Below are 243,793 nucleotides of genomic sequence, written 5' to 3'. Positions count from 1 at the left end.
ATACATTTGCATCAGACTGCCTGCTGAAACATTAATGCATGTCTTAGTTTCTCTGTTTCTCTCTGAGGCAGGGGTCCTGCTGCCCAGCTGACAGCACAGATAGCACATTGAGAGAGAAAGATGGTGAGCATGAAAGAGAGAGTCCCAATTGTAAGAAACAGATAAAATACAAGTGTTACTGTGTAAATACAGTAATGCATCTGTTACAGCAAAACTCATATTTGAGCTCAGCTGCTCACACCTAGTTTGTTTGAGCACTCCAAGCTCTCAGAGCTGTATAACGTGTATATGTGAACAACCCAAGTGGTCTTAGTGACTATACTCAAACCACCTCAGGAGGTGGTATGAGTACGGTTTGTTTGTGGGTACTTTTGTGGTTCCATTGATTTGTGTGAAGTGAAAGCAAAGAGGTACCTGTCCACTTTGCATTTTATGACATAAGTACCTCATGGCTTGCCATACATAGCTGCATTACATAATTTATATTCCAACCACAATTTATGTCCACATATGGGAATTTTCAGCAAATATAGATATACTATGATTACTATGACGTTTTTTTGTGTCTCATATTCCATTCTTGCACCTAAAATGAACAGACCGGCCACATTCAGAGAAGAGCAGTGTGTTAAAGGGTAACTAAACACCTGCGCAGAGTCTAAGAACTAAAAAAAGATGGTTTAGGGTTTAGTTACCCTTTAAGATAAACTGCTTTAAAGTGCTCTGATGGGTATACTGTCTATAGAGGTTTGTGCCAAACTCCCAAGAAAATACAAGTGAGGATTTTTAAAGTTTCACTTTAATTTTATTTGCGCAATGGCAAATGTTCTCGGCTCATAGACACAATGTAAATGACACGCAGGAGGAGACGCTTGCTTGCTCCAGTAATATCGAGATGATAGATAAAGAAACATTTTCAAATGCACATAGAATTTCAAACGATTTCCTTCATGAGAAATAAGGGCTTGTAGGTTTAATCGGAGAGCCTTAAAATAATATGAGAGAGTAAAGAATTTAAATGAAGTATGCATTATTACTATTGTGTAATATAATTGGCAGTGTTGTCTGGGTTTTATAAATTATATAACATAAAAAATATTACTTTTTTTGTAATTCTATCCCTGTGCAATAATTCTTAACCAAAAAAATTATATTCTTTAAAGCCTTAAAAATATCCATATAGCCACATTGTATTATATAATTTCAAGTTAAACATAAATAAATTACTACTTAGGGTGTAGTCCTATCTGTAATGAGCATACGTGAACCTTAAGAAGTATGACAATTTGTATGCCAATTGCTTATCATAATAACTGCAATTATTTATGAAACATTATTGTCAGCCAAATTTCATAGTGACAGCCCTAGCTGCAGTGGGGTCTGAGTTCTTTAGGACATGTGGTGTGAACATCAAGTGGTCTGAGACCACATTAATGTGAAGATTTTTTAAGTCCAATTACATTGTGAACATCAAAAGCACTGAGGTCATTTGCGGCTGGTTCTTTTTCTGGTTCACTTAAACCCTGCTGTATGTGAAACCAGAGGCGGCGGCAGACAATTTTGCCGGGGCTTCAGCCCCGAATGTTTTGAGTGTAGCCCCGAATGTATTTTGACTAGTTGACTGTCAAATATGAAACCGGACAAAAGCCTATGTAAACCCCCGAAATCATAAGTTGCCTTATTTCATTGTGCTGTGGCTTTGCACATACTGCATACAGCCTGTAAAAATAGACATAGGCATAATCTAGCCTATAGAATAAGTTCCTTTGCTGTCGGTAGCCTATGGGCGACTCCGTTTCTTCCTCTCTGTTGAATATGCAGCAGGTAGAGGAGGAGCTTGCACAGTCGTTGACATCAACTAATGTTACTTAGTGGCGAGTTAACGTTAATTAGCAGGAAAGACAGCAAAAATTAAGCAAATGAGGCTTTAGGGATTTTCTGAAAGAAGTCAGTGGGTAAGAATTCACATTTGTTTTTGTCCTTAAAGTCTTAAGATCATCATCTAGCTGACTTTTTCACCCACAGTAGGCTAAACCTCAAGAGTTGTAGCCTCTAACCTCCTTGTTTACATTGACGCAGCTTGGTAGCTCCGAGTTAACTCAGTCGCCTCTCACGCCGGAGACCACGGTTCGAGCCCGTTCGGGGCTTACTTTTCTTGTTTATCAGGTGTTGTTTTCGCTAAGGATAACCAATAAGCATTAACATAAAATGTATGTGTGACTTGTTTTGTGATATTAGTTTGTAGGAAATATACACTTTGATTTGATTAAATGGTTTTGTAGAGTGTAGCAAAGATGAGCTACAGACTGAGGAGCAGCAGCAGCAGCTGTGCCAGAATCAGGCATGGAAACTGGTAACAATTAATAAGTCACTTTACTTTAGAGAAAGTTAAAAGTGAAACATTGTTTATCTCAATGATCCTAATGAAAGGATTTTGACAGATGAATTATTCTCATAGAGATGATGAGAATTATATACAGTTCGATGCCATGGTGTGTCAATGAACTTAGACTAAAGTCATTCATGTATTGCTTTAACTTAGGATCTTATACATCATTTTGACTATTTATGTCAAATAATATAAATTATTTATATTCAATATTTTTTTTACCTCACTTTACTCACTATAATATAACTCTTTTGTGATGACTTTATGTTAATGTACATGAAAATTCAAGAATCATGATAGATAATAGGGCAATCCCACTGATCTGCTCTTCCCAATACATTTTCTTCAATGGTATTGGTCCACAGTTTGACATATGTAGCACTTGATAAATTAGTTGTTTGAAGCTGATTTGCAATGCATTATGTGCTGTATCTGTTCTTTTGCATCACAGATGATTCAGGGAGGAGAGAGGATGTTGAGGATAGTACTAGAGTGGAAGATTTAGGAACTGTAGAAACAGGCCCAGCCAGAGCAAAACTCAAAGAAAACCCTCTCACCAGCTTTGGACTACAGGGAAGTGGTTGCTAGTGTGAAAATAAAATTGTCTGGGCTAAGCCCCGGATGTCCTCAATGCTGGAAATGCCTCTGTGTGAAACGACCCTAAAAGTACATTCAAAAGATGTCTATCAAAAGTTTGTTGTTCAAAAGTTGATTATCTAAGAATAGTTAAATGAAAATGTGGTTATCATTTACTCAACCTCATGCCGTTTCAAACCCGTAGGACTTTCTTCCTAGACGCACAACAGGAGATGTTAGCATAAGTCACTATTCACTTTCATTGTATGTATTAGTGTCAGTTCTTAACATTCTCCCTAGTGTCTCTTTTTTCTGTTTCAGTAAATTATGACAGAATGTATTTATTTATTGTTTATATTAATGTTCATTAATATCTTGATGGATTTTTATGGCCACGTAATTCCATTTCTAATAATAATAAATATGAATAGCATTTAACTAACACATTCCATGTCTTAATCCACAAAGAGTTTGTGATATATGTGTATTCATGAGGTCTGAGTTGTTTCTTAATTTTATGCTAAATTTAGAAAATTGCAAATGCAAATGTTTGTGAACAGGTTTTATGCACAAATAGTTAGTGAATAAGACAACCTCAGTCAGCATTTACTAACATTGATGAATAAATGCTAATAACTGATGACAGTTTTTTTATGTCCTCTTAATGTTCAAAAATGTCTTTCTGAATTTTATTTAATTTTATTTTGATAGCAGATCAAATAATTATATGTATTGATGCTTTGGTAATATTGTATGTAAAACAATCATGCCAGTAAAGTACTTTGAAATTGAAAATTTCAATTGACTTCATGTCTCATCCTATCATCTCTGTCTCGCTCTCCACCATCCTCTCTCTCAATGCTAGTGGGATTAGTACTGGACTAGCTACTGTCGGTGATTGGAACACCCTCTAGAGGCATCTGGAGGAGAATGCCAGTGCTGGCAGATCAGTACAATGGGAGAGAGGGCAAACAAGACAGTGGGTAGAGAGGAATAGAAAGGGTAGGAGAAAGAGAGCGGGGGGGGTGGTTGTTGGGAGAGGGATAGAGACAGAGATACTGTATGTGTGTGAGAGTGAGAGAGAGAGAGAGAGAGAGAGAGAGGAGGGTGAGAAAGACAGATCGACACTCGTGTGTGTGTGTGTGTGTGTGTGTGTGTGTGTGTGTGTGTGTGTGTGTGTGTGTGTGAGAGAGAGAGAGAGAGAGAGAGAGAGTTATAGCAGGAGCAAGGTGCACACGTTGCTCAGCCTCCTCATTACAGCTTCTACTGGCAGCAAGAGAGGAGCTCCAATCTAACCGGTGGTGGCAACAACAGACTACAGAATACACAGCTGACTAATCAATAGACCTTTGCCAGAAACATTGTGAGAGTGAGAAAGCCGCTCAAGGACCAGGGAGAAGCAGAAAATCTGAAGATCTGAAGACAGAGCAATTACGGCACTGGGTTCCAAAACTGGGTAAGTTGAGCTTGTCTTTAAAGCGTCACTTGGTTCTCTGCACATATCAGCAGTACTGCACTTGAGGGGGGCTGTGGGCTGAGAAGGAAAGTGGTGGAGGAAATGGGAGGGGGGTCAGGTAATGAATTGTTTGTGGGTTTTACATCAATCAGAACATTATCTTGCTGAGCTTGAGGCAGAGTGTCAGGTTACTCAAGTCACACAAGGGATTCTCTAGGAATACATTACATTAAAATCTGTTTTAATATGCATTTATTAGATTTTACTCAGTCTTTCAGAGGTATTATGAGTATTTATTTGTGTTGTTTTCTATTAACACACATGTGCTTGTACAGTGAATGTCTTATATTTATAGAAGTTATACAGTATGCACTTTTTGGTGCAAAACTTTACTTTAACTATTGTTTGCCTTTTAGATAATAATAATAACAATAATAATACTTTTACACATAAATATATAAAGTATTATAAACAGTATATAATAATTAGAATTTTAGCAAAGATGACAGACTTTTTTATTTAATCTGGGGAAAATTTGCAACAATTTTTCCATGATGTTTATCCTTTTAGAACCACCTGTTTACTCCAGAGGGCAGTAATTAAAATTTCAGCTGTATAAGCAACGCATAGTTTTTATAGTGAAGAAAACAACACTCCAGTAGGCATAACAACACAAACATGCGTTACATTCTTGCGTTCAAAACACTTGAAGGAGCATAAATGCGAACTAAGGGATCTCAAGATGTGTTTGCAGATTGAGTATTAAACTATAATTAACTTGACACAGTGACCTAAACATTTTATGTTTATGACGCAACACACCTGAGACACTACACAAGCATGTCTGACGTAAGTATAAATTGATGGGTCCTTAAACAAGCCCTCATAATAAATCTCCAACTGATTGACAAATTGACTTGTGAAATGGATTGCTGTGAACTGTATGCCAAAGATTGACTTATGATCAATAATATGGTCGTGAACAATACATTGTATTCTAAAGCCACTTTTTGTATTGTCTTATCATTGATTAACTGTTCTGCTACAAGAATGTAATGAATTTTAATTATCTGAATATTTTTATGTTTATATATATATATATATATATATATATATATATATATATATATATATATATATATATATATATGAGGGGCTTTCTCAGCAGATATTTGTATATGCGATTAATTCATCGGTACACCATGTAATTAATTTGATAAAACATTTTAATCGATTGACAGCCCTAATATATATATATATATATATATATATATATATATATATATATATATATATATATAAATTAAAAATATAATTGATATGGAAGTATATTTGGTACAGACAACAGACACGTTACAATGTCTTCACTGTCATCATTTGCTCATATAAAATAATTTGTTTCCTCCTTTGAGTCATGGTGACTTTTCTTGAATTTGCAGTGCTAACTCTGTCCATGCTGATTGGTGTTATTGGTTATGGCTGTGTTTCTGATTAGTCCTTTATTCACTGTTGTTGATGGTAATCTACAAATGCAATTATAATTTATAATTGTGTAAGCAACTTCTATAGGCCTTAACTTAATACTCTGATGTTCATCAATTGATGCAGATACTGTCATGCTGTTTGAAAGGAATCTAAATATGCAGAGAGAATATATACAAATTAAAAACTGGAGACCTATTATAGGTTACTGGGTCAGCTCAGTTACTTGCATATATAGCTGCATTTGCCTTATGTTGAAGTATAATTGAAATATGTTTTATTATTATAATTTTTTTTTTGCTTAGACGTTTTGTACATTTCATTGCAAACTCACTGTACCCAAGTGTGAGCAATTATTGCTCTATGCAGTGGAAAAAAAAAAAAAACTTTCCATCTAAATAGCTGGGGATGCTGTTCTGAGCAGATAATTATATCACCATCCATCCATCTCTCTCGATAAACACACTTTTTATTTCTTACACTAAAACTGGAGAAATATTCTCACACTTGCTGTTGTGCATCCATTCTTCCTCCCTGCGGAGCTGCACTGTAAATTAAATTGTCATTTTTCTTAAATGTTTGATTTGTCAAAGTCAGTTGAACATATTGTCCATGAGCAGAGAATGTGATATCGGCATGATATAAAATATATATTTTTTTTAATTCTGGTGTGGGGGATCGTTTCTGCGGATTAATAGCTGGAGTATAAATCTTAACACCTCGGCTGTGAGACCTTTTTTTTCGATCTGCTTCAATGTGACGAACAGTACTGCATGCTTCCCCACATAGTGTAAGATGAGAGCCCAGGGGTACGTGGTAATCTTTCTGTAGGTAGATCACACCTCTCCGTCGCTCATTCCTTCTTCCCTCCTGCTCCTCTTTCATTAGTCTTAGGCATGATTTCAAAGCTTTCCACAAGTCTGACAATTCAGATAACGTTCACTCTCCTCCCTCCAGCAAGCCTATCTATTAAACATGTAGCCATCAGGAGACTCACTCTCAACCAACACAGTGAAATTTATGGAAATATAAATCAATAATGTGGTTGACAGACATGATATTTTAAACCATTTGCTTTGGCTAAAATGGCAATCATCACTTTCATTATTAAAAAAGGTACAAAGAATGGTACTAACTGTAGACCTCTTAAATGGAACCTTCACTGTATTGTTGAGATTTTCAAAAAAAGACTCAAATCTAAAGATTTTAAAGGGTAACTAAACCCTAAACCAACTTTTTTTAGTTAATGATCTGTAAGCATGGGGCTTTATTAGTACTGGTCATTGATTCAAGTAATTTTTTTTGACATTTGTGTATAAAGTGTTTTAATTCTACAATATATGGTGTAAAAACGTCTGAGTGCTGCCCTCTTCAGGTTGAACGGTGGCTACTGCAGTTGAATTTTCCTATTGGCTGTTGCGGTACTTCGTGACGTAAGCGGTGACAGCTGACGTAAGCAGGTTCCAGCTCACCACGCCAGATTCATGTACATGTCGTCTTGCGACCATGTGAGGAATAATAATAACATAGAGTCTGACAGCAGCTGTCAATTAATCCGTCACTACGAGTCTCAGGTGCCCCCCCCCCGCTCAGCCCCGCACTCGGTTCGTTCCCTCTATCCCCGCTGGGGTCTGCCCACTTTTCCAGCATTTTCAAATATTTCTAGTGGGTGGAGTCAGACTCTGAGCAGGTGTTTATTTACCCTTTAAGACCCCGTGAAATCAAAACTGTGTTTTGTGGATTTTAGTTTGTGTGTTTGCTTTGAGGCCATTTATTTGCTAGTGCACTCCTAAATGTTGACTTTTAAAAGATATTTGCATTTAAAACATATAGTCTCTTGTGAGAAAACTGATAAAAAAATTGATGACTAATGCTACACTACACAGATTTGTTTCCAATAAAATGCTCTCTAGAATATGAATGTCCTTCCCACATAGCTGATCAGCAAGTAGCAAATCATGGGACATGGCTGTGATGTTACTTAAGCTTATTAGACATTACATCCTTCGATATTTGTCTCTCAAATTTCCTGTTTCAATAGCAAATACGTCAACACATCAGGCAAGTGATTTCAAGGGGTCTTTAAAAAAACTCAAATGTTACCTGCATAACTGTTACGATGATGTAACACAAGATTCATGACGTACAATAAACCTAAAAAATACAATACAAAATTGAATAAATTATATTATAATATTAATGTATATGTTCTATTTAAATATAAGAAATTGAAATGTAATAATAAATCCAGATTTTTGTGTTACTTTTTTGATATACCAGTGGTAAATAGCACAAATATGTTAGCATATGAACAAATTAATAATTGTGCTTTGCCCAGCAGTAACTGTGTTGCACAAGTTTCCTCTACTATTGCTATTAGACTTCTAAATGGTAATTAAGGCAGTCTCCCATCGGCATACTCTGAGGGAGAGTGCTCCTGTTTAAAAATAAATTGGGCTGTATTTATTGGACCACCAGAGGATCATTGTCCAGAATTAAAGCAGGTTGTGGCGGCCGCTCCCTGTTGAACTTACGTTAAATTGGTTTCAGTTGACAATTGTTTTATCATTGAATTAAATACAGCTTAGCTGATAAATCCGTTCACCATAATGCTACATTATTGCACATTGTGTGCAGATTTTAATGTTCTCCTGCTGTTGAAATGACCCATTTGAGGACTTCTGTTTATTAAAGCCAATTTAATTAACTCTCAATCTAATGCTCAATTTAAGCATTAGATGGAAAAAAAAAGTGTTGTTGCTGTAAAAACTTTTACTGTAAAAATTAAACATTTCTTGTTCACCCTTTGAACATGGAAGCTATGGTCCATGCTGCCACGGGTTCAATCTATTTGATAAATGCTCTGCAGGCTCTGAGCGATTTTGATGTTCATAAACTGAAAGCCATGCTAGCCTTAAATTATATTCTGATACAAAGGGAGAGAGAATATTATTTGAACAGTCCTCTTGTGTACCAGGTTTCCACCTCTCCTGTCACTTTTATTTCTGCTTACAAATGTACTCTAATCTCCCATAATACTTTTGAAGATCATTAACCGGGTCCAGCTAGTGGGAGGAGCTGGTGAGCTCTTGCTGTGATTGAAAAGGTGCTTGTGGCTTTGATGATCATTTCAACATGCAAATGCAGCGTTATGCTAAAAATTAACATGATTAACAATTTTAATATCTAACTTTTGATTAGTGAGCTTTAGCAGAGTTTAGCAGATTTAACTTTCAAACTGTGCAAAAAAAGTTGCAGACTGATCAACATTAATTCAAGGTGAAGTGTGTATTTTGTGCACCATGGTGGTACCAAACAGAATTTCAAAAATAACAACAGGTTGTTCAAACAGGTTTCTACATTGTTCGTAAAACAAGAAGTCCTGTTCCAAACTCATGCCTTTGGTTAAGCAAAAGTTGGTCAAGCCCACTCAAACAAATATATCACAATTTCATTTGGTGCAACTAGGGGTGCAGAAAAAAAAAACTTTAAAATACTACTATAGTTTTCCTAACTTCTGCCAGCCACTGAGGCCACGTTCACACTAATCTAATTTTAACTGAACATGTATTATTTGTACTACGTTCATTCCATCCACACATGAATGGCCTTGTCTTCCACCAAAAATGGAGACTTTCAGGGAGCCTGGGTAATTCAGCAAGTAAAGAGTCGCAAGTTCGAATCCAGGGCGTGCTGAGTGACTCCAGTCAAGCTTCTAAAGAGACCAATTAGCTCAGTTGCTACAGTGGGTAGAGTCACGTTAAGTTAACCTCCTCGTGGTCACTATAATGTGGTTCTCGCTTTCGGTGGGGCGTGTGGCGAGTTGTGCATGGATGCTGCAGAGAATAGTGGGAAACCTCCACATGCACTAGGTCTCCTTGGTAACATGCTCAACAAGCCACATGATAAGATGCACGGATTGATGGTCTAAAACGCAGAGACAACTGAGATTCGTCCTCCGTCACCCGGATTGAGGTGAGTCACTATAACACCATGAGGACTTAGAGAGCATTGGGAATTGGGCATTCCAAATTGGGGAGAAAAGGGGAGAGAAAAAAATTGAGACTCGAAAACACTCTCAATAACTGCATACAAAAATGTAAATGGCTTTATCAAACTTAAATGGTGTAAATCATGCATTCTCAATCTTTTGTAACGTGCCCCCCCAGTCTCTCCAATCATATTTCACACCCAGAATGGAAGGTGTAATTTTATGCCAGCACCAGACAACTGAAGATATTCACTCATCGCAGTCAACCAAAATGAGGACAGAGAGAAAGTGCTATAGAGGTGTCTCAATCTGGTGTCACTCTTTAATTCAACTAACTGCTTCTCCATTTTGATTGTAAAGTCTTTGCCTGGGCAACTGAAGGGGTCTCTGACCCAAGCAAATTAACTGAAATCCTCACTGAAATTATGGCCGAATTGTTGTTTCAGTCCATCAACATGGAACGATTGTCTGAGAGATATGTATGCACACAGAGAAGTTGGGAAACATGTCAACATTTTTATTAATCAAGCAATCACAGCAAAGGGGCAGATGTGCTTGAAGCGTGAAACAACAATAGTGGATGTGAACATCAAGAGGATGTCAGGAGATAGATTGCATTTGTGTAAATTGAGTCTGCAGAAATATTAAGACATCTTTATGAGTCTAAACTCCTGAAGAGAAATAGTCCAGTATCTCATAGCAGTCATAGCACTCATTGGCCAGTATGTTGAAAGGCTAGCATTCAACTGAAACGCTAGCCTTCATCAGCCTAAGTCTGTCACAGTGACAGGTGTGATTTCTCAGGACACCTATTTTTAGTGATACCTGTCATGTAGTAGAATATTTTATGTAAATAATAACAATAATAAAAATCACTTACAGCACCTTTAATTGTGAGATTGCAACAAGTCAACACTTTGGATTTGTGTGGGTGTGTGTTTATTCTGGCCTTATATCAGGTATACCTAATAGGTACTCTGATGATTTTAGATAAATTTACAACTGCTGGCATATTGAAAAGCTTTGCGGAGCCAAAGAAATCAGCAATCAATAGAGAGCTAAAAAACACTGTTATATAGTACTCAGTGACAAAGAACATTTGACTTATCAGCTAGCATTCGATCAGGGCCAGCTAACAAGGCGATTGATTGCTCTGTAAAACTCAGGAGGAAATGGAAGGAATTAATAATCTGTGAGTGATTTACAGGCACAGAGATAAGAGCCAGGAATTACTGAAGTCCTCTCTGAAATGGGCCAGTGCGTTGATCTACTGTTTATGTGTTCTTAAAAGATAAGGAGCTCACAAAGGACAGAAAGTGAGAAGACTGCAAGCAAAGTAAAGATCTGGTTATGTTCAACAAACTGAATGACAAAGTCAAATAAGACCATATGTCTCCATCAACCGATTTGTTTCTGTAACTGGTCAACCACATAACTATGTTTTATTGATAATTTCAAATTACTTCTGGCCTAAAACATAATTACAAGTATAAATACTGTATTACATTTCTAACTGAAATAATTTTACATTTGTTTTGATTGGCCGTTTTAAAATGTTTATCTCTGTAACAGCTGCTCTGTGACATTGTTATCTTATGACTTGCTCATTTCAAGTCCATATTTTTTCTTCATTGAAGCTGTAATTAAATCTTAAAGCTGTGATCTCAGCATAATGAAATGCATGTTTTATAAATTTTTTTAACTGTACCTTGTCCTGGAGATACTTTTAAGTTGATGGAGAGAATTATGGCAACTTTTAGAAACTACCATCTGCAAAAATAGGCAAAAATAAGAAAAGTGTGAATAGCTCACTTTATGTATTTATTATTATTATTTTAAGGAATAGTTCACTTGATGAAAATTCTTACAGCATGTACTCACCATCATGTACTGAACACAAAAGAAAGAATTTAAATGGATGTCCAGATTGCTGTTTTCAATTCAAGAGCAGTGCAATAAAGTAGGACATGCAACTCATTATTCATTTTCAGGCATCAAGACTTCTGAAGGCAAACAGTCGATTCTGGTGATAAACAAGCTGATTTTATAGTGTAAATCTTGACTTTCGACATGGCTCTCTTTTGCATGTTCATGTTTCACTCAAGATTTTCACAGTAAAATAACAAAAATTTTGTATAAAGTTTAAAGTCACTATAAACTGCCATTCTATTTAAACTAGTGGTGCATCGATCAGGAAATGCACCACAAGTTTATCACTGATATTTTTACAATTTGATTGGACGATTTTTCAAAGTGTCGTTTGCCACACTTTTGCAAGCTATATGCTGCAGTTATATGTAGATGCCACATACTGTAACATTACATTCAGTTTACATTATCTGTGATATGCTAACATTTTATTTTTGTAAACGGTTATGAATAGTGCTATTGTCAACAGCCAGTAGGACACCCTTCTTAATTCTTAATGCAGTTCACATGTGCTCTATCCATAGCCTGTCAAGAGCTCATTAGGGTATCGTTTTAATCTTTTCATTCTTTCTTCAAACACAGTAATTTTTAATTTCCAGAATGAATGAGATCACATTTATCCAAACCAATCAGATTTGCTGCAGATCTTGCGCTGGTTAATTGACGTGATTAAGGAGTAAAACAATTATTTGCTCCAGTGAATATTCCATCTGTCTGCAATTAGACAGCATTGTATCATTAACTTAATATGTTATCTGCTCACAAATTTCCTCTCTGCTAAATGTCTCCAATGGAAATGTGCCCGCTCTCTCGTTTAAGTGGTCACATTTTATTTGTAACTGTAAATGCAAGAGATACAGATGTGAACCTACATGTAAAATTAAACTTTCTGATACAATGCCATTTTCAATTATTGCTAGTATCCCAACACTTACACGGGATTTTAGAGGTGACGTGGTCAATAACTGCTGTCAGAAGCAATCATTGACAAAGTGTCAAATCTATATTTGTAAAGGACACAGAGTACAACAGCCATGCACACTAATGCAGGCAGAGAATGAAAGAGAGAAAATTAGACAATTTCACATCTTTAATTCAGAAACGTATTAAACCAAAATTTCAGGCCAAAAGATTGCATAAAACAAATGTTTGTATTTGTATATTTTGCAATAAATTTCCAGGCAGTGGTAGTAATTACAGCAGTAGAACTGATTAAGTTCATTCAATAATTAAACAAATATCATTGATTTCCCACTGAGAGAGCCCGACAGGCACAGCCTATCTCCCAAACACCCATCATCCACCATACACTCCTGCATACTGTTCTCCCTGAAGCAATAGGCCAATCAGATGACTGCCATTTGAGATGTGCAATAACAGTCGGATACATTGATATTCTGTGCAATGCTTCTCCTGTCCCTATGCAAATAGATAGACAAGACTGAACAGTTTGGGACAGTTTGTTGAAAAACATAAATCACACAGCCCTTCTGTTGTAGCTGAATTCAGTAGATCTGTTATATGGATATTTGCTCTGACCCACTGTTTGTAGTTGTGTGGCTGGCTCATGTTGGTTTTCAGTCACTAGGTCTCCCCATCTGTGCAGGCAGATGGAGAAACACTCCCACATAAAGTTTTCTTTGCCAATTTCCATCCTTCCTACTTTGTAGTTAAAAGAGAGAATTGAAGCATTCATTGTGTGTCTTTTGTGTCTTCACAAACCAGTCCAGTTATGTATTCATTGCCTTGCTCATAGACATTTCAGGGTTACAAATAATGTGTCTCCTCTGAATACAGGCAGAATGATATCTTATTTGAATGGACAAGTGCATTTAATTGCTTGTAGGCAGATTTGGTCTTTAAACAAAAGCACACACAATTGCTGAGAAGTGTAATATTTAAATCGATTCTGGTAGCAGAAGTCAGGGTGGAATTGCAAGCAGATCTTTGAGACTCATACATTTACATTCAAAATTAATTTCAGCATGGCTGCATTGTCATTTGATGTAAATTCTTTGGTCAACATTTTGTTTGTCATAGTAAGAAATTTGTTGAAGTCTGTAAGACATTTCAAAGAGAATTTTACATGAGAGATTTAAAGTAAATTATTAAAATGTTTCTGAAACCTTTACACCTTGATAGAATAGACCTTAATCAGGGTAGAGATGGCATATTTAATTGTACGCATATGTAAACAAGCCTGTGTGTGATTAAGGTACAGTCCATTCCAGGGCCAGTGCTGATCAAACTGGTGCACTACTCCTTGCCCTTCCTCGCACATTCTAATAATGTGTGAATAAGGGCAGTCAGTGGACGTTTTTGTCCTAAGGTAAGATGTTGCCCACCCAGGGGGTTGGTGCCTTACGCAGACTGTGAAATCTGTATATAGGGAGTGACGGCCCTGGTCCAATCAGTCTGCACTCTTTTTGAATGCACCTTTTCAAAATATTGCCAAAAAATAAAACATCCTAAAAAATATTGTTTAAGAGAAAGAAAACTTTTAAATAAATGGTCCTTCTAATGTCCTAACAGGTCAGCATTGAACTGTATGGGAAGAACCTGTTTTGACCTTTCACCTTCAGACATTCTAGATGTTATACAGCTTTGTTTTTGTGCAATTATGAATCAAATTTGACCTAAAATATTTCAGGGCATTATCACACCAGGCTCATTAGGAGCCTTTTTTTTAGAACCTGGTGTGTTTTCTCCCTTGGTTCGTTTTGTATAGGCATATGTGAACATGGCAATCACACTCGGATCTGTTCCAGATCAATCGGTCTGCTTGCAAACGAACTCTGAGGCGGTTCACTTGTGGTGAGAATTCAATCTGACCTAACCGACCAATGAACCAAACTCTATACCTATAAAAACCATGAACATACCTGATTGATCTTTGGAGAAGACATCGTAGATCAGCATGACATTGAGACCACCTAGACAATGTGATCTTGTACCATTTGCAAACAAACTCTGGAGCAGTTTACTTGTGGTGAAAATGCAATCTGACCTAACCGACCAATGAACCAAACTCTATACCTATAAAATCCATGAACATACCTGATTGATCTTTGGAGAAGACATCATAGGTCAGCATGTCATTGTAATTCATCATGAAAACATGGATATAGCCTTTTGATGACTATATTAGACTTCTATAATTCCTGATGTAATTACTGAGGTAATTTTAGTATGATCTCTTCTCTATTTCGGATAGCGGCAGAACACAGATAGGATGGCGTTAGCAACTTTTTGACAGATACAAAAAAAATTTGTGGCTTCATTTCACATAACTCTAAAAGGTACATGATTTTCTACAAGCAGATTAAATCAGAAATTGTTGTTATATAGTTGAGATAACAGCAATTAAATTTTATACAATGCCAAAAGTGATTAAAATAAATGTACATTGAGACATCCTTGGCAAATGCATGCCTAGTTTTTTATTTTGTATTAAAAATGATTTTACTCTATCAATATAGAGTACTGTACACTGTGGTGACAATAATAATAATAAAAATTATAACAATAATGATCCATTGGTAGGAGGGGGTCTTTAGTACCGTTGTCCGCTAATCAAAAATGTATGCATTTGGATAGTTTCTAATATGGTTAAAAAATTACTGTAATTACAAGAACACTGGGCATCTGCGCACAGGAAGCATTGCGCAATTTTCATCATTAGCAGAGTTGTTGCTAGTTAAATAATAATAAAATACATTGGGGGTAAACAAGAATGTATGCATTTTGAATGGTTTGTAATATAGGTCAAAAATTACTCGAAGTTGAAGAGGAGGGTGCAGTTTTTTTTTTGACAATAGGAGGGTAAATTTAAATATGGCACCTTCGCTGAATAAAGGGTTCATTTACCAAAAAGAAATATTTCTATCATGAATTTAAAAAATTAAATCATCTACTAACCCTTATGTAGTTCCAAAACCATATGACTTTATTCTTGGGGACACAAAAGGAGATGTAAGGCAAAATGTTCAATCTTAGACACCATTCAGTTTCATTGCATCATTTTTCCGAAAGTGAATGGTGACTGATGTTGAAAAAAAATGTATAAATAAAAACGAAAAACATTTGTGTGTCCCTCAAAAGAACATACATTATACGGTTTTGAACAACATGAGTAAAAGATGACAGAATTGTTATTTTGGGTGAACTATCCCTTTAAGGTCAATATCTAGTACAAATTCTAGACAACGGGCAAAACATTCATTACTTTTGTAGGCATGCAGTTTCTAGTAGCATTACATCACCTAGTACATCACAAGTGTCAGCCTATTATTCACATATTTTTCCTGACAGCTCTGTAACTCATAAACAAGCAAGACATGTCTCCCTCTCTCCATTGCCATGAAGCTTTTATGGGCCATGCATCTTTTTAAACATTGTTAATATGTGCTGGCCTATGGAACACACATATTTGGCATGAACAACTGTAGTCTGATTAGTGTTTATAAAATATATCTATGGCCTGCACAGTCTCACTTCATATTTCACATTACATTAACCCACCAGCCCAGCAAGATTGTACAATGAGGCTTTTCTGGGACGTACGTGCGTGTGTGTGTGGGTGTGCGTGTGTGTGTGCGTGTGTGTGTGTGTGTGGCGTGTGTGTGTGTGTGTGTGTGTGTGGTACACTGGAAAAGCCCATTATGAGGGAGAGGGCACTGGAATTGGCAACAGGTCTTTGTTCTAATCAAGCCTTCTTGAATGGGCTATTTCCTTTCCCTTTAAACTGCTTTATGATTGAAAGGAAGCAAATATTTTAGAGATAGAACAAATGTATTTTCTTTTAGTTTAAAATGCTTTCATAGCAGTTCATTGAAAAGCCTAAGAATTGTTTTTTTTTTCTTCGAATTGTTGTTCTTTCTGTATCACTAGCATCACCAAATGGAATTGTCATAGTTTTGAGTGGGTAGGGAGGGTTGATGATGGGATAGAGGATGAGAGAATGATCATTTTAAAGCAATTTATATTTATTGTTGCATTAAAAATTCACTTAAATATCTCAAATTTGAGGAGGCACATTTGAATGGCATGACGTTTCTGCACTTCAGTTTAATGGGATTGTTTACCTGACTCAAACCTTGTTTGCTGATTTAATTCTGATGGATAAGTTATAGGTTGTTGCTGAATCAGTGTTCCAGAGGCAGCCTTTGAATCTACTAGTGCAGATTCAAACACTTTTTTTGGGTGGGGGCATCAAATTATCCTTCAGAAAGTGTAAATGCAAATGTTTGACATGTCTTGCCATCAGGTGTAACTCTCACTCCATAGGACATTGGCTTGCTCTGGTGGTATATTTGAATTAATCAAATGATTTATACCCTAAATTCCACAGACCAAAACAAAATGACATTTCCATGTGTTACACTCGATATTCACTTGACCTCAATGTGTATTGACTTTGTGCACTGTTGCGAGACAAAACTGAATAGAAAAAAATAACTGCACAAAAAAATTGGATTGACCTTTTACTGTTTGAGCCCAGATAAGGGACAAAACACTGTAACAATCCTCCAAATCTAAAAGCACAAGATTGTGCACAGTATTTTTTTAATTTTGTTCTTAAAATTAATCAGTATATAAAGAAAGTTTTTTTTTTTTTTTTGTGCATCAAACTGGTTTTTGCACCCACACTTCATATTGTTCATCAGTGTAATCTGTTTAAAAATATATTTTACCCCACACTGTACGAATTCCATTTGCTGCTGGTCACTGACCTAAGTCAAATTTTAGACCCATAAGATGTAGAAATCACCATGTTGAAAATGAGAAGACATCTGTCAGCTGAGATAAGGCACAAATTATTTCAGAGCAGAATGGCAGCCTTTCTCTGCACAGGCACACAGTGGTTTAAAAACCAAAAGCTTTTGAAGTTTGATTATTCATATTAGAGCTGGCAGAGTTAAATGAGAGAAATGTTAACTGGAAACTCAAAAAAACAAAGTAAAACTAAGGGAAGGAAAATCCAATTTTAAAACTCAAAAAGTCTGATTATTATAATTGATTATAATTATTATTTAATTGATAGGATTATCAGTATATATACAACCCTTGCACATACAGTGTTGCCATTTATATGTCCAAAACAGTTTAACCTATAGGAATTATGTCTGTACACATTTATTTCAACCTGATTGTTTGCTACCCAGCCTGCAGAAGCAAGATGCACTGAAAGGGATTAGATAAATGTTTTCCAGGAATATTTTAGGGAAATATGTGAGATGTGCTGGACATTCATGCATTAAATTGAGTGAAATCACATATTGAGGCAGACATGTTGGCTCACAAGAACACTTTTTGTTAGGCAGTGTGATCATCCCCCTCCAATGTCCTCTTTCTATTCTTAGAATTGAGAAGCAACCCATGGGCTAGAATCTTGAAGAGTCATCTATCGCAAAGCACTACAAAGGTCACTGCTTTTCAAATCTGACCATCATTTTCAGCTCACACCTTAATGGTAGAAAGGCCTTTGGACTGAAGAATCAATTAAGTTTTATAAAGAAACAGTGAAGTGGTCACATTTATACCATTAAACTCCTTTTGAAGAAGAAGAAGAATTAAATCTCAGTTGACCTCCCTCAGGATTGTGCTCTTTTGAGAAAATTATTATTTTTTTGTCCTGGGTAATGTAATTTAAGTAAGAGTTTAGACCCCAAGTCTCTGCACACTTCAACTGAAAGTAAAATGTTCACGTTCACAACTTCAAACTTTTTCAGTCATATTTCTCGCAAGCAATTTCTGTATTAATGAATGAGAGATTGATGTGTGTTGCCTACTTATGTAAGCAGTAAATGTTTTCATTTCCAGAAATGTGTTCTTACCCTCGCTTCACCACATCTTACGTACCCTCTAAAGTACATTCTATGAAGGTGCATAATGTTTCTAAGGTCACAGAGAGTTATGTGGATATGCAGTTTTTGTCTGTTCTAAATAAAATTGTAAATTCAGGGTTGCTACAATCATGGACAGTAATTAAAAATTATGTTTTCCATGCCAGGAAAACTCATGGGAAAACTCATAGTGAATATAGGCCTACATTTTCCTAGTTTACCTCTGAGCTATAAATATCTTGTCGGCTGTATTGCTTGCAACCCTTAGTAATGTTTTATCTTTGATAAGTTTGTTCTTTTGAGTCAATGAATAGGTCAAAACTTGTGTGATTTGTTAGCAAATCTGCCTGAATCAAAAAAGTTTTTACAAATCACAGTTATCACAAATGACTGAAAAGATCATGAAAAGTCAAGGAATTTCTTTGGTCAAAAAATGTGGGAACCCTGCAAAATTTGTATACATATAAATGGGAAATTATTGATGAACCATAATGGACTACTTGCACTGAGCCTCATGATTGACTTCCGCTTTGAAATAATGCAGCCTTCTAACTTTCTGTTTTATGTGTTTACAAGTGCCATAGTTGCCTAATTCTCGAAACGCCACTTAAAATTTGTGTTCGAAATACATTTTTAAAGTACGAATATTTTAGGCAGGAGAAGAAATATTTAATGGAAGAACAGTTTTCATAGCTTTAATTCAGCCCAAGCCGATCTGAGAAAGCAATGGCTGGTAAACACAGCACACAAAATGTTTCTCCTAACTCGGATGTCTGCAGCAGATCAGCTTGAACCGCAAATGACAGAAGGTTGAAGGAGATTAGTAAAGGTGTCACCACCAGCGCTCTTTGTATGAAACAACTATATGCTTCAAACACTGCAATGCTCCACGCGTGAGGTAGGAGAGAGACCTGATGAATGCATGCATTGCCGCGTTTTATTAAATGTATGTTTTAATCTTTATTTTGTGTCACTGTTGCATTGATAAGTATAACGTAATATGTTGAAATGTAAACACATAAGTAGTACAGCTGCCAAAAATAATGAGTTATAACATCTGAAATAGAATATATATATGTATATATATATATATATATATATGTATATATATGTATATATATATGTGTGTGTGTGTGTGTGTGTGTGTGTGTGTGTGTGTGTGTGTGTGTGTGTGTGTGTGTGTGTGTGTGTGTGTGTAGTGTCGTTAAATATGTTTTAGGGCAATTATTTATTTATTTATTTAATTTAATTTAATATTGAAACTGCTTCATTCTATTCTGAGTTTTTAAAGCCTGGACAAAGTAAAATAATTATTAGTAAGGTGGAATTTATCATTGAAGCTCTTAAATACATTTACATTTACATTTATGCATTTGGCAGATGCTTTTATCCAAAGCGACTTACAGTGCACTTATTACAGGGACAATCGCCCTGGAGCAACCATGAGTTAAGTGCCTTGCTCAAGGACACAATTGTGGTGTTAGTGGGGACCAAACCAACAACCTTCTACTTAGCAGTGCGGTGCTGTAGCCCACTAAGTCACCACCACTCCATGTCATCAGTGACTGAAACACTTGTTAATGAGATGGCCAGACTGCTGCAGTTTATATATATTTGATATAGGAGCTGTTCAGCAGCTGAGTGTTGCCATATTTGGAAAGGAAAAATATATTTAGAAGCAAATTTCATCAAGTCATCATTTTAGCACCAAAACCATGACAGCCCTAAACAAGAAATAATTGGCCTTCCCATGAAAAAATATCTGCATATAGGTGTGCTGAACACTGTAACCAGAAACACCTGAGCTGCACTACGTAGAACTTGGAAGAAGTTGTGCAAGTAGACCATTTCTGCGTGAAAAGGTTTAATCGCAGGTTTTGCACACAAAAATGCATGGTTAGTGAATGAGGCTTTAGATGAAAACTCATTTAAAGAAAAATGTAAAAAATAATAGCTTTAGAGTGAAATGTAGCAGATTATATCGAACTACAGAAAAAACACTTCCAAACTAATGTACCTGTTTTTTCATGTGGTGCAGCTGCTCATTGAATGAAAAATCTGTCTTAATTGAACTGCTCAAAGTATCCAGACCTCTTAAATTGAGAAGGAAAATGCTCCGTAAAGAAGTGAAAGTCTCCTTCATAAAGACTCCATTATTGATATTCCTTATGAACAAGGTTTTAGTCTATTACTTAACTTTTAATTTTGTCAGCAGTGATACAGTTTAAACAAGGCTAAGCAATCTAATTTCCATTTAACAAATTTTAAGAAACCTGTTGCTTGGAAATAAACCTAATGTATTTTTACTGGAACACAACTACCTTTGATATACAGCATCTAATACATTATTCTTCAAAGACAGACATTTGAGGAAATTTCTTTAGACCATATCTGTTCCTTTTTGTCATTAAAATGTTGACCACATTTTCAAGTTTTAGACTCTATTATCCTTCTAGACAGCCTTCTCATTCTTGAGAGCATTTGATTGGACAAAAATATTTGTAGTGAAACATGAGTCATTAATATTTTTGTCACGTTTTAAATTGTACATCTGCTAAAAGTGAATTTTGTCAACGTTTTGGAGTCCACTAGCATATAGATGACCACAAAGCTAACAGATATGGACTAAAACACACAAAACTCTTGAATCATGTGTCTTGAAAGACGCATGATCATTTATCTTTTACAATATACATGAAAATGTGGGAAGCCATTGAAAATCTGCCATTATTCATGGTATTGTAAAAAAAAATTTATTAGTTATAATATTCAAGTGGTTTAAAGCTGCACTATGTACGATTTTTTGGTTAAAATTAACAAATTGTCATTATTGATCGAGGACATAAACAGTCTGTGTTCAAAACTATGTCCTTACCTTAGCTTACCCCGATTCATGTTAAGCCTATACAAATTTGTTTGTATTTTGAGCTGTTGGGTTCAATTTAATGCAAAATCGCTGGTTTATGATGTTCATCCTTGCGTCATTACATGATGTCCGCACACAAGAAAGAAGTGCCAGCCATCTCATGTTCCAGCTGGAGAAAATAACTATGCTGTTCAGCTCAGTTCAGGACAGCATTGTTGCAATCTAGATGGCTGTTTGGGAAGTTGTTTACCAGCTAGAATGCTTGGATATGTTTTCTGATAGGGTGGTTGGAGCTTATATTACTTGTCATGCTTTATGAATCGAACATTTCTCATACGCTAACCTATCGCAATTTGTTTACGTTGTCCAGTAAAGATACTGTGACATGTTTAATATGTATGACTTCTGAAATTGTGTTCTTGTAACTGTTATACTGGATATTTAAGCATATTATTTTTACATTTAATAAAGTATATTTTATGTTTTTAGTTTATGGTCTTATTGTGTGCATTGCATAGGCATGCTATTGTAGTTCCTGAGGCTGGAGAGTATAGTATAAAACTATTAAATCTTCTTTTGAACTCGTATCAGCCATATAACGAGTTTAACCTCTTAAATTGAAAATTGTAGTACAATTCAATTCATTTTAAAGTGGACCTAGTATGCAAAATTCACTTTTACATGGTGTTTGTACATAAATGTGAGTTGGCAGTGTGTGTACACAACCACACTACAATGTTAAAAGTTCACCCACTCCACTTTCTTATATTTCTATTAATTAAAATCAGTGTGCAAAAATGAATGGTTTTCATTTCTGCTCTAAAGTGACATCACAAGAGAGCAGGCCTCGCCCTCGACTGGTGATGGACTCTACCTTATTATCATAGACCCTCCCCTGAGTGATCTACACACAGTTTGCCATTTTTTCCATGCTGGAACAGTGAGAACAGTGAGAAGAATAATGTTTCTGCTTCGTGAGAAGAATAATGTTTCTGCTTAGTAAGCATCATAATTGTACTGTTGTTGGCTGTAAAATGAACATAAGTGTTCTGTTGTTGGCATCAGAGCCACTGAAGACGCAGTGGACAAGTTTTTAAAGGAAATGTGCCCCAAAATGTGTGTATGTTTGTGCAAATAATTTTATACCAGACTGCTATGTGAATAAGTGTCAATATAAAGCAGGATTTTCAAAATGTTTTATTCTCAAGCATGGATAAGTAACAACTGCTTTATATACTGAAGAAGTAAGTATCGCACTTTATATTTTGTGAATGTTTGCAAATCGCCTTTCCGAATATGCTTGTTAGCTGATTCCACGGTTAATGCAGCTAAAGTTGCCATTGTCTATGATTGTATTCACGGAGACCAGAGTTATGTCGTTATTTTTAAAATGCTTACTTTCATTTACCATTGTCTCTGATTGTATTCACAGAGACCAGATATACATACATACATATATATATATATTTATATATTCATTCATATATGGCTGAACTCTGAACTATTGGTTTTGATTTGTTATTGCTTTAGTATCCGAAGCACCAGCTCTAAAGGCACAGCCCTCTTCCGGAAAGGGGGCGGGAAGCAGCAGATAATTTGCATTTAAAGAGACACTCACAAAATCAGTGTGTTTTTGATTCCACCCAAAAAGATGCAAATATAACATGGTATAATAAATGATGCGTGGGGTATTTTGAGCGGAAACTTCACAGACACATTCTGGGGACACGTGAGACTTATATTACATCTTGTAAAAAGGGGCATAATAGGTCTTCTATTGGGGGTGGCTAAAGAGAGTCCCCGGTTCTCTATTTAAAAAACCTTCGAGTGTAGTGTCAGAAAAGTGATTTAAGTGTAAAATTAAAATATGTAAATAACATCAAAGTAAGTGATATTTCTGTTTCAGATGTTTCATTGTATAAAATAATCCATCCATCATCCATCTTCAACCGCTTATCCGAAGTCGGGTCGCGGGGGCAGCTGCTCCAGCAGGGGGCCCCAAACTTCCCTATCCCGAGCCACATTAACCAACTCTGACTGGGGGACCCCGAGGCGTTCCCAGGCCAGTGTGGAGATGTAATCTCTCCACCTAGTCCTGGGTCTTCCCCGAGGCCTCCTCCCAGCTGGACGTGCCTGAAACACCTCCCTAGGGAGGCGGTCAGGGGGCATCCTTACCAGATGCCCAAACCACCTCAACTGACTCCTTTCAACGCAAAGGAGCAGCGGCTCTACTCCGAGCTCCTCACGGATGACTGAGCTCCTCACCCTATCTCTAAGGGAGAAGCCCGCCACCCTTCTGAGGAAGCCCATTTCGGCCGCTTGTACTCGCGACCTAGTTCTTCCTGACCATAGGTGAGGGTAGGAACAAAAATTGACCGGTAGATCGAGAGCTTTGCCTTTCGGCTCAGCTCTCTTTTCGTGACAACGGTGCAATAGAGCGAGTGCAATACCGCCCCCGCTGCCCCGATTCTCCGGCCAACCTCCCGCTCCATTGTCCCCTCACTCGTGAACAAGACCCCGAGGTACTTGAACTCCTTCATTTGGGGCAAAACATCATTCCCTACCTGGAGTACGCACTCCACCGGTTTCCTGCTGAGAACCATGGCCTCAGATTTAGAGGTGCTAATCCTCATCCCAGCTGCTTCACACTCGACTGCCAAGCGATACAGTGAGAGCTGAAGGTCACGGACCGATGACCGATTATTATAACCGATTATTATAAAATAATCAGTCCGACGGACCGATTATTATAAAATAATATCAACATGAAAATAGCATATTATGACTCCAGCTCCAGTCATGATCACACATGGGCGATGTTAAGCTCAATTTGGGAGATTCATCCACCAGAAGAGCAGTGCCGACACATGACTGACGTAATATATGCTTCCACAAATTGCTTGCAATTTTATGTTTCAACCACAGATGTCACTAGAGAGCAAAAAGATACGTAGTGAAGCTTAAAATTAAGCTTTAATATAAAATGTATTTGCTTTTTCATAAAGTTTCTTTAAACTCATACAAAAGTAACAGGAGAATGAGGAAGGCATTAAAATGAGATAAATCTAGTTTGCATAAATTTTATTTTCAATTAGGCAGGGAAGTGAGGGAGAATATTGGGGTGATGTGAGGAGCTGTATTTTTAGACAAAGCCAGCCAGATGTGTCAGGACCTGCATAAGTAGTTCCCAATTCTTCTGTCGCCAAACTTTCAGCTTCATGACCCCCCAAGCCCCTCTTCTGTCAATGTGGTTGCCAAGGAAACAGGTGTCAGGCCTAGATGAAGGGCATTGAAAATAGATGGGGGATCAGGTCTGCTGCACTCACTGTCCTGTACTTCACACGAGGAGTGGTCTACACTGTTAACACTGATGTTTTGGAGATACAGCACAAGAGTAATCTGTGTTCAGACACGCATACTGAGTTTGTGTGCTGTTTTGCACAAAAACATGAGCTGCATCCAAATTCTCATCCTTTTTGAGTATGCACAGCATTTCAGGTCTTACTACTACCCCTGACTTTGTTCAGGGACACATTATTCCATTTCTGTTAGTCACATGTCTGTGAAACTGTTTACATCTTTTTATGTTCATACAAATATTTACACATGTTAAGTTTGCAGAAAATATGTTGTGTGTGTGTGTATATATATATATATATATATATATATATATATATATATATATATATATATATATATATATATTATCTTTCAATAATAACTGATTCAGAAGGTACCCTCTTTTCAGGATTTATCTGAAGTTATTTGTCAAGAAAAACTATTTAAATGTAAGTCAGCACATGACTGCATTATGTTTTGCTGGGAAACAAGAGATTGAAGATAAACACCACAATGTAGATTATATACTTAAAACTAGAGGAAAGAATTGAGAAAAGTTGCCCCTTGTGAGATTTAGGTTAAATAGTTTCACATGCAGTTAAACAGTTTCGGAATAATTTAGAACAAAAGAACAAACTGAGAGGTGGATAATGTCTTTGTTTATCTACAAACAACTTAAACAAAAGACTTCTTTTTTGAGTGGTTTCTTTTAGAAACTAGTGCTTAGCATTAATTTAGTCATCACTGGATGATATACAGTATTGCGTATATGTATATTTTATATAGCTTGCGCAATGTATTTCAGTTAAGGATGTCTTTTGTGTTTTAACCGCTTGAATGAAACCTATTCAAGGCTGCTTACAGCAGTGTTTCCCAACCACTGTGCAAGAAAGATTGAAAGGTGTGTTTATTATAAAATTCCACAAAATAAATAAAATACATGAAAAAATTAATAAATTCAGGGATACAAACTCCTCACCTTTTCGGAGAAAGTTTCGCTGTTTTGAAACCATAATCGGTCACTTTTGTGATCGTGAAGGGCAATGATTAATGTGCAAAAGTGACTGATATTTATACACGTTAAGGGTCTTTCGCATGACTCGTGTCAGCGCTGCAGAATACATTGAATGTCTCATAATTACTTTTAATTAAATATTATCTTATCCTTTATGAATATCAGAGACCCCAGTTATTTAACTCATTTAAATTCACCAAGAATATGCTTAGACCATAAACAATAAAAGTCTTTTATTACTTTCTGCTATCAAAGCGACTGCTAGCTTTTTTCTCTCTTGAAAATTCATGTTTTCGTTTATTTTGCACAACTCCCACTTTTTTTATGTGGCAAACTCATTTGAGTTCTGAGTTGTCAATTGAGTTCTGTTTAGTAAATTTTTTAAGTTGTGGCAGGGCGGAGGGCGGTGCCTTATCAGGCTTATCAAACCTCCGAGAGGGATAAAGGCCGACTGCGGAGGATTGTGCGGGAGAGAGAGATCATTTACGGACATGTCCGTCATATGTGTGTTTGTGTCTGTTTAAGTTTTATATTAAAACTATTATTTATATTGTCAAGCCGGTTCTCGCCTCCTCCTTTCCATTGAATACATTACATACGCGTTTTTTTTAAATATTTTAATCGTATTTGTTTTTTGTAATATTGCGTTGTTCATATTTTAGTGGCCTCCGCTATCACTCCGGGGAAAAAAAACATTAATCTGCTTCGTGTGGTATCTCCGTTGTTCATCTGTTCTCTTCATAAATAAATAAATGCATAATCTGCTATATGCTCGAAAATATTAATGAAAATAAAAGCTATTAAAGGTCTTATTATCATTAAAATATCAACATTAAAATGACGGGTAATAATAGATCATGACGGAATTGTTACGACCCTGTTCATCAAAATGACGGAAGATGAGAAAGACTAATATGTATGTGACTTGTTTGTTTGTTTGTTTTGTTGTTTTTTTTGGCATAGCCGAATTTCAAACATTACAAGTAAACACGCTACTAAGACGGATAGAAAACATGGACAAGTTCTTGAAAAGGAAAGATTTAGACGCTGGTTAGCCTATGTGGGATAGTGGTGTGCCGTAGAAAGTTTTAGTCATAAACATTGTGCCGAAGCAGAAAAAAGGTTGGGAAACACTGGCTTACAGAGGAATTGCATAACATATGTCACCATTACTAATCGTTCAGTTTACACCAGTTTAATTCACCTAACCTGCAATCTCGTCAATATCACTGTTCATTCTTGAAGAAGTACTAAAACCTACCTAGCTTTTGTGTGTATGGTGAGTAGATTTACAACTTTGGGCCACCACCTGCACCACATCGACATGTCCTTCATTATTAAGAATAGCAAATGTTATTGCACCCCCTTCTGGTCTCCCAAAACTATTACACCACATTAAACGTAAGGCAAACTGACAGTGAATTGGAGAGCACACAAATTATGCTTCTTTAAATGTCGGCTAATGTTTTAAAAATATACTGAGAAAATAATGTGCTTATCAGATATTAATGTTTGTATGTTTGATATACTAACAGCAACTGTGAAAACAATTTACTCTGGTGTTGTTAAACTAGTACAATTTAACCCCAAGGAGCCTCTTTCTTGGTAACTAAGTGCCACCTGACTCATGGTTCTCTGCCTTTTATACGCTCCTCAGCTCCCGAGGCATTATAGGATAGTAAAGTGTCCACTGGTTGCACACTTCAGAATATCAGCAAATGCAGTTGGTCATTAGGGTATTTTTTTGCCCATTTAGGGTATTTTTATGTTTCATGAATACTGAGCATTTTGACATCCTTCTTTGTATTTTTTACAGGCTATGCTAGGAAAGTATGAATATTCATGTGCGGGTTTGGTAATTTTAGCCCAGAGGAGCTAAGCAGTATGAAGTCGGCAGTGACAGAACCAGACTTTGAATCAGTCCACTGTGTTGCCAGATCATGTAACCACTCGATAAACTGCCAAAAGAGTCTGTCCAGCTGGCAATTTCCCGGACCTCCCTGGCAACTGCTGTAAATTACTGCCCAATCCGACTCCCTGCTGACTGAGGAACAGTGTTCAGACTGTGTGTACCCACTAGCAAATGCAGCCCACCTGCTCACGGGATCCCAGGTCTGGGGCATTTCTTCAAAGCTGATGGTAGGAACAGGACAAAGTGGCTTTAACAGGGCAACATAAGCTTCTCACATTCGACTATGGGTCTAACTAGATAGAATCCGGCAAAATGGACATGAAGAGCAACCAGAATATCCAGATAGGAACTGTGTGTGAAATCCAGGTCATTGACTATTGGACACACTATTTGGCTTGACACTGTGAGTGATATAGGCCATTGCTATATTACCATGGGTATAAATAGCCATGTTATGATGCCGTGCCATCTTCCATTAATGCTTCTGTGCTGGTTAATTATTGCTAGATAGCAGATATGGTTTGGAGAAAACATATTATTGTTTAATTTAAGTGTAAATTATAGTAGTCAATCTGTCTCCTTGACTTATTGTTTTCCTGTTTAAACCTAAGCATTTGTTTACTTAATTGTTTCACATCTGTACCTTTTGAAATAATGAAACAATACATCCAGTGACTGATTGTGCATGCATATACTGTGAATTCTGCAGAACTCTTCTCTTCTTTTTGTTTAGTTTTTCTTTTGGTTTCATTCATCCATTCATTCATTCGTACATACATTCATTCATTTCTTTTCTCATGCATGATGATCATTAACCATCACTAATTATTCAAAACCCTTTGCAATTTCCAGGCACAGGACAATTACCTCTCCAGTCACACGTTTTATGCAAACACTCTTGATACGCTTCAAATACAGAGCAGTCCATTGCCATTTAGGAGGTCATAAAACACTAGATCCCTAAGGAAAAGTGCTTGGTACTCCTGGCAGTGGAAGCTGAATCTCAATACCTCTCCACCACATCCCCTTTTCTCTCTTGCTTCCTGCACCTGCCAAGCAGCTAAAGCTTTTGCACCGTCATGGAGATGTCAACAGCATTACAGGCCAAGCTAGCAGCCACCTCAGCGACAACCATCAAATCCCTCTGAACTCCTTCCAAATCCATCTATCTTCCTAAGTCCCCCCACATGGGCAGCAGTTATTCGGCTTGGCTGAAAGGTTCTATTCTCATTTCTGTGAGCTCTGGAGGGCATGTTTCATTGCTTCTGTACACGTTTTTGAGCCTGACATCCTGCTGAAATGCAAACGTTTCCCAAAAGACACTCCTGTCCATTTCGTCTAGCTTTGCTTTCCATTGCAGGTCTCCTCTCTTGACTCACAGGTGCTGGGTCTGACTTTCATCTCAGCCACCTACCTATTATTAACTCATAACTGGGTTGCAGTATGCCTTGCATCACTTGCCTTTCCTCCATACTGATAAAATAGCCTGTTTACATTGTGACATCATGTTGGCTCCTTGTGAAAGCATTGCTTTGTGTTGATGAAGCAAAGGTGTATTGTGATTACTACAAATGAAACAATTTTTAATATTTTTTTACAGGCAAATTATCACAGTGTTTTAAAGTTGGTTATGTACACATCTGGCTTTTTTTAAATGTCCTAAAACCACCAAAACACCATACATATCTCAAAATCAGCTCATTCCACCAGAAAATAACAATCATTCACACCAAAAAACACTGTTATTCATACAGTAACATTTTGATCATAAAAACGATATGTAAAATAAAATATGGGTACCTTTACAAGAACATTACAAGTACCTTTTTTAACCCTTGTACTGTGATGAATTGTTTTACCTAATTTGGTGTTCCCAGTCAAAAATGCCCGGTCTATTAAAAATTGCTTATAAATCTCTCGTTATTTTATATTATCACTAAATATTGAATTTCAATTAGCACAAGATTTATTTATTTGTAGCTTATTGATTGCCGGCCTCATTGGACTGAGCTTATGTACCTCTGTTTTTTGAGTGAAAAAAGGTATTATTTGTGGATAACTTTGGCAATATTAAATAAAATATGAAACAATTCTGTCCTATTTATCACACTAGTGTGCTTTAATGTCTTGAAATATTTTTATTTTGTACAAAATCACACAAAGTCACACTTGTGGTGTTCCTGATAAAAAATGACCAGCCTAAAAAAATCATTATGCTTTATTATCACCAAAAACTCAGCGAATACTTATCACACAAACATGAAAAATATGTTTAAAAAAAGCTTAAGATTTCTACTTTTAAATAAAACAATTCAAGTTTAAAACAAATATTCTCCTGCAATGTAATCTGTATGAAACAAAGCAATGTACAGTTTTTACCAGTTCATCTAATTATAGCTAATGTGATCACTCCAACCAGCAGAGTGCGCCATTCTTTCGCTAATGTGCTGAGACGATCAAGGCAAATGGTACAAGCCCCCGACAGTGAGGTTTGATGTTTTACTGCTCGTTTGTAATGATACACAGGCGAGGAAACTCCAGGATATTAAAGACGAGTTAACATTTTCCTCAGAAGAAGAGCGGGTCTCCGATGAACTTTTATATTTTGAAGAGAGACTTGATCATTTAGTTTTCATTAGTTGACATGTTATTTTATATAAACATGTACATTTTACTTTTTACTAGTGGGACTGTTTCCAGACTTGCCAGCCATGAAATTTGAAATATGACTCCTAATAAGCAAGTTTTAGTTGCATTTAAATGTTGTTTTGGCAAAAGCAGGTATTTAATTTGTATGATATAAATATGATATTTAGTATGATATAAAAGTATATGAATGTTTAGAATATATTTTAACTAGTGTTTATGCTGCCTCAGTATCATCAATGCTTGTGCTTGCAAATATGTGTTCTGGTTAAATGAGTAAAATGCACTTTAAATATGACCATATTAGAAAATCAGCATCTTATAATGATTTCTGAAGGATCATGCGACACTGAAGACTGCAGTAATGATGCTGAAAATTCAGCTTTGATTACAAATTGCATTTTACAATATATTCCAATTGAAAACTGTTCTTTTAAATTGTAAAATGAGTTCACACAATGTTTTTACTGTATTTTGGATCAAATAAATGCAGTCTTGGTGAGCAGAAGAGACTTCTTTTAAACGGTAGTGTAGGTCTAAAATTAATTCAATTCTTTATGTTAAAAAAATTTATAGTCAGATTACTTCTTTTAACTTAAAACTTAATTTTGATCATTAAGTCTCCTCACATTCATTCTCTTTCTGACACATTCCTCTTTGATGGACCCAGGGGAGGGGTCTTTTGTCTCATCAGGTGGGAATTACCTCGATATTCATGATAGTTCATGCCTCCTCACATATGACATTTCTAACACTAAAAGTGTCTTACAAAAGTTAAATTAGTATATCGTTTTGTATGAATGAGTTATCAGGTTGGTTTTCACCTCATTTTGTAGCAAAAGCTCTAGGCTACAAGACCCAGTTCTCAAAAGGCTTGTGGAAAATGTTTAGTATGTGTTATATGGCCTTATTTCAATGAATTACAAATGTAGTTTTTTCAAACACCATGCATAAACGTTATTTTCTCACATGTTGCTCACATATTATTGTAGCCCAGTTTGTGCTGAATAGAGTGTAATCAGACTTTAGACATTAATATATTTTTAAGCAACTGAAAAAAGCACAAATCTCAAGGCATGTCAAAACTTCTCCAGGGCCCAAGTCTAGAGTTTATTCTAGATACTCTAGATCATGCTTCGTTTTTCTTTCAGGGTGGGACCAGAGTCACAGCGCTCTCATGAGCATGGAATCAAGCGCTTACAGATAATCTCCAAGGCCGCAAACTCTAAGAAAAGGAAGCCATTAGAGGAACAAGTGTACTCAGTACACTTGACATTGCATTCTGTTAATGGATATGGGTAGTGTCCTTCCACACAACCTACTTGAAACCTCTCTACAATAATGCCAATATTTGAATATTGGCTATGGTGTTTGAGCGCGCCCTTTCAAGCGTGAAGCAGTCTGCTATAAAAGCAGGCGTGGAGAAACCATTCCTCTGAATTTTCTTCCTTCAAGAAAATGATTCATCTCTCATATAGAAGCCCTCTACTGCTTCGCCATCAATTACACAAGTCAGAAGGAGGGATATTCACGGAAACTAAAAGACTCTCCACTTCTCTGTAGTGTTCCCGGCGAACATCACTTCGCCTCGTCGCTTGATGCTTCTCTGGTGAACGAGCCTTCAAGTGACCGCATTCCATTATCTGTAATGTGGATCACTGGGAACATAATGGTTATGCCCCCCAAAAGAGATCATAGCAGGGCATGAAACATATGCCACTTTCAACTTGCTAAGCCGGGTCAACTAATATCCGCACTGGATGGAAGAGCATACTAGGCAGTGGGCCAAACTGGTTCAGCACTCCACAAAATGACGGTGCTCCAAGTTTTCCAAGCTAAGCTCCATAAACAAATGGACGAGCAAGGCTATGATCCAGAGACATTCAAAGATCTCCACACCACTACAAACTTAGCACTGCGAGCCATGAAATTCATTGCACAGGCCATTGGCAAGTCAATGAGCAACCTGGTGTTTTTGGATTGTCGTATCTGGCTTATCCTCATGGAAATGCATGACATGAAAAAAAGCATCAATTTGATGCTCCGGTGTCTCCAGCTGGCCTTTTCGGAGGCTCTGTGAATATAATTACTGAGTACTACATCACGACTAAGCAACCATCACATTCTATGTGACATTTTATGCCAAAATGGAACAGTACTACATCACAAACGCCGCGCTCCTGCACTGTCTCTGTCCAGCGCCTGGCTAAAAAGCACCAGCTGTCTTGAGCTTCTGGTAAAGCCCAAACAAAGGCATTCTTACTGGCATTCCGACCAGGTGCTAAAAAACTATCAAACATAATGTTGCGAGGAGAAGGTTGTGGCCGGGCCGTGATGGAGCACGACCAGTGCTGAATCAGCTGATCAGCAGGAGAGTGAGATAGGGGCATCCAGAGATGCCGGTTTGAGAGAGAGAGAGATGCACGCGTCCACATTGCATGTGTGTGTCTGTTTATGTTTTATGTTGTTTTAAGATCATTTATATAATTAAACCTTTAGGTTGACTGTTCAGCCGGTACCCACCTCCTCCTTGCTCGTCCTTATGCTGTTACAGTGGTGCCGAATCCCGGGAGGGAGGAGGGCCATCTGCCTGGGGACGGAAGGGTCGCTACCGGCCACCAAGAACCAAAGGAACTGCAGCTGTCTGACGAGAAGGAAAGGATCTTTTCCATCTGAAAGAAGATGCACTGGTATTGTGAGCCGAAATACACAATCTTCTTGTAAAGAACGCAATAGAGATTGTTTCATATGAATTAATATATACGAATGTGTGGCAAGTCCTCACGGGCATGTCAGAGCTGGTGTTTACAATGATAGAGCACAATCTATGGTCCGACCACACAATATGTTGGTGTTGCGTGCACAATCTGCGACACACACAATGGGATTTATAGCCATCATTTCCTCGTTCTGGAGGTGGACGGCAGGCTTCGGCCCATTCTAGTTCTGAGATGCTTGAATCACTTGCAACGTGCCCTTTCAAAATGTTAATTCAGAAACAGATCTTATCAGACATCCGTTTGAATTAGCTCATCCAATCAGAGGCACTACTGAGCAAACACAGAGACTTGCTGCTTTGCCTTATGGAAAATCTTGTCTAATGTCAACTGAGCGAAAAGCACTCTTTTCCCAAGCCAGTAAATCTCCTTTTTAGCAGTTCATGCGTGTGCACCTCATGAATGAGCGTGTACAGACCATTCTTCAGTGTTTGTTTCAGTTCAAACTTAAAAAACATTACCACTGAAGTAATTTCACTTTTATGTGCATCGTGGTAACTCACCACTGTCTGGCTGCTCTAGCAACATGGACAGTGCCAGCCTTCTACCAACAGTGTGTTATACTGGGTCAAGTTTCAGAAAGAAAGTGCTGACCACAAATGCATCCATTACAGGTTGGGGCGCAGTGTGTAACGGACACCTGAGTTTTGACACCTGGAAACAGGGGCGAAAAGGCAGTGACATGTCAACCGTCTAGCGGTACTGGCTGTCTTTTTAGCTTTGCATTCTGATTTGTTTGGGCAACACAACAGTAGTAGCGTATATATGTCACCATGTCGCGCTGGCCCACATACGACTGGCGAAACGCAAGTATGCGCTTCCTCCGGTGTGCCACCTTCATTCTGTCATCAGCAAAGTCAGAGTGGACATGGAAATAGTTCTGTTAATTGCGCAAAAATGGCCCAGTTAGTCCTGGATTCTGGAGATTTTAGAAAAACTGGACAGGCCTCCATGGGAAATACAGCTGAAGAAAGATCTTCCCTTTCAAACACAAGGCACGGTTTGGCATCCCCAGCCAAAGCTGAGAAAAGCCTACGCGTGTGGCCTTTGAACAGAGTGCGCTAAATATGCCAGAACTGATGCATTCAGTCATGGACACCATTTTACAGGGCACAGCGCCATCCACAAGATTTCTCTATGCGCTAAAATGGAATGTGTTCACTTATTGGGGTCTTTCACATGGAAAAGAAAGACCCAGTTAACTGCTCCATACATGAAATTCCCATATTTCTTCAAGAGTGATTAGACACAGGACTCACTCTGTCAATGATCAAAGTTTATGTGGCGACTATATCTGCATATCACACACCTGAAGCCGGTGCCATTATCGGCAAGCATGATTTTATCATAAAGTTCCTTAGAGAAGCAAGACAATTAAATCTACCTCAGCTTGCTACAGTCCCAACTTCAAGCTTTTAGACTCTGTTGATTTGTGCTAATAAGACTGCACTTCTGCTGGCTATGTCCTTAGTAAAACGGATCAGTGACTTACATGCACTATCAAATTACAATTTGTGTCTAGAGTTTGGCCTCGGTCTTTCAAAAGCCACTGTCAAACCCAGAAAAGGCTATGTGCCTAATGTTCTAACCATGCTCTTCAGAGCATAGGTGGTTCACCTTCCCTCCTCCATTTAATTTGGATGAAGAACAATCCTTGATTTGTTATGCCCTGTGCTGGTGCTACACACATATGTTGAGCACACCCATCAGTTCAGACGGTCTGATCAGGTCTTTGTGTGCTATGGAGGATGCACGAAAGTAATGTCCGAATCCAAGCAAAGACTTTCTCTCTGGATTGTTGATGCAATTGCCCTGACTTAAGAGTTGCAGAGTAAGATTTTCTCAATTGTTTTGCAGCAGGATGGTCTTCTTAAAACAAATTTGCAAGGTTTTACATCCTAGACATAACATCTCTCTCTTCAGAAGTCCTCTCAGTTTAGAGTGCTTGTTATTTCATTTGCCAAATGTATACTTATGCCCCTCCCTTTAAGTATGGGCTCTCCATCATTTTACACATCCACCTGCATTCAGGCCGTTGTAATTTACCGTAAAGTCACAAGCGCTTTCATTATAAATACATTTCTTTCCTGACTGGGTTCATGAAGGGGTTAATTCATACTATATGACTATAGTTTATATATCCATTCTGAGTGCTCCCCTCCTGGCCTAACATAAGGGTCACTTATTGTGGCACGACTGCAAGTCTGCAGCGTCATGTTTCCTCTCTGGGAGGTTATGTTGTGTATTACGGCGTGATGGGATTCTGTTCCCCATATAGCAAAAAGCAATGTCAAGTGTACTGAGTTGTAAGGGAACGTCTCGGTTATGTACGTACGTCCCTGAGATGAAGGGAACGAGACTTTGTGAATACTGGCCACACTACAAGATTCAGAGTTATTGTCCGTCAGTCAGAAAATTCTGAGGAATGGTGTTTGTGCGCCTGCTTTTATAGCAGACAGAAAAGGGCTGGGCTCAAAACACCACTGCCAATATTAGAATATTAGTGTTAATGTAGAGAGGTTTCAACTAGGTCGTGTGGAAGGACACTCCCCATATGCGTTAGCAGAATGCAAATTCTCAATCCCTTTGTCTCAGCGAACAGAGGTTATGTACGTAACCGAGACAACTTAAGGTTTGGATAATTTTCTCTCATTTCTTGAATGAAACTCCTAGCTACATAATGGAAAATGTATGTATGTGTCATCAAAACCTTTACATGTTACGTGGCAGATCCAAACAGACACACTACTAGATACTACAAATGATCAGTAGTACAGATAGTGCCTTTATATAACATGAATCATATTAGATGATCATAGGAGCACAAACCATAAATGAATACCCTATATTACACAGTGTACAAAATCTGACTTTTGTGCTTTGGGAGGTAAGGCATCACAAAGCTCCATGGCCCAATCTTGTTTGTGTTACATACTCTTTTCTATACAGACTTGTTTTTAATATGAACCTGCTATTTTTTCCCCAATAATTTGTGCAGAATACTCATACACTGAGTGGGAGTATCCATCCCAGACACCTGATACAACACCATGACCTTGCAATGAGGATGTTCACGTACAACAAACTCGAGCAAAATGCCAGCACTCCAGTTGTAATGTTCAATTCCAGTGTTTGTGTGTGTAAGTACATGTACTCAAATGTATTGTCATTTGTTGTTACATGTATGACAACCTGTGATCATACCTTTTAGCTAACAGACTTGCTTTGAAGTGTTTTAAACAGACACTGATAGCAATCAATAAAAGATCAAATGAAAACATTTGAAAACAGGGGAAACATCTGAAAAAGTTGGCAATAACCAATGAGTCAATTATCACTGTCAGAACATGATGCTGTAGTTTATTAAGGGACCTATAATACTACCTCCTAAAACATTCACACAAAAGTGCTCAAATGCAAAATTCTAATAAATTACCTTACAACTGCTTTTATTAAATACGTTAACAATGTGAAAATAAATTATTGGCATAGCAGATTTTGTACACTGTGTAATATAGGGTATTAATTAAAGTCCAAACATTTATTTGTGGATCTCATTAAATTTATTTGCAAATCTATTTCCATTTATCTCTGAATTAGGAACAATTCTATCTCCATAAATTCAGGGTAGGATAAAGTTAATCTCTGTGAAAAAGAAAGAATGTAATACTCAAAAGATTTTTGCATGTACGTGATGTGTGTTCATATGTGCTCGCATGCTTTGTGTGAGTGTGTGTATGTGCATGTGCACAGATCCAAGACCTTTATGTTTGCAAGCACACATGCACATATGTGAACATAAACATATAAGAAAGCATGTAATACTCAAAGTAAAAAAATTATGTGTACATGATTATGTAAATGGCCTGCACTTATATAGCTTATTCAAAACGCTTTACACTGCATCTCATTCACCCATTCACACTCACATTCACATTCACATTCACACACCAATGATGGCAGAGCTGCCATGCAAACATAGGCGGAAATCGCGGGGGTGGGGGTCGGGGGTCAGGACCCCCATCTGAGGGTTGCCCCCCAAAATATCATTAAAATATGTGTATTGTAAATAATATAATGATATATTCTTAAAATAATTGTTTAAGAAATAAAATAATACAAATGCAAACGGGGCAACAACAAAACCCCCTTGGTGTCCCCTTCAAAAATTGCTCTTGAGAATTGTTATGTTTATTGTCCCCCCCAACATTTTGATGAAATTTTCACCCCTGCATGCAAGGCATTATCCTGCCATTGGGAGCAACTTGGGGTTCAGTGTCTTGCCCAAGGACACTTTGGCATGTGGAGTCGTGTGGGCCGGGAATCCAACAGCCAACCCTGCGATTAGTGGACAACCCACTCTACCACCTGAGCCACATCCGCACCGGCCATTATGTGTTTTTGTGATCCGAGATCCAAAGCCTTTATGTTTGCAAGCACACATGCACATATTTGAACACCAAAATGTAATGAAATGTAATACTCAAAGAGTTTGTGTGTGTGTTTGTGTGTGTGTGCACGAATGCGCTAGTGCACATGTGTGTGTGTTAGTGCTCATGTGTATGTATGTGCGCGTGCAAAGGCCTTTATATTTGCAAGCACACATGCACATGAAGAACATCCTCCTGAATGATACATTTTTCTCTTATTTTTGATCTCCCCCATTAATTTTCATTGGCCATTAATTTTTGACCGGGAACACCACAAGTGTGACTTTGTGCCATTTTGTACAAAATAAAAGCATTTAAAAAAAAAAAACTTCTTGGTTAAACATTAAAGCACGCTAGTGTGAAAAAAAATATAGAATGTTTTAATATTTTATTAATATTTCCAAAATTATACACAAATAATGCTTTTTCACTAAAGAACGGAGGTGCATAAGCTCATGTCAATGAGGCCTATGATCATTAAGTTTCAAAAATGTATAAAGAATCTCTGCTAATTGAAAGAAAACAAGCTGTTTGTAGTGAAGTGCCAGGGCAGTAATGTTAAGATCCATATGCAGTTTCATAAAATTATAACAGTACAACAAAGTAGCATGGGAGTGACAATGAGATTAGGTGGGATAAATGAAGTCACAGGGTTGTTGCCAGTAGTCGGATCCATGAATGTGGGACAGGGCATAGGCTTTGGTGTTCTTGGAGCCAGGTCAAAAGGTGATGGTGAAATCAAACCTGGAGAAGAATAGAGACCATCGAGCTTGACGAGGATTTAAGCATTTAGCATACTGAATGTACTCCAGGTTATGTATCGCCAGAAAAGGATGACGAGCTCCCTCAAGTCAATGTCTCCACTCCTAGAAAGCCGCCTTCATGGCTAAGAGTTCTCGGTTGCCGACATCATAGTTCTCTCAGCAGCAGATAACTTGTGTCAATAGAAGGCACAGGGATGGAGTTTGGTGGGAGATCCTTGTTGGAGAGTATCTCACCAACTCTTAATTCTATCACATAGAGACATACACACACAAAATATATAAACAATACACAAGATCTATTTTCCCACTGGATTCATAACTGCAGAGTCTTGTGCTTGTTGCTACTATACACAGACTCACAGTGAATTGACGACCAATTAAAATTGCTCGTTTTCCTTACAGAAGAAGCGATGCATGTTTTTCTCGCACTGAGGTGAAATGGCGGAAAGAAGCAAGCAAGGTAATTTTGATCTCACTTCTCACATACTTTCCTAATTCCTACTTACTTTTTTTTTTTAACTTAGGCCTACCCAGACTTTTGTTAAATCTTCAGGGCACGGTTGCACAAACACCCGAATCAAAGATTGATGTTATGAACCAAATATTCTGGAACGGAGAGATTTATAGCACTGAACGTGATATTACTGAAGTAACAAACCACCGTTTCCACATTGCTAATTCACGACGCATGCTTCAGTGTACATTGAAGTGAAATGTGCAAAACTTTGTCCAAAATAATACTGATAACAGTGTGTGTTTATATTAAGGCAAGACACGGCAGGCAAAAACATCGTTTTTTTTTTACTGGTCAATTTTGAGATTTTTGGATATTTGTCTTCAATAACATGTCTTCTTTCAGACTTGTGGTGAAAAAAAGTCAGAAATACACATTTAGGTCTTTATTTTACTACACTTCGTCTGTTTGCGTCTGTAGATTTCTCATAAATTCAATAATAATACTGCTCAATGGCAAACGATCATCACTTGCTCCTTCAAGGTGTAATATGATAAGCTTCATCCATGATAATGCCAAGTTATTGTATACAACTTAGCCTACATACATTTAGCCTAAACACAACACATTGTAGGCTATTTGAAAATGTTTAGTAGCATACAGACTACAAAATAAATATGTACATATGTTGTGAAAGTAAAATCTGGTGTTTTCTTTATTACATTGTATTGCATTTTGTAGAAATATAGTGTAAGCCATGCATTGCTTGGAAATATTGAGATCTAGTAAATCAGTATAACATAGACATCTGTAGACATGAAGTGGCAGCTTCAGCCATTTGCAGCTATGAAAAGTTTGGCGGCTGCAGCAGCCATTTAGGTTTTGGCTGAGCCGGCTAGCCAGCCAATAACTTCATCAGCCAGCCATTATTCTCAAAACATGGCTTCGGGCTCTAGGGCAGCCACCGAGCTGAAACCTCATATGAACTGTCTGTAGAAGTTGGCAAAACCAAGGAAGCACTGTAGTTCTTTGACTGACCCATGTTGTTGGCACTGCAGCACAGCTTTTACCATGAAAGAGTCCATAGTGACCCCCTCGGGGGAGATGACATATTGCAGAAAAGAGATGAAACTCACATTTCTCCATCTTGACATACAGTTGATGTTGGATGAGGCAGCTGAGCACCTCTCTGACGTGTTGAACGTGCTCATCGAGGGAAGAAGTGTATATAAGAATGTCATCAATATATACTATAACCCAATTGCCAATGAGATCACAAAATATGTCATTTACAAAGGTTTGGAAGACAGATGGACTGTTGGAAAGTCCAAAAGGCTTTACCTGGTATTCGTTGTAGCCTATGTGTAGAAAAGCCCTCCATTCATCCCCCTCCCAGATGTGGATTAAATTGTACATGTTACGAAGATCCAGTTTGGTGTAGATCTTGGTGTCTCGTAACCACTCTAACGCTGTAGGTAACAGAGGGATAGGATAGCGATACTTGACAGTTAATGAGTTCAGGCCTCGGTAGTCAATGCATGGATGAAGACCCCCATCCCTCTTTCCTACGAAGAAGGCAGCTGAATCAGGAGAAGTGGATGGTTGAATTAATCCTTTTTCAAGGGATTTTCAAGGGAAATGTACTCCTCCATGTCTTTAGTCTCAGGTTCAGATAAAGGGTAAATCCTTTCGCATGGAGTAGAGGAGCCTGGCAGAGGGTCAATGGTACAATCACAGGAATGGTGAGGAGGAAGCTGTGTACCTTTGGCTTTGCTGAATGCCTCCTGGAGATCCGAATAACAGTGTGGCAGGATCAATATCTCCTTCTCAGAGAGGATAGTTGTGGTGCTCACAGGAGGAAGAGAGATGAGTTCAGGAAGGTTGAGACAAGACTGGAAACAGGAAGCACTCCAACGAGTGATTTGTCCATCTCTCCAGGAGATCTCAGGGTTGTGAAGTCTCAGCCATGGCAGGCCAAGAACAGTAAGGTTCTTATGAGAGTGAGTGACTAGGAACTGAATCTCTTCATGATGAAGGAGTCCAACTTGAAGACGAATGGGCTGGGTGATTTCTTGAATCTTGCCAGAGCCCAGAGGTCATCTGTCTAGCACTGAGACATTTAAAAGAGGGGCACAAGGGACAAAAACATATTTAGATTAATGGCGAGACCCAGGTCAATAAAGTTACCTGATGCCCCTGAATCTAAGATGGCAGATATATGATGTTCATTATTTAGAACATGCAAAGTAACAGAAACTTCAAACTGTTCAATAAGAATTAGGTTTGAAAGTTCCAAACTCACCGCCAACGGGGATGAGTAGGGCATGCATCCAGTAAATGTCCTGACTGTCCGCATTAGATATATAATTTCTCCCGGAGACGGTATTGTCGTTCTTCAGAGGAGAGAGAAGAAAGACCCACTTGCATGGGCTCGTGATAACTAGTTGCAGCGATGGCAGAGTGAAGTGTCTGTAGAGAGCTGACTGGATGACGTTCTTTGATCAAGTTATCCAGATGAATGGCAAATTTGATTAATTCATTGAGAGACCTCCCCTCATCACGACATGCAAGTTCAGTTTGAAGATCAGGATTTAACCCCTGATGGAACAACAGTTTCAAAGAAGTCCTCCACCCACACTGTTTGCTCTGCTACTGTGCGTAAGGATAAAGCGAATTCTCCCGGGTCCTTACCACCCTCAGTGTGTTCAAAAACCTCCCTTAAACAAGCTAGGATGTGAGAAAAAGAGCACTTTAAAATGTTGTCACGCTCCATACTGCAGTAGCCCAGTCTAGTGATTTTTCTGATAGCAGTGATACAATAAAGGAAACACAAGCTTCATCACTGGGATACATTTGAGGTAGTTGAGAGAGAGTTTACATTGTAAGAGAAATCCTTGACACAAAATGGGAGATCCGACAAACTTCTCAGGAATCGAGAGTTGCTTGTGTTAACCCCCTTCTGAAACACTTGCAGGTTTGGCTGCACGGATTTAAAGAGTTCTTCTGTGATAGAGGTGAGCTTGCACAGCTGCTGATGGTGACTGGTAAGTATTGCTCATTGCGCTGTAACAAGCTTGTGTAACTGTTGGAAAGCTGCTGGATCTAAGTGAGACAAAGCCTTCTGTAGTGAAGATGCCAGGGCAGTAATGTTAATATCCATATGCAGTTTGCAAAAACTATAAATATATATATATATATATATATATATATATATATATATATATATATATATATATATATATATACACACACACACACACACACACACACACTTGTGGAAGTTGTGATACCCTGTGTGAGAAAAGTCAGTAATTTTTAGTCCAAAATAAAACATTAAGTAGCATTTTCAGGCAAAAGAAAATCCTCTTCATGTCAAAATGACTGGAACACAACATGAGGTTTAAGTATCTATGATTTTTTTACATGTGCACACACACACAATATTCCTAAAAAACAATAATGACGCATCGTAATTGTGTTGGCTGCACAGCAATGCATGTTCCGTAGAGAAAGTTCAACAGACAGAAAACTGACCTCATGTATCTCTACTGTTGTATCTTCACACATTGTATTCTATAATGAAATACCATATTGAGAAATGTACATAACCAATTGTATTAATCTGTACTGTAAGTATCAGGCTGGCCTCAGCTCCAATCACTTGCAACTTGATTCTGTGGGGGTTGGTGGTGCATTTTTGTTACAGGAACTGTGGTGAATGATTAAATTTATGAAGAGCTGTGAATATCACTTTGTTAATTGGGTGGGAGGGTGAAGGAAGAACACTGAGATTTTCTCCTTCAAAAACAGCTACTCACTGCTTTGCTTTATTGTTTTACAGCTGTCCATATAAATCTACATTCTGAAAGCAGTATAATCATGAAAAAAAATTAGGAATAGCTACTTCTAATTCCAGCTTATTTTATGGGAAAAAAATAACTCCATGTGCACAGCATAAAGCATATTTATCAAGACAGAGAGCATAAAATGTACAACCAATTTGTATAGGTACACAATTCATCTACAGTAATTGTTGCAGGGAAAATGGTCGTAAATTCCTGTACTCTCTTATGCATGCATTGAAACTCTCTTGCCAGTAGAGTTATGGAGAAAAGATGCCTTGGTGTACCTCTTTAGTTCACTCTACTTTAGTCTTATGACAAGGAACAAATAGATGTCCTATACAGCCATTTATTGCTTTTCCTGAATAGAACTCATCAGAAAAAGGCAACTGTACTTGTTTGTAAACACAGTTTAGATTGAGGTGAAAGATTGTTTACAGTGCTGTGCAGATTAATGATATTGCATACTGTCTTTACAGCTTGAATATCACCTTTTCTTTGACTGTAAGGTTGTAAAAGCACATATTTGTTACAAGCTGAAAAGTCCAGTGCTTTATAAGCTTTAAAGGAGGTCTTTCACTTACATTCCAATAGTTCAAGACAGTTGTGTTCATTAGCAAAGTAATAAGCACTGAGTTAAAATGGAGTTTGAGAATTCACTCCGTAAACCCCATAAAGTCAATCTTTGCCAAAGAAAAATACCTCTGTGTCACAAGGGAGAAAATATCACAGTCATATTTCACATTTTATTAACATAATTTTGAAGTCACCCAGGGCTAGATTTGTATTTATACCGCGTGAGTGCCCCGGTATAATCTCGACTGAATTAAATCCACTTCCTCAAAGTAACGGTGACATTATGGCGGCATAAATATTATCCTCACCCTCATGAGCACTGATTAATTACAAGGTCTCCATAAACTTAAAGGCAACAGTTGCTGGTGTGTTATTTTATTGGCTTTCCATTTTTCTCTTTGTTTGTGGTCTTTGAGAACTGCCCAGTTAATGTCATGTGCTCTGGTAGTCTTGAATGCCCACTCTATGATGATTTCTTTTCATAAATATTTCCCTGCATAACTGTGACCTGATCTTGTGGAGGTTTTTCTCCCATGCACATTTAACTGCTTGTATCTATTTAGTACAGGGAGAAAGAGTTAGCTTTGCAGAATTATGAATAGTTTTTTAGCATGGCTCTCCTCTGTATAGTCCATTGAATGCCAATCAGTTGGGTCAAAGTGAAACAGATAGAAGCTTCTTGACATGCTATTAAACAGAGCCTCTAATCATGTCAGTCACACTGAGTTTAAACTATTTAAATTCACACTCTTAGATGCACAAGTTGAAGAGCAAATTGGTGTTTAACAAGTCAAAATCTCTCAAGGCCTGCTGTAATTTAACAGTGTAGTGCACTGTCACATTCTGATCATAGAATGTGTACCTTCTGCTTCAAAGGCTTAATACAATATTAAAACACAAAATCAATTAAGTTTATTGTGATTTTTGCCTAATAAATCTATGCAGAAAGTAGGAAGTGTGCCGTCTTCACTACTTCCCTGCTACTGAGCATAGTGTTAGCAAAGTGAAGGTCGTGGCTTCTATTTCCAGGGAACGAGTGTGCTAATAAAATATAATATGTAATACAATGTTTTGCAAATGTCTATCACTTTAGTTCCATCTACTAACATGATATTCTTTCCTGTCAAGATGATCACACAGAAAATCAATATGTTGCTACCAGGGGTTAAATTGGGATTTCAGAGGTGGGGGAACACTACAATTGGGTGATGTCGTAATCATGCCTCCCTCCTCTGTTTAACTGCAATAATGATTTGTCTGTCATTATCTATGTGTCATAATCAACCTAATTGTGAAAATACATAATTACATGGAAAATTTGGTTTAGTGTTTTGCATTAAATTACAAGAAAAAAGAAGAATGTATTTTATGCATTTACACAGGTGAATCCCACTATATATTTGCTAGAAAGAAAAAAAATCCAAAAGAAAAAATGCACAAACACAGAAAATAAAAATAAATGCTGAATCAAACAACATGGAGTACACACATAAATATACAAATAATAGTGAAACCTTTTACAGTGTGTTGGTCTAGTGGTCTATTGATTTAGAGTGGTATGAGTTTGATCGATTTTGATGTGATTCCGGATTCAAAATCGCTTTATGTTTTCAGCTTTTTAACTAAACTAAGCAAAATTGCTACTCCATACTAAGAAAAGGGTGAGCAGATTATTCCATATTACGCAATTTCTATGAAACAGAGATCGGACCAGTGCAATACAGAAGCGGAACGTGCGTCTTGATGCGGGGGCGTGTTGCCTCATGCCTCTCTTATATACGCTCCCTTTATCAATGTCCACAACTGACTAGAGCAAAGCATAATGAATTTTAGATATTTTTGAACAAGTAGCCTAAACTTGTGAAATAGACACGGAATGTGTCAAATGGATCAAACAAAAACCGCATCACAGAATACAAGAATTGCGCTACATTTAGACAAGGTTTCTGGTCCTATTGAAACCCTGAAGTAATTGGTTTACATAATAAATGATAAGCACAACTGGGATGTTGCATTTTTTTTCTAGATTACATTTTTCTCCTGTGACGATTAGGTTTAGGGTTGGGTTATGACAAATGATTAATAAAATATGCATTGCTGTTGACCGTATTACATCATTTACAACTAAAATTAACTCAACTTTGGCACCACTCTGTGGAAAATTCACCGGGAAGCTAGAGCTCACACATGCTCATATGTTCAACTACACTCCCAGCTTCTACCACTGGGGACAGTGGGTCAAATTTCAATAAGCACATATTAATTTCAGGTGACAAACTTGCAACCTCCCTAATGATTCTGTAGCTCCTGTAGGAGTGTTTATGTAGCTTATAGGGAGATTCACTCAAAAATGAAAATTCTCATAATTTACATAATTAACTCTTGCCATTTCAGATGTGTATGACATCTTTCATCTGCAGAACACAAACAAAGAATATTTCAGCTCTGTAGGTCCATACAATGCAAGTGAATGGGTACCATAATTTTTAAGCTTAAAAGTAATCCATAAGACTCCAGTGGTTAAATCCATATCTTCAGAAGTGAAATGATAAATGTAGATGTGAAACAGATCAATATTTAAGCACTTTTTTTACTATACATTTTTACTTTCACATTCATATTCTTTTGCTATTTGTAATTCGCATTCATCATGCATATCTTCACCTTCTGTGCAAGAAATATGTTAATAAAAAGGGACTTAAATATTGATCTGTTTCTCATAAAATGTATAGCTTGCATCTAAGTTACTGTAAGAACTGTAAATTGCTTTGGATTAAAGAATATGTCAAATGCATTAAAAAGTCTATGGTTGTCTGAGTCAACACTGTGATGAGTAAAAGGCTAAGAACAGTTTTTGAAGACTAGTTATGGTTCCTGTGGTCTGTTAGTCAGGAAGTCTATGGTCAAGGTGCAAAGTGTGGTGTTTATATTCTTCATGCAGAGAGTTTTCTAATTAGTGTCTCTGATATGTCAGTGTGAAGTGCTGAAGTGATGTCAACAAGCATTCAAACATAACTGTTTTTATTGTTCTGCTGGGAGATAGCAAAGTGGGTGGTAGATATTATGGCATGCACAGAGTATTAGTTATGCTGTAAGCAAACTTGTGTGGATAATATGGAGGCCTTAATGTGGGTCATGACCAGTTGCTTTAAAGCACTTCATTATAAGTGTGAGTTCAAGGCATTGGTGGTTATTAAGCGATGTTAATAGTGACTTTTTTTGGCACAAAATGACTGTGGCAGTTTGGAAATGCAGGACTAGCAGCAATTGTTTGCTGGATGTTGAAGATATCTGTGACAAAATTAAATAACTAAGGCACTACCCTGCTGAAAAGAACAAATGCGGTTTCATGAAAAGTCTTAATAATTAATACAAGATGACAAACTTGTTGGTTTGATTTGATGGTCTCTATAGGAATACAAGTGGTACCTTTTCATACAAGCCAAATTGTACGATATCTTAAGATTTTACCATCTCGTACAAATTAATTTGAGTTGTCTTGAGACTATGTTGAAAGACTAGCTGAAACCAGCACAGTCGAGGTGGTTTATGCTGGTCTGATGCTGGTCTTGCTGATGAACATTTCTGGAAGACCAACATGGCTTTTCCTGGCTGGTTGATCAATAAAGTATTGATGATTAAGCTTAATAAGGTTCCTGGTGAGAATACAAGCATACTGGCTTCCCATGCTGGGTATCAGAATCCAAAGAAACAGCAAATGGTGGTGACCAGCAATGCTGGTCATTTTAGCTGAATCTCTAAGCACCCTACCAGGGATTCCATCTGTGCCAGTAGATTTGCATGGCACCGTAAAAAAAAGCTCCTGATCATCAGTTTGGTAAAGTTGTATTCTTGGGTGGGGTGTTGTTGGCAAAGAATTGGCTGCACATCAGGCAGGGAGGGTTCACCATTGGGGACATTGCTTTTGCTCTTGTAGTAGGTAGCATGCTTGATATCAGTGTTTCTCAACTCCCCCAAGCACTGCACATTTTAGATGTCTCACTAATCTGATGCACACAATTCAGGTCATGTACTTCGCTAATGAGTTTATGAGTTGAATCTGGTGTGTTAGACAAAAGAGTCTTCCAAAAGTGAGTGAATTATAATATTTTCGTTTTGGGTTGAACAATTTCTATAGAAAAAACTATGTTAATATGTTCTTTTGGAGCAAGGTTGCAAGGGTGACTAGTGAGCTTACTCTCTTTCTGCCATGAAAATTAAGACTGCATTCACTGATACAGGTTTCTACACAAGGTCAGCAACATCCAACGATGACAAAGAGCCCTGGAGAATAAGTTCACATAGTCCAGACATCACAATATCACATCATTATAGTAGGACCCATTGTTCCTTCCATGAACTTTCAAGTCTTGACTCTTGCCCAATTCAACATCAAAATCTAATTTTGAGATCCAATGCATACTGTACACTACCAGAATCCTTTAACAGGAGAGATTCACTAAAATAAACACACATTCAGTGAATATGACAAGCTTAAAGGTACACATTTTCATTCAATAGCATTTTGAATTTGAATTTTATTGTATTACTATTATTTACTTATATTTTTATGTATTTGTATGCACTAAAGTAAAAAGAAAGCATTGGTTTGTATTGAAACACAATAACTATACAATTAGAAAGACAAAATCTTTCCTCAATACTAAACCACATAAACTCACATTATGGGCCTAAGTGCATTAATATAACATTTCTCAGGGTCATATACTGTTATCACTATATACAGTTTTTTTTTTCATGTTTATTACAGGTTGGTTGTAAAAGTTTCTGTTACTGTGTAAAAAAAAAATGTAGATTATTTTAGATTTTAAGTCATGAAAAATGTATGTCAGTTTAATTTCTGCAAACGAAAATAACACTGCTTCCTTCTCCTCACCCATCACTAATAAGCAGCATACACTGTGTTGATTCACTGGAATAGGGACTGTGGGTCACTGTGTCTGCAAAATATTTCTATAAAATCCTTAATCCTTTTTTTTCTTGTCATCCCAGTTTATAGCTTCACAATAAATCATGGCTCTTCATTCAGCTGGAAAGCAAAAAACAACAACAACAAAAATCTCTGAAGCTTACTTTGGTGAAGTCAGGATTTAATTTCTTGAGATTGGTTTAGCGGAAAACTCATAACATTAATATGGATCAGAGACCTAGGCTTTGTTTTTCAAATTGTCTGAGATTAATGAAGGATGCAGATTTTCTCATTAATTATTTGCGGAAGAGTGGTTTTACTTATTAAATATGTGCTACTGTCAAATTATGCTTTGGGAATTCAGCCATGTCGTTATTACAGATACAACTGTAAATGCTTTTTGAAGATTTATTCTGCTTAAACCTTCTGGGAACTGATCCAAAAATAGCTATTGTGAATATTAGAGAATAATAAACAAAAAGTGAACAGAAGCCAAAATATGAGAGCTATCAGGCATTAACTGCTGAGAGAAAGTCTGACATACAACACTGATCATACTTGGTTGAAGAGCTAGTGCTTTTACATCGACTCTATCTATCACAACTGACAAAATCTCTGCTTGTGTGCATGAAATAAAAGATTGGCTTCATTCAAATTCTTTAAAACTTAACATGGACAAAACTGAGATTATTTTTACCGGACCTCCGTCACTCACTAACAAAATCCCTACTAACTTCACCTGCGAGTTTGCTGGCTCTCACATCAAACCATCTAGTACTGTTAAAAGTCTTGGTGTAATCTTTGACTCCTCTCTATCTTTCCATTCTCACATTAATTCTATCACTAAATCAGCATTCTTTCATCTACGTCGCATCGCTCAGCTCCGTCCCTTCATCAGTATCTCAGACGCTGAAACTGTCATCCATGCATTTATCACATCACGTCTCGATTATTGCAATGCACTTTTTATTGGCCTTCCTGCTAGCTCCATTTCCAAATTGCAATACATTCAAAACTCTGCTGTCAGAATACTCACCCACACCAAGCGTTCTGCACATATCACCCCAATTTTGCATGATCTTCACTGGCTTCCTGTGGTTTACCGTATCAAATTCAAAATTCTCCTTCTCACTTTTAAATCTCTGCACGGCTTGGCTCCCTCCTATCTCTGTAATCTGCTTCACCCCTACGCACCGACTCGCTCTCTACGATCCTCCGACTCTAGCCTTCTCGTCGTCCCTCGGCATCGCCTTGTTTCGATGGGGGGCAGATCATTCAGTGTTGTAGCACCCAAAATATGGAACTCTCTACCCCGATCACTCTGTTCTGTTAACACTATCTCTGAATTCAAATCCATGCTCAAAACTCACTTATTTGCTGAATGTTATAACTCTTAAGTTGTACTGTTTTTTTTTTTTTTTTTTTTTTTCCCCCGCTGGGTGCTGTCCCATCTACCTAACCTTCTCATTTTCTGTACCTTCACTGTTATCTACCTGCTGTTGTTTTGTCTGCTGTCTTTGTCCTCTGCCTTTATTGTTGCTTGTCTATTGTAAAGCGTCCTTGAGCTCTGGAAAGGCGCTATATAAATAAAACTTATTATTATTAAACTTATTATTATTATTTACTACACAAATAATAACTTTATATAAAATTTCTGGTGGGTCTGGACCAATTTGATCTTACTAGTATTTGTTTGTATGGCACTAGCATTTGCACTTTTCTTATGTTTGGATAGACACTAAAACGGACATGTTAATGTACCTTTTATGTAAAAAAAATATATAATTATAGACTTATATAATGTACGTTTATGGATCATTTGATGTTCATATGTATAGAGAGTATTGAATTAATATAATTCATAGGTATATTGTGTTTATAATAAAAGAGATTCATGAAATATGTTTAATGGCAGATTTATTGAACACAAATAATGCATTTACCTAATTTGACATAACAGTGTTTTTTTCTGTTCTGTGTAATTTTTGAAGACTGGCACCATTGTGAAAGCACACTCAGTAGATGAGTGAAACACGTTAATGTTACACCATAACATTCACACTCACACTGTTACACTCACTTTGTTTCATCCTTTTTGATCTTTAATAATAAATATATTCTGCCATGCAAAAAGTGCAAATTATTTATTAGTCCCTTCTGGATTATGTTTATAAATTTATCAGCCATTGAAAAGGTATAATTTACTAATACAGTCTCACTATTAGATGCCTGAGTATTGATCTCTGTCATTGTGGCAGTACACTAGCAAAGCATTCGCCAGGGGATTCATAAAAGATTTGTCTCTAAAGCTGGGAAAAGTTTACATTTTAGATGCTGTCAGTATTTTGATATTGTAAATTTCAGTGTCTATCCAAACATACAAATTTGAATATTTACGAATACAAATGAGGTTGCTGTCACGAACCCCTTTCCTCTGCCCCATCTCAGCTTCCTCACACACGCACACTATCTCCCTTCTCGCACACAGGCACTCCGCGAGCGTGCTCGCTTCCCGCTCCCTCGCTCTGCCCCCCTGAGCGCGTACGCTCTTTTTCCTCCATCGGGCTTCCACGCCCGGTTCTGCTATTACGAGCTCTCGTTCGTAAACTCTCTCCCCCCTCTGACTCACATGCTGGCTTCTCACGCGCTTCCAATCTGCCAGAACATTATGACCACTTGCACTCACGCGCTTCTCGTCCCCACACATTAGTAACACCTGCACTCGTCTCGTCACCTTCATTGTTCACCTGCACTCGTCTCGTCACCTGTCATTGTTTACACCTGCACTCGCCCCTATAAATACACTATCCTTCCGTTTGTTTCCCGTTGGTTATTGTATGTATTGTATGTATTTAGATTCCCGTGTTTATGCCCCCGCTAGTCTCGTCTAGTTTTGCCCCTGCTAGTTTCGTCTAGTTTCGACCTCCCTCCTCTTGATTATCCTCTTAGCTTGCCAACTCTCTCGTTCCCCTGTCTTTGTTCCCGCTAGTCTCGTCTTGTCCTTCGCCCTTGTTTATATCGTTGTTTCCCCAGCTTCCGACCTTACGCTCCCCCTCGACTACTCTCACTGGATTTCCCTTGTTTTGTACTTTTGCCTGCACTGCTTTTAATATACATTAAAAGCAGTTTCATCCAACATTGTGACTGTCTCATCTTGTGTGTGTGTGACCGGGTTACAGTTGCACACAGATAGAACGTACAGATGTATTATAGCAGGGTCAGTCAAGTGCCCACTCAAACCTTAGTTGTTGAAAACACACCTTTATAGTTAATAGCCTTATACAGCTGGATTATTGCATTTGTCATCAATTAAACAAATGTATATTTTGTTTGTTATAAAGAGTTCATCTCAGGTTAGATGAATTTTGTCTGCTTTTTAAAGAACAAGCACAACCTTTGACACAACAGACAGAAGGAGATCTAGAGGACATCCAATAAATTATAAAATGAAGCACAATTACAGGAGAGAACAAAGTGACATTTCACACAATGCTTACATGACCTTAGAACAACCCTGACATTTCCTTCAGCTACTTGAAAGCTTGACTTTTTAAGTGGCCCTGCCATATATTAAGATATAAATGAGAGAGAGAGAGAGAGAGAGAGAGAGAGAGAGAGAGAGAGAGAGAGAGAGAGAGAGAGAGAGAGGAGGAGCATATTTTGTTTACATTATCACCTGATTTTGCCATCAGTATCTCGCCATATAAAAGGCAATAGATTATATTCTCCTTTTAAAAATCCCAGCAACCCAGCACGCTCTCGGGTCCTTGGGTCTCAGGGTGGACAGTAGCAGAGAGTTAGATGAATGAGGTAGGAGTATCCTGATCGATATTAACCTGGACTGCCCATACAGAAGAGAGAATGAAGAATCAGGATGAGGTGGTCAATATGAGTTTAAGCATCTGTGTTTGTTTAAATGAGCTCCTCCCGTGAGTCTAACAACATGGTATACATCTGTGCTATAATGTCACATTAAATCTGCAGTAAGAAAACATATGCTGTCAGAGGTAACGTTTCCTCTTAGGAGGCAAAAGTATATATTGTTACTCATTAAAATCAGCCAAAGCAACTGTATTTCAGAGGATTACAGTGGGGATTTTTAATGCTCTTGAAATGCTATTCACTATGTGTCATCCGGTCACTATGTACTGCTGGTTATTCGAACAATTTAGATGACTAATCTTTTAAATATTCATATATTGTTTGCAGTTAGATCAAATAAATAGATTAGACCTTTAAAATATTTAAGCTCTTATAGGAATATTCCTGGTTCAATACAAGGTAAGCTCAATCGACAGCTTTTGTGGCATAATGTTCATTAGCACAAAAAGTAGAAACCAACAGCAGAACAAAAGCTGTAAAGACATCTTATATTAGGGTTTATATTTCCAAGTAGCTTTGGTGCATGAGCTCAAAAATAATAGTTATGTCCAAAAAAGAGAGGAAGCACATACACCATGTTTAGAAAACGACTTAAAAAAAAAACATTACTTTTTACTGAGAGGCCAAAAAGTGCAAAAGTGCAAAAAGTATATATATATATATATATATACTTTTTATATATGTATAAAAGGACACAATTACAAATTAAAAATTACCCATTACATACATTGTATCACAAGCATTTACCAGTAATATTCATTACTGAAAGAAGATTTATTGTATGCACATACATCAGTAAAGAATTTCATTTTGTGTCGAACATACATTATTCTTCGGGAAATGTAATTTACTGGCAGTACAAATTTACAAGAATTATAAATTAACACTTTAGAATATATATGTCTATTGCTAATTAGTTAACACATCTTCCTTAGTAGTTAATAAGTAGTGACTTAAGTGTTAATGAAGAATGACCTATTAGTTCATTCTATATTAGTTCATGCAATAATTCCTTATTAGTTATGCATTAAGTAAGATACAGTATTCTAAAGTGTTACCGAACATGGGCATAGTACAACAATCACCCGATATTCAAAATGTCTTCACAGATTTTCAAAAGTAAACTGTACATAGTTATTTTTGCAAATATACCGTGATTCACATCATAGGCATGTGCAAATCGAAATGTGTCATAATAATCCTATAGAAAACAGCCAAGGGACACATCTTCATTCATTCCCAGGGGATGTAAAGATTTAAAATGAAATATCCATCTAGATTCACATTCTGGATTTCATCTGTGTGCTCTTTCAAACTGACTCTTCGATCAGTTCACTAAATGGACGTCTATTGGTAGGGGATTGTGATCAGATAGTTTAATCTAATCATGCACTTCGTCATACAGATATGCTTTACTCTCAAAAACTGTGTGTATGATGCAAACTCTATGCATGAAAAACACAGTTTTTGTCAGTAGGTTTTGTATACTATGTCATAGATAGCAATCCTGAATGCAAACAGACTTTCATAACCAAAAAGGATACTGAATTAGGGTCAATTTCAGCATTAAATTTGATAGAATCAGCCATGTTATTTAGGAAGTTCCAAAAATTCCCAAAATTTTCTTTAGATCCCCTGAAAATGCAAAAAAAAAAAAAAAAAAAAAAACTCATTGTCATTTCTTTTTCACATCAAAATATATTTGGAAAAATGGTTATTACATCAAATATTTTTTTGTTCCAGATAACCCATAACAAGACATAGTATGGGGAAAATGTTGTACCCATCGCAGCTCCCTGTTTCTGGAGATAATAACGATCCTCAAATAAGAAATCATTCTTAAAAAGTAGTATGGACATCATGTCAAGAATAAAATTAGATGGTGGAGTTTTATCAGTTCATGATTCAAGGAAAAACTTGAGAGCTTCCAAACCCAAATTATGTAGGATGTTGATTATAAAGAAACCACATCTAATGTGACCAGAAAGAAATTGTCATCATAACTTTCAATTGGACATCGTTCAATTGTTGTATAAAATCACCTGTATCCTTCAAATAAGATTACCACAAAAATTTAATTTTGACTCATCCCTACTTTTCTTTACAGAAAGCAAAAATCAAGGGAAGGGAGGCACAATGGATATGAAAGGGGGACCATTTTTGAAGGATTTAAAGGCAGCAATGCAAAGCTTATAATTTTATGAAGCACTTATAATTATCCTGTTAAATTTTGCTATTATTTGAGCTGTAATGTTTTTTTAAATTGTTTTAACACTAGGGTGATAAACTAGATGATAAAGGTGAGATGAACCCAAGTGCAGTTTTATTCTACAAACGTGAAACCAGAATCCCTAACTATAAAAGCGAAAGAAACAAAAACAAGAAACCAAGGACCTAACTAAACATGACAAAACTAGACTTGACTTGACTACTACTAAGACTATGCTAGAGCAAAACAAAACCACTAGGTTACAAGTACACTGGCTAGACTAAACTTAAACAGAACAACAAGGTTACATGTACAATACCTGACAACCTACAACGGCAAACATGAGGGTTTAAATACACAAGACATGGGTAACAAAGGCCAACGAACAAACAAAACTCTAAAACAAGATAACAAGACAATTAACTAAAGCCAATGACAAACTAGAACTGAATCAAAGTAATCAAACCATGAACCAATGAAAACCAGACACATAAACATGGAGGGAAAACAGGACATATGAACACAACTGGGGAACAGGAACTTTATCAAGAAATTTCAAAATAAAAGTACACAAACAAAAGTCAACTGAGAATATATCACAGCATCATAGAAACAAAGTTGTAAAATTGGATATAAATTTGCAGAGAAAAGGTTAGTAAGTGATTTTATCACCATAAAACCCATGTTAACTCACATATTGTTTATGTCTTGTGACTATTGAGTATTTTAAGATTCAAAAATTGGCCCCATTCACTTCCATTGTAAGTGCCTGAACTGTAACCTGTAAAAAGAGAAGGAGGGATAAGTCAAATTTTATTTTTGTGGTAATCAGCATTATACCACAAATGATTGAGCTTAACTTTTATTTAACCTGGAATATTCCATTAATAGATTGAAATAAAATTAATAAAGGCCTTGAAATTTAGGTAAAAGGCTTGGTTTAAATACAGCGGAGTAGTCTAGACTGTATACAGTTTTTAATCATTCAAAACTTAATTCAAGTTTTAGGACTTTGTCAGGTCAAATAGTTGCTGTTTCAGAGTAGATCCCAACACAGCACTCAAAATTCTAAAACATTTTGACTACTTTAATGATTTCCTGAGATATATCTGCAAGTTTATTGGCTTTTAAATAGACTGTATAACTTTCATACCACAATCAAACATTCCTCTTTCCTCCCAAATAGGAAGATGGTTAAATGGAAATGCCAGCAGGGATAAGTCCTGCAGATATATGTCAGTCCATTTGCACTAAAAACCTGGATTCAAAGGTCACATCAATAAGTCTTTATTTCAACCACATGCACCATTAATCATTCAAACTCACATCTGTCATCACAGAGCACTAATGTGCTGTCTATAGATCTATCCTGCTTTGAGGGTCACCCTTTACTTTAAAAAGTGTCTTATTGATTCCACCGTTTTCACACTAAATATCTGGGCATATATGTAGATATCCTGTCTCAGTTTGCATGTGCCTATTTTGAAAATAAAATGTGAGGTCAAGGACAGAAATGATCCAAGTAGCTCTGGAGATAAAGTAGCTTTACAAATACTTCGAAGACATATATATATATATATATATATTATTTATTGTATTTAAATAGCAATTATCTGAATATGTTTTAAGGTAATCATGACCTGGAACATATTTGAAGTATTTTTAATTATCAGAACAAAACAAATATGCAATAACATGTTTACCCATATGTAATAACATATGTAATAACATTTCTCAATGAAAATAATTCCTATTAGCTGCTGATTTTATACAAAACATGCAAATAAATTATTTGATTCACCAAGTTGCATTTACATTAAATTGATTAATCATACTGTCATGTGGTCAGTATACAAAACAATCAATAATATACCATCTTGAGCAAATACGATTACATAGGGAATGGAGTGATTTATTGTAGAACAAACATTTTCTATTAATCATGCAACCATAGTAATGTAGGACAGTAACTAATGCATAGCTTTGTTGTAGACCATTGGCTTTTGGCAATACCACAGTATGAAATGTTAGCCAGGATACTTTAGAACAAATGGGGGCACATTACTCCATATATGAAGTCCAGATTGTTGTTGTTTATATGTCTATTGTTGTTATGGTGCCAGTAGCTGTATTTTGTAGTAATTTAACAGTAATTTATGATAAGAAGAAGAAGCTTCTTTTTAATAGTTGTCAAATGGATGATTGCTATGCATGCTTGTTGTTAAATTAAATATGTTCTGAACTTATTAGTTTCAGAACATCCTCTGGTAATTTCTTCTTCAAAGAACCATTTATAAGCAGAACTACAATTGTGCATAATTATGTGTTATTCAGCAAACTGAAGGCTTTATTTGACAATGAAAGCATTTCCTAAAAAATACAAGTACAGAAGAGATTTGAAGCCACATTTAAAGATTTTCTATTCTATTCATTTCTGTTTTAACATTCCCATCTACATAACTTGTGTGTTTTCTAAGTGATTTGTAAGATTTTATGATCTTTTTCTGTTAGATTTTTTTATTTCCTTTAACCAAAGGAACAACCTCTTTAAGCCAAGGGACACGGATCATTAAATGGTGGTTTGCTTATCTTCAACCACATAGATATTTGTGTTACAATGTGATCCCTGTCTGTTCTGAATTATGCAATCCATTTTTAAAAAGTTGAGCGTTCACCTTTGAGAATTGTAGACAAACATTACATCCTTGCAATGGATGGCTTGATGAATATTGCCATGATGCTGAAAGTTGTCATCTCTTATTTCAGGAGAGGACAACTGTGGACTTTGCAGAACATCGAAGGGTGAGTCTGAATACATTAACATTCAGTGTTATTTTTATTTAATGCACACAAAAGACAAGATAAAAACAAATCAATGAAATGGACCTTGATCCTAATTCTAATTACACAAATGTGTATATTCCAGAACATTGGTTTTGTATGTTGGTTTCAATCACCAAGGTCTTACAGTAGAGTGACTTATATGAATCCAGTACTATAAACTTAAAATAATAATAATAATAATAATAATATTTTTGGTAAACAGCTGTAGCATGTTGGGAATAAAGATCTATATGTATTCAACATGAAATTTTTATAAAAAGCTATCATTTTCTAACAAATAACATGTAGTAATCTAATCAGTTCTCTCACAGTGAATCTAGCTATGGACAATGGGGTATTTTTCATAATGCTTTTATAAAGAGAGAACTGATTAATTTTAAATCCAACTAGATGGCTGGGGAAAAAGAAAAGAATGTAAAGTGTTGGTGCTGTAGGGAGCACTTTCTTGTCAATATTTCCAATAGGCATCACACTGTCTTGTGTTGAAAGATCAGCAAGGATAATCTTTTATCTCTATAAAATCTACAGAGGGAAAACAGTGGTCTCTAAGTAGCTGTCCAGGGTGCTAAATCAATGCAACGACATTGCTCAATTGTGACGTTTACTTTCCCTCCCTCCCCTAAAGGCTGTAAGAAACAAATTAAGCTTAGATATCTCCTCAGATGAGGGTAAAGACAATCAGTGGAAAGAGGGATTCTCCTGTAGTCTGGCCACTTCTAATGCCAGTCACACTTAATGGAACACCTCTCATAAAACAAGTGTCATAAGTGGCCAATGCTACAAAACAATAGCAGCCTGTAACTGATAACAGATAGCGGCAAGTGTAAATACCACACGCCATGCATGAAATCAATTAAGACCACTGCTTTTTTTTTCAAAGTCCTGCTAATGCACTTTATTAGGCCCATCCAGGCCACACTGGCCCTCTTTGTCATGTTGTGATAATGACTTGGATACATTGATGGCTGTTATGTCTCTGCTAGTAAAGAGCAGGGCCCAGATATAGGGTGAAGTTTGGCAAATGATAGAACCTGTTTAAATGGAGCTTGCCTTGTCTGTCATTGGATGCAAATGAGAATGCCTGGGATAGATGCAAGCTCTACAAATGAATAAAGCCTTTGTCAAATATGGAAAATTGGCTGAGATAGATGCAAGGGACAGATGCAATGCCTGGGATAGATGCAAGCTCCAGAAATGAATAAAGCCTTAATCAAATATGGAAAATTGTCTTAAAATGTTTATGTATGTTTATTTAATTAAAAAAAAAAAGAATCACAAAATGATATCTGTGTTTATATTGCAAAGCTTTGTCTGCTTACTCTGCCATGAGTGCAGAGCACCCATTGAAGCTACACTTTTTGCCCTGTGGATGGGAGCAATTTCACATACACATTTTCTCCCTCAAGGATGAGAATGGATGAATTGAGGGTCTTGGCTGAATTCAAAGAAAAGCTTTTGTAGTTAAAAGGCCAGACCAGTATAGTATAACAGTGTGCCCTTTTTCTCGAGCATTTGACAGAAATTGGACTAAGTTATTGATTTTGGGGAAATGTCACAGCATAAACATTTGTGTATTAATGCAGTACTCTACAATCAGTGTTGACTATTCTGAATGAGTTTTTGATCACAGTGCTACAGCTGGAGTGAGGGGAAACTGTTCTCACAATTCATGCGCTACTCAAAGAAGGGCTTATGTTTCGCATAGATGAATGATTAACATGCAAAACTAAATGAATTGCTTTTATTGATTGAGTTTTACACTGTCATTAACAGCAATGAAGACAGACAAGAGGCCACTGCTGACTTGCCTCTTTGTGGCAGTAAGCACTGGAGTTCCAGCATATATCTCATGGGATCTCGCTTAACCTTTTTGTTTCGCAGTTTAAATGTTATAAATGACCATATTAAGTTGAAGTGAAGTATTTAAATATCCTTGACAGTTGTGGAGTATCTTGGGCTTCAGGCCTATTCGTTTCTGTGTAGTGGAATTTGGTTGTTAGTTCACCACTGTTCGTTGTTTTTTATTTGTATCGTGTGTGATATTGCAATTTTAAAAATAAGAGGTAAATATTGAGCTACTTACATTTTAGACACAATATGGAGAGTTATTTTGTTCAGTGTCACTCTAAAATACTAAAACTAAACAACTAAAATAGTTCCAAAAGAAGCCAAAGCAGAATTAACCATTGCAGACAAATTCAGTGATATAAAACAATGATGCATTGCCGTGTTAGTATTTGAAATATCAGACAGCAGTTTGTCAATAAAATGAGAGGATCAGAACTAATATTACATATATTTATAATACAACATAAGTTTTATCTCATCAATTAATAGCATTGGTTACTGAAATAAGCATTAGTTCAAACTTTTAAAATGAAGTAATTTGTTGGAGAAAATTTGAGCTACCTTTTAAAGTTTCCTTTTTTATATATAATACATTTTTTTCTTGGGGTCAGTCCTCAGAAATCCCCTAGAAGAAGTTTGGAGGCCAGTACAAAAGGGGAAAAATGCCATTTTAATTAAAGCTGGCAGATTTAACATCCACATAGGGTTTAAAACATCACCCGTCTGTGCTGATCGAGGCAGAGGTGCCAGCAATAAAAATAATTTATGCTTGCCAGGGCAGTGGAGAGATTTCTCTAAGGGATTGGTGGAGGAATTAGCACAGGAATTCAGAGGTTGTACTGTAATGAGGAGGAATGACATTAGATTCAAACTTGTGTTTGTACAGAATGGCACAGCCAGGTCAAGCAAAACATATAAACACTGATCAGATACAACGTTAAAACACTGTGTTCCCCCTCGTGCCACCAAAGCAGCACCAACCTGCATCTCAGAGTAGCATTCTGAGATGCTATTTTTCTCACCACAATTGTGCAGAGAGGTTATCTGAATTATCATAGACTTTGTCAGTTCGAACCAGTCTGGCCATTCTCTGTTTACCTCTCTTATCATCAAGACATTTCCATCCACATCCCGCTTCCTCCAATCTCGTGTTTCGGCACCAGTGTAACAGATTCACAAAGTGTTACAAGGAGGAAGCAGGAGATGGCAAAATTCAACTCAAAATGTATGTTTATTTTACAAACAAAACTCACTTTTTAGCAGACTCAAGACAACAGAGACTCTGGGTGTGTGTGCAGCTCTCTCTCCCCACACTGGCATCTGTCTTGCTCTTAAATCCATCTCCACTCTCATTACATTGACAAACAGCTCTTAGAGACAAACAATAACAGGTGATGATCCTCACTGTTCTCATCCCTCGATCTCGCTCTCCGTTCACAAGCCGGTACTCAATCACGGTGTTATGTATACCTTGTCTTGTTTCACTGTTGCCCTATTGTTTGCCATTTTTGTCACTTTTGCAGTCCTTAGTTTTTACTTTTGTCCCTTGTGTAACTCCATAGTCTCTTTGTTAGCTTTCGTGTTCACCGTTCATTGTTTGCACCTGCCCTCGTTAATTTGCCATTTTGCTTCTGTTAATCACCTTGTTATCTTGTTTGAGTTCTGTTTGTTCATTGGCCCCTTTGTCCCATGTTTATGTATTTATACCCCGGTTCTTTGTTCAGTCCTTGTCTTTCGTTGAGTGTTGTTAGCCTGGTATGTTTTCCCTGCCCGAGTTCTCAGTGTTTAAGTTTCCTGTTTCCCCATTGTGGGTTTTTCCTTTGTGTTTATTTGTTTATTTGATCATTCAATAAAGTTAACTGCATTTGGATCCGCACCTTCTCGTCTGCCTCGCTGCTTATTCGTTACACACGGCCCCACCACCACATATAATACTGATATATATATACACTTTGGGACATTAGCCTACATTGTGGAGCGGGATTACCTTGGTCGACCAATGGAAACAGGGAGTGTTTGAAATGGTTTGGTGCAATTAAAAAATATATATTACACATTAGCACACAGTACAAAGTACATTTTCTTCTCTGCTGAATTAAATAAATTAGAATTGCAGTTTCTAGATCAAAATTCAATTAAGCATTTATAACTCCCCTTCCAGTACAGATCTTCATTAATTTTGTGGCTGTAGAATCAGCAGCTCTCTATTACATTAGAGAAATGTCCCAAATCCTTTAATTTTATACCTGATCGTGCAATTGAACATTCTGATTACATTTCAGCCAAAACTCTGGAAAATAAAAATATTATGTCATTGTCTGGGCATGAGGAATCCAATAGACTTTTAGACTGCTGTTCTGTTTCCTAAAGCACACATATTCACATGTTTACACAGAGAGATTACAAAGGAAAATGAGAAGCAGATTTGTTGAGATTTATTTGTCTGACCTCAGTTACTGTATAAGTCCATGTCTGTCTCTCACAGTGCTTTACTTTAAGTGAATGTCTTAGAAGCTCTGTTTCTGAACTAAGGCAGCCAGTTTTTTGTTTGTTTGTTTGTTTTATTTAATTTTTTTTTGGTGGAAAAGGCAAATGTTTGAGTCATTTTAATTCTGCAAAAATGTCTGTAGAGACTTCAGGCACCAGATGCTGGAGACATGAAAGCAGGGCCTTCAAACATATCACACTCCCTTTGTTTCTCCACCTCCAACAGCTTATTCTGCAGATAGCCACTCTCTCCAATGAAACAGATCTGAATTGATTCAGTGAAAAGATAATCATATTATTCATCTCCCCCATGGAGAGACAAGGCGATTGAATCTCTGGCGTGGTCTTGTCTGTCAGCAGTGGAATTTTTAATTAGCACCTGGAAGCTGATATTTTATGCCTCCCCATAGTACATTTTAGAGGAGGCCAGTCACAAACTGTTCATGTAACTGATATGAACATCAATACTGTCTCCACAAAGGTTCGTTTTATAAGAAAGCAAGGAGAGTACAAAATGGGCAAAGCTAGTCAGTGGGTTACTGGGTCAACAGTGGTAAGCACTCTGCATTTAAATGGATTCAGTCTCATCACTGTGTAATAAATGATGTATGAGGTTTTAAAAACAATTTGTTCAGAAACAGTAAAAACCCTATCTATTGATTTTTTTCTAAGCAAAATTCAATGTATAGCAACATAATAACACGGGCAGTCTGCATGCTGTTTCCAAAAGTTCCAGTACCCTAGGATCGGCAACAGTATGCAGACTCACTGACATACCCTATCTCTCATCGGATATATTTGTAATGGCTCAGAAACAATTAATTTCCCTTGAGGCATGACTGGTAGCACATTGTGTCAGTTGCATGGGAGACCACAGTTCAATCACCATTCAAACGAGGAAGTAATCACGTTTGTATAAACAATCACGAGCCTGTTAAGGAGGTTGTATTTTTATCCCCAGCATTGCATTTTGTCTTTACTAATGGTTAGTGTTAGATTTGGGTTTTGGTTGGGGGTAGATTAAATAAAATAAGCATTTCTCTTCACTGTTTTACAACCTGTTCAGCTGAAAAAAAATTTTTTACAGCTGGCTGCTCACGACCACTCCTGGATATAAATGGATGTCACATTTGTTTATATTCTCTGAAACACTTACCGCTTTAGCCCCTGGGGTCAGTGTTTTAAAATTCGTTCAAGGTATACTGATTTGTCTAAAGAAAAATTGGCACACTCTTACTGATTTTTATGTGAGATCAGGCTGTGTATCCAGGATTTGAAATAAACTTTTTGGCTCACCAGCCACTGTGGCTAGTAGTTTTCCAAGGTCACTAGCCACTCAGTATTTTCACAAGCCAAAATCCCCCACCTCACAAAAAGTGATAAAGGTAATTGGAGACTGTAACTGCATGCATATGTTTGGATATTTTATTTAAACAAGAATTATATTCTTCAGCAGGGCACATGCCTAATGGTTTAAGGAACCTATAGAATATCAAAAGGAAAATGCCACTTAGAAAAAGAGTAGGATAGAACAGGAGGAAAATTTGTCAATAATGTTTCCATAGTGCATGAAAGTTTCAACCCCTTCAAATTGTACACATCCTGACCAAAAAAAAAATTATGATCTGGGGTTGTTTCAATTGGTGAGGTCTAGGCTCAGCATCATTATTTGGCAATATAATTATGTCAGCTGACTACCTGCATGTACTGAATGGTCAGGTTATCCCATCAATGGATTTTTTCTTCCCTGATGGCACGGGCATATTCCGGGAGCCACAATGCCAAGATTCATCAAGCTAAAATTGTGAAAGAGTGGTTCAAAAAGCATGAAGAGGCCACCAGAGAGTCCTGAGCTTTAAATTTAGATGTTAACCTCATTATTGGTCTTTGTGCCGTAGAAGACTTTACAGAGTGGTTCGACTCTCCAGTCGTTAATGCAGGATCTCGACCAAACATTTATGCAACTCTATACAGAAATAAATGCCTTCTCAATGCCAAATGTGGAGAAGGCCTCAAGCATAGTTTACAGCTGAAAGGGCTTTTTGCAGTGAAAAAGGCCAATTGCCTGATCGTGTCATGTGAGTTTAACTTGCTCAAGCCATATCAGAATCAGAATCAGAATCAACTTTATTGCCAAGTATGCTTACACATTCAAGGAATTTGTCTTGGTGACAGGAGCTTCCAGTGTACAACAATACAAACCATACCAAAAACAGCAGCAAGACATAGGTAATTAAAACAAAAAAGAATACAAAATAAATAATTATACATATACGTACATACACTCACCTTCATACATACCCACATACACACACGTAGTGCAAATCTAATACAATCTGTTATATAAAGAACAAAAAACTGTATATTATGTACAGAGCAATGTAAGTAATGGCAGAAGTGGATATGTTGGATAATATAAATAGAATTAGACTGTGTATTGCACATAATTATTGCTCAATGGGGCAATTTAATTGTTCATTAGATGGATGGCCTGAGGGAACAAAATGGGTCTGACGGTTCTGGTGTTCAGAGCTCTGAAGCGCCGGCCAGAAGGCAATAGTTCAAAAAGGTAGTGGGCAGGGTGAGTGGGGTCCAGAGTGATTTTACCAGCCTTTTTCCTCACTCTGGAATTGTATAGTTCTTGAAGGGGGGGGCAGGGGGCAACCAATAATCCTCTCAGCAGACCGAACTGTCCTTTGTAGTCTTCTGATGTCTGATTTCGTAGCTGCACCAAACCAGACAGTTACTGAAGTGCAGAGGACAGACTCAATGACTGCTGAGTAGAACTGTTTCAGCAGCACCTGTGGCAGGTTGAACTTCCTCAGCTGGCGAAGGAAGTACAACCTCTGCTGGGCCTTTTTAACAATGGAGTCGATGTGTATCTCCCACTTCAGGTCCTGTGAGATGGTAGTGCCCAGGAACCTGAATGATTCCACTGCTGCCACAGTGCTGTTTAGAATGGTGAGGGGGGACAATGTTGGGGTGTTCCTCCTAAAGTCCACAATCATCTCCACCGTTTTGAGTGTGTTCAGCTCCAGGTTGTTTTGACTGCACCAGACAGCCAGCCGTTCAACCTCCATTATATATGCAGATTCATCATCATCTCGGATGAGGCCGATGACAGTGGTGTCCTCTGCAAACTTCAGGAGCTTGACAGAGGGGTCCTTGGTGGTGCAGTCATTGGTGTACATGGAGAAGAGTAGTGGGGAGAGCACACATCCCTGGGGGGCACCAGTGCTGATGGTACAGGTGGTGGAAGTGAATTTTCCCTGCCTCACAAGCTACTGCCTGTCCGTCAGAAAGCTGGTAATCCACTGACAGGTAGAGGTGGGAACAGGGAGTTGGTTTAACTTAGTCCGGAGTATATCTGGGATGATTGTGTTGAAAGCCGAGCTGAAGTTCACAAAAAGGATCCTTACGTATGTCCCCGGTCTGTCCAGATGTTGCAGGACGTGATGCAAACCCATGTTGACTGCATCATCCACAGACCTGTTTGCTCGATAAGCCGGTATATCAGCATTAATCCTGCCTCTAATTTTAAGAAACATATCAAGGTAAATTTAATATTTCTGCTTACTAGATTCTGTGTGTCTATAACGTAGCCTGTGATTTAACTATCTATCACTGAGATTATTGGGCTGCTGTGAGAGATTAATGCAATTTTATCAATATGGCTGGGCAATAAAATTATCTAGATGTTTATCGGAAAAAAGAGAGATGTCCTCGATCAAACTTTTGAGTAGTTTTCTATATTTAGCCTTTGATGCAAAAGCGTATTTGAATCAAAGTGTTGGACTTGAAATGTACATGTAACTGGATTGAGCACTGTCTTGTAGGCCAAGTCTATTAATCAAACAACAATAACAAGGAAATGAGAAAACCACTCACTACTTTTGCCTGAAAAACAATTTTAATTTGCTTCACATTTACATGCTAATTCCTGAACTCCCATCTCAATCCAGAATATTGTGGCTAAAAGTTTTACCAAAATAAACCAATCCATGATAAAAAGAGCAACATAACCAGGGTTAAGCGTCATTCAGAATTTAATTGGGAATGCTTGTAAATTCTAATTAAATTCCTGAATTTGAATTTAGGTAACAAAAAGGATGCTGAATTGTAATTGCAGTTTGAGATTAAGATTGATTTTAATAGTAAGTGTAGTTTTACAAAAAATTCTAAATATTTTTTATGTTTTGTATGAATTACTCAAACATATTATTATCCTTGGTATTCCTGCTGTCAGTTTGTCCAGATACACTGGTGACTGCGTGTCCAGGAGCTGGTGGGGTGGATCACAGGCTGACAGAATGGCCAGAAGGGCCGTGATGGAGCATGGCCGTTCTGTCAGCCGGTAATCCACCTCGCCTCCTGTGAACCTGGGGAAGAGATGAGAGGCGGCATTGGGAGAGGGAAAGGGTGAGCAGAGACACACACACAGAGAGAGAGAGAGAGGAGAGAGAGAATAAATTGCTCCCGGACGCGCTGTCCTCAACCATTCCTCCGAGTCCTTCAGCCTCTGGCGAACAGATCCGCTCCTCCCCTTCTTGGCAGACGGCCACGGTTCCTCTGGCTCTTGCAGCGGCAGCGACCCCTCCATCCCCAGGCATATGTCCATGGCTACTCCCCTGGACAGCAAATCCCTCCTCCTTCCTGGGTTTCGGCACGATTGTAACAGTTAAATGTCGGGCAAGGAGGATGCAGGAACCAGCTGAACAGTCAACATAATCATTAATGATATAAATGAACAAAATAAAACATAAAGACACAGACACACACATGCAACGTAGCCATGTGCATCTCTCTCAACCAGCGTCTCCATCTGCCCATTATTTCACACTGATCAGCTGATTCAGTGCCAGCCATGCTCAATCATGGCCCGGCCACACTCTTCTCCTCGTTACAGTGATATTTTTTCCCATGCTTCCTGTAGCACTTGCCATAGATGTGGGTGTCTTGTCAGGCACTTTTCATGCACCTTACAGTTTAGCTCATCCCACAAAATGTTGATGGGTTAAGATCCATATCACTCTTTTCCAATTATTTGTTGTCCAATATCTGTGTTTCTTTGCCCACCTTTTATTTTTGTGTTATTCAATGAAACTGATAGCTGAGGACATGTGAGGCATCTATTTCTCAAACTAGAACTTGATGTACTTGTTTAGTTGTACATTTGGCCTTCCACATCTCTTTATGTCCTTGTTAGAGCCAGTTGTCCTTTGTCTTTGACTTTAGTGTAAATGTTTGTATGAAGTCTTCAGTTTTTTTTTTGGCAATTTCAAGCATTGTATAGCCTGCATTCCTCAAAACAATGATTGACTGGTGGATTTCTACAGGAAGTTTATTTTTTGCCATTTTTGAACTAATATTGACCTTAAGACATTCCAGTCTATTGTATACTGTGGCAACTCAAAAACAAACGTTAAGCTTCATTTAACAAACCAAATAGCTTTCAACTGTGTTTGATATAATGGCAAGTGATTTTCTAGTACCAAATTAGCAATTTAGCATGATTACTCAAGGATAAGGTGTTGGAGTGATGGCTGCTGGAAATGGGTCCTGTCTAGATTTAATCAAAAATTACTTTTTTCAAGAAGTGATGGTGCTGTTTTTTTTTGTCCTGGCTATACTTTGTGATCAGTTGAATGACACTTTGGTGAATTAAAGTACCAATATTCAAACAGCAAACACTCAAACCTTTGGATGCCAGTATATATATATATATATAATATATATATATATATATATATATATATATATATATATATATATATATATATATATATATACTGCACATACTGTATATAAGAACATATCCAGGGAATATATCTATAATAAATATAGGCATATTTATAATAAATTGTCATATTTGGCCAAAAGCAATTATGTAATTGTTTATGATTTAATTGTAAACGTTTTTTGAATCACAATTCAGTATATTCCTCCTCCTGTCATTTAAATTCAAATTCAGCATCCTGTGACGTGTGGTCCAATTCATTTTAAATTCCATCTCATGAATTCAAAGGGAGACAATTCTTAAATTCTGAATTTTGCCCAACCCTGACACAAGCCTCTAAAGTATTTATGCTGAATACATCCTTAACAGTCTTAGTTAACACACTCCATCCAGCATGTTTATTAGTGCATAGACATGCACAGCAGAGGATGTTGAAGTTATTCACCCCTAGAGTGATGGGAGCTTCCGACACTCCGCCACAGCATGGACAGCTGAGGTCAGTTTAATTGTGCACAGGTCAAGCAATAACGAAAGCCTTTCCCCCTGTGGACAACCACAGGGCACCATCACAGACAGATCCACACACAATTCTGCACAAGGTTTTTCCTGCTAAATCATTATTCATTATCTTTCATACTGTCACAGAAACGCACAGATATTAACGACGAATAGGTCTAGCAAAGTGCTATCTAAATGACTCTACCATTCAAGCATGCTTGTGAGTCTCCTTTTTTTAATGACTAATTGCCAGGATTAGATTAGAGATATATTGCCTCATGCATTTTAAATTAGGTGAGTCTCACTGATTTCTTGTTAGTGCCTCTTCACACAAACACAGCATTTAAGGTGTATTGAACTGTTGGAAGAACACTTAAAATGAGACACAGTAATAGGAGATTGCTCTTCTCCTAGATATTTAAACAGATATAATACATTCTTGGTAACACTGTTCAATAAGGCTCTATATGTTATTATTTAATGCAATAGATGAACTAACAACTAACAGTACTTTTACAGCATTGATTAATCTTGGTTAATGTTAATTTCTGCATTTAATACATTTGAAACATTAAAAGTTGAATATGTTAACATAAGTTAGTGCAATAACAACTAACACAAACTAACAATAGAATATCATAAATTTAAATTAAATTCTGTAAAAAGCATTGTCCTTTCTTAGTTCATGAACCTAAAACATTAAACTATAGAGCCTTATTGTAAGGTGTCACCAAATAATTCCCTGTAATCAGCAGTCTAAAATGCTGATTCACCTTGTTTGTGAGTTAGTGGGTTTAAACACTTTGGTTCGATTCTTCTGCCTTGCAAGCCTTCCTCTAATATGTACACACCATATTTAGGCTTTGTGGCCTCATTTATTGTTTAAATAAATGTTTTATTCAAGCAGAGGAGTGACCTTGTAAAAAGAGTAGGCAGAGATATACATCATCACACTTACCGAACACTGAATATGACCTGGTTGAATGTAATGCATTCTGTTCAACACTGTCACACTCACACAAAGAGACATGCATACTGTATGGTGAGAAGGAGAGTAGACCTATATATTTAAAAAGGAGCAGAGGATATACAGTGAAAGTTACAAAACTACAAGCAACTGGCACTTACATTATTCCAGGCAAGTTATTTAATAAAGGAAAACCCAAGCTTACATCTACTAATTGTTAGATCAGCTACTAATTGTTTACTCCTATTTTAGGACATTTCCAAAAACAGTCACTTATGATATAATTTACATATATGTGAAATCATAGACTGTGTTTCTGTTTTTTAAAATGATTATACAGTGGCCCCAAAAATATGTGGACACTTTTGGACAAATTTAAAAGGTATTCATTTTATTGCATTTAATTTAATTACAAAGAACTGAATTAAATTTTGTCTACATACCTGGTGTTTTGTTATTTAACCCCCAACCCCCCCCACACACACACACACACACACTTGTTTTGATATTTTTTATAGCAAGACATGTATTTATTTTTAAGTGTGCCTTTAGAGTCCCAGTACTTTTTTAGGCTACTGTACATAATTCAGGCTTCATGCTATTGCAGTGTAGTTATGTTTTCTGTCATCTTTAGCAAAGGTTCTATGAGCTGCTTGTCTTATCACTGGTTCTCTCATATAAGCCACTTTGAAGATAAATAATGACGGAATTTTTAACACATTGCTCTTCACCAAATAAACCTTGCAGTCGCCACATTATATTCCCACCCACCTGGAAATTAATTGGTAGTCTTTGAGATGGAAAGAGAGAGTGAAATTCATGCTCCATCTGCTTGTTCCTGCAGCCATACGTGCACATTAATTTTACTCTCGCTGTGCTAAAATAATAATCTTGATCCCTTTTTTCTAAATAAGCAAAGAAGAAAAAGCATTCTGGCTAATTTGAAGCCAGTAACTTATCACTGACAGTATAGAGGATGGAGAATGAGGGGTTTTGTTTTGAAATTGTACTTTTGAAATAAACCACACTATCAATTCATTTCTGGGAACTGGAAACAATGCTCTTGGCTTTCTGAGGGTTAGTGTGCTTTAGTTTATGCTTTAGTACTTGGACTGTGTGTGTGTGTGTGTGTGTGTGTGTGTGTGTGTGTGTGTGTGTGTGTGTGTGTGTGTGTGTGTGTGTGTGTGTGTGTGTGAGCGTTAGTGGGGACCAAATGTCCCCATAAGGATAGTAAAACCCGAAATTTTTGACCTTGTGGGGACATTTTGTCGGCCCCCATGAGGAAAACAGCTTATAAATCATACTGAATTATGTTTTTTGAAAATGTAAAAATGCAGAAAGTTTTCTGTGAGGGTTAGGTTTAGGGGTAGGGTTAGGTTTAGGGGATAGAATATAAAGTTTGTACAGTATAAAAACCATTATGTCTATGGAAAGTCCCCATAAAACATGGAAACACAACGTGTGTGTGTGTGTGTGTGTGTGTGTGTGTGTGTGTGTGTGTGTACATATATATATATATATATATATATATATATATATATATATATATATATATATATATATAGATATATAGATAGTATAGATAGATAGATAGATAGATAGATAGATAGATAGATAGATAGATAGATAGATAGATAGATAGATAGATAGATAGATAGATAGATAGACAACTAGAGGCATTGTATATCTCCAAAGTTGTATGCACATTATGTGCTTTACATTTAATAGGCTGACAATAAGTTGTTTTCTATCTGAACATACAAAACAAAATGTTCACCTATCCAACATGCTCAACAGAACCTCTGTATCATACAAGTATGCATTTATATACCACATTACCCAAAGGATGACTTTAAAGAAAAATATTCTGCTCCTTAAAGGCAGTATATTGGCCTATCACAACATGTTGTGTCTGAAATGTGTCTGCAGAAAGAGCAAAGCTTGGGTGCAGGGTACATTAGATCAATCATGCTAATCCCTCCTGTTCCAAATCAGAGAGCCAGCTAAGCCAGAGGGAAGTAGTTGTAGTTGTGAAATCATTCTATGGAAGACAAGCCTGTAATTTGATAAAAGTGCAAGCAGGGTGAAAAGGGATCTGAGAATAAGCTGTATGCCGAATCATTTCTGTGATAAAAGTTTTTGTTACCCAAATGGCAGTCTGTAAATAATGACTGCAGACCCTTGTAAAAAGTTATGTGACACATCCATGGTATAGTGATGGTATTACAATAGATAATTTGATATATACCATAGTACTGAAATGTATGTAACATGGTATTTACATGGTACTCCAAGGTGCTTCCAATAATACCATGGTATTACCTTGTTTTTTTTTTTGTTGTTTTTTTTACATTGTCCCATGGTACTATTATTATATTTTTTCTTTTTTTGAAAATGTACTACCATTCATTTATTTGTATTTTTACATGGTAGTACCATGATTTTGGACATGTGCCATAGTACTACTCTATCATTATTATTTGGACTTTTTATTATTTATTGATTTAAAAATATTTTATTTGTATTATTTGTATTATTATTATTTATTTCTGGACATGGTACCATGGTGTTACCATTTTTTGGGACATCTACCATGGTTCTCTTAGAAGTACCTAGTAGTATAATGTTAATAACATGTTTCAGTTTCAGTACAATGGAATTGCTGTACCAAGGTGTGTTTTTCAAAATACAAAATTCCAATCTGATACCAACACTGCACAATGGTACTATTTTTGTAAATGGGTGGTTACTCCTTTAGTGTTTGCAAAGGGGTTATGACACAATTCCCACCAAGAGGTATTGGGTGAATCCTATGTTTAATGTGGCTTTCTAAATTGAATTTGCAAGTCTTTAGATTTGGTGGAATATGATTCAATTTCAAAAACAAATAAAAATGTATGTATTGTCAGAATTGAACCACTGGCTATGCCTGTCCTTACTTCATTTGATTATTTCATCTCTGTAGAGCAGCAGTACACACCATTAATTAAACCATTCTCAACAAAGGCATACAGAATATCACTACAAGAACAAATCTTCCTTTTATTGCTACTTTGTGTTCTCAAACAATGATTAGGACAGCATTTAAAAAAGAACAAATTGCTCAAATATATACAGCGCTGTACAGTACTGTACATCCTTTCACTACTTTATTAGATTCAGTCAGTGCAAACTGTTTAAACCATTCTTCATTTGGATTTAATCTAACTAAAAAAAAAAATAGGAAAGGCGTACGGACACGTTACTATTTATGCATTCTCCTTTAAATAACCTGGAACTTTATTACATATCCAAGGCACCGGACTGTAGGTGTATCTGCTTGGCAGAACAAAGTTTGGCTTCCTAAATACTCCTAATAGGATGCACATATCGATTCTTGTGAGCATGCATTGATTGGTTGGATTTTTAAAAGGCATAAGCCTAGACGCCCCCTCTAAATGCCACAGTGACTAAAGCGGACACCCCCTACTGTGCACATTCACCCTCTAAAGCAAAGAACGGGAGTCATTGATTTGCCAGAAAAACAATGTCCGTACGTGCAAATCCAGATGGCAGCCAATATTGTCTAAGTGTTTGTTTTTATCTGGCGCACTCACAGGAACGTCCACGTTCTTCGGAGAGAGGTGACTAAAAGGAGTAGGTAGAGTTGTGTGACTCTGGCTTTACTAGTTAAAGTGTGACACTTCAGAAACAGAATACTTTTTTTCAATATATACTTTGCTGTAATTGAGCTCTGAATCTAGAGACAGAGCAAGTACAGGTGAAACTCGAAAAATTAGAATATCGTGCAAAAGTTCATTAATTTCAGTAATTCAACTTAAAAGGTGAAACTAATATATTATATAGACTCATTACAAGCAAAGTAAGATATTTCAAGCCTTTATTTGATATAATTTGGATGATTATGGCTTACAGCTTATGAAAACCCCAAATTCAGAATCTCAGAAAATTAGAATATTGTGAAAAGGTTCAGTATTGTAGGCTCAAAGTGTCACACTCTAATCAGCTAAACACCTGCAAAGGGTTCCTGAGCCTTTAAATGGTCTCTCAGTCTGTTTCAGTTGAATTCACAATCATGGCGAAGACTGCTGACCTGACAGTTGTGCAGAAAACCATCATTGACACCCTCCACAAGGAGGGAAAGCCTCAAAAGGTAATTGCAAAAGAAGTTGGATGTTCTCAAAGTGCTGTATCAAAGCACATTAATAGAAAGTTAAGTGGAAGGGAAAAGTGTGGAAGAAAAAGGTGCACAAGCAGCAGGGATGACCGTAGCCTGGAGAGGATTGTCAGGAAAAGGCCATTCAAAAGTGTGGGGGAGCTTCACAAGGAGTGGACTGAGGCTGGAGTTACTGCATCAAGAGCCACCACACACAGACGGGTCCTGGACATGGGCTTCAAATGTCAAACGTCTTACCTGGGCTAAAGAAAAAAAGAACTGGTCTGTTGCTCAGTGGTCCAAAGTCCTCTTTTCTGATGAGAGCAAATTTTGCATCTCATTTGGAAACCAAGGTCCCAGAGTCTGGAGGAAGAATGGAGAGGCACACAATCCAAGATGCTTGAAGTCCAGTGTGAAGTTTCCACAGTCTGTGTTGGTTTGGGGAGCCATGTCATCGGCTGGTGTTGGTCCACTGTGCTTTATTAAGTCCAGAGTCAACGCAGCCGTCTACCGGGACATTTTAGAGCACTTCATGCTTCCTTCAGCAGACAAGCTTTATGGAGATGCTGACTTCATTTTCCAGCAGGACTTGGCACCTGCCCACACTGCCAAAAGTACCAAAACCTGGTTCAATGACCATGGTATTACTGTGCTTGATTGGCCAGCAAACTCGCCTGACCTGAACCCCATAGAGAATCTATGGGGCATTGCCAAGAGAAAGATGAGAGACATGAGACCAAACAATGCAGAAGAGCTGAAGGCCGCTATTGAAGCATCTTGGTCTTCCATAACACCTCAGCAGTGCCACAGGCTGATAGCATCCATGCCACGCCGCATTGAGGCAGTAATTAATGCAAAAGGGGCCCAAACCAAGTACTGAGTACATATGCATGATTATACTTTTCAGAGGGCCGACATTTCTGTATTTAAAATCCTTTTTTTTATTGATTTCATGTAATATTCTAATTTTCTGAGATTCTGAATTTGGGGTTTTCATAAGCTGTAAGCCATAATCATCCAAATTATATCAAATAAAGGCTTGAAATATCTTACTTTGCTTGTAATGAGTCTATATAATATATTAGTTTCACCTTTTAAGTTGAATTACTGAAATTAATGAACTTTTGCACAATATTCAAATTTTTCGAGTTTCACCTGTATAATGATCTATTGCTAACAAGGCAGTCAGTATTCACTGCCAGTTCTTGCTCTTTTTCCCTGGGGATTTGAAGGTGTTGTGCAAAGCAATGATTTTATGATGTACTATGGGATAGAGGTCTGCTACCTGACCCAGGCCCAACAGGACCTGAGAACCCGATGGGTTTCAGGCCGGGTTGGGTCAGTATTTCAAGTTTAACTTTGCAGGACTTAGTACACTAGAGCAGAAGGGGAAAAAAGCATTGACTTAACATATATTTGCTGAAACTTCACTTGGCCCAGAACAATGTGGAATAAAATGAAACAATGCAATAGTCCCTTCCATGCAGCCTGAACTTGTGACAACTGTGCTGAAAACAATCTAGATACAAATAATGAAACACAGGTGTCTTAACATGCGTTTTTGAAAATTTGAAGATGTTTTTCATTTGACATGGTGTTTAAAATGTGCCGGTCCTACGAGACGCTGAAGAAAAAGTGAGACGTGGTAGATAAATCAAAGACATTCATCCTGCATGTGTTTACATAGGAAAAAAATGGGGAAACAGAACAGACAAACATTAAAAACTCATTCTGTGTGAACGGCTCCTGACTCGTCGTTCAAGCGTGTCTATGAGTGAGAGCATGTATGCGATACAAGTTTGGTACGCCTGTTTATTTTTTCATTCATACAAACCCGGACCTGAAATCCTACTTGAAAAACTGACCCAAACCCGGCCTGAAACCCATCAGGTTTCGCCGAGCAGTTTTCAGCGGTGAAGAAGCAGATGGCACATCTTGCCGCGGCGTGGCCAAACCAGCACGCCCCGCCTGCTCGCCGAGGGTGTCCCCTTGCGGCTAAACAACAGGCAGCTCCGCCTCAATCCGGCGTACACCCACCGTCTCCGGGACCCCTTCCAGGATCAGGAAAGCGGTGTTCGCTCCACTTCCGTGCGCAGCAAGAAAGCCAGCGCCTTACGAGCAGAGATCACGTCCCTGCTCCTCAAGGATGCGATAGAGCCGTCCCTCCAGCCAAGATGGAGAAGGGCTTCTTCTGCCCTTACTTCATCATACCCAAAAGAATCGGTGGGATGCGACCAATCTTGGACCTGCGAGTTCTCAACCTGCCTTACACAGAGTCCCGTTCAAAATGGTCATGCAGAAACAGATTCTTACCTGAGTTCAACAGCTAGATTGATTCGCGCCGGTAGACCTGAAGACATGTACTTCCACGTCTCCATTCTGCCTAGACACCGACCCTTCTTACGGTTTGTCCCTGTCGTGGGTATCTGCATACGACTGGCTCATTCTGACTCACTCTCGAGAGTTGCTGTGCGCTCACAGGGACCAGGTGCTCAGGTACCTCAGCCGTCTAGGGCTTCAGATCAACTGGGAAAAGAGCAAGCTCATCCCGGTTCAGAGCAGCTCTTTTCTCAGCATGGAGTTAGACTCAGTCTCAATGAGGGCACGTCTTACCAATGAGCATGCTCAGTCAGTGCTTAGGTGCCTCGCTCTCTTCGAGCCAAGCACAGCGGTTCCTCTAAAACAATTCCAGAGGCTTCTGGGGCATATGGCATCCTCAGCCGTTGCAGCGCCGCTCAGGTTGATGCATATGAGAATTCTTCAGCACTGACTAGAGACTCGAGTCCCGAGATGGGCATGGCGCCACGGCACATACCGTGTGACAATCAACCCTTCTTGCCATCAGACTTTCAACCCTTGGACAGACCTCTGCTTTCTGCGGACCGAAGTCCCCTTACAGCAGGTTTCCAGACATGTCGTGGTGACCACAGACACCTCTTGACAGGGTTGGGGTGCCGTGTGCAATGGGCACGCTGCTGCTTGCCTCTGGACAGTACCCCGGCAGCGTTGGCACATCAACTGCCTAGAGTTGGCTGTATCTCTTGCCCTATGGAGGTTTCTCCCACTAATCCGAGGCAAGTACGTCTTGATCCATTCAGACAGCACCGCGACGGTGGCATACATAAATCGCCAAGGCGGTGTGCACTCTCGTCATATGTCACAACTCGCTCGCCATCTCCTCCTTTGAAGTCAGTAGTGACTCAAGTGGCCATCGCAACACGATGGCGGTCGCGCTGTTGCAGCAGGTTTTGCCCAGCGGAGAGTGGAGGCTCCACCCCCAGGTGGTCCAGCTGATATGGGACCAATTTGGCAAGGCACAGATATATCTCTTTGCCTCCCAAGACAACTCCCACTCCCTGACCGGAGCTCCTCTCTGGACAGATGCACTGGCACACAGCTGGCCCCGGGGGCTGCGCAAGTACGCATTTCCCCCAGTGAGCCTTCTTGCACCGGTGCTGTGCAAGATCAGGGAGGATGAGGAACAGGTCATCCTGGTGGCCCCTTACTGGCTCACCTGGACCAGGTTCTCGGATCTTACGCTCCTCGCGACAGCACCTCCCTGGACACCTCCCTTTCTCAGGGACGGGGCACCCTCTGGCACTCGCACCCAGACCTCTGGAACCTCCACCTCTGGTCTTTGGACGGGATGCAGAAGATCTGAGTGATCTACCACCTGCAGTCATTGACACGATCAACCAAGCCTGAGCTCCCTCCACCAGGCAACTTTACACCCTAAAGTGGCGCTTGTTCGCGAATTGGTGTTCTTCTCCAGCCAGTTCAAATCCTATTTGAGAGATATAGAGAGACAAAAGGCAGCAGCTGCCGGGCTTGCTGCCAAGCTAGTCATGTAGTTTCTGTTCCCCCCCTCAGGGGTGTGGGGAACCTAAGGTCTGTATGTGACATCTCTTTGGGAGCATTGGGGAGGGCTACGTGCAGCCGACACAGTTGCCTCTGCATGCAGTAGCCTGCTTGCACCTGTCTCGACAGTTCACGTAACATGGTCAGTGCGTGGCATTTTTAGATTGGACCCCTTGTGTCACTTGATTCGACACAACATTGAGTGAGTGACAGAAGGGGAACGTCATGGTTACTGTTGTAACCTCCGTTCCCCGATGGAGGGACCGAGACGTTGTGTCCCTCCTGCCACAGCACTAGACCTACCACTTTAAATGGCCGTACCTTATTTTCGGCTCCTCAGTGCAAAATCCTGACTGGCACTCGTTGCCCCGCTTCCCTTTATAGCCTTATGTCCGGGGTGGGGCATGCAAATTCTGTTTGCCAACTTGACATTGGCCTTTTTTCAGGTTCAGAGATACGTTTGGCATCCCAGGAAGACCCCTTGTGTCACTTCATTAGACAACGTCTTGTTCCCTCCCTCGGGGAATAGAGGTTACAACAGTAACCATGATGATTTACATTTTCACTGCTTTAATATTCCTCTACAATACTGAATTTGAGCTGCAAATCACTCTCATGCATGCTGGTTCTAAGTGATTTTGAAGGCAGAGGCAAAAGAACATTAATGGCAAAATTATAAGCACATTACAGAAGCCCTTCCTTTTATCAAAAACCCACTCTCTCAGTTTCTTATTAAGGGGCAATTACAACCATAGCCACTATACTGATGCCAAATCTCCATCTCCATCCAAATCTCTTCTCATATGCTTCAAATGTCAAATGGCTGCTTTACATTCAGATCCTTACAATTTGAGGCAGTGACATGTATCAGACACAAGATGGATCAGTGGGTGGAATTTGGACTTAAATGAATGTAGATTTATTTGCTACACTAGTAAGACACGGATCCATTTGGCACAGTTCACCATTGCTGGGTGCATGTAATGTTTTGATGCATTGCGTACCTGCATCCAGCTTGATTGCAATTTATTTTTAGGTATGGAGAGTGTGGGGGCAGAATGAGCAAACTGTTTTCTTATGTGACCGAGGAGAAAACAGCTGCAGAGTTGGCAGTGATGTCTCGTGGACATTTCTATGTGTGTGTCCTTGGGGACATTACACCGATCAGCCACAACATTAAAACCACCTACTTAATATTGTGTAGGTCCCTCTCGTGCCAACAAAACAGCACCAGCCCGCATCTCAGAATAGCATTATAAGTTGCTGTTCTTCTCACCACAATTATACAGAGCAGTTTTCTGAGTTAATGTAGACTTGGTCAGTTTGAACCAGTCTGGCCATTCTCTGTTGACCTCTCTCATAAACAAGGCATTTGCGTCTGTAGAACTGCTCCCCCCTCGCTGGATGTTCTTTGTTTTTGGCACCATTCTGAGTAAATTCTAGAGACTGTTGTGCATAAAAATTACAGGAGCTCAGCAGTTACAGAAATACTCAAACCAGCTCATCTGGCACCAACAATCATCCATGCGATTATCTAATCAGCCAATTGTGTGGCAGCAGTGCAATACATAAAATCATGCAGATATGGTTCAGGAGCTTCAGTTAATGTTCACATCAACCATTAAACATTTTCATGGGGAAAAATGTGATCTCAGTGATTTTGACTGTGGCATGATTGTTGGAGCCAGATGGGCTGGTTTGAGTATTTCTGTAACTGCTGATCTCCTGGGATTTTCACACACAACAGTCTCTAGACTTGCCTTGTAGATGAGAGAGGTAAACAGAGAATGGTCAGACTGGTTCGAACTTACAAAGTCTGTGGAAACTAAGATAACTGCTCTGTACAATTGTGGTGAGAAGAAAAGTATCTCAGAATGCAACTCTGAGATGCGAGTTGGCGCTGTTTTGGCGGTACGAGGGGGACATACACAATATTAGGCAGGTGGTTTTAATGTTCTTGCTGATTGGTGTAAAACTGCACCAGTTTTGATAAACACTGACGAAGACTTAACATAAATAAAAGCACACGCAAAACACTGCTACGTGTCTCTCTCTCTTTCTTTCTCTATATCTCTCTCATCCCCGTCTCTCTTCCGCTGATTGGGCAACTCAACCCTCCTCCTTATCACGTCTATGTATTTGAATTTTGAAAACATTACAGCAAAAATCAAATTTTGAATGCTTAGGATACATGCAGATTAGTTATATATTAATTAATATTTCAATATATGTCCTATATATTTTTAGCACACCAAAACATGCCTCCAAAGACGTGTGTCCAGGGGCCTTGTAAGAATATTATTTGGCCCAGAGAGCCATTGAAAACGAAGTGCCATGTTCAAGGTTACAATGGTGAAGGTTTTTGATCATCTCTTGTGGAATTTGAATATTCAAACTTTCAATTACCAGTAACCAACCTAGATTTTTAACCATTATGCTCTCAGAAAATATATATTTGTAAAGAATATTTTCAGTCTATTGTTAAGATTTCCACATTTCAATTGTTTGACATATTTCCATCAATTTAAAATGTAATCTGTAAATGGTGTGCAAATTCTGAATTCAGAATATATGTGAAGTATTTCAGTTTAATTAATTTATAGGTAATTTGTAATGTAACATTTGTAAACAGTTGTAAAAGTTAATGTATAAAAACTTAAAAACCTAAACAAAACATAAAATTAAACAATACAGTTTGGTAAATGGAAAAGCAACTACAATACACAAACTTTGGCATTAATTGAACACATTTTATATTTGGCAAAGTTAAGCAAATTGAAATAATTTAAGCCATTTGTATAAATCTTACTTTTGCAAGGAATATATATATATATATATATATATATATATATATATATATATATTTGTTTTTTTTAGCGCAACCCAAGTGCAAAGTCAGTAGGATAAAAAGCATTGCATCTGAAAACGTGTTGCTTCAATCATCATGTCTTAGATAATTAAGCACAAGGAATACATATGTGGCTTCTGTGTCATCAATCCCAAATATGAGCACCAAGTATAGTTTTATGATTACCTACTATCTTTATATAACCACAATAGAGTCTAAACCTTGTAAACCCTTGCAAAAGTACAAGGCAATATTTATTCTGTGATTATCAAAAAAAAATAATCTGTGTAGAATGGTGATTTTCTTTGAAGATGAGAAGTTATTCCACAGCCCAGGTAAGATGAATCCAACTCATCAGGTGCGATTTCACAGTAACTGTCACAGTATTTAATTTCCCATTTCCACTGGCTGCTTCTGACCAGAGCTTGCTGGTTTAAGACTGAATAGAATAGGCCAAAGGCATTTAATTGCCTGGTTTTATGGAAGCTGCAGAGAAGTAATAGCTAGTCAGCAATTCTGTCCAGATGATGGATTCTGCTGATGGTTGTGGGCTCTACAGCAGCGTAAGGAGGCATTATGGCAGAGATGCTGGGTTCAGGAAGAACAGGTGAAGCCAGCAGGCCGGCCGAACTTGCCATCAATCCAGATGCTCTCAGCATCTTCAGCTGCACTCGGCATGCCTCTTACAGGAGCTTACATAACCACCACTAACTCATTTATATTGATATTAGTGAAGTGCCAAGATGATGCAGGCCTGCTGGGATGGCAAGGGGAAAAACATAAACACTGCTCATACTGTATGCTCTTCTTGCAAAGTTTCTCTAATTATTTTAATTTTCACCACAAACATGCACACGCAGAGCCTTTCAGACCTTTGCTCTGTTCCAAAACCTAGTGAGCATTATAAGCAACTATTTAAAGGAATAGTTCACCTAAAAATGACAATTCTGTCATGATTTACTTGTGCTGTTGAAACCATTAACTTTATTACTCTTATTTGATTTGTGAGTAAATAATGACTTAAATCACCTTGGTTTAATGATGGACTACACTCTTAAAATGGAAGACATAGACTATCAATTAACTGCCAATCAAAAGCCTTCATTGGCCATTTAACAAAGGACAATGCATCTATGTGAACTTCTGCAGTTAATCCACGATAGACCTCAAACACATTAGTCATTAATCTTACATTTCACACAAAATCTTTGTTTAAACACTGGCCCTTAACACTTAATTAGTATACACATTTTAATCCTTGACTTGTAACACGCATAAATAACTAATATTGGCATTATGTTCATGCTGTTTAGCCAGTGAGCCTGGTTTCTCCCAAGGTTATTTTTTAACAAGGAGTTTTGTGTTCCTTGCCACAGTCGCCTTCAGCTTGCTCACTGGAGTACTAAATACAATTATTATCGACTTATTTAAATAATTATTTATTATAAGACACAATGTACACTCACATTTTTATCAAACTGCACAATGATGACTCTAAGACATTACAGATACTGTATTACAGCTTAATTTTCTTTTAAAGCATAATTTTCTTTAAAGATGCTTTGGAACGATGTTTGTTGTGAAAAGTGCTATACAAAACAAAAATGAATTGTCTTGACTTAAATTTTGTTTTGTTCATTGCACAAAGTGACATTATTGCTTCAGACTTGATATATGGTGCATGAGTCACTTTTACAGTGGTTAAAAGGTGGTTCCCCTTCTGTCACTTGTTGTGTCGATGTAGTGACACTAGGGGTCGCACTTGGGAGCCCCAAACACCTCTGATCTTTGAGAAAAGGCCAATGGCGAGTGGAATTTGCATGTCACTCCCCCGGACATATGGGTATAAAAGGAGCTGGCTGCAACCACTCATTCTGATTTTTTCTTTCGAGCCGAGCGTTGTGTGACAGTGAGCTGAATTCCACTGCCGGTCCATTCACCTCAAAGAAAGGTATGCTGTTGCATATACGCACATTCTAGCGGCTTTCTCTCCTTCTGCACGATTAGTACAGAGTACAGCCCTGGGTGCTTCGACAGTGCTAAAAACAGTATATATTTTTGCAAAGAGTATATTTCCTCTATTAGAGAAACACACTGACATGAACGTCTTTTTAAAGATGCCTTACTGTCTTTGTGTGATTCCTGGATGCGGTCATTATCTCTCCGCCTCTGATGGCCATGGGCGCTGCCTCACGTTTCTGGGCCGCGATCACACTGTGGTAGCATTCGTGGATGGTTCATGTTCTCATTACAATGTTGCAGACGTGGCTTTCCTTTCCCTGGGTCAATGCCACTCCAGCTGCCCCCCACGCTGGGCCTTCTACCTATGTGTATGAGGCCGGCCCGGCTGGCGCTGGAGGTGATTTGGGGATTCCAATGGGCGCGGTCTCGCCGAGTAAATCCCTGCGGACCTCTTGTTCCCAGCATGCCCGTTTGCCCTCGTCGAGTTCCGAGATGAGTCCAGCTCTCCACCACCCTACGTACAGAGATCACGACCCTTCTGCAAAAGGGCGCGATAGAGCTTGTCCATCCAGCCGAAACGAGGAAAGGGTTCTATAGCCCTTACTTCATTGTGCCAAAGAAAGGCGGTGGGTTGCGGGCAATCTTGGACCAACAAGTTCTGAACCGGCCTTACACAGACTCCCATTCAAGATGCTGATGCAGAAGCGGATTCTGACACATTACTTTGGCCAAATTCTAAGCAAAGACAAAATATGGTAGGTTGCAATATAAAGCAAGAGAACTGCATTTAATTATATTAAAATATTATGCCCCTGGAATATAATAAGATATTTTCCTACCATCAGAGGAATTCAAGTTTGAAGTACTACCTTCATGTTTTTACAAGATTCAGTCAAAAGTCATAAGTCTACCTTGGACAGATTGACAAATCCAATTGCAAAATTGATTGCTTTGGAATGTTGGCCAAAGTTAAGCTTATGTTTTATGATACGGAAGTAAACCAAAAAACATATAGCCTTCTAAAGCCTCTTTTTGTATTGTCTAATCAATGATTTGCTTGTCTGTCACAATAATGTAATGTATTTTAGTCATCTGTTTTATTATCTTATATTGCTAATTATTTTTATTTTTTTTATTATTATTTGGCAGCCTTTCTCAGCAAAGAAATTTAATTAATTGTGATTAATTAGATTGTTTAATCAGCACATCATTATTTTTATGGTAAATTGTTAATCCATTGACAGCCTTATAATTCATTCGGTGATGAAAAATATCAATAATTATAGTTTAAAATATTTAATTTATCAGCAAGATTTTATTCACAAATCTCTGTGCATCTCCCATGTACTTTATATAAGCAGCTTTTTGAGTTGCTGCCCATGTAGATCATTCCAAATCAGTCATTTATGAGGCTCCGTTTCAGTTAGAATTCTGCAATAAAAGGCAGCTACCATGTAGGCAGCAAGGGTCATCACTACGTTTTGGAACAAAGCTTCTTTCTCTTTTTTCACACTTTAAACACTTTGAAACAAATTGAAATTAGTTGAGTGATTTTTTGTCAGATGGCACAAAATAATCCATAATGACAAATGACTGCCCATTTATACCTTACTGCAGATAGAGCTGAAAAGCATAGTTCAGTAGGGATATGGGAGGGACACAAGCTGTCTGAATAAACCGTCTCTTCTGCTATTGACCTAAGTGCCAAAGCACAACAGCAAACACAAGGTGCCTATTATTGTCATTGCAATGTTCCTCAGCAACAGAGAACTGCTGATACCGATGTATATTAGAAAAGTGCTATCAGTTCAAAAGAACTCAATCTCACTGACACAGCAAAGGGAGTCACAGCAGTCCCACATGGACAGAATCAACACTGTATTTTGAGGCGGACAACATACTGTATGTTTCTTTGTTTATTCTCTTGTTCAAGTGTTATAAGCTGATGTGTGTAGTTTTCTTAGTGCTGAAATTATTTATTGTATCAGTGCTTGATAATCATAGTTAACTGTAAGTAAGTTATTTGAAGGTTGATTTAATTTAAAAGTGTAACACTTTGGCTCAGTGGCACTATTAAAACATTCCTTCATATGTTTGATGCGGCCCATCCAGTGAGACCCAGCAACATTGGAAGACAGTGGAGTTTTCTGGAAAGTGAAAACAGTGATAATTTTTTCAATTCTATTTAGTGCCGCTAATGGCGAAGAAATTAAACACTTCAGCTTTAAACATGCCAATAGATAAATTATTTATTTGATGGAAAGAGAGTTCACATATACAGCTTGAGAGGTTTAGTTCTATCATTCATATTACTCATTCATGTCCTGTCCCATAAGTATTATTAATATAATTTAGATAATAAATTCACGTTTGTCATTCATTCATCACATAATTGTGAACTAAGCAGACAAGGCATTGAAATATAGTTCTATATTTTTTATTATTATTTTGGAAGTTAGTTTTAGCTAAATAATAAATGACATGAACAATTTATGTCAGTTTTCCAACAATTTCCACCTCCTAATTTCATGGCGCTTGATTCTAGCCCATGTTTTCTGACTTATTGAACACACACACTGAAAGGTAAGCTCCATCATTGGGTTTGTTCCTTGTCTGTACACATGATTTGGAATAAAATGTACTGTTTAAAGTTTTAATCCATGAAAGCCAGTTATCTCCTGCATGGCATGCCAATGAAAAATGTATTATTTTCTAGTGAAGAGCTTTACGGGAAGTGTGTTTATTTTCTTACACAGATGAGTCACTGTGAAAACGTATTTAATGTCACAATAACTTGAGCAGAACCTGAGCCAATTATGTGTTTTCCTTAAATTATATCATAAGAGATTTGGCTTGTTTTGAACATAACCAATGTTAGCTAATGTAGCTGTCAGGCTGATATGCTCAAACACAAACAGAGCAATGTTTTGATTCTCAATTTTGGTGAAATCAACCCATTTATGACTTACTGTAGAAATGTATGCATATTTAAATTTTGTAATGTATTTAAACCCCAATAAAGTGAAGAATTTCTGAAGTATTTTAACATATTAAACATTTCACACATAATCTTTCATAACTTTAACAAATGTATTATTTTCTTACCTTTATTGCAGTCTGATCTAAATTCTTGTGTTGTAATAATATACACATACTGTATTAAAAGCAATACGATGGTATATGTGTGTGTATTTTTATTATGTGTATTTTGTGTGTATCAGAAAATGGGACAGGGTGTTTGCATAGCAATATTTGAATATAAGTACTTGACAAAACAATCTCTGACCATCCACTGGGGCATTTGCTGCTCCTTATTAGCTGTCACGAACCCCGCTCCCTCGCTCCGCCCCCTCGAGCTCCCATGCTCGTTCTGCCCCCTCGAGCTCGCACGCTCTTTTTGCTCGCTCGAGCCCTCACGCCCACTTTGCTCCTACTGGTTCAGAAACTGAACCAGCGTTCCATACCATGGCCCCCGTCTTGAAGCCTACCAGGGCCCCCGTCTTGAAGCCTACCAAGGCCCCTGTCTTGAAGCCTACCACGGCCCCCGTCCCGAAGCCTTACACGGCCCTAGTCCCGAAGCCTGACACGGCCCCAGTCCCGAGGCCTGTCACGGCCCCAGTCCCGAAGCCTGTCACGGCCCCAGTCCCGAGGCCTGTCACGGCCCCAGTCCCGAAGCCTGTCACGGCCCTAGTCCCGAAGCCTGACACGGCCCTAGCCCCGAAGCCTTACACGGCCCCAGTCCCGAGGCCTGACACAGCCCCAGTCACGAAGCCTTACACGGCCCCAGTCCCGAGGCCTGACACGGCCCCAGTCCCGAAGCCTGACACGGCCCCAGTCCCGAAGCCTGACATGGCCCCTGTCCCGAGGCCTGTCATGGCCCTAGTCCCGAAGCCTTACACGGCCCCAGTCCCGAGGCCTGACACGGCCCCAGTCCCGAAGCCTGACACGGCCCCAGTCCCGAAGCCTGACATGGCCCCTGTCCCGAGGCCTGTCACAGCCCCAGTCCCGAAGCCTGGCACGGCCGCAGTCTCGAAGCCTGGCACGGCCAGAGAGTCAGCGCCCATGCCCGCCACGGCCAACGAGTCAGCGCCCATGCCCACCACGGCCAACGAGCCAGCGCCCATGCCCGCCACGGCCAACGAGCCAGCGCCCATGCCCGCCACGGCCAATGAGCCAGCGCCTATGTCTGCCACGGTCGTCGAGCCAGCGCCTGTAGCCTCGACCGCCCCAGAGCCAGCGCCTGTAGCCTCGACCGTCCCCATGCCCACATCCCCTGTTGGCCGAAGACGTAAGAGAAGGAAAAGGGCCCCTTCTCCCCAGTCTCGTCTTGTGCTGAAGACCGCAGAGGTTCCCTCAGAGTCTTCCACGGCTCTGCCGGGTTCTGCTCCGCCCTCAGAGTCTTCCACGGCTCTGCCGGGTTCTGCTCCGCCCCCAGAGTCTTCCACGGCTCTGCCGGGTTCTGCTCCGCCCCAGAGTCTTCCACGGCTCTGCCGGGTTCTGCTCCGCCCCCAGAGTCTTCCACGGCTCTGCCGGGTTCTGCTCCGCCCTCAGAGTTTTCCACGGCTCTGCCAGCCTCTGCTCGCCCCTCAGAGCCCTCGCGGCCTCCGCCTCACGAGCCTCCCAAGGCTCCTCCTCCCAAGCCTCCCAGGGCTCCTCCTCTCAAGCCTCCCAGGGCTCTTCCTCTCGAGCCTCCTAAGGCTCCTCCTCTCGAGCCTCCCAGAGCTCTACCCCCCAAGCCCCCCAGGGTTCTGCCTTTCAAGTCTCTCGAGCCTCCCAGAGCTGTACCCCTCGAGCCTCCCAGAGCTCCGCCTCTCAAGCCTCTCAGGGCTTCTCCTCCCAAGTCTTTCAAGGCTCCTCCTCCCAAGCCTCTCAGGGCTTCTCCTCTCGAGTCTTTCAGGGCTCCACCCCTCAAGCCTCTCACGGCTTCGCCTCTCGAGTCTCTCAGGGCTCATCCCCCTCTCAAGCCTTTCAGGGCTTCCCCTCTCGAGTCTTTCAGGGCTCCTCCTCCCCTCGAGCCTCTCAGGGCTCCGTCCCTCGAGTCTTTCATGGCTCCACCCCTCAAGCCTCTCACGGCTTTCGCCCCTCGAGCCTCTCAGGGCTCCGTCCCTCGAGTCTTTCATGGCTCCACCCCTCAAGCCTCTCACGGCTTCGCCTCTCGAGTCTCTCAGGGCTCCTCCCCCTCTCAAGCCTCTCAGGGCTTCCCCTCTCGAGTCTCTCAGGACTCCTCCTCCCCTCAAGCCTCTCAGGGCTTCTGCTCTCGAGTCACCCCCTTCCAAGCCTCTCAGGGCTTCGTCTCTTGAGTCTTCCAGGGCTCCTCCTCCTCCAGAGCCTCTCGGGGCTTCGTCTCTCGAGTCTTTCATGGCTCCCCCCCTTGAGCCTCTCGAGCCTTCCAGGGCCCCACCTCTAGAGCCTCTCGAGTCTTCCACGACCTTTTTCCCCGAGCCTCTCACGGCTCTACTCCCAGAGACTCCAGAGCTTCCTACGGCTCCGCCTCTCAAGCCTCCTACGGCTCTGCCTCCCGAGCCTCCTACGGCTCCGCCTCCAGAGTCTCCCACGGCACCACCATCATTGGCTCCACCTCCAGAGCCGTTCAGGCCTTCGCCCCTAAAGCCTCCTTCGGCTCCACCTCCAGAGCCTTCCAGAACCCCACCTCCAGAGCCGCCTACAGTGCCACCTCTGACGGCACCACCTTTCACGGCTCTTCCCTGGCCCCCTGACCCTGTCCGGTGGCCCCCTGACACTCTCCCTGTCCTGTGGCCTCTTCCCTGGCCTCCTGACCCTGTTCCTGTCCGGTGGTCACCTTCCAGACCCCCGGACCCAGTCCCTGTCCTCCAGTCGCCTTCCAGACCCCCTGACCCTGTCTCTGCCCTACGGCTGCCCCCTAGATCTCCCGACCACCCGCCTGTCCGCTATGTTCCCCCAGACCTTGCCTTGATACTGCCCATTGACCCCATGGACTGTCTCATTTCCCTCTGTGCCCCTTGGACTGCCCTCAATTTTGTTTGTGTGTTTTGTGGGTTGTCTGTTCAGGGTTTTTTGTTTGTTGGGTCCGTCCAGCACCACTTCCTCGCAACCGAGCGCGGCTGTCAGGAGCCGTCCGTTTTAGAGGGGGGAGTACTGTCACGAACCCCGCTCCCTCGCTCCACCCCCTCGAGCTTCCACGCTCGTTCCGCCCCCTCGAGCTCGCACGCTCACTTTGCTCCTACTCGCTCACATGCTCGTAGGCAATCTCCCTTCCTCGAGTTTCTCACGCGTTTCCAATCCCCCAGAACATTATGACCACCTGCACTCGCGTCATCTGCACTCCTGCACATTAGTTTCACCTGCACTCATCTCATCACCTGTCATGGTTTACACCAGCACTTGCCCCTATATATATCACTACCCTTTCGTCTCACGGTTGTTGGTTATTGTATTTAGTTTCCCGTGTCTTTGCCCCCCGCTAGTCTCGTCTAGTTTTGACCTCCTCTCGTTCACCTCTTAGCTTGCCAGCTCCCCTTGTTTCCCTGTCTTTTGCTCCCACTAGTCTCGTCATTTTCCTCTTGATTCCCCGGCTTTCGACCTCACGCTCCCTTTGACTACTCTTCACTGGATTTGCCCTTTTTCTGTACTTTTGCCTGCCTGCAATAAAACACAGTTTTTGCCTTACATTGTGACTGTCTCTTCTTGTGCGGGTTACATTAGCAAAGTCATTAAGACTCGGCAAAGACATAAAAACAATGCTAATTACCTCTTATCATTGTTCTTCTGGTGCACATCCTGAAAAAAAAAAAAAGGAGAGACAAAAAAGCACATTTCAAGCTGGCCTTTGCCTCATCACTGCCTTCAATAATAATGAACAGATTAGGAATTTAGAAAATTCTGCAGTTGCTCAGCCTTCATTTTCAATAGTTTTGATGCATTTTCTGCCTGTGGACTCTTTGTGGTAATAACATTTGTTTCATTGGAATAGAAAATAACCTTTTCCTACATTTTGCTCCTGATTTACAAACAGCACACAGCATTCAACTAGAAAAACAGCACTTATTGGCTTTAAAAAAATCTCTACATGTTACTAATTTATCTCAATAAGCTAATTCGAAGACATGTAACATTCCAAAAATAACCTGAAAATTTATTTGACATAGAGTGTCCCCAAAAAGTATTTGGACACTTGAGCCACAATTCAAGTTTATGAATGTCATTGCGTTACTTAACAAAATATCAAACCAAGTGGCATCTGCAAACAAATAATGCTAGAGTTTTACTTTTACATTTCTGAGTCATTTTTGCAATTACTTTAGTTTTAACCAACTGTTAGTTTTAAGTAACTGCCAAAAAAAAAAAACATCTCCATAATGTTTGACAACCAGAAAGTTTCCATATAATTTTTGCTTTGCCTTTTGATATTGCTTTATAATTTGAAACCTAATACAATTTTTTGTGTGAAATTATTTGCTTGAAAAATTTGTTTTTGTGATATTTCTAATGCAATTACCTAAGTGATTAATTCTTAATTGTCTTAAAAGTCTGAATTCTTGAGGCCACTATATCTGAATAAATGTATAAATATGACTGGTAAATTGATAGTTCATACTACAGTAAGGATAGACTACATCAGAAAGAATAAACTACATAGAAAAGAACACACGCATGCATGTTCTTCTTAGCCAATTGCCACTTTTAGTATAGCAAAGTAATCATAGTTGTATAATAAATACCTTTACCGTTAGCTCAGTAATCATATTTGAATGGTGCTTTACATGAAAGGTATCAATCCAGAAACATGGTCTATAATACACCATCAGCTTTCACTGGCTTGTTACTGTGCAGTTAGAGAGTGCAACTTTTCAGCAGTTCAATCTTACGAATGGCTTCACAATGTCACTAGTAATGGACCTTTACAATGTAGCATGCTTACATATTCCTCTTAGGTCTGCCAAGCAGCCTTACAATAACAGATTGAACAGGTATCTGCTTTTAGTGCTCAACTGTGCATTCCGTGCCTCAAGGCACTGACTTATATCCATGTCCTTCATAGGGCTTGATAGGCAATGACAGGCGAGTGTAAACCCAGTGCTTCCCTGACTACCTGTGACTGATGTTGAGCATTTAATGTGCATCAGCGCTTTCAGATCGTATTACAGATCTAAGCCACTTTATGCCTCGGTCAGTTCGGGAAAAACCTTGAATCTGCTCAGAATTCCTCCACTTTTTCCTCATCATCATTGAGATCTGTCAACTGAGTGGCCATTATGTTTTCAGCTCTTAGAGAGCGTGATGCATAAATGGAGTTCACTTTGTTGGGTTTTTAATCAGGTTGAGCTAACACCGCTAGTGTAGAAGGGAAAAGGGTTTAGCCTTGAGAGGTTTTATACAATAGAATTGGCACTGGGGATGTTAATAAAAACTCAGCAGCAAGCATGCTAATACACATAATCTCTTTGCTTCTAGCCTGCTAATCATTCTGTACCGTGGAAAATTGACTTTTTGTATTTCCGTTGAGTCCTTTTTGGGTTGTAGATTGGGCTGGACAATAATTCAATATCAATTTGTATCGCAATATAATTTTTTTATATAACGTTGATATGATTTTTAAACACATTTATGATATTTCGATAGCCTACATTACAGCATTTGTCACTGGCAAACGTTCAGGGCCCAGCCATCAGTTCATTGTATTGAAGTCGAGCAGAAATAGCGGAACACAATTGGCTACATGCATGACATGGCAATTTTTGAAAGGGACACAAATAATAGAGCCACAATTGTACTTCTATAGGATGTGTGTACACAGAAATCGTATTTCACCACGCGGTCATATTATAATTATAAAATTATCTTGCGTCCTCCATAATATTTTAGGTTTCGACGGGGACAGATATTCAACTGCAGCCATCCAATGATCTGCCACGTAACATCATATTGAGCAAAACCCAAAACAACGGTAGATGTACAATATTAGGCTAATATCAGTTCACAAACAAGCTAGGTAACGTTATAATCACTAACGTTGAGGACTCATGAAAAAATACATCGGTTATCAATATAGCAGGCAGTGGACCAAACCACTGTGGTGAGGGGGGACTCAAAATGTTTCTGAACATAAAATGCATTTTTTGGCCCGTTTGTATTGTTTTACTACTTATTTTAAGCATACATCATTATATTTGTTACAATACACAGTGTGGTTTTTAATGCCCCAGCAAGTTTTTGTTGTTGCTCACTCTTTTACTGCTACAGCTACAGTTTTCTACAGCAACTCTGAGCATTAATATTCTTTACCCTAGCTGAAGAACATTTGTTTCAATCTATAAAGATAATCAGCCTATGTTGTAGTTTCAAGTTAAAAATATTAATACTGACAAAGGTGAGAAATGTATGTTTATTTGACATTTCTTGTTGAAGGCTAAGTGCAAATAAAAGGTGAACATGAATTTATTTGTACAATTTTTATTTCTTAAATATGATATAGTTTTATAAGGGGAGGTTTCATAGACTTGGCAAATTCATTTTTCAGAAGTTTGTAGGTACAGACATCCGTTGTGGGTGTTCTTGGCAGTTTTTCTGAGGGTTTAATATTGTTAAAATCGATATCGGGATATGTCATATCGAAATTAAGAAATATATTGTGAAATTTTGGCCATATAGCCCAGCCCTAGAACTGAAGTTGTAGTTCTGTGGTGCATTTTGCCTTTTGGATTGAAAGCCGGTTGCACTTTTGTATTTTACAGTATGCATAAGTTCAGTATACTTACAGTGTACTTACCCAAGAAAGAACTGAGTTATATTAGGTAACTACATGTACTTAATATGGGTTATGGTTAGGGTTTGGGGTTAGGTTTATGGTTAGTACCTAGTAATTACTCTAGTTGTAATTATTTAGCATGTAAATGTACTGTAAAATAAAGTGCTACTGGCCTGCCATTACGTCCCAGTGGCATTGACGTATTTGTAATATTTGAACTCTTACTTTCACCTTAGGTGGAACTAAATGTTCCAACCAGCCATGTTTACATTACCCCTTACCCTATTAATCAACAACAAGAAAGTCCTTGATGAGTCCTTCAATATTTAGAGGTGAGGGTGTAGGCCCTAATTGTATTTTAAAATGTTCTTATTTATTTTATTTAGTTCCTTCTAAATAATCGTATTGTCAACCGTATTGTGTGTTTGAGTGTTCAGAGCTATGGGACATTTTCCAAACAGGTCTTACCGCAAATGTACAGGCAAAATAAACATTACAAAACATTAGGGGTTTTGAGAAATAGGGATTTCTGATTGCTTGCCAATGTGTTTGTTTATTTGTGTGTGTGTTTGTTTGGTTGGTTGATTATGCCAGGTGTGAACTTGCTCTGTTTGGATCACTGAAGTTGAGAAGGCCAGTGACCCAGCCATTACATTCCAATTATGTTAGATGGGACTCAGTCACTCAGATATTGTGCTAAAGTGGTCAAATTTCTTCAAAATTTTGGCACCCAGCAGAAAGAAAGTCATACACATCTGGGATGGCATGAGGGTGCGTAAATGATGAAAGAATGTACATTTTTGTATTAACTTTTCTTTATTCCTTTCCTGATTAAAACACCATTTTACTTACTTTTGGCGACCCCTGCTGGGAAACTGCAGCATTTAGCAAAAATGTTGCCATGGTCACATAATGTTCATGAGATCAGGCTAGATGCTCTGTTGAATGATATTGTCCCTCCCCCTTAATACCAACTGCTGTACGTCTGACTAGCAAAAGCAAGTAGCAAATCCTATGCAACTGTTGCATTGGATTTGCTACTTGCTTTTGCTAGTAGGAAATAATACCTTTCTTGACAAGTGATTTTGTGATGTCTTTAAAATCTGTTGATAGATGGTCATTATTTGCATATATCATGGTCGTTAGGATCCTACACTTTGGTGATTTCACCAGGTAGCATTTTCATGGTTAATTGGGTGAGTCGCCAACCCTCATCCCGTGTTGAGCATTCCGTATTCCACACATGGAAAACAGCCCCCAGTTAAAATTACTTTCGATTACTTTTGACCTTATCTGCAAATGACTCACAGCTGGGGTAATCCATTGCTTGAAACATCAACTGTCGCCACAGATTTAGCTGGGCATAACAAAATATCTTCCTCATTTAAATTTCCCAAAATATATTAATGTGTTCCTCATCCTTTCATACCAAACCAAGCATGATGGATGATATCTCAAAGCAGAGTCCTGTATAAAAAAAAAAAAAAATCCTTTTTTTAAGGACTGCCTTTGTTGCTGCTACAAAGCTGTTACACCCTCTTGTTCTAGCTGGAACAAAGGAGCTGACTTGAATTATTGTGAGGATGCAAATAAAGTCTCATCAGCAGTTGGACATCATTCAGTCTTTAATGAAGAGCTGATGGGACATGAGAGCATTTTTATGTGACCCAACCCTGATGGAAGACATTGTTATGTGGCTGAGTTACTCTCTAGTGTTTCAATATCAGAGGTTGGTCTGGCAATTAAAAACACCCCTGAAAAATGACTGCACGCTGAGGTGACCTTGTACGATTAGCACTTTTCTTGATGTGGTCTAAAAAGATAGTGTATGCGGAAATAAAAGAGTGATCATATCTTTGTGTTGGTGATCTATGTTTAGGGACTGATGCAAAAGGGATCTCTTGATGAGATTATTTATAAACTTGCAGGTAATGCTTGCAGATGTCAGAGAACAGAGAAAAAACTATAGCCCTTTTTTCACTATTGAATTCTGACTGTTAAATATTTTATGCAGCAATCATTTCCCCTGTCATCAAGGCTTATTATTATTTGTTTTATTCATGAAAGGCTTTAGGTCAAACCCTTTTTTGAGACCAAGGAGGTCTTTAGTACCTGGATGCAGCTATCCATTACCATTCTCATTCATTAGTGGTTGTTTCGAGTCCACCTTAGTCTAGTCCGTGTCTTTAAACAATCCAATCCGAGTCCAAAAGGGGCAGAGTCAGACTCAAGAATGAGTCCATAACAGGCCGAGTCCGAGTTGAGTCTGAGTCGAGTCCGTAAACTCAACATCAATATTTTAAGCTTATTTTAAATTTCACAAATCACAACTAAGAAAACAAATTGTCAATATAAATGTAACATAAATACCTCTATATTTTATGATTAGTTTCCAGCTGAACAAACTTCAAAGTGGTTTCAGAATGAATGAATATGATTTAAGTGTATGAAGACAAAACTGTCCTTCAACAAACTTCCTATTGCATTCTGTTGACATTTCAGATATTTGATGCAACAACAACTGCCTGAGTTACACCAGGAACACACAATCCCTCCGTCAGTGTTCAGACTGTCCGCAATAGGCAGAGAGAGGCTGGACTGAGGGCTTGTTGGCCTGTTGTAAGGCAGGTCCTTACCAGATATCACCGGCAACAAAGTTGCCTATGGGAACAAACCCACTTTCGCTGGGCCAGATAGAACTGGCAAAAAGTGCTCTTCATTTGACGATTCATGGTTTTGTCTCACACTTAACTTGTGAATATTCCTTTAAGTGCTTATATTGTGTAAAAAGTGCAGTGTAGCTGTGTGAATGTGACACTTGTCTGATTTACCTCAGCCCTCGTCGGGAAAATGAACATTCAGAAAAAAACCCTGATAACATTTTAATGTAAACTGCCTTGTAGTTTCTAGTACATTGGCTACATACCTTTCTTTATGTGTTCATCATGCCAGCCTCCTCGGTAATCAATGTTATACAGCAGTCTCCGTATATCATTCAAGCATATTGGTTGACTGAGTGTGCCACTCTGCACGTGTGTTTGCTCAACATGGTAAAACAAACTCTTGCTACGTCTACGATATTAGGGGGTGCTAAAACTGCTTGCAGACAGAATGTCCATTTATATCTGTTTCGTTATTTTTATTTATTTATTTTGTTTATTGCATCACATATCAAATGTCATGGACTCGGCTGGACTTGGAAAACAATCCAGTGTCCCAAAACCTTGAATCTGAGTAAAAATGCTTCAGAGACTGTGACAAGTCCAAGTCCATAACAATTGGACTCGTGACTCGGACTCGAGTCTGAGTCCAAACTCGAGTACCCCAACTCTATCATTCATCGCAATGGCAGTTGCTCGGCTAGCGCAGGGCTTCCTGGAAGTTCTTGATTTGAAATCTGCCATCTTTGCTCAAGTTCTGCAGCCAAGTTGCCTGAACCATAAACACAGTCTGATTATGGGAATCATAAGGAAATTAACAATTTAGGGTCTGATTTCAATTCCTCTTAACGATTCTGGTTCTTCTTTTAGAACTTTCTTGGAAGAAATGGCCTATTTGGAAATAAAAAATAATGCAGTTCTTATACATTGTACTGCCCTCAGCAGCATGTTTCCATCCATCGTCAACCGCTTATCCTGTGTACAGGGTCGCGGGGGGCTGGAGCCTATCCCAGCTAACATTGGGCGAAAGGCAGGGGACACCCTGGACAGGTCGCCAGTAGCATGTTTCCAAATGAGATCATTTAGTATTTAACAGATTCTTGGAATTGGGTTTACACAGACTTAATTTTAGGTATTTTATTCACATATTGTATTTTATAAAATACTACTAAGTACAACAAAACGTCTGGGTTACGTATGTAACCTCCGTTCCCCGATGGAGGGAACGAGACGTTGTGTCAGAGAAGCGACACTAGGGGTCTCTCTTGAGCACCGATATTCACCTCTGAACTATGAAAAAAGGCCAATGAGAGTTGGCAACCAGTATTTGCATGTCCCGCCCCCTGACATACAGGTATTTAAGCGGTGCAAATACAGGAGTTCATTCAGGATATTTCTGAGGAGCCGGAAATGGTCCGGCTACAACAGTGGCTCGGCTCAGCGACGTGGCAGGGGAGACACAACGTCTCGTTCCCTCCATCGGGGAACGGAGGTTACATACGTAACCCAGACATTGTGTCAGAGAAGCGACACTAGGGGTCCACTTATAAAGTGCCATGCGCTGAGCCGTGTATGTGAACTGCTGATGCAGGAGCGAGCAGGTATACCTACGTGCAAAACGACCAACTGCATCAGGCTGCACGTACCATTCCCCAATATCCCATTTAAGCCATCAGACTCCTTATCGTTACCCTGGAGGGGGGAACAAGGTGATGGCCACCAACATGGGAACGGACCAGCCTGGCTGGGCCTCTTTTCTCTCTATGTTTCTCGCATAGAGCAACTACGGCCGGGGCCCTTACACGCATTGAGGGAAGGGGGTCTTAGCCCTTATTCAGGGCGGAGAAGACCCTGCGGAGGCCACGCCTACCCGGGAGGGGAGGCAAATGTTAGTGGCAAACACATCAGAGGCCTGGCTAAGGGCCTAAGTGGAAAAGTTGGTGCGGTTGTAGATCCAGCCTCGTAGAGGGGGGAAGCATACAGCACGGCGACCGAGGCAGCTGTAACTGCCTAAGGGAAACACAGAGTCAGCTCGTGAGGGGACAGAACCATGGCATTACACACAGGGGGAGTCCGAACAGGAGGCCTTACCTGTGGAGCACCTATACCAGTACAGGGTAGCTTGCGGTACCCGCAGTGGTTTGGGTCGGTGAGTTCCTCCGCTGAACTGCGACCCACGAGGGCTAGGGAGGAGTCAACCAGTGTCCCAAAGATGGGGTCTCCTGGGAACGACGGTGCACTGTTTTCCCTTGGTTAGGGGGAAAGGGTGCCAGGTGCAAGCGGTTCACCCGGTCAGATCGTCAGCGTGCTACCGAGTTCTACGGGCTCGGACCTGAGAAAACCTGAGGCCCTGAGTCCAACTGAGTCTAGCGGCTCGAAGGGGGGTCTCTGGAGTCCCGTGAGAACGACCGAGAGATCCCAGGAGGGGAACAGGTTAGGCCGGGAGGGAGTCATCCTCCGGGCACCTTTTAGGTGTCATGGTGGGCCGCGATAGTGGCAACATACACCTTGAGGGTGGAGGGGGACAGCCTCCTCTCCAGCCTCTCCTGTAAAAACACGAGCACTGACCTAACTGCGCACTTCTGTGGGTCTTCGGCTCGGGAAGAACACCAGTCTGCGAACAGATGCCATTTTAGGGCGTAAAGATGCCTGGTCGAAGGGGCTCTGGCTTGGTTGATAGTGTCTATGACGGCCGAAGGTAGGCCAGCTAGATCTTCCGCGTCCCGTCCAGGGGCCACACGTGGAGGTTTCAGAGGTCTGGGTGCGGATGCCAGAGCGTGCCTCATCCCTGAGAAAGAAGATCCTTCCTCAGGGGAATTCGCCAGGGAGGGGCTGTCGTGAGGAGCACGAGATCCAAGAACCACGTCTGGTTGGGCCAGTAGGGGGCCACCAGAGTGACTTTCTCCTCGTCCTCCCTGACCTTGCATAGCACCTCTGCAAGAAGGCTCACTGGGGGAAAAGTGTACTTGCGCAGCCCTTGGGCCAGCTGTGCGCCAGAGCATCTGTCCCAAGGGGAGCCTCTGTGAGGGCATACCAGAGCTGGCAATGGGAGGTTTCCTGGGAGGCAAACAGGTCTACCTGGGCCTTGCCGAACCTGTCCCAAATCAGCTGAACCAACTGGGGGTGGAGCCTCAACTCTCTGCCGGGCAAGCTTTGTCTTGACAGCGTGTCCGCTATCATATTGAGGTTGCCGGGGATGTGAGTGGCGCGCAGCGACTTGAGTCACTGCTGGCTCCAAAGGAGGAGACGACGGGCGAGCCGTGACATGTGGAGGGAGCGTACTCTGCCTTGGCAGTTTATGTAGGCTACTACCATGGTGCTGTCTGTCCTGACTAGGACGTGCTTGCCGCGAACTAATGGAAGAAACCTCTTCAGGGCAAGAAAAACAGCCAGCAGCTCTAGGCAGTTGATGTGCCAGCGCAGCGGGCCTCAGTTCCACCCGTTGCACACGGTTCCCCAACCCAGTTTGGAGGCATCGGTCGTAACCAGAACACGTCTGGACACCTGCTGCAAGGGTACTCCTGCCCTTAGAAAGCAGAGGTCTGTCCAGGGTCTGAAGGCTTGACGGCAGGCAGTGGTAACTTTTACGTTGTGCATGCCGTGGCGCCATGCTCGTCTCGGGACTCGAGTCTGGAGCCAGTGCTGAAGTGGTCTCATATGCATCAACCCCAGTGGCGCGACCGCCGCAGAGGATGCCATATGCCCCAGGAGCTGTTGGAAACGTTTTAAAGGGACCACGGCGCCTGGCTTGAAGGAAGCGAGGCATTTCAGCACTGACTGAGCACACTCGTTGGAGAGGCGTGCTGTCATTGAGACTGAGTCTAACTCCAAGCCGAGAAAAGAGATGCTCTGGACCGGGGTGAGCTTGCTCTTTTCCCAGTTGACCTGAAACCCCAAATGGCCGAGGTGTTTGAGCACCTGGTCTCTGTGTGTGCATAGTAATTCCCTCAAGGGGGCCAGAATGAGCCAATCGTCGAGGTAATTGAGTATGCGTATGCCAGCTCCTCGGAGCGGGGCCAGAGCCGCCTCTGCGACTTTCGTGAAGACGCGAGGGGACAGAGACAGGCCGAAAGGGAGGACTTTGTACTGATATGCCTGGCCGTCGAACGCGAACCGCAGAAAGGGTTGGTGTCGAGGGAGAATTGAGACGTGAAAGTATGCGTCCTTCAGGTCTACCGCTGCGAAACAATCTAGATGCCGGATGCCAGATAGAATTTGTTTCTGGGTGAGCATTTTGAACGGGAGTTTGGACAAGGTCCGATTGAAAACTTGCAAGTCCAAGATCGTTCGTAAGCCGCTGCCTTTCTTGGGTACAACAAAGTAAGGGCTGGAGAAACCCTTCTTCGTTTTGGTTGGAGGGACAGGCTCTATCGCGTCCTTGATCAAAAGGGAGGCGATTTCTTCGCACAGGGACTGAACGTGTCTGTCGTGCACTTCGGAGAAACAAACGCCCACGAAGGGGGGCGGAGACGTGGAAAACTGAATTGCGTAACCGAGTCGAATGGTCCGGTGCAGCCAGGTAACGCGGCGTCGGGGGGCAACGTGGCACCCTGAGGCTCTGGTGCCGAGAACAAACTCAAAGCACTTACCTTGCTCCGCGCACCTGGCAGGGGGCGGGTTCGTGACTGAGGAGGAGGTCCGACGTTGGCGTCCTCTGGACTCGTCTGAACCGGCCCGCCGGGGAACAGTCGTGGGGCTGAGGGTGGGAGCACCGCATCCAGGGAGCCGGGACTGTTGAGGCCTGAAAGCAGATTGCCGTGAGAACGGCATTTGCGGGCCATGTGACCCAGAGGTAAAGGAAATAGCTCTTTTATTGAGAATTTGGGTACCGCAGCCCCTGTTGAGGGGTACGGCAAATGAAAAAACAAAAGATTCTCCTCCCGGCCTTCCACCGGGGGACGGAGCGGTCTTACCACCTCCGGAGCTAACTTCTCGCACTCTGGGTCCAGTGTCTCAGGAGCACCTGTGAGCCTTCCGGGTCCTCGATGGGGTCCGTGAGACAGGGGGCGTACGCTTCCCGCGGTTTGCACGATGCCGGGGCTGAGAGCTGGGCCCGGGTTGAGGCGGAGCAGAAGGTCTTGTGGCCGCGGGAGGACGCCCTCGGCGAGCAGATGGAGCCTGGGCCGTAGCGGCAGGCTTGCGGTGAGGCATGATGTTCAAGATGGCCTCAGTCTGCTTCTTCACCAGGGAGAACTGCTGGGCAAAGTCCTCAACGGTGTCGCTGAAGAGGCCGAACTGGGAGACAGGCCGGGGCATAGATGGAGCGCAACCGCTCTATCCACCTGGGGGATCGCCGTGTATCCGTGGCGCGTTCCGCCGTCGAGGGTGTATGAGCAAGTGGCGGTGTGACGAGTGGAGAGGGGTGCTCTCCACGAAGACGTCAGCTCATCATGCACCTCCGGGAAGAATGGAACAGGGGGGGCGAGGCTGTGAGCGGCGCCCAGCACCCAAGAACCAGTCGTCTAGCCGTAATGGCTGTGGGGAGGATGGAGGGTTCCAGTCCAAGCCCACGCTGTTGGCTGCCCGGGAAAGCATATCGGACATGTGCGTGTCGGCCTCTTCCTGGGCGTGCAAGCCCGAAGGCGGCAGCCCAGAAGAGTCCTCGGCGTCAGATCCCACGCCCTCCGATTTTGCGGCGAACTCGTCTGCTTCCATTGCAAGAGGGTAGGCAGACTGGCTGTGAGGCGAGTCGCCGTCACCTCGAGCGGGGACGGGAGTCAACGAGCGTGTCGGGGCGCGGGTGGTCCGAGGGGGCGTACCCAGCGGAGCTGCACCCGCTGCCATCCCCGAATCGCCTCCATCGCCAGCCGCATCGTCCTCAATCCCGTGGGAAGAAGGAGCGACGCGGGGGGGCAGCTGGAGTGGCCGGTTGTAAGCAAGCCGCGACGGCAACGTTGTCATGGTCATGTTCTCGCAATGAGAACATGAACCATCCACAAACGCAGCCTCAGTGTGATCGCTGCCCAGACACACGAGACAACGCCTGTGGCCATCGGAAGTGGAGAGTACTCTACCGCATCCAGGAACAACACAGGGGCGGAAGGGCATCTTGAAAAAGACGCGTCCTTTAAAGGACGTTCAACGCCGCTGTGTTTTGCTCTTTTAGAGGAAATTACTCTTTTAAAATAAAATCACTCTTTTAAGAAAAAAGAACTCAAAAGAGATCTTTAATATTCTGCACTGTCGAAGCGCTCAGGGGCAGGAAATGCACAGCCGTGCAAACAGGAGAAAGCCGCTGTTGTGCGCCGTAAGATCCAACAGCATGCAGCAGAGGATAGCAGGAACTCGGTGTGTACACGCAGCAGTTGCAGACACAACCATCGGCTCCGAAGAAATTTTCTGAATGAACTCCCGTATTTGCGCCGCTTAAATACCCGTATGTCCGGGGGCGGGACATGCAAATACTGGTTGCCAACTCTCATTGGCCTTTTTTCGTAGTTCATAGGTGAATATCGGCGCTCATGAGAGACCCCTAGTGTCGCTTCTCTGACACAACGTGGAGAGAGCGACAGAAGGGGAACACATAGAGGTAGATTTACTAAGAATAATTTGTACCCAGTAAAACTGACAGTTTTTTACATGTGCTGTCTAATTAAGTTCTGCTGGTATGATCGATGAAAATGTTCATAAATATCTCTTTTAAATAAACTACAGCCTACTTTAATTTGGCAGTAATAGCACAATCTAAATTGCAACAGGCCATTTTTTTGAATGAAGCTCAATCAACAATGAGCCTAATTTACACAGAAAGGAGTTTGTGTGGAAAGGAATGACAATGACTTCATTTAAATACTCAAGACGCAGCACAATTTCAGCACTGATTGTGCCTGCTAAAATAGATTTAGAGTGGTTAGTTAATAAGATGCAGGTTTTTACAATGAAGTACCATGTGCAAAAGTGGCGCAACTGTTTAGTGAATCTGACAAATTATGTGTATCTTTAAATACACATTGTCTGATTTAAGTTCATGAATCACAAGCCTTAAGTACACATACAGTAACAATTCTTGGTTCTTTTGGAGTCACATATGATGAATTGAATGATGATTCAGTAAACTTTTGATTCACCAAAAACTTACTCATTCGGGAGAAAGTGCTGTACATGTTTTGTGTGTTTCCGGTGGGTTGTAAAGAAACAACACAGAATATATTTTGGGGGTTTTCTTTTCAGAAAAAGTTTAGCAATTGATGGGGCCATATTGTTTTAAAAAAATAAAGAAAATACAAAAACAGTGTAACACGGTATCTGTGAAATACCAAAAAAATAAATAAATAAATATGGAGGCATAGGCGGAAATCGTGGGGGGTCGGGGGGTCAGGACCCCACCCCCACCTATCTGAGGGTTGTCCCCCCCTAAAATATCATTAAAATATTTGTATTGTAAATAATACATTTATAAATGATATCTTTTTTAAATAATTGTTTAAGAAATAAAATTATACAAATGCAACAAAAAAAAACCTTGGTGTCCCCTTGAGAATTGTTATGTTTATTGTCCCCCCAACATTTTGATGAAATTATCGCCCCTGGGTAGAGTCTAATGTCAAATTATCACAAGCAGGGCATTAGCCCTCCCACATGCCTCAACACATGCTTTATCATTCACAGCACCCTAAGCACTTAAGAATTTTAACATACGACTCTTCTGAACATATATTTAATGCAATTATAAGCATTATATGTAAAATTTGATATTACTATATATTCTTTTCGATCCGATACCAAGTACATTTATGCCAAAATCACCTCTATTATATTACCTCTATTAAATTAAATGTTTATGAATTCTTTGTATAAAATAAGTAACTACATTTTTACTTACATTTTTTTATTTATTTTAGGGCATAAACAGAATTATTAGGACACTCTGTTTACCCTTTAAAAATGTGTTAGTATAAGCCACATATAAAACCTCAAAATTAACCATAGATATTATTATATGGTTACTATTACTAAAACCTAGTTACCATATAGATACCACAGTAATGCTTTGGTAAAACCATGGTTAATTTTATCAAAAGCTTGGTTATTGTCAAAAAAAAAAAGAAAAAAGAATGTTAACTACAATTGTAGTTACTAGGCATGGTTAATACAATATTACTACAGTAAATCCATGGGCAGTTTTCATAAGGGTATCATATATTAACAAGGATTAAAGATCATTATCAATGTTTTACTCTGAATTTAAATAAACCTGAAAAAATTGTCATACAAGCACATTTGTTATTACTTAGTGTGAATAACTCCAAATGCTGTTTTTCTGTCAATACCTCAGGAAAGTACTGCTTCCTCTTTGAACAAGCGCTATGACTAAAAGGATGTTCCAGTGCCATTCAACAATTTGCTCATATAATTATTTATTTTTCCACTTTAAAGCTTATGAGATGCATTCATATTATGTAATCTAAATAATAAGATCACTTATAAAAACAACTAAAATTATAGATATTTTTATGTGAGGATCTGTATTCCTGATACAACATCAGTATCGGAAGTATTGATACCTTAGTATTGATCTGCCCATCCCTAATATCAACCCAAAGAATTGGCAAATGATGAACAACACTGGGAACTCTCCTGCACAACTCATGCTCACACGTCTCCAACACGGTCAGATCTACAAAGGATCCCTCCCACATCAATTTTGCGAGATTCTTACGCGCTGCTAATTTGAAGTCACAAAACAATGAGGAACACTCCTAAAACTCCGGAATCCCAAAACTCCCATTCTGTTAAAGGAGCCACGTTTATGGTATTTTTACGAATTGGTTCTGAATAAGACTAATCATATTATATGACTTATCACTCTGGATCCGCAGAAAAATTATGTCATGGCAACACTGACTGGCTCAAGGCCCTACAAGAGAGTGCACAATCCCAATTAGTGATGGGACAATATATTTAATTTTGAAATACTGTATCATGAACCATATTGAGGCAAATGTAAAAATGTGTCCATTTGAACAAAACTGAACATTCAAACATCCAAAATCTCTCTAATGCTTTTTTCTACACTATTTACAGGGTTCGCACAAGGTCCTTAAAATGCTTAGATTTAGCTTTTAGAAATGTAAGTACTGGAATGCCTGCACAATCACCTGGTTTTGTTGAAAAGTGCTTGAAATTAAAACAGAACATTTCTTCCGTGTAATGTGTGTCCATCAATGATGAGATCCACGCCCTCCAATTTCATTGAATTATGCATCTTTTAATTTTCTTTCTGTTCTATACAGTCAGTTGTTGATCAAAAAGTAAAAATAAACTTTAATTTTAATCATATGTATCGCTAATGCTGTAAAGAGACTGTGCAACTCCTATCTTGTTAAAGCTAAAGTATTTAACTTTTTTGTGTTAAAATACTTTTTCCTATCCCAGCTTAATATGCAGAGATAATTATCCACCTTTGTCCTATTTCCCGTGATGCTTAGCAAAAAATGTGGGCATTACTTCCATAGTCAAGTAAACACAGCTATTCTTTCGTTGCGGTTTTTGAGAAGAGCGTGTATAATTTTGTGAGGAAATACATCAATCATTATATCAGTGTGTTACTGAACGATAATAAACTTAAAAAAAAGTATTAAAGACAAAGAAATTTTGAACATTCTCACAGATGCAGTTGAGATTTTATCTAAGCACAAATACAACATTTCAAGCAAAATAATCAGATGTTTTAGTGGAGTACATGTTCAGCTTCAGATATGTGTACTTGTCATCTTCTCAACCTACGGGTTCAAATTAGACAGACACATTGAGGAAGATCCGTGAAGTACTCATCCTTGTGTATATAATCGCTTTTTCAAGTTTTATAATGGAACAATTATTTCCTTTTATATCCACAAGTAAGTTTAATCTTTTAATAGTCTGGCGATTGATTGGTGAAAGGTGGTGCTTTGCTGCCATCTGGGATGCATCAAGATGGCGTATTAAACGTCAAATGTGATGTGGTTTTTGATTACCTCCATATGTGTTTTTTTGTGATCCTATCATAAAAATTTTGCTCCCCATTTACAACTATATTTAGTGATGATCATTTGGGATCGGATCATCTGAAATGTGTCTTATTACCAGCTGTAAACAGGGTCTAAAATGACTGTAGCCAGATCTACGGAATACTATAGGAAATCCCACCCACATTCGTTTCCCCAGTAAGACCACCAGGAAATTGATGGACACTGTAAGTAAGCTATTCATAGGTTAATTTTCTAGAAAAATGTAATTAATTGTCTCAATAGCACTATGAAAATTGTCTCTTTGTTTTAAGCGACTAGTCTATACATTCACAATTACATTGACCCTACCAATGGTGTGACTTGGGGTGGGACTATCTCCATGTTTGACCAATGGCAGACAGAAGCATATTCAGAAAGCTGTTTGAAAACTACGTTTATTTTTGCAATTCCATTTGGTGGCGCTAGTGGCGCAAACATTACATACTTCAGCTTTAAAGTGTGCTGAATTGAAGCTGAGACTCTAGTTAAACTGCTGTCATTGTTTAAGAGACAGCACCATTTTAGCCCTTATATAGTATACAAATAAACAAGCCTGAATGTAGTCAACAATTTTTTTAAAGTTTTGTTTGTGATGTTTTCTTAAAGAGAAAAGTATGAGAAAACCTTTTTGATCTTTAAACATTTAGATTGTGTGTTATAAATTAAAAAGGTAATTTTGCTAAATTTACAAAAAGGAAAAACAAAATTTTCCATCATATTTTGTCATGTAAGTGTTGTATTATCTAATAGAAATTATATTGAATCGTGAACCTCACATCAAACACTGAACCAAATCATGAAATAACCATATCGAACCTAGACCCAATCTCTTTACTAGTGAAGTCCATTTCACACTTTCAAGAGCCCTCCAGAAATTAGTAACTAGCAAAAAATCTATTTAGTGTAATACAATATTTGTATTTAAAAAGTTTTTCAGAACACATTCTTTTGAATAGCGATCAATGGAGCAATGCCTACCAGCCAAAACGTTTCCTTACACTGAGACTCACAGAAAGTCAAATGAAATGTGGTGTATGTGAACTTGAATGATTTTTTAACTGCTTATGAGCTTACAAGTCATTGTGCTGCATGTCATTATTTTTTTGAAAGGTACAATGTGAAGAGTTATCATATTGTTCTACATACAATCGGGCTGGGTAGCTCCAACTGTTGGATGGACTCCTGTGACACACTTTCCAGCACAAAAATGGGCCATTTGATCCCCCATAACAGACCGGACTGTGCTTGTGCCAGTAGGGACTCTGCATATCTTTATATATCTCAAACCAGCCCAAATCCCTGCCAACTTAAATAAAAGTGAAATAGAGGAAACTAGCATAAGGAACTGTGCTTATTCATGATTGGCACTTTTGGTGTTACGAGGCCTTTTTATATTTTACAAACTGGTAATTATACATTTCTAGTGTCCCCATAATTTAAATAGCTTAAAAAAACATATTAAATTATGTTTTATTGAAAATGTAAAAATGCAGAAAGTTTTTTGTGAGGGTTAGGTTTAGGGGTTGTGTTAGGTTTAGGGATAGAATCTATAGTTTGTACAGTATAAAAATAATTATGTCTATGGAAAGTCCTCATAATGATAGGTAGACCAACAACCACTGGAAATCTGTATTTTTCCATTTTTTTTATTAAAACCGGGAAAGTGTAAGGAATTTGAAAAGAAAAGTTTTGAGGTAAGTTAAGCAGAAATGTTTATGATTTTGCTATAATCAAATGTATTAAGTTTGTGACATTGACCATGTTAACTGCTTTGAACAAATTTTTTTGCTTCTAATGAATGCTCTGTGTAACACTCATACTGGGATAAAATCCCAGGTTTCAACATCAGATTTTGAACAAACTTTTGGAGACCCTGTGAGCTCGAGAGCATGGGTGGGGGGGGTTACTTGAAATTCTTAAATATAATTTGAATACACTGAATATATACATATACATTTCGTGCAAATTCCTTGATGTCTAATGCGGAAGTAAGTGTGAGTTCTGCATACAAGGTGTTAAGGACATGCTTATTAAAATTATGTCCTTATTCAAACCCCTTATCTAAACTTAATTAGTAGAGTATGTAAAAATTATAGGAATATGTTTTGTGTGACAGAAGCAAGTAATTGTCACTTATTAGATGAAACTGATGTCCAGCGACGTCATTGAATGTAGTGAAAGTCATTGGAATTCAAACAAGTGCAGTCACACGATATCATACGAATTAGCCAAATTTAGTCGTAGGAATCCTCAAGATTTTGCCATGAGAGTGTGTTGGTTTCACCCAGTCTGTGACCTTATAAAAAGCTTTGCGATATCATGACCCTATTGAGCTTGTCCTCTTAGACGAGAACCTCACAACTGATCCAAAGATCACTGAGTTGCTATCCTTCATTTTCCAGGTACAGCTTCAAAATCTGATGTCATTTCATCAAGCCCCAGAAAGCTGTGGGGTGCTGCTTTCCAAAAGCTCCACCAAACTCTATATATAAAAAAAGTTTTGCACAACCAAAAGCCAAGGGCGAAAGAGATGGAGAGAAGAAAGACATACTGTAGAAGCAGAAAGTAAAAACAAATAAATGTGGTCGAGAAGAGAACAAGTTAGTCAAGGGTCAAAGTGAAAGGCAGGGTTGGGGAGTAACGGAATTCATGTAATGGGATTACGTATTTAAAATACAAAATATAAGTGACTGTATTCCACTACAGTTACAATTTAAATCATTGGTAATTAGAATACAGTTACATTCAAAATGTATTTTGATAACTGAAGTGATTACTTTGCATTTTATTGTCATTTGTTTCATTTAATATTTAGTCCTTTCAGATGGAAAATATTTATACATATCAATGATGTGATCCAAACTGCATTTGAACAGCAGTGAAACAATGTCTTATGAAGTGTTACATTCTTACGAGCAGACAGAGAAGTAAGTTTGAAGTTTGGAGCAGACGAAATAGAAATAAACCGTGTGTAAATTGTTTGCTTTACACTATGCTAAAATGCTTTTTCTAGCAATTTTACATGCACATGTTCCTAGACAAGATCATATTTTTTTATCAAGAAAATTTATGTTGGATCACAATTTAGTTTTTTCTAGTGAGACCTTTGATATTAGGGCAAAAATCTAATTCTTTATAATTTTTGTATTGTTTTCCTGTAAAAAAATATCTTAAAATCCTTAAAACAAGATCAGTTTGATTTATCTTGTTCCCTTTACAAAAAGCTTCACTATGATGCTGCGCTTTAGTAAGCGCTTTTGGGAACAATCCTGCATTGTGACCAGCTGTGAATATGTGTGTAACACGTCAATGAACATTGACCGGAATTTATAGCCTAGGGCTGGTGAGATCATTAGATGCACCTGTGGCCAGGCTATAAATAGATGCGTCACCAGCGTGTCGCCAGATCCGTTTTCTTCAGAGCAAACTGTGCTGTGTGTCTCACAAGCTTGTCAGAAACTTTCTTTCCTCTGCTAGGATTTAGAATTTGTTAGGCAGTACGCAGTGAAACTTTTCTCCTTTCCCTCTTTCTATTTATATATATATAAAATAGAAAAGAAAAAGGTGGAAAAATGTCGGAGAAGCAAAGCAAACGATGCGTGTTTCCCTGTCAACGTTCTATGACTGTCTATGACTGTCTATGTTGGGGGAAGAGCATGTTGCTCTCGCGTTGGGGCAGGGTGAGTGCGCGCATTGCGACCTACTTTCGGGCGAAATACTTCGCACTCGCCTCGCTTACTTCCGGGAGTTAGCGCCCACTCTTTCATCGTGGAGCTCTCGCATATATCTGGCTGAGGAGCTAGAGTTTCGCCTTCCGGTCTCTTCGGAGACACCATGAATACGGTTATCTCCAGATTCCAGGAGGCGAAAAGCCACGAGGGAGCCTTCGGGCATTTTTTACCTCGCCGCACTCAGGGGGGCGGGGCCGTCGGCCACCCAGTCCCGCCCCGACTCTGCTAGGCAGAGCATGGCGAGTCGTGCTCCCCCTTGTAAAGACTGGGGACAGGCTCGTCGCCCTCAGCAGCCCCCGAATCAGGGCATCAGGGTCGTGATTTATAAAAGAAAGAAACCCTGACGGTCTTGTACCCAGCCTTGTGGGGGTGGTTCCTCTCAGTACGGTACTCTTACTTATAGCGCCGCGCTGGCCGAACAGGGTATGGTTCTCGGAATTAATATCTCTCCTCGACGGCTCGCCTTGGGCGATTCCGGACAGGAGGGACCTTCTGTCTCAGGCGCAGGGGATGATATTTCATCCCCGGCCCGAATTGTGGAAACTTCATGTTTGGCCCCTGAAGGGTAAACAGGGCAACTGAAGGACACAGGGCTGTCACATGAGGTTAGCGAGACCATTCTTAGTGCTAGGGCTCCCTCTACCAGAAGAATATACACCAATAAATGGGGTGTCTTCGAAAAGTGGTGCAGTTCACATGGTGCAGATCCAGTAAACTGTCAAATTGTTTCAGTCCTGGACTTTCTGCAGGGAAAACTGTCAGCAGGCATATGCCCCGCTACTCTCAGGGTTTATGTGGCTGCCATTTCGGCTTGCCACGCCTTGATGGACGGGGTGCCTTTTGGGGAGGCATCCTCTACTCGCTCGCTTCATTCGTGGAGCCATGCAACTGAGGCCTCCTGTTAGGACCAGAACTCCTTCATGGGACTTAGCAATAGTCCTGGAGGGTCTGGTTGAGACCCCCTTTGAACCTCTAGAGTCAGCGTCTGACAGACTTCTGACTCTCAAGATGGTCTTTCTTATGGCGATTACCTCTCTTAAGAGGATTGGGGATCTACAGGCTCTGTCTGTTTTGCCGGCCTGTTTAAAATTTGCCCCAGGTATTGCCAAAGCTATTCTGCATCCTCATCCTGACTACCTTCCTAAGGTGCCTTTTTCGACACTAAGTCCTGTCACTCTGGAAGCCTTCTGCTCCCCGCCGTTTTTAATGCCGGAGCAGGAAAGACTTCACGGACTCTGCCCAGTCCGTGCCCTTCAGACTTATGTATGCGTAAGTCAGGACAATTATTTGTCTGCTATGGGGGCCGCAACAGGGGGGCGCCACTACCAAGCAGACTATGTCACTTTGGGTGAGGGATGCTATTGCCCTGTCCTATGAGGCGTGCGGTCAAGCTTCGCCAGTCCTTGAGTCGACATCTCAAGCTCATGTCTGAGACCTCTCGCGTTCTTGTGAGCACACTTCACAACCGTAGGGGTCAGGACAGCCCCAGTGCGGCGTGGGTATTGTGTTCCCAAAAGCGCTTAGCAAAGCGCAGCATCATAGTGAAGCTTTTTGTAAAGGGAACGTCTCGGGTTACATGTGTAACGCTTGTTCCCTGAAAAAAATGGAACGAGATGCTGCGCTTCTTTGCAGCACTGGGACGTCCCAGGACTGCTCTTCAGAAAAAGATATCTGATGACACGCTGGTGACGCTTCTATTTATAGCCTGGCCACAGGTGCATCTAATGATCTCACCAGCCGAGGCTATAAATTCCGGTCAATGTACATTGATGTGTTACACACATATTCACAGCTGGTCACAATGCAGGATTGTTCCCAATCCTGCATGTGTTGTTTTATAAACATAAGATATTTTTATTTTTCAGAGAATCTATTTTTAACATGTGTATTTTCTCTTAATGTACTGGCAGAGTTTTTATAGTCAAACCAAGTGAAAAAAAACCTGCTGAAGAAGTAATCCAAATTATTTAGAATATGTTACTGACCTTGAGTAATCTAATGGAATACATTACAAATTACATTGTAAACCATTTATTCTGTAATCTGCAGTGGAATACATTTCAAAAGTAACCCTCCCAACCCTGGTGAAAGTAGAGAGCAGCAGAGAACAGAGAAAGGGAAAGTCAGAAAAGAGGGAGAGGAGAGTTTGCTGTGTTAGTATATATCTGGCACCCTATTGCTTCTCTATGCACTTTACAAGAGCAGAGAGCATCAATTTATTGTTTCGTAGTTTTAAATTAGCATTCACCAAAGAGCCTGGCTGTCCTGAGGCCATGTACGTCCAATATTCCAAAGTAGGGCAGAACTTGCGATTTACGCAACTATCAAAACACTACATGGTAAACAAGATTATTTGAGCTTTGCTTGTCCTCCTTGCAGCCCACACTGATAGCTTCTGTGGTTTCCTCAGGCCACGCTTACAAGAAATGTTGCTCTGTTTTTTTAAACAGACTATCTTTACTAATGAGCAGCATGTAAGCAGTAGCATTTCTCATAAAAGATGTGCCTGATACCATATAAAATTAATTGGATTTTCACTTTACAGCAGCCAAAACAAAATATATCTGGAATAAACCTGATATATCCTGGATTCTAAAAGTGAAGTTATAGTTCACCTCTCTAAAGGCTATCCAAATGCAATAAAAGCTCAAAAAAGATTGACTGAAGATTATAGGTGTCCTCAACTCAACTCAATTTTATTTATAGAGCACTTTGAAAAACCACACTGGGTACCAAAGTGCTGTAAATGGAGTAATAAAAAATAAATAAAATCACATTAATACAGCTTAAGAATGCAAAAAACATTTAAAACCTATAAAACAAGAATAAGATAAAATTTACCTAATACAATTTATAATGCAATTAATTAAAAGCTAGGGAAAATAAATATGTTTTTAAGGCCCCCTGGAAAGAGAATAGAGACGGAGATGATTTTATGACCAATGGAAGCTCATTCCAAAGTGTAGGGGCTGCCACCGCAAAAGCTCTGTCACCTTTAGTTTTTAGGCGAGATCGAGGAACTGACAAACACAGCTGATCACCAGAGCGGAGAGACCTTGAAGGTTGATTCAAACTTATTAAGGCAGAGATGTACTCAGGTGCAAGACCATGAAGAGCCTTAAATACATACATCAACACTTTGTACTTGATTCTGTATTGGATCGGTAACCAATGTAGTGAAATCAAAACTGGGGTGATATGGTCTCTTTTCCTGGTTCCAGTTAAAAGCCTAGCAGCTGAATTTTGGACCACCTGCAGGCGAGAGAGAGAGGCCTGACTCACACCCAGATACAAAGCATTACAATAGTCCAATCGAGAAGACACAAAAGCATGCACAACCTTCTCCAAATCATCAAAAGAAAGGATGGGCTTCAACTTTGCCATAGTTCTAAGATGGAAAAAACTATTTTTAACAACAGCATTTATTTGTCGATCAAACTTGAGCTCAGAGTCAAATATAACACCCAAGTTTCTTACATAGGGAAGTTTTTTCTTTGGAAGCAGTGACAAATTTCTTTCTAAATTTACCTCACATGCCCTTTGACCAAAAACAATAAACTCTGACTTAAACTCTGTCCATTTTCTCACAGTCTGTCTTGCTTTGTGCCGGCCTGATGGAAATCTGTCTGGCTTTTGCTTACCTTTTCATTTCGTTGAGAGTTTCTTTAATGATCTTTAGATCTCCTATAACTCTCCCTGCATATTCTTAAGGCTGTTCATTTTCTGTATAATAACAAATCCTCAGTGCCTAATTGAGTGTTGTTGTTTTTGTTTTTTCAAAGGAAAAATACTTTCTCTTATCCCATCTTAATATGCAGAGACAACTACAAGCAAGCAATTTGTAGGTCTATTTTCTCAAAAAGTGTAAACACTGTGACTCTGTGGTGCTATCATTATTTTCCGATATATGTTTGACCAGCCTGACATAACAATATTAGCATTATTATTGTTGTATGTTTAGAGAGGGGAGTGTTGAGAAAACTATGGAGTTAGAATCATGCCAAAACCTCACACACACACACACACAAAACGTGTTTTACTCACACCCAACGATTCACAAACAAACTCAGTGTGGTTTGCAAATACAAAACATCACTCACAAACTAATGCATTTTGTTCTGCAAATAAAAAACGGACCTATCAAGCAAATACAGTATGTTTTACATATACATAGAAACGTATTTCTTCAATAACAAAAATATCCTCCAAGTACAAACTAAAATCTTTCAAGTACAAAAAAAAATTCTACAAGTACAAAAAAAATTCTACAAGTACAAAACAAAATTCTACAAGTACGAAAAACTGTCACGTATTTTCCGCCTTGCTGATCCACACACAAATGCCTTCAGATCCACACACATGCTAGTAAATTGTCATGTAATTCGCACTCCACAACATCAGGTGGCGCCGCCACCTGATTTGAAAAATCAAATGTTAACTAACTAAACTCCAGAATGCAGCCAGTTTGGTTCTCTTTAATCTTTTTTTTTGTCGTCTTTTTGACACCTTCAAAACCTTTTATTTCAACATTTTCCCCGATCTGACCACGTTGCATTGTCTCTTGGGTTGTTTGTTGTCAGTTAAACAAAGTTATTGTATTTTTTTTTTTACCCCCCAGATGTTTTAAGATTGTATTCACACTACAATAAAAATAATACAATCTACATGTCTTTGGTTTGAACATTCATTATGATATTAAGAGAGCTGAAAGTCCGCTGCTAGCACTGCTTGAGGAAAGCTATGCTTCCTGCTGGTCTGATTTGATTAAACAGAGAAAAATCAAACATGAGACAACCTCACTGATTCTGAAATATTTATTTGGTTTTAGTGTGAAAAGAAATGATAGGCCTATACTGTAACATCTCTTACAAACCAGTTATTAGCAGGGGCACTATTCTGTAAATAAGTGTTCTTTTTGTTACCCAAATGTATGTAGAGAATGTGAGAGTGTATTTGTGCTACAATTGCATTGAATCAGGTCCTTTGCTGAGTACGTTTTATTGTAAGCCTAGTAAGTGCTGGACATCCTGCACAGTAAGTAGGTAGATGTCTGAGCCATGTGATTGGGAGTGTCCCAGGGGATTTATGGCTGCCCTTAGTTCTGCCATTTGCTCATCACTCAGTACATCGCCCATCTCAGGAACAGTGACACCATGGTGTGGCTCATCAGGCAGACCACTGTCCTCCCAGTCCAAATGTGGTAGGTACAATCCCTGAAAAGACATGTAAAGTGTTTATGTAGAGCAGTGGTTTTCAAACATTTTTACATCAAGGACCCGGACCACATTTGATAACACATTTTGAAACAAACTCCAGAAATACACAATATTTATTCTGAGACTGAATAACATTAGAATGACATTCTAGAAAAAGTCAGAATTAAAAAGTTGTGTGTATATATATATATATATATATATATATATATATATATATATATATATATATATATATATATATAAATATAAAAGACCCCTTGAACCTCCCTCAAGTTTATTCTTAAAACTGATTGAATATACTTTAATTCAATTAAAATCTTCTCACATACTTAGCGCACTGTGGCTGTTTCTGCTTACACTTTAACCTGTAGTATTTATAACTGTTCCATGAACATATTAGCACCAAATACCTCCACATCTTTTCACGTGAATTAGCGCAAGCAGTGTCGCTAAAAAAAGTTTGCGCTAATGACATTTCAACTCCTATAAACTCTTCACAATTAAATCCTCCCGTTACTTTGTTATTTCAGTGACTTAACATGACTCCTCAGATGGTGCTTAAACAAATGTCTGTGGCCTGAGGTGGTCTTCACTTCAAAATTCCGCCTAAAGATCAAGACGTATCAAGTGTAACATTATATGTGACCATAGTATAGTTTAATTTAGTTAAGTTAGAAACAAAATGAAAAATTAGCCTAATCGGTGTAAGCTAGGTTAGCTCCTGCGGTACCATAAGCTACACACATATAAATATGTATATATATCTCACCCTACCCACGACAGACATTCCTGGAGTTTAGTTAGTTAACATTTGATTTTTCACCAGCAACGACTGCAAACTCACCTGTTGGCCACTCATCGTGTTCAAAACACCCTACCCACGCTAACGTTTCTTCTTCTCTTCTCTTTCCATGTCCGTGGCGGCGCCAAGCAAATCGGTAACAGCGCCACCTGATGTTGTGGAGTGCGAATTACATGACAATTTACTAGCATGTGTGTGGATCTGAAGGCATTTGTGTGTGGATCAGCAAGGCGGAAAATTAGTGCCAAAAATTCACGTGACAGTTTTTCGTACTTGTAGAATTTTGTTTTGTACTTGAAGGACTTTGTTTTGTACTTGTAGAATTTTGTTTTGTACTTGTAGAATTTTTTTTTGTACTTGAAAGACTTTAGTTTATACTTGGAGGATATTTTTGTCATTGAAGAAATACGTTTCTATGTATATGTAAAACATACTGTATTTGTTTGATAGGTACGTTTTGTGTGTGTGTGTGTGTGTGTGTGTGTGTGTGTGTGTGTGTGTGTGTGTGAGGTTTTGGCATGATTCTAACTCCATAGAAAACCTGTTTTAAAACAATACTGTTTTGCAATTCTAGGGCATTCTCATTAAATAAGCCATCACCATAGCAATGTTTTGCCTGAATCATGAAAAGATCATTGTCATTCCATTTTCACCTCAGTTCGGAAGATTCCGTCATAGGCTCAATCATCTTCGAATCTATTACTTGTTTTCTTATACTTATACAGTAAATATATTAGTTTAGTTACATTATACTATCATATCAATATTTGACATCACTTAACCCAACCCCACCCTTAAACTTAACCACTTGTAAATTTAACCGGTCTTGCTTGACCCGCTCAGAATGGGATTGAACCAGCGTCAGCTGGCATGGCAGGCGGGCATGCTAACGAGGAGGCTAAAAGCTACAGCCTCTAGTAGGACTGGGAATTGATACAGATTACCAGATTCAATTCGATTCCGATTCACAAGCTCTTGATACGATTTTGATTCGATTTAATATCAATTCATAGGGGTTTATTTCAGTTATAATGTCTCTTTTGCTTACATATAATATAAATGATTTCCCAGCTAATGCTGTTAATTATACAGGGGGCCTTTTATCTAGGCATATCAGGAACATTTTAATTTTACTAATTATATTTTATTACTTTTTCATCATTTTGGTCATATTTTGGCTTTTTTTTAAATAAATGTACTCTGTCAATAAATAAGATATTATATTCATATATAATTTTTGTTACTTATTGTGGAGCGGAGGGGGGCGGGGCCGGTCGAAATATCACGCGCCCGGTCCCCAATCGGCCTGATGAGGCACGCGAGGGATAAAGGCGGCCGGAGACGATGGTTCGAGAGAGAGAGAATTACGGGCATGTCCGTCATGTGTGTGTTTGTTTATGCTTTTGTTTTAAGTTTTCATTAAATATCATTTATATTGACAAGCCGGTTCTCGCCTCCTCCTTGCACATCCTTTAACTGTTTTACATTGGTGCCGAAGCCCAGGAAGGAGGAGGGATGTCCGTCGCAGAGTCCTCGACACTGCCGTCCACCCTGGCAGAGGAGTGTCCCCATTTGCTGCCAGAAAAGCGGAGGCGCGTTCTGCCCGCTGGGGGTCGAAGGTTTCACTCCGGTTCGCCCGGGGTTGGAGCGGCTGTCGTCTGCCTGAGTGTGGAGGAGTGTTCGAGGACCACGCGACGGTACATCAGAGAACCGGTGAGTGAGCTTTTTCTCTCTCTCCTCTCTCTCTCTCTGTCGCACCATGTTGGCCTTTTCCCTCACCTATTTTGACGTACGTCATGCCCGGCCTGAGATGATGCCGGGAGGAGTGTGGAGCGGAGGGGGGGCGGGGCCGGTCGGAATATCGCGAGGGATAAAGGCGGCCGGTGACGATGGTTCGAGAGAGAGAGAATTACGGGCATGTCCGTCATGTGTGTGTTTGTAAATTGTATAATTTGTGCTATTTACTAGTATTTACATTGATTTGTTAAACACGTGCTAAAACTTTAAATGAACACATGTTAACTAGAGAGGACGCCAATGGCTTTACCTCATCTGTGCGATGCACGATAAGAATTAAATGTTAATCAACACTCTGTGAAAGGATCTCGTTGCTGAGCACTTCACAAATAAACTATACAATTACTGGTTCGTGAAATGTACACATTTACCAGCCAGTTGCCAAATATATTCACTTCAGTCGCATAGTGTGAAATTTGTTTGCAAATCCGAGTGATTTCCTATCGTTGTAGTAGAGGGTTGCGCATTGTGTGAAAGATCAGTCTTGTGATTTTAGAATCGAAATCAAGATTGTTCAAATGAAGATCGTGACAGCACACATGCAATAGGCAGGTAAATTAAGTTACAATATTTTTAGTGACATTGCCCTTTTATATAGATATTTCTGAGCAGCTAACCCCTCCCCTATATCAAACCCAAACCAATTTTCAACAATATAAAATGCAGATACAAATACAGTCACAATAATTTATTTTAAAAAAGCACTTTAAAAGTCTTCCAAATTACTCAAGCCACATTCAAAGTCCTCCAAAGTCACACAATAGCTAAACTAAAGGTTTGAATTAAAAGCAATAATGCAGCTCATGAATAGAGGATTACTTTTATGACATTTATGGTGCTTTTCTCATTATTTTGATAGGCATCTTGTACATTCTGAAGACTTTGCTTGTGTCCAACTTATTTTACTCTCCTCATTAGCATAAACAAATATATATCAGATTTGATATCTGCAGAGTTTTGAAAGATAATACCACCCTTGTGGTTTTCTGACAGATTATGTGATGCTTTATGGGAGAGGGTTTCTGACCTCTTCAGACGATAAAACCAAAGTTGGTTTAGCCTTGAGGCATGAAGCCATAAAAGCACTTTTAATAAGATACTGCGAGCCCGCTGCACATTATTTTCAAACTCCCAGGCCATTTTATTCTTTTGTTAGATGCATTCTTTTCCGGATGGACAGAATAGGGCCATGTGCACATGAGACTTATTCCATTCCTGTGTGTTACACTGAACAGCTGTTGTCAGAATGCAAAGAACAGGTCAAAACTTTTTAACTTCTACTCTGTGGGTTTAAGTTTAAAAACCATTTTGACTTTCTTTGATGTCTAGGCTTTACCAGTTGAAGACTGACACTTCACCTGGTGAGAGGCACTTTTTCAACTGAGCATCACAATTCAGAGAAATGGCGTAAAAGCACTCAGAAAAGATCCTGAGGGTTCAGCAATAGGGGGAAAAAAAAAAGAAAAAAAGAGTAATCCAGCTTCCTGGGATGAAAGCTATTTTCAAACTTGTCTCCTTTTCTTTTAGGCTAAAGATAGCAAGCAATGTTTCATTGTGGATGTGTGCATATTTAGACATGACTAAAAAACTTTGACCTCCGGCAAAGACAAAGACAAATTTGCAGGATTTTGTGTTTGTCTGTTGTTTTGTTGTTTGTATCATTTGTTGTTCTTTTGGAGACATTAACTTTGATTCTGAGTAGGTGTCTGGCATGAAGAAATATTCAGTAGCCATGGATGTGGAGCAACCAATTCTGTCACTCATACAAAACTCCATTTCAACAAGAAAAAAGAAGGAATTGCCAGTTAAAGAGAAAGGGAAATCATGTGATTTGCTGTGTTAAGCTAAATTGTCTGTATGAGAGAATGTGTGTGTGTGAGAGAGAGAGAGAGAGAGAGAGAGAGAGAGAGAGAGAGATAGATGAAAAGAGGACCAATTGTCTTTAGGAATATATGTTTTTTCAGTTTCTGTACCTGGTGAATAAAATGCATTATTACAAATGTTGATCTTATAAACGTCATGGTTACTGTTGTAACCTCCGTTCCCCGAGGGAAGGAACGAGACTTTGTGTCGAATGAAGTGACACAAGGGGTCTTCCTGGGACGCCAAACGTACCTCAGAACCTGAGAAAAGGCCAATGTCAAGTTGGCAGACAGAATTTGCATGCCCCGCCCCGGACATACGGGTATAAAGGGAAGCGGGGCAGCGACTGCCAGTCAGGATTTTGCACTGAGAAGCCAAAAATAAGGTAAGGCCGTTTACATTGGTAGGTCTAGTGCTGTGGCAGGAGGGACACCCGGTCGGTTGTGCCACGTTACCGAGTTCTACCGGCTCGGACCTGACAAAACACGGGACGAGACCGAATCAACCCTGAGATTGTAAAATCTGGCAAAGGTATTGGGTGTTGCCCAGCCCGCTGCTCTGCAGATGTCTGCTAAGGAGGTGCCATGAGCCAGTGCCCATGAGGATGCCACACTTCTTGTAGAGTGTGCTCAAACCCACAAGGGGGCAGGCCTTGTGCAGCCTTCGGAGCTTTCCTGGTCCTGGAAGGGGTCCTGGAGACGTAGACTACACAGCGTGCAGAGAGAGAGAACGCCAGCTGGAAACGCACCATAGATCCAACAGCAATGCTTCTCGCTGACAGAGGTGAGTAAAACAGTGGTGAACTTCAGCTTGCTTGTTGCACAACCGTTTAGCTCCGAAGAAAAATTCTGACTGGCACTCACTGCCCCTCTTCCCTTTATACCTGTAAGTCCGGGTGGGGCATGCAAATTCTGTCTGCCAACTTGACATGGGCCTTTTCCCAGGTTCAGAGGTACGTTTTGCGTCCCAGGAAGACCCCTTGTGTCACTTCATTCGACACAACGTCGAGTGAGTGACAGAAGGGGAACTCAAGACACAAAACATAAAGCTAATATTAATTAAGATATGGCAAGCTGTGAGAGGTGGCCATGGCTGCAAAAAGAAAAAGCTGATTTCTGCCTTTTTGTGCAAGATCTGGACCAAAAGTGAGGCCGTGGTGAAAGATTAATCAAATACCCAAATGCAAGAAAAACAAACCAAAATATATATATATATATATATATATATATATATATATATATATATATATATATATATATATATATATATATACATACCACAGTAAGTTACCTCAAATCTGATTGGACGAGAGACGTTCCATGAGCACTGATGGTGTGACAGCATCAGCACTCGGACGCTTCACTGTGTGTATAACTCCGCTTGTGTTCTTAATGTTCTAAACTAAAGTGTAAGCATAGTGCATATGTGTTAGGAGTTACTGTCTTTATTTTTGAAATTACATATGTTAGCCAGCAGGTGGTGGCAAAAGATCTTTTTTGTGTTTAATATGAGCCAGTTGGTGACATAAAGTGAATCCGTTATTCATTGTTTACATAGAACAGTGTGATGTGGCCCTACATCAGCACTGCTGTAATTACCTATGGCATTCGGACTGCGGCCAAATCACAGCAGTGCTGATGTAGGGCCATATCACACTCTTGCCCATGTGATATTGCTTAAATATATATATATATATATATATATATATATATATATATATATATATATATATATATATATATGCACACTCTACTGGGACAATTTATCAGTCTATTAATTTAAATCATCTTTTGTATCAAATCATACTCATATTACTTATTACATACATATTCTAATTAATTTGTAATCATAACCATATACACAGTATTAGCTAAATATAACCATAAATATAGCAAAAGGAACTGCTCCTCCTGACTGAATTTTCACTCAAACCCCCTATTCAACTGCATATCCAAGGGGCTCATGCATGCCATTCAACCTGAGGGTAGCCACCCTCCTCGGCTTCAGTCACCATCACAGAGGGCCTGGAGGATCCGCTCTTTCCGACTGCCTTTTTTCATCAAACCCCCTGTTCAAATGCACATCCAGGGGGCTCTTGTATGTCATTCAAGTCGAGATGAGCCAACCTCCCTGGCATCGATCACCGTGAGCTTGACACCGGATCACACGCATTGTGTGTGATACATTGAATTAGTAATTTTTTTCCACTGCTTTACGTTCAGTTTGCATTGGGAGCAGGTGTGCTCCAGGCTTCACTGACGGTGATCGAAGCCAGGGGGATGAGGTTTGAGTCAGTGGCTAAAGACCCTGGTTGAATGGCAGAGCAAAAATCTTCATGTGTATTTTGGTTTGTGTGGTATTTGTTACGTTGAAATATAATTTTTTTTTGTTTTGAAACACTTTGATTGGTTTACGGAGTTAGTACAAGTGGTCTATGGCACCTCCAATTGGCCTTTTTTTTTGGAAGTACACTTCACAACACAATGTGTTTTGGTCATATCGACTTCAAAATTGTGTCAGACTTTCATCAGACTTGAGGCTTTGTATCAGATGTGTTTTGGAGGCTCTGGGCATAGTCTTACAAAAAAAAGAATATATATATATATATATATATATATATATATATTATAAGTAATATTTATGGTCACTATTCAAATATTTGAATAGCTCTAACTAATTTTTGTATACTACAATGATACATTTTTACACTCTTGAAAACAAATGTCTAAGTGTCTCCTTTCAATCGAGCCCAAGTTTGTGTTTGTAGACCAAATTGTTCAAGATCTGGAAGAGTTTTACTTTGGGTATGTCGTTTTCAAGCACATGCATAAAAAGATACCAGAGGTTAATAATGATATTAGATGTATTTTATGAATTTTATTTTAAAAAATCAGATGACAGCTGGGACATCTTGAACATGCTAAACTTATTTACCTCTTTCATATGACCGCGCCACCATGTTTGTGACCAATATTTAATGTACCTTCAAAGTGCTTTGCTGTGGTATGTGACAAGTCAATATATAAAAATGTTACAATTTCTGATAATATAATTTGTAATGAAAATGCTTGCATTAAATTATTGAAGAGTTTAAAATAGAATCATGTTCTCTTGTGAATCGCACTGTACTGCATATTTCTTTTGGTAAAATATTATTTTCCAATATGAATAAATAAATAAATGCTGAATCAAAACATGGAGTACACACATACAGTAAATATACAAATAACAGTGAGACATTTTACAGTTTGTTTGTCAAGTGGGCTTTTTTTTATCTCGAGTGGTATTTTGATTATATGAAGTCGCTTTTGATGCGAGTGATCACGGATACAAAACCCTTCTGGATATACATGGTAATTAACTTAGCAAAATTGTACTGTATCTCTGTGGATCTCTGAAATAGGTGAGCAGCTGATTCCATGTTTCCAATTTATATGAATCAGAGATCGGACTACAGAGCTATACAGAAATGAAATGCGCATCTGCATGCAGGGGCTAACAATCTCGTGCTGCTCTCAAATACTGTATGCTGCCTCTTTGAGTGTCTGCAATGAAGCAAAAATAACTTGAAAGTTTTTTGAGCAAGTATACTTGCTAAATTCAGCTGGAATGTGTAAAACAGGTCAAACTGTATTCTAGAAATGGAATGGATTGACAAACAAGCATTTTTTTCTTTTCGGCATCAAATGTGCCATTAACCCTTGGTTGTGGCGCATCCCATCGTCTGTCGTGTCCAGTGTTGACAGGCTGTTAGAGTGTACGCAATACAAGCAAATGTTTGTTAAACATTGAGCAGAGTTTTGTTCATTGAGCATGACTAGCTCCACTTAAACCGACACAAAAAATTAATACAGCAACTATGGCATACTACATGTTTACATATTTTTTGATCTCTAAATGGTAGTTTTGAAATAAAGAGAAATGTTAAAAAAAAATTGGACAAGGCAAAAAACCCAAATGGTTTTGAGTTTGAATTTCTTTATTGTTTGTATTTCATAATATAACATTTCTCATACAAACTTCAAAAAAGTGTGAAAGCAGTTTCCAGTGACAGGTGATAAATGGTTACGGTACGGGAATCTATCTGTTGCATCAACACATCAAAAATGGGATCTCCGAAAGATAACAAATTACTGCAAGTCGGCACTGATTCAAAGAAAACTGGTGCTATAAACAGTGAATGGTGAGCCCTCTTTGTAATGTTTATCAGACTTGCATACAGTAGTGCCAGTACAGGAAACTGAATACAGTTGAATGTATATGTTTGCATCCCCCTTGCAGAACTGCAAGATCATACAAATATTTGTCTCCAGGACCCCTTCCAGGACCAGGAAACTCCGAAGGACTCCTGAGACGGGCGACCCAGTATACTTTGTTTTTAGTTTATTTGGCATATTTACATACTGTATGTTCTACAAGACAAATAATACATTTATTTACACAAATTATCCTTTTCAAAAGTTCACATCCCCATGGTTCTTAATATTTTGTGTTGCTTCCTTGATGATCAGTGACTGTATGTTTTGTGATATTTGTGCATAAGTCCCTGATTTGTCCTGAGCAGTGAATCAACCCACTGTTCTTATATACAGTATCTCACAAAAGTGAGTACAGTAAATGTTTGATTATATCTTTTCATGTGACAACACTGAAGAAATTAACTTTGCTACAATGTAAAGTATTGAGTGTACAGCTTGTATAACAGTGTAAATTTGCTGTCCCCTCACAATAACTAAACACACAGCCATTAATGTCTAAACCGCTGCCAACAAAATTGAGTACACCCCTAAGTGAAAATGTCCAAATTGGGCCCAAAGTGTCAATATTTTGTGTGGCCACCATTATTTTCCAGCACTGCTTTAACCCTCTTGGGCATGGAGTTCACCAGAGCTTCACAGGTTGCCACTTGAGTCCTCTTCCACTCCACCATGACGACATCACGGAGCTGGTGGATGTTGTGGATGTTGTGCTCCTCCACCTTCCATTTGAGGATGCCCCACAGATGCTCAATAGGGTTTAGGTCTGGAGACATGCTTGGCCAGTCCATCGCCTTCACCCTCAGCTTCTTTAGCAAGGCAATGGTCATCTTGGAGGTGTGTTTGGGGTCGTTATGATGCTGGAATACTGCCCTGCGTCCCAGACTCTGAAGGGAGGGGATCATGCTCTGCTTCAGTATGTCACAGTACATGTTGGCATTCATGGTTCCCTCAATGAACTGTAGCTCCCCAGTGCCGGCAGCACTCATGCAGCCCCAGACCATGACACTCCCACTACCATGCTTGACTGTAGGCAAGACACACTTGTCTTTGTACTCCTCAACTGGTTTCCGCCACTCACGCTTGACACCATCTGAACCAAATAAGTTTATCTTGGTCTCATCAGACCACAGGACATGGTTCCAGTAATCCATGTCCTTAGTCTGCTTGTCTTCAGCAAGCTGTTTGCGGGCTTTCTTGTGCATCATCTTTAGAAGAGTCTTCCTTCTGGGATGACAGTAATGCAGACCAATTTGATGCAGTGTGCGGCGTATGGTCTGAGCACTGACAGGCTGACCCCCCACCCCTTCAACCACTGCAGCAATGCTGGCAGCACTCATACGTCTATTTCCCAAAGACGACCTCTGGATATGATGCTGAGCACGTGCACTCAACTTCTTTGGTCGACCATGGCGAGGCCTATTCTGAGTGGAACCTGTCCTGTTAAACCGCTGTATGGTCTTGGCCACCGTGCTGCATCTCAGTGTCAAGGTCTTGCCAATCTTCTTATAGCCTAGGCCATCTATATGTAGAGCAACAATTCTTTTTTTTAGATCTTCAGAGTTATTTGCCATGAGGTGTCATGTTGAACTCCCAGTGACCAGTATGAGGGAGTGTGAGAGCGATGACACTAAATTTAACACACTTGCTCCCCATTCACACCTGAGACCTTGTAACACGAGAGAAAATGGCTAAATGGTCCCAATTTGGACATTTTCACTTAGGGGTGTACTCACTTTTGTTGTGTACACTCACTACTTTACATTGTAGCAAAGTTCATTTCTTAAGAGTTGTCACATGAAAAGATATAATCAATTTATATCGCACTGATTTAGGGCGATATTACACATTTGTGAGTGAAATATTGCTTATATACAAAAGCTCAATAAAAAAGTACGTTTTTAAAATGAGGAAAAACTGAGAATGGTCATAAAAACACATTTGTGCATGGAACTACTTTATTGCAGTGGATCAGAATCTGCCGTTGCTGGTTCAAAAGAAATGATGCGTACAAGCCTTAATTAGTAAATAAATAATGTCACTTCAGAAATAGTATCACGGCTTGTGCTGTTTCGAACAAGTTATTGGATATACAAGGATGGATGTATGCATGTGTGTTTGTGTGTTAGAGAGAGAGAGAGAGAGAAAGAGAGAGATGGAGCATGTGTGATCACATGTTGCCACACCCAAGCAGAGATGCGGTCAGTTTTACTTATGGGGCGTGAAAGAAGCCAAAGCCCTTCATAATTCGCTACCTGGCTATTTCAAACATTGAGGCCCTTGATTCATATAGGAAAACCCAAGGAATTTTCTCAGTGGTTACCCTTTTCAAAATGTTCCACTACTCCTGGAATATTGAAGGAAAAGTGTGGGTGACAAAAAGTGAAAGCAAAAGTTTCATATTGGTCCTTCATGAATTTTTCAAGTTATTATCTGGAACAAGGCAATCAAAATGCAACAGCAAGCAAACTGGCCATGCTGTTTACTGTAGCACTTCACAGGTTGCGTGTAGATGAAAGGTGAGCCCATTATTCCAGAAAATAAGCAGCAAAGTCTGTCGAAGCTGGAACATTGTAGGTACACAGAGATTATATTGTGGATTGTGGAATGAATTGAGCTTATTTGTTTGGACCTGTGCTCTTTTTATTTATGTTTTCACTTGGTGTGTGTGTGTGTGTGTGTGTGTGTGTGTGTGTGTGTGTGTGTGTGTGTGTGTGTGTGTGTGTGTGTGTGTGTGTGAGCGTGTATTTATCACTTTGTGGGGACCAAATGTCCCCATAAGGATAGTAAAACCCGAAATGTTTGACCTTGTGGGGACATTTTGTCAGTCCCCATGAGGAAAACAGCTTATAAATCATACTAAATGATGTTTTTTGAAAATGTAAAAATGCAGAAAGTTTTCTGTGAGGGTTAGGTTTAGGGGTAGGGTTAGGTTTAGGGGATAGAATATAAAAACCATTATGTCTATGGAAAGTCCCCATAAAACATGGAAACACTACGTGTGTGTGTGTGTGTGTGTGTGTGTGTGTGTGTGAGCGTGTATTTATCACTTTGTGGGGACCAAATGTCCCCATAAGGATAGTAAAACCCGAAATTTTTGACCTTGTGGGGACATTTTGTCGGTCCCCATGAGGAAAACAGCTTATAAATCATACTAAATTATGTTTTTTGAAAATGTAAAAATGCAGAAAGTTTTCTGTGAGGGTTAGGTTTAGGGGTAGGGTTAGGTTTAGGGGATAGAATATAAAGTTTGTACAGTATAAAACCCATTATGTCTATGGAAAGTCCCCATAAAACATGGAAACACAACATGTGTGTGTGTGTGTGTGTGTGTGTGTGTGTGTGTGTGTGTGTGTGTGTGTGTGTGTGTGTGTGTGTGTGCCTGCACAGCACTATTTTTGTTCAGCCAGCCTCCTGCATCTTCTTCTCTCTGGAAAATTATTTACATTTGAATGGTTTGCTTACTTGCTCTTCCCAAAAGGTCCCAGTAATTTTGCCTCCCTTTGAGGGAAAAGACACCTAGCTATTTTTTATAGAATTTTATTATTTTCCTCCCATTATTTCATTTATTTATTTATTATCATTTTTTTATACATAACACAAGTCCCTTTAGTAAATTTTAATGGGGAAAAATCAAATCCATTCAGATGGTCTGTGTCCTTAGGAAATCCGTGCAGTCTGCTTATTCAATGCGATCAATATCGACATGCATTTTGGCAGAACTGTGTGACAGGAAGCTTGCACTAATTTGCATTCCTTCATAATAGTGTGTTATGCCCCAGTTTACCCTGAAGCCATGCCTGTAATGACATCATGCTAAGGTCAGAAAAATTGGCTTAATCTTGGCTCAAGGTGAACAGCAAACTCTACCTTAGGAGGAAATGGGAAGATTAGGGCCACACTGTGATGAGAAAACCCCTGTGTTCAAAATGAACAGTAGAAAGGCTCCATGGTATATGATTGTTTCAGGAATGTGTTTTACATGCACATGTAAATTTGTAAATGCATGCTGGCAGTGTGCATGCATGCATATTTATGGCTCCTTCAGTGATGTGTTTCTCTTTCTCCCAGGTGCAGTTTATCCCTCTGTGTGGTGAGACACGACAAGCATCAGCACTGGCACTTAAGGTAAGATAAGTCTCTGTTTGTGATAACAGCTTGGCAGCTCTTTGTCTCTTAGCAGAACACTGTTAAATGAAAATTAAGCTCAATAGACAGCATTTGTGGCATGATGTTGATACCACAAAAAATTATTTAAAATAACTTGTCCCTCCTTTTCTTTTTTTTTAAAAAAAGAAGGAAATATCGAGGATACAGTAAGACACTTACAAGTGAATCGGGCCAAATTTGGAAGGGTTTAAAGGCAGAAATGTGAAGCAGATCATTTTATAAAAGAAACACTTACGTTAAGTCTGTTAAAACTTGTGTATTATTTGATCTTAAATAGTTGTTTTTAACGGTCATTTTAGGGTTTTGAGCATTACGTCGCCATGGCAACAAAGTAATAAAATACTGTACGATTTAACTTTACACAGAAAAGGTTAGTAAGCAATTGTATCACCCTAAATCATGTTAACACGCAGATTGTTTATGTCTTGTGGCTATACTTTTGAAACATTAAGTATTGTTACTTTTTAGGAGTAGTTCCTTTCACTTCCATTGTAAGTGCCTCACTGCAAACTAGGGTTTTTCTCTTTTTAAAGAAAAGGAGGGGCAGGTTGAAATGTATTTTTGTGGTAATCAGTATTATGCCACAAATGATGTTGATTGAGCTCAAATTGTTTTCAACCAAGAATATTACTTATGAAAGCTGTGCTATATCGTGAATATACTTTATTGTGGTTAAAAACATGATAAATCTGAAGATTGGTGAGCCTATGGTATGGCATTGATGTGAGAATGGAATGACAAGGAAATGTTCATGATTCAGGCAAAAAGTCACTACATTGTTGCCTCTGTCATGAGACAGAAATTTCCCCTCACCTCAAGACTGCTGCTGATCCCTACGTAAGGTCACCCTTTTGGACAAGAGTCTTTTCCAATTCAGACCAAAAAAAACAGCCCTTTTCTGTTGCTAATTAAATGTAATTTTTCTTCCCTGTTAGAAGATTAACTCGTTTTCATACTTTGCAATTGCGCAATATAGTCCAGGAGCAACCGTGGACTCAGCATTTGCTTTTGTGAGTTGCAGGCAAGGGCGGTCTTACCACTTGATTGAAATGTTAAGGGAGATGCTACAGTTTGTCTCTCACAATGGCAAATTAGGGTTTTGGTATGTGTCTCAGTGACTTGGTCCCTAGAGGGGGAGGCAACATGGTATTTTTAACATCTTAATGAAATGCTGAGAGAGACCATAATTGCCACGCCAGTGGGTAGTGGGAGAATAGAGGTGAAGTGACAGCTCTGGAAGCATTTGATCTAGAAACTCTAATCAATGGGGATTAGTGTCCTTAAGCTCTGTGCTGCATGGTGTCTTTGACAACCCCATGACTCTCATATTAATGAGCCATTAGCATGTCTTGAATTAAGAGAGATACCAGTTCACAGATCTCTGGTGATAAGAGTGCACTTTAGAGTGACACTGAGATCTCACACTATATGCTGCCTATGCTTGTTGATTAGTTAATCAGTCTGATAGGTCTAATCTTTAAGGAGTCTTAAATGAAGGTTAGGGAGGAGAATTTTCATCTAATTATGCAAATCACAACATAAAGAGAAATAATCTGCTGGCAAATGGCAAATAGTTTTTAAACATAAATATAACTACACTTTGCAAGATTTCTCTGACACCAACAAAATACCTTATGACATTTTGTCAAGTAAATGTATATTAAAAATGTATGTTTTAGAATGTTTTTCTTTTTACTGAAATACATGTATACAATATAAATATATGCACACATATACAGTGAGCAAGAGTGCTGTGTGGCCCTACAACATATGGTGGCCAGACGTCCTGTTTTTCCCAGGACAGTCCCACTAGGCACTTCTAGTGTCCTGACTTATTCTGAAAAAACTGTGTTTTGTCCCGTATTTCCCTTCACCTAAAATTTCTCTATTACCTATGCGGCTTTCTCAGTCACGTGAGAATTCTAATCAAAGGTAGCCAAGGATATGGCTTGTAAAACCAATAAAATCACACCATGTTATTTGAAGTATAAGATTTGATTAAACTATCCAATCACAATCCCCTGTAGCACCTGGACCAATCAGACAAACAATTATTCATTATTTAATGAATAAGCCAACAGATGTCTCAAGACTGTAACAAGCAAAGGTCTAAGTAGGCCCAAGCAGACTCTGTCATGTCTGCTCACCCACTGATCATTATCAAGCCTTTACACTGTCTTTGCTGACACTGGACAAGCAAATAGTGGACCCCCAGTGACATTCCAAGTGGAGGTAGGTTGGCTGCATGCCAAAGCAATCTTTTCCCTATAAGAAATGGACTCAAAGTTTTCTGACTTTCTTTTCACTAAATTATAGACAAACTGTATATAAATTCACATGTATATCCCCAGGACATTGTGTATAGGATCATTACTCTCTTGTAAAGTGTTTTTTGTACTGTATACTGTTTTATGCATGCCTTATGACAGAACTACCAGATAATGTACAATTAGTTCTGCCACGTTTCCTATCAAATTAATCCTTATGTGACACAATGCAAAGTGGTATATATATAAGAAATTAATTGCAACTTGAACACCATCGACTCGAGGAAATATCAAGACGGTCTCCTGCGACTGCATCCGGGCTCTCTCAACAGCCAAGGCATTGCAAGTATCGTACCAGTAACTAACTGAACATAGTTTTAGTACAAGATGAAAACCCCTTTGTATCAAAGATGCTTTTAAATTATGAGCTCAATGGTTCTCTCAGATGGTCAAAAGGACTCTTTTCATAACTGCATTTCCCCTATTCTTTTCCGGTTTTATTTTATATTCACTTTTCCCTTTCCCATGTATGAGTGTTTTGTGTGTATGTTTATGTTTAGATTAGTTATGTGTTCGTATTTTAGTTAAATAAACTTTTGTGTACATTCTTGTGAATTGATTCTGGTCTGCTTGTAGATCAATGTAAATTTAACAATCAATCTCAGCTCCATGCTAAGAAAGAGATATTTTTGTGTGGCCATGAAAAATATCCTTTCTGAGAATTGATAGACGATCAATACTGAGTGTTCACTGGACGTACAGAAAAATTGATTGTAATATTAATTCAGCTACCTTAAGTTAAATCTATTAACCAATACAAATGTTCATAATTAATTATAATGAGTTATTATTAATTATTCATGTTTCCCTTTTAGGGATATTTTGACTGGTATATTTTGATAAATAATCTCATCCCTGTTTCTAAACGAATTCACTTCAAAGCTATACCTATGTGTGTAATATTTTTGTAAATAAGCCATGAGAATAATATTACTCCAATAAGAGAATTCATCATAATTCTTTTATTAAAGCTACTTCCCTACAGTAGAAATTGTGAGCTGATACAACGAGACGTTGTATTACGATTTTAATGGTGGTTAGTTATTAATCTAGTTATTTGTCATTTATCTAAATTATAACGGTTTTCAAATGCGGCTGATTCCATAATATATTTCCTTACATATTAATGTAGCAATAGGGCCTATTAATTTAATTTCTAGCTCACACATACTGTTTCCATTACAAATAATATTAATGAACACAACACTTTAACCCATGCAGTGAACATTTATCATACCAAATTCGCTGCATATATTGGTGTGATAATCTGGGCACTTTAACTGATTACTGTTTGTTTGTGCAATTTGGAACGCGCTGACGTTCATATGCATTGATGAAACTGTTTTCATTAGTGTTGACCCATCTCACCGATCACTGGTGTTTGTTGGTATGGCGACAAAAGTTCATGGGAAGTCCTAAAGAGACCCTTCCAGGGCAATATACCGCGCATGCGCAACCTGCCGACGCCATATTGTAAACACAGTACAGCTAAGCTAATAGCATAACACAACACCGCTAAACGAACCAGTTAGCGAACTTTCATTGAAACCCCTAAATACACTAAACCCCTATCAATATACATCCAGTTAGTAAACTGATAGAAGAGTCAGTTTGAAAGAGCACACAGATGAAATTGTGGATGGAAAAAATAAGGAAGTGTGCATGTACATTTAATGAGGATGTTCAAAATGAGATAACATTTCTAAAAAAGGAGTCACAGACAGAGCCTAGTAAAGTGAGTGCACATTCATGACCTGAGAAATGTCTTGCAGGCCAGGCTCGAGGAATCATTCATACCCTCTGACATTAAAAAAACACTTGGATGCCCTTGTTGAAGCTGTTGACATGCGAGCAGATGATTTCTTTTGTGCAGTGAGAAACTTTTATTCAGCATTGGTGGATAACCTCCAAAATTGGAGCCACTCATTGGAGAACACAGAAAAACTTGAGTGGGCCCTACTGAGAGACATCCCAGAGAGGAAAGACATTCAGAGCAGCCTCGAACACTTCTACTTCAGAATCTCCGCTCTCAGTTTGATTGATGAAACCGGGCTTTTTGATGAGCGGGCTTGCGCGAAAAACACTGTCACTCGTTGCATCACTGAGTGGAACATGAACTAGACGGCCGTGTCTGAAAGTTGGACAGACATTTTTCTTGAGCTGGAGAGCAAGACCATGAACATCGGAGTCTTAGCCAAGGTTGTGGAGTTTGTTTTATGCCTGCCTGGGTCATCTGTATCTGTGGAGCGTGTGTTCTCATTAATGAACGCAGCATCGAACACTTCTACTTTAGAATCCCCGCTCTCATTTTGATTGATGAATCCACGATCTTTGATGAGTGGCCTGCGCAAAAATCATTGTCACTTGTCGCATCACTGAGTGGAACATGAACAAGACGGCCATGTCTGAGAGATGGACAGATGTTTTATGTGAGCTTGAGAGCAAGACCACCAACTTTGGAGACTTAGCCATGGTTGAGGAGTTTGTTTGGCTGTGATTCGGCCAAGTGCCGCAGGTAATCACAGCCATGCTAATTTAGGGTCATACAGCAATTTTTCAAACATTTTGAAAAACTAAGGACAAAAAAAGCACATTTCTATGAAACTACTTTCTTACGTTACGGATCAGGATCTGTCTTTGCTATTTCAAAAGATGCACACAAGCCTTTCTAATTAAAAAAAATCACTTTAGGACTAGAACCAATGACTTGGGATTTTTCTAACAAGTCATTGGAGAAAAATGTGTGTGTGGGTGGGTGTGTGTGTGTGTGTGATTGAAAGAGAGAGAGAGAGAGATATAAAGAGAGAGATTGAGCGTTTGTGATTACCTGCATCTGTCAGTGATGAACTGTAAAGCTAAATTTTTTATCCACACCTATAGTGAAGTATTAGCTTGCTAAAGATAATGGAATTTTAATCAAATGCATCTTAATTTCTCTGTGTAAAAAATAGCCGTCTGAGCAGGGTTCCCACTGAATTCCATTACTTCGAAGTAACCTGTGTGTACCCTCCTCTATGTTGAATGTTTACATTTCCCAATGCGGACACTCCGGATTCTAATAGTAACAGATAAGCATGTGCAAATACTCTATCAGTCGTGCCTCTCTTCTGTGATCTGACTTAATGCAGAAGCTGATAGTTCAACTGTATTTCCCATCTGTGATGTACTAGTAGTAATCCAAGCGATCATGAAATGAGAGACAATGTCGATGACTTCAAAGAAACTGCTTGCTGACTGACATGTGCTGACTCAATGCACATCAAAATTAACTAGCTCATAACATATAAAAAGGGTCTTTTGTCACCACCTGCTGTATAAAACTGTTAATGTAATAAATTAAATGACACGAGTCTAGCTGCTTTTATCATTGCATTTTAGTTTAGAATGTCATGAGCACAAGCGATGCGATACAAACTGTGAAGTGTGCTAGTGCTGCTGTTCTAAGACATCTGCATTCACAGAAAGTCTGTTGTCCAATCAGGTTCAAGGACTGGAACTATACAGTATATGTATAAACAATATCACACAAACAAGAGTGTGATATTTCACACACACACACACACACACATATATAACACACTACAGCATCTTTGCTTGGGAGCGGCAACAGAGATGGGTAATAGCACACACTCAATCTCTCTCTCTCTCTCTCTCTCTCACAGAAAACATATGCATCCTTGTTTCTCCAGTAACTTGTTAGAAACAGCCCAAGCCATGATACTAGTTCTGAGTATATATATATATATATATATATATATATATATATATATATATATATATATATATATAATAGTTAATTAAACAAGTAGATTAAAAAAAGAGGAAAAACTGGGTACGGTCTCAAAAAAACACATTTGTGCATGGAACTACTTTCATACGCAATGGATCAGAATGTGCTTTTACTGGTTTAAATCAAATGATGTGTCCAAGCCTCTCAAATATGTCACTTTAGAACTAGTATCATGGCTTGGGCTGTTTCTAACAAGTTACTGGAGAAACAAGGATGCATATGTTTTCTGTGAGAGAGAGAGAGAGAGAGAGAGAGATTGAGTGTGTGCTATTACCCGTCTCTGTTGCCGCTCCCAAGCAAAGATGCTGTAGTGTGTTAGTCAGCTTTCTGAAGATTTCTCTGTGGAAAAATAGCCATCCAAGCAGGGGTATTCCTCCCTATTTTGCAGTAGCAGGTGCGCAAGAGTCATTCACTATAGAGACCACAATGTCCTCCGCCATTTTGAACAGTATGTCCTCTTCAATATGGGAACTCTGGTAAGAGGTAAGCACTTTGAGTTTGTGTAATTAATAGGTCTGTATTGTCTCAGCAGTGATGAGTCTTAATGCTAAAGTTGATAGTTTAAAGCTGTTAAAAGCTATTTCCCATCTTTAGTACTGTAGTTTTAATCCAATGAATGAAAATACTGACAGACTGGCTATGCACATCACCTTAGCTGACTCATTTACACACAAAAATATATTTTGCTGCCACATGCTTGCTAAAATCTGCAATGTCACAAAAATAAATGTAAAAAGACATCTAGCTATTTACACATCTGCACTGCTCTTACACTTTAATGAGAAGAACACAAGCGGAGTGATACAAAGAGTGAAGCATTCTAGTGCTGATGTTCTGAGACATCAGTACTCATGGAACGTATCCCTGTAATGATTGTGTGAAGTCAGGAGAAGGCAGACGGGAGGTGCAGATACAAACGCGGTACTTTATTGACAAACAAATAAAGAAGTACAAAACAGGAGCAAAATAAAAGGACCACGATGGGTAAAAGAAACTAAAGACTAGATAACATACAGACTGGGTGCGGGTAATGAAACATACACGAAGGGCAGGGAGATCCACGAACAGGTTAACAGCGGGGAACACGAACAGCAGGGAAATCCTCGGACGAACACGCAGACAGCGAACATAAACTGTGAACAGCAGGGAGAGAGGTTAATAGCGGACATGTAACGTAATACCAACATACAAAAGGAAAGGGGAAACAAGCGGGTTTAAATAGACAGACATGGTGATAACAAGATAACAAACAGGTGCGGACAATAACACAGAGATGGCGGTGATGAGTGAAACAGAAAACACGGTACAAACAACAAAGGATCGTGACACGGAACGTGATCGGCAAAACCGAAAACACGGTGCAGAGGACACGCAACATGGTGCAGATGACACGAAACATGGTGCGGACAACACGAAACCGGGTGCGGATGACACGAAACATGGTGTGGACAACACGAAACCGTGACATAATCCCCCCTCAAAAGGACCGGATTCCAGACGGTCTTAAAAGGAAAACAAGAAACAATAAAAAGGAATGAAGAACCCAGGAGAGAGGGGGTAGACTGGGGGGAAAACAGACAGACCAGGGGAAGAACAAGGGGCACAAAGACAGTTCACGGGGGTGCAAGGGGTGCTGAGACAGGCCCAGGGGGCAATTAGGCAGTCCACGGGAGGCAGGCAGACCAGGGAGGCTGAGAGGGTAGACAGGCAGACCAGGGAGGCCGAGAGGGCAGGCAAGCAGTCTATGGGGGTGTGCGAAGGGGACCGGGTCTGGTGGCCTGGGGGGCGTCAACCGGGCAGGGGCAGGTTCAGGAGGCCTGGAAGGCGGCCACAATGTGGGGGTAGGCCTAGGGGGCTCGGGAGCTGGCCACGAGGCGAGCACCAGATTAGGAGGTCTGGGAGCGGGCCATGGGGCAGGAGCTGGTTTGGGTGGCCTGGGAGCTGGCCTCTGGGCAGGGGCCGGTACAGGAGACCTGGGAGGTGCCCGCAGGACAGAGGCTGGCGGAGCCGTGTGAGGCGGAGCCAAGGAGGACTTCGAGGGCGGAGCCGTAGAAGACTTGTGAGGCGGCGCCAAGGGTTACTCAGGTGGCGACGCCGAGGGTGGCTCAGGAGGCGGCGCTGGGGAAGGCGCCGGAGCCGAGGGAGGCTGAGCCGGGAGAGGCAGAGCCAGGAGAGGCGGAGCCGGGAAGGACCTTAGAGGCGTCGGAGGTGAGGCTGAGGGAGGCTTCTGAGGCGGGGCTGTGGGAGGCTCCGGAGGCGGAACCGGAGCCGGGAGAGGCTCTGAAGGCGGAGCCATAGAAGGCTCTGGAGGCTGAGCCGAGGAAGGCGGCGCCGTAGGAGGCTTTAGAGGCGGGGCTGTAGGAGGCTCGGGAGGCGGAGCCGTAGGAGGCTCAGGAGGCGGAGCCATAGAAGGATCTGGGGCAGAGCCGTAGGAGGCTCGAGGGGCGGAGCCCTGGGTGGCTCGAGAGACTTGAGTAGCGGAGCCCTGGGTGGTTCGAGAGGCGGACCCCTGGAAGGCTCGAGAGGCGGAGCCCTGGAAGGCTCGGGAGGCGGGGCCCTGGAAGGCTCGAGAGACTTGAGAGGCGGAGCCCTGGGAGGCTCGGGAGGCGGAGCCCTGGAAGGCTCGGGAGGCTCAAGAGGCGGAGCCCTGGATGGCACGAGAGACTTGAGAGACGGAGCCCTGGGAGGCTCGAGAGACTTGAGAGACGGAGCCCTGGAAGACTCGGGAGGAGGAGCCCTGGAAGACTTGAGAGATGGAGCCCTGGGAGGCTCGAGAGACTTGAGAGACGGAGCCCTGGAAGACTCGGGAGGAGGAGCCCTGGAAATCTCGAGAGACTTGAGAGGCGGAGCCCTGGGAGGCTCGAGAGGAGGAGCCCTGGAAGGCTCGAGAGAATTGAGAGGCGGAGCCCTGGGAGGCTCGAGAGGCAGAGCCCTGGAAGGCTCGAGAGACTTGAGATGCAGAGCCCTGGGAGGCTCGAGAGGAGGGGCCCTGGAAGACTCGAGAGAATTGAGAGGCGGAGCCTTGGAAGGCTCGAGGGGCGGTGGCTCTTGGATGGTCATGGCTACTGGCGATGGCTCTTGGACAGTCATGGCTACTGGTGCTGGCTCTGGGACGGTCATGGCTTCTGGCGCTGGCTCTGGGATGGTCATGGCTACTGGCGCTGGCTCTGGGACGTCATGGCTACTGGCACTGGCTCTGGGACGGTCATGGCTACTGGCGCTGGCTCTGGGACGGTCGAGGCTACAGGCACTGGCTCAGGGACGGTCGAGGCCACAGGCACTGGCTCACTGACATCAGAGGCCACAGGCGCTGGCTCACTGACGTCTGAGGCTACTGGCTCTGGCTTGTTGACCATGGTATGCGCTGGCTTGGGTTCGCTGGGCACTGAGGGCAGAGCCACGGGGGGTTTAGGGCACGGGGCTGCGGCAGGCGGAGGCTGGAGAGCAGAGGCCTTTAACCTTCTCCTCTTCCTCTGGTCTGAAGCGACTGGCGATGCTGGAACGCTGTTCCTGGTCGGCGTGGCTTCAGGCTCGCTGGCCGTGTCTGGCAAAGGCTCAGGCTCGCTGACCGTGGCTGACGAGGGCTCAGGCTCGCTGACCGTAGCTGACGAGGGCTCAGGCTCGCTGACCGTGGTTGACGAGGGCTCAGGCTCGCTGACCGTGGCTGACGAGGACTCAACACCAACATACAACGTCAACGAACGACAAAGGAAAGGGGAAACAAGCGGGTTTAAATAGACAGACATGGTGATAACAAAATAACAAACAGGTGCGGACAATAACACAGAGACGGCGGTGATGAGTGAAACAGAAAACACGGTACAGACAACAAAGGATCGTGACACGGAACGTGATCGGCAAAACCGAAAACACGGTGCAGACGACACGCAACATGGTGCAGATGACACGAAACATGGTGTGGACAACACGAAACCGGGTGCGGATGACACGAAACATGGTGCGGACAACACGAAACCGTGACAATCCCGTTATTATTATTATTATTATTATTACATAAGCACACAAAAAACAAACATACAACAGTTTGTACCCACCAATAATCAAGTGATGTATTTGTGTGTTTATTTATTTATTATTTTTCAGGTTTCATCCTCCATAGTGGAGTTTGAAAAAAAACAAAAACGTTTTTGTTAGATACTGTATTGTTTTGTTCTATTGTTTTGTTCTTCCTAAACAACAAATAAATGCATTATGACATGAAATATCGATTAACAATGAAAAATTATGAGATTAATCACAATTCAAAAAAAAATATTTACTGACAGCCCTAATATGCTGTATGTATTCAAGTAAAAATGACTTGGAAAAAGTTACCTCTATAAAAATAAATTAAAAAAAAACAAATTTACAGAAAGGATAGTTAAGATTTGCATCCCTTTTGCCTGCTTTTTTATAGACACAGTTGCATCACTTGAATATCCATTCTGATTGGCCAGTTTGCTATTGAGAGGAGCCATTATGCTGTCAGCCTTTTCTCGCATTCGATCAGTGATTAATACCTGCATTGGCTATCACACATTAAAGAAAAAAAACATCTTTACATTATATGCATCTTAACCAGCAAGGCTACCTTGGTCAACCAATTATGCTAGTTTTCCAATTGTTAGACCAGCACTGACCAGCAAAATCCAGCCTAGACCAACATGAAAAATCGTGTTGGACTAAATCTAAAGTTTTTCAATACTGCAAGTCTGCATCAAGTTTGCCATTTGGTACAGGAATATATTGTTCTGGCATCTCTCCACCATCCTTACTTTATATATCCAAATAATCAGGTCCGAAAATAGGAACTTGTGAAAGCTTGACTTGAGTCTTAGACCTCAGGTTTCATCCTACCATTTAGTACCCTCATGTCAAAATTTTTACCTTATCGCTCTTAATGATTATGTAAAAACATGAGCTTGTGAACTAGAATCATCTATTAGTTGACATACCGTATTGACGGCTGAGAAGGTGAGAACTGACAGTAGATGTCTAAGGGCCATAATGTTATTCAGACATAGATTGGCCTGAAATCATCTCCTCAGTGTCTTTCAGGTTGGGGGAGGATCGGAATTCAATGACCTGAGAAAGAAAGCAGTGAGATCCCTGATCAATCTGAACCCAAGCTACTCAATAATAGATGTGTGAGAGTCATACAATCTGAAATGCATGTCAGGTTTCAACCTCTGATCCTTCAGTGACTCGATATCTGTCTGCTTCAAGTGCACCGTCTGGGGCAGTCCTGTCTTTTTCCTTAAAGTCCCTGTTATATATACACACTCATTTATTTTGGCAGCTTACACAACCACAGTAGTTACAAAGTCTTTATGTGTTTGAGAGCTCAAAGACAATACTTTGTTTGGCAGTCCTGAAGACAAAGGGCATGTAGTTTTTAGTGGATATGAATCTTTGACTATCATCTAGGCATTTGAATTTTAGAAGGAAAAAAATCCCCTGAAGAAGGAATAGAAACACAGTAAATGCTTAACTTAGAGTAATATAAATATCACCAAGCAGCGCTACTATTTTGGTGTTACAGGAGCTCTGTTCCAAAACCTATTGAGCTCCCTCGCTGCCTACTGCCTACATAGGCAGTTTTCTAGGATGTACAATACTAACCATCAAAGATCCTCATCAGTGACTGATTTGGAACGCTGTGCATTGGCAGCGAGTCTGCATACTACACAAATAGCACTCCAAATGGGAGACTCATCTCACTAGATGCAACGTTCTCTTAAAAAAATACTATAATAAGCATACAGAATTTTGCTTATTATAGTAATAAGCTTAATTCTTTGCAAAGGATACATGCAATGCTGTCTTAAGCCCCGTACATACATTTAGCGACTTTATCGCTTAATATTACTAGTCTCTGTTATGTAAAGTCACTAGTGGGCATTCCTACTGCTTATTATGTTATAAGTAGACTGCACTATTTACACGTCTGGCTATGTGTTTTGAAAATCTGATCCCAGATGAGACATTTTACCACTTGACACAGATTCAGTTTTCTTGTCTCTAAAAAAGCACATTCTGCTAGGGAGAATATTTTTATATAACCTGCAGCAGTGCTCAATGCATCATATCATTAGTAAGATGAACGATCTTGTACAAATCAAACTCACTCAGACTGCCGACAGTTTCTTTTCCATGTATCGATTTTATTATATCCGTGCATGTGGTTACAGACGAATCATGTAGAACAATGAAATCTCTCACAGAAACTTCTCTGTCTTGCCTGCACTTGACTCAGTTATCTCAAAGGAGATGGATGACATTACCTCCACTGACATCCTCTTTTTCTCTTTGGATAAAGTTAAACTATTCTCAACATTCTTGTGAAGCTCGCCACACCCACATCTAGTTGCCAGAACTTGCCAGAGATCGCTTGTGTTGCTGGAAGTCACCAGCTCTCATTGAAAATGAATGAGAACTAGTCGCTTTGTTGCTGGAAGTCAGCAACGAATTTGGACAAAATCAGGTGTCTTAGGAGGAAGCGTAAATAAAGCAAATTCTTTTAATTTCTAATAATTATTTGCCCACCCTCAGTCGTTCCAAACCAATATGACTTTCTTTACTCTGCAAAACACAAAAGGAGATATTGTCTGTTTCTAAAGCTGACTACCCAAAAGTTTCATAAAAGTAGTCTTTGCAACTCATGCGTTATATTCCAAGTCCAATTATTTTATTAGAATGAACATTTTATGCAAGTTTTATGTTACTGATGTGACCCCATATTTGATTTGGGCTCTGTATACATGAGTTACTTTATTATTTAGTAAATAATGACTTAAATTTCAGTCTGTTCTAGGGGTAAAACAATTGCATGTTTCATCACAATATGATCGTGTATTAATTCTCTTAGCAGGCGATCCAATGTTTGCTGATGCCTCGAAGTCTGTTGCGATATGATTTTGATTTGATTCAGGGGCCTGCGATCAATATTATAATATAATGTGCCTATTTTGTACAATCTATAAAATTTCTTATCTCACAAATGCAACCAAATATAATTTAGGAAAGGTGTTTTTGCATACCGTCATCAGCGCTGTTCAAAATATTGCGGCTGTTTGGCCATTTGACATGGTTGAATTGCTCCATAAGACCTTAAAATAGAAAATTCTCATGCAGAATTCCCTTCTCTTTGCAACAGCCTTCACATCTGGCTCATTCCTGTGAGGCCTTAAATTACTGCCTCTGTAACTCACTAGCCTTTGGAACAGAACAATTCTGTCAATTTTCGATTTGTTCATTTGGCAATCGAAATAAAAAATAACTAAACTACCCAGGTTCCTCTTGAGCTATAAGACACTTTATTCTCTTTCTGACAATCATTGAAATTAGGTTGCCTTTTGTTGTCCATTCTCGAGTCTTTCCTCATGAGAACAGAGCAATTCTTTGTAGAAAGTGAAAACTATAACTGTCAGTTTGAGGAGTAAAGGAAACAGAGAGTTTGTTCTTCCAAACCCATAGGACATTTCATGTTCGGCGAAACACAAAAAGAGATGTTAGGCAGAATTTAGCCTGGTCGCCTTTCATGTTAATGATATTGAAAAATTATGCAATGAAAGTAAATGGTGGCTGAGGCTGAGGCTTTTGTTGTTATTTTATTCCAGGACTACAGAAAATTATGTGTTCTACTGTAAACCAACCTAAGTCAAAAACTCTAAGCCTAAAGTGAATGGCAGCTATCTTGAAAAAGAGCAGTATGCTGAAAACATTTGAGCATGTTATGAGTGATTATTCCTAGACCTGAGAGGATTGAGGGAGTGGATTTAATTTTTTTGTGCACAGATAGCTTCTTGAATCTAAATGAGGTCTTGGACCATCTCTCTCTCCCTTTGCTTAAAGCATTTGGTTGGATGACACATACCTCCAGGACTTACATAAGAGTGTTTGAAAACACTCATAGTCTTCCTTTATTTTGTACCAGCTTAACAGTGTATACCTTTTTAATTGGTTTTCTATTATGAATCACCCATTCTTAATGCAACCTAAACTTACCATTATCCCTCTTTGTTCAAACTCTTCAACCTACAATTTACAATTGTATTAACAGTTTCAATTTTATTTGAAGAAACTGTAATAGAAAACAAATACAATTTAAATACAATTGATGTGTGTAATATTTTCTATGTTAAAATTCCCCCATCTCTGCTTAATTAACAGAGACAACTATAAGTAAGCTATTTGTTATTTGAAATATAAGTTATTTCTCGAAAAGTGTAACACTGTGTATCTGTGGCATCATCAAAACATTGCCGACCTGCATAACACAGCAATATTGGCTCAACCAATAGCATGGGTTAAGGGCAGGACTGATTGTTGTTTGAAGAAAAACTGTTTGAAAACAGCCATTATTTTTGCAATTCTGCTTGGTGTCACTAGAGGCACAGAAATGACACATTTCCCCTTTAATGATAGAGAAAAATTTGTGAAAAAATAAATAAATACTTTTTTCTTATCATATCAAAGAATATATTCAAAGATATCATATCTTTGAATATATTCTTTGAATTGAAGAACAAATGCTTGTTTATGGTCTATTGATGGTCTATTTCAAATCCACATTCAGATTCTAGTGAAAATAACTTGAACAGCTGCTCATGTCAAACAGCCCCTTTGGTGAAGTGAAGTGTGCCCATCACATTTTGCTTCCCTAGAACACGGTTTCCTTGTGTCCCTACATGCTGAGGTCCACGTTGCCTTGGGAACTCTAATAATGAGAGTGAGAAAGAGGCTTTAAAACCTGCTGGGTCACAGGTGCTAGAAATAAACAGTGTCCAATGATCCTGAAAGACAAGGCAATTGTAGAGGCAGGCACTGTAGGATTAATGAGAATAGAATGGTAATGTCGCAAGGCTGAGCTCTTTCGCAGGAGTAGGGCGTTAGCCATCTTTTCAGCAGTCTTTGTCCAGAGAGAGAGAGAGAGAGAGAGAGAGAGAGAGAGAGAGAGAGAGAGAGAGAGAGAGAGAGAGAGAGACTTCAGATATTGAGAAACTGAATCTAAAATGAATCTAAGGGTGAAGTGAAACATGAGTTAGTTAAGAGTATGCAGAATGATTGTGCAGTTTGTTTCTCCCAAAACTGAGGACAGAGTATAATTATACAGCACTTTTTACCATCATATTGTTTAACAGCAGGTTTACAGAAAATAGAAAAAACTTCCTTGCAAACCCACCAGTGAGCAAGCCAAAGGACACAGAAGCGATGAAAAGCTCCCTAAGATTTTATAAAGATGAGGAAGGAAACTTGGGAGAAACCAAGACTCAGGGAAGCCCTTGTCCAGGCAGAGGTTGTGTTATTTAGTAATTTTCTGAATTTTAAGAACATTCATGGATGATTCAAACTTTATTTATAATTACATATAAATATATATATTTAAAATAGGCAGAGAGAGAGAGCGACACACGTGCTGACAAATGATAAATATAATTCTGTAGCACAATCTCTGGCTGACACATTATTGAATCAATAAGTTCAGTTAGTTTGGTTAGTGTGAAAGCAGTTTTCTGAACTTGGGTGCTCACCGGCGAACAGTATTTTAGTTCATGCGAACTCTAAGATGGCTCACAATTAGTTTGAAAGCAATCTGGCCTAACTCGCATCAGTGAACCGCTTTTGGTGACGTCAAATTTGCGTTGTTGCATGCTCCCAGTCATTACGTTATTATGTATTTCTCACTGCTTGTCTCTGAATAAACTGACTTTGGAGAGCATTGTTTGCATCTCTTTCAATGCAACCACTCCAGTCAGATTCAATAAAGAATGGTTCAGTGCATTTAACATTTTGGTGGTTAATCCAAAGAAGCAAAAACGTAACACTTCTCCTCCGGAGTTGTTATCTAGCTATTGTGGTAAACAGCTGTTGCTTATGTTGATGCTGCAAACACACCATGATTCAGACCTAATGTATACAATGTGAAACTAGACCTGCGAGGGCAGGGGAAGAAGGGTTCGAACTCAGGTTCAGACCACACTTTTGAACCAAGTTTGGAAACAGCCTAAGGGACAATGATCAATGCTGCCATCATATATATTTCTAAATGACTTGTGCAACCATTTTTAGGAACTTAGGGCAATTGTATAATAGATATATGCATAGTGTTTATGTGTTAAAACAAACTTTTCTGAGGGTGTTTTTAAGCATGCATGTTTTTCAAATGAATTTGCATGGTACAAAAAAAATAAACAACAACAAGCAGATCATTACCACAGAAGCTCTTAATACCAATATTAACCCATCTCTGAGAGTTTTTATAATACCATTTTTAATTTGAAATTTTATATGCCTTATTATCAAGGGCAACAAGTTAAGAAATTAACTTTGAGTGAGAGAATACACAGACTGCCTTGTTGCCTTGTGTTTAGGTTAAGGATGTTAATGATTAATCTAAAATCGATTAATTGTCGTTAATAATTTGATCGATTAAGCTTTTCGATCTTCAATTAATTAATTAATTTCAGGACAAATGCGTTCAGTAATCAGGTCAGCAGACGATAACGCTGACTTTACACTCACCCGTCGCTAGAGGGCGCTTAATTAACGATTAATCCATTATTTGATCTTTCATTTCCATGACAATCAATTCTGAAAATGTCTGAAAATTGACATTCCTTGTTTAGGTCGTTAGAGAATGTATTCATATATTAATGGAAACTATAAAACTTACTTGGAAGTTTTGAAAAGCATAATAATAAGGAGAGAAAAGGGGGAAAAAACGTCTCATTGAGCCTCATGTTTTTGTTTTTGCAGACGGTCTGTAGGCAGGCTTAACTCACAAATAAAGCCGTGCCTGTGCGACTTTTTTCGCTGTTTTAAAGTTATCTTATCCAGTTTCATCTATTATGGCTCTTTCACGCTTTAAGACCAGTTAGAGACAGTTTACATCAAGTTACATCACTGCAGCTTTTATAGAGATGGTGTGCAGTCATGTTACTCACTATCTTTCCATTATCAACAAGGCATTTCCAGATCCAATGTGAAGCCAACAAACATTGCCATCTGTTATCTTGGTGAGAGGTTAATGCTTTTATTGACCTCCTGATGCCCTAACATCATGTGGGCTGCATGTTTTTATTTATTTAATTTTTTTATTTTTATCACAACTCTACTGTCCACACTTTTTTTTTACAAATCCCATACTTTTCCCACTGATTAAATCATGCCTTAAGAACATGACAGACACTTTTGTGAACTGTAGGAGATTTGTCCTGCAGATCACTAGAGAATTACCAGCACTCCTTGTGGACATGTAGGCATTCATCAGGTTACCGGTACTGTTTGATGATTGCAAATATGCCGCGCCAAAGACTTGAAGATGAGTCATATCACCTGAACATCTGGAAGAGCTATAATTATTTGACATCATGAAATATAGTCATTAATGCTTTCATCCCTGACATTTCAATCAGTGGTGTGTTTGTGATCACTGAGGAATAGATGGTGTGTCTTGCAGGTGAAAATGAGCTCATCACATGGTTTCAGTGGATTCAAGCTTGTGTAGGTTGCAAATAACTGCATGTTTTTTCAGTAAACAATTTGTATTATTTGTAGTATTATTATTTTATTTTGCAATCTGAGTGTACTGGATTGTGAGAGGTCATCCCCTATGACTGGGGTCTCTCCTTTTATGAACATACAATATTAATCAATGTCTCAGTATGTCTTTTCAGTACAATGGCAGTTGATAATGGCTAACTTACATATGAAAAATAGTCCATGCATCATATTCCAAGTATTTTGAAGGCATATGAAAGATTTTGATGGGAAACAACCCCAAATGTATATACATTTTTAGTGTATATCTTGACATCGTTGTGTGTGCATTAGTCCATGAGAGATGCTTGTATACATTGGAACATGTTTTCAAGTGTTTATATATATATATATATATATATATATATATATATATATATATATATATATATATATATATATATATATATATATATTTATTTATTTATTTTTGTGCAAAAAGAACACATTTTAATGTGAGCCACTATCACTTTACATCAAGGTGACTAAATAATTACAGAACAAGAACAAGAGCATGTCATCTCATTCATTGGAGGTAAGGTTGAAAAGATTCTGCTCCTAATTTGCATTACTTTTTTTTACTTTTTCAATTCCCTCTTTCTTCAAAAACTCTAATAACACAGTATTCTTAGAACCTACAACTCTCTATATAAGTTACTACAGTTTTTCATTAATGTTTATTAGCTGCAAGATCAGTGCCTTTACCAGAGAACACACAATGCTGTTTAAGACCACAAGACCAAAGAACAGGGATTATAATACAGGATGTTACATCAGTTCTTCTAATGTGAAATTAAGGCAATATTGATGCAATTGTTCATTTCCTAGTAAAACAAATGTCTCTTTCCACCAGGTATTCTTCCATCACAGATCTACAGGATCACTTTTTTCCCACTTGTGGTAGTGACATTTGCAAACCAATATTTTGTAAATTAGCAAATCAATATTTGCAATAGTTTATGCAATACCTTTCATGTATACCACATAGAGTGTATTCTTCATGTATTCTTTAAAAAATGCATTCTGATGTGTCGCTTTCATGGAAACATCTTAAATTTTAGCACGTTGCTATTGCACAGTTAAAATGCAATCTCCGTACAGTGAATTCTTAGTAAAGTAATTGATGACATGGCACAGATGGAATCTGCAGACCTTTTTGTCCCAGAGAAAATCTGCAGAGTGTTGCTAGGTCATATCCACACTATTCCGTTTTCGGTTAAAAAACTCTGTTTTCAGATTTTCCAATGTATGAGGTAATTAAGAGCGTAAAATGCTATTTCACCATGGATCAGAGGCAAAAACCTAGCAAAATCAATGCAGGTTGTTTTCATTAGTGTGGATGTGGCCTTTGGGGTGGAGGAAAGAATAGATATGTCCAAGTATTGCCATATTTTACTGAAACTCTATTATTACCATGCAGAGAATTTATATATTTTGCTAAATTTTGTTACATAAATATATTTTGACCATCTTTCAGAGCTAGTCTGTGAAATGATTAAACATGCAGTATCATGAAGTAAACAAAGATTTTATTTCAATTATTTATTACAATGTATTATAGTTTTCAATAACTGTACACTGAAATAAAAATCACAATAACTGTGAAGTTCTGTGGCCACATTTTGTTTGTGCCTGCTAATGACCATTCTCGCAGATCTATATGTGTTTTTCCTGCTCTACACTACTATTTCGTGCTATGTGATGGCACTCCCAGACACTCATACACACCTTGCTGTCAGTTTTGATTGCTGTTCTAACATTTGGACAACCAACTAATCCTGGCAAAAAGCATGTGCAATTCAAATGTACTGGGTAAAAATTCACAGTTTGAGGGCCCGGTGGTCTTCCCTGTCATCTTTAATTGAGAGCTCTCCTAATTGAGTCTCTTCGTCATTCAATCTGATGGTGCACCATTCTCTTCAAAGCCTGTAGAATTGCTGGCATTGCCAAGATCAGCCCATTATAACAAGAGAAACACAGAGCTGTCTGCGTGACCTGGCCTGACTTCTTTTATTGAAGGCGGCATGTGTAAAAATACAGCAATCTGTGAGAAAGAGAATGTGGCAGTCTCTCCCGTTCTGTATTCTCTCTATAGTTCTGTAGTTTCTCTAATATTTTACATTAGAGAAAACACTAGAGCATGGGAATTTATCAAATCTCCTCCAGCGTTAAGTACAAAAAGAAAGGGGGAAAGACATTTTTGGAGTCTTAAAAGCTTTGTGATTTAATGGAGAGATTATTATTTTAAACAGACATTGTGTGGACTGTTAAGTGTTACTACTGTGCAAATTATGGTTTCTTTGATTCCTTATTTTTCATATGTCTGCTTAATTTAGTGTTAAGAAGTGCTTCAGTAATGTCAGACCACTTCTCATTTGATAATCATGTGAATGACTACTTCTGCCATGATCAACGTGAAAAATCTCTTTGTAATAAAATTCCGTTTACCAAAACAAAATTAAATGGGCAGTAATAGTGTGCTATGCTGATTGCACCAGACATGTAAATGCCACTGAGTTTAATGAATAAGGAGCATTCTAATAAGTCTAATTTACATAGAAAATAGGTGTGATTGCACTGAAATGAGCGACAATGACTTTCCAATTAGTTATTCCATCTCATTTAGTGCCTGGTTAAATTGGATTAACACAAAAGGAAAATTAAGAAATCAACTAACTAACAAAAAAAAACAAAAAAAAAACAAAAAAAATCATGATTACAGAAACTAAAAGAAAGCCCCTGGGAGCAAAGCCCAATAAAAAAAAAGGGAACTAGTAGATTAAGCGGCACCAAAATGGCTTGAATGTAGACTAACATGCTCCAATACGAGCACACAAAGCAATACTTCTGTTTCCAACACTGACGTTAGCTAAGAAAATATATGTATGCACTACTGGTCAAAACTTTTGAAACACACTCATTCTTTATTATAATTATAATTATTATTATTATTTTTTTCACATTTTAGAATAGTAAAGTCATTAAACATGGAATAACATAAATGGAAATATGGGAATAATAGTCCCAAAAAACTATTCTATTTTAGCATCTTCAAAATAGTCACCCTTTGCCTAGAATTTGCAGATCTGTTGACATTTTTTTGGAATGCTTTTTGAACAGTATTGAAGGAGTTCCCATCTATGTTGGGCACTTAGTGGCTGCTTTTCTTTATTATTTGTTCCAAGATATCAATTTAAAAAACTTTCACAAAAAAAAATTGTAATGAAATAATTAATATGGTGGCACAATTATATTTTTGTCTAAAAAACTAATTTCAAACATTTAAGCATACAGATCAAAAGATTTTTATGATCATGAGAAATATTTCAGTCAAGTGTTTCAAAACTTTTGACTGGTAGTGTATACGTACATGCATGGGAAAACACACAAAAGAATGCAAATGCAACAAAACAATAGCAAAACACCAGCGCCATTACAACTGTTGTATCATCTGACGATAGGCTCTATGCACTCATCCAGCAGGCCAGACGAGAGAGAGAAACAACATCAAGCATGCGGATCAACCAAAGAGTGGTTGTTGAAAGTGATAATATGGTTGCTCAGAGTATAGTTACAGTAGCCTGTTGAAGACACTGTAAGTTGTACGAACCAAGCTGGAGGACAAATCGGCAGCTAGCACCCAGTGGAGGGACAGAATCCGGTTTAGGTGGAGTCGAATGATGCCAAACAAAGTGGGCAGCAGTAACGGTGACGCATATCCTGGAATGTAGCAACCCTTAAATAGGCAGGCAGTGAATGCTGATAAGCTGCTACTAGTCATTGAAATGACAAAGCTAACGAGCCGCTAATCCAGGGACGGTTTAATCTGCCCTGCCACACACAAAAGGATCACAGATATTTAGTGGACTTGCCATAAATTCTTTCTCTCATAAGAAATAGTGAAGCAGTAGACATTTACTTTAAAGTTGCCTACATTTATCTAATCATCTAGCATTTAGCTTTACATTTTATACCATCCTAAGATGGTTTGCTGGTCTCCCAGCCTTACCAGCTGAAAAGTGTCCAAAATCCTTTGAAACCCCTTGAAAGAGGCCTGCCTGAACATCATAGGCTGGTTTAAAGGCATAATTCTCCCAAAAACAAAACTTCTGTCCTCATTTAATCAATTTCATATTGATCCATTTCCTTTCCAAGAATGGACTTTCTTTATTCCATGGCACACAAAATTATATGTTAAGTAGAATGCTAGTTTCAGTCACCATTCACTTTCATTGTATGGAAGAAGATTCAGTGAAAAGAAAGAGTCTAACCCTCTAACATTTTATTTTGTGTTTTACTAAAATAAAAAAATCATACATGTTTGGAATACATGAGGGCAAGTACCTGATGACAGAATTTTCATTTTTGAGTGAACTATCTCTTTAAGCTGTTGTTTTTTTTCCTTCAGGGCAGCTAGGCCTAAAATGTGTATCTTCTTGTCCACAGTGCCAATCAGAGGGTCCATTTGAGGTGTTGATGATCTCACTCTAGCGTCTCAGTTGTTATGTGGGGGTGCACCATGGCGATACAAGTTTCAATTGTGAATCTGGCTCTACTGTTCTTTGGAGTTCTAGCTGTACCTAACCCAACCAGCAAACTAGTGAGGACCATGCGGGTGAGGCGACAGGCTCCAGATGGTGAGGGTTTGTCTATTAAACAGACCCAGCCCATGATCTTCAATCATGTATACAATATCAATGTACCTTTAGAGTCCCTGTGCTCTGTGGACCTGGACACAGTACCAGGCCCAGGGCCAAAAGGTCCAACTGGCAGTGACAAGATGCCAACTGAGTACACGGAAGAGACTCTGGACTCGGACAGCCAGGTGACCTTCACCCACCGCATCAATATCCCAAAGCAGGCCTGTGCTTGTCCTGTGGCTGCCACCATGCAACAGCTGGCTAACCGTATAGAGATGCTGGAGAGGGAGGTGTCCGTGCTTCGAGCACAGTGTAGCTCCAGCTGCTGTGGAGAAAGCTCTGTCATGGGTAAGTCCAAGACAACTGCAACATTGTCCAGCTCAACATAAACATAATTACTGAGTGCACCTTTAAGTTTTATAATGGCTTAATCCAACACATCTTCTTCAATCACTGTCTTGAGGTTTTTATTTGTGCCCGGTGGACAAAACAAGAGTGTTTATGGGTTGTATCCAGGTCCTTTTGTCTGTTAGGACATGACAGCAGTGCTAAGTGAAGTAGAAGCTATATTGTGCAATGACCCATGGGGACAACAGATCTGGACGGTGGATGTGGTGTGCTTGTTTAGCATCTCAAAGGTGCACTGGAGTGGATTCACACCTGCAGACATGGGCTGTGGAGCCTCTCCAGGGCTTCTAAAAATAGCTGAAGCACTGCAGTAGTAAAGACAATGTCATATTAAGCTAAACAAATGAGGTTAGATCATGAACTAGATTAATTACTGGACTGCTGCCAGAGAGGTCTTCCCCCAAGTTTTTAAAAGACTTAATATTTCAGGTGTGATTGCAGGTTCACGGTTTGCTGAATCAAACTACTAGTCTAAATGTGCATGAGCTAATGAGATTGCAAGATATTGCCTCAGAATTATTATTCATCTTTTTTATTTTATTTTATTTATTTTAGTCCTTCCTGATGAAACATTTTAACAAAAATTGTGAAAATAAATGCCTTTTCAACCATCATATATATATATATATATATATATATATATATATATATATATATATATATATATATATATATATATATTTAAATGACTCATTCCTCCCTTTTTTAAAAAAAGCAAAAATTATTGTGACAGTGAGGCACTTACAATTGAAGTGAATGTGGCCAATTTTTTAATCACTGTTTCAAAAGTATATAGTTTATAGGCACAAGAAGGGTTGGGAGGGTTACTTTTGAAATGTTTTCCACTACAGATTACAGAATACATGCTGTAATATGTCATTTGTAATGTATTTCATTAGATTACTCAAGGTCAGCAACATATTCTAAATAATTTGGATTACTTCTTCAGCACTGGTAGATTTTTTCACTTATTTTGACTATAAAAACTGGTATAAAAAGACAAAATACACATAGATATCTTATGCAGTGTTGTTTCTAAAACAAGATAAATCAAAGTGATCTTGTTTTAAGGATTTTTAGATATTTTTACAGAAAAGAAATAAAATAATTATTATCAATAATATAACTTTTGCCCTAATATCAAAGGTCTTACTAGAAAAAAGAAATTATGATCCAACGTGAATTTTCTTGATAAAAATATGATTGTGCCTGGTAACATGTGCATGTAAAATGGCTAGAAATAGCATTTCAGCTTAGCGCAAAGCTGACAATTTACCGTCTAGGTTACGTATGTAACCTCCGTTCCCCGATGGAGGGAACGAGACGTTGTGTCAGAGAAGCGACACTAGGGGTCTCTCTTGAGCGCCGATATTCACCTCTGAACTATGAAAAAAGGCCAATGAGAGTTGGCAACCAGTATTTGCATGTCCCGCCCCCGGACATACGGGTATTTAAGCGGCACAAATACGGGAGTTCATTCAGGATTTTTCTGAGGCGCCGGAAATGGTCTGGCCACAACAGGGGCTCGGCTCAGCGACGTGGCAGGGGAGACACAACGTCTCGTTCCCTCCATCGGGGAACAGAGGTTACATACGTAACCTAGACGTTCCCCTTCTGTCGCTCTCTCCACGTTGTGTCAGAGAAGCGACACTAGGGGTCCACTTAAAAAGAGCCATGCGCTGAGCAGTGTACGTGATCCGCTGATACAGGAGCGAGCAGGTATTCCTACGTGCAGAACGACCAACTGTATCAGGCTGCACGTACCCTTCCCCAATGCCCCATTTAAGCCATCAGGATTCCTTATCGTTACCCTGGAGGGGGGAACAAGGTGACGGCCGCCAACATGGGAACGGGCCAGCCTGGCTGGGCCTCTTTTCTCTCTATGTTTCTCGCATAGAGCAACTACGGCCGGGGCCCTTACACGCATTGAGGGAAGGGGGTCTTAGCTCTTATTAGGGCGGAGAAGACCCTGCGGAGGCCACACCTTCCTGGGAGGGGAGGCAAATTTTGAGTGGCAAATACATCGCATGGCCTATACTTAGGTCTTATGCGGAACAGTAGTGCGGTGGTAGATCCAGCCTCGCAGAGGGGGGAAGCATACAGCACGGCACCCGAGGCAGCTGTAACTGCCTAAGGAAAACATGGAGTCAACTCTCGTGAGGGGACAGAACCGTGGTTTTACACACAGGGGGAGTCCGAACAGGAGGCCTTACCTGTGGGGCACCTATACCAGTACAGGGTAGCTAGTGGTACCCGCAGTGGTTTGGGTCGGCGAGTTCCTCCGCAGAACTGCGACCCACGAGGGCTAGGGAGGAGTCAGCCAGTGTCCCAAACCTGGGATCTCCTGGGAAAGAAGGCGCACTGTTTCCCCTGGTTAGGGGGAAGGGCGCTGGGTGCAAGCGATTCACCCGGTCAGATCGTGGACGTGCCACCGAGTTCTACGGGCTCGGTACCTGAGAGTACACGGGACGATACTGACTCAACTCGGAGATTGTAGAATCTCGCAAAAGTGTTAGGTGTTGCCCAGCCCGCTGCTCTACAAATGTCTGCTAGGGCAATGCCCCTAGCCAGTGCCCACGAGGATGCAACACTCCTGGTGGAGTGGGCTCGGACCCGCAAAGGGGGGGGGGCACGGCCTGGGTGTGATAAGCCAGGGAAATGGCGTCGACAACCCAGTGGGCGAGTCTCTGCTTGGAGACAGCATTCCCTTTCTGCTGTCTCCCAAAGCAGACGAAGAGCTGCTCAGAGCGTCTGGTGCTCTGTGTGCGGTCCAGGTAAATACGTAAGGCACGTACTGGACACAGCAGTGAAAGGGCTGGGTCTGCCTCCTCCCAGGGCAGCGCTTGCAGGTTCACCACCTGATCCCTGAAGGGTGTGGTAGGAACCTTGGGCACGTAGCCCGGTCGCGGTCTTAGGATCACGAAAGTGTCCGCCGGACCGATCTCCAGGCAAACGTCGCTAACAGAGAACGCATGCAGGTCCCCGACCCTCTTGATGGAAGCGAGCGCGATCAGCAGGGCGGTCTTGAGAGAGAGGGCCCTGAGTCCAACTGAGTCAAGCGGCTCGAAGGGGGGTCTCCGGAGTCCCATAAGGACGACCGAGAGATCCCAGGAGGGAAACAGGTTAGGCCGGGAGGGAGTCATCCTCCGGGCACCTTTTAGGAACCTGACGATTAAGTCGTGCTTACCAAGAGACTTGCTGTCTACCGTGTCATGGTGGGCCACGATAGCGGCAACATACACCTTGAGGGTGGAGGGGGACAGCCTCCTCTCCAGCCTCTCCTGAAGAAACACGAGCACTGACCTAACTGCGCACTTCTGTGGGTCTTCGGCTCGGGAAGAACACCAGTCCGCGAACAGACGCCACTTCAGGGCGTAAAGATGCCTGGTCGAAGGGGCTCTGGCTTGGTTAATAGTGTCTATGACGGCCGAAGGTAGGCCGGCTAGATCCTCCGCGTCCCGTCCAGGGACCAGATGTGGAGATTCCAGAGGTCTGGATGCAGATGCCAGAGCATGCCCCATCACTGAGAAAGAAGGTCCTTCCTCAGGGGAATTCGCCAGGGAGGGGCTGTCATGAGGAGCGTGAGATCCGAAAACCACGTCCGGTTGGGCCAGTAGGGGGCCACCAGAGTGACTTGCTCCTTGTCCTCCCTGACCTTGCATAGCACCTGTGCAAGAAGGCTCACTGGGGGAAAAGCTTACTTGCGCAGCCCCGCGGGCCAGCTGTGCGCCAGAGCATCTGTCCCAAGGGGAGCCTCTGTGAGGGCATACCAGAGCGGACAGTGGGAGGTTTCCTAGGAGGCAAACAGGTCTACCTGGGCCTTGCCGAACCTGTCCCAAATCAGCTGGACCGATTGGGGGTGGAGCCTCCACTCTCCGCCGGGCAAGTTTTGCCTTGACAGCGCGTCCGCTATCACATTGAGGTTGCCGGGGATGTGAGTGGCGCGCAGTGACTCCAGTCGCTGCTGACTCCAAAGGAGGAGACGACGGGAGAGCTGTGACATGTGAAGGGAGCGTACTCTGCCTTGGCGGTTTATGTAGGCCACCACTGTGGTGCTGTCTGTCCTGACTAGGACATGCTTGCCACGAATCAACGGAAGAAATTTCTTCAGGGCAAGAAAAACGGCCAGCAGCTCTAGGCAGTTGATGTGCCAGCGCAGCAGGCCTCGGTTCCACCGGCCTGCGGCTGCGCGCCCGTTGCACACGGCGCCCCAACCCAATTTGGAGGCATCGGTTGTAACCAGAACGCGACGGGACACCTGCTGCAAGGGTACTCCTGCCCGTAGAAAGCAGAGGTCTGTCCAGGGTTTGAAGGTTTGGCGGCAGGCGGGGGTAACTTCCACGCCGTGCGTGCCGTGGCACCATGCTCGTCTCGGGACTCGAGTCTGGAGCCAATGCTGAAGTGGTCTCATATGCATCAACCCCAGTGGCGCGGCCACCGCGGAGGATGCCATATGCCCCAGGAGCCGTTGGAAACGTTTCAAAGGGACCACGGTGCCTGGTTCGAAAGAAGCGAGGCATTGCAGCACTGACTGAGCACGCTCGTTGGAGAGACGTGCTGTCATTGAGACTGAGTCTAACTCCAAACCGAGAAAAGAGATGCTCTGGACCGGGGTGAGCTTGCTCTTTTCCCAGTTGACCTGAAACCCTAAACGGCCGAGGTGCTCGAGCACCTGGTCTCTGTGTGGGCTAAAATGAGCCAATCGTCGAGGTAATTGAGTATGCGTATGCCCGCTCCTCGTAGCGGGGCAAGAGCCGCCTCTGCGACCTTCGTGAAGACGCGAGGGGACAGAGACAGGCCGAAGGGGAGGACCTTGTACTGATACGCCTGGCCGTCAAACGCGAACCGTAGAAAGGGTTGATGTCGAGGGTGAATTGAGACGTGGAAGTACGCGTCCTTCAGGTCTACCGCTGCAAACCAATCTAGATGCCGGACGCCAGATAGAATTTGTTTCTGGGTAAGCATTTTGAACGGGAGTTTGGACAAGGTCCAATTGAAAACTCGCAGGTCCAAGATCGGTCGTATGCCGCCGCCTTTCTTGGGTACAACGAAGTAAGGGCTGTAGAAACCCTTCTTCGTTTCGGTCGGAGGGACAGGCTCTATCGCGTCCTTGATTAGAAGGGAGGCGATTTCCTCGCGCAGGGAGTGGGCATGTTCGCCGTGCACTGCGGAGGAACGAACGCCCACGAAGGGGGGCGGAGGCCTGGCAAACTGAATTGCGTAACCGAGTCGGATGGTCCGGTGCAGCCACCGTGACGAGCTGGGCAGTGAAAGCCATGCCTCTAAGCTCCATGCTAGGGGCACCAAGGGGACGAGTATTTTGGACGTACCCGGCGGGGCTTCGCAGCGGTGCGGAACAGGTAACGCAGCGTCGAGAGGCGCTGTGGCGTCCCGAGGGAACAGTCGTGGGGCTGAGGGCGGAAGCACCGCATCCTGGGCGCTGAGACTGTTGAGGCCTGAAAGCAAAGTGCCATGAGAACGGCATTTGCGGGCCATGTGACCCAGAGGTAAAGGAAATAGCTCTTTTATTGAGAATTTGGGTACCGGCAAATGAAAAAACAAAAGATTCTCCTCCCGGCCCTCCATCGGGGGACGGAGTGGTCTTACCACCTCCGGAGCTAACTTCTCGTCCTCTGGGTCCGCTGTCTCAGGGACGCTTGGGAGCCTACCGGGTCCTCGAAGGAGTCCGTGAGGCAGGGGGCGTACGCTTCCTGCGGTTTGCTCGATGCCGGGGCTGAGAGCTGGGCCCAGGTTGGGGCGGAGCAGAAGGTCTTCTGGCCGTGGGAGGACGCCCTCGGCGAGCAGGTGGGGCCTGGGCCGTGGCGGCAAGCTTGCGGCGCGGCATGATGTGCGAAATGGCCTCCGTCTGCTTCTTCACCAGGGAGAACTGCTGGGAAAAGTCCTCAACGGTGTCGCCGAAGAGGCCGAACTGGGAGACAGGGGCGTTGAGGAAGCGAGTCTTGTCAGCTTCACGCATCTCAACCAAGTCCAGCCATTGCTGACGTTCCTGGACCACCAGAGTGGCCATCGCCTGCCCGAGTGCCTGCGCTGTGACCTTCGTCGCTCTCAGGGCGAGGTCGGTCGCTGAGCGCAGTTCCTGTAGCGTGTCGGGATCAGGGCCACCCCCGTGCATGTTGCGAAGTGCCTTGGCTTGGTGGACCTGCAGGAGAGCCATGGCATGCTGGGCGGAAGCGCCGCGTCCGGTAGCGCTGTAGGCCTTCGCGGTGAGCGAGGATGTTGCTCTACAGGACCGGGAAGGGAGTACAGGGCGGCCCCGCCAGGTGGTAGTGCTTCCGGGACATAAGTGGAGCGCAACAGCTCTATCCACCTGGGGGATCTCCGTGTACCCGTGGCGCGCTCCGCCGTCGAGGGTGGCGAGGGCGGATGAGCAGGTGGCGGTGCGACGAGTGGAGAGGGGTGCTCTCCACGAAGATGTCAGCTCATCATGCACCTCCGGGAAGAAAGGAACCGGGGGGCGAGGCTGTGAGCGGCGCCCCACGCCCAAGAACCAATCGTCCAGCCGTGATGTCTGTGGGGAGGATGGAGGGTTCCAATCCAGGCCCACGCTGTTGGCTGGCCGGGAAAGCATATCGGACATCTGTGCGTCGGCCTCCTCCTGGGCGAGCAAGCCCGAAGGCGGCAGCCCAGAGGAGCCCTCAGCATCAGAGCCCACGCCCTCCGATGTCGCGGCGAACTCATCTGCTTCCATCGCAAGAGGGTAGGCAGACTGGCTGTGAGGCGAGTCGCCGCCACCTCGAGCGGGGACGGGAGTCAACGAGCGTGCCGGGGCGCGGCAGAGCTGCACCTGCTGCCATCCCCGAATCACCTCCATCGCCAGCCGCATCGTCCTCAATCCCGTGGGAAGAAGGAGCAACGCAGGGGGCGGCTGGAGTGGCTTGCTTATGGTTGTAAGCAAGCCGCGACCGCAACGTTGTCATGGTCATGTTCTCGCAATGAGAACATGAACCATCCACAAACGCAGCCTCAGTGTGATCACTGCCCAGACACACGAGACAACGCCTGTGGCCGTCGGAAGCGGAGAGTACTCTACCGCATCCAGGAACAACACAGGGGCGGAAAGGCATCTTTATAAAGACGCGTCCTTAAAAGGACGTTCAACGATGCTGTGTTTTTTGCTCTTTTATAGGAAATTACTCTTTTAAATAAAATCACTCTTTTATGAATGAAAGAACTCGTGAGAGATCTTTCTTATCTGCAACTGTCGATGCGCTCAGGGGCAGGAAGTGCACAGCCGTGCAAACAGGAGAAAGCCGCTGTTGTGCGCCGTAGAATCCAACAGCATGCAGCAGAGGATAGCAGGAACTCGGTGTGTAAAACGCAGCAGTCTGCAAACACGACCATCTGCTCCGAAGAAATTTTCTGAATGAACTCCCGTATTTGCGCCGCTTAAATACCCGTATGTCCGGGGGCGGGACATGCAAATACTGGTTGCCAACTCTCATTGGCCTTTTTTCATAGTTCAGAGGTGAATATCGGCGCTCAAGAGAGACCCCTAGTGTCGCTTCTCTGACACAACGTGGAGAGAGCGACAGAAGGGGAAACAAGGTTTATTTATATTTCTTCTGCTCCAAACTTCAAACTTCTCTGTCTGCTCGTATGAATGTAACACATCATAAGAAAGTGTTTTACTGCTGTTCAAATGCACTTTGGATCGCATCACTGATATGTATAAAGGTTTTCTGTCTGAAAGGACTAAATATTAAATGAAACAATTGACAATAAAATGCAAAGTAATCTCTTCAGTAATCAAAATACTTTTTGAATTGAACTGTATTCTAATTAGCAATGATTAAAAATTTAACTGTAGTGGAATACAGTTACTAATATTTTGTATTTTAAATATGTATTCCGGTTACATGTATTCCGTTACTCCCCAACCCTGGACACTAGACATAAAGGATATGCGTGTAAGCATGATTTTAGGGTGATAAAATCACTTACAAACCTTTTCTGTGTATAGTTATATCCAATTTTACAATTTTGTTACCATGACAATGTAATGTCAACAAACCTTAGAAGGACTGTAAAAATGACAATTTAAACAACTTTACAGCTCAAATAATACAGAAGTTTTAACAGTAGAATTAATGTAAGTTCTTTATAAAATTATAATATACATTTCTGGGTTTAAACCCTAAAAAAAATGACCACGGACACACTTTCATTGTCCTAATTCACTTTTGGACTTGTACAGAACCTGGACTATTCACTTAAACAAGCCTAATGCCATTTGTTGGTCTTAGCTGGTTTAACTGGGCTCCCAGCCTGGCCAAGCTGATGTTTAGCTGGTTTTATGTTTGGCTAAACAGCTGGCAAGAGCCCAAAACCCTTTCTAAATCCAGCAATCACACCAGACTAACCATCTTAGACTAATTTAAAAAAAACATTTACAAGTAAAATAAATCAATGACCATTTAAAGCATCAAAATATTCACGTATCCTTATATAAATATATAAAAAGTCAAATTCAACTATACAAATATTTCTCATTTTCAACCCTATTTCTTCACCGTTAGGTCACTTGGACTTCGTCCCTCAGTGTGGCAGCCATGGCACCTTCAGCATGGAGATTTGTGGATGTCTGTGTGAAGAAGGCTGGATGGGCAAGAACTGCTCTGAACCTCGCTGCCCAGATGACTGCTCCGGCCAGGGCATTTGCATCGAAGGCGAGTGTGTATGCGACCGTAACTTTGGCGGTGAGAACTGCTCTGAGCCTCGCTGTCCAGGTGATTGCTCTGACAGGGGGTTGTGCATCGATGGTGAGTGCGTTTGTGAGGAAGCCTTTGCCGGTAAGGATTGCTCACTGGGCAGATGCCTGAACGACTGCTCAGATCAAGGAGCCTGTGTAAACGGAACCTGCCAGTGTCGACCAGGCTTCCTGGGGGAGGACTGCTCTCTCATCTTCTGTGCCAACAACTGCAGCCAGAAAGGCGTGTGCAAGGACGGGTTCTGTGCCTGCCAAGAGGGCTATACGGGAGATGACTGCGCTTCAGGTCAGTGTTTCAACATGTATGATTCAGTGGCTTCTGGTGGGCCTTTAAATTTAAAAGGCAAAATCCTCTGTCTTGGTTTGGTTTATTTTAGTCCAATATAGATTCATTAGATTTTTTCACTTCTACAAGCAGTCAATTCTATACTATTAATTAAATTAAAGGTTGGGTAATTTTCACCTTATAATGTTTGCAGGCCACATGATTTTCTTTTTTCCATGCAACAAAACAATTTGATAAATAATCTGATAAATCTAATTTCAAAGTAGGTTTCTTACATTGCCATTTTATTTGACGTTGCTGATTTTATATCTATCAGCATATTGATATTCATGTGAAAATACTCAGTGTTACTTAGTACAGTGTTTAGTGCTTTACAAAAAACTTCATATTTCCTCTGAGATAACACCTCTGTTATCTGTGACTGTGCTGCGACGGGGAGTATTTTCATTCTATGTTGACAGTAGAACAGTAAAAGAGAACACAACAAAACCTTAACCAAGGCAATGAATTCACATATTCTCCCTTACCAATATCAAGAGAATATTTAATGTCTAACTCACTCAATGTTCTTAAAGCAGTTAGGCATTTAAAATAAATAAATCAAAGAGGAAATTGAGCCATAATGGATGCTTGTTTTAGAAAACAGGAACATGGTTTTCCTAAAATATATTTTCTTTAAAGTGTTTAAGCCATTTGCAGATAAACAAACCACTGTATTGGGAACACTCTTTATGCAACGTATATATTCTTCAAGACAAATATATAAGTCCTCGCAGGGAAAAACAGGAACCATTTCCCAGTTACAGGCACACTCATTTGGTGACAGCCCGCAGTGTAACACCATTCATTTGTCAAAAGTCACATTCACTGGGGAAGATGTGTCATATTAACCAGGCCGAAGCAGTTTCTCCATCATGCTTTCCCAGCTTCACAGTTATTTTGCAGAAAAGGCTGGTGAAACCCCACATCGATGAAGATAGCTGTCATCTCACAAGTGGGAGAGGGAAGGGCAAATCATATTACAATACCAGTTCTCTCCCTCTCATTTTCTGCAAGACTGAGTGAAGGCAAAATTGCTTATTTCATTGCAATTAGGAGAAAATAGTGGGGTGGTGTGTGCGAGGGGTGGTGGAATACGGTAAGTGGCTTCTCAACTATTCCACTCTATGCAGCTCCTGAAGAATCTCTGCTCTCTTATGTCTTCATTTTATCAAGGGAATGAATTAGGATATGGCTTTTCTTTCAGTTACTTTATGGAATTTTCTCATTTCATTATGCCAATGAAACTAGGTAAAAAAGTATTTTGCATAAGGGTAGCAATGGCAGAAAATATATAGGGAAAGGAATGTGATGAGTAGTTCCTTTTCTGGAAAATTCAAATAGTTTAAATGTAATATTTTATTAAATGTATTTCTGACAAAGTATAATTTCTATTACTTTCCCATTTCTATTCAGGAGCTTAAATCACAAATATAATCTACATATACACTTATCATCTATTGTTGTTTTATGTTAAATAACTTAATAAATACAAAAACAGAACTAACACAAAGTAATTGCAGTAAAGTTACAGCAAACTGCAATATTAACAGTTTGCATGAATTATCCCAAAAATGTTCAGTACATGCTCTTTCTTTAGTGCATAGCAATCATAACCTAGACAAGCCAGGCTGTCCATAAAACTACATGTACAAAGTGCAATGACTGAATCCTGCTATAAACCTGATGTACTTATTTTAAAAAGTGTGTCCTAAAAGCATAATAAATAAAATACCATTAAACAAATTAATGTTACATGCCAGAAAGTATATCATCCTTTCTGAGCAAATTTGACAGTTGTTAGCATTGTGAAATCAGTTTTACTGTAAAATATTTCTGAAATAACTCTGCAATTCAGAATGTTCTACTAAATATTTTCATACAGATTAAAACAATTATAAAATTGTATTAGTACTTTAAATAAGATGGCAAAAAAAGAGTATAACTTTGCCTGAGCCAGATATTAAACTGAGAACTTAAAAACCACAGTGGAAAATGAAATGGAAAAGTTGCTTTCAACAGCTTGGAGATTCCAGAGTTTCCTCTATTTCTCTGGTTCAATGCAAATCTAAATCTGAATAGGCCTTGCATTACCCCTAGTACATACTGTATAAGTGAGTAACTGTCAATAATGAGGAGCTTATTTTTTTGAATGGCATCAATGCATTAAAGAGTGAGGAGCACTTTGTTTATGCATGCTTCCTCATTAGAAAGTTGATGCTGGCACTCTTAAGAAATGTCTATTTTAATTAATAATTTAAATGATATGAGAAGATAATTAACTTTAAGCCTGTATATAACAGATCTTAGAAACGTATCGGTTACCTAACGTAACCTCGGTTCTCTCTAGATGAGGGAACGAGTATTGCGTAAGCTAGCTTACGCTACGGGAAAGATTCATCTTTTCTGAGATATTGAAGCCAAAAAATTATCCTTAATTTTTGTATCCATTGTCAACACAGTGCGGCAGCTGCAGACCTTGAGCGGGCTAGCTAGCGAGCTCATAGGTTGCTCTGCGGCAACTGCTGCAGCCTATAGACGAGCTTGGGCTGAACTCGCATCCAATGAGAGGCGTCCGCCGCTCACTGCAACAAAGCCCGCCAAAATGGGCGTGACTAGAGTGCATATAAGCGTAGTTCGTAGGCTGGAACCCTGGTTTTCATTGACTGAAGCGAAAAGTCGCCGTGGCGCGAAGCACGGCCGGCTACGCAATACTCGTTCCCTCATCTAGAGAGAACCGAGGTTACGTTAGGTAACCGATACGTTCTCTTACGAGAGGTTCTCTCGTATTGCGTAAGCTAGCTTACGCTATGGGAACCCATTGTCAACGCCGTGTGCGCCAAGCATCCACTGTATGAGCCCCAGGGAATTAAGGGGGACCCGGGGAGCCCTTATGAGCGGGAAATAATATTTGGCCGGCAAGAATGCGGGTCATTGATTGTGTAATACATAAGCACATAGTGGGAAGGGAACGACAGAGCGGCGGTGCCGGTCTGTGTGGAATGTGTCCCATCAGTGCAGCTCACCAGGGGAGCTGTAGCGTATTAAACCGCTAGTAGTTTTGCCTGCAGAGCGGTCACTTCCATATTGTAAAATCTGACAAAGGTGGAGGAGGAAGTCCATCCCGCTGCCACACATATGTCGTGAATGGAAATCCCGCTGGACCATGCCCACGAGGATGCCATGCCTCTAGTGGAGTGAGCCCTAATGCCCAACGGGCATGGCAGGTCTTTTGACGCGTATGCAGCAGCAATAGTGTCCACTATCCATCTAGATAGTGTCTGTTTCGAGGCGGCGAGACCTTTGGTGCGCCCTCCAAACGAAACGAAAAGCTGCTCAGAGCGTCTGAAAGCGGCGGAGCGCGCAGTATACAATCTCAGTGCTCTGACCGGGCAAAGGAGATTGGCGTTGCATTCGCTATCGGGTGCTGGCAGCGCCGATAGGGAAATGACCTGTGCTCTGAAAGGAGTACCGATCACCTTGGGAACATAGACGTGTCTAGGCTTTAAAATGACCTTGGAGTCACTTGGTCCAAACTCAAGACATGCAGCGCTGACAGACAGCACGTGAAGGTCTCCCACACGTTTGACTGATGACAGGGCAGTCAGAAAAACGGTTTTGAGTGAAAGGTATTTCAAATCCACGGATTGAAGTGGTTCGAAAGGGGGGGCTTTCATAGTTTCGAGAACTATAGAAAGATCCCAGATAGGAACCGATGGGGGGCGCGGGGGGGTTCATCCTTCTAGCTCCCCTGAGGAAGCGGATGACCAGCTCGTTTTTACCCCATGACTGGTCGTGCAGGGGTACAGCGAACGCCGCAACGGCCGCCAGATACACTTTGAGCGTGGATGGGGATCTGCCCTTATCCAGCAGCTCTTGTAGAAATACGAGCAGCGACGACACCCCACATGTCCGCGGGTCCAGGTCTCGGTCGGTGCACCATTTTGAGAACACAGACCATTTTGACGCATAGAGTCTTCTCGTGGAAGGGGCTCTAGCATGTATGATGGTGTTTATTACTCCTTCTGGCAGAGCGACGGGTAGTCGTTGATCACCCACGCATGCAGCGCCCAGCGCTCTGGGTGGGGATGCCAGATTGTGCCGTGAGCTTGAGAGAGGAAATCTGCTCTCACTGGGATGGGCCACGGCGCTGTCAGTGACAGCTGCGTAAGCTCCGGGAACCATGTCTGATTCTCCCAACGCGGGGCTATGAGGAGCACCGAGTGACGCGTTTCCCTGATCCTCTGCATTACCTGTGGCAATAGCGAGACGGGAGGGAAGGCGTAAGCGGGCGTCTGGGCCAGTCCTGGGCCAGCTGCGTCCTCGCTTCGAGAAAAATATTGGGCAGTGAGAGTTCTCTTTGGACGCAAAGAGGTCTATCTCTGCTCTGCCGAATAGGTGCCATAACGTCTGGACTGTTTGAGCGTGCAGGGACCATTCCCCTGGGGGAATATTGTCTCTGGACAGTCTGTCCGGGCCGTCGTTCAGGTGGCCTGGCACGCGCGTCGCCCTCAGCGAGCGCAGGTGGCACTGGGACCAACTCAGTATGCGTTTCGTCAGATGGAAGAGGTTCCTGGATCTGACACCGCCCTGACGGTTTAGGTAGGATACCACAGATCTGTTGTCCGAACGGACCAGGACGTGGTGACCCTGAATGACCGGGAGAAAGCGCACGAGCGCGTACTCGACCGCTATCATTTCCAGACAATTTATGTGAAGGAGCTTTTCCTGAACTGACCATAGGCCGAAAACCGGAGAGCCCTCGCAGACCGCGCCCCAACCCGTGTTGGACGCGTCTGTCGAGATGACTTTTCGGCGAGATACAGCTCCCATTGTCACTCCCCGCTGATACCATTCGGCCACTGTCCAGGGCTACAGAGCTGAAATACAGGTCTGAGTCACCTTTATCGGCTGGCGGCCTGTGGCCCAAGCCCGACGAGATGCGCGGGTGTTTAGCCAATGCTGAAGCGGGCGCATGTGCAGTAAACCCAGCTGAAGTACTGCTGCGGCTGAGGCCATGTAGCCTAGCACTCTCTGAAATTTCTTCAGAGGTGTGAGGCTGTTCATCTGAAATGACGCGGCTAGTCGCTGCACACGGCGCGCGCGCTGTGTAGATAAGCGAGCCGTCATTGCCACTGAGTCTAGTTCTATTCCAAGGAAGGAAATTGCCTGACTGGGCTGTAGTGAGCTCTTGGTCCAATTGACTGCAAGGCCCAAACTGTTCAGATGACTGAGGAGAACTGTCCTGTGAGACAGAAGCTCCGTATGTGATTGTGCCAAAATCAGCCAATCGTCCAAATAGTTCAGAATTCGCAAACCCTGACTCCGCAGGGGTGCGAGCGCCGCGTCCATGCACTTCGTGAAAGTACGGGGTGCTAAGGACAGGCCGAACGGAAGGATGGTGTATTGATAAACCTGGCCGTCGAAGGCGAATCTCAAGAATGGCCTGAAATTATGCATTTTTCAGATCGAGAGAAATAAACCAGTCCCCCTGTCGCACATGCGCGAGGAGTTTGCTGGTTGTAAGCATTTTGAACGGTCTTTTTGCAAGCGCTTTGTTCAAAACCCTGAGATCTAATATTGGTCTGAGGCCGCCGTCTTTCTTGGGGACAAGAAAATAACGGCTGTAAAACCCCGACTCGCTCAGGGGAGGCGGCACTCTCTCTATGGCCCTTTTGCACAGAAGGTTTGCTATTTCTGAACGAAGCATGCACGCTGCTTCCGTGTTCAAAGTAGTTTCGAGCCAGCTCTGAAGCAAGGAGGACGGCGATCGAACTGTAGCAAATAGCCCTGTTTTATTGTGCTTAACACCCATTTGGATATCCCTGGAATATCTTCCCACGCTTTGAAGCGTAATGTTAGAGGGTGAATGGCCAAATCGCTCTGATTGCCGCACACAGCGCGCTGAACAGAATGTGTGAGCGCGCTTACTGTGCTTATGCTGGACTGCTCGCAGACAGCATGGACAGGCTGTTCTGTGAGTGACTTCCGATTGAGGTGAATGGGGAAAGAGTCACGTCTGTTAAGTGATGCGCAAGCATAGCCACGGGCACGGGACTTACATACAGAGAAGTGTTTGCTGGCCGTGTGACAGAGCGGGCAGAGAATGGGCGCCGCGACGTATTCGTGAGCGCATTTATTGACTCTAACACTCGAGTGGTTCATAACCGCTTTTGAGTGTGCTCTGATGGGGACACGTAACGTGTAATGCTTGTGTGTAGAGGTGAACACTAGATTGTGGGCACATTTTCTACACATAAGGCTGGTCGTGTGACAGAGCGGCCAGAGAATGGGCGCCGCGACGGATTCGTGGGTGCGTTTATTAACCCTAACACTCGAGCCGGTCGTAACCGCTTTATGTGAGTGTGTTCTGATAGGGACACGGGACGTGTAATGCTTGTGTGTAGGGGTGAACACTGAATTGTGGGCACATTTTCTACACATAAGGCTTTATTTTGGGTCGCCGTGGAAACGGCGTTTGAGTGCAGGCAAGCGGGTAATATCACCGGCTTGTTGGCTGCTGAATCCACCACTGCAGTAGCCTGAGAGAAGGGGACTGACAGGGGGCGTATGGGACTTACATACAGCTGGCCGTGTGACAGAGCGAGCAGAGGAGGGGCGCGCACGGGCTCGTGGGCGCGTTTATTAACTCTAACACTCGAGCGGGTCGTAACCGCTTATGTGAGTGTGCTCTGATAGGGACACGGGATGTGTAATGCTTGTGTGTAGGGGTGAGCACTGGATTGTGGGCACATTTTCTACACATAAGGCATGTTTACTCTTTACAAGATTTCTTTGGGTCGCCGTGAAAACGGCGTTTGAGTGCAGGCAAACGGGTAGTATCACCGGCTTGTTGGCTGCTGAATCCACCACTGCAGTAGCCTGAGAGAAGGGACTGACAGGGGAGAAGCTTTGACGGTGGTCCGCCGTGGCGGCACTGAGCCGTCGCTTTCTCAACAACGCTAGGAGGACTTCGGTTGCTCAGGTTTCAGTACAATCTTAGGCCGAGGCCCGCAGGGGGCGGCGGTCTGCGGCGGCTGTCTGAGCGCTGATCGAGGGCGGCCACCCTGTCGACGCTGAGAAGTCTGGCTTGTTGAGCTGGGCGCTGTGAAGAGGCTCGTGCAGGAGGCTGGTCACGTGGGCGGCCTGCAGAGGAGCTAGCGACGAGGCAGAAAGAGATTCATGGCTTGGGCTTCGAGAAACGGTCAACAATGCCACTCACCGCGGAACCGAAGAGACCGGACAGAGAGAGCGGCGCGTAGTGCGTTCAGCTTCTCCCAAGTCGGCTAGTCAGATCTGAAACAGCCTCTGTCTGTAAGACGGCCATGGAATGCAGAGCAGATGCGGCTTGGCCCGCGGCGGTATAGGCGCGGCCAACACAGGCGGAAGTAGTTCTGCAGGCCTTAGACGGGAGCACCAGCTTAGACCGCCATCTCGCGGAGGGCGGGCAAAGGTGCGGCGTGGAGTCTGTTGGGAGCCTGCACAGGGGGCACACGACCTGTGTGAGGAGGCGCGTTAGTTCCCCTTCGACTCCGGCGCGGGTCCTGCTGGATTCCTGGGCCGAGGAGGAGGCGTGTGAGCCTGACCACTCCTCGCTGTCCGAAGCCATGATGGAACAGCCCTTATCCTCCGCTTCTTAGTCCGAGATGGCAGCAGAGCAGCCGCCGGCGGCAACTGCGCGGCCCTGGGTGGGTGGGGAGGGTGAAGGCGATGCTCGAGGGAGGGGCTCCGGCGAGGCAATCGCTTCTACCACTGGTTCCGGCAGCCTTTGAGAGTGGTGCTTTTTACTGCGCGGCTGAATGGAAGGCGGCGCGGTGGCTTCGGTCCTGAGCGCTCGAAGTCGAGCCCGCAGGGTCAACATCGAAGCTCCTCGCAGAGATCGCGATCCGCCTTCAGCGAGGGCGAGCTCTGCATGCCCCAGTCCCAGGCAGAGAGCGCAGATGACGTGGCGGTCTCCGGTGCTGAGAGGGGCGCGCATGAGGCGCAAGTGGAGCGAGGCATCTTTAAAAAGACGCTCAGTACTCTTTTGTGAAGTTCATAAGAACTAGCTTGCTTTAAAAGGATACGTCGCCGGATGGCGTAGCTCGCAGGACGGCTGAAGGTGGCGAAGACGGCCGGCTTCTTCGAGTGCTGTCCACGCTTGCTTGATGCCCCTCGAACGGCGACGCGGCTTCCAGTTCAGAGATGCGAAGAGCTTCGCTGAAGAGATGAAAATCGGGGTTCCAGACTACGAACTACGCTTATATGCACTCTAGTCACGCCCATTTTGGCGGGCTTTGTTGCAGTGAGCGCGCGGACGCCTCTCATTGGATGCGAGTTCGCCCAAGCTCGTCTATAGGCTGCAGCAGTTGCCGCAGAGCAACCTATGAGCTCGCTAGCTAGCCCGCTCAAGGTCTGCAGCTGCCGCGCTGCATTGACAATGGATACAAAAATTAAGGATAATTTTTTGGCTTCAATATCTCAGAAAAGATGAATCTTTCCCGTAGCGTAAGCTAGCTTACGCAATACGAGAGAACCTCTCGTAAGAGAACTGTAAATCATAGTTTGCCATTACTGTTAATGTTTGACATGTTTTGATCAAATGTTGAATTGAATGGCCTCTGCTTTCTAGTTTGTACTTGATTGTCTTTGGGCGACTTTCTTGTTAAAAAAATCAGAAGCATCCAGTTCAGACTGACTAGTGTTCCCATTGTTTAAGACTGTCTCTTCACTTCTTCCTGGGTGTTTGTCTTTAAAAATGAAAAGGGAAGCTAAACAGATCTGGGGAAAAGCACAGATGCTTAAGTGATGCATTTCACTAAGTGAGCACCTTGGGACTTTCTCCTCTACTTTGAGAGGTCTGTGGTAGATGGGGAGTACAAGGAATGACAATCTGTCCTGTTCATGTGGAAGGAGCTTAATTGCTTTCTCAAGTCCTTAGTAGTTCCCTTGGGGCCAATTATAGCTACTCCTCAGAGCCCAGTATCAGAAGGAAGTCTCTTGTGGTCTGGAGACACGAGTTGTTTCTTAGTCTCATGGGTAGTCTGGATTCTTCACATATATTTTTATTTATTTATTTATTTTATAAAAGTAGCTACATTTTCTGATTACTTCAAATTCAGTACCTGTAAAAATACAGTAGCATCAATGTCACATAATAGCAGGTGGTGAGGTGAAACCACTACTTAAAACTCTTGCCTTACAACTCCATAAACTCTGTAAATAAAAACAACCATGTTAATAACAATGCTAGCAGCAATGCACCTAAGGCTTTGTTCAGACAGGCAATGAAAATATGATATAATGTTTGGCTTCAGGACACAAATTTTACATTAGACATTGTAAAGGGATCAATGGAAAGGAGGAGGCGAGAACCGGCTTTTCAATATAAATAATAGTTTTAATGATAAACTCAAAAGACCACATAAACACACACGACGGACATGTCCGTAAACGATCTCTCTCTCCCGCACGACACCCTGCAGTCGACCGTTATACCTCGGAGGCTTGATTAGCCTAATACGGGACCGGGTGCGTAGGATCACAACCCGGCCCCGCCCTCCGCCCTGCCACAGACATCAAGTAGTGAAACAAACACTGTACCAAAACGATTTATTGTACACAACTAAATCAAAAAGCCCTTAAAATAAACATTGAAAAAAAATTAAATATTTTATACTATCAATATAATATTTTATTTGATATTAATATATATATTTTATTTTTAGTTTTTTTCTTTTTCTCAAGGACAAGGGCACAGTTTGCTACTTTTGCGTTTTGGCATCTGCCTAATTTTGTTAACTTCTACCAAATGGCAGATGAGTTTGTGGCAAAGTTCCACAAGGTTTGGCATTATTTGTCAACAACAAAATGCATTCTCGTCCCTTTTATCCTTTGCATTTAGCTTTGTTTTTTCCTGCTGTCTACAACCCTATCGGAACACACCTGCAACCCATTTTTAGTTTGCGACCCACCAATTGAGAACCTCTGGACTGCACTGTTGGAATAAGCAGATATGATAATATCACTTGCAATGTGGGCAGTCAGTGATAAAGATCAGATTTGAAAAGCAAATTCAATATATTCAGTTTGAAAAGGCATCTGTGATCAAATAATAATGTAAAATGCTTGCAGTTTGATTTGTCTCAGTGCACATCACAGAATTTTCCCTAACCATACATCCAGGATGTCCCCTAAGAGCGATTGCTTTTTCATCAGAATGACACCATTTATATTCATGTGCTGTCCTCTTGCTTTCTTTGTACACAGTGTCACCTCCTATAAATCTGCAAGTCCGAGGGGTGTCAGAACATACCATTGATCTGGAGTGGGAGGGATCTAGGATCCTGTCAGACTTCCTGATCACATATGCCCCTACAACCCCTGGTGGAGTCCAGTTAGAGAATAGAGTTCCAGGAAACATTACCAACACCACCATCAAAGGGTTGGAGCCTGGTCTGGAGTACAACATCAATGTGTATGCGGTCATCAATGACATTATCAGCTCACCAATGAGCACCTTGATCTCAACTTGTGAGTGTACTCCTTTAATGAATGCTATTCAAATGTCATCAGTGCTCTGGCCAGATAAGGCTCTTTCCATGAAAATGTCTAGTAGGAGCAGTTTTGCATAGAATTGGGATGTGACATTTTCATCATAATTGCATCATTATTAGCCATGCATGACTCAGCTGTGATAGACCTGGATGAGATACACTCTTTTGCAGTGTCAAATTTGCACACACACACATACCTCATGTTACATCTTCAGAGGAACAACTGGCTCTCTTTGCCAACAGGATATGATTAGACACATACCACCTGCTGGGTAGCAGTGCCAGATTGGCAAAATGCTGGAGGCCCTTCCGTGTACAGCCAATGCCCGTCAGCCTTGAGAAAAATGCCTGAGCCTGAAATGTAGAACAAATCATAACAAATATCCCATTATTTGTGAAAAGCCATTTGGGCATTCTGCAAAAAAAACACATAACACCACTGACTATACTTCTGCTCTGTTAATTTTTGCTGTTAATTCGTATGTAATACAGATAAGCTGTCCTTAATTTGAAAGAAATTGCTTTTTGCTGTTGGCCTCTGGCAGGTATCATGATCTTGCTTATTCTTCAGAGATATTCAAATAGTGGAGCCATTTAATTGCATTTAAAACCAAAATTTTCAAATCTAACCAAGGTGAGATTAATGTTAAATGAACACATTAGTGCACATTTTCTACAATTTTCTCAAAGTCTGGAAATACAGAATATAGTGTATTGAGTTTAATGTTTGCAATAGATGAATTCAGACACAAAGCCATTATTATGAATAGAGAGAGAAAGAAAGAAAGAGAAAGAAAGATCAACCAGTGCACTGTTGCAATCTCTAAACACATAATTTAAAACCCTCAAATTTATGTAATAATTGTCTGCATTCATTGCAATTTTTGTGACTGAGATTCATTGAAAAAAATGTATGCAAAAGATTGCATCACTAGATTAATATTTTATAAAACCCTGGAAGATTTCCTTTAAGCAACAGTAAGGAACACAAATATATGGAGAGATTAAATCCAAATAAACCTCATAATGGGACTTCATGTATTGCCCCATCTATGTGCTATGTGCTATTTTAAACATAGATTCAGCAGAAGTTTCTGCTCTTTCAACAGAGTTGTTACATTGCTGCCATTTGAATAGTGTTTCAAATTACTTTCAAATCCTCTGGAGGCTCTAGCCATTGTTGAAACTAAAAAGTCCATATGTATGTAGGCTACCACAAAATGACAGATATAATATAGTTTCCTGGGTTTTATGCTTTGGATTTCCCGACTCTGCCTGTTATGCAATAAATGTTTTTATGGACTGACAGATTGCAAACATATAGCAAATATATAAGTGAAGTCATATTTGGGAAAAGTAAAATAAAACCTGAAAGTAAACCACAAAGTAAACCGCTCTGTGTCAACTCTCTCTACTACTCTCTTTTACAGAGGCAAAAGAAGAGCAAAGATCTGTCTTGGTTGTGAAAAATGTTGATATATTGAACACACACAGGATGGAGGCCAATAATGCATCAATCTGTACCTTTTAGATCTCTCGAATCCAGACGGTTTACTCTTCAAATCTATCATGGAGTCATCCGTGGAGGTTCAGTGGCAACCGTTAGACTACTTGTTTGATGGTTGGGAAATAAGCTTCATTCCCAAGGTAAGGCATTCCTTAGGTCACGCTTCATTTGATCCTGCCCTCTGCTGTTGCTCCTGGAATCACAACAAAGAGGTTCTGCAATCATGTTGCCTTTGGGGCTCGAACACCCACGCACTGTATATTGACAACAATGGATGAGAATGGCATTGTAAGGTTTTGACAGACATCTGAACAAGGCTATAAGTTCACCCAAAAAGGAACGTTTACTTATTTACTCACACTCATGTCATTCCAAACCTGAAAAGCTGTCTTCTTTAGAACACAAAAGGTGAATTTTTGACGAATAACCTGGCAACTCTTTTCCATGTTATGAAAGCTAAGGACGAGCACCAAACTGACTCATGCGCTATTCCAATGTATCTAAATCCACAGCCTTCTGTGTGGAACAGACCAAAATTTAAGCTGTTATTCAGTGAAAATCTTGATGTCCACCCTAGCTCTACTTGATGTGTTGATCTTAACATGAATCTTTCTTTTGAGTAATATATTTTTAACAAATGGTCTAACCTTCCTATCGTTTCACATTGAAGTGAAGCGTCTCTCTCTCTAGACCCCTGAGATGTTTCTTTTGGTTGTAGTGTTACTATTAAAAGCAGCCATTGAGACAGTAAACAAAATGTTCCCATCTACCAAACAGAACTGACAAATGAGAGGCATATTATTCTGATAGTAATGGAAACTGGAAAAGTGCGGCTTATAACAATAATATGTTTATTTTATATAGCACCTTTCTTGAACCCAAGGTCGCTTTGCATGAGAGCAAATACATGAAGTACAGCAAATGGACAGATAACACATACATAAAATATAAAACCCTAACAAGCAACCGAGAGATAACACTGAGTGAAGAGATTCGGTTTTAGATGTAATTTAAGGGGGAGAAGTTCCCAAAGGGGTTGTGGGAGAACATTCCAGACAAACTTCGGGACAAATAGGAAATTTGCAATAGCAGACCGTAGAGCGTGAGTGGGAATATAGGGGTGAAGTAACTGATGTACTGAGGAGCAAGTGTGTGAAGAGCCTCGAAGGTTATCAACAAGATCTTATATTGTATGCGATGTGTAATTGGAAGCCAATGGACCTGTTGCAGAATGGGAGTGATGTGTGCAGACTTTTTACTTGAAGTAATAAATCTAGCTGCAGAATTTTGGATGTATTGTAGGTGATTTAGGGTTTTATAAGGTAAACCACAGAAGAGTGAGTTACAATAATCCAGTCTAGATGAGATGAACGCATGGTCTAGTGTTTCTGCATCATTCATATTGATTAATGGTCTGAGACAGGCAATATTGTGCAAATGAAAAAAATCGGGAAGACACGCAGGCTTGAGTGAAGTTTAAGATGCCATTTATTTGATAAATGTAAAACAGAATGTAATGTCTCACTCTTTGGCATAGGCCCCGTCCGGCGGTCCGAGGGAGTTGTACCCGGAACCGTCATGTCCTGCCGGAGATAGAAGGCAGGGGCGAGGAGCCTACTCCCGTGCAGGACAGGGCCCAACTGGTGGTGGTGGGGTGGTGTAGGTTGCCGTGTTAGCACACAGAAACAGCAATGTGATAGATTGTGAGCAGACTTATAAAGCAATGGCTTATATGCGATTGGCTAGGAATTACCCAGCTAATGATGTGATGATGTACAGTTGCTAGTCTTCCCGCTAGAACTTCGCTGTTCTTCCATGTCTTTATAATGTTATTAACATGAGACTTGAAGGTGAGTGATGTATCAAAAATACCCCCAAGGTAATGAACAGTGAGAGAGGGCTTAATGGCATCACCGTCATCATCCAAGGTAAGGTCTGAACAGCGTGATACCAATAATTTGGAACACATTATCAAAATGTCAGTCTTCTTTGTATTGAGCCTCTAGAAGTTAGCAATTAACCAATGTCTTAAATCATTGAGGCATGCAGATAATGAAGGAGGTGGGAATGGTGTTTATGAGCTATAACTAACATAAATCTTAGTGTCATTCTCATAACAGTGGAAAATAAGGCCATGTTTCCTTATATTTTCGCCAAGTGGAATAATATAAATTACAAAAAGAAGGAGGCCCAGCACTGACCCTTGTGGGACTCCTGTTCAAGTTGGCATGTTGAAGAGTGTGATTTATTAATCAACTCAGCAACATAAGATGGGGTGGTATGGGAAAAAGTAGTAAGTTTGGTGACCTGGTGGATATGAAAAAATTCTAAACACTCAGTTGCCTCATAAGGGTTAAAGTGGCTGCAGATTGTGTCAGTTTTGTTTTTGAAAAACTGGAGAAATTATTCACATATTGTAGCTCAAGAGATGCAGGTGGAGGCAGTGGTTGAGACAGTGATGAAGACTGTAAGTTTCTTAGCAGTGGAAAAGGGAGATTTAGGTTTACAGTTTGAGTATTGATAATGGAAGAAAAATAGTTTCCCTGTGCATTAAGAGAAGCCTTGTATTGGACAAGATGATCAGAGAGAGCCACAGAATGAACAACCAGTTTTTTTGACAAGCCATTCAAGACATCGACCCTTTGCTTTCATAGCCCGCAATTCCGGAGTATAACAAGGAGAGGAATAAGAGGAAGGAACCAGTCTACACTTGACAGATGCATTGTCATCTAAGATGGAGGTAATTGTTGCATTGTATAAAGAAAGAATTTAATCAGGGCAGGAAAGGTTTATAGAAGATGTGAGTATAGAATTGCAGAAAGAATCATTGAAAGATGACAGATTTTATATTATGATAGGATATCTGTTTTTTGGTACAAGACTTAAAAAGGTAACAGCTGAAACTAAACTTACTGAGCTTTTGTTCAGAAAAAACATACAAAGTTGCCAACACAGAAATATTTTTAAGCCCAGAGCAATATACATGCTGATTGAAATTGAAACAATCAAGTATAGACATAAACTAATGAGAAGCAGTTGAGTTAGTGTCAACATGGATATTGAAATCTCCCAATATTATTGCTGTTTTATGTGATGCATTGGCTAGAGTAAGCAATTCACTGAGGTCAAAATAAAGCTTGGGTGTCTATTAAGTTGTCTATAGATTATAATTACCAGCAACGGTGTATGCCCTAACAGTCTAATACAGAGATATTCAAATGATAGTGTTTCTTATAAAATCAAAAATAGTCGATGTAATACTATGTCGGTGGATGACTGCTAAGCCACCACCCCTGCCTTGGAGTCGGGGCATAGCAAGGACGTTGTAACCCTCCGGTGTCATCAGTCATAATAACATCTCTGAGCATATTGCCTTTACCAGTCAAGGAGCAAACATTTAAAATTGCACCAGTATTACATGTGGACACATAGTCCATAGCAGGCCTACTGACTGGGGTTAGTAGCAAGTCAACATTAATTCCATGTTAAGAAGTGCATGATGAGGACAATCTGAGGTTAGAACAGGATGATTAGATGTAATATAAGTAGGAGATGAGTAATGTAAATTAGAACAAGGAAAACAAGAACCAACTAAACAAAGACACAACATACAACATGCCATATCAGACAAGCAGAAAATACCCAAACACAACCAAGGAGAAAGTGCAAACTATCTCAGTAGCTGAACTCAGTCTGAATTGAAGAGAAAATTCAGCAAGACACAGCTCAATGAGAGAGTGGAGACTAATTCACCTGCTAAACCAGCAGGAATAAACAGTGGTCAGTGGGCTCGCCGACGATTATGTTGGTATATCATTAGGTGAAGATCATTATTTGTATCTCCTGGCAGACAAGTATGATCTGTTTACACCTGGTATTAAGATGTGTCTTAAGTGATATGATCACATGTGGTCGGCGCTAAATACAGGTCTAAACAGGGTCTAAAATGTTTTGTGATCAGTTCAAAAATAACACATAGAATCATGGTCAAAACGCATATGGCTGCATCATATTTGATGTGTGAACGCTAATCCATCCTGCATGCATCCCGGCAGCAACAAAGCGTTTCCCCTTACCTGTAAATCAACTGCCATGTTAAAACAAGACTTTTTTGTCCAGAAGTGTTTTTACAAGGAATTAACCTTAACGTTGGAAATAAACTTTCTATTCTGTTGCTAACCAATTGTAACGCAAGGTAACTAAAAATCCCACCCTTTACCGTTGTTGTTGGCTCAATCTCAGCCCAGTGTGAGTACGCTTTGGGTTGTTAGTGAGTTTAATAAATCTTTTATTCTTTATAGTCAAGAGAGGGGGGGTTGCTTTTCAATCTTCCTTCGGTGAGAGGGTATGCTTAGGGTAGTGTGCATGAGAGCCAACTCTGTCATGCCACTGGGGAAATCATATTAGAAGTGGAAGTCTTGCACTCTGTGGATTTAATCCTAAAGCATACAAGAGCCATTCTGATTTTCCACAATATCATAATGGATGTGAGGTCAGGGACAAGTGAGCATTCACATAGTCAATGGGAGAGAACAAAGCAAAGGAGTACAAAGAGGCTTTTTAGAACAGTTAAATCTTTAGCTTACCTCTGAAACCCTCATATACATTGATATTGCTTGATTTCATTTACGTTTCAAACATAAACATTCAAGAGGAGCATTCAGGTAATGTCATATGGAGTGCAATGCATCAAACTAAAAAAAGTGTTCTGCTAAGCTATTTCTTTTTTACACAGATGACTGCCTCCTGAAAACAATCTATCTTGATTTGAGCTGTGCACTGTTTGTTACTGCATGCCTGCCTACACTCTGATGTGTGTATGAAAGCGCTCAGTATATTTCAGTATGTGGTTGTATCTTTGTGTTTGTGTTTGAAAGGACAATGATGGAGGAATGACAGCACAGCTGCCCAGTACCATCACATCCTTTAACCAAACAGGGCTGAGGCCTGGAGAAGAGTACACTGTCAACCTGGTGGCTTTGAAAGACCAAGGCAGGAGCCAGCCAGTTACCTCAACTGTTATCACATGTAAGCCTGCCTCTGAATCAGTAATATTACATTTATGCTTTTGAATCTTTCTTTGCAATGTGCATTCTGGATATATATTGTTCCCTGGGAAAATGTGTGTTCATTGGAATTGAAACTATAACATTGGTGATGCTATCACCCTTTATTCCCAGTTGTGCTACAGGAACAGAGAGCCTTTGCCATTTCATTGTACAAAAATATCATTTTATAAGTTTTTTACCACTATATGCATTTGTTTTAAGTGCATATACCAGGGATGTACATGGTTACCATTTTTAACATTCGGTTAACTGCAAGGTTTCATGAAGGGTTTATCTGTTTTTAGTCAGGAGGCGGGACTAAATGTTTTATTGTAATGGAATTTCCTTAAACACTACTCAAAACAGCAGCAAATTAAGTGCAACATGAGCTATGTGTCAAACAACACAAAAAATACATCTTCAAATGATAAAATCTCATAGTAAATTCAAACAAAAAATAATCAAACAGTCACTGCCTATATATGCACTTTTGCCCAGGTAACTTTACATTTCTGTGAGGGAGTCAACGCAAATATTATCATGTGCGTGGAGTCACACAGCTGCGGTTAAATAGCTTATTCGGAGTGCTTTGATTTTAAATGGTTTAAAATCAAATTACATTGAACCTGTCTAATTATTGTCCTAAATGTACACCAGAGCAAAAGGGAAAAAACACTGTCTTACTGTTTATCAAGCAATGAAACTATGTTCAGTGAAAAACAAACTGGAATCATATTTTATGGTGTAACAGTCACATAATGTAGGCAACTCTTCTTCCGAATGCTGCAGAACAACGAATGAAACACAAAGCAGGTGTTTCGAGATGCGTTTATAAAAATGTAAGTCTTTTTAACTTTGTCGGCGTTCCTGCGTAAGGTGCTGAAAGTGAAATTAAGCCAGCGCAACAGTCAAAGTCATCCGTTCAATGTGTGTCAGTCAGTATCACTAATCTATAACAGAAAAACAGCGCAGATGCTCACAAAAGCGTATTTGAACAGCCCCTAGCTCGCCCTATACTTGAAAATCTGACCCAAACCTGGCAGGAAATCCTGACGGTTTGTTGGAACTCGTCAAGCTGGGGTCAGGTTGAAGACCTCTATTGCATGCGTAGAATAACTGAATAGTGACTTTAATATTAGAATAGTGGCACATCTAACAGTTAACCAAATGTCAACTGTCTGTGCACATTGCTAGCATAACGTGAAACTCGAAATTTTACATTGGTGTGTACAATTGGGTATAGTTAATAGTTTATGTGATTTCCCACTGTACTGAATTTTTTTCCACTGTGTTGCAAAGTTGTTGGGCTCTATCCTACGATGTTTGTTATCCCGCACTTATTAAGCCGCATTCTCTTAATTCCTTAAATGGCATAAGAAAATCAACATTCTCATTTACATGATGTTTCAGAATGCAGCTTTCTGTAAAAACCCTGGATTAAACCGTTTTCTTAAGTGCATGTAAACGTGGTCAATGTTTTCTATGTTGCAAACCTATACTTTTAATTAAAATCATATTTAATTTTAGTTTGATTAAAACTGTTGCATTTGGTTCTGCTTAGGTCTTTCTTTGGTTATTTTTCTCCTGTTCACGCACATCCCTGAAATTCGTGATCTAGGAGAACTCGGCTAGTGTTGATGATTGGTTAAAACTAATCATGGACATGATTCATTTGGACTTTACATTCTTTATTTATTAAAGGTGCACTCAGAAACTTTTTGTGTCATCTTGGACTTACAGTGACACCTAGTGGTGTGGATGCAGCATCATTCAAAATCAATATTTTTACAGTTACCAATGCCATTGTAGAAATTCACTATTCACAATCAGCCATAATTTATTTAATCCAAGAGTGTATGTTTCCAATAACAAGATGGTTACTGAGATTAAGCAAGTAGTTTTCAGATGGTCATGTGATTCTTAAATTTCAGCCCCATGAGGGCACCCGTGCCCCCTGTAGAATAAAACGTCTTTTATTAAGTTTTCTGATATGACTAAAGACAAGACTCTTCATGTGAGTGGTCATGATTGTATACATACAGTATGTTTCGAAATTACACTTAATTTCTTTAGGAGTAAAACTTTTTTAATGGAGAAACAATTTCTGAGTGCACCTTTATTTTCCACAAACTAATTTTAAAACTGTGCCACACACAGTATAACTGCAAGGTTAATTTGCCTAGGGTGCTCCTTCCATTGTATAAATTTGTCTTTTGAACGTAAAATGCAGTAATTGACTCTCAGGATGACAACTGGAAAAGAAAATTTGCATGATCGTAAGTCTGATCACTTAAAATGGTCATAGCATACCTCTGCTCAACAAGCCACACCATACAGGGTTCATACAGATTCTTGATAGTTGTGAAAATGCTAAATTTCCCCAGTTAGGTTTTTAAGGTTTGAAATTTGCTTACATTTTGAAAATGTTCCTTGAAAATACTACAATAAAATTAACATACTCAATAATTATAATTTAATATAACATTACTGTAATACAGTGCTGTGGAAAAGTATTTGCCCCATTCTTATTTCTTCTATTTTTGTGTGTATCTCTTACTAATTTTTTTCAAAAATTCTAACTAAACCTAACATAAAACAAAGGCAATCTGAGTAAACACAAAATACATTTTTTAAATGATAATGTTATTTATTGAAGCGATAAAGTTATCCAATACCAGCTAGGCCTGTGTGACAAAGTATTTGCCCTTAGTTACTAAATCCCCAAATCTATGAAACTGCATTCATAATGGGGTTCAGCTGGACTAGAAACACCCCGGCCTGATTACTGCCAGCCCTTTTCAATCTAATCAACATCTAAATAGAACTTTTTCAGCAGCAGGAAGTTGGCTAAAAGGTCTCACCCAGTAGCACACTATGCCAAGGTCGAAAGAAATTCCAGAAATTGTGAGGAAAAAGATGATTGAATACATCAGTCTGGGAACGGTTACAAAGCTATTTCAAAGACTCTGGGACTCCAAAGGACCACAGTTAGAACCGTTATCTCCAAATGGATAAAATTGGCACAGTAGTGAACCTTCCCAGAGGTTGCCGACCTTCCAAAATTCCTCCAAGAGCACAAAGACGTCTCTTTCAGGAATGAAAAAAGCCAAGGACAACGTCCATGGAACTGCAAGCCTCTCTCACATCAATAATGATCTCTGTTCATGACACCACTATCAGAAAGACACTGGGGAAAAATGCCATCTATGGAAGAGTGGCAAGGCGAAAACCATTGGTAACCCAGAAGAGCAATAAAGCTTGTCTGAGATTTGCCAAAACACACCTTGATGACCTTTAAACCTTTTGGGAGAATGTTCTGTGGACCGATGAGTCGAAAGTGGAACTGTTTGGAAGACAGGGGTTCAAACACAGGTGTAAATCAAACACAGAAATCCACAGAAAGCACATCATACCTATGGTCAAGCATGGTGGTGGTGTGATGGAGGGATGCTTTGCTGCTTCAGGGCCAGGGTGACTTGCAATATTTGAAAGAAACTTGAAATTACCAGATCATCAGTCCGTGATTTGAAGCTAAAGCGCAACTGGATTATGCAGCAAGAAAAATATCCATAGCATAGGAGTAAATCCACCTCTGAATGTCTCAAAAGAATAGGTTTTGGAGTGGCCTAGGCAAAGTCCTGACTTGAACCTGATTGAGATGCTGTGGCAGGACTTAAACAGGCAGTTCATAATCAAAAACCCTCCAATGTGGGTGAACTAAGGAAATTCTGCAAAGAAGAGGACCAAAATTCCTCCACAGCATTGTGAAAGACTGATCTCAAGTTATCAGAAGCATTTGGTTGCAGTTGTTGCTGCTAAAGGTGGCACAACCAGCTATTCAATTTAAGGGGGCAGTTAATTTTTCACATGGGTGATATTGGTGTTGGTTAACTTCAATAAGAAGTATATATATTTGAAAACTGTATTTTGTGTTTACTCAGGTTACCTTTGGTTTATGTTATATCTCGTGTGAAATTCTAAAACATTTTAGTATGAACAATACACAAAAATAGAAGAAATCAGTGTAGGGGCAAATACTTTTCCACAGCACTCTATATTATTAGAGAAACTTATGAAATCACTTAAAAGTTACCACAGACCTTCTGTCAGCATTACTTTTTACATTAAAACATTTAGTATTATTTGTAGGTCTTTGTAGGCAGTCTTCTTTTAGCCTTTATTCAAATAGCTGGGGACCAAATATCAGTTGTAGAACTTTTGCTTTTATTTGAAGTGGAAAAAAATAAATAAAACACCCACACAAGCTTTCTTTAGAAATAGCTAAATCTATTTGATATTTCTTTTCATTTTTCACATGGAAATGAATAAGTAACTACAGTAACCAGGATTACCATTCCCCATGGTAATTCAAGCTCAAGATAACCGGTGTTTCCGACTGTATCTGTGTGTTAATGCAAGACTTTTGCATCATATTAAGTTGTAATCATATTAAGGATTCCAGTCTTAGCTGTCATGTTTTTAAAGGAATTCTTGAAAATTTAATTTTTATAGATTGGGTAATGTTTGAAAATTACAGAGGATGCTTTTTATCATTGGATTTTTGTCAAGTAACATTTAGAATTGGATAATATTTAAAGCTTTGAGGTGCTTAAAAAAATATATTTAAGGTACCTTGAAAGGTGCTTGAATTTCACTCATAAAAAGTTGTATGAACCCTGACCATATGAGATACAATTTTTATTATGCACAGAAGAATGTTTAAGTGTCTTTAGTATCCTTTTTTTGTTATTGTTTTCTGGCTCCAAACTTTGGATGTGAGGAATGAACAGTTTCCAAATGGGTAAGAGCCCATGAGAGATGTGTATTTTACTATAAAGAAGAAGAGAACAAAGTCATTGTTTGAGTGAATTAAGTGTACTCATCAAGAATGTGTTGGGTGTAATTCAAGGCAGATTCTTTCAGAGTGGATGGTGCATTTTCATTGATGGAGACAGCCAATTTTGCAAAGCAAAGAAATGTTCCTTGGGTGAATACGTAGTGCAGGGGTGGGTCTAGTTTACCCTTACTTACTGTGTGCTGAGAAGATGAAAGAGACAACAATGTGAAGTGCTTTTTTCCTTCAGGTTGTTCAGCTAGCTGAGTCACTAGTGCCTCTTTTGTAGTTGCAGTTGACAAGTTGAAAGTTGCTTCAGTGTGATTTTCTCCACCCATCTGCCATGTCCTGTTGTTTTCCCCTGTCCTTGGTGCTGAAATCCGTGATTTTGCAGCTGTGAGGCTAAACAGAGGGCTCACCTCCAAACAATTCTGTACCATGAATGCAGTAATTTTACTGTTAGTCTTCTGACAGAGTGTTGTCAGAATGAATTAGTATTTCAAAGCCATCTGAAAGGACATTCGGAGAAAGATACAGTCACTGATATGGCGCATTCACAAAGAAAGGTGTAAACACAGACCTTCCAAATAGTGTGAGAGGGGCCGGGAAGGCATAAACTACAGGGAGGTGTCAGATTGCCTCAGCTAATGGAAAATGTCACCATGATGAATGGGCCAGTCTGGCAGCAATTATACACTTAATGTAAACTTCACCCAATAATTCCTCTGCTGTCACTTACAGACAGGAGGATTAGATTCAATTGAACTTTTCCCAAACAATTGCAATTGCGTGACTACAGTGAAAATGCTATTCATTTCAATGGGCCTCACTGTCGACCATAATTAAAGAGGCATTAATTATGCATGCGAGTCCATTAATATTTCACGTGTCCACTGCGGATACCTTATTCAATAAAGAAATACACATTTGGTGTAACTTAATTATTCATGTGTGCAAAGATTTATCTTTCCCCTGAGATAGCCACATGAGTTTGAGAGTTGCCTCACAGTATTTATGCTTAAGCACTAAAATACAACATTTTCAAGGAAAAATAAACAGTTATCTACTGCCTAGTCTCTGATGTGACTAGACTTTCCATTTAGACTGTGCTGTAATCATCTCTTTCTCGCCATCTGAAATACCAGAGTTCTCTCTGCCCAGAACTCAGCCTTTATATGCGCGAGCCTCAGTAATCCGAGGAGAGTTTAACCAGAGATTATTTTATTTAATTCGAGAACAGCATCTGCGGTCTATCATAGGAGAGTGTATAACGGTCAGCTAGCATGTTACGACAGTAAGTCACTGTTTGCGGATACAATTTTATTGAATGGGAGTGCCGTAAAGTGACACATACCTGTCGCAAACTCGTCCGTGACTTGTCTTATGAATAAATGTATCATTGTAAACTCCACACATGGTTAATTAAAAAAGCATTGTTTAATGTAAAAAATTGTGAGGATTAGCAGACAGGTGGACAACTAATTAAGTGATGAGCTTTTTCCTCACAAAAGTAGTTTACTCGGCTTACTGATGCATGTCCTCCATTGAAATCCATTAAAAAAAACGGCCTCTTGTCTCCTCACCAGTTTACCGCCATATAATATCTATGGGAGTGCCGCATTGTGCTATTTCAAGCTAAGCTTGTAGGCCCGCTTTGGAATGGCTCTGGTTTAACAACGCTCAATGGCGCATGCATAAGCATTCAGCCGTCATCAGTTTTCCAGACCAGAGCATGTTTAAGCTTTTCTGGCGATAGTTTCGATACACTGCATTGCTAAACATGGATTTCACCGTTTAGGTGAGCATTTGATAGCGTCGTTTTGAATCGAATGTATTTATATAAATTGCTTGGTTTATATACATTGCTTTGTTGTGTGGAGTGCGGTCAAATCTACAGATGTAAAAAAAACAAAAATCGATTATGAAAACCGAACGCTCAAAGAAAATGCGCTGAAAAGTTTGCTTTTATTCACTATTCTTATCTGTTCAGGGTCTGTAGGGCTCGTAAAAATGTGAATCACATATTGTTGAAGACCTCTTTGAGTTGTAATTCTTTGTAGAGAGTGAGAATGATACTGCAGTATGTGGTATAAACAACACTTTAACTCTGGTTCATTTGTGAATGTGAAAAAGCTTATCCTTTGAAAGTTAAATGTAGTGTTTCACTGCAGTCTCACCTGATCCAATTAGCAGTGTTTTGCACATCTTAGCAGAAAAAGACAGAGGTTGGAGATGCAGTAGCTAAACCCTGGAGGTCAAAAGCACCAGATATGTTCATCTTACTTCACAATACCTGTTTCTGAGGCAGATGGTCATGCTGCCCCATATAATGAAGCAGGCTAATTATTCATAAAACCAGTTAGCTGTTTATTATAAGAAATGTATGTTGGAGGCTCAGAATGGCCACATAGTTTGGTCACTTGAATGTTGGTTCGTTGATTGCCTACTACCATAATTTAAAAGTTCTTGACCTCTGGAGAATATCTGTAGAAGATTGATATATTTTTTAAGTGTGAAGCATTTTTGGTTTTTATTGTAGGTCAGAAATTATCGCTTTTAAAATCTCAGGCACACTTACAGTTCAGGATATTTGAAGTTCAAGCCTAACCTGCAAATTTAGTGTTATTAGATCCTGCTCATCCCAAAACATTGCACTCTCACCTTTTTAAATACATTTTGCCTCTACATGAACCAGCACTTTTAACTTGGAGCAGGGACAGATTATGACTTGCAAAGGCCCTGGGGCCAATTATCTCCAAGGGCCCCCCTCCACCCAAAAGTTGGTGGGGGGTTGGAGGGAGGGGGGTTCGTTGTTCATGCCCAAAAGGGTTTTCAAGCGGGGGGATCACCAAACTAGATCATGCAGCCTTAATGCCCAAATCATCCACAGGCAGTCAAGTGCCCCATGGTAGTCAAGAGCCTCTGGACACTGGCCCCATTGGCCTGGTTGTTAATCCGTCCCTGACTTGGAGTTATTCTATTGATGTTGAAGATAATTAATTAAAGCCAAATAAATGTCCCTTTTTTGTCGCTATTTTTGCTACCTTATCTTCAATAAGAAATATCAGGTCTATAGCTCAGGGAAATGTCTTTGTGTGGGGAAAATAAAGGCTTTAAGCAGATTCACATATTTGTTCCCTCAAGTTTAATGATACCAAAAAAAACGTCATTCATCACAGCATTTTGTCACCAACGCTGTTTTAACAAAAAATCTGTTGATAACCATCCAAAGCAAAAATTGCTCAAATCAATTAGTTCAGATACTCTAATACCAGTTACCATTGTAAGGAAACTTCTATATTCCCTATCTAACCAGCTTAAACTAGCCTAAGGCAGTTTTCTGATGCTTTTATCTGGTTTAGTTGGTCTTCCGGCCTTGCCAAGTTGCTTTTCAGCTGGTTTAGCTGGTCGGGCTAGCAGGTGTCCAAGCCTGATCACCGAATAGTACTCAAAACCCTCTAAAGCCAGCACACCAGACAAGACTGACCAGTAGAAACAATTCTTGAGGTTTTCTAAGACCAGCAAACCACCTATAACTGGTTTAAGCTTTTTTTTCAGCAGGGTTTTAGCATAATAATATTACGTATAAATAACTTTGCCTTGTTTTTTTTCTTTAGTAATCGATGGACCAGCACAGCTTATTGTACGAGATGTCTCAGACACAGTTGCATTTGTGGAGTGGACCCCACCTAAGGCTAAAGTTGATCAGATTATATTGCGTTATGGGCTGGAAGGAGTGGATGGACCAAAGACCATCTTTCGCCTGCAGCCTACTCTAAGCCAGTATTCCCTCCAAGTCCTGAGGCCTGGATCCACGTATGAAGTATCAGTCAGTGGAGTCCGGAATGGCAATGAAAGTGGAGCAATTTCAACAACATTCACTACAGGTAAGACAATTCAGTTCAGACCAGGTAATTGTCTCTCATCCAAAAAAGCAAATTTAGAGTTAACAGATAAATATGAAAACACTTGTCATTTCCCTCCAGTTTCCACATTTGTTTATATTAGGTTGCTCATAATGGAGCAATTTGAAAAACATTATTTTATTTATTGTGATTGGGCTGAATACATTTTCGATTGTGTCTTTTTATCTCAGAAATCGACGCACCAAAGAACTTACGAGTGCTATCGAAAACATCCACCAGTCTGGAGCTAGAATGGGACAATAGTGAGGCAGATGTTGAAGGTTACAGGGTGGTTTACAGCACATTGGCTGGAGACCAGTATGACAAGGTCATCGTCCCACGCAATGATGGAGCCACCACTAAGACTGCCCTCACTGGTAAACTCAAAACTCTTTTTCCTTTATGTCATAATACTGAATTTTTCCTTATACAAATATTTATAATATTTGATGTAATCAAACCAGATCATGAGAAACAGTAAAACCATAAGGCTCACATAATCTGGCCTGCGAGATGGGCAGCTGCACTCTGCAAATTGTGAATAGCAAATTTCTTTGCCCGTGCTTGCACCGTTACTTTACTTGCATGATCCCTTAAATGAATCGGGTGCTAAAACCATGCAGACAGTGCATGCAAATAAACAATGCTATGATTGGATGCAATTCACTCTTATTTTGCTTTTTTGTTTTAGTTTCCAAAACTGTTTTAAATAAAGATATGTTCATTGTGATCTAATTAGCATTTCTACGTATTTGTGCGTACTCAAACTTAAAGTGTGGTTCCAGAACACATACAGTATTTTACATTTGGATAGACACTGATACGTACAATACTGTCATATGGACTACTTATAAAACATAGCACACCCATAACATAACACATAAACATACCATAACATCTTTAGAGACGTGCATGTTGTACAGATCCTCTGTTTAGGTTCATATGATACTAAATTCACGGATTGATTTTAGACTGGGAAAGACTGAAAGAATAGCAATACTTAGGTTTTTTGTTTATATACTATCTCAAATGTGCAGGGTTTTAACAACATTTTCTCTGAGTAACGTACATTTCTGACACTAAATCTTGAACAGAAATTCATGGTTTATTTTCTCACCTCTGATTTGTATAAATATATTTTACTCTGTTATACCCTGATGTTTTTCATTTCAGTAATGAATGTTTAATATGTTCCAAAACACATATTTCACAAATTAGATCTCCCACAAAGTTATTTTACTTATTCATTGACAATAAAATATATTACTGATATCTTTTTTTTTATCTCCTCTTTAGATTTACTACCTGGCACAGAGTATGGCATAGGTATTTCAGCTGTTCTTGGTGCCAACCAAAGCACCTCCACAACAATGAATGCTAGAACTGGTAAATGACAAGATTATAGCTCTACCATTAACAGATCTCAGTGAAGAACATTTCTTTATAAAAGCATGTAGTTTGTATTCCTGCAGTAGAACTGTGCAAATGTGTTTTTCTCAGTATAGATGATATACTGTATGATGTATGATGATCACGTAAACAAACTCCAACTTACTGAACCAAACAACTTAATATTCCTATTACAAACCATTCAGTAGCTGCAGTATGCTGTTATCTTTAGGACTGGATGTCCCATTGGATTTGACTGTCACAGCCTCCACAGACAACACCATCACACTGTTGTGGGGCACGGTGCAGGGGCCTATTGACCACTATAGGGTGACCTACAGCTCTTCCACCGGAGACGCTACTGAGCACACAGTGCCTAAAGACATAACCACCACCACATTGACAGGTCTAGAGCCAGGCACTGAGTACACCATTACAGTTGCAGCACAGAGAGGCAGGCAGCAGAGCACTGCAGCCACTATTGATGCCTTCACAGGTAATTTGTTCTATTGGGAACTCAAGTACAGGAATCAGTTTTGAGTGACCGTAGCATGCATTTTCATTCGCAGGCTGGGAAATCACTGCTGTATGGCATGTCATGACAAATATGTCCAGAAATGTCTCATTAATTTCTCAAATCAAGCTGTTTAGTTGCTTGAGGAATGTGCAAGGCATTGACTTAGATGTACATGTACAGTATACACTCACCTAAAGGATTATTAGGAACACCATACTAATACTGTGTTTGACCCCCTTTCACCTTCAGAACTGCCTTAATTCTACGTGGCATTGATTCAACAAGGTGCTGAAAGCATTCTTTAGAAATGTTGGCCCATATTGATAGGATAGCATCTTGCAGTTGATGGAGATTTGTGGGATGCACATCCAGGGCACGAAGCTCCCGTTCTACCACATCCCACAGATGCTCTATTGGGTTGAGATCTGGTGACTGTGGGGGCCATTTTAGTACAGTGAACTCATTGTCGTGTTCAAGAAACCAATTTGAAATGATTTGAGCTTTGTGACATGGTGCAATATCCTGCTGGAAGTAGCCATCAGAGGATGGGTACATGGTGGCCATAAAGGGATGGACATGGTCAGAAACAATGGTCAGGTAGGCCGTGGCATTTAAACGATGCCCAATTGGCACTAAGGGGCCTAAAGTGTGCCAAGAAAACATCCCCCACACCATTACACCACCACCACCAGCATGTACAGTGGTAACAAGGCATGATGGATCCATGTTCTCATTCTGTTTACGCCAAATTCTGACTCTACCATCTGAATGTCTCGACAGAAATCGAGACTCATCAGACCAGGCAACATTTTTCCAGTCTTCAACTGTCCAATTTTGGTGAGCTCTTGCAAATTGTAGCCTCTTTTCCTATTTGTAGTGGAGATGAGTGGTACCCGGTGGGGTCTTCTGCTGTTGTAGCCCATCCGCCTCAAGGTTGTGCATGTTGTAGCTTCACAAATGCTTTGCTGCATACCTCGGTTGTAACGAGTGGTTATTTCAGGCAAAGTTGCTCTTCTATCAGCTTGAATCAGTCGGCCCATTCTCCTCTGACCTCTAGCATCAACAAGGCATTTTCGCCCACAGGACTGCCGCATACTGGATGTTTTTCCCGTTTCACACCATTCTTTGTAAACCCTAGAAATGTTTGTGCGTGAAAATCCCAGTAACTGAGCAGATTGTGAGCAGATTGCACCAACAACCATGCCACGCTCAAAATTGCTTAAATCACCTTTCTTTCCCATTCTGACATTCAGTTTGGAGTTCAGGAGATTGTCTTGACCAGGACCACACCCCTAAAAGCATTGAAGCAACTGCCATGTGATTGGTTGATTAGATAATTGCATTAATGAGAAATTGAACAGGTGTTCCTAATAATCCTTTAGGTGAGTGTATGTGCAACAAAAAGTAGGTGCATATACTAAATCAGCTCGATATAAAACCCCAAAACTTTCTTTTGGTCTTGAAATCAAACGTTAAACTGACATGCACACAAGACATGCAATTTTTGAATGAGCAGACAAAATGCAGGTAAAGGTGTTTACATGCAAAACAAAATCGGAGGGAAAAACATAGATGTGATCAGATTTTGTATATACCGTTTATAACCATTACCCATTAAAAGAACACTATTTATGGTGTTTAAATTACCTTGCATGTTGTCTGCTTCTTCAGAATAATCATTAGATTGTGCATGTAACCATACTCAATGAAAGTACTGAAAGTGTGAGACGATGTGCAATGAAGATGGAATAACTCTCATTGCTTTTTTTCCAACAAGCTCATTACTTGTCAAATCTACTTCTAATCAATCATTCTTCATCAAAATTCTACTTTCCAACTGTATTTTTTTTTCATAACATCTTTTACATCTACAGTATTAAATAACTCTTCAGACTTTTTCTTTTTACATTCTTCACAAACTTTGTTGTGATGGTATATCAAGACATTCATGTCCATCAAGAATGGACCGCATTTCATCACCATTTCTTCAATCAACATTCATCCTTTGCTTATTGTCTACTTCCTGGCTGCATACACACTCTTCTGCCTTCACCGGTTCACTTTCACTGCAAAAAAAAAATATATATATATATATATATATATATATATATATATATGTACATACATATGTATATATATATATATATATATATATATATATATATATATATATATATATATATATATCCTTAAAACTAAACAAATTTACCTTAAAGTATCTTAATTAAACTTTTTATAATTTATACATTTGTTTTAAATTTACAGTATAGGCACAAAATTGCATAAGATATTAAGGCTTGATTGGAAATGAGATGTTGAAGGAGATGTTATACAGAATGACAGTCTCAGTCTCCATTCACTTTGGAAAAAAAATGAAAGTGAATGGTAACTGAGGCTAATATTCATCTCCTTTTGTGTCTCAGAGAAGACAGAAAGTCATCTTGTTCAGAACAACATGAGGGTGAGTAAATGATGACAGGAAGTTCATTTTATGGTGAACTACCCCTTTAAGTCTTATTGTCTTATGCAATGTTGCTTCTCAAGTCAATTGTTCTTGCTTTAAGGATGTTTTCCTTATTTAAAGTTGTATATAAACAAGACAAAAAATACTGATTAAAAATAATAATTTTCACAGTGTGTGTTCCTCATTTTTATATTATTTCCTCCTCGCTCCTGTGAGGATGTGACAATTATTTAAGAGATCTGTCACCACAGAAACCAACAGTTGGTAATATAGTTGTTGTCGTTCGATTCCAGGGTTCCGCCCTATCACACAACTCTACTTCTCTGATGTGACATCTGATTCATTGACTGTGACTTGGAGTGCTCCAGCTCCGCCTGCTGACGCATTCATCTTGAACTACAGTGCCCAGGACTCCAGTGATGATTCTGAGATTGCTCTAGATGGGTCCAAATCCAGAATTACCCTCACTGGTCTCCTGCCCTCCAGGCGGTACACTATTACACTTGTAACCATGCACGGCAATGTGACATCAAAGCCAGTTGTCGGTTCAGTCACAACAGGTATTATTACTAATGAATGTGAAGTTCATGAGTATTATCTGCAAAGTATGACTGAGATTAAGTTTGTTTATTTAACGTTTGAAATAAAATATCACATTTAAAGCTGAAGAGTGCAATTTCCACCCCAAACGGAATTGCAAAAATTATAATTCTACAAAACTCTCATCTGCCGTTGCTTTTAAAACAGACATTCCCACCCCAAATGTATGCCACTGATTAAGCCAACTTTGCTATGTTAGGCTGGGAGGGATAGTCAAACAAACAGCAAAGTTTTAATAATGCTAAACAGCCACAGTTGAATTTTCTTTATTTATTTATAAAAAAAAAAAACTATTTTATAGTTTTATATAACTATAACTAAAAAAAAAAAATAGATATTATTAAAAGTACTTCTGCATGTCTTAACTAGATTCACAGTGCTTATTTTCCCTTGGGAACACTTTTTAAACAGGTTTTACATGGCACAAACTATAATGTTTGCTTTTACTTCCATTTTATCAGTATCACCAGACTGTAATTTGTCAGTGTGCAAAGAACAGTCTTGTCTATTCCTGCTTCATTTTCTCATTATATTTCCTGCACACAGCTGCACAGCAGATTTTTCACCCTTTTGTGTCTTAATTAATTTAACAGTGTGTAATCCTCCCCTAATTACCTCTGTCTGAATGTGGAGGTGTCAAGAATTATTCAGCTGTTGTCACTGAGCTGATATTTGCAGTTGCCAAATTAGATATTGTCTCAGAGCTATTTCTAAACATTAAAATAAACTCTGAAGAAGACTGCCTGTACAGCAACTTGATTAGCTTTCTAAAGTTTCAACTTTCATTTCACTGCATATTATCATAATGAGTTTTTCTTTTTTAATACTAAATTCATTTTAAATGGATATATTTGTAGACAAAGGTCTCGGCTTACGAACGATATAAGGGAACAGGTATTTATAAAAATCGCTTCATAACTTGCATCTTACTGTCATTTGTGTCAACTCCGTCAGACACACCAAAAAGCGTGCTATTTTAGTTCAGTAAAGGAGTTAAGTGACAATATTTTATACTTATCCACCTTAACCATGACACAACGTTGAAGTGAGCGACAGACGGGGAAATAAAATGCAAAAATGTATCCCACAATTTTAACAGAAATTATGTAATGAGAATGACAGAGTTGACAAGTTGAAGCTGTGACCGCAGAGACTTATACATTATTTGTTTATATTATGAAACATATCAAACGTACCAGACCAGGTGTCCGACTGTTGCATCCACCATGAGCAGGAAGTGTGAAAGGGGTACTCCGAGTTAAAGCTGACCAGCCATTTTCTGATTTATTCAGGATTTTTAAAAAATCTGATGGAGTTGACGCAAAGTGAGGACACAACTTTGATAGGCAGATATAATTTAAAGTTTTCTTAATGTATTGTTTGATATCTTACAGATCCCTATCTGATATTCATACTTATGAATTTGTTACATTTTTATACACTTTGTTTAGCAGTTTAACTTTGTGACCTCTTGCTGAGGACAGGTTAAGTTACATGTGCTTCCAAGTATTGAGCATGCATTTTAAAAAATTCTAATGAAATTATTTTAAAATATAAGTGAAAAATGCCCTGAGTATACACATTTCCTTTAACTTTTCCAGTATTTTTATTGTTATGAATTTCTTGATTTTTAAAATAAATATGACTTTTGTATTTAAGACACGTTTTGTCCCTCATCTCAAGTATCAGTGAATAACGTTGTTTGTACACAAGCTCTTTTAGTAGGCTACTTGCGCATATTGTTTCATGAAGCCTGTTACACTAGAAACTTTTAGAACATTTTATAAATGTTATTGCTTTGGTTACAAACCATGTTTTCACACATAAGCATTCCTTTACATTTATAAAAAGTGAAAAGAAGGTCATCATATGCTCAAAAATCAGCGACCAGAATAAAAACAGATGGAACGGGCAGGAGATATTTGCTCTTGCTGCCCTTTAAACAGAGTCTGAATGTCATGGAAAATAATATATGCATACATGAATAATCACATCTCATTTATTGAGGATTTTTTTTTTACTCGGGAAGCATTTAAATAAGGTTGGCAATCTGTTTATGAATTGCCACCCATTATGAATTGAATGCATTAGTCTAATGAATGTGAGGAGGTGTGAATTGGTTTCCACTCATCTTAATGACAGGGTACTTCAAGAATGGCAAGAGTAAATCTGTTTATTTCCCTCTAAATTGTCAGAATGATACAGAACACCTCTTAGTCTGGTTAACTGTGTTTAAATGTGGCCTCTGGTAACCTTTGCTGTTGCGGTGGTAAGAGCTCTTGGCACAGGCAAAAGAACATGAAAAATTCCTCGCTGGACAGCAGCAGATAATAACATTGCAAATGTCCTTGTGAAGAGTGTGGTGTGTCCAGAACACAAATACACTTCCTCCTCTCTGGGCCCTATTTACATTTATGCATTTGTGTACTTTTATACTAAGTGACTTACAATGCACTTATTACAGAGACAATCCCCCTGGAGCAATCTGGAGTTAAGTGCCTTGCTCAAGGACACAATGGTGGTGGCTGTGGGGATTGAACCAGCAACCTTCTGATTACCACTTCTGATTTATTTGAAAAAATAAATTGCATGAAAAATCATTTTACAATGACTACTGAATAATACAAAAAACAATTATAAAAATATCATCAAGACTATATAATAAGCAATTAGTTGCTCTACTCAAATAAAATTCTTGCATAAAATATACACTCAGTGAACACTTTATTAGGTACACCTGTACACCTATTTTTTATTCGATTATCTAATCAGCCAATCATATGCCAACAGTGCAATGCATAAAATCATGCAGATACGGGTCAGGAGCTTCAGTTAATGTTCACATCAACCATCAAAATGGGGAGAAATGTGATCTCAGTGATTTTGACCCTGGCATGATTTTTGGTGCCCAATGGGCTGGTTTGAGCATTTCTGTAACTGCTGATCTCATGGGATTTTCACACACAACAGTCTCTAGTGTTTACTCAGAATGGTGGTAAAAACTAAAAACATCCAGCGAGCGCTAGTTCTGCAGATAGAAACGGCATGTTGATGACTGAGGTCAACGGAGAATGGCTAGACTGATTTGAGCTGACAGAAATGCTACGGTATCTCTGATAACCCCGCTATACAATTATGGTGTGCAAAATAGCATCTCAGAATGCACAGCATGTCAAACATTGAGGTGGATGGGCTACAACAGTTGAAGACCATGTCAGGTTCCACTACCATCAGCCAAGAACAGAAAGCTCTCTCATCAACAAGGCTATTCCATCTGCAGAACTGCCACTCACTGGATGTTTTTGGCACCATTCTCTATACACTCTAGAAACTGTTGTGGATGAAAATCACAGGAGATTAGCAGCTACAGAAATACTCAAACCAGCCTGTCTGGCAACAATCATGCTACAGTCGAAGTAGCTGAGATCACAATTTATTCACCATTCTGATTTGAATAAAAGCTGAAGCTCCTGACCTGTATCTTCCTAATTTAATACATTGCACTGCTGCTGCATGATTGGCTGATTAGAAAATTGCATGAATAATTAGGTGAACAGGTGTACCTAATGAATTGGTCACTGATTGTATGTTATTATAACTTGTATGCACAGTTCAATAAAGTCTACATTAATATTGAACTAATATGCAATACTTTAAAACTGTTTTAAACTACATTAAGTCTTTTCTTTATAATGTGCATGCTGTTTTTATGGCCTCATATTAATTGATGAATATTTGTAAAATTAATTGGCTCACCACAGGACCATTTAAAATGAGCTTGTGGATGCCAAAATATAATTAAAACGGTAATAAAAAAATAGATATATTTTCCCTTACATATTAATATACATTTTAATCTAAACTAAATGAATAAAACAAAGTCCATTGACATTTAATGCAACAACTAACCTACAGTATATTTCAAATTAATGCACTTTACTCTTTATGATATTTTTCCACTATTAATGCAGGAATGGACCCTCCCAGAGACATGACTGTGCGGTACGTCACTGAGGAATCTGTGACCCTATCATGGATTCAGCCACTGGCACCATTTGATTACTACAAAATGTCATACCAATCATCAAAAGGTACTTCCTCCACAGTCTATTTTACCACTGAAACAAAGATGAAGAATAATATATAATTTCAACTAATTAATTCATACACTATTGAAAATCTGGATTTCTAATTTTTATTGGTCATTTCATTGACTTCTAGGTAGGATGGACAATGTAGGGATTGACAGTGACGTCACCAACTACACACTGACCAGCCTCCATCCAGCAACAGAGTATGAAATCATGCTGAATACAGTGAGAGGAAGCCAAGAGAGCAAGATCATCACCACAACTGTTTTCACAGGTACTTCAATTCTCACACAATCACATATGTACTAAATAGAGCTGGATGATATTACACACACATATTGAGTTGAAGTCATAAGTTTACATACACCTTAGCCAAATACATTTAAACTCAGTTTTTCACAATTTTCACAACATTTAATCGTTGAAAACATTCCCTGTCTTAGGTCCGTTAGGATCACTACTTTATTTTAATTATTTCCTCACATTCCCAGTGGGTCAGAAGTTTGCATACACTTTGTTAATATTTGGTAGCATTGCCTTAACATTTTTTAACTTGGGTCAAATGTTTTGGGTAGCCTTTCACAAGCTTCTCACAATAAGTTGCTGGAATTTTGGCCCATTCCTCCAGACAGCACTGGTGTAACAGTGTCAAGTTTGTAGGCCTCCTTGCTCGCACACACTTTTTCAGTTCTTCCCGCAAATTTTCTATCGGACTGAGATCAGGGCTTTGTGATGGCCACGCCAATGCCTTGACTTTGTTGTCCTTAAGCCATTGTCCATTTGTAAGACCCATTTGTGGCTGATGTCTTGAGATGTTGCTTCAATATATCCACATAGTTTTCCTTCCTCATGATGCCATCTATTTTGTGAAGTGCACCAGTTCCTCATGCAGCAAAGCTCCCCCACAAAATGATGCTTCCACCCCCATGCTTCACGATTCTTCAGCTTGCAAGCCACACCCATTTTCCTCCAAACATAACGATGGCCATTATGGCCAAACAGTAAAATTTGTGTTTCATCAGACCAGAGGACATCTTTGAGAAGATCTTTGACCTCATGTGCACTTTTTTATGGTGGTTTTGGAGCAGTGGCTTCTTCCTTGCTGAGCACCCTTTCACGTTATGTCGATAAAGAACTCGTTTTAATGTGTTATAGATAATTATATACCTGTTTCCTCCAGCATCTTCACAAGGTGCTTTTGCTGTTATTCTGGGATTGATTTGCACTTTTTGCACCAAACTACATTAATCTCTAATAGACAGAATACATCTTCTTCCTGAGCGGTATGATGGCTGCATGGTCCCATGATGTTTATAATTGCGTACTATTGTTTGTTTGAACGTGGTACCTTCAGGTGTTTGTTAATTGCTCCCAAGGATGAACCAGACTTGCGGAGGTCCACAATTTTTTTTCTGAGGTCTTCGATTTTCCCATGATGTCAAGCAAAGAGGCACGGAGTTTGAAGGTAGGCCTTAAAATACATCCACAGGTACACCTCCAATTGACGCCAATTAGCCTATCAGCTAATTGCCTAAAGACTTGACATTATTTTCTAGACTTATCCAAGCTGCTTAAAGGCACAGTTAACTTAAGTGCATGTAAACTTCTGACCCACTTTAATTGTGATATAGTCAGTTAAAAGTGAAACAATTTGTCTGTTATCAATTGTTGGAAAAATTACTCATGTCATGCAAAAGTAAATGTCCTAAACGTCTTGCCAAAACTATAGTTTGCTAATAAGAAATCTGTGGAATGGTTAAAAAATGTGTTTTAATGACTTCAACCTAAGTGCATGTAAACTTTTGACTTCAACTGTATATGCCATGCAGAGAATTCCATGAACATTTCTGAGTGATGACAGAAATGAATGGTTCGGTTTGAGTTTTGAATCAATTCATTTAAACTGATTCATGGAAGTGAATCAAACTTGCCACTCAAAATAATTTTTTTGCTACTGAAGTTTAAATCGGACACACTATCTTTTCATCATGAGACAAGAAATGATCGAGAAACTTAGAAAACTTAATGCCCAAATAAAAAAGGGCAATAAAATTATTGCAATATTCATGATGTGAGGGGATTTTTCGGGAAAACAAATATATCATTCAGTGTGACAGAAGAATGAACATTACATGTAAATTACGCCTTTCTGACACTACATTCAAAGCATTTTACATAGTGAACAGGGGACTCTCCTCAAACCACCACCAGTGTGCTGCATTCACCTGGATCATTTAACGGCAGCCATAGTACAACAGTACGCTCACCACAAGACAGTAGATGTTGGTGGAAAGGAGAAAGTAGAATGAGTAGAGAGATATAGCCAATTAATGTATGGGGATTAATAGGAGGTCATTACTGAGAGGAATCTGGCTAGGACACCAGGGTTACACCCATACTCTTTACTTGAAGTGCAGTGGGATTTTTAATGACCACAGAAGTCAGGACCTCAGTTTAATGTCTCAACCGAAGGACGATGCCGTTTTCAGTGTTGTGTCCCGTCAATGTACTGGGGCATTAGGACCCACACAGACCACAGGGTGAGCACCCCTGCTGGCCACACTAACACCTCTTCCAGCAACAACCATAATTTACCCCATGAGATCTCCCATCCAGGTACTGACCAGGCTCAAATTTGCTTGGTTTCAGTGGACAACCAGTTTTCTGCAGGGTGATATGGCTGCTAACAATCAACCAAACCAATCTAACCTATAAAAGATTGAAGTGCATTTAAATATCATCTTTTTTTCTATGTTTTTGCTTGTAATGCTCCCGTATACAGATCTCCACCCCATGATATCTTAAAATAGTCTTGACAGCTACCAATATTTTATAATATTCCCGATCACCAACTCAACACTTTTCAATACAGTAAATTGAGAATGGTGAATAATTGAAAAATATACTGTATGATGAATGCAAACATTCATACATGATTGGTGGGTCCCATTCCATAAAAAGTAAAAACTGCTCACCTGATACATATATTAATATGAATAGTTTTACACCAATCCTGGTGTGCCTTTACATTCGGCAGACTGGTATTGTACTTTAGGAAATGTATATTGGTATTACTTGGTGGATGCACTCTGAGAGCCTCGTTCGTCACAGAACTTTGATTTGATAGAAACAGGAATGACATTCTGAAGAATGATGCACATCATTTACCATGTGATGAGTACCATCTCTCACCGAGCACATTTCTCCTGTTCTCTGGGAAGCTGCCAGCTATCTAGATGAAGTGAAATGAAATTTTACTAATTGAATCAGTGATCAGCTTGGTAGCTCACCTGCCATCATATTTGAACTGCATCACATGGCGGTCACAGTCTATAGCCAGTATTACTGTACGTGTTCATGGTGGTGTTACTGGACCTGTATTACCAAAGACAACTGAACCTATTCTCAGTGTATTGTAAACATTATACAAAGAGAGCTTACTAAGCTGCAACTGAATCTATAGCACACAGCAAAATAAATTATATTTGCCAGTATTTGCCATCTGAATTGCGCACAAAACAATCATAATGTGTGATATTCTAATCTGATCCACAAACACATTTGAGCTAGTTATTTTAATTAACTTGTCAAAAAGACACAAAAAGTAAATAAGTTTGCATAAGTCTAATTAACATCTGACTTGCTTACTGACTGGATGCTTTGTTAGATATACTATTTTGAGCCCCCAAAAAAATACAAAATATGTTTAGTATGCAGTTAAGTTCTAAAATGTGTGTTTTTAGGTTTGAAGTTGGTACAAAAAACAGTATTCTCTAAGAAACACTGGAATTTCACTTTGATTTCTTATAGGAGTATTGAACTTTGCTTCACAATACACAAATTCCCTGGAATGGTATTTGTTCCAGCAATGCATTACTCCATTAAAATAAAATGAAGTTAAATAATTAGTCATATAATATGGTGTAACAACAATAGACCAAAAAGATGCTGGCCTTTGCTTAAAGACTGCTGACTTATATTAATAGGTAGAATAGAAGTGTCCGCCTATACATCAACACACAGCTACATTTCCCACAGCAACTTTAAAGGTTGACAGTTATGTTCAAAGCTAATAAAAATATGACAGGCAAACAATCCAAATCTGCCTGTGTAGACACCAATCACGCCAAATGGCGTAACAATGCAAAGTGACAAGTGGCTCTTTTTGGAAATAGCTTATTATTAATTGGATTTAGCAAACAGTCTAGCTTATTTCAGCTCGGCTATGTGAAGGGTGAAACAAGTGCTTGTAAAAGCATGATGGATCTGGTTCACAGCTCTGCCTAATGACCTGCAGAGAACCATCAAGTTCACATTCATTGCATAAGGGAAAACTCTGAGCTTCTCCTAGTCTGCCAGCATATTGCACGTCAAGATATGGAAAAGCAGAGAGAGGGGTTGGTGAGATGTGGAATTGGGGGGATTTGCCTCTGAACTGCTGTCAGGGAGTGGAGATCTGCTTCTACAGAAGGTAGTGAGAGGGCCTACAATTTCTTGGAACAGAGCCAATGGTGCCTAATAGAAGGGTCAGCTCTCTACAGCTGGAGAAGTGATATAGCTATGTGCATGGGTACAGGATAGGAAGATGGTATAATGTGTGATCCAATGACCACATCGAGGAGGACATTTACTGTGTATATAGAAGGGTGTGTTCCCCTTCTGTCACTCACTCGACGTTGTGTCGAATGAAGTACACAAGGGGTCTTTCTGGGCTCTTCTGCCTCCCGGCGCGCTATTACCTGCTCCCCCCGGCCACGATGCCTTGCCCGGTACGTCAAAAGTGATCGTCCTGTTTGTGCCCCTCGTGCAGAGTTTGGACTTGCGTATTTCGCTGCCCACCCCATCGCGCTGGTTGGCCAGGACCATCCGACCTGTTTGTGTCCCTCCTGCCACAGCACTAGACCTACCGCTGTAAACGGCTATACCTTAGTTTTGGCTCCTCAGTGCAAAATTCTGACTGACAGTCGCTACCCCGCTTCCCTTTATACTCGTATGTCCAGGGCGGGGCATGCAAATTCTGTCTGCCAACTTTACATTAGCATTTTCTCGAGTTCAGAGGTATGTTTGGCGTCCCAGGAAGACCCCTTGTGTCACTTCATTCGACACAACGTCTCGTTCCTTCCCTCGGGGAACGGATGTTACGACAGTAACCATGACGATTTTCCTATCTGAAAAAAGACTGACCATCTGTGCAAGGAGAACAAGCAGCACAGGTTGAAAATTACAATGAAAAACATATCTCATTACATGGAAATGCTGTTGCAAATGTACATTTGCCTGTCTAATTTCCCCCACGATTCCTGCTAAGGAAATTGTGATCTTCTCCAGCCAGATAATCACAACAAATTAGTTCCAAGCTGCTGAGTTGCTCTATTTTAAAATTGATGGTGAATATCCTTTGCACGTAAAGAAAAAAATAGATGAAGACGAGAGTGGTGCTAATGCCCAGAATGTCTGTCTGTAACCTGTACGTAATCCTCTACTTCACACAGCCTTGGACATGCCTGTGGATCTTACCGCCCTAAATGTCACACCACATGGGTCTTTGCTGCGTTGGAACCCTCCTGTATCCAGTGTTGATAACTATGTGCTCACCCTCACCCATAACCAAGGTAAGTAGAGGTGTGATGAAGGAAAGTACAGCCTCTTCAAAAAAAATTTGCTCTTTAAATCACATGACAGTCAACAAAAATACTCAAGAATACTAACTTTTGTTTACTCTTAACTCTAAGCAAAATTCCTTTTGTTTTCATGTATGCACATTTGTGGATTTTAATTTAAACATGAATACAGTATACTTTCATAATTGGGGCTCGTCCGGGATTTGAACCCTTGATTTCTCACATCCAAAATGAGAATCATACCCCTAGGCCAATCGTACCAACTAGGCACACATTTACGCACCTTTGAGTAGCATGCGTCTACTCAAAGGGGCGATAGAGTTATCTTCAACGGTTTGTGGCATATAACCTGATGTATTATTATTCAGGTTATTTGCTACAAATATATTAACTTTACTTACTGTACTCGCTAAGCAATATTTACTTTAAATTATTGCTCTGCCATTACAGTAGTTGACTTAAAAGAGAATACTCACCATAGTTCACGTACATGTGTAGAGTGTGTTTTGGTTTTTACTTAATTTTAATGTTTGAGTTTCATTTAGAATCTAACAAAAACTTTTCAATCTAAAAAAAATGTTAATGAAAAACAATTTGCCAATGGGGTAAGGCAAATAAACTTTAAGCTGGAGTATGTAATTTCTGCGACACTAGCGCCACCAAACGGAATTGCAAAAATAAATGTTTTTAAAACAGCTTTCTGAATACGCCCCTTGCCTGCAGTTGTTCAAACAGTCAGTCCCATCCCCAGCTCATGCCATTGAGTGCACGGGCAGAGTGCTCGAAGGTAGGCAGGTAAGTAGTTAGACAGGCAGGTAGACCATCCAATCATTGCATTCGGGCTGACTGAAATGACTGGACGGGCCTTTTACAGGCCTGTGACTGCCAAGCATAATGACATTTTTTTTTTCATCAGAGCACTGATTTATTGATTGCTGTCAGGATGCAGAGAGACTTTCAACCAGTATAACAAAAAATCCTTCTGGTATAAATGGCGTGCTCTAGCTTTAATTTAATATATATTCTCTGCAAAGTCTTATTATCTTTCACAATGTGGCTTCTCAAGTTATGTTAGTTCAAACATGTTTAGATATTTGTTTACTGGTAAGCAAAACAAAATTGCTTATTAAGAAAATGAATTTTCCACTTAAGATTATTTACAAGCAAAAGCCTGGCAGTTCTGCACTTGTTGCTGCACCTTTTATAAAGCTAAAGCCTGAAATCCTATTGTCAATCGTTTTCTTTCCAGTTACAGCAGACACCTTTCTAGTGGAGGGTAACAAGCAGGAATACCAGCTGAGTCAGCTCATTCCCAGTACCACCTACTCAGTAGTCCTCTATGCCACTAAAGGCCCTCTCACCAGTGGCACTGCCATTGCCAACTTTGTCACACGTAAGTACTTCATCTTTGTGCCCTGAGAGCTTAGACATGAGTGACAGGAGTTGTAACAATCTAATATGTTCTATTTTCCTCGTATTTAATGCAGTGTTTCTAAATCCTGTGTGGATTCTTCTTTTATTTTTTGGTACTAGGCTGATACAATGAGCACTTTTGTGGCTTTTTTTCCTGGTGTACTGGGTTGTAATTATGAAAAAAATGTAGGCTATTTTGAGGTAATGTGGTTCATACAATGAGAACTTTTGAGGCTTTTGGGGGGAACTGGGTTGAGCCAATGAGCACTTTTGAGGCTTTTTTAAGCTAACGTGGTTTATACAAAGAGCACATTTGAGGCTTTTTTGAGGTACTGACTTGATACAGAGAACCTACGAGGCTTTTTTGAGGAAACGTGGTTGATCCAATGAACACTTTTTAGCCTTTTTTAAGGTAACATGGTTGATACAATGAATAATTAATGTCCTTTGTTTTCCTGTGAGTGCACGGTTTTGGGTGTTAATCCCTTGCCGTGCGCTCTTTTGTCCAGCCCGTGTTTTCATGTTCAGAGCATGGTGTCTGGATCCTGACTCTTTGGTCTTGTTCGGTTCTGAGTTAGGACCCGGATACTCATTCTCCATGTCTCGTCTTTGTGAGAGCATGACTTTAGTTAGACTCTTTCTGCCATGCGCTCCTCTATCTTGTCTTTTGTGTATTTGTTTGAGCACATGGTCAATGACTGTTTTGTTTGCCATGTGCTCCACTGTTTTGTCATCGCGTTTGGTGTGGTACATGGCTTCTGTCAGGTTTGTTTGCCATGTGCTCTCCTGTCTCTCGTCTAGACCCCACCCCCTTGTTTCCTTGTTATTAGTTAATTTGCTTCACCTGCCTTCCCTTGTTACACTCCTCATTTCCTTCCCTATTTTATCTCCCTGTTCTCTTTGTCCTGTGCCAGTTTGTTGTCTGTGATTTTTCACTCTTTAAGGTATCTGTCGGTTCCAGTCTGTCTGTGTCCGGTCCTTTTCCTCCAGCCCAACCAGTCGGTCCATTTGTCTACACTGGACTGTGAAGCTTAAGTTTACAGGGTTGTTTTGTTTGTTTTTGTTTATTTTCATGTAAATAAAGCTATTTTTTACTTTAACTCTGCACTTGAGTCCTCGCCTCTCTCTCCGATTACTGATATTTTGAGGCTTTTTTTAAGGTACTGGGTTTTAAGAGGTAGCTTGGTTGATACAATGAACACCTTTGAGGCTTTTTTGGGGTAACATTGTTGATACAATGAGCCCCGTTGAAACTTTTTTGACGTAACCTGGTTGATACAATGATTACTTTTGTTTTTTTTTTTTTTTTTTTAGGTACTGGGTTGAATCAACAAATTCTATTTGATTATGATTCTTTACCTAACAATTTTGATGCATCATGAAATCGATAGGTTTGACTAATGTGTGACTGCATGTATAAATAGAATTAAGGATAGCAATCCAACATAACTTTGTGTAATAAATTATCATTATTTTATTTTTTGGTTTCTGGGTAGTAAGTGTTATTTCCTAATTGCTTTTGCTTGAAAAGTATAGAAAATGGCTATTATTCTCCACAAACTTTGTTTTTGTGACCAGGACAGTGATGTTTTGAAATGTACCTATATCCAATAAGAAAACGGGCGAAATTGTCTTTTTGTTCACATAAAAGTCAGAAAAAAAACAACATATGAATCCAAATTAACATGTACTTATACTGAAGTAATACGAAAAGGACTAAAAAATATTTAGAAGTGAGTAGTTTTTCGAGATTTACGATTATACTGTAAATCACTTTCACAAATCAGCCCCAAATGTAATCTCCCATCATGTTCTCATTATACTGGTAGCGGCGTTCAAAGTCCAGTATATCCTTATGAAAATGCTCGCCTTGCTCCTATGCTCCTGTGGGAGTACGCTCCCATGTTCTCCTTGAATTTATCAAGATGAGCATCAAGGATATGGACTTTGAGGGATTTCAGAGTTGGAGCTGAGGAGAGAACCAAAAAGACCTCAATGACTTGATTAGAGATCTTGGTCTCACCAAGTGCAATGCCAAACTTTTGATGTCTAGGCTCAAGCAGTGGAACTTGTCGGATGAAAGTGTGCAAGTCACAGATCAGAGGAAGCATTGCCAACCTTTTTCTAGCTTCTTCACCAGTCAAGGATGGCTCTGCTTATGCCAAAATGTGACCAGTCTGTTGGAGGCAATCGGAATAGCCTGTAACCAGAATGATTGGCACCTCTCCATTGACAGCTCATCCAGGAGCCTCAAAGCCATGCTGCTCCATAATGGTATCAAGTAACCATCTCTTCCCCTGGCTCACTCGGTGCACCTTAAAGAGGATTACAACAGCATCAATACCTTGCTGGACACCTTGAAGTATGATGAGTATGTCTGGGAGGTCATAGATGACTTCAAAATGGTGACATTCCTGGTGGGTCTCCAAGACGGTTTTACCAAGTTTCCCTGCTATCTTTGCCTTTAGGACATCAGGACACCAAGACCACTACCACAGGTAGGACAGGCCACAGCAGACTGAGTTCTTTGTGGGAGGAACAACATCAAGTGGGAGCCACTGGTGGACCCCTGGAAGGTGCTGATGTGCTGCCACCACAGCACATCAAATTGGGCCTTGTGAAAAAATTTGTCAGAGCTATAGATAAGGAGTTGGCAGCCTTCAATTACCTTCAAGACTGCTTCCCTAAGCCCTCTGAGGCAAAGGTCAAAGCTGGTGTCTTCGTCGGACCACAGATAAAGAAGATCCTGGAGTGCAATGAATCGCCCAAGAAGCTCACTAACAGCTTGGAACAGCTTTGTCGCAGTGGTTCGGGGCATCCTGGGCAATCACAAGGCCGAAAACTATGTGGCGCTGGTTGAGAATCTGGTGAAGATCTACGGCACAATGGGCTGTAGGATGTTCCTCAAAGTTCATATTTTTTATGCTCATCTTGATAAATTCAAAGAAATATATATATATATATATATACTATATTAACATATATGTAATTTGCTGAGGTAATCTCGGCTGCATGAATTTTTTCATTTAAAATACGCTTTTTTTCATTTAATTTCGTGTGCTCTATATCTGTTGCAAGATGGCTCATGTTATCTGATACAGGATCTGTATCACATTAGGTATTGATAAAGTAAGATAATTCATTCTTAACTCGAAATGCATTGATGCATTTTTACACCTCCACTTTTGTGTTTTTTTTTAGGTACTGTTTTGATACAATAGGCAATTTTTAGGCGTTTTTTATGGTACTGGCTTGATACAGTTAACACTTTTGAGGCATTTTGAGTTAATTGGTTGATACAATTTTTGAATTTGGCCTAATATTGTGGTATATTTTATTTCAAACAACCCCACCCCTATAGAAAATTTTTAAGCAAAACATTTTTTTTTACCTGTTGGTCAGATTGTCACCACATGTCTAAGTGGGTGATTATTGGCCTGAAAACTGCAAAGAAGACCAGACTTCTTGCCGTAAGTCAAATAAGGCAGTAAAAGGTTTTGCTAATGACCTGAATCAGCCATCTAAAACAGGACTAAGAAACACTAGTTTACAGTAGTAGCATTTAAAATGCTGATTTCTTTCAGTAGGATCTACAGCTTAATATCCAGTAGACAGCCACAGGACTATATGGACTTTGCTAATTATGCTGTCATCCTCTTCCAGTTTATCAAAGATAGACAGCTCATGTAGAGCAGAAACGAGGCAATAACTTTATTTTTGTAGTTTGTGAAAACAAAAAATGCTCCAGTTTGCAAAGCACAATTCCCTTGTGAGAACAGAGAAGAGATCAGCATCAATAGGCATCTCTCCTGCAGAAAAAGGAGGTAAATTGTCTTCCCCATGCAGAAGACTGAACTAGAACAAGCAGCAGTTTCATTTCAAACTGTTTTATGCTGCTCTGAAAGTTTGAGCTTATCTATTAAAAGGGTGGAGGAGTGGTGGGACACTTTCAGAGGTATTAGACCTCAACTTTAATCACCTTAAACTTTATGCAACCCTCCCAGAATACTTCATTAGTTTGGATTGTTTAAAGGAAATAAATTTGCACATAAAAGCATCACAGGTCATTGGCTTTGCAACCCCGTGCTAGCTTGGTGACATTCAGAATCTTGACACATAATCGCTTGATGATGTTTTTCGTGTTCATTTAATTTCAAATATTTTTTGCAGTGACTGCTTAATGGCAATTAAATTTGGAAACAGTCCCACTCTAATAACACTGGAGTTAGACCCTGCCATGCTGTGATAAAAACGTTACAATGTTTAATTGCCTGAAAAACAAAAACAAAATCGTAGTAGAATTACCATCCTCCATTGTAAAAATCTGGCAACTCCTACCCTAAGATATGGGAAGTGTCATCGAAGCATCATTTTGGCATTTATGTGGGAGCTTACGGGAGCTTAAGGGGATAATTAAGATGACAAAAACGAACAAATTTCATGCCTTTTTCCAGATTAATGCTGTCTGTCATTTTGATTTAGATTACAGTTCTAACTTTATCGTTAAAGAGATCAGGGTGAGGACATGAATATGAATGTGTTCCTCTGATATGCATCCAAGCATCTCTCCATTTCTCTGCAGTAGCAATTCAATCAAAAAAAAATAATGTTTTTTTTGCCTGCTCAGTAAGTTTAATGGTAAATCAAGGACAGAGTCTGTTGTATACTATCTATTAAGCAGTTTTGAAATGTGATTTTTTTTTTCTTTCACTTTAGATACGCATAGAGTCTATGCTAAAAACGACACATAATCTCCTTATGTTACTGATACGAGTGTCCTCGCCTCCAAATATCTGTGATAGTTTTGCATGTTTCTTATTAAAAGTTTTCACGCCTACAAGAGCAACATAAACAGTACACATCTAAGACATGTCATGCTTTGAGTTACAGACAATGAAAGGTAGGCTCTGAGAAGGAGAGTTGTGCCTTAAAAATTATTATAAAGTGACAACAATACATTCATTTTTCAGGACAAAAACAATGGGTTATGGCTTTTTGACAACATTCAAAAGAAGCATCAGCATTTCCAGGAAGAGGGTGTATGTTTGTGTTGTGCTTTGCTGGAGGAAGAGAGGCATGCTGTCAGACAAACATCATAATGAGAGACAGGATGCTGAGTGAACACACTCTAATTGTCTTCCCTGTGAAGTGTATCTGATACTATGACTGGAACATGCACCCACATGATCTCTATGTCCTCAGGCTGATGACCAGTTTGCATGCCTCCAGCGGAATGCTGACACAGCTCTAAAACACATACACATAGATACACAGACACAGCATTTGATAAAGAAAATCAGGCTGTGTTAATGAAGCAGGTAATGGAATTTGTGCCTAGCAGTTTCTTCAACTACAGGCACCTTAATATCCTTTTTTTTTTACGGATAAAATTTTTTTACCTTTTGTTATATGAAGTTCAAATTAAAATTGTTTTGGAAACTTTTTACCATGCAACTTTTTAGTTGATTTGTTTGTATACATTTTATTAATTTACTCTTGTCTCTGACCCAGACTTTCGATCTGAATATAAAAATAATACTTGTTAAATGTATAACTATAATAACATAAAGACTGACATAAATGTAAAACGTCTTAACATGTATGAAGCCTGAAATGTTGCCACTAAGTAATGGCTGATGTACATTCAGCTCTCATTATGGCAAAATAAACTGTGACAGGGTGATCAGTATCCAGACATGGAGAAGACGGGTCTTGCATAAATGTACATTATCCCACTTATCAATCAATCAATCAATCAATCAATTTTATTTCTATAGCACATTTAAAAACACATTTTGACCAAAGTGTGTCACATTATAGCATAAACGGATCACATACATACAGAATGTAGAAAATGCAATAGCACATAATAAAATAAGCAACCCACATTAAACACAGTTAAAAGCAAGTTAAAAAAGGTGAGTCTTCAAATAAATTACATGGGTGCATACCTAATAAATAAATGGACATGGAATATTGATTTGCATTTAAGTTATGTTATTTTGTGAGAAGAATTAAGAGAAATTGCAGTGTCTAGAAACTGATGAATTCCACCTCCAGTTTGTGTTGGAGTTTTGTTGGGTTTTATTTTGCAAGAATGACTGCCTGACTGCTCACAAGACTACTTTCCAAATAAAAATAAAAAAATATAGTAAATAGACATGAAACATTGATTTGAGTTTAATGTATTTTATTAGCTTGCTTCTAGAGATTGTAGAGTTATACAAAAAGTAGAAAAGATGAATCATTTTATCCCCAGATTTGCAGACATTATTCAGAAATATCAGAAAGCTTGACCAATCAGAATTGAGTATTCCAGAGAGCCGTGTAATTATAATGTTTAGAGTACTGATGATGTTCAAGATAACTAGTAAAAATCAAGGTAAATATTTCATAAGAACATTTTTACTGTCCCCCTTTTCCAATTAAGCTTTAATTTGATCTTATTAAGCAAAAAGTGTTAAAATTGAAAATTTCCCTAATAAGGAGTCGGACATTTTAATCAAATATGTTTCATATGTAATTTCTACCACAGAATGTTATCAAATAAAATGCATTATTTGAAATGTGGTGGAAATGACATTTGTTGGTTCTGTGAAGCAAGGGTCCACACCGAGCCGAGTTGAAGAAACACCCTTATATATTCAGTGTACATGATCACTGCACTTCTTCTGACTTTTTGATCTTTCACAGCCATGGATGCACCACAGAACCTGACAGCCAGTGAGGTCAACCACCGGAGTGCCCTTATATCCTGGCAACCACCCATCACAGACATCGATAACTACATGCTGACCTACAAAGCAGCGGACGGCAGTCGAAAGGCAAGGAAAATATGGATTTATCTTTGAGCAAAGAATACATTTATATACAAAATAACACTGTTGCACATTGTTAGGAATACATGTAAATTTTAAGAGGCAAAATTGCATTATATATTAAGACTTGTTTTCTTCTAAAAAACGTAATCAGTGTGTTTGTTTTTAAGTGTGAAAATTCTTTCTGCTGCATTTTTTAATTTACTATGTTCAGAATATTAAAAATTTTCTAAAATAAACTGTAGCTGCTGATCTTATAAAGACTTATATGATCTATTATTAATCCCTTGTTCAATTTTGTCTACATTTCACAGAGACTGCACAGTCAAGGGAGCTGTTAGATCTTTTAAATCTGCGTATAGGAATGCCTCAATTAATATTACTGAGCTACATCAAAGTTAATTAAATTAAGTCAATTGACAAGGTCATTCCAGACACGTATGTTGTGCATATTAAGGACTTCCCTGAAATAATTTCCTCTAAAATGATACAATAAAGAATTATTTCAATGAATCATATTATTTGTAATGGATGATAAGTAGCGGTTGTAGCATGTTTGGCGTCCTGGGCGAAACCCACTTCAACAGAACCCCTAATGTTTAGAGTACTGAACATACTCCACTGTGGATGATTATTGTTCTATAATTTGCTTAGGCCTTTCCTCATCTTTAGTTGATCTGGCTGAGAGGAAAGTACTGGAATGAAAATAAAAAGTAGAATTTTTTTTTTTTTAATCTGTAAATTTATATTGTTATACAGTCTGCAGAGAGACAAACATAGTCTATAAAGGGTTTCTCAAACTTTATTAAACCAAAAATCCCTCTAAAAACCCTTGGGTCCACTTGTGAAAATGATTCTATTTTAACCAAGAAAACAACTGTCTGAGATAGATATAAACAATGCTGAAAAGTCCAAAGAAAAGGCTGCATAAATTGAAGATGATAGATTACATCATGCACAGTCATTAATAAAAATATCTGCACACATAAAGAAAAGAGTTCTTTTTGGTAGCATGTTCAGGATGTTTGTGGAACATTTAATGCTTTGAACAGCAGTGCAGCTAGTGATTGTAACTATCCAGTGGGTGTCAGTGGTGCACAGATGATAGAAATCCTGCTGGTGCATTCATGTCTCAGACATAAAACCCTCTTACTACTAGAACCAAGATAGTATCTTATGTTGAGTTTGACCATTTGAGATGTCCAACAAGCAAAAGATTTTGTGATCATGCTGAAAATAATAATAGTCTAGCCGTTAACCGATATGTTTTTTTAATGGCTAATGCAATACTAATATCTAGAGAGCATGGAGTCAGAGGGGGCAATATAATGCTGATATACGTGTATACACAATTCAATGGAAGCAGTTCAAATGTATACAAAATGCTGAACTTGAATGAAAAATTAGGCTGTTTTATGCACTATTTACTACAAATTCATTAACAAATATAAATATAAAATTAAACCAAAAATGCACCATCCATTGAGAAGGCTGTCTGTGTATGTATTCTAGATTGTGGAATTGTCACCACTTCTATTAATCGGTCAAGTGGGCACAATTATTGTCTGATGCTGATACTCTCAAAATAGCCAGTTAACAGCCGATTACTTGGCCTGGACAATTTATTGGTCTATCACTAATGTAGTCTGTCCATACGTGTTGCCTCAACCCCTCTCTGCTACAGACAGCAGTATTCTTCATTAAATTACCTGCTCAATATCTTCTGCAAACTGAGCTACTTGATGGGACTACATTAAAATGTCTCGGGTTACATGTGTAAACCTTGTACCCTGAAAAAAGCGGAACGAGATGCTGCGCATTGCTAAGCGCCTTTGGGGAACAATCCTGCATTGTGACCAGCTGTGAATATGTGTGTAACACGTCAATGAACATTGACCGGAATTTATAGCCTCGACTGGTGAGATCATTAGATGCACCTGTGGCCAGGCTATAAATAGACGCGTCACCAGTGTGTCGTCAGATATCTTTTTCTGAAGAGCAGTCCTGGAACGTCCCAGTGTGGCAAATAAGCGCAGCATCTCGTTCCGCTTTTTTCAGGGAACAAGGGTTACACGTGTAACCCGAGACATTCTCTTTACAAAAAGCTTCACTATGATGCTGCGCTTTGCTAAGCGCTTTTGGGAACGCAATACCCACGCCGCCGCACTGGAGCTGTCTCGACCCCTAAGGTTGTGAAATGTGCTCACAAGAACGCGAGAGGTCTCAGACATGAGCTTGAGATGTCGACTCAAAGAAGTAAGAGCCCGGAGTAGCATAAACATCTAAACCATAAAATTTGATGAATGTATGCGGAGAGGACCAGCCTGCCACATCACAAACATGTTCAGATGTGAGCTTGAGATGTCGACTCAAGGACGTAAGAGTCCGGAGTAACAAAAACATCTAACCCATAAAATTCAATGACCATGTGCGGTGAGGACCAGCCTGCTGCACCACGAAATTAAGGCATGAGCCTGCCATAAAAACTGATGAATGTGCGTGGAGAGGACCAGCCTGCCGCGTCACAAACTTGTTCAGGCATGAGCTTGAGATGTCGACTAAAGGACGTAAGAGCCCGGAGTAGCATGAATATCCAAACTATAAAATCTGATGAATGTGTGCGCAGAGGACCAGCCAGCCGCATCACAAACCTGCAGCAGAGGGACCCCTCTAGCCAAGGCTTTAGAGGAGGCAACCCCTCTGGTGGAGTGAGCCCTGACACCTACTGGCGAAACTTGACCGCGCCTCATAGGCCAGGGAAAATGTTATGTCTTGTCTTTGTTTTGTCATGGTATGTCTTGTCCCTGTTCTTGCTCTTTTCTCTGTCGCCTTCTGCTGCCCTCTTTGGTCATTTCTCCTTTCCCTCTTTTCTCCTCCTCCAGCTGTTCCTTATCTCCCCTGAATACTTCGCTAATTCTCTTCCCACCTGTTCCCGTTTTCCTCTGATTAGCTCTCTACTTCTTTCTCTGTTCTTGCTGCTTCCTTTGTCGGATTCTCACTAGAGTTTCTCCCGCAAAGGAATACAAGCACTGTCTCGTTTGTCACTGTCCAAGTCCTGTCCTGTTGGCATCCGCCTGGCTTTACTACCTGTTCCCGTCTAAACTACCCATTATTTGTATTCTGTCCAGCTCGCCAGACGCAGCGAGAGGTCGAGAGAAGTGTTTTCTCTCGACCCTAGCCCTCCCTGGGGAGACCAGCAGCCAGTCGCCGCTCACTGCTACCCCCGGCTGCTACTTTGTGACGCCTACTGAAGTTCTCTAGGAAGTCTTCTGTTTGCATCGCCCTCTCCGCGGGTTGTTTATGTTCGCTGTCATTCTCTGAAGGAGAACATTTGTGTTTTTCATTATTGCTTCCTGAACTGACATTAAAAGACTCTTTTGTTATATCGCTTTTGGGTCCTCACTTACCATTGCAACAGAAATAGCATCCCTCACCCAATGTGACATAGTCTGCTTGGTAGCAGCCGCCCCCCTGTTGCGGCCCCCATAGCAGAGAAATAATTGCCCTGACTTACGCCACTGGCTAGTGCGGTGGACATAAGTCTGAAGGGCACAGACTGGGCAGAGTCCGTGAAGTCTTTCCTGTTCCGCGTTAAAAACGGCAGGGAGCAGAAGGCTTCCAGAGTGACAGGACGTAGTGTCGAAAAAGGCGCCTTAGGGAGGTAGTCAGGATGAGGATGCAGAATAGCTTTGGCCATACCTGGGGCAAATTCTAAACAGATCGGCAAAACAGACAGAGCCTGTAGATCCCCAATCCTCTTAAGAGAGGTAATCGCCATAAGAAAGACCATCTTGAGAGTCAGAAGTCTGTCAGATGCTGACTCTAGAGGTTCAAAGGGGGTCTCAACCAGACCCTCCAGGACTATTGCTAAGTCCCATGAAGGAGTTCTGGTCCTAACAGGAGGCCTCAGTTGCATGGCTCCACGAATGAAGCGAGTGAGTAGAGGATGCCTCCCCAAAGGCACCCCGTCCATCAAGGTGTGGCAAGCCGAAATGGCAGCCACATAAACCCTGAGAGTAGCGGAGCATATGCCTGCTGACAGTTTTTCCTGCAGAAAGTCCAGAACTGAAACAATTGGGCAGTTGACTGGATCTGCACCATGTGAACTGCACCACTTTTCGAAGACACCATATTTATTGGTGTAGATTCTTCTAGTAGAGGGAGCCCTAGCACTAAGAATGGTCTTGATAACCTCAGGTGACAGCCCTGTGTCCCTCAGTTGGTACCCTTCAGGGACCAAACATGAAGTTTTCACAATTCAGGCCGGGGATGAAATATTGTCTCCTACGCCTGAGACAGAAGGTCCCTCCTGTCCGGAATCGCCCAAGGCAAGCTGTCGAGGAGAGATATTAGCTCCGAGAACCATACCCTGTTCGGCCAGCACGGCGCTATCAGTAAGAGGCAAGACCCTTGCTGGCGAACTCTGGCAAAGTCTCTGGGGAAAACGCATACAGACGCATTCAGGGCCATGTATGCGCCATCACGTCCAGACCCAGGGGGGGCTGGGTGACTCAGGGAGAAGTAGAGAAGACATTGCGCTCTTCGGGCATCCAGGGATATAAACTACCCTGAGTGACAGGGTCTTGCCCTGGGCCCAAAGGAGAATCTGACGTGACAGAAATGTAGCTGACGTGAACGTGGACCTCCTTGATTTATGTAAGAGACTACTGCTGTATTGCCCACCCGCACCAAGACATGGTAGCCTCTGGAGGAAGTATTTCAGGGCCATAAATACCGCCATCAACTCGAGACAGTTACTGTGACAACCAAGCTGATGACCCTCCCATCCCCTTGAGCTGGACGACCACTTAAGACCGCTACCCAGACCGTCAGGGAGGCGTCTGTTGTTAGCAGCCTGCGACAACGAGACGCACCTAGAGTGGGACCCAAGGTAAGAAACCGTGGTCTGAACCACATAGCAAGGGAATGAAGCATGCGGCACGTAACCCTTATTAGCCCTAGGGGACTGGCCATTGGACGAAATCCCCTGGCTTTTAGCCACAGCTGAAACGGTCTCATATGGAGCATGCCCAAAGGGATCACTGTGGACGCAGATGCCATGAGACCTAGTATTTGTTGATACTGGTGAACAGTGCAACCCTGACCTAGCCTGAGTTTGCTCAGGGTGTTCTGAATGGATGTGATATGAGTGAGAGACAACTGTGCCCACATCGCGATCAAATTCCATATAACCCCCAGATAGGTGATTCCCCGAGTGGGAGAGAGAACACTATTTGACATTGAGTCTAAGACCCGGAGAAACCAGATGAGCTAAGATAATATCCCTGTGCTGAACTGCCAGTTCTTGTAGCTAAGATCAGCCAGTCGTCTATGTAATTCAGAATGCGGATGCCGTGGAGTCGCGAAGGAGCCAGTGCTGCATCCCTGCGTTTCGTGAATGTGCGGGGTGATAGGGCTATGCCGAATGGAAGAACCCGATACTGGAAGGCTTCGTCCCCGAAAGCGAACCTCAGGAACTTCCTGTGCTGTGGCAGAATTCCAATATGGAAATATGCGTCCATGAGATCGATCGTGATCAACCAATCATAATGTTGGTTCTGAGACACGACCGTCTTGACAGTTAGCATCTTGAACTTGAACACCCTGACCGAGCGGTTCAAGCCTAAAAGATCTAAAATCGGATGCAACCCCCCCCCCACCCCCACCCCCCCACTTCTTGGGGACCAGGAAGTATCTACTGTAATAGCCTGACTCTTTCTCTGGAAGGAGAACATGTTCATGGCCCCTTTGACCAAGAAATTTTGCAGCTCTTTCCACAGTAGACGTGTCTGCTCCGGTTTCACAGTAGCGGGAATCACGCCGTTGAAACGCGGAGGGCGGCGAGCGAATTGAATTCTGTAGCCTCTTTCTACTGTGTTCAGAACCCACATAGAAATGCCTGGCAGAAGTTTCCACGCTGCCAGGTTCTCTGAGATGGGTATCAATTTCAACACTTCCTGTTCAGGGGATGTCGAGTGTTCCAGAAATAATATAGCGTTCCCTTTTTTTAATTATTTTTTTATTATTATTACTTATAGTTTGTAGCTTTTGGGGGGGGGGGGTGTCTCTTGTTCGCATGGCCAGTCTAGCTGTAGTCTGGCCACAGCCTGAGTAACCACCTCGAGTAATTTCTTAGCCGCTTTATTATTATGCGTGAAATGTACAGAGGTTCAGCGCCCCCCTCGTGAAACGAAGAGGCGCCGAGGCGCTTCAGATTACAAGAAAGATCAGCTGGATCTGGGGAGCGAGCGATAGGGACGGACCTGTCTCTCGCTTCTCAGCCAGATATATGTGAGAGCCCCACGATGAAAGAGTGGGCGCTGACTCCCGGAAGTAAGCGAGGCGAGCGCAAAGCATTTCGCCCAAAAGTAGGTCGCAATGCGCGCACTCGCCCTGCCCCAACGTGAGAGCAGCATGCTCTTCCCCCAAACAAACAAAACTAAATTGATGCGTGTCCCTGACAGTCATAGAACATTGACAGGGAAACACGCATCCTTTGCTTTGCTTCTCTCTCTCTCTCTCTCTCTCTCTCTCTCATATATATATATATATATATATATATATATATATATATAGAAAGAGGGAAAGGTGAAAAGGTTCACTGCGCACTGCCTAACAAATTCTAAATCCTAGCTGAGGAAAGAATGTTTCTGACAGGCTTTTGAGACACACAGCACAGTTTGCTCTGAAGAAAACAGATCTGATGACACGCTGGTGACACGTCTATTTATAGCCTGTCCACAGGTGCATCTAATGATCTCACCAGTCGAGGCTATAAATTCCGGTCAATGTTCATTGACATGTTACACACATATTCACAGCTGGTCACAATGCAGGATTGTTCCCCAAAAGCACTTGCAAAGCGCAGCATCATAGTGAAGCTTTTTGTAAAGGGAACACTGCTGTGCTGCATAATTCACATTACATAATGTCTTGCTTCAAATATGTGACTTTTCCTTTAATTCTCCATTCTATATTGTATGCAGTTCAAAGCTACTGTATGCCATGTGTGACGCTGTCCATCCTTGTCCCCAGTGAATCCAAAGAGTAATTTACTTGTTGTTTTATCTCCCATGCAGCAAAGTGAAAGAGAGCGTGTGGTTAAAATAAGAAAAGAAATTATGGATGAAAATGTGAGCTGCCTCTGTGGCAGATTAGTTTGATAAAAGTGAATTTTTCAAAAACAAAAGAGGGGAACTGAACTATCATGAGCTGATGACCAAAATAGAAACTCTCCCCAGCAGCACTGGAGTCTTATAAGACTCTTCCTCCCCCATCAAGGGCTTTAGAGCTGCCAATCATATGGCAGAAAAACATTATGAAGAAGGCCAGCATTGTATGGAAAGCATTCAACAGTAAGCAGCTTGAGAAAACAACAATTTGTCTGGCAGTTTCAAATTGATAGCGATCTGTTCACTGTTTGTTTATGGATATTTTTTTTTCCTTCCAACATTACAAAGAGCTGCTGTTCTTTATGCTGTCATCATTTACTCACCCTCATATTGTTCTAAACCTGTATAACTTTTTTTCTCTGTGAAACACAGAAGGAAATGTTAAGTAGGGTATTATGGACATTCAGTCTCCATCCAAAATATCTGGGAAAAATTTGCAATGAAAGTGAATGCTGACTGAGACTATCAGTCCCTAACATTCTGCCTTACATCTCCTTTTGTGTTCCAGAGAAGGAAGTTATAGATGGTGAATTAATTTTGTATTACATTGATTAATTAAATCAGAAGGCCCTCTGTTTCTAAAGATCTTACTGTTGAATATTATTATTTATAGGAGCTGATTTTAGATGCAGAGGACACATGGATCCGTCTGGAGGGACTGGCAGAGACCACTGAATATACTCTGAGGCTGCAAGCTGCAAGAGGATTACAGACCAGCTCCATTGTTTCAACCTCTTTTGCAACAGGTATATTCAGTATCTACCACATCTCCTGCTAACATCAAATCAGATAAATTTCCCAGCCCCATCAACTGCATCAAGTACAAATCAGGAGCGACACCTTCTAAACATCCATAAACATCTCGATTCTGAAGAGATACCAACCTTGCTTATATCTGCGTTTCTGTGACTTTACAATCACCTAAGTTCCGAAGACAGCATTTCATAGGACACAAATCAACAAATTCTTACTCCATTGTCATTGCTGCTATGTTCATCGTTACTCATTAACCTCTTGTTGGCCCTTCGCATTATTTTATCTGTTTTGTTGGATGTTTCTCATCCCTTTTTTTCTCCTCAGGAAACCGATTGTTTCCCATGCCACAGAACTGTGCACAGCATCTCCTGAATGGAGAGAACCTGAGCGGAATCTACACCATCTACATCAACAGAGACCTCAGTCAAGGTGTGCAGGTCTACTGCGACATGACCACCGATGGAGGCGGCTGGATAGTGAGTGAGAGATCTGACTATGACATCTGAGCCTGTTTGTATTGTATGCCCAGAACAATGGAGGATTTATGGCTGTCCGCTGCTGAAAAAGTTTAGCCCAGCTTGAATTTCCATGCCGACTTACGTTGGTTTATGCTGTAAGAGCTGGTTCTGGTTAACAAAGTAAATCTAACTGGTTAGCTTTGTCAAAGCTGCAGTGTGTAATTTCTGTGCCATTAACTACACCGAATAGAATTGAAAAAATTAACACTCTTTTTATGCAGGTTTCCTGAACACTACCCATATCTTCCATTATTTAGACAAACAGATTGTCCTGACCCCAAATTTATGCCATTGGTTCAGCTATGTTAGGCTAGTTTGAGGAATGTTTTCATAGAGACCACGTTTACATGCACTTAAGAAGTCAGTTTATTCCAGGTTTTTGCATAAAGCGGCATTCTGAAATGTCATATAAACAAAAATGCTGATTTACTTATGCTGTTTAAGGGATTAAGAGAAAGTGGTTTTAGCACACCTAGGTTTCTTGTGGCCATGTAAATGCATAAGCAGCATTCTAAGTTTTTGTGGAGTGTGCATGTACGTAAACAGATTGGATAGCAAACGTCATAGGATGGAGCCCAATAACAAGTCTACACAATGTAAAGAATTCAACATTTCTGGATATACTGTGGGAAATTCACAAACTCTAAATTAAACCCATTTAAACACAACAGTATAAAATACTGACTGTCCCTCACATTCGTGTTTACATTATGCGCTCAAGTGTATTGGGGGAATCCCAGAGGTTTACGTGAAAGGGAATTCTACTATTGCAGCACAATTCCACTGCAGATTGCGATAGACAGTGAAGGAAACAAAAAGCAACAATTCTGGAATATCTGGAAATAAAGCCAAGAAACAGAATAAAATCACAAAGTCTTCCTCGTATCCCATTTTTGTTATTTGCACAAGCATTACAGGAGAAAGCTGCTTACTAACCAAGCCATGTGTAAATGGGAAAGTAAAGACAAAGTCTCAGTTCATGTAAACCAATACACCGATTTCGAGTCTTAAGCAGATTTCTCACAATAAACAGATTTCTTGTGTCCATTTAAATCACTGTCACAGAGCTTGTTTACAATTCTCACGGAAACCAGAGCTGTATCAAATTACACAATATACACTACACTTGTAGTGTTTAAAATTCAATATGCACTCCCTTACAAAAACCTAGAGTTCTGGTAAACTAGCTGTAAACTTACAACAAAATTGCATGAAAAAATTTGCCAATCATTATTTTCATGCAAATGAGCTTGTGATTCACAGCAAATGCTTGGCAGAAGTTTGCAGCTCTTCAACGGTAGTGGTGAGCCTGCAGCAATCCTTTTGCAACAATGGAGAATTTGCCGCAAGTTTGCTGCAAAGCTCATTTGTATGTGAAAATGATCAGTGGAACATTTGTGGGAAGTTTGCAGAAAATGTGCTATGTACCGGTACCGGGCTCACCCATGAAGTGTATGAATTTTAAAAGTGTAGTATTGTCCCAAATAGATAATTTAACAGAGTTTTACAAATATTTACTACATGGAAGAATGTAATAGCTGATGGAAGTGAAGTTTCAAACACATGCGATGTGTTACTGTTAGCTTTAGCGCATTAGCCATCCTCAGTTCAACACTTGAATCTCAAACAATATGTAAAAGCATTCAACTTACATTTGTAAGGTGCTGTCTTTACTGAAGTCATGCTAGTCACTATAATCTCCGTATGTACAATTGTTTTGTAAGACCAGTAATGCACTCACATAACTCCACCCCTTCCGCTACGTATAGCAAGCCGCGAGCACTGAGTGCATGAAGATGTAAAAAAATATAGACACATCAGCTTTTAATAAGCCTAGTGGGGACATGAGCAAAGCAGCATTCAAAAATACAAAACAATTCAAAACAAAACTGGTGACCAGCAATGCTAGTCTTTTCAGCAGGGCCATGACCATTCACACAGCTGCCTCAGTTGCAGATTCATGTGCACCATATTCTCCTAAAGACAAATGCATTTGATTTAACTGTCACAGAGTGCTCTGCTGCAGCTGTAGATTTGCTGTGTTTTAGGTGTTCCAGCGACGTCAAAACGGTTTGACTGATTTCTCCAGGAAGTGGAGTGACTACAAGATTGGCTTTGGCAACCTGGAGGATGAGTTCTGGCTCGGTGAGATGACATAAAATACATTTTAATTATTCTGTCTTTGAAAGCTGCCATGTAATGATCAATTAAAATATATAGCTGTTTTTTTTTACACCCCATTTATCTGTTTTGGTCTATCCAAATTTGGTCTGCACTTTCTTTTAAGATGCAAAGAGTCTTTTTCATTCTTAGTGGAGCATCAGTCTTAGAAATGTAATGAGTGGGGCCTGGATAATTCAGCAAGTATTTTTGCTGACTACTACGTCTGGAGTCATGAGTTCGGATCCAGGGTGTGCTGAGTGACTCCAGCCAGGTCTCCTAAGCAACCAAATTGGTCCGGCTGCTATGGAGAGTAGAGTCACATGGGGTAACCTCCTCGTGGCCGTGATTAGTGGTTCTTGCTCTCAATGGGGCACGTAGCAAGCTGTGCGTGGATTGTGGAGAGTTGCATGAGCCTCCACATGCTCAGTCTCCGCAGTGTCATGCACAACGAGCCACATGATAAGATGTGCGGATTGTCTCAGAAACGAAGTCAACTGAGACTTGTCCTCCACCACCCGGATTGAGGAGAGTAACCGCACCACCATGAGGACCTACTAAGTAGTGGGAATCGGGCATTCCAAATTGGGAGAAAAGGGAATAAAAGGAAAAAAATTTGATGAGTGCTCATGACTAGCAATATGAAAATGTCCTTTTCTAATACTTGCCAGGCAGTTTCTTATTTAATTTCATTACAGTACTTTAAGACTTTAAAAAGTATAGGCAGTGCTTGCAATGGTGCTGCTCTGAATAAAAATGACACAAAATATTCTAGCCCTGCGAGAGACTGCATCTAAGAAGCATAATTTCATATTCACAGTGGCTAGCTTGTGCTCCCTTGCTTACTGTATACTTCCTGTTTGTATGTGCTCCATGCTTCCAGAACCCCTCAGTCTGTTGTGGTGACTTTCTATATAAATAAGCCCATAATTATTTTCATAAAAAATCCAATTTGACAGAAAACAATAAAGCCCCTTTTCCTTTTTATCCCTGATGCATAAATCTTATTAGAATACTCTAATTACATTCATTAAAATTCAGAAGAAGAAAAAAACAATTTCTGCTTGGCCTGGAGATTTCAAAGCATTGTCTCAGTTACAGATAAAAAGTAAACATTACAAATTATGCCTCTGCAGACATATAAGCATGGATAATATGGATAACTATATTTAGTGTGGAAGCGCATTTGAAAAATTGCAGCTCAATATCATTCATGAGCATAAAGTAAATATTCTCTGCAGTGGGGAGCTCATTGAAGCACTGGGAGAGAATAGCTGCCTCCTTTGGTTGTCGTCTTCTCATATCATTTAAATACAGCATAATACTAAATTCATCTTGAGGCTCTTACTAAGAAACAATTGTAAATACCAGTTTATACCTACTTACCTTTATCAGGCTGGAGAGGTTTTTCGATATTCATGCCATACCACAATTTGTATATTTGTGTAATTTTTAAAGCTTTTATAAGTGATTTTCTTGCAATTAAAGTTGTTCTGAATAATCACATGCATCTCTGTGACAGTCCTAACCTCTTTAAGCAGCAAACAAAAAAAGGTTGTTGCCCACACGTTTTAGCCAATCAGAGAACGCTATCTGCCTCTATTCCTTTTTCGTGTTCTGGTTTGCTGAAATTGGGTTGGCTGTCATGTCTTTGGAAGATGGAATTTTCAAGATATAGCCTCCTTAAAGGAATATTTCGCCCAAAAATGAAAGTTCTCTCACCATTTACCCACTCCCAGATGTGTATGACTTTCTTTCATCTGCAGAACACAAACAAAGATTTTTAGAAGAATATCTCATCTCTATAGGTACATACAATGCAAATTAAATGTGGCCAAAACTTTGAAGCTCCAAAAAGCACTTAAAGGCAGCATAAAAGTAATCCATAAGACTCAGCACTTTAATCCATGTCTTCTGAAACAATACAATCGGTTTTGGGTGGGAACAGACCAAAATGTTCCTCCTCTGTTCTCACCCAAAATCAATTAGATCACTTCAGAAGACATGGATTAAATCACTGGAGTTTTATGGATTTCTTTCATGTTGCCTTTATGTGCTTTTTGGAACTTCCAAGTGTTTGTCACCATTCACTTACATTGTATGGACCTAGTGAGCTTAGATATTTTTCTAAAAATCTTTTTCTGTTTTCTGCAGAAAAAAGAAAGTCACACACATCTGGGATGGTATGAGGGTATGTAAATGATGAGAGAATTTTCATTTTTGATTGAACTATTTTTAAACACTGTCTGGTCAACAACCACACAGCCTGATTGACACAAATGTGTCTTCATTCAAAGCATATGGCAAAAAGCCATGCTTTATCATAGCTTTGCTCAATTTTGTGTGGTACCTATGCTTTGTTGGTAATTTCTCACCTGGCCATGACACAAAATTTTTCCTGAATGGTGCATTTAAGTAATGGGGCTGAAATTCAGCCATGCAGTTAGGACAATACTGTAGAGAGATTGTGTTATGCAACAAGGCCCAAAGTCATTGAAAAATGTAATGGACCTAGCTTTTCTGTTTGCCATTATGACCAAAAACAGCTTAGAGATTGCATTGCAGTTCTGAGACAAAATGCACTTTCCTTCGCTACACATTCAATATTAGAATGTTCTTTCTCTGAGGTCACTGGAACAGTCAAATTGTTTTGTTTCTGCTTGAAAATATGCTATTGTAATTACTAGAACAAAGTCTACATTATTATTTTATCATATTGACCAGTTTGATAACATCATTATGTTTAATAATTTTCATAATCCTTGCTGCTAAATTGCAATGCTGGGCCAAAAACTGTGATAAGGTATTATAATATCATAGAGAGTAGGATGCCTGTTCTTAATCTTGACCATTTTAATCAAGTAAAAGCACCATTTCTTGCTGAGATTGTACTGATGATATCATTACATATGTGGGACCCTAGGGCTAAACCAAAGGGTCTTCTAGGTGGACATCTAAACGTTAGAAGCTTACTGTCTAAAAGTGAGCAAATGCAGCATCTTTTATCGGATTCAAACCTGGACTTTTTATGCTTATCTGAAACCTGGCTTAATGAAAATGCTCCGTCGGCAGCTCTGAATATTCCTGGTTATAGCATCTACAGGAAAAATAGGGAGGGATCAAAAAGGGGGGGAGGAGTGCTGGTTTACATAAAAAGCACATTACAGTGTCACAAAATCAAATGGTCAAATAATTTATTAGAATGATTAGGTTAAATGTCATTCGTCCTTGTGGTAATGTATAGGCCTCCCTCTGCAGACAACAGTTTTTATGAAAACTTTGAGCAGCTCCTAAAAGAAAGCAACCTTGATAAAGAACTTATCATTATGGGGGATTTTAACATCAACTGGGAGGACAAATCCTGTAGAAAAAAGCTTAAACAAATCACTGACAGGTATGATCTAAAACAAATTGTACGTGGGCCAACAAGAATAACTAATTCTACCAAGACACAAATCGATCTCATATTTACCAATAGACCTGAAAGAATTATAAAATCGTTTAATATGTTGACAGGTTTATCAGACCACAATCTAACTCTTGTTACAAGAAAGCTTGCCAAAACACGTTTTCACCCTTGCACTAGAGAAAAAAAAAAAGAAACTATTACAATTCCTAAAAATAATTATCAAAACTTTGTAGATGCAGCTAACCAAATTCAATGGGATGACATTTTATCTTTAGTTGATTGCGAAAAAGACAGCCAAATATTCCTAAAAACACTTGAGAGAACTATTAAAGAATTCTCAAAAAAAATCAAGTACAAACAACACAAAAACACTGTACCCTGGATAAATCCAGACATCATAAAAATCATGAAAGAACGTGACCAAGCCCTAAAATTAGCAAATAAAACAAAATCAAGTCATGACAGAGGACGTTTCACTATGTTGAGAAATAAAGTTGTAAGATCATTAAGAAAAGCAAAGGCAGATTTCTTTCTCACTATAATTGAAAAATCAAATGGAAATACTAAAACAATATGGAATCAGCTAAGAAAAATGATGGGTGATCGCCCCAAAGAACAAAACACTCTAGATATTCAAATAAATGAAAAACTGACAAATAATCTTCTGGTTATAGCAGAAGCATTTAATCACTATTTCATGGATTCTGTGGCTAACATAGCGAACTGTTTTACACTTGAGAACATAAACACTCCGTCAATAGACACAAATCAATCAGTTTTTAGTTTAATTAACATCACAGAATCGGAGGTATCACAGACCATTAAATCACTCAGACCATCAAAATGTAAAGATATTTTTGATATGGATACGGTAATGCTCAAGTCGCTAAGTTTATCTATCGTATCCCCCATCACCAAAATAATCAACATGTCTATTTCACAAAATATTTTCCCAAGCATGTGGAAATCAGCTGTTGTTGCTCCAATTTTTAAAAGTGGAGATCCTCATTCTATGTCAAACTACAGACCCATCAGTATAATGCCTGCAGTGTCTAAGATTGCAGAGAAATTAATAGCAAAACAAATTACTAACCATCTAAATTCCACACCCTTTGCCCTCCACCCTATGCAGTTTGGATTCAGAGCCAATTATTCAACAGAGACTGCGACTTGCTTCTTTACTGAAAACATCAGAGCTTTGTTGGACAGAGGTGGGGTTGTTGGTGCGGTGTTCCTAGATCTCCGCAAGGCTTTTGACACTGTTAATTATTCAATTTTGCTGGCTAAACTATGTAGTTATAATTTTTCTTCGGATGCGCTTAAATGGATTGAATCTTACCTCACTGACCGTCTCCAACATGTTAGAGTCCAGTCTTTTAAATCAACCGCTCTTAGTCTGTCCACTGGTCTTCCTCAAGGATCTATTTTAGGGCCTCTATTGTTCTCACTTTATATAAATGACCTTCCGTCCATCTGTAATGATGTCTCTATACAGATGTATGCTGATGACACTGTAGTCTATGTTCATGGTAAGAATATCTCTCAGGTGGCTGAGAAGCTCACTAAATCGATGGACAACATTACAGCTTGGTTGAAACAATCCTGCCTGCAGCTGAATACATCAAAAACAGTAGCAATGTTTTTCACAAAGTCCCACAAAAACTTTAGTGTTGAGCCAGATATTTTCGTTTCTGGAAAAAGGCTGCAGATTGTGTCAGAATACAAATATCTGGGGGTTTTGATTGATTCAAAATTGTCGTTTACATTGCATGTAAAAAGGGTCTGTAATCGCATCAAATTTAACCTCGTGAATTTTAGACACATTCGCCATCAAATGTCCACACAGGCAGCAAAAATGTACATGCACTCTATGATCTTATCACATATCACTTACTGTTTACCCATCTGGTCACAAGCTGGTGTTACATCTCTGAAACCTCTGCAGTCACTTTACAAACGATCTGTTAAAATTCTGGATAAGAGATTAATTATTTCTCACCATTGTCCAATATTACAAAAACATAGATTACTTAGCTGGGAAAACATGGTCAAATACTCAAATCTATGTCTCCTGTATAAAATTATTCATGGTTTATCATCCCCTCCACTCCACCAGTTTGTTAACATCCGTACAGCTGATCAGAGCAGAACCAGAGGTGCAGTGAGGGGAGATTGTGTCATTCCCTTTAGAAAAAGTGTATTTGGTCATACTTCTTTTTCTGTTCGAGCTGCTACTGAATGGAACCGCATTCCTTTAACAGTCAGAAATCTAAAAACCTATTGTACATTTAAGAACCATTTAAAGAAATGGTTACTTGAATTTCAGAGCTGTCAACATTAACACATTTCTCTAGTCTTCTTGCCTTGTGTGTATGTATATGTTATGTCTTTGTCAGATGTTTGTTTGATTGATGGTTTGCTGTAATTCGACTGTATTTTTTTATTTATTTTTTTATTTATTTTAACATAATAGGATCTTTTACTAAATGCATTGTACAACTTATTTATTTTTATTTTTTTTTATATATATATATATGTAATTTTAGTCTTTTTTAGGGTGACTTTTAACATCTGTCCTGGGACTGCAGACGAAAAATAGCCTTCTGGCTAATTCTGGCATATTGGCAGCAATGTTAATTAATATGCACTGTCCCTGTAATAATAAATAAATTTAAAAATATATATATATATATTTTTTATGGCACTATTTCATGGGAGTGTTTTACAGATCACATTGGCCAGCCTTAGAGGCCCCATGAAATTTATGTTAAAAATAGGTGTTTAGTGTGGTTAGTCCAAGTCGATTCACTTTTTGCCATCTATATGCTAGTTTACTCCTAAAATAACACATTTTTGTCAAATCAAATGCTCTCTAGAATTAGAACATTCCCCCCTATACCACTTGCATCCAACTATTAACAGCAAGTAGCAAATCATGGTTCATGGTTGTGACATCAACTAAAGGCTAATAACTTAAAAAGGATGAGCCCTTCAATATGCCCTGCCCCAACTTCCCCTTTTTTAATAGGACATGTGTCAACACAGGAAAGAAATCTGCACCAGTCAGTCTATTTCATGGGAATCTAAAGATACTCTTTGGCCCTGTCTGGTTTTTCAGATCTTTTCCCCTCACTGTTACAGTCTGTCAGCCCCTTGCTTCTTAGGTTCAGGCAATGGCTTTAAATTCTAAGGTGAATTAAGGGCGTAGTTACATTTCAGTCTTTCAGCAGGTCCTTGTGGATAATAAAACAATAATTATCAATTATTCAAATTATCAGGAACATCTACAGTATCACAACGTGATAGTGTCTTCAGCCAGACAGGACATTTCTCCACTGCACCATCAGAAAATTTTATTATCTTCAATAAACAGCCTGCTTATCTCTTGTCTTTTGCATCTTATCATTTTCAGAACATACAGTATAAGAGTCAGATAGAGAGTGAGATTGACCACCAAACAAAAGCACATCTTTTATATTACATTATGGGCTCTTTTCAAGGTGGACCATATTTGAGAAATACAACATTTTCACTTGTTGATGGGCTGGAACACAGGAATAGAAAGGTTGGATGGTACAGTAGATAGAGTTCTAGGTGGGTTCCCTCAAACATATTTTTCCACTTCTCTACGCAGGCTTGGACAACATTCAGAAGATTGCAGCTCAAGGACGTTATGAACTCCGCATTGACATGAAAGATGGCCAGGAGTCAGTATATGCTAACTATGACCGATTTTCCATTGGAGACTCCAAAAGCCTCTACAAACTGAGGATAGGAGATTACAATGGCTCTGCAGGTGAGGTCAGAGTAAATTTGGCATTCATTTTTCAAAAATGAAAGGAAATAGCTATTCATGTATTTTAAGCCTATAAACAGGATTTGTTTATCGATTTATGTCACCTTTTTTGAAAAGACCAGCATATGTTTGTGTGCTAGTGGCCCTATCGTGGTAAATAGTCTGCACTTATATAGTGCCTTTTTAACCTTAGCGGTATTTAAATCGCTTTACACTGTATCTCATTCAATATCCCATTCACACACACATTCACACACCAATGATGGCAGAGCTGCCATGCAAGGCTCTAGCCTACCATTGGGAGCAACTTGGGGTTCAGTGTCTTGCCAAAGGGCACTTCGGCATGTGGAGTCATGTGGGCCAGGAATCGAACCACCAACCCTAGTGGACAACCCGCTCTAACACCTGAGCCACAGCCGCCCCAGCTTCTTAACTAGCCTAATCAGCAAGCCTACCTTGGTTACCCAGCTTCATCAGAAAGATCAAGAACACAGCTGACCAACATTTTTTGATAGTGAACTACATGGCTGTGTTATTCTACCAGTTAGACCAGCACCAAACCAGCATAAACCAGCTAAGCTGGTCTTTTCAGCAGAGATGCCTGTTAGTTGTAATTCTGGTCTCTGTTCATCCCAGGTGACTCTCTGAGTTACCACCAGAGCAGACCTTTCTCTACCAAGGACAAGGACAATGACATTGCTGTCACCAACTGTGCCCTGTCCTACAAGGGAGCCTGGTGGTACAAAAACTGTCATCGGGCCAACCTCAATGGCAAATATGGAGATTCCAGACATAGTCAGGTAAGCCAAGTAGTCCTATCCTAAATATTTACTAAAATGTCTGTATGAGGTGAATAGCCACCTAATTAGACTTCGAGAGACAAGATGTGTGTTTTTTTTTATTTATTCAAACTGCCTATAAAAGTCTCTGATCAAACACATCTGTCTCATCAAGTTTATGTCCCCTGTTTTTAATTAGGTGACCTGTGATTAAAAAGCAGTATTATAGTTATGCTTATGTTTCAGAGAACATTTTTCTTTTGCATCAAATACAAAAGGAAAAAGACATGAAACAAACCCTCACAGGAATGTATTACCATATTAATTCAGCTGTTTAATCTTACACCTTCAGAGCCTTTGTGCATTGTGACTCATTTTTTGTGGTTTTGTGTTTTTGATGGCTGACGCATTAGGAAGGAAATGTGCAAGTGTGTTTAGCATGTATCTAAAAGCAAAAAAAAAGATTATGTAGAAGTCAAAGATCTATGGGAAAACATAATCAAGAACCATTTGTGCTCAATTCCATTGTGTCATGTCCTGTTGGCAAACTGTCTGCTTTTTGACAAGTGTTAGTGGTTAACTCATTGAATCATTTACCTTATACAGCTTCTTCCCCCAAGCCATCATAATCATCAATACTCAGAGACTGGTTCACACACACACACACACACACACATGTCCTGAGTTGCACTTTAATTTTGTCACTTTATAACTGGCTGCTACCTCAATAACCGCTATGTGCATAGAACACTATGTCATAGTATGTTCTAAAAATGTAATTTGGATTTCTTCCAAGGGCTAATAAGGGTTACGCGCCGCTTGCTTTGTTCCCTTGCTATGTGGTTCAGACCCCGGTTTTTTAACTTGGGTTCCACTCTAGGTGCATCTCGTCATCGCAGGCTGCTAACGACAGACGCCTCCCTGACGGGCTGGGAAGTGGTCTTAAGTGGTCGTCCAGCTCAAGGGGATGGGAGGGTCGTCAGCTCGGTTGTCACAGTAACTGTCTCGAGTTGATGGCGGTATTTCTGGCCCTGAAATACTTCCTCCAGAGGCTACCATGTCTTGGTGCTGGTGGGCAATACAGCAGTAGTCTCTTACATAAACCATCAAGGAGGTCATCAGTTCACGTCATGTAAATTTCTGGCATGTCGGATTCTCCTTGTGGCCCAGGGCAAGCCCCTGTCACTCAGGGCAGTTTATATCCCTGGATGCCCATATGTGGGAGCAGATTTACTGTCCAGACAGAAAATCCTGGCGGGTGAGTGGAAACTCCACCCCTAGGTAGTGGAACAAATCTGGGTGAGATTTTACAGGGTAGAAGAGGACCTCTTCGCCTCAATGAACAGTGCAATGTCTCCTCTACTTCTCCCTGAGTCACCCAGCTCCCCCTGGGTCTGGACGTGATGACGAATACATGGTCCTGAATGCGTCTGTATGTGTTTTTCGGTTTCTCTGCTCCCGGGAGTTTTGGCCAGAGTTCGCCAGCAAGGGTCTTGCCTCTTACTGATAGCGCCATGCTGGCCGAACAGGGTATGGTTCTCGGAGCTAATATCTCTCCTCGATGGCTCGCCTTGGGCGATTCCGGACAGGAGGGACCTTCTGTCTCAGGTTTGACACGATATGTCATCCCCAGCCCGAATTGTGGAAACTTCATGTTTGGCCCCTGAAGGGTACCAGCTGAGGGACACAGGGCTTTCACCTGAGGTTATCGAGACCATTCTTAGTGCTAGGGCTCCCTCTACCAGAAGAATCAATAAATAAACATGGTGTCTTCGAAAAGTGGTGCAGTTCACATGGTGCAGATCCAGTTAACTGCCAAATTGTTTCAGTTCTGGACTTTCTGCAGGAAAAACTGTCAGCAGGCATATGCCCTGCTACTCTCAGGGTTTATGTGGCCGCCATTTCGGCTTGCCACGCCTTGATAGACGGGGTGCCTTTGGGGAGGCATCCTCTACTCGCTCGCTTTATTCATGGAGCCATGCGACTGAGGCCTCCTGTTAGGACCAGAACTCCTTCATGGGACTTAGCAATAGTCCTGGAGGGTCTGGTTGAGACCCCCTTTGAACCTCTAGAGTCAGCGTCTGACAGACTTCTGACTCTCAAGATGGTCTTTCTTATGGCGATTACCTCTCTTAAGAGGATTGGGGATCTACAGGCTCTGTCGGTTTTGCCGGCCTGTTTAGAATTTGCCCCAGGTATGGCCAAAGCTATTCTGCATCCTCATCCTGACTACCTTCCTAAGGTGCCTTTTTCGACACTACGTCCTGTCACTCTGGAAGCCTTCTGCTCCCCGCCATTTTTAACGCTGGAACAGGAAAGACTTCACAGACTCTGCCCAGTCCGTGCCCTTCAGACTTATGTCCACCACACTAGCCAGTGGCATAAGTCAGGGCAATTATTTGTCTGCTATGGGGGCCACAACAGGGGGGCGGCCGCTACCAAGCATACTGTTCATCGAACTTTATGGGTTAGATGTTTATGCTACTCTGGGCTCTTACGTCCTTGAGTCGACATCTCAAGCTCATGTCTGAGACCTCTCGCGTTCTTGTGAGCACACTTCACAACAGTAGGGGTCCGGACAGCCCCAGTGCGGCGGCGTGGGTATTGCGTTCCCAAAAGTGCTTAGCAAAGCGCAGCATCATAGTGAAGCTTTTTGTAAAGGGAACGCCTCGGGTTACATGTGTAACCCTTGTTCCCTGAGAAAAGTGTAACGAGATGCTGCACTTCTTTGCCGCACTGGGACGTCCCAGGACTGCTCTTCAGAAAAAGATATCTGACGACACGCTGGTGACGCGTCTATTTATAGCCTGGCCACAGGTGCATCTATTGATCTCACCAGCCGAGGCTATAAATTCCGGTCAATGTTCATTGACGTATTACACGTATATTCACAGCTGATCACAATGCAGGATTGTTCCCAAAAGCGCTTAGCAAAGCGCAGCATCTTGTTACGCTTTTTTCAGGGAACAAGGGTTACACATGTAACCCGAGATTTTTTTTAATGTAAATTGGTGATATTAGTTGGCTGCAATGTAATGTCCATAGACATAGGGTGTCTTATTCATTGTGAAACAGTGTTTTCTTAATGGCATGAATCACACTTAAGGCCTAGACTTAAAATGTGCAGGTCACAACTGTGTTATTTCAAATAATATATGCAAACATGTAAGTGTCCCACGTTACCAGTTTTCTCTTTTTACCTGTATTCAGCCTACATTTTATCTGTGCTCTGTGGGACTTGAAACATTTATGTATCTCATTTTACCAGTTGTCCCACTTTACCTTTATTCTCTCTATATTTTATCTGTATGTGTTCCCTGGGAATAAAACTCAAGACCTTGGTGGAGAAGTATTAAATACAAAAACTTCAGTGGCCCACTTTACCAGTTGTCCCTCTTTACCTGTCCCCACCTTAAATCTTATTTGTATATGTATTTCCTGGGAATCAAACTCATAAACATGATTAATAAATGCTAAATACAAAAACTTAAGTGGCTTACTTCACCAGTTGTCCCACTTTACCTGTATACACCTTACATTTTTCTATGGGAATCAAACTAATAACCTTGCCATTGCTAGTGCTGTGCTCTACCAGTTGAGGTAATGGCACAAAATCAATGTTAGCTTTGCACTTTACTTTGTGTTAATATTACTCTTTTTATATGTAGTAACTCCATGTGTTTGACTGCTGCAGGGTATAAACTGGTATCACTGGAAAGGCCATGAGTTTTCCATCCCATTTGTGGAGATGAAGATGAGACCATTCAACTACCGCAGCATCAGCGGCAAGCGGAGGAGGTCCACCCAGTAATCCACTGTCCTATAGCTGTTTCTATTTTTAAAGAGGGGGAGGAGGACACAAGTTGTGATGTAACTTATTTAAACATTTGAATGAAAAAATCCCTTTGACGAATGTCTTATGTAAATTGTAAACCTTAAGGTTCGGTGACTTTCTTATATATAATACCATTTGTTCAGTTCTGAAATTTAAAGACTAAGGTTCAGTATAGTTCAACACGTTTACTGTGTGAAGCTTGCTGAAAGAACCTCTGTATTAAGTGAAGAAGAGATAATTTTTTCCCTTTGAGATAAGAAGGTTTTAGAAAAAAAAAATGAATGCCCATTAAAAATGAGATGCTTCTATTTTTATAAATCGTTAGAAATACCTTTAAAGAGTAACTGAATGATTTTTGGTCGATGATTCATTCATTTTGATTCATACTCATGTGACACATTACAGTTGTATGTTTTGCTTTTACAGCACCACGAAGCCGACATTCTTTATTTTACTGTAATTTCATTTTCATCTCATAAATATTTCTCATATTTCATTACATATTTTCAATTGTCAATATGTTTGTCAATTGTTTGTCAATTGTCAATGTGTTTCAAAATTGTCGACAATTCTGTCAAAGCATTGTAGAGGATGGAATTCCAAATATAAAAACAGGGTTTTCTGGGAGAATATTAACGATTTTTATAAATGAAACCTAAACATCAGAAACCAAAGATGTATTAAATATATTGGGTAAGAAAAAAAGATTGATCTGAAAGATAATTCTTTGTATATAAAGATGACATGCAGTTCGTTTTACACATGCCATCATTGCAAATTTTATGCTGATTTTCATCACTTAAGTCGTTTTAAGTCATGATGAATAAGTGGAAATTCATTTGCCAGCTTTTCTTTTGAATACATGTGGGTATACATGTATGTGCGTATACACATATGCATATGTTTGGGGTGCTACAGGTCTGCAGACACATGGTTTTCAATCAGATCATTTGCATCATGTTCCATTGGTTTTTTAAGCTGGAATTTCATTCTTTCGTGCAATGCTAATTAATAGGTATATTTAAATCATCCCACCTTCTTAGTATAGTCAAAAGTAATGATTCTTCTCATTTATGCTTAAGAAGTGGTTGTATACATATGCTGACCTAAGTTCACTTATTATATATGTACTCGGAAACATTCTTTCCATAGCTCTGTCTCAAACTACATGCTTTTGAGTCCTAAAAATGTTCTTGTTCCTGTAGACTTGAAAGAATAATGGTGTCTGTCTTTGTCTTGGTAAATTCTTTAGGTTACTCTCAATTCATAGAAAAGTGCAGGAAAATTGCTGTATGTGTTTGCTTTTGCAGTACTAGCTTCCAAAGGAAGACATCTCTGAAGGGTAGTTTTAATATGTATATGTTCCTTTTAATATAAAGTCATTCAGAAACTTGCTGAGAAACAGTCAGGAAAGTTCTTTAAAGTTCTAAACACTTACATCAATATGATAACTCATAAAAGCAATGCAACTCCTATTGCAAGTTAGATTTTTGTCTTTCTTTTTTACCTCTTGTACCTGATAAGATTATATTATTTCATTCTGTAGGTTAAAATTACCTCAATGTATTTTGTACAGTGATTGAAAGGTTTGTGAATGAGTATGACCATGTCAGATTTTTCTAAACCTTTTCTCATGCAATGTAACTCTTACCTCAGCAAGTTAATAATTCTTTTTCTACTAGTGCATTACCCACTCTGGTATCATGAAAGGTACAAGTTAGTGAGTGTTTTTACATGCACAAACTTTCACCGATTGTGCTTAATAAGCTGACGACGTTTAAGCTCACAGAAGTGGTTTTTCTGTAAGGTCATAAACGGTTTAAGCACAAACCGATCAACAGGTAAATTTGTGCCCATTACGCTAATTTTGTGTTGCATATAAACACCTGTACAGGCATTCATACCGGCTTGTCTAATGTGCGCAAGTATTGTGCTCATTCCAGTTTACATTTACAAGTAAAAAGCAGAGAATAAATCTATTTAAAAACAGCTGAAAAAAAAAATCTTGTTTCAATTAAAAACAAATATAATTTCGTGCTGCCTTCTAATGTCAGGTTATGTCAACTTAAGTTGTTTAAATAGAGCAGACAGTTGAATTATCAATAGGTAACAATTTACAATAAGGTTCCTTTTGTTAACACTAGTTAACAGCATTTGTTAACATAAACTAACAATGAACAATATTTTAAAAACATTTATTAATCTTGGTTAATATTAATTTCAACATATACTTCTACATTTTTTAAAATGTGTATTTGTTAACATTAGTTAATGCACAATGAACTAATAATCGACAATTGTATTTTTATTAACTAACATGAACTAATATTTATAAATGCTGTAAAAAAATCACTATAACTATATATATATGTATGCTGTATATTGTTCATTATTTGTTTGTTACCTAATGCATTAACTAATGTTAACAAATGAAAACTTATTATAAAGTGTTACCAATCAATATAACTTGTTAAATGAGCTTAATGTCTATTTAAGTAAACTCCACTTCCTTTGTTCAAGCAACTGTATTCTAATTCAGTTCAAACTGAATATATATAAGTTATTTAATATTATTGATAACCATAGAAGCAGTTTGTGCTATTCCATTGTCAGAGATAAAATAAACTGCCATGTGATGGTAAATAGATCATGGTAAACTTGGATAATTAAGTAATCTGAATAAGATCAATTCAGGGCAGTTAATCTTTTTTTTTTTTGTTTGTTTGTTTTTTTTTTTTTGTAGAGGTGTCTTAAAAAACAGCATTAAAGGTCATTAAAAATATGAATTGTTGAACCCTATGGAAGTCTTAAAAAGTCTTATTTCTGTAAAGATTAATTTAGTGCTTTGGAACATCTGTGTTGTCTTTCTATTAGTGAAAGGCCAGTGTAAGAGGTAAGCCATAGATATAAAGTTTATTTCCAGCCTAATCTCATGAACATTACATGATCATGGCAAAACATTTTGAAACAAAATCATGTGTTTTACTATGAATTTGTCTGCAGTTTCCCAGTGAAATGTCCAGCAGTGGTGCCAAAAATGAGTGAAATTTTTGTTAATATTAGATGGAGTAAAACTTTCCTTCCTAACCTAAAACTTTAAACTTACGTTTTTGTCATAAAATCAAATGAGAGATCATAACAGACATCCTTACCATAAACCAACACCTTAACTTAACCGGTAATGTTCTAAAAGCTAATGTGACATTAGAAGCTTATTAGAAGCAACCACACTATTTCATGTCACTTCTATGACACTTTCGTCTCACGTGTCAGCTTGTGTTCTTGGCTGGGCTCGAACCTATGTCGTCTGAATCCAAAGTCCAACAGTGTGTAAGGGTATACTCACACTAGGCCTGGTTGCCTTGTACCGTGCCTAAGCACGATTGTCCCCCCTCCATTCCCCCGCTGGACTGTACTCACACTGCACTTAACGTTTCGGGCCTGAGCTTGCTTACGTCAAGGCGATACAACTTTTTGTTTTGAAGAAAACAGGGAAAAAGCACTCTCGCAGAGCCCAATGGAGTCCATCATTGTAACGTTACTGAACCCACAGTTTTTTCAGCTTGACACGTCATTGCTCAATGGTTCTTTGGTATCCATGAGTACGGAGACAGTTGCACATTTTATCAAATATCTTGTAGTTCTTGTGTGTTGTATCCCATTGTTCCTGTATACTCTTGTCTGCACAAATTTCCAGTAAACACTGCACTCATGCCATAGACCAAAGTGATCCCTTTGCCCAGTCGTATCCTTGACGTCATGCTTCAATTTCGTCATGCAAACACACTAGATGCGTACCTGGCCTGAGCCAATTGAACCATGCCCAAGCTCTTGCCAAGGCACCTACTCAGCGTGCTGTACCCGGGCACGGTACAGAGAGATAACACTAGTCAAACGAACTGGAATTTTGGGGTCAAACATGCTTGAGCACGGTACAGATTATCTAATGTGAGTATACCCTAAATGTGGGTCAGTCTGTAATACAAACATTAAATGTATAGTTTTTTTAAATTAGGCATTAAAGTTAAAGTGTTTTGATATCATAACATAGCACTGTGAGTAAAAGTGCAAAAAAAGAAGTCTTTATAAAGGCATAATCACCTGTTGTAGATTTGTGTGAAGGTGAATACCTCACACAGTTGATGTAGCGCGTCTAGTGTTAATTTCACCAGGAAACTGCGGCGTAATGTAGAACACTGCACGTACAAGTCAGTTTGCAAATATTTCAATATAGTAACATTCATTCTATGAGACTAGGTTGTGTTTTTCAGTCCCACTGCTTTTCTCTTTTAACAACACCCCTTTCCATAGTCACTCTTCTCCTAATGAGCCTCCTCAGACTGACAACACTGTGATGTTTTCAAAGACCTTCTACCCTTTTCCTTTGCTTTTATTTTCTTTTTAATTATTTCTAGGGATTATGATTAGAGAGTGCAGTAACAGCTGGTATGGGAGTTGGAAACCAAGTAAATTTTAATCAGCTCAAACATTTGCATTTAACAGTGAAAAGGCTTAAATTTCGCCTGCACCAGAAGGCATCATTTTCCACAGTTACTGCTCTGTGGAGAATACGGTGAGGAAATGGTTTTATTGTTTTGTTTACTAACTGTTTCCCTTTGCAAATGAATTGTCTTTGGTTTCACACTTAAGCAGTCCTTTCCTTAAAGAGTAATAGATATTTTAGTCTAGTAGACTGATTGGGAGAGCTTCTTAACAGAGAGGCAGATTTGCCTTCATTATTAATTGACTCAGCATATGGTAGGGACACTTCAAGGCCCCTCCATTCTGACATGCCTCCCATCCACTAAATCACTTATGGCTCAAGATTCACCATAACACATTCAAACACATGTTACATGCTGCACTTGGAACTCTTGACTCTTTGTTACACAGGCATCTAGGTCATCTTCACCACTCTCATATAAGTCTATTTACTTTTACCATGCTATTGTAAAAATCCTGTATGTTTTTTACCTAAGAGGATGTTGTAGAGCGGTAAAAATGTTTGACTGCCTAACCTTTACCTCTATGGCTTTTGGAATATGTGTTTAGCATGAACACTGATGAAGCAAGTAATGTGTGCAAAAGAATGAAACACTTCTCCCTAACTCGCTGACCACATTCTGTCTGATAACCTTGGATTCAATGTAACAGAACAAATTAGCTGTACTTTAACTTAAAATGTGCTGTATAATTCCTTTTTTAATACATTTTCTACACATTAATAAAATATTCAAAATACAATATCTGGGTTTGATTGTGAAATTATTTGGGTTATTTATACTACTGTATATCTTATACATTACCTGTTGTGTAGTCAAATCAAAGCTTATGATATACAGTCTTGTAAACCTATAAACATTTGCTTCAAATGTTCACATGTATATGAAAGTTGATATGAAGAGATTTCATGACAAAATCTCTTTTCCATGGAAAGTTGATATTTGTTCTTGCACCCAATTTTTAAGATAAACCCTCTGCATTTGTCAATGGAAAGCAGCAAGACATGTTAGAAAGACAGCATTTGAATTAGGTGATGTGTTGAGAGCGTTGAGATATCACACAACACAAATTGTCTTTTGGCGCCCTATAGCCAAATGTAAACTCCTGTATCTACCAGATTTACTATGTACAGTATATCCCTGTTTAATATGCTGTAGCATATGGCAAATTAACTTTTACTTTCTCACCTTTCAGTATAAGCTAAAATGTATAGTATATTCTTGCATTTATTTGGAAATGTTTATCATAACATAATTCACAAAAACAAAATTATGATTTATATTTCTTAAAATGTGTTCATTTGGAATGCCCAATACTTAGAAGGCCCTCGTGGTTGTGCGGTTACTCACCTCAATCCGGGTGGTGGAGGACAAGTCTCAGTTGCCTCCGTTTCTGAGACAGTCAATCCGTGCATTTTATCACGTGGCTCGTCGTGTATGACTCCACGGAGACTCTGCATGTGGAGACTCTACAATCCACGCACAACTTACCACGCACCCCATTGAGAGCGAGAACCATTAATCGCAACCACAAGAGGTTACCCCATGTGACTCTACCCACCCCCCCCCAGCAACCGGGCCAATTTGGTTGCTTAGGAGACCTGTCTGGAGTCACTCAGCATGCCCTGGATTCTAACTCGTGACTCCAGGGGTGGTAATCAGTGTCATTTCTTACTGAGCTACCCAGGCCCCCGTATTTCTTCATTTTTGACAAAAGCGAACATAGAAAAGTTCTATGGAAAGAACAAGAAGACTTCATAGCTAGCTTTTCCAAATTTACATCAGGGAGGATGAGCTAGGCTTTAGTGACAGTGAAAATGACATCAGTAATTTTGAAAATGTAATCATGCAGATCATTTTGTGTGAGGGTTAGGTTTAGGGGTAGGGTTCTTGTTAGGGGATGGAATCTATAGTTTGTAGGGTATAAAAGTAATTATGTCTATAGAAAGTCCTCACAAGGATAGCCGCACCAACATGCGTGTGTGTGTGTGTGTGTGTGTGTGTGTGTGTGTGTGTGTGTGTGTAGCGTGTATTTATCACTTTGTGGGGACCAAATGTCCCCATAAGGATAGTAAAACCCGAAATGTTTGACCTTGTGGGGACATTTTGTCGGTCCCCATGAGGAAAACAGCTTATAATTCATACTAAATTATGTTTTTTGAAAATTTAAAAATGCAGAAAGTTTTCTGTGAGGGTTAGGTTTAGGGGATAGAATATAATGTTTGTACAGTATAAAAACCATTATGTCTATGGAAAGTCCCCATAAAACATGGAAACACAACATGGAGGAAGAGATTGAGATTAAACACTTTAACAGTGGAAATCCTGAAGAATTCTGGATTTGAACGCCTTTTGACCTGACACTTCAATTGTTCATGGCCTCTGTATAAATCTGTATAATCTTCTGTAGGAGATGTCAAATTGGTTTGTGCATAGTGCAGGAAGGGAATAGATTCAAAAGAGATTGCTTGGTGAAGGGATTTGATATACCATTTTTTCCACAATGCTCCATCATGCACTTATCAGACTTTGTCAAACTCTTGCTAGGTCTTCATATGTGGTCCAGAAATGTAGAAGAAATCTGATTTGTCTGCAGATATCTGTTCACTACAACTGTGAAAACCCCAGTTGTAGTGAAGTGGATGGACAGAAGTCTGACTTGCTGGGGCTTAAAGCAGAATGAATGTTCACATTTTCCCATGATTTCTCATTTGCTGCATGAGCTAAAGAACCATGCCCCAGGTATTTACAGAACACATTTATAGTGGTCTGAAAATGCACTTTATGACCCACTAACCCTGGTCACCAACTAAAAGGACTCTTGAAATGGATGAACCCCCTGACCTAAGTTCTTCTTCACTCTATTATCACTCCTCTGGGTCCCAGTATGTGACGTGCCTAGGGTGAGTTTGATGTAAGTAGGCAGAGTACTTCACAAGTCACTGAACGCTGCAAGCTAATCACTTCTGACACCAGAATAAGAGGTTGGGCGGCTGCCTGCAGGAGGACTCAGTAATGACAGCACACACATAGGGGTTTAATTGAGAAAGCAAGATAAAATCTGGGGAACAATACCAACGGAACCAGTGGAGCTTTGTTTGTTGCTGAAGATTGGCAATTAATATACATTTAAAGGTAAGGTTCATTCATTAGTTGAATGGGATACCAGCATGCACAATATATTAGAGAAAAGTAGTTTTGAATGTGTTTGAACGTGTTTTACTATTCTTTTACTATTCTTTGACAGGTCAGTGGGACTGAGAAATTATACCAAATAGCTGGTTTTCTTATAATGCTGCAGTTTTTTTAAATGCATTAAAATGGCTTTAATTAAGGCATTTAAGCATGACTTACCATAACACTGTATGAATGATGTATTTTAACAACTACCATTTGAGACAGTTGTTGACATACAGTAAAAGTATAGAGCTATAAAATTAATGTGGATGGCAAAGCTCAGATAAATTGTTCTGAAAAATTTGATAAGAAATGTTTGAGCTCATATTGAGATATCTGACTGTTGATTGCAGATTGGTCTTTTGGCATATCTGAGAAGCTTGAAACATTATTGAGACCTCTTGAAACTCTATAAGAGACATTTTAAGCTGGAGACATCAGCAAAGGTCTCCATATGCTCTTTTTTTAATCTCATTGCTGTGCTAGAGAAACAATGTTGATGTTGATTTCTCTTTTCTAGATATGTATTTATTTATGTATTTATTAAGAAAGAGGTACTAGTGAGCAAAGTACATGACTTCAGGGTTCATTTTGGGTGAAATACAAAAGATAATCCAAGTGAAACTTTTTTACAGAAAGACTTCAAACAGAACGACCAATCATTTCATATCACACTTTATTTTGAGACATGTGCTATTTGTTGAACGTCTATTGCTTGGATTTTCAAGGGTACGCTTCAACTTGAGTGTGTAAAAAGCTCTAGAAAGGCAAGAAGAAAGAGTGCTCTTATTAAAAAGCAGGCTATTGTGAGTTCTTAAGCCATGTTGGAATTAATGGTCTCAGGCAACATTTCTCAATCAACTGTCTTGCGCTGTGCATGCTCGAGCTTTTGGGCTTTTGTCAAGCTGTCACATCATATGATGCAAAGCCACAGAAGTGCCCTTTATGACTGGAAATGCTACAAAAAGTGTTGGCCTGAGGCCTTTTATTTGTTGTAATTTGTTTTTATTTGTTAAGTATTTTTTCTTTCCATTTGAATGTGGGCCAAGCTGAATTCAGCCTTTGAATATGTTCTGTCCAATTTAATCACTCTGTTTAAAGCTTTGTGTTGTCAGACAAGAAAGATTTACTTGAAATCACCATGTTTATGTGAGCGGTGAGTCGGTACTTTTTCACTTTGTCAAACTTACTTTAAAAATAACATTGACAAAAAAAGTAGAAACATTCGTTGGATTAATGACACTAAATCAAAATATCATAAAGGATATTAACTGTTGTACTACAACTGAAAAAAAGACCTAATACTATTTGGTTTTAAATATTACACACAGAATTTATTGGCCTTGTTAATTTGAGCAATTATAGCTGAAGAATGTCATTTCTGCACCACTAGCACTACCAAACAGAATTGCAAAAATTGTTTTCAAAAGAGTTTTCTGAGTACACGCCCATCTACCCCTGGTCAAACAAAGAGATAGCCCCGCCCACAACTCATGCCATTGGTTGAGTTACGTTGTTAGGGCATGCCTAAACGGGTTGCTCAAAACTATTTTCATAGTGCCACAGAAAGGCAGTGCTCACAACTTTCGAGACAATTAACTTACTTGTTTACTTGTAGTTGTCTCTACATGTGGAATATGGAGAAAATATTTTTGCACAGAACAAGTTACATACTTCACTTGAACTTTTTAAGTTTGATTGTTTATGATGTTTTTCTTAATTCTTCTTTTGTGGGTCTTAAGCACAATTTTATATAAACAGACATTTTAGAATAAAGCTTATTACATTATTCTAAAACCACATTGAATTGTGTTTACTGTATATGTTCCAATACTTATTTATTACTTTACTGTACATATACAGATCTTTTGTACATAATAAGCCTGACAGTGGGTGGGCTGGCTGGGGAGACAGGAGACATAATATCAAGGTTCATTACAACATAATGATACTGTAATTTTGCTTTTCACAATATTTAAACTGCTAGTTGCCAGTTTTGAGAAACATATTTCTCGTGAAGTTCTGTAATGTAATGTAAAAAATCCTATACACTGAGTTTTCCTCATCATACTTGCTTTGAAACAAAGCACATAAAAGAGTAAGTGAAAATATCTAGGGACAAAAAAGAGTGGAAAAATAAATGTTACAGAAAATTACCCAATTCTATTTCTAAAATCACAGCAACATAGAAACTTGGGAGGAAGTAGGTCCATTTTTGGCATAGCACAGTGCACTCTCTGGTCCCTCCTCTTGTTTTCATAACACAGTTCTGAAACATTTCATTAGAATGACTCATAAGCTGACTGGTTTGTAATGGCCTGAACTATATTTAGATTTAGAGGCAGCCTGATTTATTTTTCATTAGAAGGACTGTTCATAAACCCTTCACCCTTATGTTTTTAAAGAAAACACTGTGCCTTTGTGATGTGCAATATGCTGCTTCTGAAGGATCCAATCAGAGAACAGGAAAATAGTGGAAGAGGCTGGAAGACAGAGATAATGTTTGGGTCTGCCTTCCTCAGTTTTCCGTAAAATAGAAGTCTTGCCACAGCTTTCAGATTTTGAAGTTGTGCGTGAAGGTTAAGAAGTCGCAACATAAAGACTGTGAGTCCACACTAACTGTAGCTATTCCACATTATACATCAAGTAAGACACAGAACTAATCTAGTCTCATTTCAACATGTAATCCTGACAAGCCTTCTCCTAGCAGAAGTGGTTTGCTATTTTGCAAATAGCAGTCAAGGCTGTCAAAATTAATAAAAAAAAATAAGATATTTATTAAAAATAAATATATGTATTTTACTTTGTATCATGAGTCTGGAAACAATTAGCACCTGCACTGTAAGAGATGTTCCGGTTTCACATGGTTGCTTAAGATAAGGTCATGTCTTTATCATGCCCAAAATAAACTTTGAGTTCTGCATTTGTCTTTTTTTTTTTCATGCTTTATAGATATCACAGCCTTAGTGCTAAAACAGACTGTTTTTTCAGCTTCAGTGTTCTTGATTATAGTAGAAACAAACTAAACTAAACTTTTTAAGAGATGAGCTTATAGTTAAGCTTATTTATACCATATATACAGTATTTATATATGTATGTATGTATGTATATATATATATATATATATATATATACAGTGCATTCATAAAGTATTCAGACCCCTTCATTTTTTTTTTTCACATTTTGTTATGTTGCAGCCTTGTGCTAAAATGCTTTAAATTATTTTATGTTTCACATCAATCTACATTCCATACCCCATAATAACAAAAAAAAACTGTTTTCATAACTTTCCAAATGTATTAAAATGATAAATCACATTGATATTTCATTGGCATAAGTATTCAGACCCTTAACTCAGTACTTAGCCTTTACCTTTAGCGATTACAGCCTCGATTAATTTTGGGTATTAGCAACAACATTTTCACACCTGGATTTGGAGGTTTTCTGCCATTATTCTCTGCAGATCCTCTAAAGCTTTTTCAGGTGGACAACCATTTTCAGGTCTCTCCAGATATGTTTCACTGGGTTCAAGTCTGGGCTCTGGCTGTACCACTCAAGGACATTCACAGAGTTGTCCCTAAGCCACTCTTTCATTGTCATGGCTGTGTGCTTAGGGTCATTGTCCTGTTGGAAGATGAACCTTCAGCATAGTCTGAGGTCCTGAGCGCTCTAGGACCGTTTTGTATTAAGGATATCTCTATATTTTGCTGCATTCGGCTTTCTTTTAACCCTGACCCATCCCCCAGTCGCTGCTGCTGAAAAACACCCCCACAGCATGATGGTACCACCATGCTTCACCGTTGAGATGGCATTGCGCAGGTGATGGAGCGGTGTCCTCCAGACACTATTCTTGGAATTGAGGCCAAACAGTTCAATCTTCGTTTAATCAGACCAGAGAATCTTGTTTCTCACAGTCTGAGAGTCCTTTAGGTGCTTTTCTGCAAATTACAGGCTTTCATGTGTCTTGCACTAAGGAGAGGCTTCTATCTGGCCACTCTGCCATAAAGCCCAGATCGATGGAGTGTTACAGTGATGGTTGTCCTTCTACAGTTTTCTCCCATCTCCACACATGATCTCTGTAGCTCAACCTGAGTGACCATTGGGTTCTTCATCACCTCTCTTACCAAGGCTCTTCTCCCCGATTGTTCAGTTTGGCTGGGTGGCCAGCTCTAGGAAGAATCCTTGTTGTTCCAAACTTCTTCCATTTAAGAATTATGTAGGCCACTGTGGTCTTGTGAACCTTCAATGCAGACAAAACAGTTTTGTATCCTTCCCCAGATCTGTCCCTTGACACAATTCTGTTTCTGAGCCCTGCAGGCAGTTCCTTTGACCTCATGGCTTGGTTTTTGCTCTGATATCCATTTTCAGCTGTGAAACCTTATATAGACAGGTGCATGACTTTCCAAATCATGCCCAATTCATTGAATTTGCCACATGTGGAGTCAATCAATATATATATATATATATATATATATATATATATATATATATATATATATATATATATATATATATATAAATTTGAAAAGTTATAAAAAATATGGTTTTTGCTTTGTCATTATGGGGGTATGGAGTGTAGATTGATGTGAAACAAATAATAATTGAAAGCATTTTAGCATAAGTCTTCAATATAACAAAATGTGAAAAAAATGAAGGGGTCTGAATAATTTATGAATGCACTGTACAGTAGAGGTGTGTATATATTTACATTTACATTTACATTTATGCATTTGGCAGACGCTTTTATCCAAAGCGACTTACAGTGCACTTATTACAGGGACAATCCCCCCCGGAGCAACCTGGAGTTAAGTGCCTTGCTCAAGGACACAATGGTGGTGGCTGTGGGGCTTGAACCAGCGTCCTTCTGATTACCAGATTACCAGTTATGTGCTTAGACCACTACACCACCACCACCCGTTTATAGATAATAAACTAGTAATAACAGAGAGGATAAGGCCAAATTGACACGAACACATTTTTTTTGTAAACTGACACTGACATAGTTTACATAATCTGCATTTCAAAGAATTTTAAATATTAATTGATTCATTATTTGACACAGAGGTATTTCCATCAGCGTAAGTAAAAAGACACTGCTCAGTTTCTAAATGGAACAAACCATAACTCACACTGTAAGCATCCAACTTCTAAGCATGCAACTTTGAACCCATTCAATGTAAAGTTTGCATCATCATCATCATACATTTTTATTTATGTATTGCCTTTCTGATTAAAAATATAATCACTTGGCTCAAACAAATCTATTTCTCAGATCTCATCAGATAGCAGAGACAATTATCTCACTCCATTTCTAGTTTCACTTTCAAAGTGATTTTACTTGTTCATTTCAATCTACTAAAATGTAATGAACAGACCTAGAAAAGTCACATAACTTGACATACCCTTTTAATGCTAAAAAAGGTGTTTTGTGGGTAATATGTAAACACAGTCACCCACTTTCTACTCCCTCTTTCTTTCTGTGACATCACAGAAAAGTTGAGTTTATAAAGTAACCACAAGAATGCAGTGTGTCAGGCAAAGAGGTTGAGAGTAGACAGAGGGCTCTTTCATATACTGTACAGCCCAGAGAGACTGAGAAACAGTGACTCAACTCCTCCTCTTGCATGCTGAGTTCAGGTACGTTGCTGTGGATGTGTGCCTTGCGTGCTGTCCATTCACAGCAGTAGATTGTGTGCTTCTGATATGAGGGTCGTGTGATGACTGAAGAGACGTCTGGACTGTCCCTAATCAGAGCCGGTAAGGTTTAATCCTATTGCATTGAAAAATTATGGATAACTGGCCTGATGAACATCTGTTTGTCACATGTGGCGAAGCTGAAAACATCTAACTCAATTCAGGCCATATGCCCCTTTAACTGCTAAGTTCCTCCATTGGTTTGATTGACATTCTGTGTGATGAAGAAGCTTGTGGACATGTTTTCATGTTTTGATATATAACACGTGTTGAAAAGCTAATTTCAATGGAGTGCACATGGGCACTCTGAAATATGGTTTAACTGCTTTTCATTTCTTTCTAACTTAAAGTCCTTAAATAACTGTTGACATTTACATTTACATTTATTAATTTGGCAGACGCTTTTATCCAAAGCGACTTGTTGACCTTTTCAAGATTACTAATTGGATGGATCTCAGAACTCATTCTGTTTACAAAGTAACTCAGCATTGTGGACTGTTTTAAGTATGAGAAATATTGCTGTTTGACATCACCAAAATAGAAAGGCATAAAATAAAAATTATTGATGAATATAAACTGGGCACCATAAATGAAGGGCAAATGGAGGCTTATGCTAGCTCTTTAAAGCTTCTCTATTTTTATAAGTATTTCCATAACAGGTCTAGCAGCAAGCAAGTGTTTGAATATGAGGCAGAGCCTCTGACTTTATTCAATGCAGAGTTTCCAACAGATGGATACAGTTTTTGTTGTTTTTGTTTTTTTTTTAACTAAGCAATTGTAAGAGCTTTATTAAACCCCAGCCCTGAAGGCCTGTGCTGCAAACAAACAATGTCCTATTTTGTGTAGTGCAAGGTTAATCATGTTTCTGTTTTGGTCTTGAAAATGTATAATACAATTTGTGGGAATCTGACTTGATGTGTAAAAACAGAAAAATGGCATGTCTTTGCATGCTACTGATGTTGTCTGAATATCTAAGCTCCATCCTGGCTTTGTGTGAAGTTGAGAGAGTCTTCCTGTTTACCATTCCTCTATGCATCAAACATGATCTTAAAGAGATAGATCAGCCAAAACTAAAAATTATATCATGTACTCACCCTCATGTTGTTCCAATTTATTTTCTTCCTTAAAAACACAAAAGGAGATGGTAGACAGAATTTTATCTCCAGTCACCATTCTCCAATGTTGGATGTAATCAGAATATAAAGTATTAGTTACTGAAATCTAATTACCTTTTTAGTCAAAATTAGTGTAAAGCATTAGAATTTAATTTATTGTAATCAGATTACAGTTACTGACTTTAAATTAAGTTAATTACTTTTAGGTAGATTACTTAGGTTACACATATGTCTAAAATAATATTATTTATTATATGTAGAATACATGTAAAACATGGAGTATGTTCATGATATGTATGTCTGTTTGTGTTTCTGTAACAGCTGAAGAGACAGGGTTAATGAAAAAAATATATATTTGTGGAAAAGCAAAAAACATTTAATTGAAAATAGTTTTGGAAAGTAACTTAAAAGTAAAATAATAACATGATTAATGTGATTGTAATGTGATTACTTTTAATTATTACTTTTAGTAATTATTAAAGTAACATGATTAAAATTTTAAAGAATAAATGCAGTAGATTACAGTTTTTGAGTAACTTACCCAAAACTGCCATTGATTTTCATTGTATAATTAAACAGTGAATGTGACTTAGGCTAACATTCTGCCTAACATCTCCTTTTTTGTTTATAAGGAAGAAAGTAAGTAATAAGTT

The 243,793-nt window shown here is 39.9% G+C and overlaps 1 protein-coding gene across 1 annotated transcript; it reads left to right on the top strand.

The window, feature by feature from the left end:
- The first annotated feature begins 4,332 nt into the window (after positions 1-4,332).
- LOC127645025 (tenascin-R-like) lies at positions 4,333-229,037 on the top strand. The gene is made up of 24 exons (XM_052128518.1): positions 4,333-4,421; positions 57,077-57,112; positions 125,628-125,684; positions 147,831-148,372; positions 156,970-157,446; positions 167,734-167,997; positions 169,552-169,667; positions 174,405-174,555; positions 183,027-183,296; positions 183,506-183,691; positions 184,611-184,700; positions 184,936-185,199; positions 187,978-188,244; positions 192,256-192,375; positions 192,506-192,649; positions 197,868-197,987; positions 199,246-199,389; positions 206,103-206,233; positions 214,013-214,145; positions 214,480-214,631; positions 216,722-216,818; positions 223,877-224,038; positions 224,675-224,838; positions 228,512-229,037. Exons 4-24 carry the CDS (start codon positions 147,889-147,891, stop codon positions 228,626-228,628), a joined length of 4,053 nt encoding a protein of 1,350 aa, XP_051984478.1. The 5' UTR covers positions 4,333-4,421; positions 57,077-57,112; positions 125,628-125,684; positions 147,831-147,888; the 3' UTR covers positions 228,629-229,037.
- The last annotated feature ends 14,756 nt before the right edge of the window (positions 229,038-243,793 follow it).

Source organism: Xyrauchen texanus, chromosome 6 (genome assembly GCF_025860055.1).
Source record: "Xyrauchen texanus isolate HMW12.3.18 chromosome 6, RBS_HiC_50CHRs, whole genome shotgun sequence".
Lineage (NCBI taxonomy): Eukaryota > Metazoa > Chordata > Actinopteri > Cypriniformes > Catostomidae > Xyrauchen > Xyrauchen texanus.
The sequence above is the reverse complement of the archived record's forward strand: the minus strand, read 5'-3'. Positions and strand labels throughout refer to the sequence as shown.

What these genes read in the sequence shown, in the direction of transcription:
- LOC127645025 (XM_052128518.1), top strand. Translation starts at nt 147,889, where the DNA reads ATGTGGGGGTGCACCATGGCGATACAAGTTTCAATTGTGAATCTGGCT. An exon ending in CCGATGGAGGCGGCTGGATA is followed by an intron (nt 214,632 to 216,721) that starts GTGAGTGAGAGA and finishes GCTGTGTTTTAG; the next exon opens with GTGTTCCAGCGACGTCAAAA. An exon ending in AGATTACAATGGCTCTGCAG is followed by an intron (nt 224,039 to 224,674) that starts GTGAGGTCAGAG and finishes TGTTCATCCCAG; the next exon opens with GTGACTCTCTGAGTTACCAC.